The 285,492-nt window shown below is 41.2% G+C and overlaps 3 protein-coding genes, 1 non-coding gene and 1 pseudogene across 16 annotated transcripts; 2 read left to right on the forward strand and 3 right to left on the reverse strand.

Annotated features, from left to right (window-relative positions):
- The first annotated feature begins 34,025 nt into the window (after positions 1-34,025).
- Positions 34,026-137,725, forward strand: Abl2 (ABL proto-oncogene 2, non-receptor tyrosine kinase). Of its 5 annotated transcripts, none has more exons than XM_076832472.2 (13): positions 34,026-34,415; positions 110,341-110,403; positions 111,530-111,700; positions 114,439-114,734; positions 118,161-118,433; positions 119,496-119,580; positions 120,701-120,878; positions 121,485-121,669; positions 122,929-123,081; positions 123,800-123,889; positions 127,554-127,742; positions 128,256-128,489; positions 128,799-137,725. In XM_076832472.2, the coding sequence occupies exons 1-13, from the start codon at positions 34,259-34,261 to the stop codon at positions 129,977-129,979; spliced, it is 3,255 nt and encodes a 1,084-aa protein (XP_076688587.2). In that variant the 5' UTR covers positions 34,026-34,258; the 3' UTR covers positions 129,980-137,725. The 5 variants fall into 5 exon arrangements, with proteins under 5 accessions (XP_076688587.2, XP_076688588.2, XP_076961252.1 ...); XM_076832473.2 differs by having other exon boundaries at positions 127,554-127,727; XM_077105137.1 differs by having other exon boundaries at positions 128,256-137,725.
- Positions 70,217-70,676, reverse strand: LOC143379508 (ATP synthase F(0) complex subunit C3, mitochondrial pseudogene; annotated as a pseudogene).
- Positions 137,726-142,877: 5,152 nt separating the features above from the next.
- Tor3a (torsin family 3 member A) lies at positions 142,878-154,832 on the reverse strand. 4 transcript variants are annotated; one of them, XR_013088472.2, is made up of 8 exons: positions 154,568-154,832; positions 153,967-154,080; positions 151,528-151,793; positions 149,584-149,762; positions 146,759-146,880; positions 145,560-146,052; positions 144,732-145,469; positions 144,157-144,240 (listed from the first exon to the last, which is right to left on the reverse strand). XR_013088472.2 is itself a non-coding variant. In XM_076831912.2 (6 exons), the coding sequence occupies exons 1-6, from the start codon at positions 154,803-154,805 to the stop codon at positions 143,438-143,440; spliced, it is 1,173 nt and encodes a 390-aa protein (XP_076688027.2). In that variant the 5' UTR covers positions 154,806-154,832; the 3' UTR covers positions 142,878-143,437. The 4 variants fall into 4 exon arrangements, 2 of the variants coding, with proteins under 2 accessions (XP_076688027.2, XP_076688029.2); XR_013088473.2 differs by lacking the exon at positions 144,732-145,469 and having other exon boundaries at positions 144,158-144,240; XM_076831912.2 differs by lacking the exons at positions 144,732-145,469; positions 145,560-146,052; positions 146,759-146,880 and adding an exon at positions 142,878-143,688 and having other exon boundaries at positions 144,116-144,240.
- Trnaa-agc (transfer RNA alanine (anticodon AGC)) lies at positions 145,165-145,236 on the forward strand. The gene has a single exon. It is a non-coding gene; the product is annotated as a tRNA-Ala (tRNA).
- Positions 154,833-159,496: 4,664 nt separating the features above from the next.
- Positions 159,497-207,318, reverse strand: Fam20b (FAM20B glycosaminoglycan xylosylkinase). 6 transcript variants are annotated; one of them, XM_076831949.2, is made up of 9 exons: positions 207,218-207,318; positions 193,884-193,974; positions 193,468-193,759; positions 188,959-189,045; positions 186,063-186,172; positions 172,971-173,142; positions 168,267-168,458; positions 165,412-165,471; positions 159,497-163,421 (listed from the first exon to the last, which is right to left on the reverse strand). In XM_076831949.2, the coding sequence occupies exons 3-9, from the start codon at positions 193,713-193,715 to the stop codon at positions 163,190-163,192; spliced, it is 1,101 nt and encodes a 366-aa protein (XP_076688064.1). In that variant the 5' UTR covers positions 193,716-193,759; positions 193,884-193,974; positions 207,218-207,318; the 3' UTR covers positions 159,497-163,189. The 6 variants fall into 6 exon arrangements, with proteins under 6 accessions (XP_076688064.1, XP_076688063.1, XP_076688065.1 ...); XM_076831948.2 differs by lacking the exon at positions 207,218-207,318 and adding exons at positions 194,347-194,483; positions 196,078-196,146 and having other exon boundaries at positions 193,468-193,974; XM_076831950.2 differs by lacking the exon at positions 193,884-193,974.
- Positions 207,319-285,492: the final 78,174 nt, after the last annotated feature.

A 285,492-nucleotide genomic window follows, 5' to 3' on the forward strand; every position in this document is an offset into this window, starting at 1 on the left:
AGAATAAAATAAAAGCATAACCATGGCTGGACAGCGCCTTCTGGCTTTAAGAGGTTTTGATGATTATTTAAAATTCTGGGCTGCAGTTAATATTCCCAACTGGCTGTTAAGATCTTAGGATGGGACTTTTTTGTGTGTGTGTGCTGGGAATTGAACCCAGGACCTCACACATACAAGAACATGCTCTACCACTATCTATATCCCTTCCCCACTTGGGTGGGCCTTGATGGCTCTTTTCAAAAGATTCGTTCTTCTCTTTCTCCAAAATCTTGAATGTGGTTTTCACAGGTTAAGCCTGCTTCTCTGCTCTTGGTTAGGAGCAGTGTCTGCTGGCTTGGTTTTCTTATGGCATCCACTGGGAATGAGATTTTGGAGCAGACTCTAAATGTGTATGATGTCTTAAAAGTTCTCAATTGGAGGATTCTCCTTTCTCTGGAGTCTAGTCTTAAGTTATTTAAACCAGAGAAGTTTGATGATTCTTTATATTCCCGAAAATTTTGTTTGTTTTGTTTTGTTTTTAAGGTCTAAAACCCCTATAGCAAATTAGCTAGACCTTGTCTTGAAATAAAAAATAAAAATGGCTAGGAAAGTGGCTAGTAAAGCGCCCCTGGGTTCAATGCCCAGCACCAAACAAACAAAGGTCCAAAACCTTACATATATAACAACATGACTGAGTCTCAAAGCCATTATCCTACATAAAACATGCCAGACTCACCAAGTTATGAATCTATTTATATGACATCCCAGAAAAGGCAAAACAATGGGGACAGAAAACATCAGTCAGTGCTGGAGCTGAGGTAGGGGAAGGGTTGACACAGACAGGGAAGTGTTTTGGGGACATAGAACTATCCTGCATCTTGATCATATGATAGTCAAAAAATGGTACATGATGTAAAGGATGTGCATACCGATTTTTAGTGTGAATAGCTACCAAATCTTTTTCATCCTCAGAGTCATAACCATCCTCTGAATCTTTGGGCCCTATAGAAGTGAAGGAACTATTCCTTATTTACATTTATGAAGACTCCTTACTACGCTTGCCTTGGTTCCTGCCATGGGATTTGGAAAACGGACAATAACTCACTTTTTTTTTTTTTTTTTTAAGTTTATTTTTATGTGGTGCTGAGTCCAGGGCCTTGCCCTTGCTAGGTGAACACTCTACCACTGAGTCACAGCCCCAGCCCTAGTAACTCACTTTTTTTTTTTTTTTTAAGAGAGAGAGAGAGAATTTTTTAGTATTTATTTTTTAGTTTTTGGTGGACACAACATCTTTATTTTATTTTTATGTGGTGCTGAGGATGGAACCCAGCGCCCCACGCATGCCAGGCAAGCACGCTACCGCCACGTAGATAGGCTCTAGCATAGAAGTGGCCAGTAAAGAATTTTACTGTACATCATCATACCTAATTTTTAAAAATATATTTTGTTTATTTTATTTTTATGTGGTGCTGAGGATTGAACCCAGTGCCTCACACATGCTGGGCAAGTGCTCTACCACTGAGCCACAACCCCAGCCCCATCATCCTGATTACTTTCAAGGACCTACAAACACTTCCCTAGTTAAAGGCACTTTCTACTCAGGGACCGCCAATAACTGTTAGGGCTCCCCAATAACTGTTAGGGCCCCATCACTCAAGTGTTATATTGATCTCCAGTTGTCCTCTTGTAATATCAGCCTCTTTTGTAAGACTTTAGCAGTTTTTCCTGATTAAAACTTTGTTTCTTTCCTGGGAGTGGAAAGTTCATTCCCAGGTGATACCCATGGGTTCTGGGAATCTTTATTTCCACCACAGGCTGGACAGCCTTTCCCATGGCCTGTTGCAATGTACCATGTTGGGCATGTCTCTGGTGGCTTGCCCAGGCTTGGGGTAATTACAATTTTCTTGTGCACCCAGATTTTTCCAGTCAGTGCTTTAATAAAAGTGTTTTAATGGTCCACTCCTACCCATGTACTTTAGCCTATTATCTGCATGATAGCCATTGTCTAAAAACAATTAATATGTCCCACTGTAAAGTAAAACTTACAGATGCCATTGTTTGGGATGCAGCTCCTATACTGGGCCCCAAGAGATCAGACTGAAAATCAAAATGGAATTACCCAGGCCAAAGGTCCAGATCATTAAACTAAAACTGAGTCATTTTCTGACCTTTAGAGAAATGAGGAGAGATCACAGTCAAACAGGCTCGTTTCAATGGGCACAAAAGCCTGGAACTGCAGCTCAGTGATACAATGTCTCCCTTGGCCCCGAGTTCCATTCCCAGAGTGCGCGCGCACACACACACACACACACACACACACACACACAAATTAATTAATCTGCATGATGATGAAGTTCCCTTTTGCCTTAATCCTTACACAAAAACAGGTAACCTGAAGTCACCTGACTCAATCAGTTTTGTCTCCTTGTCTTCTGCCTTATAAGGAAAGTAACTTTATTTAATTAATTTGTTTATTTACTTATTTATTTGCAGTGCTGAAGATTGAACCCAGGACCTCACACACACTAGGTAAGCACTCTACCACTGAGCTATACCCCCAGAAAGTAACTTTTAAAAGCCCAATCTTCCTTTTTTTAAAAAAAATTTAGTTGTAGTTGAACAAAATACCTTCCTTTTATTTATTTATCTTTATGTGGTGCTAAGGATCAAACCTGGTGCCTCAAATGTACTAGGTGAGCACTCTACTGCCGAGTTACAACTCCAGCCCCCAATCATCTTTTTGCTCTTTATTTCTGCTTTTCTTAGCCCTTCTCTGTAACACCAATCTCTTCTGATCAACCCATTGGAAAATTTATTCTATTTTAGGGGATGAAGTGGTGCCTGACTCTAGAATTTAAAGAAAAATAAAAGCTAATTAGATCTTCAAACTAATTGTTGTGATTTTCTCCTTTGGCACCATATTGGAAATTTCAGTGAGTCCATAATCCAGGTATGTGGTAATGGAAGGTCATAAATTCTCAAGATAAGGCCTTTAGTAATGCAACCAACTGCCCCCATGAACATGCTACAAATATTGCTATATCTCTTTTATTTTTTCAAATAAATTATGCTGGTCCCATTCATATTATCAATAAATCTAGTATCTTTCTCTCCAGGCTCCCACCTTTTTCTGAATTTTCCAGAAACTTAAGAACTTAAGCAATTCAAAAGTGTCCATCTGCCATCCCTCCTGTGGCAGACACTAGTATTCCCATATTTAGCAAATAAAAATACAGAACACTCAAATATTACACATAAAATACATTTTAAAAATTGTCTCCTAGGTGTGGTGATACATGCTTATAATCCTAGCAACTCAGAAAGCTAAGGCAGGAGGATCACAAGTTTGAGGCTAGCCTGGGCAACTCAGTGGTTAAGTACCCCTGGATTCAATCCCCAGTATCCCCCTGTCTCCCCCCCCAAAAAAAATTGTTGTCTGATTGGGGACATAACTTAGTGCTAAAGCACTTGCCTTCTGTGAGACCCTGGGTTTGATCCTTAGGACCATCAGAAAAGCTTTTAAATGCTATTTATCTGAAACCGAAATTTAGCTGGGTGTTCTATATTTCACCTGGCAATCCTCCAGCAAACCCATTTCACCTCTGGACACATGCAGCTCCACCTTGTTTCCCGGCTTTCTTTGCAGGTAGGTATGGCCAATGACTAAGTTATAGCTCAAACTCTCTCAGGCACAGTCCTCTTTTTCTTTCTAGTTGGGAATCTATGTGTTGAAGGTGACACAAATACAAGCTCGAAGGAGCGTGGGTACCTAGATCACCCCTGGATCATTCCCCTGCACGGGAGAATTACTCAGGAAAGCTGCATGCTGCAAACTCAAAGAACTATCATTTGAATAAGAAATACACTTTTATTGTACCAATAAGATTACAGGTGTGTTTATTATATCAGAGAGTTTACCTTAACCAATACAAAACACTGGTATCTTACAGTGGAGTATCATAGAGATCTAAAATTTGGGGCCAGGCATGGTGGTGCATTCCTGTAATCCCAGCAGCTAGGGAGGTTGAGGAAGGAAGATCAAAGCCAGACTCAGCAACAGCGAGGCACTGAGCAACTCAGTGAGACTCTGTCTCTAAACAAAATACAAAATAGGCCTGGGGATGTGGCTTATTTGATTAAGTGCCCCTGAGTTCAATCCACAGTACTCTAAAAAAAGAAAAGAAAAGAAACCTAAAATTTGTAATATCAGCTTAGTGGATCATCAGTGGGAAATAAGAGATACCCACACATAGATAAATGAACACAGATGTTGTACAGCAACAGACATTTGATAAATTGTCACCTGGAATAATGTAGGTGTATGAAGACATACCTGTTAAGTTAATGTGTTTATAGTTCTAGAGCAGAGAAATGTACCCCCTCTTTTGTCCTCTACCCCTCCAGCAATCTGATGAGATAGTGGTCCACATTACAGACTAATGTTTTCTAGTGTGCAAAATAAAATACATCAGACTATAAGAGCAATTATATAAAAAAATACTAAAATATGCTTTAAGAGCAAATAGCAATATAGTATAATACATCTTCGTTAATGCATCAAACAGCAAAATTTAGGGACACTCGAGGGTTCATTCTATGTGTCAACTTGACTGGGCCATGGGATGACCAGATTGATGGACAGACAGACAGACAGACATCCACATGTTACCAGCTTGGTTTGTTCTTATAAAGAACCCAAGGAAGGCACCCTTGTGGCTTCTTTTGTGACTTCCTGCTCTAGCAGAGGGGAGACACAGGATGGACTGAGAGAGCGCCCTGCTGGCTCTCTGAACAAAGAAGGGAGCTAGTTTTTATTTGTGTGTGAGGGTTGCAGGGTGGGCTAGTGTCTGGAATTTTAATTGACGTTGGGCACATTTCCTAAGGGTTTTATTTGCAGGTTTGTGGTGGGGGTATCTGTCTGGAGCCCCAGGTGCCACCTCTCGACATAGAGCCACCTCTGTCTTGTAGTAAGGATGAGCTGCTGAGAGATCACACAGGTAGGGAGTGAAGAAAACACAAAGCACACAAGGAACAAGAGTCCCATGAACTTGGTGTTCCAGCCACTCCTCCACAGTTTTATCCTTTGTGTTGTTTGTCCTGAGTGCTAAGCCACTAAGTCATGGTGAGGGTCATGACTTTAATGATGCACTTGGTTTTTCAGGCTGACACGACTGTTGAGAGTGAGTGGGTGGGTGGGTGGGGAAAGAATGTGTCATGTTCTTAAAAGCCAACAAGCATGAGCTAAGGTGCCTGAAGTGCATTGGACTTTTTTTTTTTTTTTTTTTTTAAACCAGGGATTGAACCCAGGGGTGCTCTACCACTGAGCCACATCCCCAGCCCTTTTTATTCTTTTATTTTAAGATAGGGTCTCACTAAATTGTGTAAGCCCTCATTAAGTTGTTGAGGCTGGTTTTGAACTTGGGATCCCCTTCCTCGGCCTCCTGAGTAGCTGGGATTATAGGTGTGCACTACCACATCCACATCCTATCCTTTTTTTTCTTCTTTCTTTCGGCAGTACTGGGAATGGAAGTCAGGGCCTGATGCATGCCAAGTACCCTACCACTGAGCCACACCCCACTACCTCTCCCCGCTAAACATTAAGGGATAAGGCAGAAAAAGCCTGAGTGACAGAACCAGTAAAACTTCTCAATAAATTACATTGTTAGCCATGTAGCAATTAGATTAAGGATGCTCCCTCCTCTGCTAAGCCTGAAGGTACTCACTTTAAGGTGAAAGGTGTAGGTAAAAGAACAAATCACAGAGGTGAAGAAGCAAAGAAGTCAGTCAGCCATGAGAACTAGATTTAGACATGGCTGTCAAATTTAGCAAACAAGAATATAGAAATATATACTTGTGTATAGATGCATGTATTGGGGATTGAACCCAGGGATGTTTAACCACTAACCGAACCCCCAGCTTCTTTTTATTTTGAGACAGGGTCTCACTAAATTGTTGAGGCTGATCTCCAACTTGTGATCCACCTGCCTCAGCCTCTCAAGTCATTGGGATTACAGGAATGTGCCACCATACCTGGACAGGACACATATCATTTTATCTGGCAACTCTAGGTCCAGAAATAAAATTTTTTAGTGTCTCTGAGTACTTGAATGTTTCTGAAAACAAATAAGTTAGAAATATACCAACTCTTTTTTTTTTTTTTTTTTTTTTTGGTGGGGAAGTGAAGGGATGGGGGGCGGTGGTTCTAGGGATTGAACTCAGGGGAACTCCAGACCACTGAGCCACATCCCCAGCTCTATTTTGTGTTTTATTTAGAGACAGTGCCTCACTTTTGCTGAGACTGGCTTTGAACTCGGGATCCTCCTGCCTCAGCTTCCCAAACTGCTGGGATTATAGTCATGCACCACTGCACCCGGCTTGTACCAACTTTTTGAGGGGACTATTTTGATAAAGAAACCATAACCCTGGGCTGGGGGTATGGCTCAGGTGTAGAGCACTTGCCTAGTATACTCAAGGACTTCATTCAATACCCAGCACCAAAAAGAAAAGAAACCATGAGCCTGACTATAAAGGCTTTTGCCCACCCAAGAAACTTAAAAACAACAACAATAAGACTCCAAATTTGCATGGAGAGGAAGCACACTAGTAAGACATCCCTAAACAGCATATTCCTCAGGGCCTACTGCAGACGGGGCCATCCTGATATGAACAAGGAAGAGCCTTTTGGAAGATGGAGCCAGGGGCAAGGAGCTCTTCCCGAAGGTAGGATCACAGTGTAATCAAGGCAATTCTCCCACCCCAAGGTAGAAGAGACAGAGAGTCTGCCAAGGAGGTTTGAATAATTGCTAAGGACTTGCAATTACATCTCCCATTCTTCCTTTTCCTGAATAGGAGTTGGTTTTGTTTGTTTGTTTTCATTTTATAGATAGCACGCCCTAGTTCCACCACTGTATGCAAGGGAGAGGAGAACAATTTACAGAAAGTTTGTTTTCCTAATTCAAAACTCTGCGGTTACTCTCCTTATATCAAAGAAGACATTTGGCATCTGCAATTTATATACGGGGTAAAAATGGAAGATCATAACCCACTTGAATCAAAGTGTGAAATATGATATATCAAGAACTATGTAATGTTTTGAACAACCAACAATTAAAAAAAAAAAGAAAAAAAAAAAAAAAAAAGTCCGTGGTGCTAGGGTAACACAGGCCTGTAATCCCAGTGGCTCATGAGACTTAGGAGTATGGCAAGTTCAAAGCTAGCCTCAGCAATTTAGTGACACTCTAAGCAACTTAACGAGACCCTATCTCAAAATAAAATATAAAAAAGGGCTGGGATGCACCTCTGCGGTTAAATGTCCCTAGGTTCAATCCCTGGTACAAAAAAAAAAAAAAAGTCTATGGTGCTGATTTATAATCTCAGGGACTCCAGAGGCTGAGGTGGGACAATTGCAAGTTTAAGGCTAGCCTCAACAATTTAGTGAGGCCCTAAGCAACTTAGTGAGATCCTGTCTCAAAATAAAAAATAAAAAAGGGCTGAGGATGAGGTTCAGTGGTAAAGTGCCTCCTGTTTAATCCCCTATATCAAAAAGGAAAAAAAAAAAAGTTATTGGACCATCAAGAGCCAAAATATTCAGCCTTAATGAGAATACTGTATATCCCCTAGAGATATGGATTTTTCTTTTATTTATTCACTTATTGGTACTGGGGATTGAACCCAAGGGCACTTAACCACTGAGCCACATCTCCAGCCCTTTTTATATATTCTATTTAGACACAAGGTCTAACTGAGTTGCTTAGGGCCTCAATAAGTTGCTGAGGCTGGCTTTGAACTTGGGATCCTCCTGCCTCAGCCTCCCATGCCGCTGGATTTACAGGTGTGTGTTCCGCGCCCTGCCTATGCATTTATTTATTTGCAGTGCTGGGGAATGAACATTGAACTTAGGGCCTCCTACATGCTAGGCAAGCAGTCTACTGCTGAGCTACACCTCCAGTCCAGAATCCTGGATTTTGACCTTGACCCAATGATGAGATGGGACTTAGGGTTGACACCCTGGGTGAGGAAAGAGAAGAGTATGTTCTACGTATGGTAAAGGGGTAAAACAGATATTGGATGACCTGAAGTGTGAACTGTGACAGAGTTCTTTTCTTCCTGGGTACATTAGTAGACTACATTTCCTAATCTCTTTTGCAGTTAGGTATGGCCATGTGTTTGAGTAATACAGTAATTTCTTGCCTGATCCATTAAAAACCTCTCAGGAGGAATTCTTCATGCTTTCCCTTGCTTTGTGATGTAGAGGGTGATAACCCCCAGAGCAGCCTTGGAAATCACATATTGAAGATGGCAGAACCACTTGATGGAACTTGAGTAGCTGCATCACCATCCAGAGGAGAGCTGCCCAAGAGAACCACCTATCCGTGATTACATGCCTTGACTATTAGCAGAGGAAAGAGTATTTTAAGCCACTAAAATTTTGAAGATTCACCTAAGGCATGGTTCTCAAAGTGTGGTTCTCCTAGACTAATAGCATTAGCATCATCAGATGACTTAGATTTGGTTAGAAATCCAAATTCTTTTGCTGGGCATGGTGGTGTACACCTCTAATCCCAGTGGCTAGGGAGGCTGACACAGGAGTTTGGCAAGTTCAAAGTCAGCCTCAGCAATGGCAAGGTGCTAAGCAACTCAGTGAGACCTTGTCTCTAAAGGAAATATAGAAAGGGCTGGGGATGTGGCTCAGTGGTTGTGTGCCCGAGTTCAACCCCTGGTATAGAAAGAAAGGAAGGAAGGAAGAGAAAAGAGGGCTGGGGCTGTACTTCAGTGGCAGAGCACTTGCCGAGCATGTGTGAGGCACTGGGTTCGATCCTCAGCACCACATAAAAATAAACAAACAAAATAAAGACATTCTGTCTATCTACTACAAAAAAAAAAAAAGGAAAAAGAAAAAAAATCCAAATTCTCAGGTCCTACCCCAGAAATATTGAATCTGGGGACGGGATCCAGCAAGCTGGATGATTCTGATACACACTGAAGTTCAAGAACAACTGGTCTAAGGAAATAAATAATGTTGGGGCTGGGATTGTGGCTCAGCGGTAGAGCGCTCGCCTAGCATGGGCGGGACCGGGTTTGATCCTCAGCACCACATTATAATGTGTTGTGTTGTGTCCATCTACACCAAAAAATAATATTAAAAAAAAAAAAAAAGATTGGCCAACACTGGAATACAAGGGATAAAATAAGTTTAAAAAAAAAAGAAAATAAATAATATTGACTAATAAAACACCCAAGTAGGCAGCCCTTGAACCTGATCAGCCCACTGTTGCCCCTGTTTCTCACGGTACCATACCAGGCGTTTCTATGACCGTAGCACTCATTCTACCGGCAGAGGATTCTGGTACACTCTTAACCCTGATCTCAGCCCAGACCACAGCAGACCCTTAAGTAAGCGTGGCTCTCTTCCTTTGGTGGTAAGCTAACTCAGGGTTCCATCAGTGCTTGGTTTTCCCTGATCTTGGCATCCACCAATTCATGAGCCAGAAGCCACAGAAGGACTCTGTCAATTGGGGTGATCAGCTCATCCCAGCTCATGCCTCAGATTTTCCTGGGGTCAGTATTAAAAGCCTCTTTTCCCAGGAAACCACCCAGTCCCAGTCAATTTGGGCTGAAATATTCACTGTCCTTTACCTACTAAGGGACAATAGTTTTCCACCCCAGTTATGAAACCAAAAGTATCTCCAGACTTCGATCCAGGCCCTTTTCTCTCAAAAGATCATGGCTCAACAGGTCAGGCAATTTTTTTTTTTTTTTTTTTTTTTTGTACTGGGGATTGAACTCAGGGGCACTCATCCACTGAGCCGAATCACCAGCCCTATTTTGCCTTTTATTTAGAGACAGGGTCCCACTGAATTGCTTAGCACCTTGCTTTTGCTAAGGATGGCTTTGAATTTGTGATCCTCCTGCTTCAGCCTCCCAAAACACTGGGATTACAAGGGATTACGGGTGTGTGCCACTGCACCCAGCAGGTCAGGCAATTTTCTATTTTCAAACACAAAAATTTTTCCCACACAGTTGGTCTACTCACCTATCAAGCCAGCAACCTGATTGCCTATGCTTACTCTTTTGTGGGTGTGTGATCTTGAGAAGGTCACTTAAGGCCAGTGGAGGGTTTGCCCTCCTAAAGGTGAGCAAGGAAACTGAAAAGCACTTAACCTCAGTCAAGCAGGACCCACAGTTTCTGGTTAAATATCTCCTCCGTACTTAAGCCTACAGAGAATATGTGATAAGCATCCTGACTTCATAAGACAAGGCAAAATGTTAATTCTGGCAAGAATTAAGTATAATGAGATTTCAGGACAAGGAAAGAAAGGTTTATGTTCCCTAAATGTCTTCAAGTCCCATTCAGATCACTATTTACCAATGGTGGGCCTGGAGGGCATATCTAAATTAAGTGTGGGTGATATTTTAAAATACAAATCCCCCCATTGATAGGCCCCCCGGTAGGGGAAATCTCAGATGACTTTGATGCATCTCTTTTCTTTTGTTAATCATAGCCTCAGAAGAACAGGGGTTCTGAGCCTCAGCACTATTGACTTCCTAGGTCTGATAATTCTTGGTTGGGGATTGGGGGAGCTATCCTGTGTGTCATGGGATGTTTAGCAGCATCCCTGTCCTTTACCTACTAAGGGACAATAGTTTTCCACCCCAGTTATGAAACCAAAGGTATCTCCAGACTCTGCAAAATGTAAAAGGAGGGTTTCCAGAAAAGCTAGATATGTAGGGGATATGCAATATGTGGGAAATAATTTTACTAAAAATGTTGTTTATCTAAGATCCAAATTTAACTGGACATGTACATTTTTATTTGCTCAATCTGGCAATCCAGTTAGGGTTGCACTACATTAGAACAAGGTTGGAATGATAAAAAATAAAACCAAGTCAGTCATTTTAATACAATCTTACTAAAGATACACTTTAGACACATGCTTCAAAGAAAGACACATTTTTTTTAGGGTCTGGGGATGTAGTTCAGTGGGTGAACATTTGCATAGCATGCTCAAGGCCCTTAAAAAACAAGGCACTTTCCCATACACATTGTAAAGGAGCAACCAGAGAAAATTTGTTTGAACAGTAGGGAATCAGAAATATAACTAATACTCATGAAACAATATATAGGTTTGATGAAGGCAGTAATCTTTGTTGATATGTTCCATCTATCTTAAACAAATCCTGGCATATAATAATCAATCATATAATAAGTATTTGTTAAATGAATGTATGAAAGCATTGGTGATGTTAAGTGTGGGATGAAAATGTCCATATAAGCCAGGCATGGGGACACACACCTGGAATCCCAGCAGCTCAGGAGGCTGAGGCAGGAGGATCACAAGTTCAAGGCCAGTCTTAGCAACTTAGAGAGGCTCTAGGTAACTTAACAAGACCTCATCTCCAAATACAAATAAAAAGGGTTAGCATGTAGTTCAGTAGTAAAGCACCCCTGGGTTCAATTCCCTAGTACCAAAAAAATTTGTTTTATTTTGGTACTGGGGACTGAACAAAAGTGTACTCTACCATTGAGAGAGGACCATAGCCTGAGAGCAAGATGTGTGAGAAAGAGATGGGGATAAAATTACTACCTATCCTTTTTCCTCTAGAAAAGAAATGAAGTTCAAAGCATTTTATTTGACTTTGACTTCAAATTCAGTAAATTTGAATTTCACTGTTGAATTTAAAATATTTTCAACAATGTGGGAATGAATTCAGGCAGATGAATGGCAATTCAATCAACCCTGCCTTGTGCCAAGGCCCCTCTTTTCTACCTTCCGGGAATTCTTTCCCTCACTGAGCTTGTTCCGGATGGAATCCTGTGTGCTTCAAACGCATTAAAAACCCAGACCTTGTTCCAGGACCAACTTTAGAATTTGGAATTGACTCTACTTTAACTAAGAACTTCAATATTCAGGTCCATATATACAGTAACATGAAGTTTTACCAACTCAAGAGAGGGAACTTCTCGACTGACTCAAATGATTTGGATTTATCTAGCACTTGAAGATGAAGCAGCCTTTTATTCTGTGTTGCTCCCGTTATGTGACTATGTTGTAAATAAGCTTCCTTTTGCAGAAAAGAAATGAATACATCAGACCTCATTACTTTATAATAGCTTGATGCATCCCACCAGCTGCCTTACAAGCAGAGGGAATGCAAAGCCAAATTATCTGGGTTCAAATCCCAGCTCTGCTACTTTTAGGCATGTCCTGTTTGGACAAGTCATTCCATCCTTATCTGTAAAATGAGAATGTTAATAGTACATGCCCGATAGGGTTCTTATGAAGATTAAATGAATTACAATTTTTTTATTGTTTTGTTTTGGTACTGGGGATTGGTGTGCTCTACCACTGGTTAATAATACCCAGCCTTTTTAAACTTTGAGATAAGGTCTTGCCAAGTTGCCCAGGCTGGACTTAACCTTGTGATCCTCCTGCCTCAGCCAAGTTCAATGAATTAAAATTTGTAAAGGACTTTGATGACTGGCATGTAAATGTTTATTAAATTAAAAAGTTAAAAATTAAAATCACTAAAGTAGATTAAATGAGATGTTGTCCAACATCCTTTTGTGAGAATTTTTAGAGGCAGAACAGGAAACCTTCAAATTCTTATAATCATAAGGTAGATGAGTGTAAGCCTGGAGGAAGGAACGGTACAGAAAGGCATAACTGCTCTCTCAGGAGTTTGGTCACCAACTATGATTCTGTTCTGTGACCATCCTACACTTGCTATGGCATTTATACCTAAAGAGTTCAAATCACTGCTACTGCTTAAGCATCAAGTTGAAAGAGATTATAAATAAAAATCTAGTTTCCCAAGGACCACCAGAGTCTTGAAAGAAGATATGATCAGGTGCAGTGGCGCATGCCTATACTCCCAGGCGACTGGGGAGGCTGAGGCAGGAGGATCCCAAATTCAAATCTAGCTTTAGCAATTTAGGGAGGCTCTAGGCAAGTTAGAGAGAACCCGTCTTAAAAGTAAAAAGTAAAAAGGGCTGGGATGTTGCTCAGTGGTTAAGCACTGCTGGGTTCAATCTCAGAACCAAAAACAAGAAAAGAAGAAAGAACAGGAAAAGAGGATATGTACTACATGGCCATCTGTATTCAAGGACACTGAGAGAGCACCCAAAGCTGTGGGGACGGTATTGAAAGTTCTTTTATCTAGCATGGCATAAAATAGTGGCTCTGTGCAGGGTCTCTGGAGCCAGAGCCACTGCTCAACTGTATTTTCTTGTCTAAATGACTTGCTATATCTCAGCACCAAAAAGTTTCATTTTCCCTTGACTGCTCTGCATTTGCTGCCCCTGAAGAAAGCATTGGCAGTTAATCCTTGCCTCTGACTCTGTTTTCTAGGGAACCCAGGTTAAAACAAGTATTATGGAGAAAAAGAAAGCAGAGGTATAGGGAGACAGGCTCAATCTCTCTGTGCTTCCAACTTCCTTACCTGTTCAAGGATTAAATGACATAACAATAGACATAAGTCCTTAGAACACTGCCTGGCACAAGATAAAAACACTATGAATTTTGACCACAATTAAAAGTCTAGGAAGCTTTTGTTTCCTCTCTATGTAGAAAAATTGGGCCTTAAGAAGAGAACTCTGAACCAGGAGCAGTGGCGCATGCCTGTAATCCCAGCAGCTTGGGAGGCTGAAACAGGAGGATCATGAGTTCAAAGCCAGCCAGCAAAAGTGAGGCACTAAGCAACTCAGTGAGACCCTGTCTCTAAATAAACTACAAAATAGTGTTGGGGATGTGTCTCAGTGGCCGTGTGCCCCTGAATGCCCCAGCAACCCCCGCCCCCCAAAGAAAAGAACAGAACTCTGCCACCAATCAGGTTATGCTGTGATTGGGTTTCCAGGGTCAACTTTGCGCTGTGACCACAGGATATAGAGCAGCAAGCATGACTTCATGTATCCCATAATGAGTGTGTCATTTTCCTGCTGCTGTGGCAAATTCTGGAGTCTGTATGGGAGAATGTCTTCTTGCCTTTTCCACCTGCTAGCCTTGGCCCTGCTGTGTTCCTGACCTCTGCCTCATCCTCACGTATTCTCTTTCTCTGAATCTCCTGCCCACCTCCCTTGTAAGACCTATGTGATGACTCTGGGCCCAGCTGGATCATCTAGGATTATTTGCCCAAACCAAAATCCTTCATTTTCTGGGCACCGTGGTACACACTTGTAATCCCAGTTCCTGGGGAAGTGGAGGCAGGAGAATTGCAAGTTTGAGATCAGCTTGGGCAACTTAGTGAAATCCTGTCTAAAAATAAAAAAAATAAAAATAAAAAGGACTGGGGACATAGCTCAGTGGTACAGCACCCAGGTTCAATCCTCAATCCTCTCACAAATAAATAAATAAATAAATCATTGATTGAATCAATCTGCCAAAGCCATTTTGCCATAGGTAGATAACATATTTGCAAGTTCCAGAGATAATGGATATCTTTGGGAGAAAGTCATCAATTGCTTATTACACTGGGCAAGGAGTATCCCTGTTGTTTATGGTTCACATTTCTTTGAATTATATGTAGGCAATGTAGCTCATTTTCTCAAGGATGCTCTTTTCCCAAAGAATAGCAGCAGGCAACCTGAATGTCATACCTGTTGAGAGAGTGAGAGGGGTGGAGATGCGGGGGGAGGAGAATGTTTCTCCAGTATGAATGAAGAAGTAATGATAGGAATAACTACTTTCTTATCAGACATGTGGTGCATGCCTATTATCCCAGCAGCTCAGAAGGCTAAGGCAGGAGGATTACAAGTTCAAAGTCAGCCTCAGCAATTTAGCAAGACCCTATCTCAAAATAATAAGTAAATAAAAGAGATAGGGGCTTAATTTAATTTTGCTGCATATGGATTTCCAGTTCTGCTAGCACCATTTGTTGAAGAGGCTATCTTTTCTCTAATATACGTTTTTGGTGCCTTTGTCTAGTATGAGATAATTGTATTTATGTGGGTTTGTCTCTGTGTCCTATATTCTGTACCATTGGTCTACAAATCTATTTTGGTGCCAATACCATGCTGTTTTTGTTACTCTTGCTCTGTAGTATAGTTTAAGATCTGGTATAGTGATGCCACATGCTTCACTCTTCTTGCTAAGGATTGCTTTGACTCTTCTGGGTCTCTTATTTTTCCAGATGAATTTCATGACTGCTTTTTCTATTTCTATGAGGAATGTCATTGGGATTTTGATTGGAATTGCATTAAATCTATACAGTGCTTTTGATAGTATGGTCATTTTGACAATATTAATTCTGTCTATCCAAGAACAAGGGAGATCTTTCCATCTTCTAAGTTCTTCTTTAATTTTTTTCTTTAGTGTTCTGTAGTTTTCACTGTAGAGGTCTTTTGCCTCTTTTGTCAAGTTGATTCCCAAGTATGTGTGTGTGTGTGTGTGTGTGTGTGTGTGTGTGTTTTAGGAATTAGACCAGAGACTCTGTGCCTAACAGAAGAAAAAGTAGGTCCAAATCTTCCTCATGTTGGATTGGAGGGACTTTAGATAGGGTAAAGGGGAGGGAAGGTAAGAGAGAGGAAAGGCAGGGGCATGAGGGTAGGAAAGATGAGGGAATGAGATGGACATCATTACTCTAAGTACAGGTATGAAGACACAAATGGTGTGACTATCAACCAGAGACATGAAAAATTGTGCTCTATATGTGTACTATGAATTAAAATGCATTCTGCTGAATGAATAATTTTTTAAAAAAAATAAGTTAAAAAAGGACTGGGTATGTGGCTCAGTGGTTAAGCACCCCTGGAGTCAATCCCTGGTATCCACCCCCTTGCAAAAAAAAAAAAAAAAAAAGCTACTTTCTGAGAACATGTGTAGGCTGTTCAAAACTCTGCGTTTGGGGGTCAGTGGTAGAGTGCTTGCTTTGCATGCACTGGGTCCAGGGTTCAGCCCACAGCACCACCAAAGTACATCCAAAAAACTCTGCAATGTTAAGAGCTTCATGACACTGAGGTCCCATTAGCAACTCACAAGGCAAGTATAATTTTGGCAGGAAGTCACCTGAAAGTGGGTTGCATGGCCACTTCATGCTTTTGCATATGCTGCCAGATCACTGGTGAAGGTGACAAACGGTTGTGTTAGAGCCAAACACATAAGAACACAAGGGCTGAAGTCAGCCCAGCCCAGAACCTTGGCTCTGCTGTTTCCAGACTGCCCTGTAGCTACTCACTACAAGCTTCCTCTGTCCAAGGGGGACATCTAGAGGTTGCTTTTAATGCCTCAGCTATCCCAAAGCCTTTTCCAAACCCAAGGAGGTTATATTGATTTTTCCAGGTACAGTAGAAATATATTCCAAGTTACAGAAGGGTTTTAAAATGTGATGGGTTAGGAGAATAGTTATAAAGGACATTTGGGGGTCAATTTAGGGTATTTATCTGTTGACAGAATGTTGGCAGATGTGATTAAGTTGTAATGTTGATTTCCTTTATTATTTGTTCTTCCTCCTCCTTTTTTTTTTTTTTTTTTTGTTTAAGTGCTCAGGCTGGTCTTGAATTCCTGGGCTCAAACCATCCTCCTAACTGGGCTTCTTAAGTAGCCAGGACTACAGGTGCGCACCACTGCACCTGGTCCAAAGTGATTTTCCAGGTGTGGTTAGGGCATTGTGCTGTGTACCAGATCTAGGAAGATGCAGGAGGAGGTATTTCAGGGTGATCTAGAAGGGCGGGAGGATGTTTGCAATCAATTTCAAATGTTTTAGCCAAAGGGAAGTGTGTGTACACTCGCAGAGACAAAGCTGAGAGGCAGGATGTCAACAGCTGGTACCAAAAAAAGTGAGTACCTAAAAACCCTGAACAAAGATGCTTAAAATGTCACCTGAATTTGCATCTCAAATGTCACGCCTTCCCTTGTACTTGGCTTCGTTCTTTTGTTGAAATCTAGCTTTTAGGCCTTACCACCCTCCAGACTGTAATCCCTCCCGTGGTTGGTCTCTGCTCTTGGTGTGGCTCCTGCAGCACGCAGCAGACCCGCGCAGGTATTTGCGGATGCTAGAAAAGAATAGACAACTTCCCAGCTCCCTCCGGTGGCGTCTCTGTCTGGTCTTCATTTCCCCTCTTCCCAACACCCCCAGCTTCCCTGGCTGACTCACAGTTGTCCTCCAGATCCCCTGCCCTGCTTCTGGCGCTTAGGTCATTTCCCCTGCCTCAGCACTTAGCACACAGTATAGTCTAGTTGTCTGATTTCTTGACAGAATTCTCCATGGACGTCGGTTTCCTGGAAGACAAGGGAATTTTGTTTGTCTTTTTGGATCTGTAAACTTAGTCACTGACATGGTGTCTGGCACGTAGTGAAAGCTTAAAAAATTACTTAGTGAATGGATGGCCAACCTAGAAGGAACAACATTTGAGAACCAAACTGGAGTTCCGCTAGACTAGAAATCCCCACAAATGAATAAATAAATGTAAAACTATACACATATTATTAATTTTATATAAAATATGAAAGTAGATGTTGGTTTATTGCAAGGGGATTTTTATTAGGATTATGGTAAAAATCTTAGAAGTTTATATTTCAGCCGGGCATGGTGACAAATGCCTGTGATCCCAGAAACTCAGGAGGCTGAGGTAGGAGGATCGCAGGTTCAAGCCAACCTCAGCAATTTATGGAGACCCTAAGAAATTTAGCAAGACACTGTCTCAAAATAAAAAATGAAAGGGCCTGGGGATGTGGCTCATCCCTGGGTTCAATCCCTGGTACAAAAAAAAAAAGAGTTTATATTTCATAATGCTACATAATACTAGGTTATCCTTAGAGAGAACTCTCTTCTTATTGAATTAATCTTTATACTTTTTATTATGAATTCATACTTCTCACAATACTGTCTTCTGATTAACTCATTTCAAATACACATACCTATATGTGTGTGTGTATGTATGTATGTATGTATATATTTTTCTATTTTTTGGTGCTCAGCATCAAACCCAGGGCCTTACACATGCTAAGCATGTGCTCTACCACTGAGTTATACCCTCAGCCCCTACATTTTTTTTTTAACTTTTTATAATTCTATTTCTAATACATTATTCCTCTTGTAAAGAATAATGTCAATTTAAAGACCATGAATCCAGAGGCTGGGGTTGTGGCTCAGTGGTAGCGCGCTTGCCTAACATGCTTGAGGCACTGGGTTTGATTCTCAGCACCACATACAAATAAATAAAATAAATGTCCATCAACAACTAAAAAAATTTTTTTAAAGTCTATGATTCCAGATAATGTAATAAAACAGGCAAATTAGATGGTATAATCATTGGGCAACTATCTTTAGCTATGACTGTATATTTAGAAAATCTAGTATACTTAACTCTAGAATTTTAGAATGAAGAAACAAGTTTGAGTGCCAGACAGAAATAAGGATACACAGCTCTCCTTTACAGGAGGAACATGCAGGAAACTGAGTTCCAGTGAGATTTTCTGATACCTAAAGAGTACACAGTTCCACCTTACTTTCTTTTATTGAGTAGAAGAATTTGCACCAGTTAAGAGTTCAGAATTAATTGATTTGTTTTTGGTATTAGGGATTGAACCTAGCTTTACCCCTAAGCTACCTCCCTAGTCCTTTTCATTTTTTGAAATGGGATCTCACCAATTTGCTGAGTTGCTGTGATTATAGGAAAAAGCTTGGCTGAGTTCAGATTTTTTTTAATGATTTTAATTAAAAAAAAATTTTGCAGTTGTAGATGGACAAAAGGCCTTTATTTTATTTGTTTATTTTTATGTGGTGCTGAGGATTAAACCCAGTGCTTCATGCATGCTAGGCAAGAGCTCTGCCACTGATCTACAGCCCCAGCCCATGATTTTAATTTTTAAATGTGTAATTATATCAAGAGACGAAGTCTATTATTAGCATTCATAGTGCCTTTTTTCTTGTTAACTTGAATAACTTATAAAGAGTACTTATTTTTTCATTAACTCCTTCCATATCTCTTCTATCTTTATATAACAGATTTCTATAAACTAACATATATAATTGTGCTAATTGTATTCATCACTTCATGAAGTAATTGTGAAACTGAAGTTTGTTTTCCCTTAAGTGTACACTGGATGCCTTCTGAGTTTAACATCTTTCAGCTACATTTTAAGAGGCGGTTTTTCAGCTGGGCATGGTGACCCATGCCTGTAATCCCAGCTACTTGGGAGGCTGAGGAAGGAAGATCTTAAATTGGAGGCCAGCCTCATCAACTTAGTAGGTTCCTGTCTTGAAATTAAATATAAAGTGCTGGGTATGTTAGTTCAGTGGTAGAGAGAGTGCTTGTTCAACAAATGCAAGGCCTTGGGTTCTATTCCCAGTACAGGGGTATGTGTATATGAGTGTGTGTAGATTTCCAGGTGTTGAGGGTTCAAGACAAAAGGCATTTTTGACCTGGCCTCAGAAATCAGAGTAAATTCTGCTATATCCATTGGTCAAAGCAAACCACAGGGACTGACCTAGATTCAAGGAAGAGAAAGAGACTACACACTCTGAAGCACATTGGCTGTCATTTGTAAATTAAACCTTTTTCTTAGCAAAAGTGGTTTTAAAGCACAGAGGAAATTCTGAATTTATGAAATCAAAGTTGGATTGTGAATAAGTTACAGTTTTAGTACTAAAATACGTAAAGTTGTATTTAACTTGGCTACCTTTTCCTGGTGATAGCTGTTCCCTCAAGTTCTAAAGCAATCTTATTTCTAAAAAATGAATCATTTGTTTTTTACTGTTTTTTTTGTTGTTGTTGTTTTGGCAACCTACACACAACTGTAAACAACTCAGGAGTAGTTATATATCCTTCCCCCTCCTCCTTTTTAGGCTACTTATGGCCTCTTTTGAGATCATCAGTTTTGGAGAAATCACATCTAAATGATAATCCTTTTCTTCATTCTCATCCTAAGTGTAATTTTCAAATTAGAAATGGATATTCTTCTTGTCACATATGTTGAAAATATGATGTTATGTTAGGCTAATGTTTTTTAAAAATATTTTTTAGCTGTAGACAGACATAATACTATTATTTTATTTATTTATTTTTATGTGGTGCTAAGGATCAAACCTAGTGCCTCACATGTGCCAGGCAAGTGCTCTACCACTGAGCCACACCTCAGCCCCAAGGCCAACATTTTAAGATCTTTTCTAAGGCAGATAACAATGGTAGTCATAGACACATGTCTATAGAGGTTATCTTTTTTCATTTCTGAGAAGTAGAAAATCTTACGTACTTTTACATGTTTCAAAGAAACTGAAAAGTCACCGCAATCCTTTATTGTGTTCATAGTCTACTGGCATTGCTATAACAAAATAACTTAGACTAGTGATTTTTAAATTTTTTTGGGGGGTGGGTACCAGGGTTTAAACTCAGGGGTACTTTACCACTGAGCTACACCCCAGCCTTCAATTTTTTTTTTTTTTATTTGGAGATAGTGAGACCCTGAGTTGATACAGCTGGCCTCAAATTTATGATCCTCCTGCCTCAGCCACCTGAATCACTGGAGTGACTCCATGTGCCACCATGCCAGCTAGACTGAGTAATTTATAAAGAACAGAAATTATTACTCACACAGTTCTGGAGGCTGTGAGGTCCAAATCAAAGGGCCAGCGGATTCCATGTCTGGTAAGAGCTCACTCTGTTTCATAGATGGTGCCTTCCTGCTGTGTCCTCACATGGCAGAAAGGGGCAACAACTCCTTTGGGCCAATTTTATAAGGGCATCAATACCATTCTCAAGGGTGGGGTCCTACTTATTGCACTGGGGATTAGGTTTCAACATATGAATTTTGGAGAACATAGTATAGTATTCAGACTATAGTGATTATGAAAGCCTCAAAATCGTAGTAAACAAATCATATAAACATGCACATTTTTTTTTTATTTTGATTGATGGCTAAGTGTATCCTTTAAAATTTTTATTGGTGCATATTAATTAAACAGAATAGTGGGTTTCATTGTGCCATATTTGTATATGCACATAACCATTTGATCAATTTCCCATCTTCTTTAAAGCAGTGTTGTGTACGAAGTAGCAGTATTGGACATTTAGCAGGTAGAATAATTTTATTTTCCCAGGCATGTTTATTTAACAATGAAATTTGCCAATATTGGGGCTGGGGATGTGGCTCAAGCGGTAGCGCGCTCGCCTGGCATGCGTGCGGCCCGGGTTCGATCCTCAGCACCACATACAAAACAAAGATGTGTCCGCCAATAACTAAAAAATAAATATTAAAATTAAAAAAAAAAAAGAAAAAAGAAATTTGCCAACATTTACATTATTTTATACCAGGGATTAAACTCAGGGGCACTCGACCACTGAGCCACATCCCTAGCCCTACTTTATATTTTATTTAGAGACAAGATCTCACTGAGTTGCTTAGTGCCACACTGTTGCTGAGACTGGCTTTAAACTCACGATTCTCCTGTCTCAACCTCCCAAGATGCTGGGATTACAGGCATGTGCCACTGCAACCAGCTCCAATATTCACATTTATACTATCTGCTAAATATGCAGATAACTAAAGTCTGGTTTGCATTGGGATGAGATAGAAATAATCTTTATTTTATTTTATGTCTTCCTCTACTTCATTAAAATCTTAACTGGAAAAGATGATTCAAAACTCCTTTTTAAAATCTGAAGTCTCTAAAAGCTAGGAAGAACATTTTGTTGCTGCTGTTGTTCCTGTGATTTGAGGCATCATTAAAAGACTGCATGATTGCTGGTAGGACTTAAAATCATCTCTGCACTAAGGGGCCAACCCTTCTGTCATCCAAATATTTCCCTTTTGTTTGCCATCCAAGACATTTTAGTTGCACCCTCTGAATCAGTAAATATAACTTTACTCAGCTTCATAGAACAATCAAGAAATGAATACAATAATGTATATTAACCCATGTTAGTTTGCAAGGTATGCCCAAGCTATTCAGCAGCAACTATTTCAGGCTGAGCATTGGGGGTCGTTTGGGGAATTGGAAAAAAAGACTTTTTTTTTAGCGGTGCTGGAAATTGAGCCCAAGGGACCTTTCCACTGAGTTCCTTCCCAGCCTTTAAGGAAAAAAAACCTGCATTTACATGTTTATTTATTTATTATGGTACTAGGATTTAACCCACCGAGCTACATCCTCAGCCCTTTTCGTTTTGAGAAGGGGTCTTGCTAAATTACCTAAGCTGGTTTCCGACTTGCCATTCCATTGCTTCAATCTCCTGGGTCACTGAGATTACAGGAATGTGCAGCTAGCTATGAAAAGACTTTCAATTGAGTAGAAGTGCTTTTCTTTCTCATCCTGAACTTGTGAGATTATCTTCAACTCAGTGCTTTCACTGTTCAATCCCAAATTTTTTTCCTACAAATCATGCAGTATGCTTCATTTGGTTAGCCAGCTCTTTAATCCTGTTATACGGGTTCTATCTATCATTGAAATAACACAGTTGCTTGGCCTCCTTTTATAATGTTATACAGATCATGCTGGCTTAGATATTGTAATGGTTCTTTTTGATGATTTTGAACTCACAGAAAACATGGTCAAAATAATAAAAATTAAGCTAGCACTATCTTGATACAAAGCACATTGGTTAATCCACAAGCAAAGTCAAAAACAGATTGTTACAAGATAGGTAAATTGCCTGCTTAAATTGGTTCCTTCAGAGCAAAGCAACAAGATGAGTTACCCTGAACTACTAATCAAGGTAGAAAAAACATCGGTCTGAGGCATTGGAGGGGACAGTAGCAACCAGGAGACAGAAGGCAGATAATTTATGCTGCATCCTGTTGGCACTAAAAGCAGTATTGCTCTCAGGCTCTGTGTTTTTTGTTGTTTTTGTTTTGTTTTGTTTTTTAGATATTCATGGTTTCTACACCTTTCCCCAACCTCCACTAGGACTTTTCTTGTCCTGGGGAATTTCCTTTCCTGTGGTTGCCCTTCTCACTCTGTTCAGATGCTCATGGCTGCTGCAAGACTGTCCCTCCTGGGGAATACCCTCCTCATCCCACTTGGGCTCAATGCCCCCTCCTCCTAGCTGACTGTCTCCAGCATGGGTCCTCCTTTATCCTGCCGGTGCTCTGACAGTCCATTTGAGGCTGCCCCTCTCGGTCCCAGTGTTCAAACAAACAAACAAAAGGATATAGACCAGACTAGAATACAAAATATGAGTATGTCACAAAAGTCTTTTCCTTTTCCTTTTTTTGAGATGCTGCGGAATCTAACCCAGGGCCTTGTGCATGGTAGGCAAGCATACTACTACTGAGCTATTCTCCTGACCCCATCACATTTCAAATCTACATTCTGTACTTTAATTCTGTACTTATGAGGGTAAGTAGTGTATTTAAAATACACACACACACACACACACACACACACACATATTTGGTTGTTGATGGAACTCTATTTTTTATTCATTTATTTAAATGCAGTGCTGAGAATCAAACCCTATGCCTCATACATGCCAAGCAAGTGCTCTGTCACTGAGCCACAACCCCTGCCCAAGTAGTCTATTTTTAAAATTTATATCTTACTGATACATAATAACATAAAATTATCATATTAATGGAGTACCATGTAATATTTCAGAACATGTACACTGAATAATGTTTTAATCAAGTTAAACATATTTATCTCTTCAAACATTTATTGTCAATTTTTTTCTCCCTCTCTCTCTCTCTCTTTGGTATTGAGGACTGAACCCAGAGCACTTTACTATTCAGTTATATCCCTAGCCATTTTTACTTTTTGTTTTGAGACAGGGTCTCACTAAATTGCTGAGGGGCTTGCTAAATTGATGAGGCTAACCTCATACTTGTGCTTTTCCTGCCTCAGCCTCCCGAGGAGCTGGGATTACAGGAAGATGCCAGTATGCCTGGCCATTAATATTTCTTTATGATGAAAGTTTTAAAATTTCTTTCTTCTAGCTTTTTGAAACACACAGAGCATTATTATTATCTACATTGTTATCTATATATTGCACACTACTGTGCAATAGCACACCAGAACCTCTTGCTCCTAACTGATCAACTCCTAATTGATCAACATTTCCCCCATCTTGCTCTATTTACTCAGAAAAAAATAAAACTTAATTAACACTTAAATGTGTGTCTATATACAATTAAAAGGAGGCAGACATGGTGACACACACCTCTAATCCCAGTGGCTCAGGAGGCTAAGTCAGGAGGATCATGAGTTCAAACCCAGCCTCAGCAAAAGAGAGGTGCTAAAGAACTCAGTGAGACCCTGTTTTTAAATAAAATACAAAATGGGGATGTTTCTCAGTGGTTGGGAGTGCCCCTAATTCAATCCCTAGTATCTCCTCTAACAAACAAACAAACAAACAAACCAAAAAAAAAAACCCACAAATGTTTAATACGCACTTTATGTATACACTTTGTATATACTAGGCACTCTACCAATTCCTAGGAATACCCTGATGAATAAAACCACTCCTCTCATTGGCTTGTAGGAAGTCAGACATCCAGCAAGTATTTACAACAATATATGATAAGTGTTAGGGGTTGCTATCAAATACAGCCCTGTGAAGGCAAGGTTATCAGGGAGGTGGGAACTTTCACCAGAGAAAGATTGAGGCTGAAAGGAGGTAGGTAGGAGTTAGCCCAGCACACGAGACAGGGACTGCATTTAAAGCAGAGGGAATATGGACAAATAAATTCAACTTGCTTTATTAGCAGAGATGTAGTTACAGTTATGAAGTTGGAGAGGAAGTAAGGATCCAAGGAAGGTCTGGCCAGTCCTTCTAAAGGAAAAGATGGGAAAATAGCTTCTTCATCTGCACTAGCAGCTTTCTGAAGCTCTGTGGATATGCAAAGTCCTGGGTTCCATCCCCAGCACCACAAAAGACATGGTAGTTGTTATGGGAGAAGAGGCAGTCACCCAGTCACTCAAGAAAGGCACTTACTCAGCAAGGCTCTTACACTACAATAAAGGATTGCACCTCTGCATATGAAGAGTTTTTTTTTTAAGTCTTCATAAATTGCTAAAGTTTTATCTTTAGTAGTGGGAAAGTTTCTTACTAATCATTTTGAAATATTAAGCAACTCAATTTACTTTTTCTGCTGACACCATTCTCCAATTCACCGATTACACGTGAGTCATGTGCATAATCTGATGACACCACACCTTCTCCTCCCCTCCTTTCTTCTTTTCTTTTTTCTTTTTTTGCAGTACTAGGTATTGGACTTTACCACTGAACTACATCCTCCACCCTTTTCAACTTTTATTTCGAGACAGGGTCTCATGAAATGGCCCAGATTGGCCTTGAACTTGCTCTTCTCCTGCCTCACCCTCCTGAGTCACTTGAATTACAGGCATGTGCCACCATGCCCAGCTATGGCATTTATTTTGATTGAATTCTTTGCATCAATTATTATGATTGAAAATTAGCTCAAACTTAAGGGCTGAGGATGTAGTTCAGTGGAAGAGCATTTGCCTTGTGTAATTAAGGCCCTGGGTTTGATCTCCAAAACCACAAATAACATTAAACTCATTGTAGCAAAAAAAAAAAAAAAAAACAGATTATAAACATTATTGCATCAAATGGCAGATGTCTTGAATTTTTTTTAAAAAAATATTTTTTAGTTGTAGTTGACACAATACCTTTATTTTATTTATTTATTTTTATGTGGTGCTGAGGATGAAACCCAGGGCCTCACATGTGTTAGGCAAGCACTCTACTGCTGAGCCACAACCCCAGCCCCTTGAATTCTTTTTTTTTTAATATTTTTTGTATGGGCTGGGGATGTGGCTCAAGCGGTGGCACGCTCGCCTGGCATGCGGCGGCCGGGGTTCGATCCTCAGCACCACATACAGACAAAGATGTTGTGTCCGCCGAGAACTGAAAAATAAATATTAAAAAATTTTCTCTCCCCTCTCTCTCTCTCTTTAAAAAAAATATTTTTTGTAGTTGTTGTAACAATACCTTTATTTTATTTATTTATTTTTATGTTGTGCCGAAGATTGAACCCAGTGCTGGACACATGCTAGGCAAATGCTCTACCATCGAGCCACAACCCCAGCCCAGAGTTTTGAATTCTAATATTACCCACTATATGAGTTAAATTGTGTCTTCCAAAAAGGTATGTTAAAGTCCTAGTTCCTAGTACCTCAGAATATGAGGTACTAGCATCTTTATAGAAGTAATCAGGTTAAATAGCATCTTTATAGAAGTAATCAGGTAAAAATGAGTTTATCCAAGATGACTGGTGTGCTTATGAAAAGAAGAAATTTGGATACAACATGGAGAGGGCTTCTGGATGCTGGCAATGTTTTGTTTTTAAATGCTGATGAGATGACAAGGCTGTGTGTAGTTTGTGAAATTCATCAATCAGTACACTTACAAGATGCATATTTTCTCATTTGTGTTTTACTATATATATGTATGATTATTTATTTATATATATATATATATATATATATATATATATATATATACACACACACACACACACACACACACACACACACATAAACCTAGAAATAGAATATACTGCATATTTTAAAATGGGGAAGAGCTGGGGTATAGTTGAGTGGTAGAGTCCTTGCTTTGTCTACACAAGACCCTAAGTGCAGTACTGGTACTGGCTTTGGAATCAGAGGAAATAGCATAAGCAGTGTCACAGAGATTAGTGATTATCCCAGGAACTGTTAGGAGAGTGGGAAGAGAAGAGGAACCTGGGGTTGGAGGAGGTAGAGGAAATATATTCAGTAGTGGGCATAAAGATTGGTCTGGGTCCCTTCTGATTCTAAGAGTCTATGCTTTTTGATTATCCCAAGGCCAAATACCTAGTTAATCAAAGAAAAAAAGTTAAAACCCTATGGTTTATTTATGGCTATAATATTTTGCTGGCGTTCCTATCAAGAGATGACTGGCTATAACTAATAGAATATGGCAGAAATGATGCTGTGAGAGTTTTGGAGCCTAGATCTCTTTTGAACAGGCCCGCTTAGGATCCTGAGACCAGCATGCTATGAGAAAGCTCAGTGATGTACACTGAACTGTAGTTCATGCAAAATTCCCAGATAGAAGCCCTTACCCAGGACCTCACAACATAACCTTTCTTAGAAACAGGGTCTTGACAGGATTAATTGAGTTAAAATTAAGTCATCAGAGTGAGCCCTAATTCAATATGACTGGTACCCTGATACAAAGGGCATAAAGGCACAGAACAGCTTCTTTCTCAGAGCCCTCAGAAGGTTCAACTCTGCCACCATCTTGATCTTGAAGTTCTGGACTCCAGAATAATGAGACAATAAATCTCCCAGTGGTCATTTAGGCCACATAGTCTGTACAATTTGATGGCAACCCTAGCAAACTAACACTATCAGTCTAACCTACTAGAGGATAAGAAAAACTGCAACAAAAAGGCACATGCTGCTGGGCACAGTGACACATGCTTATAATTCCAGTGACCCCAGAGACTGGGCAGGAGGATTGCCAGTTCAAAGCTAGCCTCAGCGACCTAGCAAGACCCTGTGTCAAACAGAACAAAACAAAACAAAACAAAAACAAAAACAAAAAAACAAAAAACAAAACAAGGGCTGGGGATGTGGCTCAATGGTTAAAATGCCATGTCCCTGGGCTCAATCCCCAGTACCAAAGAAGGCACCTGCTCTACCACTGAGCTATAGCATCTGCCCTAAATTTCCTTGCTTCATAAGGTCAGCAATCCTATTAGTTAGGGCCCACCTCAATGACCTCATTTAATTTTTTTTTCTTTCTTTTTTGGTGGTACCAGGGACTGAACCCAGGGATGTTTAACCACTGAGCCACATCCCCAGCCCTTTTTAATGTTTTATTTAGAGACAGGGTCTCATTGAGTTGCTTAGGTACTCGCTAAGTTGCTAAGGCTGACTTTGAACTTGTGATCCCCTGCCTCAGACTTCCAAACCGTTGGGGTTACAGGCATGTGCCAATACTCACGACACCTCCTTTTAATTTGAAAGTCTATTCCAAATCAGCCACTTATTGAGTTACTGGGGTTAGGACTTCAATATATAAATTGAGGAGGGAGGGATACAATTCAAGACATGACAGGAGGCCTGTCAGAGAAGAAACTCCAGCTTCTGGGCACAGTGGTCCAAGCCCGTAATCCCAGCTGCTCAGGAGGCTGAGGCAGGAGGATCATGAGTTCAGAGGAAGCCTCAGCAACTTAGTGAGGCCCAAAGCAACTCAGCAAGGCCCTGTCTCTAAACAAAATATAAAAAGGGTTGGGGATGTGGCTCAGTGGTTAAGCACTCCGGGGTTCATCTCTGGTACCAAAACAACAACAACAATAAAAAACCTCCAGCTGACAGCAGCACCAACTGCTGGACATTTGAATGATGCCATCATGTCCTTCAAGCCCAGTTGTCCCTCCAATTGAATATTGTTACATGAGGTGAGATCAGCAGAACTGTCCATCCCCCATAGAATTACAAGAAGCAGTAAATCACTGTTGTTTTAAGCCACAACATTTCTGCCAATGGTTTGTTATGCAGCAATGGATAACTGAAATAGAAGCATTGCACAGAAATTCCAGGCCAGTTCCAAGTCCATTACCCTGTAATTAGTGACAGGTTACATGTAAAATGGATTGTTTAGTCAGCTTTTTCATTATTACCATTGAAAAGGAAGTGAGTACTAATTTATTAATTTAAAATGAATAGATATTGCTACTGGTAACATTTATATAGCACTTTGCCAACTGTTTGATGTAGTCTCTTAATAATTTATAAGGTTTTTTAATCAAAGAAATATTGAATGATAGACTCTGGGGGACTAAAAAGAACAACAAGAGGTCATTTAATCTATCTCTTTACTTTCAAAGAGAATGACTTATTCTATCCCAGCCAGATAAGAATATTCTTCTTCCTCCTTACTATCATCATCCAAAAAAGCATTTAAAGTGTTGATCTGTAAGGAGAACTGCACTTGGCACTCCATAGGCCTTTAAAGATTTAATAAAACAATGCAGAGACAAAGCATACACAAATCCCAAAGTACTGCATGCACCAACAGCTAAAGAAAAATGCTATACAATACATGACAATATTTTTTTTCCTCCCCATTTATCTCCATAAACATTTTCAGTCTAGGTAGATTCAACAGAAAAACTTAACTATATAGGCACCAGCACTTATACAGTGGAAGAAAAGATTTGGAGAAACATAGTAGCTTTCAAATGTTTAACAGACTGTCATGTATGAGAAAGATTAAATGTGTTCCCTGGATTGCCACAATGGAACTAGGACCAGGGTAAATCACATAGAAGTTTCAAGGGGACACATTTCAGTTTATCTTTAGGAAGAACTTTTTAAATAATTAGACCTCTTCAAAATACATCGACTCCCTCACTGGAGTTATCATAGAGCAGATTCCAGGAAATTAGAGTAGATGACCAGTTTCTTTCCAACCCAATGACACTGAGCTGAGTGTCAAAAATTAAACACATTTGGGGGATGTAGAGGAAGATAAATGAATTCTGTAGGCAAAGAATTGTTAGCAGCTGTGGTTGTTTTAGGTATGGGCTCTAGAGTCCCAGGAAATTGTTGGTTCTCAATTGATACTTCTGAAATTCTCTTATGAGGGAGGTGGGATCTAAGTGGAATCCTGGCTACTGTAAGGGGAGGCACTCAGGAGTCATTTTGAGGAAAACAGAATCATTACATAAGTTATGTCCACAAAGGAGACTTCTCAGAACGAGGCTTACTGAATGAAGCATGCATATCTACCATAGGAAGGGGTCCAGGTGGAGAAAGAGGAGATAAAGAACATTAGGCAGTTACAAACAAGGGTATTTTGGAAAATAACTTTGTAACATTAGGTGAAAATTTTAGGTTTTGTACGTAATGAAGCGGGGAGGAACAAGTTCAAAGGAATGAGAGAAAGATAGCATTGCTGTGAAGATGCTTGATGCCAAAGGTGAGGAATCTAGAAAGAAAGGCCTGCAGAGAAATGACTGGAGACAGTGTCCTGCATGGCAGGGTTCACATAGAGGTAGAGAGGAGGCAGATACGGGAGATACTGTGAAAATATGGCAATCTCCTGGAAATGCAGACTTGTGAAGACAGGAATCAGTGCGGATGGCTCACAAGCTCCCTGCTTCTGGAAAGTGTGGTCATTGCTCCTATTATAGGGACAATGAGGATCCTGAGCAACTGAAACTTGGCTAAAAGAGACTTCTCAGAATGAGACCTATTGATCCTGAGGATCCTGAGCAACTGAAACTTTCCTACTACTTTCTTCCTTTCTTTTTTGGTACTAGGGATTGAACCCAGAGGTGCTTTACCACTGAACCACATTCCTAGCCACCACCACCTGTTTTTCTTTTATATTTGAGACAGGGTCTTACTAAGTTGCTTAGGGCCTTGCTAAGGCTGGCTTTGAACTTTCAATCCACCTGCCTCAGCCTCCCAAGTTGTGGGGTTTACCGGCAGGTGCCACCATACCTGCCTGTTTATCCCTGCTATTTTATTCTTCTTTTTATTTACTTATTTACTTTCTGGTGCTAGGGATGGAACCCAGAGCCTCACTCATGCTGGGGAAGCACTCTACCACTGAGTTACACCCCCAAGCCTCTATCACTTTTCTTCCCCTGGTTTCTGCCCATGCCCTGAGCTCCCAGCTGCCTTCAATTCAGGTTGAGGTGATACTACTTGGAATTGTTTTAAATGTTGAGGTGGGGCAGTGACCATTGCTTATGATAAAGAACCCTAATTAATTCACAGGCAAGTCATTTTGGTGTGGTTATGTTGAAGTGAGGTAGTTTCCCACACATTTCTCTAGTTTAGCCCCCTATTCTCCATTCTGAAAGGTTCTATGTCACTCTTTTTTAGTGTAGATGAACTTTTATTTTATGTATTTATTTTTATGCAGTCTAAAGATCAAACCCAGTGCCTCACACATGATAGGCAAATGCTCTTCCACTGAGCTACAGACCCAGCCTCCCATGTCACTTTGAAAATAGAGTGGAAAATATTTTACAAGATCATGCATGTTTTGTAAGTCTCCACTTAGAGGATATTTGCTTCAGTTTAGATAGGATCTCAAGTATCGATGGTAGGGGAATCTGTATATGCAAAACCAAAGTGTTATGTAATGATTCACTTGCTGGTAGCCTGGTGATATCAGGTAGGAATGAGTAATAATGAGGGATATATGATTCCTCACCTTTTCATTGGTTGGTTGGTGTTTTTGTTTTTAAGTATATGCAGAGTAGCAGGTGGAGGGGGCTCACCTGAAATAAATATTACAGAATTTGTTCTAAGACCTAAGTATATACTACTGGAAAAAGTCAATCTTGTGAAAGTTAATGGACCCTGGGAAACATTATTACATTTTTTGTACTAATAGTTTATGCTTATATGACACTTTTATATGCCAATATACTGGGGATTAAACGGAGGAGAGTTCTACCATTGGACTATACCCCTAGTCTTTTTTATTTTTTATTTTGAGATAGCAAGGCCCTCGGTAATGTAGTGAAACACTAAGTTGATGAGGCTGGCCTAGAACTTGCGATACTCCTATCTCAGCCTCCCAAGTTGCTGGGACTACAGGCATGCACCATTACAAACTTGGCTTTAAGTACTTTATATTTATTAACTATTTTAATCCTCATAATAGCCCTGTAAAGTAGGTACTATTTGTGGTCATCATGTTATAGATGAATTGGGACACAAAAGGCTAAGTACTTTGTTCAAGATCAAAAGCTAATAAATATCAGAGTCGAGTTTTAAATTGAAGCAATCTACCTTCACAGTCCCTGCCCTTAACCACTGCACTATATTACACTCACCTATTATTACATGTCTTGTTTGAATTAGCAGAAAAACCAAATCATTATCCCAATGTTGAACCTTTCAGATAACAAAAATCAGACAATAAACCAAATTCTCATGTATAATCATCTTTATCCCTTGTGACTGAATTTTTTTTTCAGTAGTTGCAAACCATTAGACTTAAAAGAAAGTATTTTATTTACTTATTTATTTGAGACAGTGTCTTTCTATGTTGTCCAAGTTGGCTTTGAACTCTTGGACTCAGTAATCCTTTTGCTTTAACCTCACCAGTAGCTGGGACTTACAGGCATGCACCACTGCCCGCAGCAAAAAAGACAAAACAAAACAAACAAAAAACACAGGAATTGTATCCAAATGAAAATTCAGGTTCTATCCAGTACTAAGACATAGTGCCTCTGTTCCCATTTTCCCATTTTGGGGGTAAATTCAGTTATTTCTGGTCATACCTGGATGGAAGTAGAATATTTTCTTTTCTTTTTGACACTGTAGTGTTTTCAAAGTGCTCTTATAATAGAAAATGCCCATGTCACTTCATCTCAAGTCAGCAGGGTCCCATGAAAATCAGGTAAAGGAGAGCTACATCCACCTCATCCCCAAACCTATCCCCTCAGGGGTTGTTTTGGCCCTTCTTTGGAGTGACTTCTATCCCTTTTTTTTTTTTTTTTTTTTTTCATTCTGGTATTGGAGATTGAATCCAGGGCACTCCAACACTGAGCTATATCTCCAGGCTTTTTTGTTTTTTGAGACAGGGTCTGGCTAGGTTGCCCAGGCTGCCCTTGAACTTCCAGTCTTCCTGCCTCAGCTTCCAGAGTAGCTGAGATTACAGGCATGTACCATCTTCTCCAGCTCCATTCTCTTCAATTTTAAGGAAAAAAAAAAAAATCACGTGGTACCTCCAGTAACTGATAATTTTAATAAAGCAAACAGGGAAGCTAAAAGAATAGTGGGAGACTAATCATTATCAAGTTGAATTTTTTTTTTTTACCATATGATTTATTTTTATTTTTTTAGTCATACATGACAGCAGAATGTATTTTGACATATAATACATACATGGAATGTACATACATCAATCATATTGTCTATTCTATTCTGCTGCCCTTCGTATCCCCCCTACTCCTCCCCTCCTCTCCCATCCTTTCTCTCTATCTCAACTTGAAAATTTAAAAACCTGGATGGCTATTTAGATACAAGAATGCACAGCGGAGGAAGGATGGTGAGTGAATTGCATACCAGGAAGAGTGTGTATAAAAATCACTTCTACCTAATTCACTTCCTTTAGATGATATTAAGATAACGATGGGTGAGTTCTGACTCAAAAACACAGATATGTATTTTTCTCTCCTTTGCTATCAAAAGAAGGCCTGACCACGTGTACAATAAGTAAAGCATACCAGTAGGAAGATTAACTTTACTGTCCAGCATGGTAAGGAAGACAGAAATAGTGGTTAGAGACATGGTAACGCAGTTTAAAAAGGAATTCATGGTAATATGAGGAAATGGACTGCAATTGCTTTGCCAATGAGACTGTAGAGTGCACATACCCAGGCAATTGCAATTTAACATCAAGAACTAATATCAAAACAATTAAAACTAACCAGGAGCCTCGGCATCAGCCTGTAATCCCACTGACTCTGGGAGGCTAAGGCAAGAGGACCGCAAGTTCAAGGCCACCCTTAGTAATTTAGGGAGCCCCTCCACAACTTGGCGAGCCCTTGTCTCAAAAATAAAAAATGAAATACTGGGAATGTAGCTCAGTGGTAGCTCCTCTTGGGTTCAATTTCCAGCATAAAATAATAATGTAGCACCGTACTATCTTCTTGTGCATTTCATACAATTTTAGTTTGACTCTAGGCCTGCTACCAACAATGGTGTTTAAAGAGATCCTCCTGGGTATCTGAGGGATCCCGGTTGTACCGCGGAGAAGCTCAGGCTTCTAAAACCCCAGCTGTGTTTGCTACGGAGATGCGCACGTGGTGGGCACTCAGCCCTGCTCTGATTTGACAGGTGGAGGTGGGACAGGGCAGGCCAGAGACCATCCAACCCCGAAAGGCTGTAGGTTGTGCAGCTGGACATGGGTCGGCTAAGGCAGATTCGGACGTGGGAGGCTGAAGGACCCAGAGACCCATAGCTCTCAGCCGCCGCAGACGAGCGGACGAGGTGGGCCCCGGGCGCCCCCAGCGCGGCAGTCTCGGGGGCGGGGCCGGCGGGAGGCCCGCCCTCCGGGTGGCGGCGGCGACTGGGCGGGCGGGGGACGCTCTGTCCCACGCTCGACCAGTGCTCGGTGGTTTAAAGATGGCGGCGGCGGCGTTGGGGGCGCGGAGCCGCCGGAGGGGGAGGGAGAAGGAGAATCTGTGAGTAGCCGAGAGGTAGCGCGGCGGCTGCCGTGAGGAGTCCCGGCGCGGAGCCGCCGGCGGCCCGGCCCCGGGTTTGGGCTGGGCGGGAGAGGCCGGAGCCGCGCCTGGAGCCCGAGGCCGGAGCCGAAGAGGAATGTGACCAGGGGTCGGCGGGGGCGCGGGAGTACGCAAGAGCAGGGATGGGGCAGCAGGTGGGCCGCGTCGGGGAGGCTCCGGGGCTCCAGCAGCCTCAGCCGCGCGGGATTCGGAGCAGCAGTGCAGCCAGGCCCTCGGGCCGCAGGCGGGACCCGGCGGGGCGCACCACGGAGACCGGCTTCAATATCTTCACCCAGCATGGTGAGTGTGTCCGGGAGCCGGCGCGAGGGCGTGGGGGAGGCCGGGGGTGGGGTCGGGGCGGGGTGGGAGGCGGACAGGCAGCCCTGGGGGGTTCAGGGGTGGAGGGGTGCCCGAGAGAGGGGGCGGAATCCGCTGCCATCTGGGCCAGTCACGGGAGGCGAGTCACACCCCTCCCCCTCCGTCTCCAGCCTGGCTGGCAGCTCCTGGGGGCGGAGGAGAGCCGTGGGCTTAGGCACCGTGTATGGACTGTCCTCTACAGTGGGACGGGGGCGGTGGAGCTGGAGGACAGTGGATGGTATCCCCGGGGGAGGGAAAGGCAAGGGAGATACGAGATGAGTCTGGGAGATGGGAGGGTAAACCGGTTGTTAGGGATGGGAGGCGGAGTTGTGCCCCAAGGGATTGGGGAATAGGACTGAATCTCAGGAGATTGTGGCATATAAGGTTATGTGTAGAAATCAGGCAACGAGCAGCGTCAGAGTGGTGAACTGTGAACAGTGCCCTGACATATCCTTCTGTAGGAAAAGTAAGGGAAACATCTAATCATTTTTGACATTTTTGTTTTGCTTTTCAAACTAGAAATGAAGGGCTTTTCCAGACCATACACATGTTCTGCGCCTTCGAGTAGGACACATGATTCTGATATGGTTGGCAGGGGCTGTGAGTTGGTGGGCATGGTTTGGGTTTTGTGGCTGTGAACAAGAGTTTGTGTGTCTGTGTGTGTGTGCATGTACATATACATGCATATATTCTCTATGTAATCTGGGACCTATTTTGCCTTATTTCTGTATTTTTAGAAGAGTGTTTCCAAACACTTATGTCATACAGTCTTAGCAAAAATTGGAGCATGCTCTCTAATAATTTGTGTTTTCATTATATATTACATAATTTATAAACATTTAGAGGAATATAGAATGAGATGGCTAGTTGCAGTGGTGCATTCCTTTAATCCCAGTGACTGAGGAGACTTTAAGTAGAAGGATCACAAGTGCGAGCCTAGCCTCTAATTTATTGAGGCTCTCAGCAACCTAGCAAGAACCTGTCTCAAAATAAAAAAGGATTGGTGATGTAGCTCAGTGCTAAAGTGTTCTTGGGTTCAATCCCCAGTGCCAAAAAAGAAAAAAAATAAGTATAGACCTGGGGTTGCAGCTCAGTGGTAGAGTGCATGCTTAACATGTGAGAGGCCCTGGGTTCAAACCCCAGCACCACTACTAAGAATAACAAGAGAACAAAAGCGTTTTAAGCCCAGGTGTGGTGGTGCATGCCTGTAATCCCGGCTATTCTGGAGGCTGAGGCAGGAGGGTTGCCGTGTTCAAAGCCAGCCTGGGCAATTTAGTGAGATCCTGTCTTAAATAAAGGTACAAAAAAGGACTGAGAATGTAGCTCAGTAGTAGACGCTTGACTGGCACGCCTGAAGTTCACGCCTTAGTACTGCAAAAAAAGAGAAAAAGTCCTCTCCTCCCGCCCCCCGCAATTCAGTGGATCCTTTTGCATGTTTTCAACAATACTTTTGAGACCACTTTTCTAGAGGATGGAAGAGTAGTGGAGGGGAGAAAACAAAATTGACCTTTATGGGTAGGTACCCCCCAAAATCTAAGGGGGGGCTGGATATAGATATGACTTCTATAGAAAGGACTGATAATTGAAATTGGATGAGAAGAAGAAAACTGGAGTTTCAGTGAGGATGCATATAGAAAATAAAGACTAAAGGAGGCAGGGTGTTCTATACTACACAGGTTAGGGAAGAAGAAGAAAAAAAGTGTGAACTATTCATTAGAAATGAAATTTTGGAGGATGTAATGATGGGTGGTATCATGCAAAGAGAGATGAGTCTGAGAATCTATGGCTACCAGGTGAGTTGTGCCAGAAAGTTCTGTAGTCAGAAGTATTTAAACTTCTAAATAAATATCTGTTGTTTCTTTTTTTGTACTGGAGATTGAACCCAGGGGCACTTTATCCCCAACCCTTTCTCTATTTTTATTTTGGGGACAGGGTCTTACCAGGTTGCTGAGGCTGGCCCCAAACTTGTGATTCTCCTGTCTCGGCCTCCTAAGTCGCTGAATTACAGGAGAGCACCACCATGCCCAGCCTAAACTGCTGTTTTGTAATGGAGGAGTAATAGGTGGTTTGGTGCCATCCAAGTTTTACATGTCTAATATTAAAGATGTGCTCCAGCATCCCTTCATAAAATATCTGAATATTTTATGTGGGTGCTAGATGAGTTAGTCTTTATTGAAGTCACTTCCTAAAACATAAGAAAAAATGAATTAATAGTTTTTAGGGAAAAAGTCATCCTTTGCTTCATTATAGAAAGTGTTACTATGTATTAAACTTGACCCAGTGGGCAACAGGGATCTTTTTCCTCTGGTGTCTTATTCAGGACCTAAGATTTTCAGAAAAGGAGGAAGTCGTGAAGAATGGAATACAAAGAGATTTTGAAGGATGGACAGGATTTGGATCTGTGGAGCAGGAAAAAGAGGGCAGGCTGGGCAGGAGAAACATCTTGAACAGGAACAATGGGAATGGACCTAATTTGTTGATGGGATAGTGAGGAGAAACATCTGTCAGGAGTGAATAACCTGTGAGTTGGTGGAAACAAAATCAGAGAACAAAAATTGAAAGTGTCAAATTCAGATCTTGTCTCTACCTGGCTGGATGACTTAGTCACCATCATTGAATTTCTTTATCTGATAGATACCTATATCTATGATTCTAATTGAGAAGTAGTAGGAAGAAAACTTTGAATAGCTCAATTGGACTGGGTTATGGGAAATCTGGAGAAGAAGTTTTAATCAGTTTTACTGATTGGCTAGTTTATAAGAGCTATCAATAAACCCAAGTATGAAATGCTGAAATGCTAGAATGTGCAAGCATACTTTGACCTTGTTGAAGGCAGTGGATTTGGAAGCAGTGGATACAGGAGGTGTAGTTCAGGAGTCAATTCATTCATTTATCTACTTACTGGGCTCTGGGGATGATGTTGTAAACCATAACAGAATCCTTACCTTCATGATTTTTTTAAAAAATATTTTTTTAGTTGTTGATGGACCTTTATTTTATTTATATGCAGTGCTGAGAATCGAGCTGGTGCCTAGCACATGCTAGGCAAGCACTCCACCACTGAGCTACAGTTCAAGCCCTCATGATTTGATCTAGAGGAAGAAAGAAGAGAGACTGTTTGAGAGTTTTTGTTAAAGGCATGAACTCTGGAGCCATTCTGCCTGGACTTAAAACCTGACTCAGTTGTGTGGCCTTGGGCAAATTATTTAACTTTTATTCCTTTGATTCTCAATTTGTAAAATGGAGATAATAATAATACCCAGAATTATGAGTTTCTATATTCAAACTGCTTAGAATTGTGCCTGGCATATATTAAGAGCTCACCGTGTGTTAGCTGCTTCCATTACTGCTATTACTACTACTACTGATATTATTGTTAAAAATAGGGATGATGGTCTGGGATTGTGGCTTAGTGGTAAAGCATTCGCCTAGCACGGGCGGGACCCAGGTTCGATCCTCAGCACCACATAAAAATAAAGGTATTGTATTGTGTCCATCTACACCTAAAAAATAAATATTAAAAAAAAAATAGGGATGAGTCAAAAAGTTACACCATGGTTTTGAACCTGGCTAACTAGGATGATGGTGATTTTATTGACAAGTTTAGAAATTGGAAGCTGATTGAAAGGATGGGAATAGGATAAGTTTGTTGCCAAAGCTAGTATGAAAAGAATGTAATTAACAAATAATATAGAAAACAAAGGTGTAATTGGTACTGTCTTAGATGAGTATTTAAAAACTTTTCTATAGATCAGGGTTTATTAACCTTGACAGTATTGACATTTTAGGCCAAAAATTTGTATTAGGGGTCTGTCCTGAGCATTGTGGGATATTTATTTAGCATCTCTGGCACTACTGATGCCATTAGCATTCACTTTGGTTTCTCACATACAAGCAAAAATGTCTCCATTTGCTGGTTGCAGTGACACAGGCCTGTAATCCCAGTGGCTTGGGAGGCTGAGGCAGAAAGATCACAAGTCAGCCTCAGCAATATAGGGAGGCCATAAGTAATTTAGCGAGTTGTCTCAAAATAAAAAATAAGAAGGGCTGGGGATGAAGCTCAGTAACAAAGTGCCCCTGGGTTCAATCCTTGGTACCAAACAAAAGAAATTGTCCAGTCATTGCTAAATCCTAGGGTCTGGTGGGTGGTAAAAACTATCCTTATTTGATAATTTACTACTTAGAAACAGGGAAGATTCTGAATTGAATGAATAAATGAGATTCAAAAGCTCCTCATTGGATATACCATTTGACATAAGTGAAAAAAATCTAGACCCTAGAAGTAGTGTATAAATCAGTGTCTTGTTTGCAATGTTGAGATATTGGTATGTAACTTCATTATGAAAGTTAGGTCTGACAGTCTTTTTTTTTTTTTTTTTTGGTACTGGGGATTGAATGCAGGGACACTCTACCACTGAGCCACATTCCTAGCCCTTTTAATTTATTTTTATTTTAAAATTTGAGACAAGGTCTTACTAAGTTGCTGATCCTCGCTTTGAACTTGTGATCCTCCTTTCTCAGCCTCCCCAGGAGCTGGAATTATAGGTGTGCACCACCAGGCCAGGTCTGACAGGCTCTTGAGTATGTGTAGGTTTTTGTTTACTTTTTGAAGTACTGGGGATTGAGCCTAGGGGCACCTTACCACTGTGCTGCATTCCTAGTCCTCTTTTTTATTTTGAGACAGGCTTGCTGTCTTGAACTTGTACCTCTTTCTTTAACCTCCTGGAATTACAGGTGTCTGATACTGCGCCCAGTGAACATATGACATAACTTTTAGACAGCTGAAAGATTTCACTTTAATTTTATTTTCTTTTCATTTTCTGAAAGTTCTAGTAAAAATAAACCAAGTTATGAGATTCTGAATTAAAAATTTCTCTTAATCAAACTCATTATTTAAAGTCATCTGATTTATTTCTTTTGAATCTATGAAAGATATAGGCACCCCAGGTTGAAAATGATATTCTAAAAAGATATGACAGCCTACTATAGTGGTCACCAGATCTATTTTTTCCCCCTCCTGTAGTAGAGATTGAACCAAGGACCTTGCACATTCTACCCACTAAGCTACATCCCCAGCCATTTTTTTTTTGGGGGGGGGGGCTAGGGTCTCCCTAAATTGCTGAGGCTGGCCTGGAACTTGGAATCTTCCTGCTTCAGCTTCCTGAGTATTTGGGATTACAGGCTTGTAGGCTACAGTGCCTGGCAGTGGTCACTAATTCTTAGGAAAACTAAATTTTATTTAAATTTTTTAATTTAAATTTTTAGTCATTCTAGGGATTGAACCCAGCACATGCTAAGCAAGCGTTTTACTACTAAGTTCTACTGCCAGACTTGAAAACTATAATTTAAAAAAAGAAATCGGGGCTGGGGATGTGGCTCAAGCGGTAGCAGGCTCGCCTGGCATGCATGTGGCCTGGGTTCGATCCTCAGCATCACATACAAACAAAGATGTTGTGTCCGCCGATAACTAAAAAATAAATTTCGGCGGACACAACATCTTTGTTTGTATGTGGTGCTGAGAATCGAACCCGGGCCGCACGCATGCCAGGCGAGCGCGCTACCACTTGAGCCACATCCCCAGCCCCCCAAAAATAAATATTTTTTTAAAAAAATTCTCTCTCTGTCTTTAAAAAAGAAGGGGAAGTTGAGACTGAGAGAATTAAAAAAAAAAAAAAAGAAATCAGCTCTTAGATTCTTATCAACCTCTAAATCACTGTTACAAATGTATAGTTGTGTCTGTAATTTTGGTGAAGTGACAAAATAAATTGTGGTACAGGTTCTGTTATTATAGCCCAATTGACATTAAGCACTCATATAAAATTATTAAGTCTCTGTGAGGGTCTGTCTTCCCCCTTTGTATGTTTTGTTTTCCCCTTTTCATTTGTTCTCAGAATAAAGAATGATGATAATATTTGAGTAGCTTTTTAAGAGTTTATGAAGATTTTTTATTTCTTCTAATTTGACATTAACAAGTACAGCATAAAATAGATGAGGCAGGTCTTAATCTTCCCATTTTTTAGATGAATGAGTTAGGAGAACTAGGTGACTTCCCAAGGTCACAGTGCTGTTAAGTGATAGAACTGGAACTGAAATAAGTTTTTTTCCTCAGAGTCTTTCCATTATGTAAAGATTTGGAGAAGGTGGATTTTAGAATTAAATAGAATTGGATTCAGATCCTGCCTTGTGTCACACTGGTATATGGTTTATTACTCCAACTCAGCAGATTGTTGAAAAAATTTAATGAAATAACTCTTTAGGAAGTGCTAGGCAGTATGCTCAATAAGTAGCAGTTTTGTTGTTATTATTTACTTCAAGATGAGTATGAATATTAAATGAGTTGTATGTGAAAGTGTTTTGTAAACTTCTAAAGTACTGATATGGTTATGACCGCAGACTAAAATGTAGAAGCACCTTAGCATTTACATTTTAAGTCTTTATTTTCTCTCCACTTTAAGTAACTTTGGTTATTTGAGGGCTTTCAGAAAGCAGCAAAAAGGTAGGGGAATTTTGAGAATTTGAAATCACTTTAGATCTGCCTGAAGATAATTGATATCATCTCAAGACAATTGTTACAGGGGTTGGTGGTTCTCATGGGTGGTTTTTTTTCCATTTTTGAGAGTTGAACCAGGAACTGGCCATCATAATTGTGAAGTTGATAGGAACTTCATTCTAAGCTGACATCGATTTGCTAGTTAAATTTAATGACATTTTTTGCAGAAAAAAATTTATGATGTATACTATAACCCTCATTTGATATCCCTGGAGACCTTTTGTTTTGTTTTGTTTTGTTTGCCCCCTTATTATTTTTATCTCTGGTTGTAAAGTTCTTATTAGAAGCTTGTGGTAGTAGGACTTTTGTATTCTTGAAGTTGTCAAATTGGACATTTTATCAATGTGGAACTCCATGTGTAGAGATTTCAAAATGCTTAAGAGCCTCACCAATCTCATTGGATTTTTTTTCCTAGAATAGGAAATTTGACAGTGCCACTTTAGCATGGAGAGCTTGTTAAAACATAGATTGTTAGGTCCCACCTCAGGAGTTTTGATTTGGGTCTAAGGAGGATCTTGAGAATTTGCTTTTTTCCTTCCCTTCCTTGCTTCCTTTCTATTGAACCCAGAGGTGCTCTGCTACTGAGTTGCATTCTCAACCCTTTTTATTTTTGAGACAGGGTCTTACTTAGTTGCTGAGATTGGCCTTGAACTAAGATCCTCCTGACTTAGCCTCCCAAATAGTTGGGATTATAGGTGTGTGTCACGTGCCTGGGGTGCCTGGCGAGAATTCTTATTTTTGACAGAATTTCCCGGTGTTGCTAGGGCAGTTGTGTGGGACCATACTTTGAAAGCTGTTGGTAATGGGAGATGAAAAAGAGTAATGGATCAAAGGTGACTTAGATATTGTCAGAAAACATAGTGTGGGGCTGGGGATGTGGCTCAAGCGGTAGCGTGCTCACCTGGCATGCGTGCGGCCCGGGTTCAATCCTCAGTACCACATACAAACAAAGGTTGGCTCCGCCGAGAACTAAAAAATAAATATTAAAAAAAAAAAAAAAAAAAGAAAACATAGTGTACTGATTCTCTACTAAAAGCTAGTGCAAAATTCCATTTGTTCCAAGTTTAGTGTCTGCATGTAAGTGACCACTCTCTTTTACCACCATTTGTGGTTTATCTCTAAAAGTTCATATGTTGAGAGATGTACTTTTGAAAGACTCTGGAGTCATCAAGAAAAGGAAAGGTAGGGAGTGTAAAGTTCTGCTGGCAGACTTGTGCTACAGTACTGTGGGCTTCATTTAGTTCTTGGAAGAATGAAGTGATGAAATAATTGCCATTTATTCCCTGGCATGTTCTAAGTATTTTATATCCAATTTTTAACTCAAACCTCATAAAACCCTATTTGCCCAAATTGAAAAAGTTTGGATACCAAAGAAATTGGGATATCTATTTGTGATTCTATGGTTTTGGTATATAATGGTACTTGTTACTTTTGTAGTTTATGTGTATTTGTGTATTTGTGTATGTGTGCACATATATACATGTATATACAAAGATTTTTACCTCATCGCTCTTGAGACCAGTGATGAAGTTTTCAGAATGGTGGTCAAGGGTTAAAACTGTATAGTCTGTGACTATGAATTGAGACGTATATATGTGCTATTGTACTGAAGAGAGCAGTACACACTACAGCTATTTGGGAATTCATGGTAACATTTACCTACTATCTTAATTTCTAGGCTTAGGGTTACTAATATTATTGAGGACTTACATAAAAACCCCTCCCCCATAAATAGGTTAAAACTTATTTTATCCTTTTGGTTTTTTAAAGAAAATTATCAAGAAGACTTATAGGGACTGGGAGTGGATCTCAGAGACAGTGTGCATGATGCCTTGGGTTTTATCCACACAAAGATTTGCAGATGTCAGTGGTAGTATATTGGGCTACTATAGATGGATACACTTACCCATTTTCCTTTTCTTTTTCTTGTGCTGGGGATTGAACCCAGGGCCTTGTGTATACTAGGCAACCACTCTACCAACTGAGCTATATCCTCAGCCCTAAGCTATGTTTCTTTATGAATGTAGAAAAGAGTATACAATATTAGTTACCTGTGCTCTCTAATTTCATCAGTATACCATGCTGGTAGAAAGTTTTTTAAATAAATAGTAACTAGTAATATTGTGTGCTTACAGGTATTGATTGCATAGATATATTTGTGTGAATAGCTTTTGGATTCTGAGATACTGGGTTGTAAGGATTGATTTCTTTGTCCTGTATCCTTCACATAGTACTACTACATAGTAAATACTCTTGAGTAATTTTGGAACAGTTTTTTTTCCCTATATATTTCTATAATAGTGTCAGTGAAAAACATTTTAAATAACAGTATGTCTAGTTAGTAAAATTTGACATAAAAACTCACCAGTTTCCTTTTTTTCTCTTGATATCAGAATATTTAAATGTAGGAGCTTCCGAGGTATTTGTGGGGAGGGGTATTATTGTACAGAATGTTAATATTAAAAATGAAGTACTTTAATAAACGTATTGGAATCAATATTAACCACTTAAAGTGATATTTTTTAATAGCTTTATTTTATTTATTTATTTTTATGTGGTGCTGAGGATGGAACCCAGGACCTCCCACATGGCTAGGCGAGTATTCTGCCACTGAGCCACAACTCCACCCCCTTAAAGTGATATATTTAGTTTGTTATTATAATACATGATTTCTAATGATCTTTTTATTTTTAGGTGGTGGGAGAATTTTAAAAAATTTTTTTAGCTTAAAACTCCGAAACATTTTCTTTATTTCGTATTCATTTCTTCTGTAATAATTGTTCATGTTAACATTTCTGAGAGAATTTTTAGGTTTAATTTAGACAGAACTGCTGTCCAGAAGAATGTTGCTGCTCAGAGAGATTTTGATGAACATCCTTATTTAAAAATCTAAAAAGTTTTGTGTGTCCCTGTGTGTGAAAATGTGATATTTTGTATAGTATCTCTTGGTTTCTGATCACTGTCTTTTTTTTATTTGTGTGCATAATTTCAGTATGTGGTCATTATTATTAATAAGAAAATTTCCTGAATATTGTTTTTTGACTGGTCTTTCACTCAAGTAAATGCACGATAAGTACACATTAAACATAATAGTATACCCAGTTTAAACTCAATTGCTTCAAGAACTGAGAACAACTTTGGGCATTCCTCCAGTTTGCTTTGTGCTGTAAATTTGCTGAGGCTGTGTGATGGTACTCCAGGCTCCTCCATAGTGAACTCTGCCAGCCTTGGCTGTTGATCAGTGGGCCCAGTCATTTGTATTCCTGGGTTTGCTGTCCAGGGAGAAGGGTTTAAAAACCTTTTACTTGATGTGGACAAGGTCAAAGAAAATGTTCTGTAACTTAATAGATATGTGGTATGTGCCCATACAATTTTGTTAACATATTCCTCTTTATAGGCTAACTCCAGCAAATTAAAGTAGCAATATTGAGATATGATTGAAGATTGCCACTTAGCATTCTGTGGTTCCAGGTAATTACTAAGGAAACATTTTCTTAAAGCTAACAGTACTAACAAACACAGTTTGTATCACCCATCTGTTCCTCACTGAAAAGAAAGGTTGATACTGAAGGTTTTTGTTTCATAGCTTTCTTGGATTAATTTTGAAATTTGCATCTCTGCATAATAATTTACAAAGATCTCAATGTGAAAAACAATTCTTGGAGCATTTGCCTAGCACATGTGAAGTACTGGGTTTGATCCTCAGCACCACATAAAAACAAATAATTAAAGGTTAAATTCTTAAAATAGAAAAAAAAATAATTAACAGTGCAGAGACACATAAGTCACCATGGAAGTCCCCTTTGATATCACTGCTCCCCATACATATTCTTTTATTAAAGGAAACTACTGTTCATGGTTTGAGTGTTTTTCAGAATCATGTGTGTGTGTATAAAATGAGTATGTTTCTCTTGAAGTTTTATAAATACAGCCATACGAATTTTCACCCTGAATTTGGTTTTATATTTGACATGTTTGGAAGACCTTTCTATATCACTATGTAGAGATTTCTCATTCTTTTTGATACCCTTATAATTCTTTATGTTCTGACTAATAGTTACTTCCTTATTGATGAATATTTGTTTATAAGATTTAATTTTCAAAAAAATCTTTCTTCTGGCCTTTTTTCCTCCTCACCCACCCTCCTCTTCTACTTCCTCTTCCTGTGCTAGGGATTGAATCCAGGGCCTCACAAATGCTGAGCAAGCAGTGTACTACTGAGCTACACCCCTAACCCTGGTATTTTTTTCCCTTTTATCTCTAATTTGAATCTGTTTGAAATTTATGTATGTTTGAGGTTGGAACCAACTTGATGTTTTTTTTTTCTCCTGCACTAATACTAATGAGTGAGTAGTTCATCAAGTTTCCACTGACTAAGAGCCTATTTACCTACATTAAATTCTCGTATGAACAAATGAGAATAGATTACAGGCCTTGTAAAAATTGTATCATTCCATTGATCTGTCTCTTGCATATTGTTCGCATGCTTGTCTTATTTATTTATTTTGATTTTGAGCCCAAGAGCACTTTAGCACTGAGCTACATCCCTAGTATTTTTTTTTTTTTTTTTTTGAGACAGGGTCTCTAAATTGCTAAGGCTGGCCTTGAACTTTTCACCTCCTGTCTCAGCCTCTAGAGTTGCTAGACTTATAGGCATACACCATCACACCTGGCCTGTTTTAGTTATTATAAGCCAATATAGTTTATGTGTTTATCTGACTAGCTCCTGAGTCATTGCGTTTTTTTGAAAAATTTATTTGGACGTTGCTACATCTGATATCTTCCAAAAAATCTTTAGAATTAGGTTATAAAGTTTGGAAATCTTGATGGGATTTTGATAGTGATTATAATCAGATTATTTAGGGGATGAATTGACATGGTTGGATTGTTGTTCTTATGTCAAAGGACATTATCTCCTTTGCCAGTCCAGGCAATTCTTTGTCCTTCAGTTAAAGATTTTTAATACTCTTCATATTGTTTTTGAACCTTTCTTGTTAGGGTTTTTTTCTGGGTGTTTTATAATTTTTGTTGTTATTTTAAGTTAATCTTTCAATGTTAACATTTCTTAATGGCTTATTTGCTTATTACTAGTATGGGAGGCTAGTTTATATACACACACACACACACACACACACACACACACATGTTGTCTTACTGTGCTTACGTTGTGTTTAACAATTTTTCACTTAATTCTCTTTCTAGACAGGCAATCATATTATTGTCTGCCATACTATCTTTCTATCAAAGTTTTTTCTCCCTATGTCTCTTTTTTATTTTTTGCAATATAGGGAATGAAATTTAGGGCCTTCAGCATGTAGGCTACTGTTCTACCACCGAACTACCTCTCTAGATGCTATCAACATTTTATTTATTTATTTTTTTTTTAATTTTTATTTTTTTTTTTAAACTTTTTTTTAATATTTATTTTATTTTAGTTATCGGTGGATACAACATCTTTGTTTGTATGTGGTAGCTGAGGATCGAACCCGGGCCGCACGCACGCCAGGCGAGCGCGCTACTGCTTGAGCCACATCCCCAGCCCTCAACATTTTAATTTTCTTTTTTACTTGCTTATTTTTATTTTTTGGTACTGGGGATTGAACCCAGAGTCAGTTTACCACTGAGCCACATCACCAGCTCTTTTTTTGTTTTTTATTTTGAGACAGAGCCTCATTAAGTTGGGTAGGGCCTTGCTAAATTCTGAGGCTGGCCTCAGTGCTATCCTCCTGCCTCAGCTTCCCAAGCCACTAGGATTATGGATGTGCACCACCATGCCTGGCAGAGTCTATATATTTTTATAGCTCAGCTGGTAGTCCATTAACTTTTTTTTTTTTTAATATTTTTTAGTTGTCAGTGGACCTTTATTTTATTCATCCATATGCGGTGCTGAGAATTGAACCTAGTGTGCTTCACACATTGGTAGGCAGGCACTCTACCACTGAGCCACAACCCCAATCCCCTATTAACTAACTCTTAAGACCAGATTCAGTGTGGAATGATTAATATTGTGAAACTGGTATTTAACTTTAGGGAGGTCTCAAGAAAGAATATTTTCTTTTATAAAAATGTTTATCAGAAGTTAATTTTCTGATTATGTGTAAACTCTATAAAATCTGTTTTAGTATGTGAAGAAATTGTATTTTTTTAACTTTATTGTATTTTATGTGGTGCTGAGGATCCAACCCAGTGCCTCACGCATGCAAGGCAAGTGCTCTACCACTGAGCCACACCTCCAGCCCCAAGAAATTATATTTTTAAAAGGAAATATTTCAAACATAAGAAAAGCATAGCATATAAGGTAAAAGGAATAACCATTCAGGTTTAAAAAATGTTAATATTTTGTAGCTTTTTTAGAAAAAGAACATATTAGAGAAATTTGAGCAACCTTTGCTGCTTAAACCCATTCTTCTCTCTTCCTACCCTAAGGTTAACGCTTCCCTGATATTGTTTATCCTTCTCTTCCATACAGTTAAATTTATTTCATACATAAATATTTATGATGTGTGTCACAATATATAATATTGTTTATTTGAAAGGTTTATACGAATTCTATACCATACTATGTTCTTCCAATTTTTTTTTTACTATACATGGCATTTATGGTATATAAATATGTAGAAATTCATATTGATGTAGGATTTCACTGTTTATTTAGAATTTTTCATACTGAGAGATTGTTTCCAATTTTGCATAGAATAGGTGCTTGAAGTTCTATTCTGACTGGAAAACTTTTTTTTAGTTATTTTTATTAGCCATGTAGACATTTTTTATGCATATAGGCAATTTTAAAAGTCAATATAACAAGGTTTAAAGTGAAAAACCAAACAAAACAGCAGCACCTGTCCATCTCCCTTCATATTGGCATTGTCTGGTATAGCAGCAACTAGCCACTATGGTTATTGAGCACTTTAAATGTCTCTTCTCCTAATTGATAAGTAATGTAAGTATTGAAGCCAAGCATAGTATTGCTTGCCTGTATTCCTAGGTACTGGGAGACTGAAGTAGGAGGATCACAAGTTCCAAGTCAGTCTGAGCAATCCTGTCTCAAAACATATACACACAATTTCAAAAAGAGTATGAAGAAAATGAATGTAAAGTACTGCATTAATTTTTTAAAGTGATTACATATCATGGTTTGGATATATCAGAATAAATAAGGTATATATATATATATATTTTTTTTTTCTTTTTTTTTTTGGTGCTAGAGATTGAACCCAAGGCTGTATGAATGATAAGCATGTATTCTACCACTAAGCTATACCTTCAGGGGCTGGGGATGTGGCTCAAGCGGTAGTGCACTCTCCTGGCATGTGTGCAGCCCGGGTTCGATCCTCAGCACCACATACAAAGAAGTTGTGTCCACCGAAAACTGAAAAATAAACATTAAAAAATTCTCTCTCTCTCTCTCTCTTTCTCTCTCACTCTCTATAAAAAAGCTATACCTTCTGCTCCCATTTAAAGTGTTATTCAAATTAAAAATTTAATACAGTTACTAGAAAATGTAGAGTGACATGTGACTTGATTATGTTTCTGTTGAACAATGGTGCTTTAGATAATAAAAACTCTGTGAGAGCAGCAAGTTGGTCTTGTAGTTCCAGTACTTTTTTTTTTTCAGCACTGGGGATTGAACCTTGGGATACTCTACCACTGAGCTACATCCCTAGCCCTTTCATTTCATTTTCATTTTGAGTAAGAATGCTGAGACTGGCCTCAAACTTGTCAATCCTCTTTCCTCAAAGTAAGGTGCTGAGACTGGCCTCAAACTTGTCAATCCTCTTTCCTCAACTTCCCTTGTTGCTGGAATTAGGCATGTACCATCTTCCTGAACTTTTAACATTGCTGTGTATGCAGTAGACAATAAATATTTAAATGAATTGATATATTTAGCAAATAGGGAGAGGGCATTTTTCTTTGTTGTGTGCTCAGGGATATTATACCTGGCATGTTACAGTGCATGCTTTGAACTGACCTGAGATTTTCTTGTCATTGATTTGTAAAAAATTATTTTAAATTTGCCTTTATTCCACAGTGCATGTACTTCCTTTGATTACCTTGTTTTTAGCCTAGATGTACTTTTAAGACTTTAAATGAAACTTTATGAAATCCTGTCTTTATTTTGTTCTATAATTAACCCTGCTATTTGGGAAAACTTTAATGCTTTTATAAGTTCTTGGACATAATTGTTTCAAGTTTTCCGTTTCTTGAAATTATTAACTGTCCTCATTAATCTTGGCCATGGGCGCCGACGTCAAGGTGGCTTCAGCGTTGAGCTAATATTCTGTCAAGCTGTTTCCTCAAGTCTGAGCTTGTGTTTATCTTTTTATATTTAATATTATTTCTTCTTTCTTCTTGGCATTATATGGAATCTTTCCATTTTATCCTTTTTATTCTTTAAAATCATTCCCCCTCCCTTTTTTTGGGAGGTATTGGGGATTATTTAATCCAGGGGGATTTAAGCACTGAGCAACATCCCTTGTCATTTTTTTCTTTTTTTCTTTTGAGACAGGGTCTTGCTGAGTTGCTTAGGGCCTCTCTAAATTGCTGAGGCTGGCTTTGAACTTGTGATCCTCTTGCCTCAGCTTCCTGAGCCACTGGGATTACAGACTTTTGCCACCCAGCTAAAATTATTCCTCTTAAAATTTTAAGAGCTTATATAATTTTATTTATTTATTTTTTTTGTAGATATTTGAGAAGTCTGTCTTAAACAGGGTTATATTGAATCTTTACACCTGTGTCTTTGGATTTTGGTTATCTTTCTATTCAAGACATTTTCATTATTTCTCTGATTTACACAGTTATTTACCTTTTAATATTTTCTCCAATAGCCTTATATTTGTAAATTAATTTTCATTGATCTCTTTTCTGGACTTCAGAGTGGGTTTTTCATTGTTAAATTTCATCAGATTAATTTCTGCTTGTGTTGAGCTGTTTATATTCTGTAGAAGTTGACTCTTCTACCTCAGTGATTTTCTCTGGGTGGAGACCAACTCCAGCTTGTGTAATACATAGAAAACATACATGATAGTGGGAGCTCAGGGTCTCAAGGACAGGAATGCAGCTAGGCCTGTCCAGAAACAGGAAGTCAAAGACCACTAGAAACTCAGCCAGTATTTATTTTCTGTCTCTTGTTTTGGCTTCTGTTTGCTTATTTTATTCTTCTCTCAGACCTTCAGTTCATATCATACTTCCCATTTTTTTAACCCTCTACACTGATGAAGAGGACAGTCTATATGAAAAACATTAATTTCTTAGTTTTAGCTCCAAGTTTCCAGGAGTGTCAATGTGATTGTTGGTCACCTCATCTATTAACATGGTTTCTCAGCCTCTGCAATGTTATTGAGATTTTTGGGTTTAATGAATATATGTTGTGGGGACTGTATTGTGTATCATAGAATATTGAGTAGCATCCTATCCTCAACTAAGTTTCAGTAGCACTTCCTGCCCAGTTTTGACAAACTAAAATGTCTCCAGATATTGCCAGATGTTTGTATAGCAATAAAACTAACTCGGCTGAGAACCAGTAACCTAGAATGTATTTGAGTGCTATAGTCTCTACTGTATGAGGACATTTTGGAAGAATCTTTAGGAGGCTGGGTAGATATTTCCAAAATTCAACACTTATTTTTCATTATAGTTGGAATTTTATTTATTTATTTTTTAGCAGTGCTGGGATTGAATGCAGGGCCTTGCACATGCTAGGCAAGTGTTCTACCATTGTGCTAAAAATCCCTAGTTTGGATGTTCCTTTTAAAATTATTTTTTCTTAGCTGATTGCAATGGCACACATACCTATAATCCCAGTGACTCAGGAGGCTGAGGCAGGAGAATCACAAGTTCCTGGCCAGCCTCAGCACCTTAATGAGACCCTCAGCAACTTAGCAAGATCCTGTCTCAAAATAAAAAATAAAAAGGACTGGGGATATAGCTTAGTTTCCCTGGGTTCAATCCTCAGTGTCAAAAATAGATAAATAAATAATAAGATTTTTTTCTTATTTGTTTTGAATATGTTTTTTACTACTTGAAATCTTTGACTGGAATTATAGAACTTACCATTTTTGACAATTGTCTGCATTTCTCTGAATCTCCCGCTGGTTTGTTGTTTTTTTTTAAACCCTAAGAGTGAGTGTATATATATGTGTAAGGGTGTGTTTTTTTTTTTTAATATTTTTCAGTTGTAATTGACACAATACCTTTATTTTATTTATTTATTTTTATGTGGTGCTGAGGATCAAACTCAGGGCCTCGCATGTGCTAGGCAAGCATGGAAATGCTCTACTGAGCCATAACCCCAGCCCCAGTGTGTTGGTTGTTTTTAAGATAAAATTTATGATTTTGGTGGCATAGGCCTAGGTGTAAAAATTTAGAACTGTAAGAGACATTAGAAATAGTATATTCTAATACACTTGATTTATAGACAGGTAGACTGATAACTTGGAGAGTTCAAATAAGTGGCCATGTATATATATAGAGTAGATGAGGGGAGAAAAAGTAATCTTTCCCTCACTCCTCCCTGTTCATGGCTGAGACTGTTGTAACAGAATAACGAGAGAAAAGAATACAAATTTGTTTTAGGTATATGTGACACTGAGTCCTTCAGAAATGCAGGCCCAGAGAAACAGAAATAGGTGTAATTTTATTTTTTTGTAGTTGTAGATGGACAGAATGCCTTTATTTTATTTATTTTTATGTGGTGCTGAGGATTAAACCCAGTGCCTCATGCATGCTAGGCAAGTGCTCTGCTGCTGAGCACAGCCCCAGCCCGTGAATGTAATTTTAATGTTTATGTTTGATTAAAATTAGTTGTGTAGAACTGTAATTGAACAAAGGGAGAATCAATTGATGATAACAAACTAAGTTACAAGACCTTTGGTTCAGATTCTTTTCATTGTTCTTGTATCTTCAGATATAAAGGCATGCCTTTCCTTTTGGTATAGAGGAATGAAGTATAGAGGAACCTCTGGAAGGAGGGCCTATGATCCGCTTCAGACAGGAAGGTCAGATTTCTTTTTATGTTCTGCTTCAAGATAGAAAGGTGGGAGAAGGTCAGAGAGAACTTCCTGCTTCTGCTATTTCTTTAGATACTTCTGCTATTTCTTTAGATGCTGTGTTTTGGGGTGGTATCCCCAGAACCCAATCATAGAGCATAGAAAAATTGGGATCCAACCTTGTTTTCTGCATACAGTTTTCAGTTATCTTTTATTGGCATCTGTTTTTTTTTTTTTTTTTGGTACTATTATTATATAACAATATTTATTGAGTACTTATGTACCAACTGTGCTGCAGACTTTAATTATTTTATTTAATCCATACAATAAGTTATGAAAATGGATCTCAAAATGAGATATGTGTATTTCCAAAAATTATGCTCTTAATTATTATGTCTGATAGTAGGATGATGGTTTAAGGGTTGGGTGCTTGTGTGCCAGATGCATTAGTCTATCTTATTTAATCCTGAAATTAACTCTAGGATCTGTACATATTTTCTGTTTTTTTCAGACAAAAATATTTGGCTGAAAGAGATAATTTCCTGACTTAATACAACTAGTAGGCAGCAGAGCTTGACTTCAGGTTTTGTGGTTTCCCCAGTTCTCTGCTGTACCTAAGGGAGATGATCCTGTACTGATGTTACACTGTTTTCACAAAGTCTTCACCATAATATAATAAAAGGAAAAATCAAATATAATTCACTTTATTAAGATTAATAAATGACTTTTTCATTTTGAGACTAGTCTTCATATACTATTTTTGTGCCTCATTATTTTTGGACTTAAATCTAAAATATTAATAAAAGAAACCTAAATAATTACTATTAGTAGAAAAATACTTCTTTAAAAAAGTATATTTAAGGAGCTAGGGCTGTAGCTCAGTGGTAGAGCACCTCTCTTGCTCCTGTGAGGCTCTGGGTTTGATCTTCAGCATCACATAAAAATAAATAAAGATATTTAAAATAAACTTATTATGTCTACCTACAACTAAAAACAAAAAAAAATTAAAAGTATATTTAAGAGATTAATAGAATGACTTTCCTGACTAATGTAAAAATTTTACATAAAGTTGTTGCAAGAAATAATTGTAAAATTCCTAGAGTGTGAATGGCAAATTATAGATACTCAGCGATAGCCATTATTACCTTAAAAAAAAAAAACAGGGCCTCATGCATGGTAGGCATATCATCTACCGTTGTTTTGGGGTACTACTTTTTAATTTGAGTCAAGGTCTTACTAAATACTCCATACTGGTCTCAAATTAATGATTCACCTGCCTCAGCCTCTGGATTAGTTAGGATTACATGTGTGTGTAACCTGGTTTCTGTTATTACTTTTTTTTTTAGTTGTAGTTGGACACAATGCCTTTATTTTATTTATTTTTATGTGGTGCTGAGGATCGAACCCAGCGCCTTGTGCATACTAGATGAACGCTCCACCACTGAGCCACAACCCCAGCCCTTCAAGGTGTTATTACTTTTTAAAAAGTTTTTTTCATTTTTATTGGTTAAAGTACTTTCAAGCAGTTCTAAATATAATTGAAAACAATCTGAAAGATGTTAAGGCATGTAATTTTGAGATCGTAATACAAAGTAGAACAATTTCTTTAGGTATGTTCTGTGCCAAGGCTTAATTACCAGATTTTTATGCTTCTGTATATGTAGATAAACATAAAATATAATTTTTTCTTTGCCTTTTTTAAATTTTTTAAAATTTATTTCTTACATGGCAATAGTAGAGTGCATTACATTCATAATTATCCATTCATAGCACAAATAAAATATAATTTTGCTTTGTGTTGTTACAAACCAGCATTCTGATTGAATGTGTTCACCACTTCACTTAGGTAAATCACAGTCTTTCTTTGCTCTCTGATCCTAAAATACCTTCTTACTCTCTTCTTAAAAATGTTTTTAGTTGTAGATAAACATTATAATAAGTTTATTTTATATGTCTCTGTGTGGTGCTGAGGATTGAGAACCCAGTGCTTCACACTTTCTAGGCAAGTACTTTCCTACTGAGCCACAACCCTAGCCCCCATTCTCACTGTTATACATAGAAAAAATCCAGTTGTCAGGGCCTTAAAACAATAAATAAATAAATAAAAAGGAATAGAGAACCAGTGGAACTAAGTCCAGAAGGTGGGTGGAGGTAATGTTATATGTGGGTGTACTGGGGATCATGGCACTCTGTTGACAAGAATCATTTTATAGCTGGGCCTCTTGGAAACTGGAGCTGGTAAGCTATTAGAAAATAAGACTGCATACCCTGCCTTTCTCATTCAGGGGCCACAAGGTTTTGGCAACTCTTGCTCTGTACATCTGTTCAATTTTCCTGTCTTCCAGCTGGCTTTCTCCATTTCAGCTTGTCTGTGGAGTATAATGGTTTTTCAGCTCAGCTCATGATGACAACTCTCAGTGTATTTTTTTTTTTTTTGGCATTTATCCCTATTGCTAAATGATTTTTAAAAATTATTTTATTTACTGAAGAGTCTACATTTAAGTGGTTCAAAATCCAAAAGGTATGCTAGGCGTGGTGGCATGCACACTCTGGAAGGCTGAAACAGGAGGATTTTGAGTTTGAGGCTAGTTTTAGCAATTGGTGAGACCTTGTCTAAAATAAAAATGTTGTGGCTCAGAGGAAGAGCGCTTGCCTAGCATGCATTAGGCACTGGGTTCGATCCTCAGCACCACATAAAAATAAAATGAAGATATTGTGTCCACCTACAACTAAAAAATAAATGTTTAAAGAAATTTAAAAAAAAAGAAAAGGACAGTAGCTCAGTGATAAAGTGCCCCTGGGTTCAATGCCTGGTACCAAAAAGAAAAAAAAAATTCAAAAGATATGCAAAAGTTTTCCTGCCACTTCTTTTCCTGTAGCCATCTTAATTCAGATCACTATTTTTTTTATGTTTCCAGAAATGTATTATGCATATATATCTCTGGCTCTTTTTTCCTTTTAGATCAATGATAACATATTATGTACATTGTTTGGCACCTTGCTTTCCCCCCCTTTATCTTGGAGATTTTTCTATGTCTATAAATAAAGAACTTGCTTTTTTTTTTGGGCTGGGGTTGTGGCTCAGCGGTAGAGCGCTCACCTAGCAAGTACGAGGCCCTGGGTTCGATCCTCAGCACCACATAAAGACGGATAAACAAAATAAAGGTATTGTGCAAATAAAAAAAAAAAAGAACCTGCTTTTTTTTGTTTTTAGTGTATAATAGAATTTCATTGTATATATGGGTTATAAATTAGGATGTTAACAATGTTCTGAGGAGGAGTTTAGACAAGTGCTAGTATAGCTATAGAATAAATGCCTCAGAAGCTTGGTGTGGTGGAAATCCCAGCTACTGGGAAGTTTGAGGTGAGAATCACAACCAGTCCAGCATGAACAATTTAGTGAGACCCTTGCTCAGAAACGAAAAACAGAACAATTGACACCCCCCAAACAAACAAACAAACAAAAACAAGAATAAATGCCTGGAATTGGAATTGTTGACAGTAGGAGCATGGGGATTTTGTAATAACTATTTATTGAATAACTTTATACATCTCTCTGTGTGTGTATGCCCGCTGTTGCGCACCTGCTCGCTGGGGATCGAACCCAGCTCTGTGTGCTAGGCAGTCACTTTACCACTAAGTGATCATCCAGCCCTAGAATAAACTTTTATCCACCATTTTGTTTATAGAGTGAATATTCTTTTCTGAAATGTTTGGACTAGAAGTGTTTCAAATTTGGGGTTTTTGGACTTTAAAATATTATGCAGATTGAGAATCACTAATTAAAAATTCTGAAATCTGAAATGCTTCAAAAATATGAAATAGAAGTTTTGGATTTGTGAACATTTGGGACTTTGGAGAATTTCAAATTAAGTATGCTCAACCTGTACTGACATCCTGTGTGCATTGGATTTCATTTCTAGCCATTCTGTTCTCTTGATTTGCTTGTTTAATTATGATCTATTATTACACTGTTTAATTTTTATACTTTTATAATATGCAGTATAGCATGCTGATAATGATCTAGACTTGAGCTAAACCACCTGGCTTTGAATCTTGTCTTTACTATTTCCTTAGCTTTGTGAACTTGGGTAAGTTTCTTAACATTGCTGTAGTTGAATGCCCTTATTTGTAAAATGGAGATGATGATGATAATTTGTATATAGACATTTAAGTCCTTTCCTGTTTTTTAAACTGAAATGAAATAACATTGTGATATTAATTTTTTATGTGGCCTTGGAACAGAACATACTTAGTCTAAGTCTTTGTTAACTGTTGAAAACACAAATGTGGAGGAGGACAGCAAGGTTATATGTTATTCCTTTTTAAATGTCATCAGTTTAATTTCTTTCAAGAAGGAAGCGTGGGTTTCCTGTCTAGATTTTAGGTGGTTATTTATAAAGGAATAGCACTCCCACATTGTTAATAGCTAATTTGCAAATGTACATTTTAACTGGTAATAAGTAGAAATATATTGGAACTAACTCACACTTTTTTCCTTTTAGAAAAAGTATGAACAGGCTGGGGATATATCTCAGTTGGTAGAGTGCTTGCCTCGCATGCACGGGCTCTGGGTTCAATCCTAGCACCAAAAAAGAAAAGAAAAAAGTATTAACAGTTATCAGGGTTTTTGTTTTTTTTTAAAAAATACAATGTAGATGGCCAGTATTATTTATTAAATTGCATCAAATGATATCTATCCCAGTGTGCTTAATTTTTTTTATCATCTTTAAATATTAAAGGCATTCTATTTAAATATAGATATAGAATTTCGAATTTAATCATCCCATAGTATATCTAGTATATTTGTGATTTAGGAGTTTTTAAGAGTTGAGCATTAATAGTTGACTTACCAAATACAAATATCAGTAAATAGGGTCACATTTAGGACAGAAAATGGGGATCACCAAAAACAAAAACAAAAAAACCCACATTACTTCCTAATGGACCATCTCAATTAGGCAAAAAAAGGCAAACATAGCAGGCTTGAGATTCATATCCTTAGGGAGGTCCGCTTGAAACTTGACCCTTGGCTGACATCTGGGAACTCAGATTTTGGGTGGGTTCCCATTATTCCGCCAAATGAAGAGTGGCTCATTGTGCCTAAACTGTTTATACAAACATTGTGGTTTATTTTGAACCCCTGCTTTCTTTCTGGGAGTTTGACTTTTCTTTTCCTTCTCTCCCTCCCTCTCCACCCCACCCTACCCCCCTCTTTCTTTCTTTCTTTTTTCCCCCCCAGTACTGGGGATTGAATCCAGGGCATTGAGCACTGCTAGGCAAGCACTCTACCTCTAAGCTACATCCTCCACCCTTTTAAACAATTTTTATTTTGAGACCAGATCTCACTAAACTGCCCAGGCTGCCCTTGAATTTGCCATCCTCCTGCCTCATCCTACCCAGTAGCTAGGATTACAGGTGTTTGCCTCTGTGCCCAGATAGGCAGAGGATGTTTATGTATAAAGACTGGCTCCCAAGAAAATCTTTGGGTACCAAGTATCGAATGAGCTTCCTTGGAGACTTTTTTTGCGGGGGGTGGTTGGGTACCGGGGGTTGAACTCAAAGGCACTTGACCATTGAGCCACATCCCCAGCCCTATTTTGTATTTTTATTTAAAGACAGGGTCTCACTGAGTTGCTTTCTACCTCACTTTTGCTGAGGCTGGCTCTGAACTCATGATCCTCCTGCATCAGCCTCCCAAGTTGGAATTACAGGTGTGTGTCACCATACCCAGCTTCTTGGAGACATTTTATGTGTTTGATCGATTGATTGATCTGTCTGTCTATCCATCCATCCATCCATCTACCCCACCTCCAAACTCATATTTATATGTATTGCTGGGGAATTGAGTGAGTTCTACATGCTTCTGTGAGAGAAAACTTTTTGAAGCCTGTGCCTGGTTTCCTTTAAACTTGTCCCATGTGCCTTTTCCATTTGCTGATTTTGCTTTGTATTCTTTTGCTCATAAGTGTACTCACAGCCACGAGTACACTTATTTGCTGAGTTCTGAGACCTCCTAGTGAGTCATCAAGGCTGGAGGTGGTCTTGGGATCCCCTGACACAGCAGTCAATCAGATACACAAATAACTGGACACTACCATGTTCATATGAAGCCTCTGTGTGGAACCATCTGATGAGTAGATTTTTTTTTTTTTTTTTTGCTTTAAATTGTGTCTAGGGTAGTAGGTAGAATGAATAAAACTAAAAATTAGAATCTAAAGAAGTAAAAACTTGTGAGTCAAAACTTTTAAGGTTTTATCTTTGTGAAACTGCATTTTGGTGTCTTGCTATGTGCTAAGCTTCTCTACTTTATAGAAATATGTAATTGTGAGGCTGGGGTTGTAGCTCAGTGGTAGAGAGAGCTTGCCTAGCATGTGTGAGGCACTGGATTTGATTCTTAGTACAACATAAAAATAAATAAATGAAATAACGGTATTGTTTCCATCTACAACTAAAAAGTAAATATGTAATTGTGGGATAAGAACTACACATAAATATGATCAAAGTGCTATGATGTAGAAAGTACATGGGTTCAATGGAACTTTGTTTTTATCTTTTATCCTTTATCTTGAGGTTGTCATAAATTAGTTGATACCTGTGTGTTATTAAGTTTCAGTAATTGAAGAGTGTTGAAAAGTTGCAAGAATAGCACAAAGAACTTTCAGTTACTTTTTGCCTAGATTCTCCATTTGTTAATATTTTGTCTTGCTCATCTTAGACTATTCCCTCTTATCTTTTCCTTCTCTTAACCAGAAATATATATAAAAATCACCTGGAAAATACTTAAAAAAAGATGTGTTCTGTTGAACCAAGAAGAATTCTGGAGAAATAAAGTAAACACTCTTCTTGATGATTTGGATATATACATCAGGTTAAAATTTAGTTTACTATACATTGCCTGTAATCCCAGCTACTCAAAAGGCTGAGGCAGGAGGATTTTTGAGTTTGAGGCCAACCCATAATGAGACACTATCTCAAAAAAAAAAAAAAAAAAAAAAGGAAGAAAAGAAAAAGAAATGGTTCTTTATAATATGATGATAAGTTTATATTCTTTTGATGGGGACAAAAGGACCCTCAAAATTGCAGTAGGTTTAATTGCACATTCTTCAAGTGTATTTGATTTAGTCTTTAGCTTTTTAAATATTTTATTATCTCCTGGGTTTCATTGTTGCTGTTGAGAAAAGTAACTGACAGTAAATTGACTGTCCTGGAGACAATTTGTCATTTCGATCTGGCAGTTTTATGAATCTTTTTGTCTTTAGTATCCTGCATTTTCACTGCGGTAATTAGGTATAGATTTCTTACTCTGCTAGCAATTCTTCATATATATTGAAACTACAGCAGTTTTGGAAAAGTCTCAACAATTATGTCTTCAAATATTGCCTCCTTCTCAGTTTTTCTTCTTTCCTTTTTGAATATTGTTCGGATATATGTTAGACTTTGTGTTCTGCCTTTGTTGTTGAACTTCTGTTCCATAGTTTTAATTTTTATATCACTGTGCAAAACTTTATTTCTTCATAGTGCCCTTTGTTGATTTAATGACTGTTTAAGCCTTGCATTGAGCTTCCCATTTTAATTATATTTTTCACTTCTGCAAGTCATATTTTATTTATTTTACTTTATAGTTTTGGGGATTGCAAAGCCCAGGGTTTCATGCCTGCTAGGCAAGTACTCAACCACTGAGCCACATCCCCAGCCCTGTTTTATATTTTATTTAGAGTCTGGGTTTCACTGAGTAGCTTAGTGTCTCGCGAAGTTACTGAGGCTGGCTTTGAATTTGTGATCCTCCTGAGCCACTGCACCTGGCCTCTTTTTTTTGCATTGAGGATCTAACCCACTGTTGTCATCGAGTTTCATTCCCAGTCTCCCCCCAACACACACACAATTTTGAATCAGGGTCTTGCTAAGTAGCTAAGGGTCTCCCAAGTTACTGAGACTAGTTTTACTAAGCTGCTGAAGCTGACCTTAAACTTGTGATCCTTCTGTCTCAGCCTTCTGAGTCAGTACAGGCTTGTGCCACCATACCCAGCCCCCCCACCCCTGTTTGGTAGAATACTGTAAACATAACATGAATTTTAAAATAATAGATCCTAACAATTTTTAAATTTACAGTTTAGTGTGTTTGTTGTTATGCAACCATTATTACCATTTATCTACAGAACTCTCTTCATTTTTCTGAACTGAAACTTTGTATCCATTAAAAGAATAACCCTACTGGATGTGTGTGGTTGCACACTTGTAATCCTAGCCTCTGGGGAAGCTGAAAAAGATCTGGGGGATTTGCAGGTAAATTGATGGAGTTGGAGAATATCTTGCTAAGTGAAGTAAGCCACTCCCCAAAAAGCAAAGGCCAAATGTTCTCTCTGATAAGTAGATGCTGATCCATAATGGTGGGGAAATCATTGGAAAAATGCAGGAACTTTGATTGGGCAAAGGGGAGGGAGTAGCTGGGAGGGGGTATGGGGGTAGGAAAGATGGTGGAATGAGATGGACATACATATGGTGTGACAATACATTGTGTACAATCAGAGAAATGAAAAGTTGTGCTGCAATTATATGTAGTGAATCAAAATGCATTCTGCTGTCATATATCTAATTAAAATAAATCAATTAAAAAATTAAAAAAAAATTAATGCACATGGACTCACTAGGAAAATCTGGGAGAGTATCTGAATTATTTAAGAGGGGTAGTGTGGGTATGGTTTTGAGTAAAGGGAAGGGTCTAGGATAAACTTTTTGAGGCAAGGACTTTCTTTAAAAATCAATGAAAGTATTACCCAAACTCTGCAGAAAAGTAGGCATAGCTTTTCTGGAAGGTTTTGCACCCCCCTCCCCCCACCCCCCTCCTCCTCAAGGGAGGAGCTTGCTGTTCTGGAATCTGTGTGGGTCCACCTTTATTCACAACTGTTAGTCTGACACAGTAACTATAATGCTTTGGGGGGAGAAAGCTCTGTTGTTTTGAAGGGTTGACACCAACTTTCACACAGTGAACACATCACTTATTTTGGTGAATGGTTTTCCTATAGTCAATTAAAATTATTTTCCATAATTATTTGACATAAGAGCATCAATAAGACTAAGTCATGCAAATACAAAACCTAAATGTTCCCTTAACATAAGGCAATAAAGAAACTTAAAAACAAGGTATTTTTTTTTCAGTCTTTTTTTTAACACAATATCTTTACCTATTTTTTTTGTGTGTGGTACTGAGAATCGAACCCAGTGCCTCACATGTGTGAGGCAAGTGCTCTACTACTGAGCTACAGCCCCAGCCCAACAGGGTGTTTCTTTAATCAAAATAAATAATGCATTGGAATAAAAATAATAATAATAATAAAAGGCTGGGGATGTGGCTTGGTGGTTAAGACCACTAGATTCAATCCCTGGTATCAAAAAAACACCCCCAAACAAAAAAACCTTTCCTCCCTCATCTCAAGCAATGGCAAACACCATTCTTCTTTCTGTCTCTATGAATTTGATTACTCCAGGTATCTTACTGTCTTACTCCAGTGGACTCTTACAGCATTTGTTCAGCATTTGGCTTACTTCATTTAACATACTGTCCTTTTGTTTCATCTGTGTTATATCATGTGTCAGAATTTAAGACTGATATTTTGTTGTCTGCATATATATTTTGTTTGCCCATTCATGTAGATTGTTTCGATTTATTGACTATTGTGAATAATGAACCTATGAATATGAGTTTCCCTGCTTCAATGCTTCAATTTATTTAGGTATATATCTGGAAGTGGAATTTTTGGATCCCCACTATACTGTTTTTCATAGTAACAGCACCACTTCACATTCCTACCCACAGTATATAAGGGCTCCAATTTTTCTAAATCTCACCAACATTTGTTATTTTCTGTTTAATAAATCTTTTTAAAAAATTATAGTAATGGGTATGAGGTCCTATATCAATATGGTTTCGATGCACATTTCCATAACGGTCCCCCCCCCACCCCCACCCCCCAATGGAGATTGAATCCATGGCCTTATACATGTTAGGGAAATACTCTACTAATGAACTCCATCCCCAGCTCTTTTACTTTTATTTTATTTTGAGAGAGGGTCTTGCTAAGTTGCCCAGGATGGACTTAATACTACTGCAGAATAGCTGAGATTAAATGTGTGTGCCACGTGCCTGACAGTGTTGATCATCTTTTAATGACCATTTGTATGTCTTTCTTGGAGAAATTTTCAAGTCCTTTGCCCATTTTTAAATCAAGTTGTTTGCTTTTTTTGTTGTCAATTTGTTGGTCTTTTTTTTTTTTTTTAATCTTTTAGTTGTAGTTAAATTCATTTATTTTTATATGTTACTGAGGATCGAACCCAGGTCCTTGCACATGCTAGGCGAGCACTCTACCACTGAGCCACAATCCCACTCTTTTTTGATCATGTCCTTTTGTTTTCTTATATACTATCCTTACTTTTTTTCAAGCATATTAAATGTTATATATTCATAGCAGAGTCATTCCAAAATTTAGCATCTTAATATTTATCACTTAATTTCCAAGGGTCAGAAATCTGAGAGTGATATAGCTGGCTATATATTTCGTTGTTGTTGTTTTTTGGTATCGAGGATTGAACACTTGATCACTGAGCCCCAGCCCAGCCCCATTTTGTATTTTGAGACAGGGTCTCGCTGAGTTGCTTAGCACCTCGTTTTTGCTGAGACTGACAAATCCAGTGCCTCATGATCCTCCTGCCTCAGCCTCCCAAGCTAGTGGGATCACATGCATGTGCCACCATGGCCGGCTAGCTGGCTGGTTTTAGCTAATACAGATAATATTAACAATACAGATAATATTAACAATACCAATAATATTAACATGATGTCTGCCTTTGTTTAAAATGGTTTATAAATTTATCATTTTATCATTATAACAATTGTGTAAGATAACAGAGTCCTCTAAATAGCCCTTTCATGATATTAGTGGCCAGAACTTAAATGTAAGTCAAGAAAAGGTAGGAAACATGGTTCTATTAGGAGCAGTTAATAGTGGAATTTTACTCAGGGTTGTTGATTTAGTTATTTGAAGGATGAATAGAGAGGTACTGAGTGTATTTTAAGTGAAACAGAATGTGCAAAGACCATGTGACTGAGGAAGCAGGGTAGTATTATTTTCAGTGGGTTCAAGTATGATTGAAAAGCCCTTGTTTTCCTTGTATTCTTCAGTAGATTTTGCAAAAAACAAAAGGTGGTCATTGTGTATTTTTGATTTGTGTATAGGGCATCGATGACTTACAAGTTGTTTATAGTCATTTTTCTTCTACTTTAGCAGAAATTATGCGATATGAAAAAAAAACTTTTTCAAGCCACTGTTAGTTTCTCAAACACTTTGGCAGTCACTGACTTTTCAGAAAGTACTCTGTTTAATATTCATGATTTGATTGTTGACATTTAGATCAGTGAAGTAGTTTAATTTCCACAATGATTTCCTTTGCTTTAAATTATGTTATTAGGAAACTATTAAGATAGAGTTAAAATTTCTAAATTCATGCTTTTGTATAGAATTCTTGGAAGAGTTTACAATATTAGAAATTTGAAAACAATGTTTCTTGAAAAAGAAACGTACGTATTTCTGTCTTGCAGGACTCCTGTTAAATTAAAAATTGTCGAATTTATGAAGACCAGTACTAACATTGCTTTGACCCTGAGATTTTAGGTGGGATTTTAAGTGAATTTATTAGGATCATAGATTTAGAATGTTTAATTTAGTAAACTGGTGTTCCTCACCAGTCCACTAGGGGATACTCCAGTACTGAGGAAGAAAATCTAGTTGCCACTGTAGTTTAAAAATTATCTCCCACTTAGTATAATTATCTTTTTCTTGTTTGTTGACATAGAAAAAAAGAAAGTAGATTTTAGATTGGCTTAGGCTATTAATTTGACAATAATATTCATCTTTCAAAAGGATTTGCTGCATTTTTAAAATGTAGAAATTCATACTATCAATAGTTGGCAACATTATCTATTGTGTTCTTCATACCAACTTCTTGAGCAGTCTAGAAAAACTGATTATTGGCTTTGGGAAGTGCTTAGTGCTGGAGTGTTCATCTGGCATGTATGAAGCCCTGGGCTTAATCTCCAGCAGAGCAAAAAAAGAAAAAAAAAAGGTGTAGAATTCAATGTTTATTTTAAGTTATAGATGGACACAGTACCTTTATTTGTTTGTTTGTTTGTTTGTTTATTTATTTTTATGTGGTCTGAGAATCAAATCCAGTGCCTCAAACAAGCTAGACAAGCACTGTACCACTTAGCTACAATCCCAGCCCTCAATGTTTTTTTTTTTTAAACTGATAATTATATATTTTTCTTCCTTTGCATAAGCACTAATGTCTCTCATTTATTTATTTATTTGGGTACCAGGGATTGGATCTGGGGCACTCAAGCACCAAGCCACATCCCCAGCCCTATTTTGTATCTCATTTAGAGACAGGGTCTGAGTTGCTTAGCACCTTGTTTTTTTTTGTTTTTTTTTTCCCCCTAGTGTAGTTGGACACAATACCTTTATTTTTATTTGTTTTTTAATTTTAATGTGGTGCTGAGGATTGAACCCAGTGCTTCCCATGTGCTAGGTGAGTGCTCTACCTCTGAGTGACAACCTTAGCCAGCACCTTGCTTTTGTTGGAGGTTGGCTTTGAACTCTCAATCCTCCTGCCTCTGCCTTCTGAGCCACTGGGATTCTACTGCACCCAGCACCTCATTTATTTCATTTAAAATATTTTTAAAATTGTACTTAGACACAATATCTTTTATTTATTTATTTATTTTTATAGACACAATATCTTTATTTTATTTATTTATTTTTATGTGGTGCTGAGGATTGAACCCAGCGCCCTGCACATGCTAAGCGAGCGCTCTACCACTGAACCACCACCCCAGCCCCATTTTAAGTTTTAGTTTTCCTTGAAAGTTCAGGAAAGCCAGTTTCTTGGTGAGTTTGTTATAATTTTCTTCACTACATCATGTGTTCTCTTTTGAACAATTGTCTTAAAAAGTATGAAATAGATGACCTTCGGTATAGACAACAGGATCATTCTTGTTGTTGTCAGATATTTAACAGTTTAATATCTTGATTTCTTCCTGCCAACTTAAGTAGATATAATTTAACTTATAGTTTGAAGAAAAATGTATCAAAAGTTGAGTTTCATATTTAAAATAGCAAAATTTTAAGAAAAGAGTTCCAGTGCAGCCAGACATGAATTACATGCCTATAATCCCAGCTTCCAGGAGGTTGAGGAAGGAGGATCACAAGTTGAAGGCCAGACTTGGCAACTTAGTGAGACCCTGTTTCAAAAAGGGCCCAGGATGTAACTCAATAATAAAGCACCGCTGGGTTCAATCCCCAGGACCCCCCACCCCCTGTTAAAAAAAAAAAATGTTTAAGCTCTTGTATATATTAGGAAAAGATTATCAGACTTAATGGTTCAGAAAATATTTTTTCAACCAAAAAGCCTTTCTTTCTTTCTTTCTTTCCTTTCTTTCTTTTGGTCTTGGTAATTTGCCCAGGTTGGTTCCAAATTCCCAAGCTCAGGCAATCCTCCTGCCTCAGTGTCCTAATACCTGCAGCTACAAATGCTCACCACCCACCACACCTGACTAAAAGTTTTCATTTATTATAAATTTAGTTTTCTTAACTTTTTTAAAATTCTGTGTGGTATTATGGTGCAATTTTATTGCATAGAGTGCATTTCATTTCTCTACATCTGACGTGTAAGTAATTAAGGTTAAGTGAATTATCAGATTTAACTCATTAATTTGTCTGATTTATGCTATTTTATAAATACAACAAATAGGTGAGGGTGTGTACTGTCATGACTCCATGATTTGGAAATTGGAAATTCAGGCAGTGTGGGACAAAAACAAGTATACTTATTTGTCCATTGAAAGTAAAGGTGGTGGGGCTGGGGTTGTGGCTCAGCGGTAGAGCACTTGCCTAGCATGTGTGAGGCCCTGGGTTCCATCCTCAGCACCACATATAAACAAATAAATAAAGGTATTGTGTCAACTACAACTAAAAAATATTTTTAAGAAAGAAGAAAAGTAAAGGTGATATCAGAATAACTGAGAATTTGTTTTAATTAGTGCTGGGTAATAGTTTTTTGGATATAATAGATTTAGTAGTGTTGTGTGGAAGGGTTACATTTGACATATTTTTTATCTTCCTAAAAAAAGGAAGAGTGTTGGGATAATTAGGTCTTCTGGTTGTGTATCTGGTTAGATTGACTAGTGTTCCCAGTAGTACCTTTGGTACAGAGTCAGAGACAAGGTGTTCCTATGGACCATTTTGACAATTGCTGTTCTGTAACTACAGGGTATAGGTAAGCTTCCTGCTTTATACAGTGACTAATGAATGAGGCAAATATGATCAGTTCATATTTTGTTACGTTGTGGCCAGAGGGGAAGGGTAAAATGTTACAGTGTTATGGTTGGTGGTTTTTCTCTACTTTTTCATTTTTTTTTTGAAATTATATATATATATTTTTAAATAAAGGCAATACATAAAAACAAAAGAAGTCAGTGTGGTGGCATATGTCTGAAAATCCAGCAAAAGGGAGGCTCTGAGACAGGGAGGATCCCAAATTTGAGGCCAGCTTCAGCAATTTAGCAAGCCCTGAGCAATTTTTTTGAGAAAAAGGAAAAAGAAGGCTTATTGCTTTGCTAGCAAAGGAGAAACACATAGGACTCCTGTCCTGAAGGCTGTAATTCTGCCCATCAGCAGGAATGGCCCTATGCAATTTAGTAAGACCTGTCTCAAAATAAAAAGGACTGGGGTTAAGCACCCCATGGGATCAATCCCTGGTACTAAAAATAAAAGGAAGGAAGGAAGAGCAGGAGGAAGGAAGGAAGGAAAGAAGCTGGGGATGGTGGCACAGGCCTATAATTCTAGCTACTTGGGAGCTAACGCCGAAGGATTCCAAGTTCAAGGCCAGCTTTGGCAATTTAGGAAGATGGACTCAAAATAAAAAGGGTTGGGGATGTTGCTTAATAGGAGAGTGCTTGTAAGCCAAACCTGAAAGAATGATCAAGGCTTGCTGTTGGAGAAAATGCCCATTTATTGAGGAATAGCTCTGCATATTTATAGAGCCAGGGGCGGTTTGACAGTTATAACAGTTTAATGGTTGAACGGTTTGAAAGTTGGCTGGGGTGCTTTCTGATTGGTGGGTAAGGATCATGTGAGCTAGCAGGGCTAGTCTGATTGGTGGGTAAGGATCATGTGAGCCAGCAGGATCATGTGAGCCAGCAGGGCTCACCATTGGATGGCAGGATCATGTGAGCCAGCAGGGCTCACCATTGGACGGCTCTTCTTGGGGGATGAGGAAGTTAGTCTTTGGAGCCAGGGCAACTCCCAACAAAACCAAACCAAAAGACCATTTCTAGTATTTTTGCTGAGGTCCATACTGTTAAAATTTTATGACAGTTTTCAGCTGACTATCAAATTTTCTAATTTCCTCTAATTGAGGGAGTGAGTGTTCTATTTTTCATTTAGCACTACATAGAATGCGTTTTAGTAATTTGGGGTGGGGGAAGGCTTGTGATTTAAAAAAAAATAGTTTTATGAGTTTTTATGAGTATAAATTAAGTGATAAGTGATGGGAAAATATGTGTATATGAAGTGATTTCATACAGAAAGGCTGTCCTATCATACAGTATTTAATAATTTGATGTAGAATGGGCAGCCAAATAGCATTACCTGAATTTGGAAATTAGAGTCTCTTTGCTTGAAGCTTATTCATTTTAACTGACAGAAATCAGTGCTTATTCTTGTTTTATTTATTTATGTTTTTAGTTGTTGCTAGACCTTTATTTTATTTATATGCGGTGCTGAGAATCAAACCTAGTACCTCACATGTTCTAGGCAAGTGCACTACCACTGAGCTACAGCTCCTGCCCCAAGTGCTTATTCTTTTTAATTATGGTTTATAAATCTCATTCTTTGTGATATTAATAATAAGAGTAAAAAGTACTGTGAAGGCCCTTAAGTCTACTATTGGTCAGTGAAGGATTTCGGGACTATCATTCTAGATTTTCTCTTCTGAAAACGATCTTCATCTTGTGGCTTTCCTGTCAGTTGAGAGGAACACTGTTTCAAGAGAACAGAATGTGTCTTCCTGTCTAATAGGGGACTAGAGGAGTAATGAAAAGTGGCTGGGTTGCTGCTTCTACTTTTCCCTTGTCAACTTTTGTTCTACCCAACCCCATTAACAGGCCTGTGACCTTAAATTCTGAATATATTGGAGCATGTCCTGGAGTATTCTTTGTTGTTGCAGTTTTTGGTGACAAAGTTTCTGATATCAATGAAACCTTATGTGATATTGTGGAAAATATATTTGATCTTTGTTTTGTTTCTTGGCAAAAGGGAAAAAAAAAAACCTGATAAAATTCTTGGAAATCTCCAGAGTGATGAGTGTCTCTTGTATGCTAATGAAATGCCTGGTGCTTGGGGACCTCTAGATAGTTTCAGGATGGGTACTGGTCTTGGATATATACCAAGGCATGACTTGGGGGTTAAGACCTTGAAACCTACCCCCAGTCTTTGAGGAAGGGAGAGGGGTTGAAGGTCAAGCTCATCACCAATGGCTATATTTAATCTAATTTCTTACATGATGTAGCTCCCCATAAAAAACCCCAAAGGACTGGATTCAGAGAGTTTTCTGTGTAGCTTGAAGTATGGTGGTTCCTAGGTTGTGGCACTACCAGAGTCATCATGGAAGCTCCACACAACTGGGCCCATATCTTGCCTTGTACATCTCTTCTGTCTGGCTCTTGATCTGTATCCTTTGTAATATTCCTTGTAGTAAATGGGTGAACAAAGTCAGTAAAGGGTTTCTCTGAGTTCTGTGAGTCACTTTGGCAAATTAATCAAACCAAAGGGAGAGTGTTGTGGAAACCTCAGTTTATGGCTGGCAGTTGGAAGCAGAGGTCCCAACATGTGCTTGTGGCTGGCTTCTGAAGTGGGAAGCAGTTCTGTGAGAATGGGTCCTCAGCATGAGGGATCTGATGCTGTCCCAGGTAATGTACGAATTGAGTTGATTTGTAAGGAGGACATCCACGTGGTCAGAATTGCTTGCTCATTTTGTAAGGAAATACCCCATGTATTTGATGTCAGAACAGTGCTGTTGAGTGGTGTATGAGAGTAGGAAAAACACTTTGGTTGTTTCTCAGACAACCTGTCCTCAGACTTTATAATTGGTGAAGGCAATATTGTACTTGAAGTTTGATGACTGGATGAATGTAACTAAAAACTTCCTACTGACTAGATAGGAAATTGCTAGTTATGTTATAATATAATAGAAGAGTAAAGGACCACATAAGAAGGGAACATTCAACATCTTACTCTGATAAATTCTCAAAGAATTGTATTAAAACACCCCAGAAACCAGGTGCAATGGCACACACCTGTAATTCCAGCAATTTGGGAGACTGAGACAGGAGGATCTCAGGTTCAAGGCCAGCCTCAGCAAATTAGTGAGCTCCTTGGCAACTTAATGAGACCCTGTCTCATTCATAAATAAATGAATGAATGAATGAATGAATGACTGGGGATATAGTTCAGTAGTAAAGGACCCCTGGGTTAAATCCCCAGTAACCTGCCCCCACCTGTTCTGGTGCAAAATAAAACACCCCAGAACAACACAAATAATACTATATTTTTGCCTTTAATGTTCTACATTTGAGATTAACTGTGAAGTTAATGTAATTCAAGCATCACTGCTATTAAATTTAAATTTTTAATTATTTAATTTAACTTTTGAAAAGTTAACATTATTGAGGCTAAAATAACTAGAATATACAACACTGTGCCAGATACAGTGAGCTTTATTAAATTTAGTTAGGTATTATTTTCCTTCTAGATTTGAATTCTGCCCCTGAATAAACTCATATTATTATACTTATAAATGGTAACTTTAGGAATTTAATTCTGTACTAATTTAAATTTGTTTGGATTTCAAATATCACTTACATCTTGCAGAAATATGGTAAGATTCCCAAAAGAAATCTCACCCACTACCCCCTGCCCCTTCTCCCTGGCGATTGAACCCAGGGGTGTTTTAACATTAAACTACATACCCAGTCCTTTTAATTTTTATTTACTTATTTATTTTAAAGTTTTCATCTTTAATGAAATGACTTTGGAAATAACGTACATGTCCATGACACCAACACTACAGTTTTCGGAGTCACAGTAAGTTACACAGAATTACATCCATAATTACTATGAATGCCAACATTTCAAGCAGTAATTTCTGTTACATGGCAAACAAGATCAAGAAAGGGACCATCAAACAAAAGAGACCCATAGCTTCAGACAAGACAAATCCCAGGATAGCATAGGAGAACAGCTGCTGATTCAGAGAAGGATTTCTGGCATAACCAGCAATAAGGATGCCAAAGACTGTTCCAGTACCAGCACTAGAACCAGCTACTCCTACTGTTGCAGCACCTGCACCAATAAATTTGGCAGCAGTATCAATGTCTCTGCTGATTACACTGGTCTGAAACTCCCTTCGGATTAGCTGACGTTCACCATTCTGGGCCCCATTAAAAACTGTAGAGCCCTTTCCAGGTCTAGTCTCTGGTCAAGATAACACTGATACAGAAATTGGTCTGTAAGCAACTTTGGATCTAGCTGGGATCAGAGCGGGGGTGCAGGTGAACATCTTAGACTCCTTGGGGCGGCGGGGTTGGAGGATCTAGGTGACAGGCGACGTGGGCTCTTCTCCTGCTTCCCCTCTTCCCGGGACATGGCGTGGGCAGCGGCATCAGAGGTCCAAGGAGTGGGGCTCCCGGTCCTTTTTTATTTTGAGACAGGATCTCAAAAAAAAAAAAAGTTTGAGGCCAGCCTCAAACTTGAGATTCTCTTGCCAGAGCCTCCCTAGTCATTGGAATCTCAGGCATGCACCCATTGTGCCCAGCTTGTACCTTTTATAATTATGTCTTGCAACAATTTTTTTTCCCCTTAGGCTTTCCCAAAAAGCTGTGTTGTATGGTTTTTTGGGTTTTTTTTGTACTGGGGATTGAACTCGGGCACTGATCACTGAGTTACATCCCTTATTTTGTTTTTTGTTTAGAGACAGGGTCTCACTGAATTGCTTGTCACTTTGCTTTTGCTGAGGCTGGCTTTGAACTTCAAATCCTCCTGCCTCAGCTTCCTGAGCCACTGGGATTACAGTTGTGTGCCACTGCACCCAGCATGTTGTACAGTTTTGACAAATTAAATATTGGGTGCTGTTTTTCTATTCCATTTTGGCTAGATGACATTTTGAACTTGAAACTGCTTTGATTTCTCTGGTAATGTGTCAAAATGCTAAAAAGTATTAAAAATCTTTAGACCTTTAGGAAGCAGGTTGCTAGTGATGAAAATAAATGAGATATAAAAATGTAAAATTTAAACTTTTCAGTGACTGAATAATATTCCTGAATTTGCTGGCAACCTGATATATCTCTTGTGTTAAAGAGGGTACGACATAGAAAATAAACCTGAAACTTGAGGATGTTTCAGAACTCTTAATATCTACCTGGGTAAGTAGAGGTACTTTAAAAATCAAGGAAATAATGGATAAGGGAAAAGATGGTTAAAAAGGTAGGAAGTAGAAAAGCAAAGTAGGCACTTTGAAGTATTTTAAAATAGAAATTGTTTTGGAAGAAAAGAGAAATAGAATGTTTAGGTTTCAGGGAAAGCCTCCAATATTGAAAGCTTAAAAAACTTCTTTAAAAAAATATATATAAAATCTGTAATTGAACACAATAACTTTATTTTATTTATTTTTATGTGATGCTGAAGATCAAACCCAGGGCCTTGGATGTGCTAAGTGAACGCTCTACCACTGAGCCACAACCCCAGCCCAGAAAGCTTAAGAAATTTTTTAAATAAGAATTTGCTGGTTCCAGTCAAGGTTAGTAAAGACAGTCAAATAACATAGCCATATGCACATGCTCAAAAAGAACTGAAAATGAATTCTAATACTTATATTATTCATGAAGCAGTTTCAGTCTAGAAGGGACATCACTAATTTTCTCTTAATTTCCATTAATTTGGTTTGCTTGTTTAGACTTTCTAAAATATGACTTAAAAAGTAACTAAGTATTTCAAGTTGATGATATGATATGGTGTAGGGGGTAATGTAAAACAAACTTTGTAATAAAAGGTGTTTACAGAAAGAACTTTCTCATGAGGACAAATATGTTCTTATTAATATTTTTTTTCAGATCTTTCATGAGTTTTTATTTTTGCTATAAATTTATTATATAACTACCCTTTTATTTATATTTTAAATACAGTATACCTCAGTTTGGTTCATGAAATCTCAAGATTTTTTATCTAAAAATAACTGAGTGATCTTTTTCCCATCCCTAAAATGTGAATGGTGATAAATTCTCATATGTAGAATGGCAGAGAAAAGACTAGAATTTGTCAGTCTTCAATTTAATTTCTACAGATTCCTTTTGTTATTTGTGTGTGTTTATTTATTTACTGGGGGGAGTTTACAGGGATGAAACCCAGGGGTGCTTTACCATGAGCTACATCCTCAGCCCTTTTTATTTTTTATTTTGAGACAGTCTCACTAAATTTTTTCTTTTATTTTTTGGTGGTGCTGGGGACTGAACCCAGAGCCTTGTGCATGTGAGGCAAGAGTTCTACCAACTGAGCTGTCTCCCCAGCCCCTCACTAAATTGTTGAGACTGGTGTTGTGATCTTCCTGCCTCAGCCTCCAGAATCACTGGGATTACAGTCATGTATCACTGCCCCGACTGTGGATGAGTTTTGGAAGAAATTGCTTTCTTGAGCAGTTTTTGATACTAATCATAGGCAAACATAGCCAGCTGTCCTGACAGTTATAAAATAAACAATGGGCAGGAAAGTCAAAACCCATCAGTGGCAAAGGAAAGAGCACCTCAGTCTTAAAAGCGTCCTATCTTTAAGGTGATGTACACCTACCTAGAATACTGTGTAATATACATTGTAGTATTTGATTAATCATATCCATTTCAAAGTTTGAAAACTTCTTGTAGGAAAAACATCAGGGTCTGCCTCATTTACTTGAAAGGGAGATTTTAAGTGGAAAGTGTGCTGCAAAATCAGTTGCAGTCAATAAATATAGCTCTGTAGATAGATAGTCCAGAAACAACCATAGAAAGCAGTCAAAAAGTTTCTAAGACTAAAAAAAGATTATATGTTGGTTATATAGTAGTAAGTAGATTTAATGAGAATAGCCGTACTTAGTAACCTTATCAGATTCAAGACTGTAGTTTTGGTAGGTTAAAGATTTAGACATTCTGGGGCTGGGGCTGTAGCTCAGCTGCAGAGCACTTACCTGGCACGTGTGAAGCACTGAGTTAGATTCTTAGCACCACATAAAGATAAATAAAATAGCGCTGGGGTTGTGGCTCAGAGGTAGAGCGCTCACCTAGCATGTGTGAGGCACTGGGTTCGATCCTCAGCACCACATAAAGTAAAATAAAGACATTGTGTCACACCTATAACTAAAAAATAAGTATTAAAAAATAAAATAAAGGTATGCTGTCTATCTACAACTACAAAAATAAAAATAAAAAGATTTAGACATTCTGTTATATTTGATATCTTTCATATCTTTTTCTTAAAATTTTTGAAATAGGATAATATATTCTCATGTCGTCACACTTAGAAAAATGACTTAAATATGTATATGGCTTATGTTTTTGTTTTTAAGGGATAAGGTATTGGGCAGGGGTTATATACTCAGTGGAAGAGCACATGCCTAACATGCTCAAGGTTCTGGGTTCAATCCTTAGTACCACAAGGGATTAAAAAAAATTACAGGATTTTGATGTTGTCCAGGTGCCTCAAACTCCTGGACTCAAGTGATATTCCTGTCTCAGCCTCCCAAACAGCAACGACTACAGCCATGTACCACCATACTGAACTGTTTATCTTTTTATTTGCAATTTTTATCTTCTTAATTTTTAATATACTATAAATATTTTTATATTATAATATTTATATTTGGTGCTAGGGATCAAACCTCAGGGGCACTCAACCCACTGAGTCACATCCCCAGCTCTATTTTAAATATTTTATTTAGAGACAGGGTCTCACTAAGTTGCTTCGTGTCTCACTAAGTTGCTGTTGTCTGGTTTCCTAATATTTATAGTATGTAATGTTATATACCGAATATCCATGTTTTAAATTTCATTTCCTTGCCTTTTTGTGTGTGGGTGTGTGTTGAGGATCAAACTTAGTACTCTACTGATAGATGTGACAGATAAGCAGATGGTAAAGCAGCCCTTCCTTGCCTTTACAAGGTGAAAGTTGCGTAAACACTTGCAAAATAATCAGTATTCTGATGACTACATATTATAACAATCATAATTAGTTTAATGTGATTGCCTGTTACGGGATTGGGATGTTGAGTGGCAATTTTAGAATTGCAGAGTTCTTTTTCTTATGGAAGAATTATCTTGAGTTCTGTAGTAATTGGACAAGATTATGTAAACCTTACCCTTTGAGGTCAGTACATCTAAGTTGCACATTTTAAACTGGCGACTCATTAAATTATTTTCTTCCTTCAACTGTAACTATTGTTAGTGTCGTTGTATTTCCTAATTTATAATCATCAGTGCTGCTTTTTAATTTTATTTTCTAACATTAAAGGTTGTATAATCTGGGTATTTCTTAGAATTAATGACTTAATGGGTGATGGATTATTTGTTCCCACAAGAAAACTTTCTTTTAGATGGTTTTCCTTTTTGTAAAGTCCAGAATTTTAATCATTTTACCTTAAATTTTCATTCTTTCTTTCATTTTACTTAGGAGAGCATTTACATAAACGATAGTCAAGGAAATCATAAACATACTAAAAATGTCTTGGATTTTTAGGGCACAAATCTAAGTACAGCAAAAACAAGGGTGTCTGGGGGGCCCTGGGGTTGTGGCTCAGCAGTAGAAAGCTCGCCTAGCATGTGCAAGGCTCTAGGTTCGATCCTCAGCACCACATAAAAATAAATAAAATGAGGATGTTGTGTCCAATTACAACTAAAAAATAAATATTAAAAAAACACAATGGTGTGAAAATCCAAATTTAGATTTATCCAGATAATGGGGTTAAGAATACCTCTGATCACTTTTTCCTGGAATAGGTCAACTCTTCATGCAAGTGCTATTCATCTACAGAAGAACAATTTTTATGAGATTCACCCTTTGAAAAAACACTTTTAAATGTATATAACAGAATTTTTTCTTTTGCCCATTTTAAAGTACACAGTTTAGTGGCGCTGATTACATTCACAATGTTGTACAACCCATTGTTATCTGTTTCCAGAACTTTTTCACCATCCCACATAGAAACTCCATCATCAGCAGCAATGATTCTCCATTCTCCATTCCTCCCTTCTTGCAGTTCCTGGTAACCTCTCATCTACTTTCTGCCTTTATGAATTGCCTATTTTAGTTATTTTGTATAAGGGGACTCATACAGAATTTATCTTTTTGTGTCTTAATTATTTCACTTGTCATAATGTTTTCAAGGTTCATCCATGGTACTGCATTTATCAGAACTTTTTTGGGGGGCGGGGGTGGGGTGGGGTAGGAAATTACCAGGGATTGAACTCAGGGGCACTAGACCACTGGGCCACATGCCCAGCCCAATTTGTATTTTATTTAGACACAGGGTCTCACTGAGTTGCTTCGTGCTAGCTTTGAACTTGAGATCCTCCTGCCTCTGCCTGTGCCTGGCTTTATCAGAACTTTATTCCTTGATATGGCTGAATAATATTCTACTATATGTGCATGACTCTACACTTTGTGTATCTATTCTTCAGTTGATAGACACTTGAGTTCTCACCTTTTGGCTATTGTGAAACATGCCTTAGTTAACACTGGCACATACAAATATCTATTTGAGGCCTTTTTTTTTTTTTTTTTTTTAAATACTAGGGATTTAACCCAGTGCTGCTTTGCCACTGAGTTATGTCTTCAGCCCTTTTTATTTTTTATTTTGAGGCAGAGTCTTGCTAAGTTTCTGAGGCTAACCTGGAACTTGCTATTCTCCTGCCTTGGCCTTCTGAGCTGCTGTATGGTTAAAAGTGTTATGTATGGAGCTGCTGAATTTGGCAAGTTGGATCTGATAGACAATAAAGACACTCTTTTTATACAAGATAGGGTTTACTTTAGTAATATGGAAGCAAGAGCAAAAGCAAAAGTGATTGGCAAGAGAAAAAGAGAAGAAAATATATCACCAGATGAGGGAAATATCAACACCTGAAGTTATGAGCTGGGAGTTTCAGGTTAACTTTTCAAGGTTCTGACTAGGAAGTCCTGAACAGAGTGTCCTTTCTGGAGTGGGAGCTGTTTATTGTAGGACAGTAGGGGTATATATACATAACTGAATACACAGCTTGTTCTTAGTTAACATAAACTAGGTACAGCAGTCAACCAATAAGGAATCATCATCTTAATGATTACACACAGCTTAATTTAATTGACATAATCTAGACACAGCAGTCATTAAGGAATCTCTGTCATCTTAATGGCTCGCTGGCGTTACTTCTCAAACCACTCCCTCTGGCAAAGTGCCAGGCGCCATCTTGACTTGTTTACGGACCCTAACACCTTTCCACAAGTGAGACTCCAAAGTTTTATTCCCAGTGGGGTCCCTTAAATACAAGTTAGAATAAAGCAAACTTCTTTCTATAATCTGTGTGACCTAATGATCCCCTCAAGGACATTTCATTCTCCCAAGGACTGGCAAGGTCCCCAAAGGAAGGGAGTCATGGCCTTGAGATAAGTCAATATTTGTGAATTCTCCTGAGTGAGCCAAACTCAACAAGATTCTTTTTTAAGTAGGGTTTGTTTTGATATACTTATACAAACATGGAGTATGTCTTATTGTAATTTGGATGAAGTTAGCATTCTTCAGATTTTCCATCAAGTGTGTGCAAAGGTCTTAGTAGGCACATGGAAGAACTTTAATTTTCCTTAGCCCTTTAGTTGCTTGGATAACAGGCATGTACTGCTGTACCTGGATGTTTGAGTTTTTTTGGGGGGAGGGGTGTTTATATATATATATATATATGTATATATATATATATATATATATATATATATATATATATATATATATATATATAGGAATTGCTGGATCATGTGGCATTTCTGCTAAGCTTTTGAGAAATCGCCAAATAGTTTTCACAGTGGTTTCACCATTTTAATCCTACGAGAAGGTACAGGGATTCGTTCTGAGGTGATAATTCTACCCACAAATTATTTTAGTAGCTATATGACCTTGAATGAGTCTTTTTTTGATATCTCATCTTAAAAAATGGAGCTTGATGCCACTGTAGCACAAAAGCAGCCCTAGATCTTATGTAAAGAAAAAGTATGGCTTTGTTCCAATAAAACTTCATTTTCTTTTTATTTCCCTTATTTTTTTGAGGGGGGTACCAGGGATTGAACTCAGGGGCACTCAACCACTGAGCCACATCCCCAGCCCTATTTGGTATTTTATTTAGAGACAGGGTCTCACTGAGTTGCTTAGCGCCTTGCTTTTGCTGAGGCTGGCTTTGAACTCGCCATCCTCCTGCCTCAGCCTCCCGAGCTGCTGGGATTACAGGTGTGCACTACCAGGCCTGGCTTAAAACTTTATTTTCAAGATCTGTAATTGAACCAGATTTGTCTCCCATGTGGTAGTTTGTGAATCCCTACTCTATGTCATAAGATTACAGATAAAACTAAATTTTAGTTAATACAATTTTATTTCAGCACCAGTTATTGTTTCATAGTATCTGCTGGATATATGACATATATTGTTCTATTTTCATTTATTACAATTCAATTAATCTTTCCATTATTTATATTTTCCATTATTAATATTTTTTAAATTTATATTATTTATATTAAATATATTTCCATTATTTATATTTATAATTTATATTAAATTTATATATATTTTATATTATATATATATATATAGATCTTTAATCTCTGATGCCATAGATTAAGCATACTCTAATTGTTTTGCATTCCAGTATTATAAATAAATTTATTTATTTATTTGGTACCAGGGATTGAACCTGAGGACACTTAGCCACTGAGCCACATCCCCAGCTGTTTTTTTGTTTGATTTTGAGACGAGCTCTTCCTCAGTTGCTTAGGGACTTGCTAAGTTGTTGAGGCAGGCTTTGAACTTGCCATCCTCCTCCTGCCTTAGCCCCTCAAGATGCTGGAATTGCAGGTGTGTACCACCATGCCCAGTATAAATTTAATTTTAAGATGTCACTTTGGTAAGGATATCATATGTATACCATAATTAAATGTATTAAAATTTCCAGATTTTGTTTTCTCTTTTTAAATTAATGTTATTTCCCCCATAGAGTTATTAGGATTATTTTTGCATTGTTATTTAAAATTAATAATTAAAAATGACATAGTATGGCTGGAAATGTATCTTAGTGATAAAGTGCAGGCCTGTTGTGCGTGAGCCCTGGGTTCAATCTCTAGCACCATAAAAATAATAATATTTAAAAACTTATTTATAAATATTGTGAATATTGACACTTTATTGGTGTCATAATTGAATTTCAGTGCTAGAATATTCTGTAAGAATTTGGATAAATATATTTTGAACTTCTTCAGAGAAGAGTTCTAATTCTATGTATAAATATTTTTCAATGTATTGTTGCCTTTTTTGGTAAGGGTATTGAACCCAAGGGTGCTTAATCACTGAGCCGTATCCCCAGCCCTTTTTTTATTTTTAATTTTTTTTTTATAGTTTTAGTTGGACAGCATGCCTTTATTTTATTTGTTTATTTTTATGTGGTGCTGAGGATTGAACCCGGGCCTCACATGTGCTAGGCAAGTGCTCTGCCACTGAGAAACAGCCACAGCCCTCTCCAGCCCTTTTTAGATATTTTATTTAGAGAAAAGGTCTTGCTGAGTTGCTTAGAGCTTCGCTAGGTTGCTGAGGCTGGCTTTGAAGGGATCCTCCTGCCTTAGCCTCCTGAGCCGCTGGGATTATAGGCATGCACCACTGCCCCACTACTATTGTTGCATTCTTGTGACTGTTAGAGGGAGAAATTTTAATTAAGCTGTTATCAATATTACACAGCCAATTGGAAGGATTGGCAGAAGTTGATAAAATAAAAAATTAAATATTTTTTTAGTTTAGATGGACAATGCCATTTATTTATATGTTTGTTTGTTTGTTTATTTATGGTGCTGAGGATTGAACCCAGTGCCTCACATGTGCTAGGCAAGCACTCTACCACTGAGCCCATGAGGGAATTAATTCTTAGAAAAGTTTGCTGCTATTTGGTCAGCCAACCAAAAATGGTTATTGAGTCTTTAGGTATAAGTAGGAACAAATAATACAACTTTGCTCAAAACTGAGAAGACAGAGTTGAGATCACAACATTGCTGTTCAATGGCAGTAACAGTCTTTCCCCAATGTGGAATGCTTGGACTGCTTCTCAGTTGGGAAATGGGATTCTAATAAGAACAAGACTTCTTTAAAAACAAACCCAAAGTGACTTCTGAATCTATACATGAATCATACTTTTTGCTCTTAAGATCACATAACTAATGCTTTAAATAGCTATTATGCTGCCATCTACATTGATATTAAAGATATAAGTAAAATGGATTTATGTACTTTTAAATACTGAAATATATGAAGCACTGACTGTATTCCAAAAGTTGTTTCTTAAATTTAATATATTTAAGGACATATTTCAGCAAATACTTTTAGCACTAGCAAAATCAAAAGCAAGTAAAGTGACCTTCTAAAATATCTGTTACTCAGACCTCTGAATTTTTATATATCTTGTAAAGGATAATTGTTTACTTAGAATCTAATATGTGTGGAAAAAGTGCCACAAATAATGGTTCACAAAAAGTTGAAGTTGAAGATAATTTTATATAAGTTCACTGTGGTTCTGAATAGTACAAATGTAAACAAAAAATTAAAAATTCAACTTTAACTTTTTGAAAACCACCCTTTGGTGATCTGAATGAATGTTTTCTTCAAACTCTGTGAAAGGTGTATATAATTACTCTAAATTTTTTTATATACTAATATGTAAAAATAGTTCCTGTGAGGGATTAATGATTTAATACTGACTAGAAAAGAATGTTTTCCATTAAGAAGTATAATGACGTCTTTTTTTAAATGGAGCTTGAATTGTACAATCTATAAATTCTATCTCTAAATTTTATAACAATTTATAATATCGGAATTGCCACAGTGTTCATATTTGATATGATTTTTATCTCCCTACGTGTATTTATTTTAAAGAGCAGGGTAATTATAGAGTAGAGATAACTTTTGTATACTTAGGAATACAAGTACATATGAGTCTTCAAATACTCTTTAACTTTTGTTATATATGAACCTTTAAAAAGATTTAGTTATCAAAGACTTTTCAGGTAGATTTATAATGAAATGTATTATTAATTTGTACTCTAGCTATAAAAATTATAAGCTGCTCAGAGAGAGTTACTTTTAAAAATCTTTTGTCAAAAGGGTCTTGCTATATACACTATCTACATGAGTGATTATATAGAATAGCATATGCTTGACTTTTATAAGAAAACAGGTTGTTTTTAAGAATGTAACATTGCATAGTTATCTCTTAATGAAATCTTGAGAAAAATGGAATTCCAGAATAACTGCAAATTTTAAATCTGAAAGAAGAGTTTTTCTTACAACAACAATAAAAAAAAAGAAAATTTGAAATAGAAGTGTATTCAGTTAGTATATAAAGGTTTGAGTCAGTACAAGCTTTAGAACAATTGTTAACTTTAAATGGAATTTTTATGTGTTGTAAATTTCATGTAGTTCATTTTATGTAATCATATCCCTGCAGATATAGTACAAGTATATTTGCACAGCACCTCAAATTCATAGCACAATGTATTATACATAAAATGAATAGGGAAACCAGAGCCCTGATCCACATTACAGGCATTCTATTAGAAGGCATAAAACCCCTTTATACCTTGATGTTCAAAGTTATATTCTGACCAAAAAGTCCTCTTTAAAATGGCTTTATAATATGTTAATACATAGTAGGCTTCAATTTTGCAGGGAAATTATCAGTCATTTTTTATACATAAGTATTTTTCCATATTTTTTATTGGTGCATTGTAGTTATACACAATGGTGGGATTTGTTATTACATATCTGTACATGCATACAGTATAACAATATAATTTGGCCAATATAATTTCCTAGTATTTCCCATTTCCTTCCTTTTCTACCTCTCCCTGGTCACTTTCTCTATTCTGCTGATCTCTCTTCAATTTTCATGAGGACCCCCTCCATTCTTTTCCTTTTTCCTAACTTCCACATAAGGACTTAATCAATATCATTATTCCTTTTTACCAATATGCATGAAAGATACATATATCTTTCATATGCTATTCTATATAATATGCATGAGAGAAAACACGTGACCCCTTGACCTTCTGAGTTTGGCTTATTTCATTTAACATCAGTTAAGTTCCATCCATTTTCCATCCTTAATTTCATTTTTTTAAAATGGTGGAATAAAACTCCATTTTGTTGGGCTGGGGATACAGCTCAGTTGGTAGAGTGCTTGCCTTGCATGTACAAGGCCCTAGGTTCAATCCCCAGCACCACAAACAAACAGAACACTCTATTTTGTTTGCCCATTCATCTATTGTTGGACACATAGGCTGGTTCCGTAGCTTAGCTATTGTAAATTGTGCTGCTACATACATGGGTATGTCTATCACTAAAGTATACTCTCTTTAATTCTTAAGGATAAATACTGAAAGAGTGGTATAGCTGGGTCATGTGGTGGTTCCATTTCTTGTCTTTTAAGGAACCTCCACACTGATTTACATATCATTTACAATCTCACCAGTGGTGTAAAAATGGTCCTTTTTCTCCACATCTTCTCCAGCATTTGTTATTGTTTGTGTTTTTGATGGCTGCAATTCTGACTGGATTGAGATGAAATCTCAGTGCAGTTTTGATTTCCATTTCCCTAATTGCTAATTATTTTGTGTAAGGTCAGGCAGCAGTGACCAAAAGGAGGCAGACTGGAATTTTTATTGGGCTTAGGGCAGGAAGGGAGGGCTTGGGACAGGAGAAGGGGTTTTTAGAGTCCCTTGTCCTACTGGAGTTGGGGGGGGGGCAGCTGGCTAGGATCTAGGATTGGCCCGGAGACCCCTCTGTTTGACATTTTGAATATTGGGATTTTTTTTCACTTATTTTTTGTTTGTTTGTATTTCTCTTTGGAAAAATGTCTGTTTAATTTGTTTGCTCATTTATTGGGTTTTTTTTGATGTTAAGCTTTTGAGTTCTTTATATATTCTGGATAGTAATCCTCTGTCAGAAAAGTAGCTAGCAAAGATTTTTCTAACTTTCTATAGGTTATCTCTTCACATTCTTGTTTCCTTATACTTAAATATTTTGAAAGTTGATTTTAGCACCTGTGGCTTTCCAGATAGCCTGGGAGACCAGATTTATCAAAGAGGTAGCAGTTTTAGCCACTCATCCTCCAAATAGAATCAATTGCCATTAATTAATTGCTGTTCAATTTCAGGTTCCTTCATCTACGTTTACTGGGTTCTAAGTGGATAAGGTAGGAAATAGAATAAGATAACTTCCCAAAGACCAACAGTCTCCCTGAAGGTGACTTTAATTGAAAGGGTATGGTATGTCATGACTATTCTTGGAACTTGACTTGGTTGTTTCTGAGCCTCTGGCAGAAAGTAGAAGGGTTGGGTTGGATTTCAGGGCATCTTTGAAATAATTGGGATGCTTGTAGTAACAGCCTGAATTGCAGCCAAGGCTCAGTGCTCTGACAGTGCTTTTTTTTTTTTTTTTTTTAAATCTCAAAGTATTTTCAATCCTTACTTGTAAGAAGTAGGAACCTGTTCCTTATTCATCTAGTTCTTTTCCTAGGCCAGGATGATAAGGTTTATTTTTCCCTTGATTCAGTCAGTCCTAGGTTTTGTACATCAAAAGCATGATTTTACTTCAAAAAATGTTCAACTGCTTACCTTTTTCCTAAGCTAAGAAAATGTAATGGCTTTAAACTCTAAAACTTGTTAATAAAAGCCTTGTTATTTTTGCTTTCTTGAATAGCACTTGAATATGCCAGGTATTTGTCTTCATCTCCCAAAGTGAGATACTCTAAACAGAATGTTAAGAAATCTTTGATGCATATAGTTAAAAAGGAATGGTGATTGATATTGATCAAGTCCTTATAACTCCTTCTGACCATAGAGATTTTGGAAAAAATTTGTTTAATATGTGATCTTCATTGTTAATTTGCATCATTCATTCTCATTTATTAGACATGCCCGACAATAGTAAAACTTTGTAGGAAATCTGTCTGCCAGGAGACTAAAATTAAGAGCTAGATGTTTATTCCTTAAGGATAGCCAATTAAGGAAAGGAGTTCCCCTCTCCTGCCCTTCTTTTTTAAATAGCTAATTTATTTCCTTTAGGTAGCCTCAGACTTGTCTAGTATTCTGATTAAGCCTGCAGCTTTTACTGTGAAATATTTTGGGAGTAGAAGTATGGTCTTTACCAGTTCCAAGGGACTGGTGGTAGCCTTTCTGTTCTGGGGTAGTGCAGGGAACATAAGGGGTATAGTGAATCAAGGATCTAGCTCAACATCTGTCAGCTGGTATAACATTTTGTCCCTTTTTATTTTCTTTCTTTGTCTTTAGCATTCTGCTGCTTCTGTGGCCATGTATAAACATACATCTACCTTACCCATTGTTAAGAACAAAACAACCCACAAAATGCAAACATAAAACCCCTTCCTCTCAGGAGCTCAGGGGGCTGAGGCAGGAGGATTGCAGTTCAGAGTCAGCTTCAGCAACTTAGTTAGGCCCTGAGCAACTCATTGAGACCCTGTCTCTAAATAAAATATTTTTTAAAAAGGGCTAGGGTGTTGCTCAGTGGTTAAGCACCCCTGGGTTCAATCCCTGGTACCAAAACAAAGGAAACAAACAAACAAAAACCCCTACCTCATATGTTTACTCTGCTTTTGAAATAAATCATGCTTTCAGAAATTTCACAGAGAGGGGCTGGGGCTGTATCTCAGAGTAAATGCATTTGTCTAACGTGTGTAGCGCTGGGTTTGATTCCCCAGCACCACCAAAAAGGAAAAAAGAAAGAGAAAAGAAAGGAAAGGAAAGAAGTTTCACAGGGAGTAAGAAAGGTGAAAGGTATTAAGAGGAGGTCAGAGTGAGCTCTTGTATTTCTCCAAATTCTCCTTTTTATATAGAACCAATAGGAAAATAATAAAAATAATAAAACCAATAGGGCTTAAAATAGACGTCAGAGCTTTTAAAACTATACTGTGTACTGAATTTGAAGTAATAATTTATTCATATATATATGTATATATCAAAATATTTCAGACTCATTCTTAGTTGTACATATAGGAACAGGGGAGATCATTGAGGAATACCAAAAACTATATGCACATTTGAAGGTGGGGTAAATTTCTTAGTCCTTGATCCCAAGATGAGGAAAAGAATTCTGTATCCATACTTTCAACCAACTGATAATGAATTATGTTGAATATGTAAGACATTTTTCCCTTGTCCTTATTCTATAAGCATTAGCATTTATATGGTATTAGGTATTATAAGTAATCTAGAGGTGATTGAAAGTATGTGGGAAGACATATATAGGTTATATGCAAATACTATGCATTTTTATATAAAGACACTTGTACATCCTTCATTTTGGTATCCTATGTGGGATAGGGTGTCCTGAAACCAATACCCCTCATGAATACTAAGGGAAGACTGTGCTATATTCCCAGGACATGAGGGTAGGAAAAGGAAAGCCAGAGGACAACAAAGGACTTTAAGTGAGGGTGGGGGGGTGTTATATAGCTGCTTGTAAGGCATATATATATGGCAGTTCCCTGGACTACTAGTCTTTTGAGATACTCAATGAAAATATAATTTTTTTTCTTGCAAGTAGCCTTATCATACTTCAGAATGGTTTTATTTTTTTTATTTTTGGAGAGGATAGGTAGCATTGTAATTTACTCTTTATTTTATATTTACATTTATGTTTTATTTTTGTATAGTCATATTCCATTCAGTGTCAAATATCATTTTTTAGATTTATTTGAATTAATGCCCAGATAAAAGCTATATATAACAATGATATATTTAATAATTAATACAATATTTAATATATTAATATGATATCTAATGAAAGTGATATTAAGTCTCTCTTGATCTCTAGGTTCTCTGCCTTCACTCTTTGTATTCAGTTTTTGGGCAAAGTAAAAGTGTTTGTTTTCTAAAAATGCCTTTCTAACTTTAAATTTTGTTGATACATTACTCTAAATGTATGAGCTATTTTCTGGAACCTGTTTTCAAAACAATTCTTGGTGGTTTCAGAAGAATACATATGAAAGTCTGTTTTTTTTTAAACAAAAACTTTTCTTAATAATTTTATGATGTTTAATAGTTTGAGAGTGTCTAGATGGGTTTACTCTATTCATATTTTACAATGTAAAGGATTCCATAATATTTTGGATTGACATTTGTTTGTCAGTTTAGCATCTTCAGGAGAGATTTGTTGCTTCTAGGCCGTATGTACTTCTAAGAAGAACAGACTAATCTAGGCTTTGTTGCATCACATGAGAAATATCAGCAATGTCTCCCTACTTGTTAATGCCTAAAATTCTTTCTTTTTTGGGGGAAATTTTTTTAATAGACTGGGCAACTTATTCATATGTAATATTTTTGTGGTGGGGAAGCTTCAGATTTATATGTTGGAACAAGTGTCTTAGACTGTCTTTAAGCTCTAGAGCATAGATGTATTCAAGGTCTTGCCCTTAGAGTAAACACCCTCAACCTTGAGCCCCTGTGTAGTTGAAATAAATTGGATCCATTCTCTTTTGCCTATTACCACTCTTCCTTCAGTCAATGATAAAGTCACTTCAGTCCTTTGGGTAGAAAAAGACTGACTTGGGACAATGGGTATACATTTATGCATAAAGTGTAAAAAGAAAATTATAGCATTTGTTAACTTTTAATTCTGGTCTTTGCTATTTTGAGACTGCTGATAACCTATTAGTTATGATTTTTAAAATGAATTAATTTGATTTTTACTTTGTCCTGAATTATTTGGGGCTTTAGCTCTGTACTTGGTTTTAGTGAGGACAAGTTAAATTTGTGGTGTATTTGGGATTTTCCTTAGCTTTCCCCCCACTTTTCTTGAGGAAATATTATAGCACTCAGTAAGGAACCCCCCCTTTTTTTGAGAGAGAGTGAGTTTTTTAATATTTATTTTTCAGTTTTCGGTGGACACAACATCTTTATTATATTTGTATGTGGTGCTGAGGATCGAACCCAGCGCCCTGCGCATGCCAGGTGAGCATGTTACCGCTTGAGCGACATACCCAGCCTGGAACCCCCTTTTTTTATTTTTATTTTTTATTAAAAAATTTTTTTCCAGTTGTAAATGGACACAGTACCTTTATTTTATTTATTTATCTTTATGTGATGCTGAGGATCGAACCCAGTGCTTCACACATGCTAGGCAAGTGCTCTACTACTCAGCTCCAGCCCTGAACCCCCCTTTTTTTGTGTGTGCAGAATGGTTTATTCTTGTTTGTGTACAAGAAATTATTTCTATTTTGTGGATTTTATCCTGTGATTTTCATTTCTAAGTCTTTTTTTTTTTAGAGAGAGTGTGAGAGAGAGAAGGAGAGAGAGAGAGAGAGAGAATTTTATTTATTTTTTAGTTTTTGGCGGACACAACATCTTTGTTTGTATGTGGTGCTGAGGATCGAACCTGGGCCGCACTCATGCCAGGCGAGCGCGCTACCACTTGAGCCACATCCCCAGCCCTCATTTCTAAGTCTTAACTTCCTAATAATTACTTAGGTAGGAAGATGATGTGCTGTAAAGAAATATTATATGAGTTGGATAGAATTAAAATGATGTGCTTAAATAACTCAGTAAGAACTACTTAAAATTATTTCCTATATTTGATTTTCCCCACTTAAAATTTTCATAATGTAGGGCTGGGGATATAACTCAGTTGGTAGAGCACTTTGCCTCACATGTGCTTGCACAAGACCCTGGGTTCAATCCCCAGCACCACAAAAAAAAAAAAAAAAGTCTTAAGTTCCATTGGTTTTGACTTCTGTTGCTTCTCCAAGTGATGTTGTGCCAGGTGTTTTGACAAGGATGGGTTAAACGCCCCCACTTTTTTTTTTTTTTGTAGAAAAGGATTTATTGTTTTTTATGTACAAATGATTTATTTCATTCTTTTTATCTTAGTATTTTCATTCTAAGTTTCAATTTTCTGTAGAAATTAAGGCAAGGAAAAAATTTTAACTCTAAAGGTTAAAAACAAGGAACAGTTTCACATTGTTGCCCAGGCTGCTTTGAACTCATGGTCCTTCTGCCTCAGCCTCCTGAGTAGCTAGAATTATAGGCATTTGCTACTGTACCTGAGTTCTCTGAGGTCTTTTAATTCTGTTGAACATAATAGAATATTTCTGTTTAAAGATATGAATCGTTTTTAGATAAAATTAGACTGTTCACCTCTGTCGATATTGTGGAGAAATATCTTTAAAACTATAGGGTCTGAAAGTCAGCAAGTGTATTAACCAGTTCTGTGGATTGACTTGAATACTGCATATTATTTTGGTTCATAGAGTAGATTTCTACCGTTGCTTATGAAATATTTTTTGTCTCTGTTAATATTACTAAGTGAGCTGGGTGCAGTGGTACACATCTGTAATCCTACCAGCTTGGGAGGCTGAAGCAGGAGGATTGAGTTCAAAGCCAGCCTCAGCAGTTTAGTGAGGTGCTAAGCAACTCAGTGAGACCCTGTCTCTAAATAAAATACAAAATAGGTCTGGGGATGTGGCTCAGTGATCAAGTGCCCCCTGAGTTCAATCCTCAGAACCCCCCCAAAAAAGGACTGGAAATGTAGTTTAGTGGCAAAGCACCCCTGGGTTCAATCCCCAGTACCCCTCCCCCCAATAAAATCTGTGCTTACTTTTCCTATTTTTGCTTTACTAGTACTTCACTTCATGCATACACATCACTGACACAAAAACAATTAGAAATCCCAGGGTCATAATAATTTTGTGTTTCTAGAATGTAATATATAATATACTGTTTTGTTGTTATTCTTTATCTGGAATGCCTTCTTCTTCATCACTTTACCTATGCTTTAGATGGTTAATATAAAAACAACTTGCTAATGTGGTACATATACACTGTGGAATATTACTCAGCCATAAAGAAGAATGAAGTTATGGCATTTGTCAGTAAATGGATGAAACCTGAGACTATCATGCTAAGTGAAAAAAGCCAATCCCAAAAAACCAAAGGCTGAATGTGCTCTCTGATCTGTGGATGCTGACTTACAGTAGTCGGGGAATGGGGAGAGGGTCACTGGATTGGATAGGGAGAAGTGGCAGGAGAGAGTTAGGAATGGGAAAGACAGTAGAATGAATCGGACATAACTTTCCTATGTTTGTATGTGAATACACAACCAGTGCAACTCCACATCTTGAACAACCACAAAAATGGGAAGGTATACTCCATGATTGTGTGATATGTCAGAATATATTCTACTTTATGTATAACTAAAATGACAAAAAATTAAAAATAAATAAATATATAATGGGAAAAATAACTTGCTGGTATATTAAACTGGATGTGATACATGGAGTCATAGATCTCATCTTTTCATCTTATTGATATATTCCTGATTCTTATTATAGTGCTTTGTACAAAGTTCAACAGATATTTTAATAATTAATTGAAGAATTGTGGATCGTTTTACATTTTAGAATTTCCTATGTATTGAGTTGCTTTGTTTCTTTATGTGTACACAGATACCTTCATATGCATTCCATGCACAGAAGCTATAGTAGTGTGCTTGTGTGTGTGTAAGCAGTTGTTGCATGCCTCCGTAGTCTCAGTGGAACAGCTGACTGCTTAGATTACAAAGGATGTATTATAGATCTTTAGGAATGATCTAGGTTTATTTGCTAGTCTCTTCTTAGGAATGTCAGCTCTGAGCTTGCATTGAAGTCATTGTACCAGGTGCTAGCTACACTGACTGGGAATTCCACGAAGGAAAGAGGATTGGCACATTCCTTTCATCCCTTAGATATTTCTTTTGCCTCAGCAACACAGGCAGTGATGTGTTTCTGTTAACCACAGACTGGTATTTAAGGAAGGACCTTAACCTCACCTAAACCTTTGTCACAATATGAACAGAAGTATTTATTTGTTATCTAAAATAAATGTGGAAATTTACAATTCAGGTTAAGCTTCAAATTCTCATCTTTGAGTATTGCTAAAATTTAGTGTTCTGTGATAGTTAAGATATGATTTTGTATTTTTCACATAACTGGTATGAAAATGTAATTCAACATAGTAAACACTTTTTTGTTTTTTTTCTCTTTATTTTTAAAGTTATAATAAATTTGTATTTTTTTGTTTATCTGTGAATTTTAACGTGTGTAAATTCATGTTACCCACGATCAGCAGAACAGTTCCATCATCTCAAAAGATTTCCTCATGTAGTGAATCCCTCTGTAGTCACATCTTTCCTCAGCCTTAACCCCTGGTAACCACTATCTGTCATCCATCACTATAGTTGTGTCTCTTCAAGAATGTCATATAAATGAAACCATACAGTTTACAACCTTTTGAGAATAGCTTCTTCATAATGCCTTTTACATTCATCCACATATGTATCATGAGTTTATTTCTTTTTATTGTTGAGCAGTATTCCCTTGTGGGGATGTAGCACATTTTGCATATCTTTTCATTTATTGAAAGACATGAATATTATTTAAGGTAATTTCAAATACAGCTGCAATAAACATTTGGGTATGGATTTTTGTGTCAAATTATATTTTCATTTCTCAAGTCTAAATACTCAGAAATGGGATTGCTAGGTCATACTGCAAATGTTTTACTTTATAAGAAACTACTTTCCAGAATGGCTGTACCATTTTTCATTCCCCCCAGTACTTGATATTGTATTTTTTTATATTAGCAGTTCTAATAGGCATTTAGTAGTATCTCATTGTGGGTTTTTTTGTTTTGTTTTGTTTTGTTTTTGCTGTGCCAGGGATGGAACCCAGGGCCTCCTGCATTTTGTGATTTTAATTTGTGTTTCTGTAAAGGATACTAAGGTTGAACCCTTTTCATGTGCCTATTTGTTATTCATAGAATCTCTTTGGTGAAGTGTCTGTTCAGGTCATCAGCCTACTTTTTAAAGAGTTATTTACTTAGTGCCTCAACCCATTTTTGTTTGGCCTTTGTAAACAACATCAGTAAATAATGTTTCTTGTTCTCATCACTTTTTTTTACTGTCTTATTAAAAGACAATGTCTTAGAACTTCAGAGATGGAACAAAGACCAAGTTTAATTGTTGGTCCTCTGTATCACCTTGTGATCTTAGATTGGTTACCTGAAGGATTATTATGAGAATTGAATAATTTTAAATTAATGAAGTGCTTGACGCACAGCTGTACTAAAACTTTGTCCTTTCTCTCATTTCCCAAACTCAGTTCCTGGATTACTAGTCTTTTGAGATGCTGAGTGAAAAGAGTGTGAGAAAAGAAACCTGACATTTCTTTGTTGTACGACTTGTATTCAGCATTTTCTTGTCAGTGGTTTAATAGTCCTGTGACATCTCTTTAATGTACTGTTATGGAACACACTTTGGCAAATATTGATTTACTTAGCATGTTGTTCCACATCGTATGGCATACAATAAATACTCGTTGTTTATCAAACATAGAGATAGATGCATGATCTAATTTAGCTTTTAAGATTTGAAATAAGCATTTAGAATATATTAAGTATTATCTTGATATGGGTTATGCAGCTTACTGAGGTTTTCTTTTTGTTTTTTTTAATATTTTTTAGTTGTTGATGGACCTTTATTTTATTTATTTTTATGTGGTGCTGAGAATCCAACCCAGTGCCTCATTCATGCTAAGCTAGTGCTCTACCACTGAGCCACAACCCCAGATTTTCTTTTTTCAACTGTTTTCTGTTTATGACTCCTTCTCCCATTTCTAAAACAAGTTCTAGACAGTGGTTTGAAAGTTTGGTCCTCAGACTAGTAGCATCAATATCATCTCTGAGTGATATTAGAAATGCACATTCATGCTTTCTCTTTTTTGTTTTCTGTTCCCTTCCCTCCATTGTTTCTTTCTTTTCTCAGGACTAGGTTTTGAACCCAAGGTTTTGAACCCTTGTACATGCTAGGCAAGTGCTCTACCACTAAGCTACATTTCCAGTCCTTGAAAGATTGTTTTCCTAGCCAGGCATGGTGTTGCATGCCTGTAATCCCAGCAACTTGGGAGGCTGAGGCAGGAAGAGCAATGGCTAGGCGCTTAGCACTCAGTGAGATCCTGTCTCTAAATAAAACACAAAAATAGGGTTGGAGATGTGGCTCAGTGGTTGAGTGCCCCAAGTTCAATCCCCAGTATACCCTCACACCGCCCCCACAAAAAAAGAATTGTTTTCCTTATTTTTTTAAAACCCCTTTCAGTTCTCACCTGGTCTGTGAATTAGTGAACTGGAAGGACACAATTAATGATGGTGGTAGAGTGAAAGCAGATTTTGGTTATGTGTAGTATAATGTAAGATTAAAAGGTAGACAGTGATGATCTTTACTATGAATCATTAATAGTTTGATATTGATGGATCTTCTATTAAAATGAATTTCATAGAGAGCTTTACTAAAGTATGTCATGAAGTTGTCCATTAATTTGGTAATTTCACTGATAGTCTTGTTTTAGGTTGTAGAAGAATAGAGGTCAGCAGTGAACATAACAGAGATTGAATTCCGAACTTTCATTAATTTATCAGGACAACAGAAGATTAATTTATGTTTTGAACCAAAGAAATTTTTTAGTTTGAAGTTATGATTTTTTTCTTCTTGCTTGTACTATTCATGCTATAGGGAGGATTAGGATTCTATTGCTGGGTATTTTACTTGGTGGTAGAGCACTTGTCCAGTATGCATAAGGCCCTGGGTTTGATCTCTAGTACTGTAAAAACAGAAAAGAGAGAGAGGAAAAAAAAAAAAAAAAAGGATTCTATTGCTTTTGACAGCCAGTAGCTACTGAAATAAGGTAATGAACAGGGTCTTTTATCTTAGTTAAAGCATTCCAATTATCTGTGTTTAGCCATTGTAGCCAGGACCCAAGTAATATGGGGAGTGTATGTATGCATAAACATACCTCTATTGGAGAACTAGCACTTTAAGTCTGAAACAGGAAGAGCCAACTTTTTTTTTTTTTTCACTTTTGGCATCACATGCATGATAGGATTGTTGTCTATAACTAGGCAGTGAAGATAACCAAATAGAATTGGGTTAAAGAAACTAGAACTAGGGCGGGGATATAGCTCAGATGGTATAGTGCTTGCTTCACATATCCATTCCCAGCAACACACAAACACACACACAGAAACTAGAACTATATTATCTCCTAATGAATACCCACATATACATTACTTTTTAGCTGCGATGTTGTTAAGATAAGTCATAACTGGGTGTGGTCATGCTGGCCTGTAATCCCAGCGGCTTGGGAAGCTGAGGCAGGAGGATCACAAGTTTAAAGCCAGCCTTAGCAACTTGGTGAGACCCTGTCTCTAAATAAAACATAAAAAGAGCTGTGGATGTGGCTCAATGGTTAAATGCCCCAAGTTTAATCCTCAGTACCTCCCTCCCCAAAAGAGAGAAAGTCATACATGAAAGGAAGACTTTTTTGTTTTTAATCACCCTTTCTTTGAGGAAAAATTAAAAGGAAGCATACTCTATTCCATTTTTGGTCTAAATAAGGTTGTTTGAAGTAGAGATGAAAATTGTCCAATCACTAGAGAAAGGGTTATATTTTTGGATGGATGCTAGGTTCTGGAATGACCCGTACAAATTTCTGGAAACTTTAATGCATCATTTTGCATCAACTCAGGAAAAAATTGTGATTATTTTCTTGGAAGTAAATAAGAGATATTCCCAGTTTCCTTTGATGGAACAGACTGGTAAGCATATGCATATCATTCTAATTAGTCTCTTTGGGTTGACTCTTAAAATGTTATCCTGTGTATGGATGGATGGATCACAATCAGCCCACTTTGGGAACTTGACTGTTATTCAGATTTCCATCACTGTGACAGAATACCTGAGATAAATTAACTTAAAGGAGGAAAGTTTTATTTTGGCACACAGTTTCAGAGTTATCAGTCCATGATGAGTTGACTCCATTGCTTTTGCAGTAATGGAGAACATCATGGCAGGGAGCACATGATACAGTAAAGCTGCTTACTCACATGATGGCCAGGAATCAGAGAGATGGAAAGGGACTCAGAGATGTGAATATTCCCTTCAAGGGCTTATCTCCAGTGACCTCTAATTTCTTTCCACTAGGCCTCACCAGCTAAAGGTTCCACTATCTCCCGTAGTGCCATAAACTTGTAATCAAACCTTTAGCATAGGCCCTTGGGGGACATTAAAGATCCAAACTATAGCAAGAACTTTTTCCAGTTCTTTTTGTGCTATTTCTATTCCATTAGAGAGGTTTCCTGATATAGTGAAAAGCACATGGGCCTTGAGTTCAGTAAGACCTGTGTTTTGAATCCTGATTTCACCAGTTAGCCCTGGACTTAAATAAATGACTTGACATTTCTGAGCATTTGTAGATTGGTGATAATGCCTGTCCTTCAGAGCTCTAGGTAGTGATATCATAAGTTTTAATATGTCAAAATTACTGGAGTGCCTGCTATGTGCAAACTACAGTGTTAACACAGAGGAAAAACCAGTGATCTTATTGTGGAATGCAAGCAGCTGTTTAAAGAAACTTATCTGCAGATGGCTAGATGAGTTCCTCCTGAATGCAAATACCTTGATATTTTCTCCGAATTAGTACACTTTCAAAAAGAGGGCAACTAGGGTGCACCAATTTTAAAAAAATTGAGGGGGTGGGAGGGCAAATGAAAATGTAATAAATAATCAAAAGGGAATGCTATTAGGGAGATGGTTAAGAGATTCTTTGGGACAAAACACTTGAATTCCTGAGTCCCACCCTAGATCATTCATTTATCCAAGATTCTCTTTCAAGAATGACATCTGCACATGGAACTAAGCAAGCCAGGGTAACACATTCTGTCATCAGCAGTAATTTTTTATTTCAAACACCTTTGAAGAAATTTAGTTAGCTAGGACTGAATTGCACATTTTTTTTTATTTTAAACCTTCCTTATTGGATGAAAAGACTAAGTAAAATTATAAATTCTATTAGTTTAACTTTCTGAAATATTGCAACTTTAAAATTTTACTTGATTTGGAGAGCTATTCATACTTTCTGGTAGTTAGTATTTTGGTCACACAATGGAATGTGTGGGTGTATTTAGAAATCGATCACAATATGTCTTATTTTAAATTTTGTTCATTGTTTATAAATTGAAGAATGGTTAAACCAATTATATTTTCCTAAAAACTCCTTGGCCACTGGTAGAATTTGCTTTGAATTTCGTTTTTAAAACTATCACTGAAAAAAAAAAAACAAACTATCACTGTTTGTAGATATATGTATAGGAATATATAACAAAACCTTGAAATAAATAAATAAATTAGCATGGAGTCCACATAAATTAAATCCCCCCCCCCAGTACTGAAGATCAAACGTAGGACCTTGCACATACTTTACCACTTCATCTTTATCCCTCAAATCTTAAATTATAGGAATTGGTATTTTAATTTTAGCCTGAAGGCTAAAAATTGCTGAGTATGCCTTAGAGAAGTCTTTAAGAACAGGATATGGAAAAGACTGGATTAAAATGTATGAAAAATGTTATCAGTAATTATTTCTAGATAATGGAATTCCCTTAGTCCATTTGCTATGATGAATACCCAAGAATGCATAATTTCTAAAGAATAGGGATTTATTTAGCTGATGGTTCTGGAGGGCTGGGAAGTCTAAGAGCTTAGTGCTGGAATCTGCTTAGCATCTGGTGAAGGCCGTATTGCTAGGTCATGGACAGCATCCATGGTGGGATAGGGCTAGTGAACCAGAGAAAGCTCACTTTTTTAATGAAATCACTCCTGAGATAGCCCATTAATCCACAGATGGATTAATCTATTAACAGGGCAGAGCCCTTACAACTCAAGGACTTCCCTAAGGTTCCACCTCTTAAGCATCATTTACATATTAATTTGAAGATTAAGTTTTTAATGCATGAAATTTGGGGACACAGTCAAATCATAGTATAGGGATCCTAATTGCTTTCAGTTGTCTTCATTGCTTTGTGTTCAGAATTCTAGAAAATAGGCACTTACACACTTCTATAAGTAAGGAAAAATGATGTCAACCAATATTTATTAAATACATATGCTAGGAAAATGAATATGAATAAGAATGTGTAATCTCTGCCACTGAGTGGGATTGGGTAGGAACGGGCAGAAATGGGAGTCGGGACAGACATATAAGTAATAGTACTTTATATTTTTCTGTATTTTGCAATATTTTGTTCTCCTTCAATAACAGTAATACAAATCCATGTGACTGTGATGCAGGATAGAATTATGAAGTTAATTACTAGAATTATGAATTATCTTAAGCATGGGAGAAACACTTCGAGAACAGGGAACAGAATATGCAAAATATAAATCATATGCTTCAAATGATGAATTTACTAGGTAACTGGAAGGAAAGAAGACTTAGGAAAAGAGAATTAGCAGTTACAAAGATGAACATATTGAAATCTTGAGTAAACTGCTGTAGAGCCATACATTGAATTCTCTGTATTTCTGGGTTCTACATCCTCAAAATCAACCAATTGTGAATCAAATTACTCAGGGAAGAAATTGTGTCTATACTGAGCATGTACAGACTTTTTTTTTTTGGCTGTTATTTATATAATACATTATAAATACACCTATTTGCGTAGCATGTGCATTGTTTCAGGCATTATAAGGAATCAAAAGATGATTTGAAGTGTACTAGAAGATGTGTTTAGTTTAAATTCTATATCATTTTATATAAGAGACTCGAACATTCACAGATTTTGATATCTTCAGGAGTTCTGAGAACCAATCCCTCATGGTTACTGAGGGACTACTATATAGCATAAGGTCTGAGAAAGGGAATGATGATAAATGAGATTGGAAAGGTAAGGAAGGGCCAGACCATAGAGCATCTTTTGTATACTAAGGATACTAAGGATTTTTGTATACTGAGGATTCTGTTTACTATACACCCATCAAAGGTTTTATAGAGATGTAACTTGAGATTTGCCTTTTCAAAATGCACATTTAGAGAGAATTTGGCTATTAGATTGGAGCAGAGTGAGATGGAAGTCAGGGAGGTCAGAGACAGCTAAGAAATAAGACAGAATTAGGAGCAAAATGAGTTTGGTTGCTTTTAAGGATGTCTTAAGTGTATTTATCCAAAGGCCGTAAGAGTCAAGTGATCTATTACTCAGGAGAGTGTTTCGGATCAGTAGGATTTATTTGGGTGGTGTGGTAGGCCAATATCTTAAAAGATAGCCTTGTCCTAATTCCCAGAACCTGTAAATGTTAACTCCTGTGGCCAAAGGGAGGGAGAGTGGGGAGAAAGGGGTGTGTGTGTGTGTGTGTGTGTGTGTGTGTGTGTGTGGCTTTTAGAGGTATGATGAGGAACTTATCCTGGATTATTGAGTTGGGCCCTAAATGCCATGGCTGTGTAAGGGACAGAAAGGAGAAGACAATGTGAAGATAAAGCAGAGAGATCTGAAGGTGCTGCTTTCGATGATTGAGTGATGTGGCCACAAGCCACTGAATGCTGGAGGAAGCCAGCAATGGATTCTCCCAGAGAGCCTCCAAAGGAGCTGTGGCCATGTTGACCCTTTGATTTTTGTCCCAGTGTGCCAGTTTCAGTCTTCTGGCTTCCTGATTTTTTTTTTTTTTTTTTTTTAAAGAGAGAGTAAGAGATGGAGGGAGAGGGAGAGAGAGAGAGAGAGAGAGGGAGGGAGGGAGGGAGGGAGAGAGGGAGGGAGAGAGAGAGAGAGAGAATTTTTTTAATATTTATTTTTTAGTTTTCGGCGGACACAACATCTTTGTTTGTATGTGGTGCTGAGGATCGAACCCAGGCCGCACGCATGCCAGGCGAGCGCGCTATCCCTTGAGCCATATCCTTGAGCCACATCCCCAGCCCTTCCTGAATAATTAAAGAAAGCATTTCGGTTGGCTTAAGCCATCTATTTTATGGTTATAGCAGATAAGGAAACTAATACAGCAGCCAGTTGTCTAGTTTATAATGACAAAGAGTAGTACGAATGACTTCACCTGTGGAGAATGCACAGCATGAGAAGAAAAGAAGAGGCGATGTTTTTGTAATCTGGTACCACTGGCTCAGACAAGTTATTTTGAATTAGTATTTCAGAAACTGAATATAAAACCTTATAATTATTGCCAGTTTTTTAATTGATAAAACGTTTTTGATAGAATGCTAATAATTTCCTTTATCTTTTGTATAGATGTTGAACTATGTTAACTTCCAAATTTGCATCTTAGTGATTTCTAGTCTTGCTTTTGACACTCTTACTTGAATATCTTCTGGATGTTACTTTATATTCATCTTGCTCCAAACTAGAGATTTAATATTTGTTACCATAACCTCTTTCCAAGCAATTATCCAATTTGTTTCAAAAGATTTCTTGAATTTGTATATTATTCTGTTTTGTGGTCAGGTCCTCCTCACCTCAGTTCAGTTTGCTGTCGTAGACTTTTGAGTTATTTCTTAACTCCAGGTGGTGTGCCTGGAGTCTTCTAGACCAGAGCATAATCAATGTGTTACTCCTTCTCACAAATCTAGAATGGCTTTCATTTGACTTTGAATTTTTACTACAGTCTACACTTTGTGGAAAGATGAATTTATGGAAGGAAGGAGTAAGGTTTGCTTGCCTGTTCCCTTGGTGCGCTCTCTGGGTAACTGAGTTTATAGACGTATCATTAGGTTCTACCATTAGGTGAAAAAGCAGGAGGATGAGAAGAGGTTTCCTCTACTTGTTGTATCTTAATTGTTTTTAACTAAAAAATAATCTGTATGTCAGAGGCATATTTTGGGGCAACATTCTGGTTTTCTTTACTTTATTAATGAATTTTAAATGACTTAATGTTGTTTCCTATACAACTTTCTCTTCACCCTAGTGAAGTGAGTATTCATACATAGCTGAAGGGTATTATGATGTACATTTTGGGGGGGCTTTATCATGAGCTTTGAAAATACCCTTAACCTGAAAATTTGTCCTAATGAAGTAATATTAGAAAAAAAATTAGGATGTACAAATGTATGTTATTTGATAATAGTCCAGAGTTGGAAATGATGGTATTTATCTGCAAGATGAAATATAAATTTTCAAAGATTTATTAGAATATGAGAAAATTCTTAAAATGTAGTTTTTAAAAGAAATAAGTGCTTTACTCATTTATTAATACCTCAGTAGGAGGTGACTTTCTGTCATTACGTCATCCCTTTTTAGTCTCTGGTAACTTTCTCATCCGTCCTTGCTTGATGTTGTTAGTCTCCTTTTCTGACTCCTTGTCTTTTTTTTTTTTTTTTTTAGAATTTTAATATTTATTTTTTAGTTTTCGGCGGACACAACATCTTTGTATGTGGTGCTGAGGATCGAACCCGGGCCGCACACACGCCAGGCGAGCGTGCTACCGCCTGAGCCATATCCCCAGCCCGACTCCTTGTCTTTTTGTGTGAGCTTTCTAAGTGTAGTTTTTCAGTGCTTATTCCTAAATTCTGCACTTTAATTTTTTAATTTTTAAAATTAACATCCAATAAAATGGACCTTTTGTGGTATACAGTTTGATAAATTTCAGTCCATGTATAGATTTGTGTAATTGTCACTGCACTTAGGATACTGAGTAGTTTCATTACCCCATTAAAAAATAATAATCATAAAAACACTTTGAGGATCAGGCTGGGGATGTGGCTCAAGCGGTAGCGTGCTCGCCTGGCATGTGTGCGGCCCGGGTTCGATCCTCAGCACCATATACAAACAAAGATGTTGTGTCTGCCGAAAACTAAAAAATAAATATTGGAATTCATTCTCTCTCTCTCTCCCTCCCTCCCTCCCTCCCTCCCTCCCTCCCTCCCTCCCTCTCTCTTTGAAAAAAACAACAACAACAAAAAAAACACTTTGAGGATCACAACTTTTCTAACCCTTGGCAACCACAATGGTTTTATCTTTTGGAAAATGTAGCCTTTTGTTACTGGCTTCTTTGGGAAACTCAGCATAATGCTTTTGAGATTGATCCAAGTTGTGCGTATCAGTATTTCAGATATCTTTTTAATTTTTTCCTTTTTATTACTGTATATTTTCTGTTATGTATTTGTTCCACAATATGTTCATCCAATTTGTCTGTAGATGGACATTTAGGTTGTTTTCAGTAAGTGTGAATAGAGCTGGCTGTAAACTTTGTGTGCAGGTTTTTGTTTGAACATAATTTTCATTTCTCCAGGACAAATACTACTCATGAATGGATTGTTGGATCATATGGTAAGTATATGGTGTACTTTCTGAGAAATTGCCAAATTATTTTCCAAGGTAGTGGTACCATTTTGCATTTCGCCTATCAATGTGTGAAGGTTTTGTCTAACCATCCTAGGTTAGCATTTGGTATTATAATATTTTTGTTAGTCACTGTAATAGATATGTAGTAGTATCTCATTTTATTTATCATTCCTATATCCTCTTGGCTGAAGGAAGGAGTAAGGTTTGCTTGCCTGTTCCCTTGGTGCTCTCTCTGGGTAACTGAGTTTATAGTTGATTTTTAACCCATTTTAAAATTGAGTTATTTCCATATTTTTAAGTTTGAGGTTTCTTTACATGTTCTGAATGTGTGTCCTTAGATATATAATTTGCAAATATTTTTAATCAGGTTATAGCTTTTCTTTTTATTCTCTTAACAAAGTCTCAGAAATATACCTTTCTAAAAACAGCTTTGTTGAGTTATAGTTTACATTCCATAAAATTCATCTGTCTTAAAATGTGTACAATTCAATAATTTTAAGTAAATGTACAGAATTGTACAACCCTTACCACAGTCCTGTTTTAGAGCATCTCTTATCACCCAGTGGATCTCTTGTACTAGTTGGTCTGTATTCCTGTCTCTAGTCCCAGGTAACAATAATGTGCTTTCTGGACATTTCATATGAATGGAGTTCTAAAATATGTAGGCTTTTAAAATTGTTTTATGGAGATGTAGTAACATCATAAAATTTACCCATTTTTACTATTAGAATTCAGTGGTCTTTATTAGTACATTAACAGAATTTTTCAACTCATCAGCACAATCAAATTTTTTTTTTTTAAGATCTTAGAAAATTTTTTTTCATCCCCTGAAAGAAACCTTGAAACTCTTACCTTGAAACTCTTAACAGTTATTCTGTGTTCCTCTCCTCACCTCTGCTCTAGGCTATCATTATCTACTTTCTCTATGAAACATTTATTCTAGATGTTTCACCTGAGTGGAATCACAATACTCTGATTTCTCTTCGGATTGTATCCTTCACCTTTCACTAAACGGAACCACGTAGTATGTATTAGTTTTTGACTGACTTCTTTCATTTGGCATAAGGTTTTCAAGGCATGTCTATTTCAGCATGTATGAGTACTTCATTCCTATTTATTCCTGAATAGTTTTATATGTCCATTCATCAATTGGTGAATACATAGGTTATTTCCATTTTGGGTCATTATGAATAATGCTGTGAATCATAGAATGCAAATTTTGTGTGGATATATTTTCATCTTTAAAATTTTTTTTTGTTATGCTAGTGGAAAAATTCCAGAGCAAATCAGGCACCTCATCCTTTAATTTTTCTACTACCTATATGATTATATTTTTCTTTCTTTCTTTACTTTTTTAGTTATAGTTGGACATAATACCTTTATTTTATTCATTCACCTTTTTTATTTTAATATGGTGCTGAGGATCGAACCCAGGGTCTCGCATATGTGAGGCGAGCGCTCTACAGTTGAGCCATAACCCCAGCCCTATATTTTCCTTTTTGACAGCCTTTCATTGGATTGTTACACATTCATTTTGACAATCTGTTATAAATGTGATTAGATCATTTGTATGTGGTATAATATAATCCAAATTATTTTGGAATTTGGGTCCATAATATTTTAAAATATTTTTTTCTTAGTTGTAGATGGACACAATACCTTCAATTAATTTATGTTTATGTAGTGCTGAGGATTGAACCCAGTGGCTCACATGTGTTAGGAAAGTGCTTTACCACTGAGCTATAACCCCAGCCTCCAGGTCTATCATTTCTTGTTTGCTCTTTTCTGTCTTGAATTATTTGAACATTATTATTTAGTGTTCCATTTTATTTATTTTATGTATGTTTGTATCTCTCGTTTGATTGTCCAGGGGTCCATATAGGGATTTCAATATATATGTTGAACTTTTTACATACTGCTTAGACTCAGTGTTTATCATTTCAAGTGAAGTATGGAAACCTTATCATCATATAGTTCTCTTTATTTTTTCATCTTTATGTTATAATTGTTACATGTTATATCTATTATATGTACATAAATTGAAGGGCCCATACAGATGGTACTACATACTTTATGTTTCTGGTCATCAAACATATTTTAAACAATCCAAGAGTATTTTGTTTGCCCAAATGTTGATCAGTTTTTGTTTATTCTTTTTTTAATATTTATTTTTTAGTTATAGGTGGGTACAATATCTTCATTTTATTTTTATGTAGTGCTGAGGATCGAACCCAGTGCCTCACACATGGTAGGCCAGCATTCTACCTCTGAGCCACACCTCCAGCCCCTAGTTAGTTATTCTTAATGTTCCAAAATTTCCTTCTAGTATTCTTTCCCATTTTATCAGAAAAACCTTTGACAATTCCTTTAGAGCAAGTCTTCTGGCAACAAGTTTTTGCTTTCAACTGAAAATGTGTTTATCTTATCTTCATTTTGGAAGGATAGTGTCTGTGGATATAGAATTTTGGGTTATGACAGAGTTTTTGTTTGTTTGTTTCAGTGCTGGGAGTTGAACCTAGGGCTTCAAGTAAATGCTCTAACATTAAGTCTTTGTTTTTCTTAGCACTTAAGATTATGTGTTCTGCTTTCTAGGCTCCATGGTTTCAAATGAGAAATCTTTTTTTTTTTTTTTTTTTTTAAAGAGAGAATTTTTTTTAATATTTATTATTTTTTTTAGTTCTCGGTGGACACAACATGTTTGTATGTGGTGCTGAGGATCAAACCCGGGCCGCACGCATGCCAGGCGAGCGCGCTACCGCTTGAGCCACATCCCCAGCCCTCAAATGAGAAATCTTAAGTGACTTGAATCATCGTTCTATAAATCTGATTCTACACTTTTGTCTGACTGTTGTCTCCCTAAGTGACCTCATCCAGGTCCGTAATTTTAAATACCATATAATGCTGATAACTGCAGCCCAGGATTATCTCTGGCCTCCAGATTTATATATCACAGATCTTAGTTATATCTCTCAAACTTACTTGTCCATGGAACTTGAGATATACTACTATTCTGAGTGAGTGACATGGCCATCTACCATGTACTTAAGCCTGAAACTTAGTAGCCAACAAACCACCCAAGCACCCCCATGTATGTTGTATCTACATTATCTGCAAGTCCTGTGGTTTTCCATCTGCAAACCATATCTTTTATGTTCTTCTACTTTTCTGTCTCTGCTGTTACCATCCTGTTCCAAGCCAACATGATCCTTTTCTGCATATTTTTCTTTTCTAATTTTTTTAAAGATAGAAGTCAAGCCATCTGATCTCCTTGATTAAAACCATTCATTGGATTTGCTTTATACTTGGAATAGAAGCCTAAACCCTTAAGTATTTGATCTGGTCAACTCCTGACATCCACAGTAGTACTCTTTTCATTTTCTTTACATACCAGGTTCTTTCCTCTCTTAGGGTTTTTGCATGTGCTTCATTCTCCCTGCCCTCCCTCCCCATCCATTCTTTGCTTGGATGCTTCTTTTGCTTCCAGCTTTAGTTTGTCACTTTATTTAAATAGTATAATTTCCTGCCTTAACCTGTTATTAACGAGATTTGCAAAAAATAACAATGCTGTTCTTAATCTTTTAATTCTCTTCTGAAAGTTGTTTTTTAATTTTTTAAAAATATTTATTTTTTAGTTGTAGTTGGACACAATATCTTTATTTCTTTTTATGTGATGCTGAGGATCAAACCCAGGGCCTCACACGTGCTAGGTGAGTGCTCTACCACTGAGCCACAATCCCAGCCCTGAAAGTTATTTTTTTACACCTTTATTTATTTATTTATTTTTATGTGGTGCTGAGGATTGAACCCAGTGCTTCACACATGCAAGGCAGGCGCTCTACCACTGAGCTACAACCCTAGTCCTGAAAGTTATTTATTAAACAAAATGTTTTATGTTAAATAATGGATTTACTGTTGTTTTAGAATTAATAAATATTGTTAAAATTTCTCAACTTTAATTTTAGCTATGGTAATGTGTAATGTAATATGTAATGACAAAATTTTTAACCCACATAAACCAAAGATCTTTGGAGATCTGTTGCATATTTTTAATTTTAGTTTTCATTGTGATAAGATATTCATAACACAATTTACAATTTTAACTACTTTTTGGTATTCATAAATAAATTTACAATGTTGTACAACAATATTTGCAGAAGTAGGTTTTGAGAATGAGAAGAAAATTCCAGATGTTCCATATTAATGGAATTATACAATATTTGCCTTTTGTGTCTCTAATTTCACTTAGTTTGTTTTTAAAATCCATCTGTGGTGTATCACATATCAAAAGTCCATTCCTTATCAGAGTTGAATAATATTCCATTAAATGTATAGGATACATTTTGTTTATTCGTTTATCTCTTCTTTACTCTTAGTTACAATACAAGAGCAATTTAAATGTATTGATAACGTAAATAGCAAATAATTAAGTAGTAAATCATGTGGTTTAGAATCTACATATTTCACCATAGATTTTTTTTATAATCCAGAGGAGAAAGTCAACCTGGTATTTGAAATTCTGAGTCATTATTTGAGGTTACCATTAGTCATTTAATTCTTGTTTTCTTCATGATATGGACATTATTGGCTTTATCAAGATTAATTTCATTGAAAGCGTAAGTTAGTTTATTTGTTTTGTTGTTTGGTGCTAAGGAATGAACCCAGGGATGAGCCACGTCCAGACAAGGTCTCACTAAGCTGCTGAGAGGCTACCTTGAACTTGTGATCCTCTTGTCTTAGTCTCCAGAGTATCTGAGATTACAGGCATGTGCCATCACACCTGGCAAGCTTTGTTTGTTTGTTTTTTTTAACTGTTAACAATTACCTACACATAATAATATTAAATTATAATTTATGTTTTACTTTATTGCAGGCTACTTCAGTCTGGCTGTCTATAATTTTACCTTATTATTTTTATTGATCTAGAATAGTGCTGATGTATATAGTAAGTGCTTGATAGATATTAAATCAGTGAGTGTTCTCAACTACACAGTTATAAACACCCTTGTAGTATTTTTGTAGATCATATCATTAAAGTCATCCCTTATTTATAGATTTTTACTAGTTTTTTGTAAGACACTCTTATTTTCAAGTTCTTAAATTTTATTTAACTTTCTTCCTCTATTATTAACAAAAATTAGGCTTTGTTTTTGAAATTTTTAACACTGAAAATTTTTCAATATAATCATGCTATTCTTTAACCTGTATTAAGCTATAGAGCCAAAAATGTTAGTGGAAGCAGTTATTTCCTGGCTTTTGGCTATGAATCAGATAGTAACTATTTCTTTGGTTTTAAAACTGTGGTTTCTTAAGCTAACTTGAGTGATGTAAAAGATGAGTCTTGTTAGGCGTTTCCTCTTTTAAAAATGTATTTAGTGTTTTATTATAAACAGATTTTCTCCAAGGAAACATTTCTCTGCAGGCTTACCTCATCACCCTTAGAAATGAAAACCTTCCTATATGAACTGATAACTTAGTTTATTACGAAGTTATATGTTACTCACATGTGTGATGAAAATAGCCTTGTGTTTTTATTTTATACACACATGCACATTTCTGCATTTAATATTCCCAGAACTTTCAGAAGTAACTCGATTCTGACTCAGTCTTGTGCTGATTACAAGACATTTTCCTTTAGGCTACCCTCCACCCATTTTGAGAGTTGTGAGTGTTTATCTCTTATTGGTTAACTCTGGCCACTGAGTACATGAGTAAATGTCACATGCATGTGGTGTTGCTTGTCAGAGTGGAATTCTAAGACTTCCTCTTTACATAGAGCAGTTTAACTTTGTGCTTCTGACCAGCGGCATGGTCTTGGGGACAGTTCTGCTTCCACCTAATAGTTATGGCAGAGATCAGAACACATCACTTTGCTGCCTGTGCAGTGAGGCCTCAGGATCTGCTGTATCCAACTTGACAGGTATGGGTCAGAGTTGGTAGTTGGAGAAAGGGTGGATAACCACAAGAGTCAAGTGTGGAGATATTAAAAAATTAATCTTATCTGCTATTGTTATCATCCGCAGCATGTTTTGTCAGTAAAGGTTTATGTTGCTTTTTTTCTTAGTATTTCATAGTGTAATGTTTATTGAATAGTTAGCAAATGAAAGAATATATAAATAATATTTTATGATACGAAGATGTATATATGTCTTGATGTGAAGAACTTAAGCTGTGTTAAAAACTGTTGAATGCTTTATCCAACTTAGTTTTTAAAAGGGATTAAAATTATTAGCTTGTAGAGAATACAGTCAGGTGAAATAGAATTCTGTGAAGAGAAAGATTTATAAAATACTCAAAACTACCTAAACTGAAAAATTTGTATTTTAATTTTTCCTTACTACCTGACAAATTTCTAATAAAACTGATAGTTATTGAATAACTAATTGTTGGAAGTGTTTCTATACAATTAAGCATTAAGTTTCAGATTACTGGGGCTGGAGTTGTAGCTCAGTGGTAGGAGTGCTTGTCTGGCACATGTGAGGCACTGGGTTTGATCCTCAGCACCACGTAAAAATAAATAAAAATAAAACAAAGGTATAAAAAAGTTTCAGATTTCTCTGTGAGTTTATTATTCTAGGTTTTAACTTGTTTAATCATGGTAATTTATTTTGAACAAGCTATTATTGCTGTTTTGCTTTATTTTTGTTGTATATTGCACATTTATCAATAGAAAAAAGTTAATAGGGCTGGGGTTGAAGCTCAGTGGCAGAACACTTGCACTGGGTTCGATCCTCAGTACCACATAAAAACAAACAAACAAAATAAAGATATTGTGTCTATCTACAACTAAAATAAAATTTTTAAAAAAATTAACAAAGCCTGATGCAATGGCACATACCTATAGCCCAGTGACTTGGGAGGCTGAGACAAGGGGACTAGAAGTTTGAGGCCAGTCTGGGCAGTTTATTGAAACCCTGTCTCCAAAAAGAAAAAAATTAAAAGGGCTGGGGATGTAACTCAGTTCTAGAGAGCCTCTGGGTTCAGTCCTAATATTCTAGTACTGAAGAAAAAAACAAGGAACGTAGGGGATGGAGAAAGAAAGAAGTAACAAAATTCCCTTTTTAAAATTGTCATAAAATAGTTCTGCCACTTGGTTCCTTTACATACATAAGTAAAATTCAGTTTTCTAATGTTTTGTCTTAAGTCCATCATCTACCTCTATAGCAGTAATTAACTAGAAGATTAGTTCAGTTGTTATCTAACTTAACTTAGTATATAGCAGTCACTTCACATTGTTCAAAAATGAAACTTCACAGCCTACACATCTCCATTGAGGCTTGCGCAGTACATCTGAATCATCCAGACATGTCTGTCTTAACTGATGAGGAAAGTGCCACAGACTAGGCCCACTGACTTTACTTGCTCTGCCCATAGGCTTTTGTTTCATTTTGGTTTTGCATTAACCCTTAGCTGATTCTTCTCCATTCTCCATGATTCAATACATGTTCATTCTCGTCCCCAGAAAAATGTTGAATTTCTTTTCTTTAAAAAAGTTCTCTTTTTGTTTGGTACCAGTAGGTAGGATGGGATTTCAGTGGGATATCCTGTGTAGACTGGTTTACAGGAAATTGACCCTCAGTTCTATGAGAACAGAAGAGTGAGTGGGAAGAAAGAAGAAAAGAAGGAAGGAAGATCTTTTGACTCAGCCAGAAGGACCATAAAACCAGAGATGGGAAGAGGGGGTGGTGGGAAATTAAAAGGTTTGTTTTCCAAATGGTGGTTCTTTTAGTATTTTTGCCTAAAAAAATTATTTTTATCCTGTGTTTATTGATTTGTATATTTAAGAAAAATGTAGTATTGTTTGACCTTTAGATATTTTAAAATTTATGTTACATTGTGTTGTGGGTCTTATCCTGTTTTCTCCTTTTGTCAGATAACTACTTCTTCTTTTTTTTTTTTTTTAGTACTAGTAATTGAACCCAGGAACACTTCACCTCTGAGCTACATCTTTAGTCTTTTTTGTTTTTAATTTTGAGACAGGGTCTTGTTAAATTGCTGAATCTGGCCTTGGACTTGAAATCCTCCTGCCACAGTTTCCTGATTATAGACATGTGCCCCTGCACCTAGCTAAATAACATGGTTTTAAAGAAGCTAACTTTGCCTTTAAAAATCTTCCCTTGGGCTTGGAGTTCCTCCCCCGATAGATGAATCACATGTTATGAACATGTCCTTGCACATTGACAGTCATCAGTACAGAATTCTTACTCATCCATTTTAAATGCTTATTTAATTTAAAGTCTGAAACCTTGCCTGACTCCAGAGTTTTGTTTTATATTTTGTCCTCTTATAGCATCCTCTGAGTATGGCAGTCTACATGATTTATTCTTTTTTGAAACCTCTTATATACAGGCACTGTTTGGCATTCACTGTTCAGTGAACAAAACAGAAAATTCCTGTCCTCATGAAACTTGTATTCTAGTAGGGGAAGTTAGATGATATGCATAAATATAGTAATTAATAAGTAAATTATATGTTTGGTAGTAAGAGCTGTGGAGAAAAATATATCAAGAAAGGAAATGTGGAAGATGTGGAAGCGTTGTTAGGAATAGTTCCCCTTTAAAATAGAGTAATCAGAAAATGCCATATTGGGAAGGGTAATATTTGAGTAAAATGTCATGGGGACAAGTTTTTAGGCAGAAGGAAAACCAGCACAAAGATCCCGAAGCAGGAGTGTGTCTGCCATGTTTAAATGATAGCAGGGAGGCCAGTGGTCAGAATGATATAAACTAACGGGAGAGTAGTTAAGAGATGAACTGCACAAGACACAGAGGGAAGGACCTCATAGGCTCTTTAAGGATTTTGGTTTTTACTCTAAAATGGGGAGCCATTGAAAGAGTTTTAAACAGTTTGGTTTATGCATTAAGAGTTAACTGGTGTGTTGACAAACAATAGGAAGACAATATAGAAGCATGGAAATCAGTAGCTTCATGAAATAATCTAGGTGATAGATGATTATTGTAACAGGATGGTGGTAGTGGAGACGGTGAGTGAGAGATGGATAGACTGGATATTTCTGAAGGGAGTGCCAATAGAAGTTCTGAGTGAATTGGATGTGGTATGTGTGAGCAAGAAAGAAATCATGAATGATTACAACGTTTTTGGCCTTAGCACCTGAAAAGATGAAATTATCATCAGCTGAGATGGGAATTCTGTAGGAGAAACAGATTTGCGGTGGTGGTGGGAAGAATAGAGAGTAGTTTTGTATATTAAGATGAACAGTGTTATTAGAGATTTCTAGTCTTTTATGTTCCGAAATCCAGCACAATATCTAGCATATAGTAAATGTTCACACAAGTTACTAGTTTTGTAAATCTTAAAACTTTTTTTTTTTTTTGGAGGGGGAAGGTGCAAGGGTTGGCCTAGGCAAGTGCTATACTACTGAGCTACATCCCCAACCCTAATCTTAAACTTTAATATGCTGGGTTTCACAAAGTTAGGTATAAATGTGTAGCATTTGCTGTTTTTGTCCTAATAGGATTTAAGTTGGCTACAGTGTCTGCTTAATACTACAGTATCTTTAACCTTGTCATTGATGATAGAAAAGTTCTCCAGGGGTGAGATTTTTATATAATTTCAATCAGGCAGCTTCTATCTAAAAAGAATGAAGTGTATTTGAAACTGTACTTTGATAATCATTAGACAATAATAATTACAAAACATTGTAATGTGTTATCACTTTATTTCTGACAAAATCATTTATCATTATGGATCTTGGGGTGTTTAGTGTGGCCCTAATAAATTGATAAAAGTGAATATTTACTATGGGTTTTTTTTTTTTTTCGACAATGCTTTTGATTTTAATGAAGGACTGGCATTTGTGACCCAGTGGAACATCTGCTAGAGCAAGTAATTTTTTCATTAAAATAAAAATATAGTACATGTGACCACTTCAAAGAATGTTTCTTATGATATGTTGTTGTTGTTGTTTATTTGGTAATCCTAAACTAGTTATATATAATTTAACTGTTTCATCCATTGTAACTTTGTTTAAACAGGGAGCAAGTACTTGCTTTAAATTGACTTTTTGGGACACCTGAACATACCCTTTTAAGTCTATCATAATACTTTTAATACAAAACAAAATTTAACTCTAGAAATTCAGACATTTCTTTCTTTTCAGAGAAGAAATGAATGTGATGAAGTGAAACTATGCCACTCTTTAGATAATTACAGATCCCGCCTGCAGTAGGAATTTCTGTCAATATCATGTACATAGTTATGAAACATTGTTTAGTGTGATTTTAAGATTAAAATTCATTTGTTTCCTGTCATATATTTTTGTGTAAGTCAGCAATTCATTCAGCTAATAGTTACTGAACACATATTATGAAAACTAGACAGGAAGAAAATTCAGTTCTTATCCTTAAGGAGTCTCCATTGTAAAGTGTGGGAAATAACATAGATGGAGGTGATTGATGGGACTAATGTCAGGTTTTGAAAGCATAGAGAGGTGTGTGGTTTCCTAGGGGAAGTTACAGATTTCTAGGGGAGCTAACTAAGTGTGGTAAGATGAGAAGTTAGCTAGTCAGAAGAAAGTGGAATGAGAACCCATTCTAGGTGTACAGGACTCAACAAAGACCAAGAAGTGGGAAGCAGAGTGGCATATGTTAAATGTGAGGTATGGAGTGGGGAGAGACAAAGTTGGAGAAGTAGATCTCAACCATCTACTAATTGTGAAAGGTCTCAAAGGCCATGCATGATAAGGAGACTTCAGCTTGATGGTGAACTCTTGAAGTGGCTTAAGAAGAGTGATGTGGTCAAATTTTTGTCTTAAATAGATCACTTTGCCAGCTGTGTGGAGGATGGATTTGAGGGAGACAAGACTGGAGGCAATAGTCCAGGTGAGATGTTGGGGATCTGAACCAAGGTCTTGGAAGTAGAGATGGAAAGAAGAATGGATTTGAAACAAAATAAAACCACAGATTTAAAGGTTTTTCCCTTCAAAAATGTTAAAAAATTTTTAAAATTAAAAGTCAGGAGAGACTTAATACAAAAATGTTGTTCTATGACAGACAATTGGATGGTTTGCCTTAGCAGACAGCCACTAAAATCAGTCCCAGAAATCTAAAATTTTGGAAGAACAATTATTTTTTTGTATAGCCAATCTGGGCTATGTGAGACAGGTGATCTTTCAGACAATATATGTGTATGAATAAATTAGGAACTATAAAGTCTTGAGGAAGAAACCGGTCTTACTAGGCTTTAACCACTGCGCATGGTAGAAACTCAATAAATATTCACTGATTAAATTATCAATATTTTACAGATCTATGCTCAGGAAAAGAAATTAGAGGGTTTTTTAAGTCATTAAAACCATGAACAGTTACAAACTGTTCTTACCAAAAAGATTGTTTGAAATGTCAAGAATACTTTGTATTGAACCAAAGCATGTTTCTTTCATTTTGCAGAAATTTGGGACTGTTTTGCTGAAAGCATTATTTCTGTAATTTTTATACATAATGGAAGGTCTGGATTTATTCAATACTTCTATATTTCTGAAATATTTCTTTTTCCTATAGTTTGATTTCTTTGGAAAGAGTAATGGAAGAAGTGTAGTTTAGAATTTATAAAACCTAACTATCCTTTATTTAAAGCCATCACCACAACAAAATATGCTGTGTGTTTTTTAAAGGTAGGAGTCTCTTCTTTTTGAGCTTTCTTTTTTACATTTTAAGAAAACTATGCCATATCTGATTTTGGTGCATGCATATAAATCAGAGCTAAACTCTCATTTTGTGGTCCTTTCTCTATCTTGTTACCATTTCAAGAAGTAATTCTCTGTCTGATGCTCAGGAGACACAGTGCCTATTTGCTCATCTTCATGACTCCATTAACTGTACAGTTCTGTCTCTCTTTGGAGTTGTCAGTATAGGCCAGCAAGTGAAATAATGTATATGTACTGAATTCAAATGAATGTTCAGCTGTTGGAACTCATTGTGAATTCTTTTCCCTTTTTGTGTCTTTCAGAAGCTTTGCACCGCCCTTATGGTTGTGATGTTGAATCCCAGGCACTGAACGAAGCTATCAGGTGGAGTTCCAAGGAGAACTTACTTGGAGCCACTGAGAGTGACCCTAATCTCTTTGTTGCACTTTATGATTTTGTAGCTAGTGGTGATAACACACTCAGCATCACTAAAGGTGAGGCTTCTATATAACATCCAGTTTCTATTAGTGGTTAAGAAATAAAGGAGACTGTCTGGCTTCTGCCACTGACTATAGTCAGCTTGCGATTTGGGCCCAGATACTTTTGGTTTGTTATTTTTTATAGCTGTGTAAGAGTTCTGCCCTATAAAGTGTAACTCTATTTTTTAGGGTTTATTAAGGATAAAACTGAATTAAAACACCTTAGGAATTCTCAGAAATCTGTACTGTATATGTTATGTACATAATATATATGTGTACATATATGTATGTACACATATATATTAAAATCTAAGTTTGTTCTTGCCTCTTGAATCTATAAAGGCTCCCACTGGGGAAAATGTATTTCAGGATAATTTTTAACTAAATAAAATTGGAACTTAAATGATTATTTGTCAAACAGATGCCTCTTGCTTACAAGTTTCAGAATGGAGAATTAAATGGGAGTGGTCATTCCAAGAAGGCAGCCTGTCCCCACTCAAGGAAGGTCACCCATCTGTAAGGAAGGCAGCCCTTCCCCATTTGAGGAATGCTACCCTTATATTTTTTGTCAGTATTTTCCAAGATAGCGCAGTCACCAAGGGAACATCGATATAGAAAGACTTAATTTCTCATTTACGAGTTAGAGCAGCTGCTAGTCTACTGCTTAAGGACTAGGATTCCCTTTATCTATGGCCAAGAGTAGTTTCTCTTAAAATCCATGAAATGTCAGATTTTTCTTATCTTTCTTTCCCTTGTATTTTGGTACTGGGGATTAAACCCGGGGGTGCTCTGCCACTGAGCTACATCCCCAGTCCTTTTTATTTTTTATTTTGAGGCATGGTCTTGCTAAGTTGCCTAGGCTGCCCTGCAATTTGGGATCCTCTGCTTCAGCCTCCCATGTAGATGGGATTACAGGTGTGTGCCTGGCTAGTTCCTTCTTCTTTGAAGGTGATACTTTGCTTACAGTAAAAAGAAGAATTCTGCTGAACTCAGTGCCTGCCTATAGCCCAGCTACTCAGTGACACTGAGATAAGACGATCATTTGAGCCCAAAACCTTGAGACTAGCCCAAGCAACAGGCAAGACTCTGTCTCAAGAAAGGAAAGAAAAGAAAGTTTTTTTTAGAATTCCTCTGCCAATAGGCCCAATTTTTATGGTAGTCAAAATTTCTAGAGTTGAATATTCTCCTAACTGCCAAAAAGAAAAAAAAAAACAAAACCTGTCATGTTTGTATCCTAATTATGATGATCTGTAATTACCAGTTCTATTTAAGGAAGGGGCAATATGAAAATACACAAAACTTGGTCTTCTAGTTCTGTGGACTAATATAGAAAAGCAGCAGGGCAACAAGTTTTCCTATAAGTACAGAAATATAGTTGGCTAGTATTCATCTGTGCACTCGTGCATGTCCACTGCCACAAAAGACACACTTTTGTCTGTGTACATTGTATGTATATTATATACCCATGTGTGTGTATACATGTGCTTTTGTGTTTTTCTTCCCATATAGGTGTTTCAGGTAAGATAGTAGGGGCTACAAAGTTATGCTATGGTAAAAGTTTCTGGAGGTCATTGGGAAAAGATAGATGGCTACCAGAGTAATTATTTTGAATTTTTCTTCAATAGCCTTTGACTGGAAACTTCTGGGCCATGTGACTGATTTGGCATCCTTCTGATTTTTGACCCTCAGAAAGTAGGAGTGAACTCTGTATAGAAAGCCTTGCATCTGTTAGAGATAAGAGTCTAAGGCACTACAAGAATTCATTAGATTAACTTTTATGCATTACTAAATAATGCATAGAGTTATATATTAGTACATAAATAGAGTTATATATTAGTAATACTTATACATTACCTAAATAATAACGGTATCTTTTTTACCTTCCCTGTTTTGCCAAAGACACTTCTAATCTATACCTGAAAATATAGGGACAAAATGTAAATTAAAATCTCAAGTTTATAATGGTGTATTAAGAATTGTAATGCAAAAATTACAACTTTACTAGAGAAATCAAGAACATGGAAATTGGTAGCAAAGATTCACTAAGTGACTTGGAGTTTGGGTTCCATCTTCAAAGTCATCTTCCCTTTCCATATCCTAATTTTAGAGGAAAAGATAGGGGATTCATACTTTGTGGAGAGTAGAAGGGAAACCATAGCTATATTGGGAAACTATACCATCCTGGAAGTAGCTGTGCTTTGGGAGTCCTCTCTGCCTTTTCCTGCTCTCCTAGTTTTCTTAGAGAAAACATTGCTGAAAACTCTTTGTTCTTGTGGTTTTTTTTTTTTTGTTTGTTTGTTTGTTTATATCCGTAGTTTTGTTGCCTTGGTGCCAAATGATATTTAGAAGCAACTTGGTATTTCACATCTTACCTCTAATTCTTGATTATCATTATCATAGTAAGCTATTTTGAGGGAAAGTGAATTTTATTTTTCTTGCACTATCATTTTCTAGCCAATTGAGTAACTGTTCTGTCTTGTATGTTTCTTAGCACCATAGAGGTTCTTGGGAACATTTTTAAGGGGTTATATAAACTTTTAAAATTTTGTAATAAATGCCAGAAAATAATTTCTGTACTTATAGTTCAAGCTACAAATCAGAGATCAATCAGGACATGGCCAGCTTTTGTTATTTACAAAACATCTTGCCATCAAAGTTCTTATTTTCTTTTTAAGCGAGTTTCAAGTTTGACAATACACTGCATTGGTTTGAAATAAAGTCTTTTCTTTTTTCTGTGATTACTTCACGGTTAGGTGAAAAGCTACGAGTTCTTGGTTATAACCAGAATGGCGAGTGGAGTGAAGTTCGTTCTAAGAATGGACAGGGTTGGGTGCCAAGCAACTATATCACCCCAGTAAATAGCCTGGAAAAACATTCCTGGTACCATGGACCTGTATCACGCAGTGCAGCCGAGTATCTACTCAGCAGTCTAATCAATGGCAGTTTCCTGGTGCGAGAAAGTGAGAGCAGCCCTGGGCAGCTGTCCATCTCGCTCAGGTACGAGGGGCGTGTGTATCACTACAGGATCAATACCACCACAGATGGCAAGGTAAGACTTGCCAGTAACCACTGCTACTTGTGGACTGGCTGCTCTGTACAAAGAGTACTTTCACTGACTAAAGTGGAGTATAGTTGTTGTTTTTTTTTTTGTCTCACAGGAAATAAGATATTTGCTGAATATGTGAGTTTAGAATATTTGGCATATTAGAGCTTGCTCTTTTCAAAACAATAAAGTAATATAAAATAAAAAGAATAGTTTAAAGATGAGTTAGATGCGAAGGTAAAGAATGAAGGGAACTGCTATGTAAGCTGTTCTAATCATCAACACAAAAATATACACCCAGTATATTGACAAAGAATTTATATTAACCCTGTTTCATGGAAAATAAAAATGATCTCGAGAAAGTTCATGGAGTATGAGTTAAGACTTTTGAGACTGGCATTGACCATTAAATGTATGTTTGTATGTTGATATAAATAGATCATTTTAGTCATTTAGTAGTTTTTATGTTGGGAAGATCACAAATTAGAATGAACTTATTTATTTATTTGTATTTGGTGGGGGGTACTGGGAATTGAACCCAGAGGCTTTAACCAGTGAGCCACCCTCCCAAGCCCCCCCCCCCCTTTTTTTTTTAATCTTTTGAGACCGGTCTCACTAAGTTACTTAGGGCCTTGCTAAGTTGCTAAGGCTGGCTTTGAACCAGGGACAGTTGCTGGGATTACAGGTCTGCACCACCATGTCTGGCCAGAATGAATGTATTTAGAATGGAATTATTATATTTTATAAATTAGGAAGTCTGAGAGCTTGTGTCAGTTCTTCTGTTGAAAATTTAGATCAAACCCTTTTTTCCATTTTTTTTCCCTGTGTGATATGCATAACAGGGAAAAACCATGGGCTTTAGACCAAGCATTCCTGTTTGCCTATAATTTCAGATACTTGGGAGACTCAGGTAGACACAAATTCAAGGCCAGCCTTGTCAACTTAGTGAGACCTTGTCTCAAAATAAAAAATAAGGGGCTGAGGATGTGGCTCAAGCGGTAGTATGCTCGCCTGGCATGCGTGCAGCCCAGGTTCAATTCTCAGTACCACATACAAACAAAGATGTTGTATCCGCCAAAAATTAAAAAATAAATATTAAAAAATTCTCTCTCTCTCTCTCTCTCTCTCTCTCTCTCAAAAAAAAATTTAAAAAATAAAGGGCTGGGATTGTAGCTCAATCATAGTGTTCCCTGAGAGGGAAAAATGTCCCACATTATAGGGTTGTTGTAAAGATTAAATAAAATAATTTATGTAAAATATAATAGCTGGTACAAAATAATAAATAAATAAATTACTAGTTCTCTTTTCTTTTTGCCCCACCATACAGACGTAGTATGTTGTATCATGGCTCAAGCAAATAGAATCAGTTGTCTAACAACAGTAGAATGGATTAACAAATTGTGGGGCGTTCATAAAATGAAATGTCCTTTAACAACAAAAATGAACATAAAGTTCTATACCCAACACCATGTGGAAATCTATGGCTTACAGCTGCCTGCTTTTATAAGTAAAATTTTATTGAAATGCAGCCACATCCATTTATATATGTATTCATACATGTATTCATCTGTAGTTACTTTCTGTTACTGGGCGGAGCTGAATAGTTGTGTCAAGAGACCCTATGGCCAAAAGCCTAAAATATTTATTTTTTAACCTCTTTATAGAAAAGTTTGCTGGCTCCTGCTACAAAAAGTCTCATACACATGAAGCTGATTGAAAGGGATTAGTGATTGCCTGGGGGTTGGGATGCCGGGAAAGTGGGAATAATTACTGATAGGCATGGGTTTTCTTTGGCAGGGGGTGATTAAAAATATTCTGGAGTTGTGAAGGTTGGGCAGTTTTAAAATACACTAAAAACTACTGGATTATATACTTTAAAATGGTGAATTTTATGCTATCTTACAACACAAACGTTGAATGAAAGAAAGCAGACACCAGACATACTGTTTAGTTCATTTGTATACTGTTCAGTCAAAGCTATCTAAGATGTTTGAAGTCAGCTAGTGGTTACCTTTGCAGGACTAAGTAGGTAGAGAGAGGATTCAGGAGTGCTTATGATGTTAAAATTTTTGGTGTGGGTGATATTTTCATGAGTGAGTTTATTTTATAAAAATCACCGATTCTCTATTTTTGATATACTTTTCTGTATGTAATCAAGTAAAAGTTTCTTTTTTAAAAAAGTAAGCTCCCATGGTAGATAAAGCCAAAGACTGCATTACTTTACATTTCTTATTGCTTATCACAAATAAATAACTGTTTTGTTAATAACCCTGAAACCCAAATGTAGCATGCGTGAGCTTTCTTGTGCACTCTCTCTCTCTCCCTTTCTCTTTTTTAAAACAGCTTAGGCATTTTAGAAAACACATTGTAGCCTGTATTCCCATTGGCTCAGGAGGTTGGGTCAGGCAGATCACAAGTTCAAGGCCAGCCTCAGAAGTTAGCAGGATCCCTTAGGGGACCATTAGTAATTATTTCCACTTTCCCCCCATTTAGTGAGACTCTGTCTCAACATAAAAAATAAATGCCTGGGGATGTAGCTCAGTGGGGTCCTCGGGTTCAATCTCCAATACCAAACAAAACAAAACAAAAAACCCTTACATGTTGCAATTAAAAATGATTAAGATAATTAAATAAGAATCATAATGCCTTCCTCACCCCCCTCCAATCTAAATCAGTGGTTATCAATTTATGTTCTCTGTAAGATTTGGGGGTAATATTTCATTAACTTTGACAGGAGACCAACCCCTGCTTATCTACTTTAATCAGAACATCTCTCTTTTTACCCACCTTATATATTTGGATTCTATAACATTATTTTTAGAAACTACTTGAAGACCAGTGAGCTTGATGATCCAGAGAGACATGTTGGAAGTCTCTTTCAACTTTAAAAATAGGGGGTGATTTAAACATTAAACTGAAGTGCTGTTGTTGCCCCTGGCCATCAGCATTTAACGCAGCAATTAAGATATAAGGGGGGGGCTGGGGATGTGGCTCAAGCGGTAGTGTGCTGCCTGGCATGCGTGTGGCCGGGGTTCGATCCTCAGCACCACATACAAACAAAGATGTTGTGTCTGCCAAAAACTAAAAAATAAATATTAAAATATTCTCTCTCTCTCTCTCTCTCTCTCTCTCGCTCTCTCGCTCTCTCGCTCTCTCTCTCCCCCTCCCTCCCTCCCTCTCTCTCTCTCTCTTTAAAAAAAAAAAAAAAATGATGTAAGGGGGGTGCCTGGGGTTATGGCTCAGTGGTAGAGTGCTTGCCTACCATGGTGAGGCACTTTATTGGCTTTGATCCTCAGCACCACATAAAAATGAATTTAAATAAAGGTGTTGTGTCCATCTACAACTAATATATATATCTTCCATCTTCATATCTTAAGGCTTTTTTAAAAATCCTAATGTCTTTCAAGTTGTTTATTTTTTCTTTTTCACCAGGTGTATGTGACTGCTGAGAGCCGCTTTAGCACTTTGGCAGAGCTTGTTCACCATCATTCCACAGTGGCTGATGGGCTGGTGACAACATTACACTACCCAGCACCCAAGTGTAATAAACCAACAGTCTATGGTGTATCCCCCATCCATGACAAATGGGAAATGGAACGAACAGATATTACCATGAAGCACAAACTTGGGGGCGGTCAGTATGGAGAGGTTTATGTTGGTGTCTGGAAAAAATATAGCCTTACAGTTGCTGTGAAAACACTGAAGGTGGGTTGCTGAGAATTACAGTTTTCAGGCATCTTTTTGCCTGTGTGCTGAATCACTTGGAAGTACCAGTGTGCTCTTTTTTAACTTTGGAACACTTTCCACCCACTGGTGCCAAACACATCAGCAAATCGTAGTGATTAACCCTAGTGCCATTGCTGACAACACAGGGCAGATTATTCACTGCAATGCAGTGAAACCCACGTGTGGGAAAGGTTCGTTTGTGGAGAATGTTTATGTAGATCTTGGTGGGAGTTGAAAAGCAAATTATAAGTTATAAAAACAAAACAAGCTGTTTTGCTTCCTGTCAAAGACCCCTGCTGGACAGAATTCTTCATGCATTGTTTGTGAATCATGGGTCTTTCTTATTCTGTTCTATATCTCCTTGCCTCTTAGCTCCTCCCATCTCCATGCAATTACATAGTTTTTTCTTGTTCTTAAATTTGCAGAAATCTTTTTCCTGATACTACTCTCTCTTCTTTAAGCATCCCAGGATCAGATTACAGGGTCATCACTCATGTAATTTACTGATCTTATCCCAGAATCTCAGTGACTCTGGGAAATCACTCATACAGGTTACTTTCCAACAATGAGTAGTCGTCAGTTCTGTTTATTAAGCATATTTTTGAGTGTGAGACAATATGTGAGGCTTTGCAAATATGCATTGCTCCTTAAGTGTGTGATTTAATTAGAAGATAAACCGGTAAACAGCTAATTGCTTTTATCTTTTCATTGAAATGCCAAGGTATCTAAAGAAGTAAAGAATTTCCAATCTAAGTCTCCTGTGTTTTAGTTGATGTAGGATGTGCTATTGAATTTTGCTCACCCTCCTAATTTTTATTCCAGTTTCTAATATTGGATAAATTCAGGAACTTATGTTGAACATATTAAGTTGTAAGGAAAAAAATTTTGGTTGTAATAAAATTTCTTAAAGTGAAATGCTAAAATATTCAAGGGACACTCCCTTTTACTTTTAAAACTAAAGCCATAGAATTATTAGTTGATTCAAATGATTAAGATAAGGATCTATCTCTTTGTTTTTTTCTTACCTTCCCTGTTTTCCAGGAAGATACCATGGAGGTTGAAGAATTCCTAAAAGAAGCTGCAGTGATGAAGGAAATCAAGCATCCTAATCTGGTGCAACTATTAGGTGAATAAACCCGAACCATAAGTTTTCATAAAGATACTTGCCCCCAGCCCCTGTTGTCTTCTAATCATTCTTTAGAATCATTGTGATAAAAACTCCCAATGAGAATCCATTTCAGAAAATGGTTGTCATGGACTAGGGATATAGCTCAGTAGTAGAGTACTTGCTTGGCATGCATTTGGCCCTAGGTTCAAACTCCAGCACCCCCCCCCCCAAAAAAAATGTTATTTTGAACAGTAGGGGTTGGGTTGAAAACAAACAACAAAAAAACAGGGCAGGGCTGGGATATGGCTGACAATAGAGTGCTTGCATAGCACATATGAGGCCCTGGATTAAATACCCAGAAGTACCAAAAGTAAAAATAAAAATAAAAAAAAACAGTGGCCTAGGTTCATTTCTGTGTAGGAAACTGCCAAGCATAAATGATGGCTGCCCCATTCAAAATTCAGAAGCATTCAAAATGGTACTAAGTCAAAAACTTATCACAATAATTTCACAAAATAAGGAAACTATTACAGTAAAAAAAGAAACAGATTAGAAAATTTTTACCACACCCATCACTTTACCCAAGCAGGAAATGCTATACTGTGATAGATTGATTTCACCCATTCAGATCACAGAGAAGCTTTTGACTAAACCCTTATTTTCTCTCTATAAAGTTGGGCCAGTTTCTGTGGATGTTCAAATAGAATCAAACTATCTGAAAGAAAATAATTTCTTGTTGGCTCTTCATGAGGAATCTGCTATGTGAAAATTCTTGACCATGGAAACAATTAAAATCTTTTTACAAACTATTATTACTTCTAGATAAGCATTGTTAGAATGTAGTTGAGTGGGAGAATCATAGGCATGTCCAGAACTCTAGAATGTGGTCATCTTTTCCCATTGCAGAATTAACACAAGTACCTCTTTTACACAAAGGCAAATGAGTTTCCAGAGAATAATATAAATGGAAGCAAAGATTTCCTTATCAACCAACTTCTTAATTTTTGCTATGTTAATTTCACAGAACGTGATAAAAATTAGCCAAACCAGACAAAGAATTGTTGAAATATTCTTGGCCATAATGACTTGGATTATTGAACTGTATACTAATAAAACAACCTCTGTCTTCATCTATCAGGTGTGTGTACTTTGGAGCCACCATTTTATATTGTGACTGAATACATGCCATATGGAAATCTACTTGATTATCTCAGAGAATGCAACCGAGAAGAGGTGACTGCAGTTGTACTGCTTTACATGGCCACTCAGATCTCTTCTGCAATGGAGTATTTAGAGAAGAAGAATTTTATCCATAGGTGTGTGAAACCTGTTATTGCCTTCTTGCTTGATATGAAGATGAAGAAAAGAAAACCTTCCCAGAAATTTTCAGATAATTAAAGAAAGTAATTATCTCTATCACAGGGCCCATTAAATGTAATTTCTAGCTTGTAAACTTATTGTGCTCTGATTAAAAGTACTAATGAGAGATCTTTGTTATTCTCAACATGTACTAGTTCCTATTTTCTCCAGTACTGTATCCAAGGTCCTTTTGCTCCATCTAGTGGCTGAATTTATAAAAAAAAATAGCCTCTGTCTCTGGAAGTATTTTGTTAATTTTTATGTGGTGCTGAGGATAAAGCCTCCTAAGCATCTCTAACTTACTTTTGAAACCTGACCAAATACTTATAAACCCATTTTATACAACCTGCTCTATCCTAGCATCATGTAACTGCCTCTTGATGACTGTTCTATAAGCGTTACAAATTTAGTGCCTTTTGTCTTTGTTAGTGATTATCATAAAATAACTACCATGATTGTTAGTACCAACTCTTAGAGCACAAAGAAGCAAGAATAGAAGATTTATGACCATTTTTCTCACCATATGAGTAGGACCACATTAGAATTTATTCTCTTTCCCACAGAGATCTTGCAGCACGTAATTGCCTAGTGGGAGAAAACCATGTGGTAAAAGTGGCTGACTTTGGCTTAAGTAGACTGATGACTGGAGATACCTATACTGCTCATGCTGGAGCCAAATTTCCTATTAAATGGACAGCACCAGAGAGTCTTGCCTACAATACTTTCTCAATTAAATCAGATGTCTGGGGTAAGGTTGGAAGAGAGATTTTCCTGTGTGTCATTTTATTTTCTTTATAAATCCTTTTAATTCTTTTGAGTTTCTCTTTTATATGACGTTTAAAAAGTCAATCAAAAGGCACTGACCCTGGGCCTGGTATCTCATGTCTGTACTCCAGGAGGCAGAGGCATAAAGATCACTTGAGACCAGGAGTTTAACAACAGCCTGGATAACATAACAGGACCCTATGTTCAAAAAAAGGTCTAGACCTTCAAAGAAGTCACAGCCTAGAACTCATATTGCATTGGAGTGCTAATGATCCCTTCTTTGTAAAGCTCCCTGCTGTTCACATAGGTTTTATTGCTCATTTCCAGAGCATGTGACACAGAACACTCTTTTCAAGGAAGGCATGAGGAGGTTACATCTAGTATTTGTCCTTCTAATAGATCTTGTTTCTAGTACCCTGAGAGCAGAAGGACTTATTAGATAGAGTCTTCCTAGCAGACTGAGCAAGTCTGAAAATGTAGATTGTGGGTAGGCAGAAATTGTTATAGGATTCTAAATCACTTCTTTCCAGAAAGCTCCAACTCAAAGATAATCAAATTGTGATATAGTCCAGAATTCTTTTTTTTTCTGTTGTTAATTTTACCTGATTTTAAATGAATCTATTTTTCATTACTTTTCTGATTATTAGCCAACTTTAAAAATCATGTAATTCATTAAATAGATCAGAGACTGTTCTAAGAATAGTTAGATTATGTCACAGGCTTTATATCATCTTAGTTTGTTATACCTTAGTGTAATAAAGGAAAAACCTAAATAAAAATTGTGAATTTTAGAATTGTCCTGAGATTTTTTTTTTTTTTGAGGGGGGCAGCATTTCTGTGGCAGATACCTTAGACAAATAAATCATGCTATAAAAATTGGAAAAAGGGTATATTAATGTTGCTTTGTGATTATGAACCAAGAAAAATTGGGTAGCGGGGTACTGGGAATTAACACTTTTTTTTTTTTTTGGTACTAGCACTTTACCACTGAGCTACATTCCCATCCTTTTTTAATTTTTAATTTTGAGATAGGGAGAGGCCCTAAGCAACTTAGCAAGACCCTAAGTTGCTGAGACTGACCTTGAACTTGAAGTCATCCTGCCTCAGCCTCCCAAGTCACTGGGATTACAGATGTACATCACCGCGCCTGACTGTGAATCAAAAAAGACGTTACTTAATGATAGAAAATAAACAATAAGACAAAACACTAAGCTTTTTTTCCCCCCCTTATTCCTTATGCAGCTTTTGGGGTACTGTTATGGGAAATCGCTACATATGGAATGTCACCATACCCAGGTATTGACCTGTCTCAGGTCTATGATCTACTGGAAAAAGGATATCGAATGGAACAACCTGAGGGATGCCCTCCTAAAGTCTATGAACTTATGAGGGCATGTGAGTATTCGTGCATATTCTAATTTTGAAATGCCAACAAGTTGGGATGGTTAACAAAATTGGAAATATTCCTTTCAGTATTAGATTGAATGTAGCTTCATGGCATTTAAAAAGTTTGTCATTTATCAGCTAGCTGAAATAGGATAGGCTCTACCAATGAGTCTTACTGGAATCCTAAGAATAGTTATCTGCAGCCCAAGTATTGACCCAATTTCTCAAAAAATTGTATATTTAATAAGATCATAAGAATTGGGTTTGTAGAGGAGTGTTGAGTAGTAGATTAAATTACAGTTGTGTTCAAATGCAGGTTTTATATTATTTTCTCATTGAGCATTGGCAAAAGTGAATTTTAAATGTCTCCTTTCTTATACCCTATTAAATTTCTGGATATATTTGGACTTGTTTCTTCACAACGTTTAAAGACAGTTTTATTTATTTCATTTTTCTGCTGGAAGAAAACTTGCCATTTTCTAAGTGATTTTACACCCTTTTTCTCATTTTTACAATAGAGGGAATGGGAACTGAGGCTGGATAGAAGGACCAGCCTTACTAAGTGGATTCTTACACCTCTGGGTCTAGAACTGAGAGGTAGCTACATGTCTGCCATAATGAACATGTTGTAACTAATAAACCCACATCATGATGCATGAGCCTCATTGTCTGCTATGTCATTGGATATGTAATTCTGGCAAGGAACTAATTCTCTTCTGTCACATAGGCTGGAAATGGAGCCCTGCTGACAGGCCCTCTTTTGCTGAAACACATCAAGCTTTTGAAACCATGTTCCATGACTCTAGCATTTCTGAAGGTAAGAATCTGGTGGATTTAGTGTTGGTGGCTAGTTCTGGCCTGTGGGGAGTGGTGGGTCATTACATTCCAAAAGTATTCAGCTCCTCTGGCCACGGTGACACTTGCTTGCCTATAATCCCTGTGACTTGGGAGAATGAGGCTGGAGGATCCGAACACAAGGCTAGCTTCAGTAAGTTATCGAGATCCTTTCTCAAATTAAAAAATAAAAAGGGTTATGGGTGTAGCTCAGCAGTAAAACATTCCTGGGTTTTTTCATACTGGCCCCAATACCCAAACAAAACAAAACAAAAAAAGGGATCTGCTCTTACTGTTTCAAGAGGCTAGGATTGTGGCTCAGTGATAGAGCACTCGCCTAGCACATGTGAGGCCTTGGGTTTGATCCTCAGTGCCACATAAAAAATAAATAAATAAAATAAAGATATTATGTTCAACTACAAGTAAAAAATAAATATTTAAAGAAATATGGCATCTCAAAAATAAAGAAATTAGTCTCTTCATAAAGAAAATAAGTTTGAAAATTCTTTATGTATCAACATTTATGATAAAGGGAAGAAAAGAAAAAAGTAATATGAAAATACCAAATTATTTGAACCACATACCAAGTCATAAAAGCAATATTCAGGGCTGGGACTGTAGCTCAGTGATGGAGCACTTGCCTAGTATGTGTGAGTCACTGGATTCAATCCTCAGCACCACATAAAAATAAATTAATAAAATAAAGTTATTGTGTCTAATAAAAGAAAGCAATATTCTATCATTCATCTTCTAGAAATATATCTTAAGAAAATAAGAGCATAAATTTAGCTACAAGGTATAAAAATTTAAGAACAACCAAACATCTACTGTGCTGTTAGTTATTATAGTATTATTGAATACTTTAAATTGTATTCTTAAACCTGTTGGCATGGAAAGAGGTTTATAAGAGATAAATTAAGCTATGAAAAGAGATAAACCACTTCTTATTTAAAAAACAAGGTATGGGCAGGAATGGTGGTACAACACCTGTAATCCCAGCCACTCGGGAAGTTCAGGCAGGAGATTAGCGAGTTTGAGGCCAATCTGGGCAATTTAGGGAGGCCCCAAGCAATTTAGTGAGGCCCTGTCTCAAAATAAAAAATAAAAAGGGCTGGTGATGTGACTTAGTAGTTTAGTGCCCCTGGGTTCAACCCCCCAGTGCCCCCCCTCCAAAAAAAAGTGTCTGACTACATATACATACAGGCAGTTTCCTTGGTATATAATGCCTCTAAAATTATGTTCAAAAGTCAAACAATAAACTTATTATAAGGAGAGAAGGCCTGTTCATAGCTAAAAATATACAATTCTTAGTTTCCCTTGACTGTAGACACTGTGATAAAATGCTGGAATTTGGTATGTATTTTCCGATTTTTTTCCTTTCCTTCAAAATAGAACAGAGTCAAGCACTTAAGTTCTGTATTAGAAGAAGAAATCAGGCAAGTTGATTTTTGTCTGCTTTCCTTAGTAGTTTATTACTTTAGGTAAGAGAAAGGAAAAAAGAGAAGTTCACTACCAAAGTTTAATGAATTAAAGTATTTTCATCCTTGCCCTTTGATATTGGGAATTTCTGTTGGTTGAGGAGGGCATAGCTGGTCTTTGGGGCCTAAATGCACATGACAGTCACAGCACTCTCCCTTCCTCTGTGTGTGTATTTCCCATGGAGTCAGAGTATTAGAAGTCAAAGAGTAGGGGTCATTTCTTTGGTACTTTTGTGTTAGCTTCTCTTGACTCCTTAGTTTAATATTTCTGCTTCTCTTGAAAATGTATCCCTTTAGAACATGAATGTTCATCAATTTCAAAACTAATGCCAATTCAGAATTGTTAAAAATTTTTTTTACATTATTCAACCCACAATTATTGGCCATTTAGTCTGGGGCCAGGTGTTGTACTAAGTCTGGAGATACAGAGATAAGACAACAGTTGCTAAAATAGGGTTATAAATTTATTAGTAAGATGTAAGTAAAAGAAACACAACTTAGACTCTAAGCAATAAAAGGAAGATTTTGTGGCTCATAAGCAAACCATGGCAAAGCAGAGCAGATGCCAACCTCAGAGTTCTACAGACTCAAGTAGCTTTATGACGTCTTCCCTCCCCTTTCCCTGTCACTCCCACTGCCATCGAATTTCTCTTTACTTGTACTTATGCTCTGATTTCATTCTTAGACTCTTCCAAGTGGCACCGGACATAGTTGCCAGCATCTTTGAGGTCCTGTCTTTAGAGCTCATGATCAGGCAGGTTTGTCTGGCTCCCGCTACAGTGTAGTCATGTACCCATTCTTATGAGGGGTTAGTTCCAAAATAATTACCAAAAAAGTTGTAAAATAATTACAGATGTTCACAGTTTGATTGATCCTACTTGCTTCATTTTTGTTTAAAAATGAATAGCAAAGTATGTGTTTACCTCAGAAAAAGCCACAAAACCCATGGCCAAGTTTTAAATTAACCGGCGTAATTACTAATGGAGTGAACACTTTTTCAAGAGGCTAATTTGCTTCATTTACATGAAGTGGAATGTATCTACCCTTTCTTTTTAAAAACCAAAATTTTTGCAGACTTTTATCCACTTTGTTCAACTTTTGAACAGGCACTTAGTTAATAGAAATTTCCAAATAACCAATAATATAAAATCATCCCTTATCACCAGAAAAGGACAAATTAAACCACAATGATATACTACAACTTGCCTACTAGAATGGGTAATATTAAAATAGTACCAAAAAGCCTGATAACTGTCAATTTTGGTAAACATGCAGAATAACCAAGACATTTATATCCTGCTAGTGAGAATGTAAATTGTTACAGCTATTTGAGGACAGTTTGGCAGAACCCACTAAACCTGAATGTACACGTACCCTGTGAACTGATAACTAGGATTATGTCAGGCAGACATGCATAGAATTATAAACCAAAAGATACATAGCAGGTTGTTCCTAGCAACATATTCATTACTAACTAGAAACCTGGACACAGTCTAAATGTCCATTAAGAGGAAAGCAAATGAAGTTTGACATTCACACATTGGAATATTAGACAACAATGAAAAAGAATCTCTGGCACATGCAATAACATGTGAGTCTACAGGCTTAATGTTGAGCAAAAGAACCGAGGGAAGAGAGTAACGCTCTGAATCCATTTGGTTAATTTGGTGTCTTGCTGTGTTGCCCATGCAGGTCTTGAATTCCTGAGCTTAAACCATCCTCCAGCTTCAGCTTCCCAAGTAGCTGGAGCTGTAAGCATACACCACTGCACCCAGATGAATTTTATACTTTAGCAATCTATTCTTCATTTCTTTCTCAATTGTATGGTTTTTGATTTTTCTTTTCCTTTCTTTTTTATCTTGGTATTAGGAATTGAACCCAGGGGTGCTTGACCCTGAGCCACATCCCTAACCCTCCCCCCATTTTTAAATTTCTTTATAAAGTTATTTTGTTTTTTAATTTGTTATAATCCCAGCCCCTTTTATATTTTATGTTGAGACAGGGTCTCACTAAGTTTCTTAGGGCCTTGCTAAGTTGCTGAGTCTGGCTTTGAACTCACGATCCTCCTGCCTCAGCTTTCCGTTAGTTGTGTGTTTTTTCTGAAAAGAAAAACTCCCTTTCTCTGTCATAAAATTGTTCTTTTCATCAGGCCTCTTGTCTTCTTCACAGAGGTAGCCGAGGAGCTTGGGAGAGCTGCCTCCTCCTCGTCGGTGGTTCCATACCTGCCCCGATTACCTGTACTTCCTTCCAAGATGCGGACCCTGAAAAAACAGGTGGAGAACAAAGAGAACATTGAAGGAGCACAAGATGCCGCAGAAAATCCTGCCTCCAGTTCAGCACCAAGTGAGGCCCTAGGAGGTAGAACCAAAGCTGAAACTGCCTTTTTTAAAGAAATGTAGATACGATGCTTTTGTGCCCGTTTTATGCCCGACTTCCCTGAAGATAGTATGGCCTCTGTTCTACCTCTAGTGCTGGTCCTGCATTGCTATTGCTAGTAGTTCTGATCTGTCTGTCCAACATAAGACTGCCACCGGCTCCATTTCCTCAGCCCTGGCTCCTGCTTAGTTACCATCTTTACAGTTCTGGTGAAAATGTCTTCATTAAGCCGGATAGGTGATGCCAGACACATTTGTTTTTAGAAACAGGATGAATACTGAGGTAAGAACCAGCAGGGTATTTCCCCTCGCTTACACCCACACCACATTTGGAACAGTAATTACCATGATATGATAAGGTATTTATTAATTTCCTCTAAGTACCCCAACACTTGACACTTTATTGATGCTGACAAAATTTTACAATTCAGTCTTAGTTACTCTAATGGATTCTCTTCTTGTCTTTTACATCATATGATTGTCCATTTCTCATTAGGGTTCATTAGAAGTGCACAGACCTCCAGTGGGTCCCCAGCACTGCCTCGAAAACAGAGAGACAAGTCACCCAGCAGCCTGTTGGAAGATGCCAAAGAGACATGCTTCACCAGGGATAGGAAGGGAGGCTTCTTCAGTTCCTTCATGAAAAAGAGAAATGCTCCCACACCCCCTAAACGCAGCAGCTCTTTTCGAGAAATGGAGAATCAGCCCCACAAGAAATATGAACTCACGGGTAACTTCTCACCTGTTGCTTCTCTACAGCATGCTGACGGGTTCTCTTTCACTCCTGCCCAGCAAGAGACGAACCTGGTGCCACCCAAGTGCTATGGGGGGAGCTTTGCACAGAGGAACCTCTGTAATGACGACGGTGGCGGGGGTGGGGGCAGTGGCGCTGCTGGGGGTGGGTGGTCTGGCATCACAGGCTTCTTTACACCTCGCTTAATCAAAAAGACACTGGGCTTACGAGCAGGTAAACCTACAGCCAGTGATGACACTTCCAAGCCTTTTCCAAGGTCCAACTCTACATCTTCCATGTCCTCAGGGCTTCCAGAGCAGGATAGGATGGCAATGACCCTTCCCAGGAACTGCCAGAGGTCCAAACTCCAGCTGGAAAGGACAGTGTCCGCCTCTTCTCAGCCAGAAGAGAATGTGGACAGGGCCAATGACACGCTTCCAAAAAAATCAGAGGAAGGTGCTGCTCCAGCCAGGGAGAGACCAAAAGCCAAACTGTTGCCCAGAGGAGCCACAGCGCTTCCTCTAAGAGCCCCTTCTGGGGACCCAGCCATGACTGAGAAGGACTCTCCAGGGGTGGGAGTGGCTGGAGTGGCAGCTGCACCCAAGGGCAAGGAGAGGAATGGTGGGGCACGCCTTGGGACGGCTGGAGTCCCGGAGGACGGAGAGCAGCCAGGCTGGTCTTCTCCAGCCAAGGCTGCGGCCGTCCTTCCAACCACTCACAACCACAAAGTGCCAGTCCTCATCTCGCCCACTCTCAAACACACTCCAGCAGACGTGCAGCTCATTGGCACAGACTCTCAGGGGAATAAATTCAAGCTCTTATCTGAGCATCAGGTCACATCCTCTGCAGACAAGGATCGCCCCCGACGGGTAAAACCAAAGTGTGCCCCACCTCCACCGCCGGTGATGAGACTCCTGCAGCATCCGTCCGTGTGCTCAGACCCTGCGGAAGAGCCAGCTCCCCTGACTGCAGGACAGTCCACGTCAGAAACCCAGGAAGGAGGGAAAAAGGCAGCTCCAGGGGCAGTGCCCATCAGTGGGAAAGCTGGGAGGCCGGTGATGCCTCCACCCCAAGTGCCTCTGCCCACATCTTCCGTCTCGCCCGCCAAGATGGCCAATGGCACAGCAGGTACTAAGGTGGCTCTGAGAAAAACCAAACAGGCAGCTGAGAAAATCTCAGCAGACAAAATCAGCAAAGAGGCCCTGCTGGAATGTGCTGACCTACTGTCCAGTGCAATCACGGAACCTGTGCCCAATAGCCAGCTGGTCGACACTGGACACCAGCTGCTCGACTACTGCTCAGGCTACGTGGACTGCATCCCCCAGACTCGCAACAAATTCGCCTTCCGAGAGGCTGTGAGCAAACTGGAGCTCAGCCTGCAGGAGCTGCAGGTGTCCTCAGCAGCTGCTGGTGTGCCCGGGGCAAACCTTGTCCTTAATAATTTACTGTCCTGTGTACAGGAAATCAGTGACGTGGTGCAGAGGTAGCCACTATTAGCCTGGTGGGAAGATGCGTACACATTTCTGGGGGAGAGGGAAAGGGACATGTTTTCCTGTGTTCTTGTTTTCAAAAAATGAAAGACTGATACTTGAGTGTGTTTATGTGAAGTACCTCAGATCCCTGAGTTCTCACGTTTACAGGTTCATCTCAAAAATAAGACACAAACCACGTGAACATAGGAGAGATGAATTAGGGGCAAGGCAGTGGTGGACAAGGTTGGAAACCGCACCGGAAGTTGGGGAACTTGGGTGTGACAGAAATGCAGTCTTTCCCTACCTGGAACCATGTGAGGTGCTGGACTGGGCCACTGGTCAGCACTAAGGGTGACTGTGCCCCGGTTCACCTGACAGCTTCGGTAGGATAAGAAAAGGAAAGCTGGGCCTGTGCCAAGAGCAGGTTTGCTCCAGGCAGCTGGGAGCCCTGTTAGCTTTGCTTCCACAGGTCATCGCTGCTGCAGTAAGAACTGTGGGTCAGGTTGCTAGAACATAGACCGGGAAACGTGGCCGCCTGCCTGCCCCTGTCTGCCTGCCTTTGGTGCATTGGTGCAGGGGGTAAAGAGTGCTGGGAGGTGTCGTCTGGGAGGTTGAAGCCTCCTCCTAAAATGCTCCCTGATTATCGGTCCCATCCCCAAGTCTGATACATTATTCATGGACCAGGACTGGCTGACTGCTTGTTGGTGACTGTCTGTTAACTGTAGGTAGTAGGGGTCTCCTTAGTGGTTCTGCCCTGTCCCTTGCAGGGCAGGCTGTCTTCCTTTATTTCTGGCAGCATTCAGGGCATTCACTCATATTGATCTTGAAAGCAGGGGTCACTGCAGGTTCGCACAGGGGAAGCCTTTTCTGACATAGTGCCCCTGCATATTGACACACTGGCGGAGGACTGCATATTTCTTTACCAACTAGAATACCAAGGAGGTGGTCCTTTCTTGAAACTGTACAGCCAAGCCTGTGACAGAGGAGAAGCTGGCTTAGTTGTAATGACTGTTTCTCCCTCCCTCATCACCTTCAGCCCAACCGGGTAAACAGTAGGGGAAGGCATCCCCCAGCCCTGCACACACCCCCACCCCGCTTGAATTACCCCATTATGCTTTTCTCTTCTCACATATCTGTCCCCATCCCCCATCGTTGTACTTGTGTAGTTCATGTTGGGAATATTCTTTATTTATTTTACCATTTCATCTCTATTTTAAGAGTGCATAATTGAAGGAGTAGGTCCTTTTCAGGGAATACCAGTTAGATCCTGGAAACCTAATGACTTACCCTTAAATATGTTTTGTCCTTGAAAAATAGGCCTTTCTCTTCCCTATTCAATGTAATTATGGAAAACTATGGCATAGAGTTGAGTCTAATGGGTTAAATATTATTAATGTTCTTGGTATCAGGTCTAATTCCAGTTACTGCTTCATTCTTTTTAGAAAGCTTTATGAACCCTCCCTCCATTCACACTCCCCAAAGAGAACCCAGTACAAAGTATTTTTATTTTCTTCTCCCAAAGGAATATTAGCATAGGAAGATAGGAATTCAACATTGAGCAGAGAGTTTTCTTCCTGGCTGTCCAATCGATCCCCTGTCAGGCCTCAGCCCTGTCTCTTAATCCATTAAATGATGGTAACAGTGCATGTTCTCAAGGGCGTTTTCAAATAAATGTATAGCTAACCCTTTGATAGCCTCCCTGGAAAGCTCTTTAATGCATTATTATGTTGAATTGTTTTTCTTTCTTTGCAGAGTAGCAGATGCTACTGAATTTAGAACTGCTGAGCTTGTGTTGATTAGGCTAGAATACTGAGGAAGAAACTGTTTTCATCAGAGTTTGGCATTTTTTGACCAAGTTAGTTTTTTATCACTGCTGCTCCAAAGGAGGCTCAGGTTAAGAGAAGGATTCGCAGGGAGGAGACAGTTCCAGCTATGCTGGCAGGTGTTGAGTGATCCATGTCAGTATGTGACCAGTAGCTGTAACAAAAGCAACTGGTGATCCTGTTAATATCTTTGTAGTAATTGGAAGGGAACTTGGATTTAAAGCCACCCTTTTTCCTTACTGCTTCCCCTTATCAAATACCATAAACTTGAACTTATTTTAGTTGTTAGTCTTTTAAAGGTGGAGAAGAGAAAGCTGAAATTTAGAATATTGTTATGCTGCTTTTTAAGTTTATCCCTGCCATTGTGGAATGCAAGTTAAGGGATTATAATTATTTTCAGGGGATTTTTTTTTTTTTAAACAAAGGCTCTATTTTTTCTTAAGAGTTCTGAAAATAAGCCTTGCAGAAACACTACTGAGTGTATTTCAGCTCCCTGGTTTTCTCACTGAAAAATGATCTTGAGGGTGGTGGGTGGGGGCTGCATCTTACTCAGGGCAGCACCTATTTCTGTCTTGCTTACAGTAGGTGCTCAATAAATCCATAAATTGAATTGATTCTTCTCAGCACTGTCACAAGTAGCATTAACTATCGCAGCACACCCCATCCACATGATGCTTGAACTATGTGACGTCAGGGGTGAGGGCTCAGGGCTCAGGTTGAAGAGGCACTGTCAACTTGCTATAAAAGTACAAGTTAGGTTTTTCCTTTTTATGCTTGTAAAGGACCAGTTTTAAAGAGAAAAAAAAAAATCAAAACTTTATGTGAATTAAAAGGTTTGAATCCAAAGCAGAGAAAACTGCTTCTAGAGATTAAAAATGTCGTTTAATTTATCTAATCTAAAAGCAGGTAGTAAGGGAAAAGACCTTGTACATTGTGTTGACGAGTGTCTGAAGTGGCTCTATAGATGCGCATACCTTTGGGTTGCCATGGCGTGTTTTCCTTTCATGTACAGGTAATATGATTTGGGTTTAAATTTTCTACCTTAAAATGCAATGTTTTGTGTTGACTATATCAATTGTGCATTACACAGAGTTTTCTCCTAAAAGGCTTTGTGTAAAGTTAACGTACAGTTTTTCCTACAGACTCCTATCATGACTTTCAGAGATACAGCCTTAAAAATTTTGGCCCTGCTGGGGTGCAGTGGTGCACACCTATAATCCGAGCCACTTAAGAGGCTGAGACATGAGGATCATAAATCTGAGGCCAGCCTCATCAACTTAGTGAGGCCCTCAGCAACTTGCAGCCTGTCTCAAAAAACAAAAGGGCTGGGGATGTAGCTTAGTGGTAAAGTATACCCCTGGATTAAGTACCCAGGGCCAAAAAGATGTGTTTTATGTGTTCTTACACTGAATTGAACTTGATACCAAGCTGTGAGCTCTGTTATGCAAGAATGTTTTTCTAGATGACTTATATATACATAGAGGTCATTAAAGCTGACACCCTTTCCCAGATGCATTTTAAGGTTTAAAATAGAAATTTTCTTCCAATTCAATTGAAAGTTGGCAGTATAATAGTTCTTAGTTCATAAAACATGCTGCCTATGCTAAGGCACAGCCCATGTTTATTTAACTAAAGTCATAGATCTTTTGCATTTAAAAGATGCAGTTTAGAGTTCGGGCTCAAAACCAGTGAAGAAGACAAGTCATTTAACTTTGCTGAGCCTCAGTTTCCTCATTCTAAAACAGGGATGATAATAGTAACTACCTCAGGGTTGTTGTAAGGAATAAATGAGGTAATGTTTATAAAATCCTTAGCTCAAGTGCCTAGCACACAATGGCACTCCATAACTGTCAACTAGTATTATTATTAACACTAATCCAGGAATGTACAACAGAATCATTTAGGGTTTTTTTTTTTTTAAGAAAAACTGATGAATTAGTCCCATTCCAGGTCAGAATTCCCAGTGGGGTGAGATCTCAGCCAGTGTGCTTTCAAAGAATCTCACCAGGTATTTGAGATACCAGCACTATCTGAAAACTGTCAATGACCTTTTCTTCATAGATTAGGAGATCAGAGGAGAGGATGGCCAAGTCACTCTAGCATTATCTTAACAGTCAATGACAGGGCCAAGGCTTAATTCAGGTCTTCTGACTGCTGGTTGTGGCTCTTCACCACACCTGCTGCCTTGTGGGACACTGCGAAGAAAGTGGCTCAGAGAGACAATCAGTGTGCAGGGCGCTGCACGCTCTCTAAAGCACAGGCTTGCGGTACACTCTGACCCTCAGGGGCTTGACTGTTGAGAAATGGCAGCTCTGGCAGAGCAGCGTTCAGGAGAACTCCGTGATTTAAAAGATTATTTGGGGTCGTTCTATTGGACTGATCTCACCAACAGCCGTCTGCACTTTGTAGTAAAGGAATATCAACTTAAAAGTTGTTTTTTTTTTTTTTTTTTTTTTTAACTAGTCCTACATTCCTTTTTCTTAAACGACTTTATTGTTCAATATCACTTTAATGACTGAGATAATGTATATGAAAGCACTTTGGAAAAGTATCAAATCTAATATAACTATAAAGTTGTATTATGAATGTCTGTGTAGAAGAGAAAACATTTCACTAGTGCTGATTGACCTAAACGCTTTTACCTGGGGGGGACCTGAAACTGCAGCTATATGAAGAATCACCTGTGTAATTTATACATTTATAAACATGAAACTGCTACAAGAATATGTGCAGGTATAGCACATGGTTTGCTACAGTTGTAGTTCAGAGCTGAATAAATTCAGGAAAACTAGGGACCAACTTTTTGGTTTAATTGTGCTCTTTAAAAAGTAATGAAGTGTACTTGGCTTCAGAATACAGAAGCTCTTCTGGGGACCTTGGCTCAAGAAGGATGAGGCCTCTTACTCTTGAATATTTGTCTACAACCTGCCCAGCCATTGGTATCCTAAATGTGGTGGAGCAGACTCGTTATCTGTTGGTGTTGACAGTGTCTTTTTTAACCTACGTCCTTTGTGGTTTTGTGGTGGGAGGATGCATGGGGCTGGATGACCTTAGGGCCAGGGCATTGGGTTATTACTTCTAGGATTTCCTACAGGTTGTGACATTGACATTTATCATCTTTGTTTTTATCCCAGGAAGAGTAGATGAACTTAATTTACCTGTTAGATTATTAAATACTGAAGAGTAAATTGCAGTGGGGCTGCTGTGGGTTACAGCTGTGCTGCATTCTGACCCCTCCCACCCCTTTCCATTTTTGCTTGCATTCACCTGTTCCACCTGGACTGGGGTCCATTTTTGTATCTCAAGCATCTGTTATGACCAGTCCTTCTTAAGTAGGTGGGTCTCTGGGTTTAAGTTTCCTTTCAGGGACTGATAGACTCCCCAGGCTGTATTTCTTAGCTTCTATTAAGCCAGTAGCCCAGCTTCTTTGAAAATGCCTGCTAGAGTTTGTGGGCAAGCGAGAGATCTAGGGAATGGCAGCTCCAAGGACACTCGTACCTTCCATGTGACAACCTGGGGAAACTGCTGGCTACAACCTCACCGGAAAGGCCAAGTCTTGGCCTGGTTCTAAAACTTCTGTTCTTAACAGGATATCTGCATCTTTTGTATAGAGTTCCAGTTTTCTAACTTCCAGACTTTTTAAAGTCCAATTATTCAAGGCCAGCTTTTGGGGGGTTGGATGCCAGTCAGCAGTGCCTGGAGTAATGGTGACTGTTACTGCCATGTTAAGCACAACCTCACTGCCATCCCTACCCTCCTCTTAGGAAGCATGGGCAAGTTTCAGGGCTAGGGACTGGACCTGAGTGTGGGCAACATGTTATTTCCTTTGTTTCTGACTCATGATCCTAGATGTATAGGCCAGGAAATTAGGAAGCTCTACCCTTGTAATTGGGGTAAAAGAAGATCCAGTGCTTCTCCTTGAGTAAGGAGGCCTACAGCAAGCATCTGGATTCTAAGCTGACTTGGAGCAGCAGAGGCCATCCATAAAGATTTGTACCTTCAAAGATGGGTTTATGATTTTTGCAGTAGAAAAGGTTTGTCTGTTCCGTTGCCGTCATGATTGAGCTAGGTTTGGGAGAAATGGGCTTCAGTGGAGCTCAAAGCCTCAGGCGGTGAGACACCGCCACTGAGGGCTTTCCTCACAGCCAACCCTGATGGGAAGGAATGCTGCAGGCTTCTCTGTCCCTGAGTGAGCCGAGGGAGGGGAGCTCTTCCTGGACCCTGTCCCCTCTCCAGATGCACGCACTTCTTTCCTCCTATGTACAGCTGTGGATTTGAAATTGTTTACCTCTCCTAGGAAAATGTCTTTTCACCTCTCCATTACTAATCAAACTGAACACGGTAGCAAAGCCCTTTCAACTGGGACAGAGTGGACAGATGGCATATTGAGTGGGTCTTCAAACCTGCAGACCATATAAGGGGACACAGTCTTTAAGTTGAAAGGCTAGGCACAGTCTTGTCCCCAGACTAGACCATGTTTAGAGCAGAATTGTGATACCTGAACACTGCATTTTCCGGGAGATTCTTTTTTCATCATTGCAAGAGCAAATTTCAGGGTCGTATAAGTCTCTGCAAGTGACTGAGCTGTGCACACAGAGCTTGAGGTCTCCGAACATACTACTTAACCCTTTAAGGAGCTGGTAAAGGCAAACTGTCACATGCCAACAAGCGTTATAAAGGAAATGCAGGAGTTCTTTGGTTGGAACTGGGTTAGATTTGCTTCCGAGCCTCGGAATAGGAGGTTTAAATCATGTTTAGGTACCATAAAATTTAGTTGGAGAAGGGGATTTGTGCTTAATAATTTTTTTCCACATATGGGTACCTAATTTTCAGTAATTATTATACAACAAAAATAAGTAAGCCAAATAAATTTAATCTTGTTTAGAAATTGAACGCAAGATGCTCAGTGCTTTAGGGTCCTTGGTAATGAACTCCAAGTACTGCTCTGTCGTTTGTAAGTCCCACACCATATATTGTGCGTGGTGGCAAGAATGCAGAGAGAAAGAGAGAGAGAGCGCGCGACTCCTGATAGATGAGGGCTCCCTAAATCAGCTTTCTTCATTTAGACAGCCAGTTTTCATTGTGGCCACTTGGACTCCATTATGAGAAGAATTTTCTGAGATCTTGAGAAATCACCTTGATCAGGCTGTCTTCCAGGGAATTAGTATACAGAAATAGAACAATGAGGCACTTACCTTGTAGTTCCCTAAGGAACTGTGTTTGAAAACCCTCCCCTCTCAGACCTGTGCACAATTTATATCAGTCAGCGCACTATTGTGCGCCCTCCCTGAGAAGCAGGGCTGTAAGTGCAAGGGGAGTGAGTCACATCTTGCCTTGTGCACAGGGGCAGTGGCGGGGTTGGTGTGTTGGCCACGGGCAGGCTGGCTGAGCCACTGATGGCAGCCACAGCCCATCTCCCTCATAGACCCTGCACTTTTCCTTCTTTGGTTTCTGATTTTATAAAGACTATCAGTGGAGAAACTCCAGTTTTGTGCTTGCTTGATTAAAAAAAAAGTTTGGACATTTCATGGTTGTTGACAGAACTTTGTCCTGAAACATGCTAATTCAGAAAAAGTGTTCAATGTTTATACCAAAGGTTACGCTCTGCAGGTGTGTGGTGCACAGAGGGTGCTATGTGTTGCTACGGGGACACAGTGCACAGTGAGACAGTATGGGATTTAACTGAAAACATGTCAATCATGGGTCACCTACCAGTGTTGTCAGGTATTTGTTCTTTATTGTTATTGTAATATATTTTCAATTGTTTTTCTAATTTAATTCTCACTCTGTTGTCTGACTGTGAACTGCTAACAGTGTTAAACTTGATGTAAATAAATAATGCCCTTGAAAGGGACTGCTCTCTGCCTGTCGTCTCACAAGGTTTGCAAGTTGTGTTTTGTTTTAAATAAAGGTTGCAATATTTTATTGACAAAGTGAACTTGAGTTTGAAGTGTTTCTCCCATGATTTTTAATTGACAGGAAATCTAAGCAGAATTTCTCTTTACATAAAATAAATGTCATTTTTAATGTAAAGAAGCGGATTTTAGCAAGCATTGCTCTAGTGAACTCTGGAGCGAGGGGTAAATCTCATCCTTTGGTGGTTCACATTTTTTACATAAGGCCTGGAGCCAGGCTGGTGCACATAAAGTAGGTAGTGTGACTCTCCAACGTGAGATGACTATAAAAGCAAACCTGACTCTCAAAATCCATCTTGAGTGAAAGAAGAACCGACATGAGACAAGTCACCGGAGGAGTTCCACATTATTACAAAAGGCTATGGGCTTATAAAGATCTAAGGAGAGGTGGCAGGGCTTAGGAGAATGACGGGTAAGTTCTTCCAGATGTCGGTTCCGGGGCCCACAAAAAAAAAAATTTCCTATTGGGGCTGAGGTTTCCCTATAGCGGGGTTTGAATATTGGTGCCGGTGGGAAAGAGAAAGGCAGGAAGAGAAGCTCCTCAGGCGCCATGTTGGGGTTTTTGGGGTGTGGCTGCCCTTATACCTTTTCCCAACACTGAGGACAATACCAAGTTCTAAAAATACTCTGAGCCAAAGTAACATTAGTAGGATAAATACAGACACACAGGAGGGAACTTTCTTTTCTTTTTCTTTCTTTCTTTCTTTCTTTCTTTCTTTTTTTTACTACTGAGCCCTTTTTATTTTTTCATTTTGGGCAACTAGTGAGACATTGTCTCTGAATAAAAAAATTGAAAAGGCTGGGGATGCAGCTCAGTGGTAGAGCACTTTCCTAGCACATGCGAGGACATAGGTTCAATTCTCAATATTACACACACCACTCCTGATTTTTCTATGTTGACTTTGTATCCTGCAACTTTACTAAATTTGTTTAACAGTTGGAGTGTTTTAAATTATTTTTAAATTTTTTTTAGTGGAGTCCTAGGATTTTCTCTTGTCATCTGCAAACAGTGATAGTTTAATTTGGATGCCGTCTCTTTCTTTCTCGTGCCTGACTGCTCCGGCTAGAACTTGCAGTACTACGCTAATAGACATGAAAGGACGTACCCTTGTCTTGTCATGGGCCATACAGGAAACACTTTCAACATATGAGCTGTGGACCTATGATATATGGGCTTCTGGACCTAATTTGTTGGGAGTTTTTATCATGAAGGGATGTTGAATTTGTCAAATGATTTTTTTTCCTACATCTCTTGAAGTGATCATATGGTTTTTGTTCTTCATTCTGTTGCTGTGATGAGCCACATTTATTGCTTTGCATATTTTGAACCACCTTGCATAGTCCGGGCTGAATCTTACCTGGTCATGGCGGGTGATCTCTTTAATGTGCTATCGAATTTGGTTTTGTAGTTTTTTTTTTTTTTTAAGGGTTTTTGTATCTATGTTCATCAGGGTTATTGGCTTTTACTTTTCTTTTATTGTTATATCCTTGTCCGGTTTTTTTTTCCAAATCTGGAAGTACACCCTCCTCTTCAGTTTTTTTGGAGTAGTTTGACTAAAACTGATATTCTTTAAAGGGGAAAATTCAGCATGAAGAGCTCAGTTTGATGGGCTTTTTATTGTTTTATTGTTGATACACTCTCATTAATCCTTCTAGGCGTACAGATTCTCTGCTTCTTCATGATTCAATTCTTGGTAGGCTGTGTATGTCCAGGAGTGATTCGTCGGTGTTTAATTGTTTATAATGGTTTCTTATGATCTTCTGTGTTTCTGTAGCATCTTTAGTAACGTTTCCTTTTTCATTTCTGTTTTTATTTGGTTCTTTTTTTCTTTTTTCTTAATCTGGCTAAGGTTTTTATTATGTTTATCTTTTGTGGGTGGGGACCAGGGATTGAACTCAGGGGCACTCGACCACTGAGCCACATCCCCAGCCCTATTTTGTACTTTATTTAAAGACAGGGCCTCACTGAGTTGCTTAGCGCTTCACTTTTTTGGCTGAGCCTCTGGGATTACCGGGTTGTGCCACCGCTCCAGCTGAGACTTGTTTTGTGGTCTTAACTTGTGATCCGTCCTGGAAGCCGCTCCAGGTGCAGTTGAGAAGAATGTGTGTTCTACATAAGGCGAGCGGAGAGTCGCATACATGTTAAGTCGTTTGGGCTGGAGTGCAGTTTAAGTCTGGCCTTTCCTTGTTGATTGCCGTCTGGATGATCTATTGCTGAACTTGGGGTGTTGAGGTACCCCACCTATTATTTTCTTGCAGCCGCTCTCTCCGTTAGCTCTATTGGTGTTTGCTTTGTGTACTCAGGTGCTCTGATGCTGGGTATCTATGCACTCAGTCATACCTCTAGCAGGACTGTCCCCTTGATGACAGTGTGATGCCCTTTTGTCTTTTTTATGGTTTTTATTTAAAGTCTGTTTTGTCTGATATACTCCTGCTCTTTGGTTTCCGGTTGCATGGAATCTTTTTTTTTCCGTCACTCCCTTTCAGTCCACGTGTGTCCTTACCAGTGAAGTGACGCTCTCGAGGACACATGGAATCTTTAGCTTTTAATCCATTTACATTCAAGGTGATTATTGAGAGGTGAGGACTATCACTGTTATTTTGTTGTCTTCTAGTTGTATTCTATTTGAAGCACCTTGCATATCCTGTCTTCATCTCTGGAAGTGGACAGAAGGCATTCTCTGGAGCCCAGGCTGGTGCCCAGGTGAATTTTTTTTGTGTGTTTGTGTTTGTGTGTCTCCAACATGAGTTGACTACAAAGAGACATTTAATTATTTTAAAATCCATTATGAGGACAACTTCAATTAAGTTCTAAAAATGTTTTGAGGCAAAGCAGTTTTAATAGATTAAGTGTAGATCCTTCCACAGGAACGATTTATTCTTGTTTGACTTGGTCTTAAATTTTAACAAGTGTCATTTGCCTGTAGGCATTGCCTGCATTAGGTACTTGTGAAAAGTGTGTAAGTGGCAGGCAGGAGCCTATTGGGATGTTTGCTTTTTTTTTTTTAATATTTATTTTTTGGTTATAGTTGGATACAATATCTTTATTTTTGTTATTCCCAAACCTTTCCCAGGCCCCTCCAGAGTTTGTGCTTACATGTTGACTCTTGAAGAATGGGGACTGGCCACCAGAGGAAGCCACCATGTGCTCAGAGGTCTAGAAGCTTCAGCCCCGCTCCCTGACCTGTGGTGGGAGGAGAAGGCTGGACTTGGACTTCATCTCCAGCAGCCAATGATCTCATTCATTGTGAATTCACAATAAAACCTCCATAAAAACCTCCAGTGCCGGGCTCAGAGAGCTCCAGGCTGGCGAACGCAGGAGCACAGGGAGGGTGGCGCCTGGACCAGGCTGAAAGAGCCGCACTGCAGCTGGCGCCCAGGCTCGTCTCAGAGCCTCTCCTCCTCTGGCTGCTCCTGAGCGGTATCCTTTGTAACAGGCCAGCAACAGTGAAGGGTTTTCCTGTATCTCCAGGGCTATGGGCACCTTGACTTGTAACCAAGTTGGACAGAAGTGTGGGTAACCACTACTTGCAATTGCATCTTTTTTTTTTTAATATTTATTTTCTAGTTGCAGTTGGACACAATATCTTTGTTTTATTTATTTTTATTTGGTGCTGAGGATCGAACCCAGGGCCTTGAACGTGCTAGGCGAGTGTACTGCTGAGCACAACCCGAGCCCCCAATTGCATCTTTTTTTTTTTTTTTTTTTAGTTGTTGATAGACCTTATTTATTTATGTGCGGTGCTGAAAATCAAACTCAGTGCCTCCCACATGCTAGGCAAGGGCTCCACCACTGAGCCCCAGCCCCAGCCCTACAATTGCTTCGTGATGGGAGGCGGTCTTGCAGGACCGAGCCCTTAACCTACTCTCACTCCAGTTAGTTGATGTCAGAACTTGGCTGCAGGATGCCCAGTTGGTATCCACAGGGAACTGGAGACTTGCACGGAGTCTGTAGAGGAAGTTTTTCTGTCTACACCTCAAGCTGTGTCCTGAGCACTTCGTGAAGATGAACTCATCAAATCCTTCCAGCAAGGTAGGTGGTTAAGCCCAAATGGAAGTTAAAGTTAAAATGAGGTTAAATAGTTCCCTGGTGTCTCACAGAGGTGACTGGTGGAGCCACAACCCCAGCCCAGGGAGGCTGGCGGGGAATGTGTCCAGAACACTGTGTGCCACTGCTTGTCTCTGTTCCCATGTGGGCGGTTCAGAGCCTGTAGTTGTGACACCAAAAGAACGGCCAGTGCTAAAAGAATGTGGGTTGTTTTGTTTTGTGTCTTGAGACTTAAAAACAAACACAGAACATTCTTTCTGAAGTGTGTATTTAGCATTTAGTGCTGGGTGCTCCAGACCGGAGGACAGCTAACCTGCAGCTAAGACTGGCTTCATCTGGTGGGCACCATGGCATATGCCTGTAATCCCAGCTGCTTGGGAGGCTGAGGCAGGAGGATGGCAAGTTCAAAGCCAGCCTCAGCAAAAGCAAGGTGCTAATAAGCAACTCAGTGAGACCCTGTCTCTAAATAAAATACAAAATAGGGCTGGGGATGTGGCTCAGTGCTTGAGTGCCTGAGTTCAGTCCCTGGTATCAAAAAGGGGAAAAAACCCACTGGCCTTATCTGATTGTGCAGTCAGGCCAAGTTTACTTTTGTCCCATGAGTGGTATGAAACTAAGTTCCTTTGATTCATTTATTGGGCAGCTTCTTGAGTGCCTAACGTAGCCAGAGCTAGTACTCCCTAACCTTGGGCAGTTATTTGAGTTCTTGAGCCTGATAAAGTGTTAAGCAAGGGAGAGAGGCTGAAGATGAGAGGGTCAAGGAGGACTTCAAATGAAAAGATGACGACAAAAAAAGCACAGGCCTGCGGGGCATTCCAGGACTGCAGAAGGGAAGGACCACGGAGGTGGAGAGGCACGGGGCCGTGAGTTCAGACCTGAGGGACTCGTTCCTGTTCCGGGCTATGGCAGGGACTGTTCTCACGTGCAAGAGCACCGTGCCTTAGGAGCCTCTTCAGTAAGAGGCTGGTGTAACCCAGCTCAGATGACATGGTCCCAAAGCAAGCAGAAGCTGGCAGACCCGCCACACGCTGCCAGCTCCGAGTGCCAGCATCCACCGTCTCTGCCAGTCCCCGTCAGGATGACTTGGATTTGAAATTTTGCTAAGTGAGCACAACTACTAGGTTTCAGTGAGCAAGCAGGCCAAGGAGGTTAGAAAAATATAAAATTTTAATCTCTACTTATGACAGTCATGTCAAAGCCCCTAATTAAAACCTTTTTTTTTTCCAACCTGCAGAGCAGAACAGGGCTTAGCCTACACTCTCAGAACTTTGCAGGTACTCTCTGCCCTTTTCCTCTTAGCTCTGTGCTGACCCACCCACTGGCTGCTCATCATTGCTCTGGGGGTAGCGGCTTGAAAGCCAGCCTGCCCATCTTGCCAACCCAGGTGAGTCCCATGCTGGGCCACCACAGCCCTGTTCTGTAATCCAAGAACCCTGCAGCCTCAGGCCCAACCCCCAAGTCCAGCCATCTGCCAGGAGAGCACCCGCAGGGCTGCGAGCCTGGGATCTGTGGCCTCCTGCTGAGTTTCTCCGGCCTCCTGGCCCACGTTGTGGAACGTGGGTCTTTAAGGCACCAAGTGATTGAAGAACTGGCTCTGCTTCTGATCAAGGCCTTCCTGTTACTCACTCGTTAGCGACTGCTGCATGCGCTGGCACCCCAGAAGCTCTGGGGAGTCCTCATTCAGTCTTCAGGGCAGGATGTAGGTAATTCTCTGAGCAACAGACTTGCAGCCTTGGGAGGAAAAGAGTCGTTCCTCCTTGGGGACATATGTCATCATCTTGGCGATCTCGTCCAGGGACTCTTCTGTGTGCGGGAGTTCCTGGCTCAGGAAGGCGTCGCGAGCACACAACCTCACGTGACGGTATTCCAGGGGCAGGAAGGGGACAAAGACGTCAATCAGGTCTTCTTTCACCAGACGGCTGTGGCCAAAGCCACTGTCTGAAATCAAGACACAAAGTCACATGGAAGCTGACCTGAGGCTGAACCCAGTGGGGCTGTCTGCAGCGTGTGCCAAGAGCCACACCACTGGGTCTCCTGGAGCAGGTGAGCAGGGTGTGGTGGCTGGTGCCTGGTCTTGTCCAGTGGCAGGAGCAATCCTCCATTGGACAAGGCCGTGGAGGCTGACCGCTGAGGGTCTCACAGTGACACTCTGCTCAGAGCCTCTGTGTCTCCTGGGCCAGTGCCAATGCCTCTTTCAAAGCATTTTCAGAAAGGCACTCTTCCTGTGCCACCCACAGTTGACAACATGGGATGACTGGAGCGTGTCTTCTGGATGGTCAGGGCCCCTGTGCACCTCACAATCACACCACCAGCACTCACGCTAATCACCTCCAACTGTGGCTTGTCTTGTGTGTGGGTCACTCACCAGTGGACCCCATGATCTCGGCTCGGAGGTGGGGCTCTAAGTCTTCCATCGTAATTTCTTCCCGGGGCCGTCCAGCCTTAAGCCATGTCAGGACCACCTCGTTGACGACGTTGCCCCCGAGGTTACTAAAAGAGACACGAAGGGCCTGTTGACAGAAGCTGTATTTTTAAGCCTAGATTCCCAATGGGTTCCCTGACCACGAGGCCAAAGCCCGGTGCGGAAGAGTGGAGGCTGCGGGCCCAGCGTCGGCCCTCCCCGGGGGACCTTGGCAACTAGCATCTGCACAGAAAAGAGGACGTCCTGCCTTGCCACCCCCTCTCCCGTTCCCTTTGACAAACGCTTAGGAAACTGCCAGGTGCAGAGGGCACAGCAATGGTTAGATGTGGTTCCTCCTCTGAGTTCTGTGGCACAAGGGCCACGTGTGTGAGGCTCCAGGACAGCTGGCAAGTGCTGACCAAGGAGAGCCTCACATCCAGGCAGAGGGTGAGTAGGGTCCTCAGAGCCGAGGAGGAGGGGTGTGGCCTGACGCAGAGGCCCAGAAGGCCGTGCAGCAAAGCATCAAAGGCAGGCTGAGACTCTGGGGGGGCCCTCGCCATGTTTGCAGATGTTAGCTTACGGGCCACGGAACCACCGAAGGGCTTGGAGCTGGGGAGCGTCGGGTGGCGACCTGGTCAGTTTTACGTTCTAAGAAGACCATTTCAGGGCTACAGAGACTGGATTGAAGGGCCATGGATGGTTGCAGAAAGCTAGTCCCCAAGCCTTCTGCCAGCAGTCCACACTCACAGGTGACAGGTGATGGAGGGAAGGACAGAAGAATTAAGAAATACCACTGAGCCCGGTGGGGTGGTGCCTGTCTGTGATCCCAGCCACCGGGAAGGCTGAGACAGGAGGACCACAAGATCAAGGCCAGCCTCAGCAACTTTGCAAGGCCCTAAGCAACTTAGTGAGACCTTACCTCAAAATAAAAAATAAATACGGCTGAGGGATGTGGCTCAGTGGTAAAGTGCCCCTGGGTTCATCCCTGGTACCAAAAAAAAAGAAAGAGGGGCTGGGGTGTGGCTCAGCGGTAGAGCGCTTGCCTAGCATGTGCGAGGCCCTGGGTTCGATCCTCAGCACCCCATAAAAATAAATAAATAAAGGTATTGTGTCTCACTACCAAAAAAAAGAAAAGAAAGAAAAGAAAACACCACTGGCAAGACCCTGTCACTGATGGACATGAGACGTGAGAGAGGACATGCATCTTCCCTGGGATTCCAACTGCTCCTGTCACAGGTGCCAATGTGCTCCCCACGCTCCAGTGTTCTTCCATGGCTCTGGGGGACTGGGGTGTCACTTGGCAATGGGAATTAGGGGTCTGGAGCACAGAACAGGACGGGGTTAGTCAGGGGATAAGGCGAGGAACCCAGAGAGCCACCAACAGGAGCTAGCACAGAGGTGCACAGACCTGGGGCGGCAGTGCGGCCCCAGGCAGCTCCTTGGCCAGCTCCGCCTGGGCCTCTCTGGCTCTGCCACCTGCCTCTCCACAGCAGGATGGGGAAGGTAGCAACGAAGGACTGCGGCAGGCGGGCAGCAAGGAGCAGGGTCCAGCACCTCCATTCCTCCTCTCCAGTCGACTGAGTCCCCTGGGATACCCTCCTGTGTGTCAACTCACTTCTGGGCCCATTTAGCATTTGAGCACACCCACGAGCAAGGCGCCCAGGCAGGGAGAGGGGCTGGGTGTTCCCCCCTCACATCTCCCCAGCCCGGGGCACCCTCCCGGCCCAGCAGCTAAGCCAGGACGGACGGGCTGTCTCGCCACGTGGTCCACAGCCTCCTTCCTGAAGGGAGCAATGTACTCCTGGTGACAGACTTTACCAGCGGCTGTGGGCACTGCAGGGACAAGAGCAGTCCCCTCCCCTTCCTCCAGGTCAGCTGCTCAGCCAGACTTGTCCAGACACCTGCGCGTGGAGAAGCTGCTCACAGCACTGCTCCCTGCTCCCCAGGCCCCACCTCTGTAGGAAGGGCCACAGGTCATCTGGACGCCTGAGGGTCTTCAGCAGAGGCAAGGTCACCCTGCTGCCAAGGGACTGCCCCCTCCCGCGTTCCCCACAGGAGGCAGAGGCAGAGGCAGGTGCTGTGTCTCCACTGGCATGAAGGGCAGCTCCTGGGGTAAGGGCCAGACCAGCGGGGCTGACTCACCACTCCTGGGCAGACCCCAGGGCCTTCCCGCTTCCACCCAGGAAGCCACCAGACTCCAAGTGGGTGGGGAACAGGAAGCGTGGCCTATTTCTCTAGGGAGCCCCAGCACCTAGCCCAGTGCTCGGCACACAGCAGGGGCTCCACAGTGCGCATCAGATAAATGGACATGGCTGTGCCTCGGTCCATGGCACCTCCAACTCCCTTCTGAATGTCCCCTCTGGTCTGCCTCCCCCTCCCCAGGCCACGCTGCCATCTTTACCTCACCACAAGGCATGACCAGGAGGCCGCTCCCTCTGCCCCCTCCCCTGGTCTTCAGCTCCTCAGGGCTGCCACCACCAGGCCACCTGGAGACAGACACTTCCCCAGGAAGGACCTCACCCCCAGGCCCCCTGCCAACCAGGCCCAGCGGGCACCTCTATTCACCAGCCCTCTGTGGGCCTAGGGCAGGACAACGTCCAAGCTCACCAGCCCTCGGCCCGAGACCCCGAGGAAGGGACTCAGGTTCTCTCCAGGACCAGCCATCCCCGACAATGACCCGGAACAGAGCAGCACCGACTGGTCCTCCCTCAAGAACAGGCAGGTCAACCCTGATGTTTGAGAGAAGGAAACCTGACCAGAGTGCCCGCGTCAGAAACGGGCAGCCGCCACACACAGGTCACTGGGGGAGGTCTGGAGCGCTCAGAGTCACAGGGCTCCCCGCCTGTGCTGGCACTGTCCCTGCCTCGCCTGGCAGCGGCCCCAGGTAATGGGCCTCACTCCCTCTTCCTTTATGGCTCCCCACCGCACTGGGGTCCTGCCCGTGACCCTTCCCGAGCCTTCTACCCGGGGAGAAATGAGCAGGAGTACTCAAGGTTGGTTTCTGGCAACCAGACAGGAGGCGCCGGGTTCTGGCCGACCTAGGGCCAGGCTCCGACACCCCAAGCCCCACAGGCTCACTCCCTGCTTCACTGCCACCTGGGGAACCGCGCCCTGGAACAGCACCTCCAGGCCCTGACCACCAGTGAGTCCTGCTTTAGGACAGGCCCAGAACCCCGGGACCCGCCCCAAAACGACCTCCCGAGCCTGGGGGAGCGGAAGTGTCCCCAAACAGAACCTGAAGGAGAGAACCTAAATTAGAAGGGGCGACCTCGGCGGTCACAGGATGGACCAGGGCGCCCACCAGTCCCCGGCCTGGTGTACAGCTGCAGGCCAGTGCGCCGGGCCTCTGGAGCCACAGCCTCCGAGGGCGGGAGGTCTGAGCGGCCTCCCATCTCCTGCTCACAGCTGGGGCCGCCGTGTTGGCTTCTACACACGATGGGCATGGGCCCTGCCAGGTGTCGCCCCCTCCCACCTGCCATCAGGCGCCAGAGAGGGCAGGCCACCAAAGCCACTCAGGCCTCAGTGCAAACAGCAGGTTAGGGTATTTCCCAGGGTTAAATGGCAGGTGTTCCCCGGGTGTGACTTAGTCACATTGGCAGCTCAAATTGCTTGTCGTCCAGTACTCCTCCCCACGAAGGGGAGGTGCTTCCCACAAAGGACCTCAAGGGAAGTCCAGAGACTCAGCTCCCACATACATGTCTTCCCCACCCGCCGTCGCTGGATGCCTGGCCTCAGGAGTTCAGGGCAGCCCGGTGTGGGGTTGTGTGTGGGGGGGCTGCTGGATGTGGCCCTGCATGACTGGGGGTGGACAATGGCAGCCTGCCCACAGCTTCTCCTTGGTGGGAGGCCTTGGTACAAGCCAGTGCCTGAGCCACTGCAACCAAAGGCCACATTTAAGTGACCCTTCGAGTCCTTGTCACAGCTGTGTCCTCCTCCCAGGAGGGCAGGCTTAGCTGCTTCCTCCTGTGGGGGACTGGTCTAGCAGAACGACTCCCCGGGCACTGCCTCCACCCCAGGAGACTAGCGGTGGGTGTGCAGCCACGTGGCCTGCTTCAGTCCACCACGGTCAGGTCACTGGGGGAGTGGGACTGTCCAGGGGACAAACAGCAGTGCCAGCTGGCCGACAACCAGAATGCCGCAAAGGCAGATGTCTGCCTGGAGTCCAGGGCACTGGGTCAGGTTCAGCGACCGCGGCCAGTGGGGGCAAGGCCTTTCCAAGTGGAGAGGTGGTGGAGGGGGCCAGGAGGCAGCGGCCCACTGCCCTGTCCAGAGGGGGGAGGAGATACTTCTAACAAAAGTACAAGGCGGGTGTGGGCTGCGGCTCAGTGGCAGGGCGCTTGCAGGCCATGTGTGAGGCTGTGGGTTCCATCCTCAGCACCACAAAAAAACACATAAAATAAAGGTGTGTGTCCATCTACATCTAAAAAACATTTTAACAAATCATTTAAAAAAGTGAAAGGTGGTCCCCGTGGTGGTTCCCAAGCTTCATCCCGCAGGAGGGGACTGGCTTCTGCAGCAGCAGTTCAGAGGGTCCCCAGCACCCATGCCCACGACCTGAGGGCTTCTGTGGAGAAGCCTTAGGGCCAAGGCCACTCCTCTATCTGGCCTCTGGTGACTCACTGCCCCAGGAGGAGCCCTGAGCCTGCTGCTGAGAACCTGGGGAGAAGGTTGAACCCAAGAAGCGACCTGTCCTCAACTCCTGACTCTGGGCACACAGACTGTATCAGACATCTCTCTCCAACTCATCCAGGGACCCTCGTCCTCCGCCTCACGGCTCACATCCCACAAGCCTGCACAGCAGGGTGGACTCGCCATCACACCAGAATCCTGACCTGGCACTAGTTTAAACCTGTCCCAAGGGTCCGCAGGAAGCCAGGTCTGCTGTCCGCAGCTCACCCCTCCATGCTCCCAGCCTGGGTGAAATCGTCCCCACTCCCCGTCCTCACCAGGTGTGCCTGAAAACCCCCTGCAACAGGGGCGGCCAGGGGTGGGGAGGAGGAGCCAGCAGCCTGTGGGGAAGCAACTGCTTTGACTTCTAGGGCATCTGCAAGAAGCTGGTGCAAAGCTTCAAGCCAAAGCCTCCATAAAGAGACAGAGTTGAACAAGTTATTTCTGTTTGCTTCCTGCAGGGCCACTTCAAGAGCCTGGGACACTCGGCAAAACAGAAGCAGGGAAATGCAGCCTTGTGGCAAGTCCTGCAGGCATCACAGATCTAACCACACTCACCCCAGGGTTTGGCCAGCGCTTCCTCTTGGCAGAAAGAGACCTTCAGGCCTCTGGGGCTGCGGAAGAACCACTCGGCCCTCTGAGCAGCCTCCTTGGGAACTCCCAGGGTCATTGGTACTTGATTTTGAGCTAATGAGCCGTCTGCTGTCTGGAACAGCAAAGAAGCCCCCCACCGCCCGCCACACCTCCCCTCACTCAGACCTCACCTGAGAAAAAGAAAGATGTTCCTCGGAGACTCAGTGCTGTGGCCCTCAGTGGCGTGGCGTTCCAAGTGTGGCCCTAGGAGCTCCAGCAGCCCCGGGTGCAGCTTCTCAGCCTCGTCAAAGACGAACAGACTCTGTGGGCAGCGCTGCTGCATCCCCTGGATCTGGCTGGTCAGCTGCTCCTGCCCAGGACACAGGGAGCTGTGGAGACCTGGGGACACCTCCCACCCTCCAGCCACAGTCCGGGCCAGGGCACCAGTTTCCCCAGCACTTCTGCAGTGGGTTGCCTGGGACGGGGATCCATGCCCCTGGGGGTGCAGCCCGCACCTGTTCACCAACAGGTTTCCAGATGATTTTCTTGAACCTCAAGGTTGGCAGCCCTAGTCTGGGGAGAGGAAGGGGCCTGGGGGCAGTGGAAAGAACCCCTTGTGTCCCTGGGCACAAGCCCTCACTGCAGCCTTCTCCCTCCTCTCCAGGCCCAGGTCCCATCCCAGAAGTACCTGTCAAGTCGACTCCCCAAGGGCAGGGTCAGGCTCTGCTGTGGGGGTGACAGGCAGGAGGGGCTCCAGGGCCAGAGGCAGCCACTCCCCTGCCTGCGCTCCCAGGAGCAGTGCGCCCACCCCTCCCAGGCTGGGCCAAGATCTCAGGGAGGTGACACTCCTGAGCGCCTTCTGGGGCCCAGACAACCTGTAATGCAGGGGCTCCCAGAGATGGTGGGCTCTCGCTACAGCCAAGAGAGTAAACCCTCAACGGAACAGAAGCTTCTCTGGTGTTCCCAGAGCTGTTGTTCCCAACTTCTTACCCCAGCCTACACTCCCTGTGCCTCTCTAACCTCCTCAGAGTCTGACTTCAGCCCCCGTCACCCACGTGCACGGGTGTGTGTGGACACGCCAGTTTTTACAGTGGGGAAGTCGGGATCCACAGAGTCAGGTAATTTCTCCTGAGAAGGCCCAGCTGTTGGCCGCCTGCCCTGAGGCCATCTGGAGTTCAGGACAGTTCACCCTGCCCTTGCCCTCTAGGTCAGACTGAAAGGGCAACCTCCGTTCTCAGAGATGTCTGTGATAACTAAAAGCTAAAGCCAGGAGCAGCCATCTCCTTAGGCTTGCAGCTGAAGGAGTTCGCACATTTTCCTGACCAATTTTAAGTGCTACGGGTCTGACGGGGAAGAAACCGGACCAGCAAAACAGCAAGGGAACTTTCTGTCCACCCACATGCTGGCTATGATGAGCGGTTAGGGGAAGACGTGGAAAACCACCTGATATGGCTGCCTCCTTGTAAAACACAACCCCGCGGGGGATGGGGCTGGCCTAGCATGCTGGAGGCCCTGGGTTCCCTCCCCAGCACCACATTTTTTTTTAAAAAGGCAGGATATGCTTCTTCTTTTTTTTTTTAATATTTATTTTTTAGTTGTAGTTGGACACATACCTTTATTTCACTTATTTATTTTTATGTGGTGCTGAGGATCAAACCCAGGGTCTTGTGCGTGCAAGGCAAGCGCTCTACCACTGAACCACAACCCCAGCCCAGGATATGCAACTTTCTGTCCAATAAAAAAATTGCAATAGTGTGGAACAGCACGGGGCAAGGGCAGACACACGGACACTGCTGCGAGCCAGCCAGGTTGGGTCCATGCCTGGAGATCATGGCAAAGGTTTTGCTTTCCTCTCGTTTCCCCACTTCCCTAACACAAAAGTCAATACACGACTGATTCTGTTAAGGTGCGTCTGGCTTCTCGTGCATGACTGTCCAGGAGACCGAGCTCACGAGTGGAGCAGTTGTTCCTCTGAAGGATCGGGCCACTGTCACATTCTGTCACACACCGCCGCCTGCGTCCTGCCCTTCCCAAGGCTTCCCAGAGCCCACCTCCTTTCAGGCTCGGGGGCTCCCTCAGCAGAGGCCTCGTTCCAGCCCCAGCCCTGGGTGCATTCCCAGCGCTGCCCGCCTCACCTGGTACAGGTCCACATACTTGGGGTGTGGGAAATGGAACGTGGCAATGAACATCTTGACACAGTCGCTCCTCAGCCCGTCCCGATACAGGTTCTCTGCCAGCATGCGCGCCACAAAGTTCTTGCCTGTGCCAGACCAGCCATGGAACGACAGAGCCAGGGCCTTCTCTGGCCAGGGCATCTCTAAGTAGCCCCTCACTGTTCTCAGGACCAGCTCGCGGGCCAGATGCTGGCCATGCAGGCGCACACTCAGGTTCGATTCCAAGCCTGGGGGCAGGAAAGAGGAGGCCACAGTGAGTGGCACACACGGGCATGACTCCCGCAGGTGGGGGGTGGTCAGCCAAGCATCTCTGGTCACTCCTAGGGTGGATCACTGATTCATGCCATTTGGCCTTAGAGGGCAGACCCTGCAGCAGAATGGATTCAAAGGCCATTTTCTGAAGTTTGAGAAATCGAGATTGAATTCAGGGAGAGAACAGAATCACCCTTTCTGAAGACATCCCAGGATGTGGGCACAGACCAGTTTGGAGGAAGGACCCTGCCCACACCCTAGGCTGCCCCCATTCTTTATCTTCAGGCCTCCTGGAAAGCTTTATGGAGAAACCTCAGTTTATTCATTCTATTTCAATTCAGTAAACTCTTGTCCACAATGCCCACAGCCCTGTGCTGGGCATCCTGGTGGAGGTGAGGTGTGCTGCCAGCTGGCCTGAGGCACTGCCATTCTGAGTTCTGGATCAGCTGGTTTGGCACCTTGAGCCAACCAGGTCAAGGTCTACTGGAGTATCACATCACTTCAAAACTAGTAGCGTCACAGGAGGGAAAATTAACTTCTACTGCTATTTTTCCTGTACTAAAAACTGTGCTGTTTTATATTTGATTTTCACAGTAATTCTGTAAGGCACATACTATTATTCCCCCTTTAAAGTGGAGGAAACAGACTTGGGAAGGACTGTCCAAAATTTGCCGGCACAGGTGTTTCCGATTCCCCAGCAGAACAATCTGGACTCCCAGACCTTTCAGAGAGGTGACCTGCCAACTGCACATCTAAAGTCTTATTCTGAATCAGCAGAAATCCAAATTCACACTCCCTGATCTCTGTGCAGTCTGGTATTCGGTCTTGTGCCAGGCCATGTCCCTAGACATACTGTGTCACTGGCACTTCTTCTAATTAAGTGGCCTAATATCTAGGGTGGGTCTCATTTCTGGAGATGGAAATGCTGGGATCAGGGAAACTCTAGGCAGGAAACCACTCCTGGGGAAAATAAGGAACTTCTGCAAACCACCAATGCAGTGGTCCCTTAACAGGCTAGGCTAAGAATTGCCTTCTGAGAGTTAAATGCAAATCCCTTCAGTATGCAAATAAAGTCAACTGAACTGAATAAAACATCCAAGAGAGGAAGATTACTTAGCAGAACTTCACATGCAGTTGAACTTGAAGGAGAACATTTGCAGGCACATGGGTAGGACAGTTTTCAATCCATATGATCGCTATATGGATTTGTTTATAATCAGAAACCATCTCCTATTTCTGTCAGCTGCTGGCGAATCGTCACTGATCCAAAATAAACTGGAAACCCAGACATTTGTTGGCTAAAGGTTAGAAAGGGACACTTGGAATCACAACACAATTTCTGATTGGTTCTCTTGCTTGAACTAGGTTACTATTATTGTTTAGAGAAGCAAGGTGCTCTGGGCTTGACTCTCCCAAAGGTCACAAATATGTTGTATTAGGGTTAATCCCAGCAAAACTCCTAGCACCATGCTTAATACATAGTAGGAGCTCCATAGATTAGCTGCTTTTTTCCTAGGACCAATTCCCATGGTAGAACATGGTGAGAGATGGCAAATAGGCAGAGGAAAATCTTCAGTCTCAACAAGGGACAGCCAGTGGCATTCAGCAGCCTGGCCTACCCTGGTAGTGTCCCTTCCTCCCAGTTGTCTTAAGTCTGGTATGACATGTTCATGGTATTCCCATGGATTCCAACAAGCTGAGCCATGAAACAAAAGGTAAAAAAGGGATTTCTCCTTGATTCAAGTAACAGTGTCACTCACTGTTAGAGCACTTGCCTAGAATGTGAGAGGCCCTGGGTTCCATCTTCAGTACAACACAAACAAAAAACCCACATAGAATGGAATGCTCTGGCCTCTGTGTTTAAATGAGTGAATGCAAAATCCATTAAGGACACCACTAATGTTGGTCTCACATTGTTCCCATTTTGGTGGGTGTTATTTCTGGAAAGGCTCGTAGTTTCATGTCTTATCCAAAGAAGATTCTCAAATAACTGCAGACCTGAGTGCAATTTCAGTGTGACAATTCCTGCACTAGGGGAGTTGGGCAGCATGACCAAAGTTCGCCTGCACCCCAGTAGTGACCTCGCCTTCCCGTACATCCCTGCCTCCCCGTACATCCCTGACTTTGGAAACCAAGCCTGGGTCCAACCTGGAAAGTTGTTGGAGATCCTGCAGTCCCCGCCAGTGCAGCAGTCCTGGAAGCTACAGTACCACGTGGTGAGGATATCCAGGTACCGTTGACCCACACCAGGGAGGCTCCAGCCTGGAAAAAGAGGCGCTGTGAGACAAGGACAAGAGCCTTTGGCCCACAGCAGTGAACAGTGGAGCGACAACCATACCACCCAATTTGTTAATGACAACGCCAGTCCCCACTCCCCCTGCCCAGGTTCCGCCCACTGCACGTGCTCAAGCGGCGTCTCCGCGAGCAGCCAGGGGGGAGAGGTTCCGGGGCTGGAGGGCAGTCACCAGCTGCGTCCGCGGCGGACCTTCCTTAAAGTCCCCAGAAGGCGGGAAAGGGCAGCACCCTGGGCTTGCGGGGCGGGCGGCAGACCGCGCAGGACGCGGCGGGGGCGTGTCTGGAGGCGCAGGGACCAGGTGGGGCGGCGGGCGGCCCCTGCCCCCAGCCGCGAGCCACAGGCTGGCGAACCCGGCGCCGGCCGATGGGGCGCCCGCAGGATGCCGCGAGGAGGGGCATCCCGCGCCCGGAGCGGCAGGTGGCCCCGGCGGTCGGCCGCGCGGACGGCGCTTACCCCCGGGCCCCGCGGCGGCGTCGGCCTCGTCACAGTCGTCGGGCCACAGCTGGCAGCTGAAGAGCGTCCAGTACCGCCTGGAGAGGGCTCCGGCCGCCCGCAGCCAGGCCCTCGCCGAGCCCGGCTCGTCGGTCCCCTCCCACGGCCTCTCGGCGCCGCCGTGCCCAGGTGCGGCGGCGAGCGGCGGCAGCAGCAGCAGGAGGCCGAGGCAGAGCGGGGGCCGCGGGCCGCGAGGCATGGCCGGACTCTGCCGCCTCCCGCCGCGGCCGCTCCGGCTCTTTAAGGCCCGGGCGGGGCGGTGAGGCGGGCGTGGCCCCGGGGTCGGTGTTGCTACGGCGACCGGCCGGCCCGGCTGCCTGCTGTCTCAACACGTGACCCGGGCGGGAACCGAAACCCGGGCTGCTGTCCCGGGATGGCTTCCCGAGGCCGACTTCAGGTCCTGTCCACCCCGCCAGCTTCCAGGGTAGTCTATTTCTGGGGCACGATTGCGGTTGCAAAGGCGGTGACACCTGGCCTTGAAATGCCCACTGTCAATCATTCTCTTTATTATTTTCGGGTAGCTCTGTTGGCCCATCTGAGGTCTACCAAATAAGGACACACCTTTGTGCCCGGCCCCTTCGTCTACTGTCAACTTCCTGCCAAACTATTAGAGGGAGCTGGGGATACCCTCTCAGCCAGGGGAGTCAACTGTGCAGAGGCCCTGGGAAGAACACGCGCAGGAAGAATCCTGTCTGGCGGAGGTGGCCCTCTGCAAATAACCAGAAGGCTTCCACCAAAAACAAGAGGAAGCTGAAGGTTTCAAGTTTGGAGCTATTTGGGGTTTGGAAACCACCCTCCAAGTTATGGGGAAATCATGAGGTCTCCTGTTGAGTAATTATATCTCATGAAAAAGAAGGCTACATGCTCTGTGCACTCTCAGCTAGGTTTGTAACTTTCAAGTGTTTGTGACTATGAGCAGCCACCAGACACCACCAGCATGTCTTTGAGGGCCTCTTTCCCTTAGATTTCCTTCTTCATAATATGGAGCACAGGACAGATTGTTTTAAGTTTCAGAGTTATCTTGTCCTCATTGGAAACCACTGTAGAGACAGATCAAGGGACCTACCTGGCCACTATCTTGTTTAGTGATTTTGAGGCTGGGCTCTCCAATTGGTCAGTGAATCTGAGCACCAGACCTTGCAAACATCACAAACTGCCCCCTCGGTTCATGCCAATCTTAGATCACACTCAATGCCAGGGGCTGCTCCAATCTCAACTGCTCACCAAATTTGCCTTTTTATTCAAATAGCCACAGAGGCCAGATAAGCACCTTTGTCAGGATACCATGAAAGCTCAGTTCTCAGTTGACAAGCAAAGTTATGTATTTTGTCTCACAGTGATGTCAAAAGGGAACCCAAACTTTTCACAGAGCAGCAGCTAAGGCACCAGTACAGCATGACTTACTTGGAAAAACCAAGTAGAATCATTCAGAGGATAGTTAACCTTGGTTTGGATTTTTTTTTTATTTTTTTTTTTTTTTTGTGTGTGTGTGTGTGTGTGGTGGTGGTGCTGGGGATAGAACCCAGGGCCTTGTGCATGCAAGGCAAGCACTCTACCAACTGAGCTATATCCCCAGTCTTATAGTTTGGATCTTAAGTGCCACCCCAAGACCCCATGGTAGAGAACTGGTCCTCAGCTTGGTGCTATTGGGAGGTAGCTGGAGGCCAGTGGGAGGTCTTTGAATAACTGGACATGACAAAGGGACTATGGGATACTGTTTTCTTCCTTTTTTGCTCTCTGACCATGAAGTGGGCAGTTCTGCTCTGCCACATATTCCTGCCATGATGCACTGCTTCCTTCTTCCTCCAACCAGAGGCCTAAAAGCAATGGGTCTGCCTGACCATAGATAGAATCTCCCACACCATGAGCCAAAATAAAATTTCCTTTATAATTATCTCAGGTATTTGTTATAGTGGCAAGGAGCTAATATATATCTTTCTGCTTATTTGAAAACTAAAAACTTTAACTTATTCAGCAAATGTTGTTTGAGCATGAAAGGCAATCTAGCATAGTGAATAACTAAACAGGTTCTACCACTTTCTATTTGTGTAACTTCAATTTCCCCACCCATAAAACAGTCATGGGAATGCTGCTAAGATTAAATGAGCTAATTTGAGTGCATCATAAACACTCAATACTTTATTTTAGACTACTGGAGGAAGCTTGCTTGCCATTAGTTAATATTGATATTTATAGGTGAATTTATGGTGATAAAATTACTAATAACAGAGCTGGGGTGAAGCTCATGGTAGAGAGTCTGCTTAGCATGCATAAAGCTCTGGGTTCAATCTCTTGTAATTACTCTCAAATTACCGATAACAAACCAGTGGCCCTCAGCTGTAATCCCAGAGGCTTGGGAGGCTGAGGAGAAGCATCTCAAGTTCAAAGCCAGCCTGAGCAATTTAGTGAGGCCCTAAAGAAACTTAGTAAGAGACCGTCTCAAAATTTAAAAAATAATAATAAAAATAACATCTGGGACTGCAGCTCAGTGGTTATGTGCCACTCAGTTCAATCCCAGTACAAAAAAAAGAAAAAAAACAAAAAACAAAAAACAAGTTTTAAGACTATGGAAACAACTATCTCACAACTGTCATCTAGTGATAACTGCTAATTTCTGAGATGCTCTGGTTTGGATTTAGCATTTAATGGTAAATAAACTAGGTTAACAGGAACTTGATTTCAAGAAACTTTTTTTCCTAAAAAAAAAAAAAAAAAGAGGAACTGGGTGTGGTGGTGCATACCTTAATCCCAGTGGCTCCAGACTAAGGCAGGAGGCTCTTGAGTTCAAAATAAGCCTCAGCAATGGTGAAGCACTAAGCAAATCAGTGAGACCCTGTCTCTAAATAAAATAAAAAATAGGGTTGGGGTGTGGCTCAGTGGTCGAGTGCCTGAGTTCAATTTCAGGTAGTTAATTTACATCATTCTTGATACCAAAAAAAAAAAAAAAAAAAGCAAATTCTTTTCACCAAAGAGTCCTAAAGAGAGACAATAAATCCAAACACCAGTATCTAGACAAATCTCTGAATATTTCAACAAACTGATAGCACAGTATTCTCAGAGGCTGGAGAGTAGTGGCTGTAGTATCTAAGAACAAGAGCTCATGGATGATGGGGACATCTAGAGGCTATTGTGATAACTACAACAGCTAGGATTCCTCAGCAAGCATCCTGGCATTGGCACTGTGTGGGAGCTTGTCAGAAAGGCACTCTCGGACTCTTGGGCCTAAAGAATCAAAATCTTCATTTTAAAAATGTCTTCCTAAAATACAGTGGGTATGTGACACATTTTCTGAAGTCATCTGAGTAGAACAAGCTTTATATGATATTCACAAACTTGCTGAAGGCGGGCAGAACCATCCGTCTTGAAAATGATCTTTGGGTACAAATCAAGTCTCTCTCAATCAATAAAACTCTGAAAACAGGAGATGAATGTTTCCTGGTTCATCTGTAAGCCAGCAGTTGCTTTAACATCTCTGCCACGGTACACTGGGGGGAATCATGGGTAGAGCCTGACCTCTCTAGAGGCAGGGCACAGCCAGGCTTCCTGACGAGACCATGGACACTCCTGAGGGTCTTCCTGGCCACTCAGGTTCTAAACTTATTGGAGGCCTGGGAGACTCTACATTTGTGCAGCGAGGGGCTCTGCACACGCCACCTGTCAAGTCTGGATCTACGTCCCCTTCTGTGGTGTGCCTACTGCCAACCCCACACCTGCTGTGTTCCTGCTCCTTCATTTTCAAGTTAATTTACATCACTCCTGAAGCATTTGGTGGCTCACAAAGTTCTCCTCTGTCAGGATGAGATTAGGGGCTCTTTAATAAGAGTGGGATGTCACTGTCATTTCCATTTCACAGCACAATATCCAATGTTTACGCAAGACCAAAACCTTACAAATGGTGACTTAATGTCATGGTTCCCTGGGGTTTTTATTGCTACTTACCCCACAAAACCCCACTATGGAAACCAATCTTACAAAATGAGGGCTGCAGGAATTTTTTTAGGCAAACACAATAGGTAAGATCCACCCAGTAACAGAAAATCTTCCCTCACTCCTGGCTGCCCTTTTCAAATTCTAATACCAGTCATTCTAATACGATTGAGAAGCACACAGACCCTGAAATTTAGCCTGCAAGAGGATTTGTATGTGGTGAGCCTGTGAGGAACACAAATCAGGCTTTGGCCTCCTGCATGTATTTAAGGACACACGACCAAACTGGCAGATACGCCGCAACTCAAGGGGAAAATCTCAAGAACTCTGCACAGCTGTCTGGTTGAGGTTTAGGATGAATTTCCATGTCAGAAGTTAAATATCTGTGTGTTCTAAGAATTCTAATCAGGACAATCAGCCTTCTCTTCTGCCTGTATGGTACTATGTTGACAAGTTCTTTAGAACTCAAAATGCTTACCTCTAAGAAGATGCAAGAATGAAGTTAACTACTAATCTACAAAAAGCAATGAGAATTCTTTTTTGTACCAGGGATTGAACCCAAGGGTGGTTAACCACTGAGCCACATCCCAGCCTTTTATTTTTTATGTTGAGATAGGGCCTTGCTAAATTGCTTAGGTCCTCGATAAGTTGCTGAGGCTGGCTTCGAACCTGCAATCCTCCAGCCTCAGTGGCTGGGATTACAGGCATATGCCACCATGCCTGACCCTACGATAAATGATTCTATGAGAAACTTGGTATAGTTACAACTGTAGGGACCTTTAGATTAGTAAGGAAATTCAAAGGTCTTATCCATAAGATGCTGTGAAGTAATCCTGTGGAAGTTTAAGTGGGGGCAAAAGATAGAATCTATTCGCCAAAAACAAGGAGGAAACTGGAATAGAAAACGCTGGTAAAATCCTGAAAGTCAGGAAAAAAGATTCATAGGAAAAGATGATACCCCAATGTTTATTAAAATCTTTTATTTTCAGCATCAAAACCCATAGAACACATTAGTTGTATTGTGTGGTGTCTTACCAAGTACATCCTCTATTTGTGCAACAGCTCTGAGAGGAAATCCTTGGCAGATCAAACATGAGGGTGGTGATTCTTACACCTCCTTTTAAGCGAATAAATTAGCTTCCGAGTAATATTTTGTTTCCCCCAATGTTCTGTTTCTGAAGAGCACAGTACAGTACCCAAACCCTATTCTCGCCCAGACTGAAGGAGTGAAGGGAGGAAAGCTGCCCCAGCCCTCGCCTCCCAACCCCAAGCAAGCTTCCTGGGGACAGGTGTCCCCACCTGGCTTACCAGGCCTGCCTGGCAGATGTGTGCAGAACGGATGATCTATGTGTTACTGAAGGTCCACGCACAGAGACTGAGAAGAAAACATTTTATAAACTTCAAGTCCTTCTGCAATGTAAGCCAGAGTTTTCCTGTGTCAAAATAAATACATTTTCCTTGCTAGAATTATGTGACTATCAATACAAACAACTTCACCCACGTTTCCTGAAGCTCAAGATCCCAGGATGGCTTGCACAAGATAACTCACCAAGGGAGGCGTTACCATCCCCAAAGGGTGATCAGTTACTTGGCAAAGAGAATAGATACAGGGAGGACTGGGAAGGGAGGCTGGGGAAAGAAAGGCATGGGAAGGAAAGGCCAAAGTGCTTTTTTCTTTTTTAAAGAAAAGATGGATTTCTGTGGAAGAAAATGCTGCCTTCGAGTGACAATAAAAAATTGGCTTGTACAGGATTTGACTTTCCCCAAAATAATATGCAAAAAAAATGTACTCTGATTCCTCCATTTTCTTCTTACATTTCATCTGACATATTAACCCTGAATGCCAATAGGGAGAAATGCCTTAAACTATATTCAACAATATTAATTCTTTTGCACAGAGAATTATTTATATTTTTCCTGCCAAATCACAATTCAGTCTTATATCATTAAAGAACAGTTTAAAAATGAAAACTATATGCCCAAATTTCTACAAACTTTGGAAAACACATTTTTAAGAAGTGGGAGGAAAGGAGGAGAGCAAAAATGACAATCAGCCCTGATTTTCCTATTTTTATAGTATTAAACATATCTGCATCTATCTAGATGTTCAGTGGGCATACCTAACTTAGAGCTGACAAAACTCCTCCAATGGTTTGACTGCAATAGCCCCAGATTCTAACAACAAATCCAAAGGAGGCCAGTGTTACAAAACTTTTAAAAAGATCTTTTTTAAACAGAATATAGTATTTGTGTTTTAGGGCTATAAGCTTATGGTGAGTTTTCTCTAAGATTGACCTAAACACACTTTTCCAGCTTAATCCAATTCTAACTTAGAACATAAATTTATGTTCTCAGCATGTCATACCACTCTTTCAGCTCAGTTCTAATTCTGACCACTATGGCTCTGAACACATTTTAAGATCATGAGTTTGAAAAGAATGAAATGGTACAATTTCTACAAATGCTCTGAAGAAAAAAACAAGTTTTTTTTTTTTGCACAGTACTGGGGATTGAACCCAGTGGCACCCTTCTACTCAACTACATTCTCTGCTGTTTTTATTTTGATACAGGGTCTCCCTAAGTTGCTGAGGCTGGCCTTGAACTTATGATCCTTGTGCCTTAGTCTTGTGAGTAGCTAGGAATACAGGCATGTGTCAGATAGAACATTTGCCAAAAAAGCTTTCCCTCCTGTTTTTTCCCTTAGCAGAATCTTCTGCCTTTGATGTTATGAATAAATTTCCTGTTCTGAGAACAATTCTTATTCATCTCATTGTTGTACACCAAAGGTAGCCTATATTTGAAAAGAACACTAATCCATAATTTAGTTCCATGAACACTCCTGAGCAGAGTACAGCAGAGCAGACTGGTGTCCGTTCTATTGACTCTTAGAAGTTTGAGGTTAAGCACCAACCACGGTGGACTGTGAAGTTCCTGGGCACACACAGCAAGTGGTCTTACAACTGGGATTAATACTTCTTTGTCAACACTATTTCAGCATTGTTTGCTAACATCTGTCCTCTAAAATCAACACCCTTTTAAAAACTTGGTCTTTCTTATAACCACCTCGAGATGTACATAAATAGTCTAAAAGTTTCCTAATTCCATGTCATTTTGAAGTACTTATAAGTACCCAGTTATCTTTCAGTGTGAGAAAATGGGCATAAATTTGAAAGCTGTTTTTGGTCACTCAAAATTGGTCTCCAATGGCTGTCATGAAATGTGTTCAACCACTCTGTTTAAATATTAGTGTATGCTTGGCAGCAGTACAAAACTTCAACAGCATCTGGTCAAGATGCAGCAGGGCACTGGTCTCTGAATGCACAGAAGCGTGAGTGTCCCAGGCCTGCCCCGCTCTGCTAGATTAATTTTCTAAAGTTGTGGACACTCCAGAATCTGCATTTCAACAGTCTGAATTGAGAGTGCCAAGAGGAGATTATACATTATGGGTTAAAAAATCCAAATGAGACTAAGCAATGAAATCAGGATTTGATATAAACCAAAATCTTCAGGCTCCTTCTGTCAACCTCCTTAATTTCAAGGCTCAGAAGGCTTACAGTTTTTTGATTCAGTCTTTTGCGTGGCCCAAGTCACAGCTCTGTCCAGCCACCACCAGGGTGTACACTGTCCTCTGCAGAAGAGCTGCCTTTTCTCACGAAAACATCAATTTCAATGACCAAATGCCTTAAAGGCAGTGGTAGAAATTCATTTCAAGAAAGAAGTGAAGAAGACAGAGATCACAGGCAGCCTAACTTATTCAAGGTATTATTTCAGTTAGCTTTGTTAATTTGGAAAGAATCTGCCAGCTGATTTAGGCAAAAGAGGAAAATAAAATTCTCCATAAAGAGTCATGTTTTAGTTGTAAAATAATTTTCTCTAGAGACTTTTTTTTTTTTTGGTTAATTTGGACACAATTGTGGGAATGCAGATTTTACCTAGGTAAAAGTCATATTTGCTTTCTACACACCTAAGAACTTAAATACAGGGGAAACCTGTCATCTTCCAGATTCTGGTTCTACCAGGTGTCTCTCTACTTCCCTCCGTTAAGATCATCAAAACCATACTACCCAATTGCTCAAAAACCTGAACTTCTTTCCGATTTTGCCCTTCCCTTCAATTTTATCTGAAAAACGTATCCCCTCCAACAGAGAATGCTATTTTGGCTCAATAGACAAAGTTTTATTTGCCGCCACTCCGTAGGAGGCAGTAAGATTTCAAATTAGACTAGTCTTGGTAAAAAAGACACAAGAGATCTTAAAGTATTTCCACAAAATTCACAGGTGTGGAGAAAGGACTGCAAGATTCTCCTCAAAACACACACTCTGAAAGCAATCCCAGCATTCACTTATCCAAATGTCACACCTGTTTATCCTTTGGTATGGGAACACAGACTGACCAATGCTGATGACCAGTGCTAGAAATGGGCAACTGCCGAGGACGCTGGAAGGTGTTTCTGCAGGAACATCCCAAGCTCTGACACTTGTGGTCTTTGCTTTTGCTTCCACTACAGAAAAAAAACAAAGACACCCAAGGCCACCCTGTCCTCCACCACCAGAACTTGCTGCTGGCCACTTCCAAAGCCATCTCATACCATTTGGAATTGATTGTGCTGTTTCTCTATCTTTGTAAAAATAAGTTTCACTTATTTTCTGTTGACAGTTACAAGTGGGACAGAGGCATCCTGTCTTCTACCAGCACAGTGTCCATCCCAAACTGGTCAGTGCACTGCTTCACGGTGGCCAGGATATTCAGGAGCCGCTGGTCCACAGCGTCCAGGTGAGGATCAGAGAGCACGGGGGAGATGGGATCATGGGCCATGGCAGATTTTAAGGCAGACTTTAGCACTCCATTCTTTAGGTAGTTCAGTCTGTTCCAGGTGGAAACCCTAATGCTGGAAGAAAAAGTTTTAGAACCAATTACATAAAAACCTCTCACTGTCAAATGGAGTTATCTTGCTTGGCAGCAAAAGTAAAAGAAAAAAATTATGTATAATATTTCAACTAAAACAACAAAAAAGAAATCACTTTTGTTTTGGAATTACCTCTACGTTAGCAGTAAGCCACATTACATGTTGTCTTTTTACACATGTTTACTGCAGTGCTATTTGTAACAGGAAAATGTGAACCAATCTGAATGTCCAACAATTGGGAAATAGTTCAATTATTGCTCAACCATTCTAAGAAATACTAGGCAGCTTTGAAAATTTAATAGCATGGAAAAATGTTCATATGCTGGGTGGGGAGAAAAAGTTACTCCAAGTCTGTGGGGAGCAAAAATGTGTGTGTTATGAGAATTATTAGACTATATGCTTAGAAGCGTATAGTGTTACAGTGTTAAGATAATTATCTTTAAATGTTCATTGATCTTTTTAATTTCCTTCTTTTAATTTTAAAAGTTTCACAATTATATAAATAGAAAAAGAATTGTTTTAAGGATACCTACTTTCCTTAATTATCTCACCAACTACTATGATTTTTTTTTATTTTTTATTTTTTTTAGTTGTTGACAGACTTGTATTTATTTTTATGTGATGCTGAGGATCGAACCCAGTGCCTCACACATGCTAGACAAGCACTCCACCTTTGCCCACAACCCCAGCCCGACTTCTATGGTTTCAATGTTTATTCCTTCTGAAACTCATGCTGAAAGCTGAACTGTCACTGTTAAAGTATTAGGAGTTGAGACCTTTTAAGAGGTGATCAGGCTGTGAGGGCAGAGCTTTCTTATGCTGCTATGAAAGGTGGCCCTCTCCTCTCATTGCCTTTCTGCCTTCACCATATGAAGACACAGCAAGAAGGCCCTTACTAGATGCCAGTGCTATGACACTGGACTTCTTAGCTTCCAGAACTGTGAGCCAATACATTTCTGTTTATTATAAATTACCCAATCTGTGATATTCTGTTAATAGAAGCATACAACAGAGTAAGCCACCAACTGAGGAAGATCTTTTTTTTTTTAATTTATTTTTTAGTTTTAGGTGGACACAATATCTTTATTTGTTTTTATGTGGTGCTGAGAATCGAACCCAGCACCTCACACATGCCAGGTGAGTGTGCTACCACTTGAGCCACATCCCCAGCCCAAGGAAGATCTTTTTTAAAAAAATAGAATTTTTCTCTCCAAAATCACCAATACCCTATTCCCCAAAGTAAATATATGAACAGCTTCAAACTGGAAAATGGCTCCCAGGGGCTCAGAAAGTACTGACTTGGGGCAGATATAAAAATGGCATTAGCACTAATTCAGAGTTAGGAAAGGAGAGCTGATGCTGGAAAAACTGCCAGCCTTTTACTCTTTCCCCAGCTCACCTTAACAAATGGAGAGACAACCCACCCACAATACAGTGCAGGCCTTCCATTACTTTTATTTTTTAGTTGTAGTCGAAAGCAATATCTTTATTTTATTTATTTATTTTTATGTGGTGCTGAGAATTGAACCCAGGGCCTCGTGCATGCTAGGCAAGCGCTCTACTGCTGAACCATAACCCCAACTCCAAAGAGGATCTTTTATTTATCTCAGAAGGAAAGTTCTTACCACCCTCTGTGTGAAGTGGAATTCACTAGGTAGGCAGTAGGCAAGAGGCAGCCTGCTCTGCAACTAATTAGAAAAGTAAGAAAATCGACCTCTGCACTAAGCACAGAGGGACTGTCAAGCTCAGACGCTGGCCAGTTTACTTACTCAGAATTATGCCACAAATGCCCAGAGCATAAGAGCTTCCCTTCCGCCATTCCCTGACCCTCATCTCAGGATCTTCTAAGGGTTCTGGACTGAAAAAGTATGAAAATCACTGCTGGGGGAGCAGGAAGTTTTAAGGCCAAGAAAACAGATCTGACAGCCTGGAAGGGAAGGCATCGCAGGCACCGTGTGCTAGTGTAACTTACATGCAGCACTGATAGAGAGGGGCAAGGATGCTTCTCTCATCCAGCGAGGGGTTCCCAAAGCTGAAAATTAAAGAAAACTGAGTGAATGAGGCAGAAATACCACTTCTCTTCTTAGGTTCAAAGCATCAGCAAATTTTATAAGAAACCCAAATGTGACTCTAGATAATTTCATGCTCCAGCAACTCAAATCACTTAAATTCAAAAGAAGTGGGGTGTGACCAATTAGACAAGGATCCGTAACAGCCTGTACCAAAGTAGGAAACAACAAATAAACTCATTTACAAGGATACTTTTTCCTACCAACACACTGCAAGGTGCTGGATCATAACCATGGTAACACAGCATGGAGGTCACAGACCAAAGGGAGGATGTGAAAATCCCTAAACTTGCAAAGCTTTTAAAGGGTGGCGAGAGACATAAAGGCTGCTCATATTAGGTTCCCTCAAACAGGCAGATGACCATTTGTCCTACTCCAAAATCACCAATACCCTATTCCCCACAAGTAAGTATATGGACAGCTTCAAACTGGAAAATGGCTCCCAGAGACTCAGAAAGTACTGACTCGGGGCAGATATAAAAATGGTATTTGCAATAATTCAGAGTTAGGAAAGGAGAGCTGATGCTGGAAAAACTGGCAACCTTTTACGTTTTCCCCAGCTCACCTTAACAAATGGAGAGACAGCCCATCCACAGTACAGTGCAGGCTTCCAATAATAAAAGGAATAGCGGCTACAAAGGTAAAATGTTTTGTCTTCTAAACTCAGTGATACCTAATGCCCAATGCAAGAGGGGGTCCTCTGTGATTAATGGGAATATCATGAATGGATCTGTACCCTCATACAAAAGGTCTGGGGAGCTTATTCACCTCTTCTACACAGAAGGCACCAGCTATGAGGACCGGCTCATACCAGACACCAAATCTGGGGCACCTTGTTCTTGGACTTCCCAACCTCCAGAACAGTGAACAATACATTTCTGCTACTTATAAATTAAGAGATATAAGGTATTTTGTTATAGCAGCTCAAATGGACTAAGGAATTACTCTGATACATATCAAGCACATGTATTGTAATACATATGATCTTTTGGAGGGCTACTGGGGGTTGAAACAAGGGGTGCTTAACCACTAAGCATAAGATCTTTTTAACAAAATGTTCACTTTAAAAAACATTTTTTTAGTTGTACATCTGGACATAATACCTTTTTTTATTTTTATGTAGTGCTGAGGATTGAATCCAGTGCCTTCCACATGAGGCAAGTGCTCTACCACTGAGCTACAACCCCAGCCCTAAAATGATCATTTTCACAAGTAAGAACAAAGATTTTTCAGGAGTATAGACAGCCCTGGTCACTACTTGCTTTGCTGTGATAGGTTTACAGGGTAAGGCAGTGTTTGTTGGCCTTTCACTTGGGTAGCTGTCACCATTTTCAAGGAGCATGAGGTACCTGTTGTTCAACATAAGAGATAGTGTCATTTGCAAGTGCTGGCCAAGCACTCTGCCAAGCAGCCACGTCTCAGCTTATTCCCACATCCAGTGTTAACAGCATGGCCCACTCTGGACAATTCTGGGCTCCAAGGAAACTTTCTATTTACTACTTATTAAATGTAACTAAAAGTATGGTACAGAGCCAGCCACCATGGAAAATACATCCAGTGTACAAAATGAAAATACAATGTGCTCTCCAAAGAGCTTAGGCCTAAAAAATAAAAATAAAAATAAGGACATTCTATTTATTCAAAATGAATAAATTTGTTTTACTCAAGACAAAAGTCATCTGTCTTTACATATCATTGCCATGCAATTACTCTTCCCCTCGTAACTGCAAAAGCCTGGACCTAGCTAGCCACAAAAATAGCAAAATATCCTATCAAATAAATTTTTAAATTGCACAAAACTTGGGATAGAATTTAATAGTAAATACATTTCACTTTCTAGTAGAACTGCATTTCTCAGATTTGATATTCTATAAACATCATAACCAAGAAAGAATGATGTAGGTAATGACAAATGAATAACCTTGACTTCCAGTTGTCTGTGAAGAGGATCACAATTTCCATTTTTTAAAGTCCTGAGGGTGTAGGGAAGGACAGTGTCTATCAATCGTCTTCTGGATATTTTCCAGGACACCAGCTATAGTTGGATCTGAAATGTTCCCCCAAAACTCACTGGTTGAAGGCTTAGTTTAGCTGGTGGTCCTCCTGGGAGGTGACAGAAACTTTAGGAGGTGGGGCCCAGCTGAAGGAAGTAGGTCACTGGAGATGTTCCCAGTGCTTGTCTGGCTGTCACTCCCTCCCCTCCCAGACACCGTGAGGTTAGCAGCTACCCTCCACCACAGGTTCCCCATGATGTTCTGTCTCTCCACAGGTTCTGAAGGAATGAAGACCATGGAATGATACCGTGAGCCAAAATAATCCTATCTCTTTTAAATTATCTCCAGTATTTTTTCAGAGCAATAAAAAGCTGACTAGGTGGCCTGCAAGGTGCACATGCTAAAGGAATGCCAACTGGCCTGTGGCACTGTTGGAGAGTCAGGAAAGCATTAGGAGGTAGGGCTTAATGGAAGGAACTGAGGTCAACATTGGGACCCCAGCCCCTTTCTGTTTCTTTGCTTCCTAGCTGTCACAAGCACCTTCTTTCCAACATGTGTTCCCACCACAATGCTCTACCTCATCACAGGCTCAAAAGCAACAGAGCCAGCAAACCTTTCTGAAACCATGAGCCAAAATAGATTTTTCCTCCTCTGAAGTTGATTTATCTCAGGTGCCTGTCACAGTGATGGAAAGCTAACACAATATGCTTGAAAATATCCTTTTATGCATGGAAATGAACAAAAGATAGTCCTGCTGGCCTTACCTTTTGGCATTATCAAGAAGGATGAGCATACTAGCGCCTTCATCATCCTGAAAGCTCTCATAGTGATGGCGGTCAGCATTGCCGATCAGGTAATCAAAGACAGAGGTGTCAATGATGTCCAAGAGGCGTGGGCCTGAGTCATATGGGGATGTTTTCTTCACAGCATCACAGTAGCTCTCATCATACTCCCACCTGATGGCAAGCAGCATCACAAGAATTACTGAGTGCCAACAATATATCTGGCTGTTATGATCTTAAATGTCCCCCAAAGGCCATGTATTGAAAGCTTGGTTACCAGTCTGTGACACTATCAGGAGGCAGAGCCTGGTGGAAGGAAGCCAGGGCATCAGGGGTGTGCCCTTAAAGGAGATGTCGAGACTCTAGCTCCTTTTACTCTTTTGCTTCCCAGCTACCATGAGGTGAGCAGTTTTCCTCTACAACTCACTCCCCATCATGATGTTCTGCCTCCCCACAGTTCCAAAAGCAATGGAGCCAACCAACCATGCTCTCTGAAACTGCGATCATGGCATCTAATCATGGCTCTGAAACTAGAAGTCAGAATAAATTCTCCTCTTTCCAAGTTGTTATCTTAGGTATTTTGTCACAGTGATTGAAAACTAACATGGAGAGCTGGTACCAAGAAGTAGGGTCATTGCTGTGACTACACCTTATGATGTGGTTTAGAAACCTTTGGAATTGGTTTGCAAGGAGTTTAGAAAAGTGTGGAGAAGCAGGCTAGAGAAAGTTTGGAACGCTGAAAGCAGGGATTAATGGGAGATTCTGGTAGAAACTCACAAGACTAGAATGTTGGCAGACAAAAGGAAAGTAAAGGTTTCAGAGGGAAATGAGGACTGTGTTGGGAATTGGACTAGAAGCCACTTGTGTTAAAATTTTGGTAAAAACTTTGTCTACATTTTGTTCATTCTCTAAGACTTTGTGTGAAGCTGGGTTCAAAGTGACAGACTAGTTTATCTGGCAAAGGAAGCTTCAAGGCAGCACAGCATTTAGAGAGCAGTATGGCATTACAGGCTGCTTTTAGCCAATTTTACTGTAAGAACTGGTAGCCAAAAGCAGATAAAAGATTTCTTAATTTTGCAGTTTGTCCAGAAAAGTGTGTAAAGTGCAGGCCAAAGAGGGTATAGATACTGAAGACATCAGTGCCATTAAAAAGAAGCCAAGTACTTTGCACCTGAAGAATATAAAAGATGGAATCAGCCAGACCCCAATAATCACAGGTACAAAAGGATGAAAAAGTATAAACCTTTCATTTGAGAAGAGACCGCTTGGGCTGGGGCTCCCTGCTCACACAGGGCCTAAGGAATTGTTTCCCTAACATTCTGTGTTCAGCCATCAAAGCACTTAGAGGCCACTGCAACTACAGATCAAGTGGGTCTGGCTACTGCTTGAGGCAGTGGCAGACCGTGGTGTATTATAAGTGATTCTGATTTTGCAGGCATGCAGAATCTAAGAGTTGGGGGGTTACAGTCAAATTTCAAAGGACAGCCTGAGAGGGGAATACATAAAGGTATGAGAGTGAAACTGAAGCTTCAATGGAGACCCCAGGAAATTAGAGATGCCAGGAATAAGCAAGAGAATGGTGGGACTAAGACCCATGCACTTCATGCCGTTTCTTCCACTGCCGCAAAGCCATGTTGGAGAAGTCCAAGGAGGGAGTGAAGATGGAGAATGACACATGAACCTGAAAGTGGTGGGGGAGGGTGGCTCAGTGGCACAGTTCAAGACCAAGAGTCACACGCCTGTTGAGCAAGCTGATGAAGGCCTGTGAAAAGACCTGTCAATAAGTCTGGTTACATTCAGGTTTGATAAGCAAGCAATGATGACACTTCAGCTTAGCTGGAGATGGAAGATACAGATGCCTTTGAGATGTTCTAGCAGCAGATGGGAGGCATGGCCTTCAGAAGGACCACCCTCACACCATGCCATTGTCCTTGCCTTTGCTACTGAACGGTGAATGGATAGCCATGCTTATCACAAAGGAGTCTGTAGAAGTCATGGAGAGTCCAAAATGATCTTCCTCTCTGTTGCACTTTAAGTGCAGCACAAAACTGTACCTGCAGTGATGAACCTAGAGTTTAAATTGGGCCAGATTGTTTTGTTTAGGTAAAATAAATTATGAGGTTTGGGATCTGATCTTGTTTTCGTTTGGTTTAATTCCCTGCCCAAAACATTTTTTCCTTGAAACGTGTGGCCAAATGTTGGCTCTCAGTCTATAGCAGGCTCTCACCCTTGAGGCACTTGTCTTAAATTATGTGGAATGTTCATGTTCACACAATGGCATATCTGTATGACAATGTGTGGGGGGGAATTCCACAATTTGTTGTAGGTACAGGTTATTAAAATGCCAGAATTGCAAGCTTTGTCAAGCACATGGTAAAGCTGAAGAGACAATACTGGAATGCTTCTGAAAAGTAAAAAAAAAAAAAAACCAAAAACAAAACTAAGCCTTTCTGTAATATGGCCCAACTGCCTACTCTTTCTCTGCTCTGGAGTGTATCCCCTGAAGCCTGAGGCCCAGGATTCTACCACTCAACTCAGTGGCCGGTATGGATATTTGGGGAAAGATCAGCACAAAGAAAGAAGCTTTTGCCCTTTTCAAAACATATAAGAAAATAATTTCCATGTTTCTCATGGTAATTATATTGAAGCCTCAAATTTCTTCTAGTATTTACTTCTGATGAATAATTATGATCTATATAAAAAGACTAAGAGTTGCTGAACTGCCATGATGTTGTGTAATAGTTACTTCAAAGCGTGCCTGCAAAAGAAAGCAACGGGAAAGGTGACTTAGTGTTCTTACAGACTTGTGTTCTGCTGCTTTCTGAATAGGTACTAAAATATGTATTAGTATGGTGATTCCAGTTCTTTTGTAACTTTATTTCATGGTGCTAGGGATCAAACCCAGGGCCTCACACATGCTAGGCAAGTGCTATGCCCCTGAGCCACATTCTCAGCCCAAGATTATTTTTGTTTATTTGTAGTGCTGGGGATTGAACTCGTGTCTCATATGCTGTGCCACTGATCTACACCCTCAGCTCCTGGTGATTCTAGTTCTATGAGATATTTGGGGGGATCTACAGCAATTAAAATGTTTATATTTCTGCTTATTGTACTTCTATAAGGATCCATTGCTGCTTGATGGCCATTTTCTGCCTTTTATAGTCACCTGACAATGACACATTATCTCACTTGCTTAAAATCTTTTTTTTTTTTTTTTTTTTAGAGAGAGGAGAGAGAGAATTTTTTGATATTTATTTTTTAGTTTTCGGTGGACACAACATCTTTGTTTGTAAGTGGTGCCGAGAATCGAACCCGGGCCGCATGCATGCCAGGGAGCGCGCTACCACTTGAGCCACATCCCCAGTCCTGCTTAAAATCTTAAAGAAAATGTTCTAGTTTGCTTTGTTTTGTTGTACTGGCTGCGGGGGAGGGGGGATGGATGTTTGTTGGCTCCATTATGTTTATTCACAGTCTGTACATTATTTGTTGTACTTGACTACAGTAAACAGCAAAACAGTTTGGCAAAAAAAATGAGGTGGGGAGGGCAAAGATACCAGGAATAGGGAATGCCTACTGAAGCTGAAGGCAATGATCATGCTTTGAAGAGAGGCCAGGTGGGCTATGTGGCAAAGCAGTAAGGGTGGGGCTGCCCAAGCCTATTGAAGCTAGACCTTATGCCACTTGTATGCCCCAGATGCCAAACATGGAGCTAAACATTTAGTGTTTGTGCTGCTGGGAGTTTGGTCATGCTTTGTTCTGATTCCTTCTTGCTATTTTTCCTCTCTTTTAGAATGGGAATGTTTGTGCCACTGATCTTGGAAGTGTATTACTTGTTTTTTTTAAGCTAAGAATTTGCCTTGAGTCTCAGAGAGACTTTGGACTTGGGCTTTTCAGCAATGCTAAAATAGTTAAGACTTCAGGGATTCCTGGAAATGGACTGAATGCACTTTTTACCGTGAGATGGACACAGCCTTTCAGGGCCAGGAGCAGAATGTTATAGTTTGGATCTCAAATGTTCCCCAAAGGCCATGTGTTGAAGGTTTGGTTGCCAACGTGTAGAGCTACTGGGAGGTGGCATAACCTGTAGGGGGTGGGGCCGAGAAGTTAAGCCACTGAGGGTGTGCACTGGAAGAGCCATTGGGACCCCAGCCTCCCCGCCCCCTTTGCTTCTGGGCTTCCTTGAGGTGAGTGTCCTCCCCTGCCATCTACTTTTTTTTTTTTTTTTTAATATTTATTTTTCAGTTTTTGGTGGACACAACATCTTTGTTTATATGTGGTGCTGAGGATCGAACCCGGGCCGCATGCATGCCAGGCAAGCATGCTACAGCTTGAGCCACATCCCCAGCCCCCTGCCATCTACTTTTAATATGAGGTACTGTGCCACCACAGGCCCAAAGCAATGTGGCCAAGTAACCATGAATAAATATGATCTATATAAAAAGTAACAGAAATATTTAAAATAAGGGCCAAAATACACCTTTCCTTCTTTTAAATGTTGATTTATCTCAGGTTTTGGTCATAAGGACACAAGCTATTATTGAAACACTGGCATTGCCTTCTGCCCTTAACCTGACAGTTCTTATTTGTTTTTTTTAAACTCTTGGACAGAATGACTGGCTCCTATGCAGGATTGGCACCTGGCCAGGCACAGGGAAGAATTAAGCTGTGGCTCAGAGAAGCATTTACCTGGCCAATTTGCCTTCTCGGTAAGTCCTGCCCCAGGGGTGTCGATGTTTCTGCAGAGGCCACACATCTGGAAGCCAAAGCGTGACAGATCCCTCCATTGTGTCTCCATCTGCACAAGCTGGCTCTGTTTCTCGGCAGTAATAGCACTTCCCATAGAAACAAGTATTGTTTCCTAAAGGACAGAAAGGAGTCATATACACTTAAGGAAAAAACAAAAGATTCTAAATTCTTCCTTAAATAATGGGGAAAAAAATCAGCTAAGAGGACACAGACAGCAAAGATCCTAAACTTAATATATTTTACACATTTATTTTTTTGAATAGATAAGAAAAGCATATGGTATAAAACTTTTACAAGGTCCAGAAGGATTTATACTAAAAGGTAAACTGCCATCTGGTGTAGCAGCGCACACCTGTCTGTAATCCTAGCAACTTGAGAGACCAAGGCAGGAGGATAACAAGTTTCAGGCCAGCCTCAGCAACTTGGTGACATCCTGTCTCCAAATAAAAATATAAGTAGGACTGGGGAAGAACTGGGGAGATAGCTCAGTGGTAAAGCATCCCTGGGTTCAATTCCTAGTACCAAACAAACAAACCAAGCTTCTCCCTCAACCCGCTCCTCTCCCTTTCATCCTGCTCCTTTTACCTAGTTTCACTCCCAAGAGTCAAATACCACCTTATTATTTTCCTGAACTAATTAGAAAAATTTTTTTGTTCTTCATAGTTATACATGACAGTAGAATGTATTTTGACATACCATACATACATGGAGTATAACTTCCCATTCTTTAGTTGTACACGATGTACAGTTAAACTGGTAGTGTATTCATATAAGAACACAGGAAATTTATGTCTGATTCATTCTACTGTCTTTCCCATTCCCATCTCCCCTCCCTTCCCTTTATCCCCCCTTTGTCTAATCCAATCAACTTCTATTCTTCTCTCCAGCCCCCTTATCCTGTGTAAGCATCTGCATATCTGAGAGAACATTCAGCCTTTGGTTTTTGGGGGATTGGCTTATTTATCTTAACATGATAGTCTACAGTTGCAGCCATTTACTGGCAAATGCCATAATTTCATTCTTCTTTGTGGTAATATTCCATCGTATACATGGAATTTTCTTTATCCAATCATCCGTTGAAGGGCACCTAGGCTAGCTCCATAGCTTAGCATTGTGAATTGAGCTCTATGAACACTGATGTGGCCACATCACTATAGTATGCTGCTTTTAAGTCCTTTAAGTATATGCTGAGGAGTAGGATAAATAGGTAAAATGGTGGTTCCATTCCAAGTTTTCTGAGTAATCTCCATATTGCTTTCCAGAGTGGTTGCACCAATTTGCAGTCTCACTAGTAATGTATGAATATACCTTTTCCCCCACATCCTCCCCAACATTTATTGTTGCTTATATTCTTGAGAATTTCCATTCTGACTGGAGATAAAATCTTAGTGTAGTTTTAATTTGCATTTCTCTAATTGCTAGTGATGTTAAACAGTTTTTCATGTATTTGTTGGTCATTCATATTTCTTATGTGAAGTGTCTGTTCAGTTCCTTTATCCATTTATTGACTGGGTTATTGGTTTTTTTATCCTGAAGATTAATTCTCTGAGGTGCAGGTGGCAAAGATTTTTCTCCCATTCTGTGGGCTCCTTCTTTCTATACTTTGTGTTTCTTTTGCTATGAAGAAGCTTTTTAGTTTGATAAAAATCATATACTTAAAGGACTTAAAAACTCATTTATTGATTCTTGACTTTACTTCTTGCACTATAGGAATCTTACAGAGGAATTCAGTTCCTAAGCCAACATGATGGCAATTTGGGCCTACCTCTTCTTCTCCTAGATGCAGGGTCTCTGGTTTAATTCCTAGGTCTTTGATCAACTTTAGAGTTTTGTGCAGGGTGAGCGATAAGGGTCTAGTATCATTTATTACATAGGGATTTCCAGTTTTCCCAGCATCATTCTTCTCCAGTATGTTCATGGCGCCTTTGTCTAGTATGAGATAACTGTATTTATGTGGATTTGTCTGTCTTCTATTCTGTACCATTGGTCTTCATGTCTGTTTTGGTGCCAATACCGTGCCATTTTTGTTACCATAACTCTGTAGTATAATTTAAGGTCTAATATTGTGATGCCTCCTGCTTCACTTTTTTTGCTGAGGATTGCTTTGGCTATTATGAGCCTAAAGTTCCAAATAAACTTTATGACTGCCTTTTCTATTTCTATGAAGAATGTTATCAGAACCATAATAGGAAGTGCATTGAATCTATACAGTGCTTTTGGAAGTATGGCCATATTGACAATATTAATTCTGCCCATCCAAGAACATAGGAGATCTTTCCATCTTCTAAGGTCTTCTTCAATTTCTTTCTTTAGTGTTCTGTAGTTTGTAGAGGTCTTTCACCTCTTTTGTTAGACTGAATCCCAAATATTTTATTTTATTTGAGGCTATTGTGAATGGGATAGCTTTCTTAATTCCTCTTTCAGTTGATGCATCATCGACGTATAGAAACTCATTTGATTTATGGATGTTATTTTCATATCTGAACTAATTTTGATTACAGAAAATGTTTTCCTCTATAGCAGGACTGAAGTTTTGGCCAGTGTGCCCAGGGAAGGGAGAGAGGGAACATGCTTATTTTGGTAACATGGGTTGAGGATAGGTAGTTGAGGAAACAAGTAAATAGACCAAGGACAACTGGAACCAGGTTTCTCATAGAGGGAGAAGGAAGTTAAATACACAGAAAAGGAGATGGCTGGAATAAACTCCATCATGAATTAGAATTGAACCTACTGGTTTCAACTGACGTTTTCCTTTTTAATATTTATTTCTCTAGTTGTAGTTGGACACAATATCTTTTATTTTATTTATTTTTATGTGGTCTGAGGATCGATCCCAGGGCCTCACATGTGCTAAACAAGCACTCTACCGCTGAGCTACAACCCCAGCCCTTAATGGTTTTAACATATACACAGAAGCATAAAAAGTCATGTATGTATGTGTATATATCTGTGTGTGTACATGCATACATACATTTCCTATGTCTATACTTCAAAAGAACCCCAAAGTAATGATACTAGGTAGCAATGAGCAAAACCACATATTGGTTTCTAAAGACCATTCTACATTAGCTGTCTCCAAGGTAGGAGCAAGGAACAACATGCCAGTTGTAAGGAAATGCTCAGAGAATGATGAACTATTCCAAAAGCACACAGGAGCTAGTTTGTAGGGGCTCCTCTGGCCAAATCAAAAAAAAAAAAAAAATATATATATATATATACTAATAAATCATAACTGGGTAAATTAAATCTGTAAATTCATAGAAACGTGTGTGTATGGGTGGGGAGGGGAGTGTTGCAAAGGTCTACCCTACAACAGAATGACAATAGAGAAGCAAGACAGAATTAGAAAATTGCCATTTGGCAACTATCATAATAATTCAGACAAAAATTGTCAATAAATGCTAAAACTGGTGGGTGAACATTTGATAAGGCATGGGATATTTACATAGTTCTAAGGTATTTCCCTATAAACGTACTCATTAGTAAATACAAAATACTTATTAACTTTATACTGGAGAAACCCTGCACTTCAAAACCCATCATCTTGAACAAGTGATAAAAGTTGTTATCACCAGAAATGGGACTTATCAAAAAGTCTGTTTCATGTACCTTAGCACACATATCATCTCTGTGGTATTTTGCCAAAATTTTTAAATCATGAGTAAATATTAGATAAACCCAGATTGAGACACTTTAAGTTCATAAAAACTTAGGAGAATAAATAATTGTTAAAGACTGATGGAGTTGGGCTGGGGCTGTAGCTCAGTGATTGAGCACTTGCCTAGCACATGTGAGGCCCTGAGTTCAATCCTCAGCACCATATAAAAATAAATAAAAATAAAGGTATTAAAAAAAAAAGAGAAAAATTGATGGAGGCTAAAAAGAAGTAATTGACCATAACATGTGATGCCAGAATGAATTCTGGATTTTTATAGAACATTCCAGAAACAACTGGCAAAATCTGAATAGAGTTCATGGATTATATGGTGATATTGTGTCATTGTTAATCTCTTGATTTTGATGGCTGAAGTGGTTATGTTGGAGAGTGTCCTAGTAGGAGGGAATTAAGTTTTAAGGAAGCATCCAATGGAGTAATGGGCACTCATGTCTGCAACCTATTCTCAAATGGTTCAGAAATGTTAAATGAGGGATCTGAATGACTCTAAACTATTTCTACTACTTTTATATAAGCCTAAAATTGTTTCAAAATAAAGTTTAAAGTTAATGTTTCCTTTGCCCACCCTCATCTCCATGAAAAATAGCCATCAAATATACCAACCTTCTATACCTCAAAAGCCTCATCTATTCTTTTTTTTTTTTAAATAATGAGACCAACCCTTTTGAAAGAGTTATTTATATATAAAATTTTAGTTGTTGATGGACCTTTATTTTACTCATTTATTTATACATGGTGCTGAGAATTGAACCCAGTGCCTTACATATATGCTAGGAAATTGCTCTACCACTGAGCCACACCCGAGTCCTCACCTATTCTTTTAATAACATTATTATGTGGGTGTATCCTTTAGGAGACAAACAACATTCACAGTTATTTGTATTCCTAACTTCCAGCAGAGTACATAGTAAACAGAAATGAATCAACTAAGTATCCACCTGCAAAGCTGATTATATTGCTTTCCTTCACCTTAAAAACCTTTTCAGATAAACAAGATTTGATCTGTTTAAAAAGTATCACATTTAGAATGTTTAAAAATTATAAAAATAACAAATTTGGGCTGGGGTTTTAGCACAGTGGTGGAGCGCTTGCCTAGCATGTATGAGGCACTGTGTTAGATCCTCAGCACCACATAAAAATAAATAAAGATCCATCAACAATTAAAAAAAAATTGGTTTTTAAAAAACATAAATTTATAAATATAATTGAATCAGGAATTTCAGTAAACCTTTCAGAGTGTAACCATACATGAAAATTTTAAAGACCATAGGAAAAATAACTGCTAGAAAGCTCTTTTTTTCCTCCCTTCCCTTATTTCTTGGTTGTACACAATACCTTTGTTTATTTATTTTTATGTGATACTGAGGATCGAACTCAGGGCCTCGCACGTGCTTGGTGAACACTCTATCGCTGAGCCACAATCCCAGCCCCTCTTTTTTTTTTTTTTTTAATATTTTAAAATTATAAATGGGCACAATATCTTTATTTTGCTTATTTATTTTTATGTGGTGCTGAGGATTGAACCCAGTGCCTCACATGTGCGAGGCAAGCGCTCTACCACTGAGCCACAACCCTAGCCCCTAGAAAGATCTTAAAATAACAGAAAACTGGAATAACATGTAAGCCCATTAATAGACTAGTTAAATAGAAATTATGGTAGATCCATAAAATGGAACACTTTAGTTGGTGAAACAACAGAAGAATCAGGAAGCTTTTCACATGTAATATGAAAAGATTTTTAAGATATTAAGTAAGAAGAATAAGATAAAGAACTACTAATGTGCCATGTTGTATAAAAATGAGTTAATCATAAATATATTCATATTTTATACAAAAAACATACAAATTACTAATGGAGGTCACCATTGGGAGGAAGGAAAAAGAACTGAATGTATGCAAGGAAAACTTGCACTGTAGTCCTTTTTTTTTTTTTTTTTTTTTTGGTTGTACACGGACACAATACCTTTTTTTATTTATTTTTATGTGGTGCTGAGGATCGAACCCAGTGCCTCACACATGCTTGGCAAGCGCTCTACCACTGAGCCACAATCCCAGCCCTGTAATCTTTTTAATACTTGAGGCTCAGTGGTAGAATGCTCACCTAGCGTGTGCAAGGCCCCAGGTTCAATCCTCAGCACCACATAAAAATAAGTAAATAAAACAAAAGTATTGTGCCAACTACAACTAAAATATAAATAATTTTAAAAAAGAATCATAACTTGGAGTGTGGCATATTGGTTTAAGAGTTTCTAGGTCAGGTTTCTGGAGTTAAAAATATCAACTTCTTCTTCTTCTTTTTTGGTGCTGGGATCAACCCAGGGTCTCATGCTAGGCAAATGCTCTATCACTGAGCAACACCCCCAGTCCATAAAATAAAAACTAGTTTAGTCAGGAAACTGAAAGACTCTGGGCATATAATTTCATTTCTCTACACATCCTCTGTAAAATGGAGATAACAGTTCCTCCACTGTCAGACTATGAAGGCAAACGAAATAATCCACAGCAGAATGCAGCATAGGCCTGACACTGTCAGAGACCAATCAATGTCAGCTATTTATTATTTCCTGATGGTAGAAATGCGGTTCTACCTACCTTTTGTGACTTCATGAGCCTGAGGCTCCAAGACTTTAAACTACTTCCTGGACATGCTAAACTTTTGAAACTGATTTTCTGATCACTTCAATTTCCATGCTTTCTTTGGGTCAACTACCCACTTCGATAATGAAAACTATACTTCAACCCAGACTTTTCTCCGGAATGACTAGTCAACATGTACTCCTGGATGTCCCGGCAAGGAAACAAAATACCCCAAATTAAATGCACTCTTTTCCTCTGCTCTACCTCCTTAAGTTGACTTCTTTCAGTATATGAATTATGTAATTAAGAGCTTCGTTATTCACTAGAAGTCATTCTTAATTTTGTCTTTTCCTCAACTACCTTTCCTCGCCAAAATGTTCATCAAATTCTTTCCATTCCAATTCTTATCTCAAATCTTTCCATCATGTCCCCATCTCTTACTGCATATGAATTTACTCCAACAGTCCCAAGTGCATTCTGCATTCTGGGAACTACAGGTTCAGTGTGGAGGTGCCTGCGGGTTTGGAGGAGCCTGGGGTCTTCCTGCTGAGAGTGCTGGGCGCTCTTTTGCCTGAGTGTTTCCTCTGGTGGTCTCTCTGCAAGTAGGAACAGCACTGAGATCTTGGGAATGCAGTGTGGCTGAGCCTGAGATATCTGAAACCCAGATCGGTGGGACAGAAACTGGGTTTGTGAGAGCTGATCTGGGTTTGGTGATCCCAAGAGATGTCAGAGACAGGGCTGAAAAACTGTTGAACACTGACACAGTTGTACTTTCCAGCAAGATTTATTTTATTTTTTGATTTACTAATTTCTCTATCATATTTGGAACAGGATTTTTTTTTTATGCATCAGTGTGTGAAGGACAATGATATATGAATGGTGTTTTGTATTTTTGTTGTATTCTTATATCTTTAATTTTTTCTCTTTGTTCATATTCTTCCTCTTTCTTGTCTATTTTCTTGGATTTTTTTCCCCCAACTTTTCTCCAGCAGCCAATCTCTGTCAGCTCCTCTTCCAATCTTCCTGTGAATTTTTACTTCTAGCTTCTCTCTTCCTTCCTTATGAATATCGCATACTACACTACCTCTGTTCTCTCATCCACCATTTGAATTGTAAATCATTTTAACAAATATTCTGTTTGTACTATAGATAGTTACTGAACTCATCATTTTGGTTCAATGCAAAAAAGCAGTAGACACCTTAGTGGGAGTTATTAGGTTTAATGCTATATACTGCTGATATTGGTCTTACCAGTAAAGACAAAATGCTGGAAACCTTCAGGGAGACTGTAGGTCTGCAGGGTAGAATTTATCTTGCCTTACATCCTTACTTTCAGATGGGAAAACACACTAACAACATGAAAAAACAAGGGAATAAAGTGCCCCAAACAAATCAACATGCTTCAATAACAGAAGCCACTAATAACACGATAGAGGAAATATCCAAGAAGGAGTTCAGATTGTATACAGTTAAATTGATATGTGAAGTAAAGGATAGTATAAGGAGCAAAAATCAAAGAAAAAATACAGAAAGTGAAAGACCATTTAATAAAGAGTTGGAGCAGAGATACAAACAAAGGAATCAATGATATAATAGCAGAAAACTTCCCAAATCTAAAAGAATGGAATGTACAAAATTACAGCAGAGCACATGAAGACACATTATAATGAGAATGACTAACACAGAGAATAAAGATAAAATCTTAAAGGCTGTGAAAGAAAAAAAAAAAAATCAAACTACATATAGGGAAAATCAATTTGGAACTCAACTGGTTTCTCAGCCCAGACCCTCAAAGCTAGAAGGTCCTAGAATAATATATTTCAAGCTCTTTAAGAAAACGAATGCCAATCAAGATTTTATATCCAGCAAAATTAAGTTTTAGATTTGAAGATGAAATTAAAACATTCCATGATAAACAAAAATTAAAAGATTCACAACTAGAAAACGTACACTACAGAGCATTCTCAACAAAATATTCCATGAGGGTGAAGTGAAAAAAAAAAAGTGAAAACCAAAGGGAGGATCTACACTAAAGTGACAGTCAATCAAATGAGAAACTAAGACAAATCAAAAACTAGAAATAAATCAAAATGACAGGGGATACAAATCATATCCCAATAATAATCTTAAATGTTAATGGCCTAAACTCATCAATAAAAAGACACAGACTGGCAGACTGGATTAAAAAGCAAGACCCAACAAGATGCTGTCTTCAAGAGACTCACCTCATAGGAAAGACATCCACAGACTGAAGGTGAAAGGATGGGAAAAACTTATCACTCATAAGGACTGCATAAACAAGCAGGGGTTTCCATTCTCATTTCAGATAAAGTACACTTCAAACCAAAGTTTATCAGAAAAGACAAAGAGACATTTCGTACTTTTTAAAAAATACAAATGACTGTAACAAATGGAGACTAAATAATACACAATTGAATGATGAATGGATAGTAGAAGAAATCAAAGATAAAATAAAAAAAATTCTTAGAGGTAAATGAGAACACTAATACAACATATCAAAATCTCTGGGATACTATGAAGGCAGTACTAAGAAAAAAGTTTATTGCATTGAGTGCATTCATTAAAAGAATAAAAAGTCAACAAATAAACGACCTAACACTACATCTCAAAGCCCTAAACAAAGAACAAATCAACACCAAAAGCAGTAGAAGATGGGAAATAATTAAAATCAGAGCTGAAATTAATAAAATTGAAACAAAAAACAACTGAAAAAATTGATAAAACAAAAAGTTGGTTCTTCAAAAAAAATAAATAAAATAAATAAACCCCTGGCCATGCTAACAAAGAGAAAAAGAGAGAAAACTCAAATTACTAAAATACAAGATGAAGAAGGAAATATCACAATGGACACGTCTGAAATACAGAAGATAATTAGAAACTATTTTGAAAATTTATACTCTAATAAAATAGAAAATATCGAAGACATCAACAAATTTCTAGAGACATATGACCTACCCAAACTGAATGAGGAGGTCATACATGATTTAAATAGATCAAGTTCAAGTAATGAAATACAAAAAACACCATCAAAAGCCTACCAACCAAGAAAAGCCCAGGACCAGATGGAGTCTCAGCTGACTTCTACAAGACTTTCAAGGAAGAATTAACACCAATACTCTTCAAAGTATTCCATGAGATAGAAAAAGAGGGAACCCTTCCAAACTCATTCTATGAAGCTAATATCATCCTGTCACCAAAACCAGACAAAGATACATCAAGGAAAGAAAACTTCAGACTAATATCCCTGATGAACACAGGTGCAAAATTTCTCGATAAAATTCTGACAAATCGCATACAAAAACATTAAAAAGACAGTGCACCATGACCAAGTGCAAGGTTGGTTCAATATAAGGAAATCAATAAGCATAATTTATCATATTAACAGACTTAAAAGCAAGAATCATATGATCATCTCAATAGATGCAGAAAAACCATTTGACAAAATACAGCACACCTTCATTTTCAAAACATTAGAGAAACTAGGGATAGTAGGAATATACCTCAACATTGTAAAAGCTATATATGCTAAACCCAAGGCCAATATCATTCTAAATGGAAAAAAATTGAAGGCATTTCTGCTAAAAAACTGGAATAAGATGATGTCCTCTTTCACCATTTCTATTCAACATCATCTTTGAAATGCTAGTCAGAGCAATTAGACAAAAGAAAGAAATTAAAGGGATACAAATAAGTAAAGAAGAACTCAAACTATCACTATTTGCTGATGACATGATTCTACATCTAGAAGAATCTAAAGAATTCCACCAGAAAACTTCTAGAACCAATAAATGAATTCAGCAAAGAGGCAGGATATAAAATCAACACCCATAAATCAAACATATTCCTGTACATCAGCAATGAGTCCACTGAAACAGAAATTAGGAAAACTACTCCATTCACAATAGCCTCAAAAAAAAAAAAAAAAAAAATCTGGGACTCAATCTAACAAAAGAGGTGAAAGACCACTATAATGAAAACTATATGACACTAAAGAAAGAAATTAAAGAAAACCCCAGAAGATGGAAAGATCTCCCATGTTCCTGGATAGGCAGAATTAATACTGTCAAAATGGCCATACTACCAAAAGCATTATACAGAGTTAATGTTATTCCTCTTAAAATCCCAATGACATTCTTCATAAAAATAGCAAAAGCAATCATGAAATTTATTTGGAAAAATAAGAGATCCAGAATAACTAAAGCAATCCTTAGCAAGAAAAGTGAAGCAGGAGACAATCACGATACCAACCAATCACAATAGCAGACCTTAAACTATACTACAGAGCTACAGTAATAAAAACAGCATGGTATTGGCATGTAGACTTGTAGACCAATGGTACAGAATAGAGGACACAGAGACAAACCCACATAAATATAGATATGAGATACTATACAAAGGTGCCAAAAACATTCACTGGATAAAAGATAGCTTATTAGGGTTAGGGTTAGGGTTAGGTGCTAGTAAAACTGGAAATCCACACATAGCAAAATGAAATTAAACCTTCATCTGTCACCCTGCACAAAAATCAACTCAAAGTGGATCAAAGACTTAGGCACTAGAACAGAGACACTATGCCTAATAGAAGAAAAAACAGGCCCAAGTCTTCACCACATTGGCCTAGGATCTGACTTCCTTAACAACAACTCCTAAAGCACAAGAAGTAAAATCAAGAATTAATAAGTGGGATGGACTTGACTTAAAAAGCTTCTTCTCAGCAAAGGAAACAATTAATAAAGTGAGGAGAGAGCCTACAGATTGGGAGAAAATCTTTACCACGTGTACTTCAATGAACTAAAAAATCTTACCACCAAAAAAAAAAAAAAAAAAAAAACCCAATCAATAAATGGGCTAAGGACTGAGCAGACACTTCATAGAAGAAGAAATACAATTGATTAACAAATATATGAAAAAGTGTTCAACATCTCCAGCAATTAGAGAAATGCAAATCAAAACTACTCTTAAGATTTCCTTTCACTCCTGTCAGAATGGCAATCATCAAGAATACAGGCAACAATAAGTGTTGGCGAGGATGTGGGGAAAAAGGTACACTCATACATTGCTGGTGGGACTACAAATTGGTGCAACTACTATGGAAAGCAGTATGGAGATTCCTCAGAAAACTTGGAATGGAACCACCATTTGACCCAGCTATCCCACTCCTTGGTTTATATCCAAAGGACTTAAAATCAGCATACTATAGTGACAAGACCAGGTTATATCCCACTCCTTGGTTTATACCCAAAGGACTTACAATCAGCATACTATATTGAGAAGCTCAATTCACAATAGTTAGACTATGGAACCAACCTAGGTGTCCCTTAATAGATGAATGGATAAAGAAAAGGTATATGTATACTCAACGGACTATTACTCAGCTTTAAAGAAGAGTGAAATTATGGTATTTTCCAGTAAATGGTTGGAGCTGGAGAATATCATGCTAAGTGAAACAAGCAATTCCACAAAACCAAAGGCCAAATGTTTTCTTTAATATGCATATGCTAATTCACAAGAAAGCGGGGGAAGTGGCACCAGGAAAGAAGAGATTAACCTAGATAGAATACCTTAGATTAGGTAGAGGGGAGGGGAGGGGACGTGGGGATAGGAAAGATAGTAGAATGAAACAGACATTATTACTGTATGTATATATGTGACTACATGACCAATATGATTCTGCAACATGTACACTCAGAAAAATGAGAAATTATATGTCATGTATGTATGATACAAAGTGCATAAATACATTCTACTGTCATTCTACTGTCTAACTAGTTGAAACAAATACAAAATTTTTTTAAAAAGCAAGGACTTTTATAATATCTGTCTCATTTTGTAATATCTGTCTCAACATTCATGCCACAAAGGAGAATACCACATCACTGAAGAAGAGTCACTATGAAGAGGTTGAAACAAGAAACCATAGCACCTCTGATTTTTCTCCCATTCTCATCATGCTCACAAAGGGACTGGGAGTGAGAATGTTAGATCCCTCATTTCAGAGTGAGATAATGGAAACCAGAGGCATCATAGCTAGCTTCATGCACAATGAGTTAAGTTGACCCTTGCAGAGTAGGAGGAGGTGGTGGTGATGTTCCAGGCCCAAATGCAACCCTACAAGGGAATATCTGATCCCCTTACAGAGTTACCTTAAAGTTTCTTCAATTATAAGAAGACAGCTGCCAAGAAAACACATGTATATAAAAAATGAGTGAGCCAATGATATGTAAATAGTAACTTATTTAGGCCAAATTTTGAATTTGAGACTTAACTGTGAGACCAAGTGGAAGAAATAAAATTATCACTGCTTTCACTATTAGTAACTGACCTTGCTTTCTACTTCAGAGGCAAGAAGGTATGCACTGGGCAACATTTCATTTCCATTTACCTTTAAATCTGTTTCCCCCACCAACCCAAGACCAGGTTGTTTATTTGGTTTGTTTATTTATTACTGGGGATTTAACCCAGGGGCATTTTACCACTGAGTCACATCCCTAGCCCTTTTTATTTTGAGACAGAGTCTCACTAAGTTGCTGATGGCTTTGCTAAATAGCTGAGGCTGGCCTTGAACTTGTGGTCCTCTTGCCTCAGTCTCCCATGTCACTGGGATTACAGGCGAGTGCCATGGCACCTGGCTCTGCTTATTTGTTTTTGTGTTCTCTTGAGTTCTTCAAATCCTAAGAAATGTGAACCTTCCTGTTGTTGATGCCCCATTTAACTTATTAACTGTTCCCCTATCTAAATGTCCTCTATAATCTTCTTACCTACAGCTAGGAAGGTGCTCAATAGCTGCTCCGTAGCAACAGGCTTGATCTCTGTCCGTAGATTAACAAACCTGCCCACCACCAAGGGGGCTCGGCGGAAACCCAGAATCCTGATTTGGAAGGTTGAAGAAGAGAAGAAAAAAATTCTTAAAGATGTATTTTAAATAAATAACAGTCTCAAAAATTATGTTTATCATGTTAGATGTGTGAAGAGATTTAGGTAGGCAGGTAAATCTTGTTTTTTAGAGGTACATATATTTAGGAGTTTAATGTTAAGATTGATGTAATAAATACAGAACATCTGGAGGTCTCTGTCATCAATGATCTAAAAAGCACTACCTTATGATTAAAAACAATCATTTTTCAAATAAATTAATCTTCCTGGCTAATAAACACACACTTCCTGAAGAAAAATTAGAGGGGCAGAATTTGGAACACAGAAAAAATTAATAATGAAGAAAATAAAGATCATCCATAATTCCACAACCTAGAAATAACATTTTGGCATGTAAGCATTTTTCCTTTCCATCAATGTATAAACACATACTACACTTATGCACACATCATTGAGCTCATACTTACATAGCTTTAAATGCATGTAAAAACATATTCTGAGTTACATATGCTCACACATGTATGTATAAACATTCTTACATTTATGTGCATATCACGGAGTTACACTGTGTACAGCTTTGCATCCTGCTTTTTACTCATTCTTGCATCATGAACCTTCCCCATATCATTAGAAAAACTTTAAAAGTGGTTATGTAATAAATAATCCACTATTTAGGCTGCTGATTCTGCCCTAAACCTAATCTTAGAAAAGCCACAAAAGCAAAGAGACCAACAGATCTGCAAAGTAACACAAAAATTGAGAGAAAACCCCTAAGGCACAAGAAGGTATCTAAATCTGAGTGTAATAGAAAAACAGCAAAACCAAAGTAGAAGTGGGGCTGGGGATGTGGCTCATACGGTAGCACGCTTGCCTGGCATGCGTGTGGCCCGGGTTCAATCCTCAGCACCACATACAAACAAAGATGTTGTGTCCGCCGAAAACTAAAAAATAAATAATAAAATTCTCTCTAAAAAAAAAAAAAAAAAAAAAAAAAAAAAAACAAAGCAGAAGTGTCAGGAGCCATGAACAGAAGAAAAAGGGTGGGATGTAGTCTTTCTCCCCACTGACCACTGCTGGCCAAAGGACAGCAGGCAGTTTAGTGCTGAAGGGGAGTATCACAGCAGCACTTGGGGCTGGTTAGGAGCAATTAACAAAGAGACAGGGGTTGTCCAGAGAATATCTGGCTTTAAGGTAGGAAAGAACTTTCAAATACAAGACCCCAAAGCACAAATCATAAACTACAATACTATGTTCAATTGTTATCAAAAGTAACTATTTATGTACGAAGAATATCTCACTCTACGTTCACTGTGTGAAAAATTAAAACTTGCCAGAGCTGGAAAAATAAAAGAATAATGAGATACTTCTTTATATATATTAACAAAAATTCCCATATTGGATAATATAAATATTATTCTGGAAATGGGGAAATGATGTTCTTCATGACCTGCTGGTGTTCAACAAATGGGAAACAAGAAAAGAGCTGGGAATGAAGAAAACAGGCAAATAAACAAAGTCTTGGACAGCTTGATTCCAGTGTGCCATAATGTGAGGAATAAGATTTACCCAACTCTCAGTCATTAGGTCTTAAAAGATGTTGCTCAAATTCATGGTATTATAAACATTTATTTGAGTTTTTCCATATTAGTAGGTGTTTAGTTTGTTGCTAGTTTTTCACTACTATAAAATGCTACAGCTAAAATAACTGTACATATATCTAAATTTTTTTATTATTTCTCCAGGGTACTTCTTAGAAATACCTTAGATATATGCATAAAAAGGTAATTATTTGTTCAAAGGGTATGAACATTTAATACTTTGATACAAAATGCCAGAGTTCTTAACAGAAAGATTGAAATTAATAATTTTATTTTAAAGCATATCTATTCCTGCCAATAAAGTATTACCCTTTAAAAAAAATCTTTAGCAGTTGATAATTCCTATTCAGTTAACTTCCTGTGTTCTTGACACATTTTCTAATAAAATTTTAGGGTATACACAGATTTGTAGAAACATGTAAAAAATCCTTCCTAATAGAAAAAAAAATTCACCCTTATTTCTTTATGGTTCCCTTATAGATTTATTTTTAAACAAATATTGTGAATAATTTCATTTAAAGTCAGTCAATATGCCACACAGAACTGGTGAGTAACTGGAATACTAGACACCTCAGCTAATAGGTTTCTGACTAGAAACCTACTGAGAAAAACCTATTAATTTTCCTGATTATAGAATTCATATCTATTTTTTAATTACTGTTTTTTGAGGCAGTTCATGTTTTTCATACACGTATATATACATACATACACACATACATATTTATATATACACATAAATACACACATATATATTTATATATCTAAATTTTAAAAATACAAGAGAATATATTTCAGGCTATATGTTGCCAGTATGTGGAGATGAATCAGTATGACTTACTTTAATGACCAATAATAATTCAGACATCTGAATTCAAAAATTTGGTTTTCATCCTGCCATTTTATTTATCAAGATCTTCACTCATGATAATGACAAACGGAATGCCAGGAATGGCATGAGGTAAAAGGAAGTAAAACTCTGAAGTTAAAATTTACTTTGGTGTTCCTGGTGTCATCCATATGAGGGACTCACACAAACATAATGGAATTTAGTCAACCAGTTATTTAAAATAGGTAACAAGTCCAAGTTATTAAAGTGTCACACTTAGGAGGAGTTCACAGTTCTCTTCAAGAGAGATTCTGAAAAGGAAACGGAGTGAACATAACCCATTGGGATTACACGTACCTGTCCAAATGAAAGGCTGCTACCTCTGCATTGTGTCTATCATAACCAGCATATGGCTCCCCTTCCACCACATAGTCTCGGCTATACCTGCAAAGGGAATGGGAAGCACAAATGTTGACATGAATTATACCAGTATCAGAGGTGACAGCACAAGAGGTAGAATACAGAGTCAGAGCAAACCTGACTGTGCTCCTTTGACACCTTCTCTGTCAACCTCAAGAACAATTCTGGGCTAGCACCAATTATTGGTAGATGGCTTAAAAATTAGGTAAAGAAGGAAACCAGAATTCCCTCTCTGCCCCAGCAATCATTCAATGACTAAAACATGGAAGATGTTATTGTTACCCATTTAACAGGCTTTCAATGTAGTTAAAATACAGCTACACAGTAATTTTCTGGAAGGCAAGAACCATATGTATATTGCCAGAATAGTGTTAAACCTACAGTTAGTGCTTAATAAATGTCTACTAAATAGTGAACTAAAGAAATAAAGGAAAAACTTCAGCTTACCAGAATGGCTGTGGCAAGGCTTATAAAAGAAGTTTAAATTTCTTTGGGAAAAATAGTCCTGACACTGCTTAATTTTTTTTAGTGAGAAGGCAAAAGTACTTCTGAAGAAAGCTGCTTGAATAACCATTCTGGCCTGGCAGCAAGAGCTGAAAGTGGCTCTTTGTTACTTGACTGGGTAACCTTGAGTAAAACCCTCTGTGCTCCAGGTCTCAGATTCCTTATCTACAATATTAGGGTTAGAGCAGGAGACCATTTCTTTCTTTCTTAATATATTTTTTCGTTGTAGATGGACACAATACCTTATTTTATTTATTTATTTTTATGTAGTGCTGAGGATCGAACCCAGTGCCTAACTCGTACTAGGCAAGCGCTCTACCACTGAGCCACAGACCCCAGCCCCGGGAGGTCATTTCAAAGGTATCTTTCATCTTAAACTACACTCTGATGAATTTTATACCATCTACATGACATAAACAAAGGATAAGAAAACCAGCATATTTATACTAATCATCTTAAAAGAATTTTAAAAAATTGTCTTAGTTGTAGAGGGGTACAATATCTTAATATTTAATTCACCTATGACTTCTACTGCTCACTTGCATTCCTGAATCAAAGGGGACCTAGTAGATTTCACAATGGAACTGTAAAATAGAAATAAGAGACTGAAGTGAAGGAAAGCAGTTCCACTAAGGACAGTGAAATTCCCAATGCAGTGGCCTTCAACTTAAATGACCTTAGAGTACAAAGTGAAATCGCATCACAAAAATATGTCTTCAAGGAGGAAGCATTCAAGTTAGAAAACAGCATCATCACTTGGGTGGGCACAATTTTTCTTAGCATATTCCACATGCCACATATTTTTTGCTCCCCATACAAATGATCGTTTAGGTTTCTTAGGTTTATACTGGCTGCCTCTAAATTAAATTTCAATTTTTAAATACTACTACAACACTTTTCTTTCTATTACAGGTGAAGTCTATCCATAAAGCTGGGGGACAGTTCTTGAATACTTTATTTTTCAGGGCTTCAGTGAAGTCCCAGGAAGCTATGTGGTGATATGCAACACACTCCAGTAAGTGAAGCATTAAAGAGCTTCCCAATACATCTAAAGGCTACTGCAAAGAAATATAAAACCCTAGAGGAATCCAGGGCTGGAGGAGAAGGGAGGGAAGGAAAAAGGAAAAGAATAAGAATCAAAATGAAAAAACTGTATTGGAGTCAGGCATCTGAATCCTCAGCTCATATTCTGGCTGTGAGAACCTGGAAGTTCAGAATTCTGAATCTCATTTTCCTCATCTATAAAATAGTTTGGTTAGCTAATCTTCAAGGTCCCTTTCAATATGTTCTAAGATCATTCATTCACTTCTACCTAGTTCTGGGCTCCTGCCTTCTTATTCGTTTTCTACTATAACTGCAGCTTTTGCCTATAAAAATCAATTTACTTCCAGAATAGATACAGCTATGTTGAAAAAAAAAATTACTTTGGTAGTGTAAGGGAAAATGTGTATATAAGTGTCACTGTATTCCTATATATGTCAACTACCTACATATACCTTCTATGTCTGAGAGTAGGACATGGACAACCAGGCTCCAGAAATGCTGAAACCACAGTGGCTGCAAAGAAAGGTGCTTGTCTCAACTTGGCAGGTTCAGACCCTCCTCTCTGCAGAGTGAACCATCTTAAGTCACTGACAAAATAGCAAAATTCATACAGTAACTGCCAATAAATCACTCCTATCCTTCGAGTGAAGGACTTCAGAGTTTGACCAAGGACATCAATTTGCACTTACAGCAGTTCTAAATAGCTTGTGAGGCCCTGGAGGTCAGAACAGCATTTTGCTGGCTGTTTAGGGATGAAGTCAATTTCTAAAAGTACTGAAACCCTGCCAGCCACCTTCCCCAACCTTCGATAGTGCCTGGTGTAAAGAAACACTGGTCAGTATGTGCAGTGACTGAGTTCACGCCTTCTTCCAGGGGCCATGCAGAAGCTGGGTGGGCAAGGGAGTAGGCTCGGGCTGCCCAGTGGATGGTGGGGGGAAATAAGGACCCAGTTTGATAGGAACAAAAAGCAAAGGGAGATAAGGCATAGCATATCGAGGAGAACCAGACTGTGGGGCCCTTGATCAGTGGGCTATAGAGGCTAGGTGTTATCCGGTGGGTCACCTCACAATAATCATTTGTGCTGGGGAAGTCCTTGGATGTTTTAAAGTTAAGGAGCACAGTGATAATTTAAGTATTTTAGGGAAGAATTTTCAGGACAATCTGGAAGAAGAAAGTAATGAGAAGGCTGCAGGGGCAATAAGACCTGAGACAAGCAAGTAGTGACTAGGGTTTATGCCTTTTTCTGTTGCTACCTCCTTTATTTATCATTTTGGCCTCTCTCCCCTTCATTTATACTTTGTCTGAACATGAGTTCTGTCCATACTGCACATTATCAGGAACATCAATCTATCTTCTGACACAATCCATCTCACCCTTAATTCTCCAATGTACAAACAGTAGGTGTGGAGAGGACCTCCTCTTCTTTAAACACAAAATACTCATAACTTATCTCTTTCTAGATAAATATGATTTTTATTTTCAGTTTGCCTTCTATCCATTACTTTGTTCAAACAGCTAATCTCTCAAGCTATAATCTGAGAGGTTGAGGACCACACTTCAGAACTAAATTAGCAATTTTGATGATGGGTGCTCCAGGAAAGCAAAGAAAGAAGCTTGAAGAATTATGTATGTGGCAGAATACAAGCTGCTCACAATTCTGACAGATCTGGGTTCAAACCACAAATGATTATTGTGAGGTAACCTTGTCAAGTCACTAAGACTGCTTCTTATTCTACAAATAAGAACTGTTATGGTTTATATATGAGGTCATGTGTGAAACAATGCAAGAAAGTTTATAGATGAAATGACTGGGTTATGAGGATTTTAACTCAATCAGTGAATTAATCCCCTGATAGGGATTAACTGGTTGGTAAAGGTAGGCAGGTAGGGTATGACTGGAGGAGGTGGGTCCCTGGGGACATGCATCTGCAGTACATATTGTGTCCTTGTTGAGTGGAGCTCTTTCTGTTTTCTGGTGCCATGTCCTGAGCTGCTTTCCTCTACCACACTCTTCTACCATGATGTTTGTTCTGCCTCACCGTGAGCCCCAAAGAATGGAGATGGCTGTCTATGGTCTAAGCCTTTTGAAACAGTGAACCCCCAAATATACTCTTCCTTCTCTAATTGTTCTTGTCAGGCCTATTGGTCACAGTGGTTAAAAAGCTGATTAAAACAACAAATGAAAGCATTTACAGATACAAAGAGTACTTGGTATAATGCCTGGCAAATGGTGTACATTCAACAGAAATCAGATCTACCCATGTAACCATACTTTTCCCACATTACCAGCCAATCAGACATTTCTGTTCTCCAAAAGTTTACCACATTTTTCAACTTGCCTAATTTCTACATCTTTCATACAACATATACTTCCCAGTTCCAGGCAAACACTGATCCCTTACATTTCTGGAATCCAAAAATCTATAAATCTACAACTGCTCAAACACAAAACTATGTGAAAGAATCAATACTTCAGCACTGAAAGGGGCTTTGGTTAGTCCCCCCACAACTCTGGGTAACTCCTACTCTACAGCATCACTAACATGGTTATCCAATCTTTAGCTGTAATTTTTTGGTGATAAGTTGCTTATTTCCTGACCAATTCATTTTGTATCTCTAACACCTGACTCACAGTAGTTATCTGATAATTAGAAATCAAGGATAACTCTAATTGTTAAAAATTTCAGTCTTTTCAAGGAACCAAAACCTGTTCCTATATATTGCCTCTACTCAAAGAATCACAGAACCTTCACAACTAGACACAACTCCAAAGATATTCTAGTCTACTTCCTTCATTTTACTGAGAATACAAAGAGGAGAAATAAACACTCTTACATATCTATCCCTGGTTAAGTCAATCAACCAATAGCATGCATAGCTTCTGAGACGAAGACTTACCGCTTAGGTTTGAAGACAACTTTCTGTCCTCCTTCAAGTATCAGTAAGGCTTTCAGCTGAGTCCCTTTATAACCTACATCGGCTTTAATGATTTTCTTGGTGGCCATGGCATGCATGATTGCCCCCAGCTCTGGTGTCTCTTCAGGGTACACTTCTCGGGGTACCACCCACTGGGCTGCAATCTCCCATGGTGACTGCAAGGTGTGGTCCAGCTTGGGTGCCAACTCCACCCGCAAGCCAGTCATCATTCGGTGAAAAGCCCTCTGGTCCTCCCGGTTGGCAGCTGATGTATCTAAGTTGTCAATCAGGAAAACTTTGGTGAAGATAAAGATGACAAGGAGTATTGCTAACAGCACAACTCGCTGCTTAAGCTTCATGGTGACCTCTTTTCTTCCTCCCCTAACCCACTCCCTCACTTATTAAGGAGAGCAGGTAGTGATGGTCAGCAAGGAGATTCCATGATTATACACACTGGTCCATTTTTTCACTGGAGTGCCCCCACAATTCCTGCAAGCCAAATACAAAGCAAAATTTGGTCAGGAATTCTGTCCTACCCCTATATAAGACTCTAGCATGTTATTTACCCTTCAGGAATTGCTAATCCCAAACTTAAGAAGACCCAATAATTTAAAATAAACTAGTCTTGAGAAGGACCTTATTTACAAGTAAGAACTGGGTACTGAAAGTGAGGAAATATTCCTGTTTTAATTGGGATGCAGAACCACCTAGGAGTTCTTTGGGTGTACATGGCTAATAATTAACAAAACGATGAGGAAAAAGAAATACAACAAAAGCAAAACTTTCAGACGTGCATAGTTTCTTAACTTTCATTTTTCTCTTTTCAAAATCCATTATGGACTTCTGAATATTCAAACCCACCAGTTTTTGGTTAATTTTCCAGTTCTTATCTTCTTCAAATACAAATCGTATGATACTTTGTAGGACAGGAACTCATAAAAAATGCCAAAGAGGTTGCAGAGAATAATAACTCCTCCAAATATCCATTGCCAGCAATCCTGAACAGATTAGAACTGTTATTTATGTATTTAAACCACCCACAGACATGTATCTCTACTTAATTAGTCTTTCACTAATTGTTTTTCAAAATTAAAATCCCTGCAAAAAATGTATAATCAAATCTGGATAAATTAAGGAAAAACATTTCCCTATGTCATCTGGCCATTAGAATATGACAGAAAACTAATGAAACCTGGCACAACAATACTACTAAGGCTAGAATGGTCAGGTGCACAAAGGATATTAATGGTGTTCACCTAAAGAAGTGTTGCTTCCAGTATGAGCTGACTGCAATTCTGGGAAATTCTCAAGCTAGAAGATTCCAAATACAATATTTTTGCAAGAGTGTCAAGAATATATAGTTCAGTCTCATTTGCATACTGAGAGGTTGCTTTTCACTCCACAGGGCCATTTACAAACATGCACAAGCATATTGCTCTGCTATATGTCTACAGAGAGTGCAGCACTGGGGTAAGAAGATGATGACAAGAAGATAACAGGGTACTGGTTTGCTCTCCAATCATTTAACAACTCAAACTATTAATCGAAGAAATAAAATCATAACAAATGATACAGCAAAGGGCTGAGGCTAAGATACTCAGCCTCTCTAGGGCTGAGGTTATGGCTCAGTGTGCTTGCCTGATGTGTGTGAGGAACTGGGTTTGATTCACAGCACCACATGTAAATACATAAATAAAATAAAGGTCCATTGACATAGATACTCCATCTACACTTGAGACTGCTACCCTATACGGTAACAACAGCTGTTAACAGTCTAAAAAACATGTTCTAAGGGCAACACTTTGTCATAACCCAGCTGATGTGAAGTTTATTCTCAGTGATTAACCACTCCTTTCTTGCTCATTTTTATGAAGAAAGCATAAAGTGAGAGTCAAATTCTAATTATTCCCAGCCACCTGTTTTGCTTCATCATCAACTCCCAGGAAGTAATTATTAGCTGAAACAAAGACAATTCAAGTGCATTTAAAATGTAACTGTGATGGTATCAAATTTAGTATGGAACTCAGTACAGCAGTTCCCTGTGACTACTGATAACAGCAGTGTCGGGAGAGCGGGTTTCCGATACTGTTGCTAGTTCTAACCCAACCTAAACCACACAATGTTTTCAATTATTTGTTCAACAGTACACTTCTGAGGCAGTAGTGACAAAAGGCAATATGGAAGTCTACCTGCATCAGCAATGCAGACACCTACAGATGCCAGTTCTGGCGTGAAGGGGTTAGGTAAGCAGGCTTATCCTTTTTACAAAACATCATCTAATGGTGTAATGCATTTCATACAGAATAAAGAAAATCCACTCTCAAACTATGTAAACATATAGTATACAGGTTAGGACTGTGTTTTGTTATGTTTCTTTTGGTTTTTTTTTTTTTTTTGTGGTGAGGAGATTGAGCCTAGAGCCTCATGCATGCTAGGCAACAGCTCTATCACTGAACTACAGCCAGATCCCTGATTTTGTTTTGTTTAAATTATCAATGCAATGAAAAGTTCTAGTAGTTCCAAAATTCATATAAGACAAATGAACTGATTTTGCAATCAAAGTTTGTGTGCTTTTAAGTTTTGAAATATTACCTTATGAATAGGCCTCAGAAGAACACTCAGAAGAACCAAGTCAAGGTTGCAAATAATTCATTCACTCAGCTAGGACAGAAATATTACTGGAACTGAAGTATTTGAATATTACATTATATCACTATTTACCTCTGAAGACTGGTAGTAAGGGCAGGTTAAGAAAAAAAAAAAAAACAGGCTGAGCAAGCATTCATGTTTGTGATTGATTAGTCACCACATCCTGGTAGAACAAGTAAGATCGTGATTTTGCAATGGTATTTACCACTGCCTTCCATTTCCAGACACCAACTTACTGCAGTGTCCCCATCACCTCCTACTGGACTCCAGAAAGAACTGGCTTCTGGCTTCCAGGCTCTCAATCCAGCCCACTTACTACAGCCAAAATTAGGTTTCTGATCACTCAACCACCTTTTGACAGTGCACATTCCTTAGCAAGGCATCAAAGCCCTACCCTAAATGGCTTTAAGCCAGACATCCTTCTCATTGTTCTTCTTCTCAGTTTACACTAAAAGGACCATTTGAACACAACCTTCCAGTCATGTGTAGTTGCCCCTACCACTCCTCACTCCTGAAAATCCTCAAAATCCCTTTCTCTGACCTTTAATTCCCATCTCCTTCCCTTTCGAGGCTTATCTGCAAGGCTGTTTTTGGACCCTCCTGCACACTCTATGGTAAATTCTCCCTCCTTTCAGCCAGTATATAACTACTTTGTGCCATGTATAATACCTTCTCATATACAGTTCTTAATACCCCTTGCAGAATCTAGCTCCTTAGAAGGGTCCACTTTACTCCTTTATGTTCGAGAGAGGATGCCCAAGACAAGGTATCCAGGCTATATTATTGTCCTTTCTTATTGAGACAAGCAGCATACTATATAATCTGCAAACCAGATTTGTGGGAAAAAATCCCCATTTCAGATACTAAGGAAATAAAAGCAAGATCATGGGTATATTCCAAACTATTCATAAAAACCTCCCTAGCATTCCCAGAGGAGTGTACCTGCTGTATTTCATGCCGCCCTGACTTCCTACTATAAATGTCTCACATTGTAGCACAATGTTCAGTTATATTATGGTCATTTATTGTCATGTTTCTGTTATATGGAAAAAAAGCCTACCTCAAAGGACAAGTAGTTTCAAGGTAGTAACACAACTCAAAAAAATGTTACAATATAAAAAAGCCAGTGTAAGTGATACATTTGTAAATAGCTTTTATACTAAAAGCTGGCTTTAACTGGGAGTTCTGGAAAGTAGACCTTTACAAGGAAACTTCCTACTGAACTCTGGTTTCACTCTCAGCTCCACCAGCTACATAGGGCTCCCCACGCAGCTCTTTTACTCTCGTTCTTCACAGACACACACATCACCATCCTACACGGGTGATAAACATTTTTATAAAGAACAAACATGACCATAAAGTTGTTTCCAGAGAAGAGATATAGATTCCACGGGAAAAAGTGAGATCTTAGTGTAAAATTCTCAAATTTAAAAACCTGACTGATGTTGGAGGAACAGATACACAAAAATACGTCAGTGCAAAGGTCTAGAAATCACATGACAAAATCCAACATATATGACTGCCAAAGAATATAACAATACCTGTCCAATGCTTACTACTTTACTGGGATACTCTGAGCCACTAGTGGGATTCTAAGCCTCACTAGTACCAGAGTCCCTTTGGATTGCCCTCTAATTTTGGTTGACAATCTCACACTTACTACTTCTGAAGTTACAGAGAAGAAATCCCAACCTTTATTCATAGCAACTAAAAGTAGAAATCTCAGTAAACAAAAAAGCTTCACTTTTTTTGCATTTCCAATTCAATGTTCAAGACAGGCTCTTAATACATAAGTGGTATACAACAAACACCCTTTTTGATTAAGTGCCACAAGGCAAATCAACGTTCAGTTACAAGTATTTCATGCAGAGGACTAGTAACGGAGATCTGTGGCAGAGGGGTAGAATTCACTTAACTACTATATGATAATATTTATCTCCCTCCCCTCCATCCTGAAGAGAAACTACAACAAACTTCTTTCCTGCTAATTGCCAGTTTCAGCAAAATTCTGAAGGTTTTTTTTTTTTAAATATTTTTTTATTTTTTTAGTTATCGGCAGACACAACATCTTTGTTGGTATGTGGTGCTAAGGATCGAACCCGGGCCGCACGCATGCCAGACGAGCGCACTACCACTCGAGCCACATCCCCAGACCAAAATTCTGAAGGTTTGATGAGCATAAGTAAGATCTGGGCTGGGTCTGTGGCTCAGTGGCAGAGTGCTTGCCTAGCATGTTTGAGGCCCTGGGTTTGATCCTCAGCACCACTTAAAAATAAAGGAGGGCTAGGGTTAAGGCACTGAGTTTGATCCTCAGCACCACATAAATGTAAATTAAAGATATTGTGTCCACTTAAAAAACTTTTTTTATATAGATTAAAAAAAGGAAATGAATAAAATAAAGGCACGCTGTCCATCTACAACTACCAAAAAAAAAAAAAAAAGATCTGAATTTATTAAGAGCTTTTTGTTGACTGTCTACAAAGACAGACACCAACAACTCCTCCCATTAAGAGGTAGAGCCTACTTTTTGTCCTCCTGAATTTGGGATGGTCTGTAACTTACTTTTTTTTTTTTTCTTCCATTTTTTAATTGGTCATTTTTAGTTATACATGAAATAGGATTCATTTTGACATAATTATAAAAGCATGGAATATAATTTGTTCTAATTCAGTCTCTAGTACTTCCTCTTTCCCTTCTCTTTTTCCTTTCCTTCTACTGATGCAACTTTGCTGTGACCAACAGAAAGCAGTGGAAGTAACTACGTGTCATATCTGCACCTCGCTGCTACCTCTAGTGGCGTCGTCCATTTTTACTCTTGGGATCTAGCCACCATGTAAAGAAGCTTGAGCTAGACAACAAAATGAATGACCTATACAGAGAGAAGCCTGGCTGGCTCCTAGCTATCTTGGCCACTGCAGCTGAAGTGCCAGACAGTGAAATGAAGTTATCAAGGGCATTCCAGTCTTAGTTGAATTGCCAGCTTAATAGAGCCACACAAGTGACCCCAACTTATATCACGTGGACAGGAACCAAGCAGCTGAAAGCAGCTGACCTAAAAATCTGAAGCCTCTAAATTTGGGGGGAGCTGTACAACATTCTTACATCTATTCTCGACTTATCGACTCTTTTGGAGATATTAAATATACCAGGAGAAAGGACATGGGACTAAAAACAACTCTTTCAAGGAGGAAGAAAACATTAAATTAACTATTAAATTAAATAAAGATTAGATTGTTAAAACTGTTAGGTCATACTTGTAAATAATTTAACACCATTTTTTTTTTTTTTTTTTTAAAAGACAAGTCTTGCTAAGTTGCCCAGGCTAGCCTCAAATTCTCAATCCACCCACATCAGTCTCCCTGGTAGTTGGGATTACAGGTGCACACCACCACACCTGGTTTATTAATGCTTCCTGTGGAACAATATACTCATAATAAAAGTTATATGACACTTCTGTCTTTCCAACCAACATTGTAGATTTTTAGAAAGATACATAATTAAGAAAGTCTCTTAATGATAACACAAGGGCTAGGGATGTAGCTCAGTGGTAGAGCACTTGTCTACCATGTGCAAGGCCTTGGATTAAATCATTTAAAAAGTTTAACACAAGAAGAAATAGATTCTTGGTTAACAAGAATCTCAACAGGATTACTAAAATGGACTTATAAACTTTAGAGCTCTATTCAGACATATGTAGCTCAATCAAGGCTCACCTTACACAAAGTATACATACTCAGTTGATAATGCTTAATCTTTATATTTTAGCCAATTCATAACAGCAAAACCACAAACCTTCAGTATGAAAAGTAGACACACACATTTCCCCCCTGGGCTGAGTCTTTTTTGCTTTTTAACTGGTAGTGACATTACAGCACTGTGTTAATTATTAACTATTATGAATTTATATCCCTTGCCCCTTAGATATAAATGCAGTTTCTCCTGATTAGTGTCAGTGATTATAAGTAAAATCAAGAGCATTCAACAATCTTTCCACTTAGCAACGTGTCCTTCCTTCCAGGAAATCAAAATCTCCAATACCAAACAGCAAGTTTTTATTACCTAAGTAAACATCAAGTACCCCCAGAAAATGAGCCCACTTCTGCTCTGCTACCTACTTGCCTGCCTCAACAGCACATTCTTCTCCCTCTTCATCTTCAAATGGAAGTCTTCAACTAAAATTCAAAACTAATACAAAATAATTAGGTAGTGTCTACAGGTATTTTTCCTTTTGTTGCCAATTCTCCACTTAAGAAATAGCTTCTTAATTCACCTTCTTATTCTAATTAAAAGCTCTCTACAGCAGAGGAGAAAAGAACATATACCATGGATTCAGAACACCTGTGCCTGACCAGGCACCATACAGCATGCCTGTAATTCCAGCTACTCAGTAGGCTAAGCAAAATAATCACAAGTTCAAAGCCAGGTAAACTTAGCAGGAGCCTACCTCAAATTTTTTAAAAAAGGGTTGGAGTATAGCTCAGTGGTAAAGTGCCACTGAGTTTAATCCCCAGTATCAAAAAAAAAAAAAAAAAAAAAAAAAAAAGGAATGCCTGGGCCTGAATGCATGGTTACCACCTAATGTGGGACCTGGGACCCAGTTTCCACATGTGAAAAATGAAAACAGAGAACACTACTACCTAACTTACAGGGTTTGTTAAAAGTGAATGATATTACCATGGATACTGTGCTGACCTGTGCCTAGAAAAGCCATACTAATCACTTTAGTAGTTGTTATCATATAAAATCCAAAGATGACCTCCTAACAGAAGAAAGAATGGCAAAGAAAATAACCTTCACTGGAGTCAAAATCCTATAATTTTTTATTTTCAGTTACATAACTAGAGGCCTAAAAAATGTGTGTGTTTGTGTATCTAAAATTAACAGTTTAGTAAATAGCAGTCTTGCATCCCTGAACCAAATTTCTTCTCAAATCTGTAGAAGTAGATAAAAAATGTAAGTGAATAGGTATCTTCAAACTACAATGTGAAGCAAAAGACTGGGAATCTATAACACCAATTTAACCTGTTTCTTTTCTCTACAAAGTTCAATTCTACTATATTCAATGTAACCAAAAGAGACACTCACTCTATTTCACACACAAAGCTGAAATCAAATGTCTTTCACAGTAGTCGTCGGTTTCAAAAACTAGTTTTAAGCCAGACAACTCTGCATGTTCTAAAGCTCTTGAGACAAATCTTGAGGGCCAGGGTTGTGGCTCAGTGGTAGAGTGCTCACCTAGCATGCATAAGGCATTGGGTTTAATCCTCAACACCACATAAAAATAAAATACAGATATTGTGTCCACCTAAAACTAAAAAATAAATATTAAAAAAAAGATAAGCCTTGAGAAAGTTGCAGGCACATAAAACCTAATTCATACATAGTCAAAAGTAGTTGGAGTGTTAGATTTACCTTGTTTTCTCAACCACTTAAACATTCATCAGTATCTATAACCTGAGACTCTTATGTAAGGTCCTCTTTATCAGCTCCTCGTGAAGGTAGTCAACTAAAAGGCATTAATGATGTATTGAGGCAGGTTTTTCTTCTTGGGTGTGAAAGTAAAAATGAAATAAATAGGCAAGAGTGTTTTCTCTTTTTGGAAAAAACCCTGCAATCTGTCCTGTGTAATCTTTAATTCAGGGAAACCCTCTAACCTTCCTTGTAAATTGGAAAAAAAAAAAAAAAAATCAGCACATACTGCTAGCAATAGGATTTGTTTCAAAAAACCAAGATAGTCATTGTTCAGTGATCTAGATACTCAATGGAAATGAGTATGAATTTGCATGCTTTAAATTAGCCAGGTATAATGAAGTTTCCTATGTTTTAGGTATTTCACTTCTCAATTGCCAATGCATAACCACCAATTAAGGCTATATTATAGAATGCAATTACTGTACAGTGTAGGGATATGGAATTTCAAATAAAATTTTCCTCCAGCTTTTTATATCCTTACCTTTTGTGTGTATGTGTGGCACTAGGGATTGAGCCCAGGGCACTTTACCACTGAGCTACATCCCCAGCCCTTTTTATTTTAATCTGAGACAGGATCTTGTTAAGTTTCTCAGGCTAGCCTGGAACTTGTGATCCTTTTGCCTCAGCTACCAGAGCAGTTAGGATTACAGGCGTGCACCACCTCACCAACATACTTTCATTTTAAATGTTAAATTTGCCAGTTCTTGGGAAGGTTATAAGCTCTATGCAACAACTGTATCTCAATTTTTTTCTGTTGAGATAAGGTCTTGCTATGCTGCCCAGGATGGCCTTGAACTCATGGGCTCAAGCAACCCTGCTGCCTGGGACTATAGGTGTGCCATTGTGTCCAGCTAGCACTTCAATGTTTAACCTTATATTCTAGAGTATGGCAAAGTGAGAGTCCACAGGAAAACACTTTCAGAAATATCTGAATCTCAAAGAGGCCTGTACTGAAGTGATAGCTGGGTGCTTTCAGGAATGACCTCTTTGTTAGAATACACAGCACACCTACACTTTTTGGCATACTTGTCTCTCTAGTATATTGTGAGTCCCTTGAGAACAGGAAATATATTTTACTCTCTCTTTATATTTTCAAGAGCTTAGCACAGTGCAGGGCATGTGAGTGACACTTGATAAATGTCTGTTGAATTAAGAAAAGTGAAGAGCAAGGAAAAGCAACTTCTATGGTTATAAGCGTTTCTTCTGAACAAGCAACATTGTGGTGTAAAGATGAACTTTTACAGATATAGGGAAATAAGCCCTGGAAAGAATTCAGATAGTACAGTAAAAATAGAGAATACATTTACCAATTTTATACACTGATTTTTAAATTACTGAAGTTGCTGTCTTCTGTATACCCTGATCCCACCTTTCTAGGCTCCTGCTATTACTAACCTGGTTCCTGATGATAGCCTGGATTAAAAGTAAAGATCTGGGAATGCTAAGAGGAAGAATGGAGACTGCTAGAGAAGACACTGCCCAAGAACGATACAACACAGGGCTGAAACCATATCTTCAAGTATTACTGCCTGAAAAACTACTGCTTTCATACTATATACTTTTTAAGACAGGAAGAAGTACACAAACATACACATCTATACAAGGTGCAAATTCACTGAGCCAAATAAGAAATGAATAAAAAAGGTTTTTGTGCTGCCAAATCATGGTTATCAAGTTCAAGTACTAATACTCAGAAGAGCTGCTAGAACCTCATGTAGCTGCTTTACATTCAATCTCTGGAAGCAGCATGATCTGGGTTTCTACTCCCCAGAAGATTAGAAGCTGTACACAAGCTTTCCTGCCCCTGAAGGAAAGGACAAGCTGACTATTTAAAGAAGATTAAATAATTCAAAAAGCAGAGGGGCCAAACACATACATTTCTCAATCACCCCAAAGCCTTGCTTAATTACTGTCAGTGATATATGCTAGTAATCATAACCTTGAGATAATAAAAAAGGTTAAACTATGTTGTTTTAAAAGAAGCAAAATATATAATACATTGTAAGAAGTTTTCCATAAAAAATATGGCTAAAATAAGAATTTCTGAATATAATACTTTATTTTCCGACAACATTTGGCAAACAAGGTATTGCCACACCAGAGCAGAACGTCAAGAGTCCAGAGCATGAAATGACAGACTTTACTGCCTCACTCTATACATGATTCTATCCTCTTGACACAATTATAATTTTATATCCTTGACCTCCTTTTATAATGTACTCAAATTAGCACACTCTTCTCAAAGGGGCTGTTTCCTTGCCACAAAGTACTGAAATCAAACACAAACCAAAGCACAATGTCTCCTTTCTTTATCAGTCTCCATTTCTTATACCATACTGGGATAGCAGATGCACCCAACATGTTTTAGGTCCACAGATAGGCATTTCTTCATTTGTTTTTGGTAAGAAAGACCAAATCAGAACCAAGACCTTTACATTACATTCTCTTCTAGGCATCTCTATGTTAAACATTCTGTCATGCTGATAAATTTTAAGTTGGTCAGAAGCTGGTTTCAGCAGTAAAGTAAGGCCTTCTGTTCTGTACCCCAAGCCCACACTAATACATGCATCAGGCTTTAGGAATTATGGAGGCAGCTAAACGAAGGCAAAGAGGGAGAGTGAACAGGTGTGGAAGGAGGACTTGCTGGAGAAGCACCCTCTTCCACTCCCAACATAGGGCATGAGAGAATGTCAATCAGTCAATGCTGCTAACATGGTCATTATCAAGAACTCTAAGGCTTTTGTTTGTTTGTTTTTGGTACTGTGGATTGAACCCAAGGGCACCTAACCACTGAGCCACTTCCCCAGTGCACCCCACCTTTTTAAATTTCGAGACAGAGTCTCACTAAGTTGCTGAGGCTGGCCTCAAACTTGTGATCCTCCTACCCCAGCCTCCTGAGCCATGGGATTATAGGCATGCATCACCACACGTGGTTCTAAACTCTTTCAGTAATGCAAAAACACTGACTACTCATCTAACTGCTCAGTTAGTCACTCTAGCCATCACAGGCTGGAGGAGCAAGTCTGTGAAGATGCACTTGACTGAAACCTGTATAGGCTGCAACTAGCTAGAACACTATAAGGACCGAGCTTCAAGACAGCTCCAGCAAATAACACCCTTCACAGATACGTACCTCCACAGCATATTTCTAACAGGAAATCTGAAACACATTTTTCTTGACTTTTTTTCTCTTCATAAAAAGAGGAACTAAACAATTTGGCATCTATACTATGCTATTTCTTCTTCCCTCAAACAATTTTCAATTCAGTCATTCAACAGATATTTCTTGTACACCTATTATGTACTAAGCACTGCTACGTGCCTGTTATAACAAACTGTAGGGCCTCAGTATAACTGTGCTCCCCACCCCATTCACAAAACTACCTGGCACTCAGTCTAGGTTTACAAGACAGTCTCCTTTTTCACAATGCAAACAGAAGCCTCCTCCCTCTATTATCAGAATATAGCAATCACCAAGAGGGGACTACTGTGGTTAGCTATTTTAAAAAGTTGTCAATTTAAGAAATGAAGTATCTGGATTCAAGGTTTACACCACTGAAATGATAGTTACACAAAGCACAGGAAGCTGAAGTCTGTCCTGAGAGTAAAGGAAACAAAGAAAATTTCATTTAGGAACTCAATAGTCAAAAGAGAAAAAACACAAGCTTTAAGGCTGTGTGAAAGAAAATCTAAAAATGAAAACCAAGAGAACTGACTAAAAGTGAAGGAATTATCAATTTAGCATAAAATAATTCTATGACACAAAGAATTATAATAAAGATGAAACTGACTTGTTTCCTAATCCAAAGAACCCAGAAAGAAAAGAAGGGCATGAGTTTTCATTCTTTCAAAAAAATGCACCTATTACTATTTCTAAAGAAACAAAGCAAATCAACCTCACATCTTCATCAGGAATGTGATGAACTCCCAGAGTTCTTGATCATCTTTTACCTCCATCCTTTTTTGTCACTGTATTTTGTCATGAATGAGGGGGATGAGTCTGAATTACTTGCAGTGTCCTGTTGTTATTCTTTTGACAAGCAATTTCAAATGTGGAAGGCCTCCTGTTAACTGATTGTATTGCATGGTTCTGGGAGCCAAAGATCAACATCTTCACAAATTTTTAAGTTATTAATCCAGGTTCCCCACCCCCCACCCCCAGTGCTGGAGATCAAATCCAAGGCCATGTGTGTGCTGGACAAGGGCTCTACTTGAGTTATAGCTCTAGCCCAATAATTTAATTTTAAATCTACCTCAGATTGGTTGAGTCTAGGCAACTAATTTAGTATCTTTAACACCTGTACCAGTTCTCAATGACATGTCTGGTTGATAAATAATATATGTGGAAGCGCTCTAAGCTAAGCTCAAAGGTGCTGCATAAATTCAAGGAATGTAACACATAAGCACAATGAGGTCGTTAGCCCAATTAAAAAAAAAAAAAAGAAAAGAAAAAACCCAATCACAGTAAAATTGATGCATGACTTTACATTACAAGGATGATAGGCAAGGTTAATAATTTGCAATTTTAACTTTACCTCATCACAGATGTATAAAGTCCTAGTGTTTAATTGCGAAAAGATTCCACATCATTGCTACTATGTCACTACCCTCCAAGGTGAGAAATCAAACCTCCAGAGGGAAACCGGGTAAGGATGGCACTGACACCTGGCCTTAGATCCAAGAGGCAGTATCAAGCACCTCCCCTCCTCCCAAATTATAAACTCCTTACCCATCCCAATGGTGATGTGGCCTTTAAAACGGCTAATTCCATAATGACCATCCGTGGCCCGTGCCCTCCACTTTTTCTCCAATACCCTCTACTCCTCTTCCTATACGAAGACTGGCAGGTAACAAAAACCTGATTAAAACCAATGTCTTATCACTCTCCACAACCAAGGACACGGCTTGACCACGGTTCTCGTTCAGCATTAATGGCAACCTTTCGGTTAGCCCGTAATCGGGGGCCGTCACGCCCGGAAATGAAATCTCCAGCACAACCCACTTGGGACTACCGTATCATTTCCTTAAGTTGTGCCCGTCGCCAGCGCCGCGCGCACGACCCCGAGGAGACCGCGGGCCCCAGGCACGGCTGCCTCGCCTCGGGCCTGCAGGTCACCCGCGCCGCTCGGCCACGCGGCGGGCCCGGTAGGATCCCCGCGAGCGCGCCCGGCTCCAGGGCTGCCGCCACGGGCGCTCGGCACAACACGAGGCGGGAGGCGGCAGACGGGCCAGTCCCCTCTGGGGACCGCGATCGGGCGCAAGAGCGTGTCACCAGAAGGACCCCGGGCGGCCCCAGGTAAGGCTCGCGCCTCCAGCGGGCCAGGAGGCGGCGGCCGAGGCCGAGTCCCCTCCGCAGCGACCGCCCGCAGGGAAGCACGGTCCTGCCTGCCTCCGAGAGGCGGCAACCGTGGCCCCCAACCGGGACTCGCCCGGGACCCGCCCGAGGCGCCCCGGGACCGCGGAGGCACCCGCGTCCGGCCCCGCGGGGAGGCGCCCCGCCCCCGGCGCGCGCCACGCACCGCGCCCCGCCCGCCGCCGGCCCGCACTTTCCCGCCGCGCCGCGCTGCGCCGGGCGGGGGTCGCGCGCCCTCTCCGCCCCCGCGCCGCTCACCTGTCGGGCCCTAGGCTCGCTCCATGGCCGCCCGCGCGGTGCGGTGCGGCGCGGCCCCGGCCGCCCCCGCCGCCTCCGGGGAGGGGCAGCCCCACGCCGCTCTCACCGCCCCCAGCCGCCGCCGCCGCCGCTGCGGCTCCCGCCCACCCCCGGCCCGGCCATTCCCTGGCCACCTCTCCGCGCCCGAGCCGGCGGTCCCACACCCACCCCCCGCCTCCGCGGCCCCGACTCTTGGTACGGTCCCAGCGTAACGCCTTCCCCGCCGCCAATCCCGCGGCGCCCTCGGCGCGGCCCCGCCCCCGCCCCCGGTGGGCGGGGCCTGCCGGACGCGCTCCGGACCGCCCCGCGTAACCCCTTCGGTTCCGGGCGGGTCCCGCTTAACTCTCTCAGTCCCGGATCTCGTCTCGGCTCTCCTCCCCGCCCCGCGTACACAAACTGGCCTCCCGCTCTCTGGCCTTCGCTTTTTCTTTCCTGCTCTTCTGCAGGTGGGTATCTAGGCAATGGGACTGGAGAGTTGCGGTCCCATGATGAAGTTCTGTTTATGGGAAGCAATTTCCCTTCTCCTTTTGGCCCTTTTAATTTGTGTTTTCTTGTGCTTTGAGGTTCTGCTCATCTAAAGGTAGCCTCCTTTGATGGAAAGAAGCCAGCCTCATCACACTGAGCACAAATCGCTTTTTCTTACGACCAGTGCAGAGTTCCCTGCTACACACTTTGAGTGGCATTTAACCGAATTGTGAATCGTTTGCTTAAAATTAGTTGTTTTACATGTGTATCTTGCAATGGACTGTAATCCTCATGAGGGCGTGTGGGTGGCGACTTGGACCCACATGCTCTGCAACCAGAGGCCCTGGATTAATGAAGGGAAGATTCTTCCTCCCCTTATGGTATATGCTTTCCGCTGACTTCATGCAGCACATCGATTGTATCATTCATTCAATGTATCTTGCATTTAGTGCCTGACTCTGATGTAGGACGGTACACTTTGCTCCATGGAATAGTACTTATGTGTCTGGAGGGAAGGTACTGAGCTGCTACTTTTTTCAGGGAGGAAAGACTGAGCAGACTACCCCTCCCCTCACCACCCCCACAACAGTTCATTCAAGGAGCAAATTGTATTGGAAAGAACTCTCCTTTGTTGGCTGTATATTGGATGTGCCTCTGTCTGAACATTAATTTCCTTATTTGGAAAATGGGAGTTAATCATAGTACCTGCTTTTCAGGGTTGTTGTATTAAATTAGGAAACGTGGGGGAAAGTGCTTGCAAATCATTGTGTAAAGTTAGTTGTAATTCAGGTGTGTATTGAGCACTTTCTATCAGGAGATCCTAGATAAATAATTGGATTTGACACCCACCTGGATAATTTGGCTAGGGGAGGAAGAATTAATCACTGCAAGGAAGTACTGTCTAATGCAGAAGGCGTTGTATCTGCCTTTTACAGGATGTATTGAAAAGGTTTGAGGGTCATTATCTGACCATGGAATATATAATTCTTGAGAAAATGAGCTGGGTGGTAATGAGAATCTACCTTACTTCTCTACCCAGGAACATAGTTCTGTCTGCAGTCAACTAATCTCCCTGAACCTTGTTCAACTGCATAAGAAAATCATAAAGCAAAAGGGTAAACCAACAGTTCTCTAAGACACTTTACCCAAAAGTGTCCTTTCTTCTGTGCAACTCTGGCAAGGACCATGAGGGTAGACACTTCACCTGTCACTACTCAGGAGAAGGTCAGCTCATCCTGCAGTCTCGGTTTCCTGGACAAATGGTCCCCTCTGTGTTTAAGGATTTTTCAGAGAGGGAGGGCTCATGGCTTCTGGCAGCAACTCATTCCAGTGCTTAATTTCACATCCATCCATTCCACGTGCTGCAAGACAGATAATTTCTCCTCTTCTGTCCTTAGATATGTAGAGCCCTGAGTTCAGGGCCTCTGTGTCAAAAGCTTTCAGACAGCAAAATTGTTCTGTCTTCCAGATTTCTTTTTGCCAGAATACATTACCCAGGCCTTTTGTGACTGTGTGTGCAGCGCCAGCACCATGTCCAACACTTCATGACATCAGTGTCTGCCTGCTACTCCAGTGACAGCATAGTGGTTAATATATTTTAAGTGTCATGAGTGAGGCAATCACTTTAGAAGGGAGGCTGCATGACTAGCACACAGCAAGCAACTACGAGGAATACAGGATACTTAAATTATGCAGCACAGACTGTCATTACTGAAAGACTCAGAGTCCAGGCAGACAGTGTGGGCTAGATATTGTGAGGGAAGGAGAATTGAGGTGAGCAAAGTATGGGTAGGAGAAGAGGAACAATATGAACCAAAGTTAGGCTGTGCCATGTGAACTTATAACAGACATCCTGGGCAGATAATGCTTGGTAGGAGAAGTGTTCAAACATTTATTCATTAATTTATTTATTTAATGAATGTCTACCAAGTGTCAGGCACTGAGCTAGACCCAGGCCACACATAGATAAAGAAGGCCTAATCCCTGTTCTTGAAAATTCACAGGTTAGGTAGAACCCCCACTTGGAGGATCAGAGCACTTTGTCAAGACTTATGTGATTCTCCTTTCAATACTCATGGGATGTGCTATGAGTGTAAGTGTCTGAGCTCTTTGCATCTCTCTCCCCTGTCTGCAATCCACAAGGTTCTTTTTTTTTTTTTAAATATTTTTTTTTTAAAGAAGAGAGAGAGAGAGAGAGAATTTTTTTAATATTTATTTTTTAGTTCTCGGTGGACACAACATCTTTGTTTGTATGTGGTGCTGAGGATCGAACCCGGGCCGCACGCATGCCAGGCGAGCGTGCTACCGCTTGAGCCACATCCCCAGCCCCACAAGGTTCTTAAAGATGCAAACTGTGACTTTATTTTACCCCCACCCCCAGTAGAGTACCAGCTCTGCACTGACATGTTGCAGAGCATTGAATTGAAACCTGAGAGGGAATTCAGATGTCCCTCTCCAACTATGGGCAGTGGAAATCTTCAACAGAGAAGTCTTGATTATTAGCCTTTGGGCCCCAGAGGCTCGTCCACGATCTGTGGACTTCAGGAGGCAGGTATAGTCCTTGTATGCCTGTCCAGGCCCATTTCCTGTGAATTCCTTATCCTCCATCCTAAAAGGTCACTTGCTCTTTATTTCCTGTGCCCAGATGTGATCACACCAGTTCTTCACTCAGGTCACCCCATCACCTCCACTGGAAATGTTATGTGTCTCTATTTTGCCACTTGCTCAGAAGCCTTTCATGGCCCTTCCAGTGGCTGGTGCTTCCCTCAACTTCTGAGAGCCAGCACTTCATTTGTACCTCTCTGGTGGGAGGGTTTGTGTTGAAGTCTTTGGGGACTGTCTGATGCCATTCCCATGGGTTATAAAGCCTTTGATGCCAAGGACAGTGTTGTTGACATCTGTCTCTATAGGGCCAGTGCTGACTGTAGCCAGAGTAGATACACCACTCGTGGAAGGGGAGCATGAGGTCAGTAAGGTCCTGCACAGGAGGGAATGGAGCACTGAGGCTCCTCGCTTGCTCCCTTCATCATTGTAAGAATTTTCTAAAAATAGTTTCAGAATCTCCATGTCTCTGCCAATTTGTCGAGCCCCAGAACTCCAGCGACAGTCCCACAGTCCCAAGGCAGAAGGGGAGTCTCAAGGTACCTGCACACATGGAGGGAACACACACGCTTTCTTTGAATCCACCTAACATACCTACAATGATGGATCCCCTTGAAATTAATTAAGAGAATTGTACATCAAGCAGGTTGAGGGAGCCTAGGAAAGCTCGTGCCCATCCAAAGTTCTGGGAGCCTTGGAAAGGATGACCCGGAAGGTGAGTGAAGAAGGGCTCCTGTTCCTCCCTTCCCTGCCAGGAACACATGCTCTGCCTCGCTGCCTCCCGGGGACATTTGTTCTCTGCATCAGGCTCTCCGTGGAGAGCAGCTCCTGCATCTTTCCCAATGGAACAAATGCCTTTCTTTCATTTTGCCACCAGATTTGCAGAGCTACTCCCAGCACCCCCTTGCCTATGGCAATGGATGGCCCAATTAAACCTTCATGTGGCACCTCTGTTAATGCCATCTGAGCAAACCACTCATGTCCCAGCCACAGCATCACATAGCCCTACGTGCACAGGCACACACCCAGCTCTCTGCAGAGATACTCTGCCTTGTGTTCTTAAAGTGGTGGAAATCTTTCAGTGATTTTTTTTCTACTCTAGTAATTTTTTTTTAAAGAGTGGCTTTATTGAGATATAACTTACATACCGTAAACCTCATTTGTTTAGAGTTACAATTCAATGCCTTATAGTATATTAACAGAGTTAAACAATCACGACTCTAATCCAATCTTATGATATTTTTTGGTCAACCCCAAAATTAATATAAACCAGTTTCTCTTTTATTCTGAAAATAGATTTATCTGTGGAGTTCTATTTTTTAAATGTACACATTAAAAGCAAAAAAAGAAAAATACAGTTAGGGGAAAGTTAGACTCCTAGAATTAATGAGAATGTAGAGGAGAGTGACCCTCAAAGCTGTCCTTAACTGCCATGTTTGGGAATAGTCATTTAATTAACCACTCTAAATTGTACACTTGTTGTGGCTTGTACTCCTCAGTAAATGTCTGGGGTCATGTCTTTGAACATTTCCATTTGTCGTGGCTCTCTTTATACCACATATGCCTGCAAATGGATTGAGCAGAGATAACACTTCAAATTGCAGTTCACTAATTCTTACAAGGCAGTGACTTCGTAATGTGCTTAGTATGGGGCCTCTTGCACATGGGTATACAGATTCTGTGTGTGTGTGTGTGTGTGTGTGATAGAAGCTCTTTAATTTTTATTAACTCAATTTAATGTAGAAGCAGTTGTAGTTACACAGAAATTCTGTGTCCTCAAAGACTTCACTTTAAAGCTGGGTGTGGTGGTGCATGCCTGTAATCCCGGAAGCTCCAGGGGCTGAGATAGGAGGATCGCGTGTTCAAAACCAGCCTTGGCAAAAGCAAGGTTCTAAGCCACTCAGTGAGTCCCTCTCTAAATAAATTACAAAATAGGGCTGGGGATTTGGCTCAGTGGTTGAGTGTCCCTGAGTTCAATCCCTGGTACCCCCCTAAAAAAGAGAAAAAAGAAAGAAAGGCTGAGGTTGTGGCTCAGTGGTGGAGCGCTTGCCTAGCATCTGTGAAGCACTAGGTTTGACTCTCAGCACCACATGTAAATAAATGAATAAAATAAAGGTTCGTCAAGAAGTGGAAAAAATTTAAAAGACTTCACTTTGAGACCCAGCTCTGAAAACCAGGAAGCTTCCCCAGACATAGGCACTGTGGTAAGGAGTCCAATGGGAGACTTTTTGAACCTCTCCCAAGGCCAACCTAGGGATGTACAAGACTGGCAGTTCTCACACCAGCTGCTTGGGGGAGTGGTTAAGTATCTTTATGTCTGCACCCATCCTCATAGATTTGAATTCATTGTCATAGGGTGGTATCCTAGCAAAGGTATTTTTTTGGGGGGGTGAGTACTAGGGATGAACTCAGGGGCACTCAGCCACTGAGCCAGCCCTGTTTTGTATTTTATTTAGAGATAGGGTCTCACCGAGTTGCTTAGTGCCTCAATTTTGCTGAGGCTGGCTTTGAACTTGCAATCCTCCCAGCAAGGGTATTTTTAAAAAGCTCTCAGTTTATTCTGGTTTGCAAACAAAGCAAAAAATCACTGTCCTACTAGCAACTGAATGAGGATCACATTAATAGATTGGATCATGTGAAATTGCCATGTATAAAGGCAAGAATCAGTTGAACATTGACAGTTTTATATGGTTTAATCTTGTATGTGGGCGTTTGGTTGTTATTTTCAGGAGGAGGTGCATCCAGCAGTGAGCAAAAATGAGAAAGAGCCGACAAGGAAGTCAGCACCTCGTATGGTCGGGAGCTGGCTTTTCTTATGTCTTTCCTTCCAGTGAAGCCTGAAGATTCAGAATTTGGAGCTGCCAGTCACAAGGGGACATGAGCAAAACAGACCAAGGGTAGGACCACCACAAGTGTCAGGAAACATGATAAATCATAGAACACACCCTTTCTTCAAAGGTATTTACACTTAAGTATAGACACACACATACACACACACACACATACACACACCAGTCATGCATCATATAACGATGGGAACACATTGTGACAAATGCATCATTAGGCAATTGTTTCATGGTACAAACACCATAAAGGGCACTTACACTGACTAAGACAGCAACATCACTAGGCATTAGGAGTTTTTCAGTCCCATTGTCCTCTATGGGGACCACCATTGCATATGCAGCACATCATTGATTGAAATATTATTATGCAACATATGTCTATGTACATATTTATTTATTTATGTAAAAATTTATTTAAATATAAAGTAGGCCTAATAACATACATATATGGATTGAAATCTGGCTCTCAGTCTCACAGTTTGTGACCCTATCCCAGAAGGTAGATCAGGGAGGTGACCCAATACAGAGGAGGACAAGATGCTTGACACAGTGTGACCACAAACCCATAGAGAATGGAGCTAACACCTCACGGCCATGCCTGGTGCGCCACTGGGGAACTCTGTGGGGAGAGTGGAGAACATGACATGGGCAGACAGGTCTCTGAGGCAAGGGAGTGTAGGGGACCCGTGGAGGGTGTATGCAAAGCCCTGGCAGAAATGATAATCCCCAACTGATATGTATTCCATGGAAAGAGCCAAGGGAAAAAAAGAAAAATAGTTTAAGACACAGCACCCAAGACATTCTCAAACCTGTTTCTCCTCTGTATTCTGGTTCTCATTTAATGTGGCCACCAATTATCCAGACCATAAACACCAGTTGTTCTGGACTCCTGTACCTACGCCACCTGCAATCAGCACTGACATCTGCAATCTGGCGCCTAAAACCCACTTGGGTCCAGCCCCTAACTCCAGCCCCACCACCGCTGGAATGTTCAGACTCCATTTTCTTCCCCTTGGTTCAGGGCAATGATTAATTTTATGTGTCAACTTGACGAGCCACCGGATGTCCAGCTATCTATCTGGCTAAGCCTTGCTTCTGAATATATCTGTGAGGATGTTTCCAGAAGAGACTAGCATTTGAAATGGTGGACTGAGAGAGCCAGTGGCCCTCCCCACATGGGTGGGCTTCATCCAACCTACTGAGGGTTCAAATAGAACAAAAAAGATAGAGGAAGGTTAAGTCTGCTCTCTGCCTGGCTAGTTGAGCTGAGACATGGGCCGTCCTCTGCCCTTGGCCCCTTGTCCTTTCTGGGGATCTGTGGAGAACCCTAATGCAGATTAAATGGCACAGACTGAATGTCTGTGTCACCCAAAAATTTATATGTTGAAGCCTAAATCCCCAATGTGTATCTGGAGGAAGGGCCTTTGGAAGGAAATCAGGTCCTGAGTGTAGAACTCTCACAATGGTTTAGTGTCCTTTTAAGAAGAGACACAATAGAGTCATCTCTTCCATCTCTGCCATGGAAGGGACACAGCAAGAAGCAGGTCATCTGCAAGCCGGAAGTATGCCCTTGCCACACACCTGATGTCTGCCAGCACCTAGATTTTGCACTCCCCAGCCTTCCGAAGTGTAAGGAGCACAATTATGTTGAAGTCACCCTTTCTATGGCATTCTGTTAGAGCAATGAAGACATCTCTTTCCTGGCTTCTCTCTTCCTCACTTGAAACCCATGCAATCCATTCTGGATAATTCACGTGGAAAACTACAACTTATAACTGCTATTCTGACTGGCGTGAGATGAAATCTTAGTTCTGATTTGCATTTCTCTAATTACTAGAGATGTTGAACATTTTTTCATATATTTGTTGATCAAATGTATATCTTCTTCTGAGAAGTGTCTGTTCAGCTCCTTAGCCCAGTTATCATTTGGGTTGTTTGGTTTTTTGTTTGTGTTTTTTTTTTTTTTTTTTTGGTGTTAAGTTTTTTGAGTTCTTTATAGATCTGGAGACTAGTGCTCTATCTAACATGCATGTGGTAAAAATCTACTCCTCTGTAGGCTCTTTCTTTGCCTCATTGATGGTTTCTTTTGCTGAAAAGAATCCTTTTAGTTTGAGTCCATCCCATTTATTAGTTCTTGATTTTATTTCTTGTGCTTTAGAAGTCTTGTTATCAGGCCCTAATCTGACGTGATAAAAATGTGGGCCTACTTTTTCTTCTATTAGGTGCGGGGTCTCTGGTCTAATTTCTAGGTCCTTGATCTACTTTGAGTTGAGTTTTGTGCATGGTGAGAGATAGGGGTTTAGTTTCATTTCGTGGATTTCCAGTTCTTCCAGCACCATTTGTTGAAGAGGCTATCTTTTCTCCAATGAATGTTTTTGGCACTTTTGTCTAGTATGAGGTAACTGTATTTATGTGGGTTTGTCTCTGTGTCTTCTATTCTGTACCATTGGTCTACAAGTCTATTTTCGTGCCAGTACCATGCCATTTTTGTTACTATTGCTCTATAGTATAGTTTATTAAGGTCTGGTTTTGTGATGCCTCCTGCTTCACTCTTCTTGCTAAGGATTGCTTTGGCTATTCTGGGTCTCTTATTTTACAAACAGAGAAATGAAAAGTTGGGGCTAGGGATGTAGCTTAGTTGGTAGAGTGCTTGCCTGGCATGCACAAGGCCCTGGGTTCAATCCCCAGCACCACAAAAAGTAAAAAAAATTAAAAAATAAAAAGTTGTGCTGCAATTTTTTACTATGAATCAAAATGCATTCTGATGTCATATATAACTAATTAAAATAAATAAATTTATTTTTTTATTAGTTACACATGAGAGTACAATGATCTTGACATATCATACATTTGAATCAAATGGGGTATAATTTCTCATTTTTCTGACTGTACAGGTTGCACAATCACATTGGTCATACAGTCACGTATATACATACAGCAATAATGATGTCTATTTTATTCTGCTGTCCTTCTTATCCCCCCTTCCCCTCCCATCACTTCTCTCTACCCAATCTAATGTGACACACTTCTTTTTTTTCCCCTTCACATCATCATACATGTAATCTGTATAACATGAGGGTCTTCCGTGCAACTCCCCTTCTCCCTCTTTTTCCCCTCCCACCTCTCTTCCCTATTTAGTGTAATCTTCTTCTCATGCTCTTCCTCCCTATCCCATTTTGAGTCACCTCCCTTATATCAGAGAAGACATTCAGCCTTTGTTTTTTAGGGATTGGCTAACTTCACTTAGCATAATCTGCTCTAATGCCATCCATTTCCCTGCAAGTGCCATGATCTTGTTATTTTTTAGTGCTGAGTAATATTCCATTGTGTATAAATGCCACATTTTTTAAATCCATTCATCTATTGAAGGGCATCTAGGTTGGTTCCACAGTCTAGCTATTGTGAATTGTGCTGCTATAAATTTATTTTTTTAAAGGAAATCTGAAGCATCTCATATACAAACTTACAATCCTTTTAGTGACCCAAAGAATAAAACTCAGAGTTTTCAGCAGAGCATATGAAATATTAAGGGACCCACTTGCTCCACAGCTTTCTTTCCTCTTTCCACACACTTTACACTCTGGGAAAACTGAACTCTTCTAGCTCTCCTGTAATCCTCATACTAGTTCAATTCTATGTGTTCTTGTTCAGGCTGTTCTCTCTGAGGGAATTCCCTTCCCAGCTTCTTCCAGCCTTACTCATCCTTTAAAATGTCCCCTTTGCTGGAAAACTAAGTGCCCCACCTCTGGATTCCCGTGCATCCCTCTTATATTGACCTGAGACCTTTCTTCCTTTTAAAATGTCGGCATTTACAGTGCACTGTTTTAGCTACATTCTGTACATTTTGGTATCTTGCGTTTTGTTTCCATTCATCTTGAAGTATTTTCTAATTCCCCTTTGTAACTTATTCTTTGATTCATTGGTTATTTAGGAGTGTGTTGTTTAATTTCTACACATTATGCATTTTCAATCTTTTCTTTTATTTTTGATTTTTAAGTTCATATCATTGTGATTGGAAAGCATACTTTGTATAGTGTTAGTCCTTTTAAATTTATAGGACTCACACATGGGCTGTCCTGGAAAACATTCCTAGGGCACTTGAGAAGAGACAGTTGGACAGACTGCTTTACAGAGCTCCAGCTATAGTTGGTTTAGTGTTGTGCATGTCTCCTATTTCCTGTTGACCTTCTTGTTGTCCAGTTGTTCTAGCCATTGTTAAAAATGAGTATTGAAGGGGGGTTAGGGAGGGCAGCAGAATACAGCAGACACTAGTATTGCTGTATGTATATACATGGCTGTATGTATATGTATGTATATACCAGTGTGATCCTGCAATCTGTACACGTGGAAAAATGAGAATTCATACCCCATTTGAATCAAATGTCATGTACATTATATATATATAAATATATATATATTTATACATTATGTGCTCCACAAAACATGTGCACTCACTGTTTTCCTCTACTTTATATTAAACTTGTCTGTGTCCCATATCAACTGAAAGCTGTCTGAGGGCATGGGTTATGTCTACTTCATATTTGTATACCTAGAATATGGCACAGTATCTGGTATACATTACTTAATAAATATTTGTTGATCAGAATGACATACACTAAACTAGCCAATTAGGTCTTTTTCAATGGAAAAAGACACAAAAAGTAACCAAAAAAGAGCAGGGAGGGCGAGCTTTTCCCAGCTCTCTGAATGAGGAGACACAGTTGGTCAAACTAATTTCCATCCTTATGAGTTGCCATGGTTAGCATTTCTATCTTGTGGCATCAGTGAGTAGCTAGGTAATTAAGTTATTCTCAGCCAAATCCATTTCTTTACAAGTTCTAGGAAACTATTGGTTATGTCGAAGCATTTGATGCCAAGAGGCCTCTGGTATCTGCCTTGCGGACCCATCGGGGAATGGGTCGAGTATGGAATCCTGTCTGGTTGGGTCTGATAGGTGATGGTGGGGTGAAGGGAGGATTGGAAGATGGAGAGTTGTTAAGAGAATGGTGTTTTCAAAAGTGCTCACAGGGGCTGGGGTGTCGCTCAGTGGTATAGTGTTTGCCTAGTATGTGCGAGTCCCTGTGTTAAATCCCCAGGACTGAAAAAAACATTAAATAAAAGTGATCACAGAAAGAAGTGAATTAACCTCAAAAATACCCAAATGGGAAAAACGTTTAATAATGACAGTTGGACAACAGTATCTGATGTCAGCAATGAAAGAAGTTCAATGTCTGTCTTCCAAGGACTTCAAAGTAATGAAGTCTCATGCAAAAATGAACTGACCTTGGATTTAGTCCAGGGTCCTCATGTTACTGATGGAGAAACAGCTCCAGGATTAAGCGTGCCCACAATAACACAGCTGATAGATTTAGAATTAAAGAATTCTAACATAGATACCAAGGCTGGTTCAACATGGTACCCATTGAATGTGACTGTCTCGTGACCTAGGAACACCTTCTCACCTCACTAGCCCTCTCCATCAGAAGGAGTTAAGAATGTCTTTGGTGGTTCATGCCTGCAATCACAGCAACTCAGGAGACTGAGGATCACAACTTTGAGGCCAGCCTCAACAACTTAGCAAGACCCTGTCTCAAAATAAAAATAAGAAAGGGTTGGGAATATAGCTCAGTGGTACAGTGGTAAGTTAATGTGTTTAACTTGCCTGACTCCTTTAAAAAAAACAAAAAACTTAATCATTTTTGGCTGGGTGTGGTGGTCCCAGTGGCTTGGGAGGCTGAGGCAGGAGGATTGAGAGTTTAAAGCCAGCCTCAGTAATAGCGAGGCATTAAGCTGCTCAGTGAGACCCAGTCTCTAAATAAAATACAAAAGAGGGCTGGGGATGTGGCTCAGTGGATGAGTGCCCCTGGTTCAATCCCCAATACCACCCTCCCTGCCAAAAAAACAGTGCTTCTCTGAGTATTTTTCTGCTCATGGAAGAATACTTGGGTCTACCTAGGAATGGAATCACTGAGTCACTAGGCATTCTTATGTTCACATTACAAGATAGCGCCAGTTTTTCAAAGTGGTGGTCCCACTTGAGCATGGCAGGGGCATATGAACAAGCAGCAGCGCCACATTTTTGCCACCCAGATCCTTTCTGAGATACTGAATAACCAACCCTGAGCTGTCGACCTCCAACTTGAGTTCAGTGTTTAAGCGATTGCCAGTCAGTTTCTGTTACTTGCAGCCCAAAGCTCCCAAGGGTTCTTTGGTCTGAAAGACTCCCCCTTTAGAAGCCAGAAGCCAGCTTCTTTCTGACCCAACAGGTGACGCCCGGCCGTGGCAGCTGTGACGGAGGCTGGTGGGAGCAGGGCCTCAGCGTCTTCTTCAGCAGTGGCACATTGGTTTGCCCGTTTCCATCGCCACAGCAATTTCTCAGTTTTCTTCCTAGACTATTGCAACCCTCTGCTGAGGGATAGTCTCATTCAGACCACTCACAATGTGAACTCCATGCATACATCACAGCTGAACTCCTGAGATCTTCTGCAAAACTGAAAATCAACTGAAATTGTCTCCTTTGATAATCCATTTAGCTTCCCATGAACACACTGAAAAGCATTTACTAATCGCTTAACTAATCACCCATTATAGTCACCACCACTGGGAAGGCATCTTGGTGGACAAGCCCTGTACTAAGGTATCATGTACATCACCTCACTTTACGCTCGTAATGATCCTAGAAGGTCTTTGCACCAGTTACCAGTTTATAGCTGCTCAGCTCCAGATCTACCCTTCATTACCTACTCTGTAAAAATTACATTGGGTCTTTGAAATACAGTCATCCCTAGGTATCTGCAGAAAATTGGTTCTAAGGAACTCATTTGGGGCCGGGGTTGTGGTTCATTAGTAGAGTGCTTGCCTAGCATGTGTGAGGCACTGGGTTCGATTCTCAGCACGACATATAAGTAAATTAATAAATAAAGTAAAGGTTCATCAACAATTTAAAAATATTTTTTAAAAACTCATTTTGTTGGGGCTGGGGATGTGGCTCATACAGTGCCTTTCCTTGTCCTTTTTAAAGCTCAAACGAGGTCATGCAACAGCATTTGAGTTTGGAGTTGGAACCAGCAGGGGCCGAGGCTGCGTGCGGGCGGGGTTCGATCCTCAGCACCACATACAAACAAGTGTGTCCGCTGAAAACTAAAAAATAAATATAAAAAATTCTCTCTCTCTCTCTCTCTCTCTCTCTCTCTCTCTCTCTCTCTCCCCCTCTCAAAAAAAAAAAAAAAAAAAAGAAAACAACTCAATTTTGTTGAGTTAAAAAATACTTTTATTGCTGGGCATGGTGGCTAATGCCTATAATCCCAGTGGCTCAGGAGGCTGAGGCTGGAGGATCTCAAGTTCAAAGCCAGCCTCAGCAACTTGGTGAGGCCCTAAGTAATTCAGTAAGACCCTGTCTCTAAATAAAATACAAAAAAAGGGCTGAGAATGTGGCTCAGTGGTTAAGCACCCCTGGATTCGCTCCCTGGTACCAAAGAAAAAAAAAACTTTTGTTGTTTTAATGGGGCTTGAGGAACCAAAAGTACATACAGGCGTTCATTGTGCCATCTTTTCCCAGAACTCTTGAAACCTACTTTTTCATTTTTACTTATTTCTCTTTAAAAAAAAAATACATATTTATTTGAAGTGCTAGGGATTAAACCCAGGCCCCTGTACTTGCTGGGCAAGCCTTCTACCCAAGGAACTACACCCCACCCTTAAACTCTATTTCTGATGCTTCAGTGAACATATATTGCAAACAGCTTGCCACATTATTACATATTCTTTTGATATAACATTTTCTCGAATTACCACCTTTTAAAAGTCTTTAGTATTCTGTGCTGAAGATAGACTGTGATTAATTTAGCCTGTGTCCTTTGGTTGGACATTCAGGTTGTTTGCATTTGTTTGCCATTGAGAATATTTTTATAAAGGTCGTGGGGCAGCCTGCATAATGGCGGTGGAGGTGCGCTCCCAGGACCCTGACAGCGGGAACACCGGGCAGCTTGTCACACACAGCACCATTACACTCCCAGGAGCTTCTGAAAAATTCATAACAACTGAAGTTATCTGATTTGATGACCCACCCAGCTGTCAAGGGCAGACCATCCTGGCTGCCGTCTTAGCTCTCTGCCTGCTTCTCTGCAGTTACCCAAGAAAAGGCAAAGTGTGTCGATTGGTCTGCAGTTTGTGCCTTCTCTCTTTCTTACATTTTTCTCCTAATTTTGCCATTGATAGAAGACTGATATATGGGTTTCCTTTGTACACAAATAAATGTACTAATTAGTTTTGTCTTTGACCCTGTTACATACAATGCTCCCTTAGGCTCATCCAGGATGGTTTTCCAGTTTCCGGTGGCCGCTGGGTGGGTCCTGGACCCTGTGACTCCAGCATACAGCATGAAGGAAGTAAGTGATCCACCCTTCGGGGTAGAAAATACACCAAAGAGTGATGTAACGACACAGGAATAAATAGGAGTGCCCGATGAGAAGTCAAGCACTGGAGAAGCCTACGTGGAAAATAAAGACCGTTTTGACCTGTGTCTTTTCCCTCCCCCACACACAGATACAGACGGCGATTCACAAGTAAATGCAAGGTTTTCAACGTGCAATAGTTTGTAGTAGTGAAAAAAAGAAAAAATCCAAAGTAAAACACCTCATACAGTGCCTTTCCTTGTCCCTTTTAAAGCTCAAACGAGGTCATGCAACAGCATTTGAGTTTGGGGTTGGAACCAGCAGGGCCGAGGCTGCCTGGGACAGTGCTCCTTTGTGAAGGCCCATGAAGACGGGGCTTGTTCAGAGGGCGGGGGCCTTGAGACCAGGCCCTTTCTGGGCGCTGCCTGCTGATCTGCACGGGAGGCTGGCCTTGACGGGATGGCTCACCTCTGGAGAGCAGTATGGGTGGTGCTTTTGAATGGAGCTTCCTTTGTGGGAAGCACCCTGAGGAGGCAGCTTGGATATAGGTCTGCCCTATTGCTCTTGAGAGACTTTCAACTTACATTTCCTGAGCTGCTGCCATGTCCAGGGCCTGGGGACAATACAGGCCACCAGGGTGGCCTGAGGAAGGTCTCCGTTCAGGTGGGAGATAAAAGCATAGACCCAGAGCCACGCGGGCTGTCAGCAGCAGCGCCAGAGTGTTCCTCAGGCTCCCTGCCTTTGTCAAGTCACGGCCTGAAACAGTCAGTGGTGGAGAACCCCAACCCAGCATCGTCGGCATTCCTGAGTGTGGTTCAGAAGGTGGCTGCCGCTGCTTCACAATTTCCCTCCATAGTATTCATCTCCTGCCATCTAGAAGTTGGACCTCACAACAAATATCATCTAGGAATTCTACCCACCAACCAATGGCAACCTTGAAATTGCAACTGAATTTATAAATCAAGCACAAACAAGTACAAGTAAGATCTCTAAATAGGTTGGATTCAGGACTTGGCATATTCTCTTGGACATTTTAAAGCCAGGTTGGCCTTTGCCGAAGACAAACCACATAATTCACATTTAAATGGGTCCAACACTGTGACTAGGACATAAGAGATGCACCGTTAGTTTTCACTAGTAAAAGGGCATCATAGATTACATTCTAGATTTTGGAGATAGTTGCTTCAAGTAACTGAAACACTAGTCTTACAAATATCACCAAGTAGAACTGCCCTACGGACATGCCCAGCAGAAAATCATCTGAGAGTCTTCCTCCTCTCCCAGCTTCAGGAGTAAGTATCCACGAATATTACAGAGAGGGAATGGTGCTGGCCATAGGTTCTGGGTATACAGGTATCTCTCTCTCTCTCTCTCTCTCTCTCTCTCTCACATGCGCGCGCGCGCACGCACACACACACACACACACACACACACAACAGTGGTTTCGGAAGGAGAGGAATCAGGACATCTAAACCACAACCATCCCCCCCAGCAAAACCCTTTCCTTCACCATTTCAGTATTGCATGCTGTCTCTTATTGAGATGGTTTTCCTTTTCTGTCCTGGGAAGCGTAGCATCAGGACAAAGCACGGGAGTGTTATTCCCAGACTGCTTGGGTCCAAATCCCAGCTCTGGCAAAGCACAGCTATGTGAACTTGCCATGCTATTAAATCCCTCTTAGCCTCTGTTTGCTCATCTGTAAAGTGGTCTAATACAAGTGGCTATTCCCAGGATGGTTGCAAGAACTAACTGCAGTAGTGCACATGGTCATTGGAAGCTACCGTTGTGACAGTTATTGTTATAGTGACTTGCATGGATCAGGCCTTACCTGTTTAAAATTGTTGGATAGTAACTGGAGTAAATGATTCTGTCTTAGTGATGGACCCTCTATGCATACTGTTCCAGAAGTTCTTGCCACGTTCCTTTGTTTAGCAATACCATAGCATTCTCCACCATCCTAATCTAAGCTGCATGAGGTTAGGAAGTCTGTCTTGTTACTGTTATGTTCCCAATGCTTAGAACAATACTAGATATATATTGGGGGCTCAGTAAATGTTTGCTGAATGAATGAATGAGTACTGCTAAAGGACACTGTCTATCACTGTTAATAAATTTGAAGTCATTAGACCTGAGTGTGGAGTAGAAGGAAAGTGGCTGGGAGCTAGATGAGCCAGCAGTGGCGATGTCCAGAGAAGGAGAACAGAAGGGCCCGAGCCTTCTGAAGGCAGCAGGAAGAGAGGATGGAGCAGCTGGCAAGGAAGATCCCAGGTGCACAAGTGGGAGGTCCAAGACAGACGCGGTTTCCATGGGAAAGCCTGCCCTGATGACCTCTCTCCCCAGACAATGAGGGCTTCTCACTACTTTGCTTATTTTGCTGAAGTCTGCCTTGCCCACCTAAAATCAGGCCCTAACAGCCAGATTTCAGGTGAGACTAAACTTCCTCTTAATGGAAAGACACAGAAGGTTTGTTTCTCTACAGTCTGGATTTTGCAGTGAGGAAAAATAGACATAGTCCCATTAGTGACCAGGACTTCATGGAGGCCACCGGATGTGAGCTGTGGTTGGCTTCCCACTGAAAATAATCCAGTGATAAAGTCCCTCATTACTGAATCTTCAATATCCCCAAAGCTCAGGAGAACAAGGGAGTTATTAAATGCTACCTAAGCTCCCTAACCAGGATAATGATAATAATATGGAATAGGAAGGAGCTCAATTATTCATCCCAGCTTGGAGGCAAAGCAAAAATCAACACCATTTCAAGCATATTTGTTTCATTCACTGATTTTTTTTTTTTAAACACTGACTCAGCACCTCCTTCAAGTTAGAGACTGTGCTAGAAATGGTGTATAGAAACGACGGAGATGCCAGGCCTCACCACAAACGTCTTATCGTTTAGTGGAAGTCAGCCAATGTCTGGGCACAGCGTCACACAAGTGTGAGTTTTGCCCCTCTGGGTCGAGGGTGTGCACCAAGATCTCCCTTGCTTTCTTGTTGTCAACCTCAGGAGTTTTGACTTGCCAAGGCGCATCTTTTTTTTTTTTTTTTTAAAGAGAGAGAGAGTTTTTTTTTTAATTTATTTTTCAGTTCTCGGCGGACACAACAACTTCTTTGTTTGTATGTGGTGCTGAGGATCGAACCCTGGCCGCACACATGCCAGGCGAGCGTGCTACCACTTGAGCCACATCCCCAGCCCGCCAAGGCGCATCTTGATTGCCCTTGTGCTTTGGCTCTCCTGACCTTGGCCCCACCTTGATTTTGTGAATCTGTTGCTCCTGCTTGTCAGGGTGACATGGCCTGGAAGCTTGTTCCTGTTGGGGGAACCAGTGACCCCCTCCTACCCTCCTATCCCCAGGCCTATCTCTCACACACATTAACGGGGCTCCTCTGGCTCCTCTGGCCGGGGAGCTTACCATGTTTGCTCAACTTGCCCTCCCACTGTGGTTCTCATGCCTTTGGATGACACCACTGTTCAGCCCATTTTTCAAGCCAGAAAACTAAAGTAAGGCTCCTCTCCTCTCCTGCTGCCCCCTGCCACTGACGGATGCCAGGAGACCTCAGAGTGTGAAGGCAGCACTGGATCTGAGCAGATGGAGGTGGGCGCTGACGTGGAGAATGGCTCACCCTGCAGTCCGGGTTCTGGTGTTGACTGGCCTTGTCACTGTGCCGACACCCAGGGTTCTTGAGGACTGCTTTAGCCTCCAGTCCTAACTTCAGTCCACCTAGAATGGGACCCAAACAGCTCACCATCTCTTCCACTGCCCTATTCTCTCTTCTTTCTTTTTGAGGGTCCCTCCTCAAAACAAAGTAACCCTCCCTGCCAAAAAACCCATTTCTGCACAAAACTCCCTCAAGCTTTCGTTCGAATAAGCTCATGCAAATAGGTTGGAGAAGAGGTATCTCCAACATGGAAGACTAATCCAAGCTCAGACACTGAACTAATATTAGGTGAATGAATGGATGGACGGATCTCTGCTGTTTATGTTCTGATAGCTTTGAGTCACATATCCATTCACCCTCACCCTCCTATATGGAAGCAGTTCCATGTCTAAATTTGCTTTCTTCTTAGCAACTGATGTTGCTTTTTTCCAGTGACGGTAAGTCTTTACTTACCATCACAGAGGCTTTCTAGGAGCAGATGCAGCCCAGCTCGACATAAGCATGGGTTGGTTTCAGCATATATTTTCCACAATTTATTTCTTTTCTATCAACTAATGTAACCTGGCAGGATTCTCATTCAATCATTGAACAATGTTGAGAATGTCCTCTGTGCCAAGCACTGTGCTAGAGGCCAGTACACAAAGGTGAACTAAGCACAGAACAATCTCAGCTCAAGGACAAAGCACAAGGCAGTGCCGGAAGGGCTAGGATGGGGACAACAGGGCCAGATGGGAACTGTCACCTGAAGAGGCACATGAAGAGGTGTCTAACCAGAGGTTTCTTTTCTTTTTAAATATTTTTTTATAGTATATGGACATAATACCTTTATTTTACTTTTATGTGGTGCTGAGGTTCAAAGCCAGTGTCTCACACGTGCTAGGCAAGCACTCTACCAACTGAGCTATAGCCCCAGCCCGAGATTTCTTTTCTTAAACTTTTTATTTTGGATTGAGAGGACAATACAATGAACTTTTGTGTGTCTATCTCCCAGCTTCAAAAACTACCAATATTTTGTCATTCTTGTTTTATTTATCTGCTGCCCCCCACTCTTTGAATAGAGTAATTAAAACAAATCCTAGACACCATATGATTTTACCTATTACTGTATGTGGCTCTAACAGATGAGGCCTAACCAGTCTCAAAGGGGTCAATGAAACTTCCTGCAGGTGGGGACATCTGAGCTGAGCTCTGGAGAAGTAGGTTTGGCAAACAGGTGAAAGAGACAGGTGTTGGGGAGGGGGAGTGAGAGAAAGGGGATTGTTCCAGATCAAAGGAATGGTTGTGCAGAGGTCAAAGGTGAACCTGTTACTCACCTGTGGTCTGTGGACTCAACAGAACTGGCTTTATGTGTGAGCGAGTTACACATTCAGAACCAGAGTCCTGCTCCAGGCTTATGTTTTATCAAAGTCCCGGCACATCCAGGTCTGAGAGGGTGGCTGGGCAGGTAGCAGGAGAGAAGAAGCCAGAAAACTAAAGTAATGCTCCTCTCTGTCTGGATCATGGGATAGGGTTAGGAAGGCCTGTGTGGAAGAGACAAATGATCCATCTTTATCCTGATGCCAGAGAAGAGCCGCTGAAGGGTTTGAGTGGTGGGTGACGTGATCCAGTTTGCTGAGGCAGCATCTCTGTTGATGGGGACAGGGCATTGAGGTGGGCAAGGCAGGAGCTGGCTGGGTGTGTGTTCCCTGGGGAGATGCACTGTGCCCTGGACTGGGCAGGGACTCTGGAGCCAGCAGCCCTGCCCCTGGTATATTGTTATTGTATTGTTCAAACCCAGCTTGGTTTGAGAGTTGTTTAACTTTCCTGAGCCTCTCCTTCCTCCTTCCTCATCTGCCCCAGGCATGGCACCTCCTCAGTGTTAATGATAATGGGGTGTCTAGAATGGGACCCAATTCTGACACACTAGGAATTCATATGGGATCAGACTTACTACAACTGCTGGCTCTAACCTGACTCCTTCTCCTAGCCCAGACTGCAGAGCTCAGGCCTCTTTCCTTCCAGACAGGCAGGAGGTCAGAGCAAAAGCATAGAATTGGAGCTAAGGGATTCAAGCTTCTAGAAAATTCAATTCATGCTTATTCCACAGTATTAACAGAGCTCTCTCTGTTAGCAACATTGCTCTTCGGGGCAGCAATGAGTGGGAAGCGCTGTTCTCCCCTCAGCCTGTGGAAATCCACGCTGTTCTTTGTACCCCTCCCTCCTCCTCCATGGCACCTCTTCTACCCACTCACCCCCAAGATGAGCTCAGATGGCCCCTGAAGCCACACCCAATAATAGCACAGAGCTGATCATGCCTCGTAGGGACATGTCTCCAGAGGAGAACGAGTCAGCAGACCCTGGTGGGGCTGGATCCTTCCCAGGGGTCCTGCACTGTGGTGAGGGAGAGCTGGCGGGGCAGGGAGGGCCTGGAGGGGTCATTTGGCTGAGGTCAAAGGGCCAAAGGACCACATTAGGTTTCCTCTTCCTCTGTGCTGCACCTCCACACATGGCCACAGGGGGTCAGTGTCCTCTCAGGCTTGGGTTGGAGCAGCCGCACAGTCCTGGACCCCCCAGCTCTCCTGCAGTCTTCCCCACAAACCTCCCTGAGGCCAAGAGCAAGGTGGTCCTTTAGGCCAGTGGGACCGAATGACGAGGGTGAGGGAGAAGGGCAGCGCGCTGTTTGCTCCATGAGGTTATTTTCCTGAGAGGAGCCGCCAGGTGGGCACGGACGTCCTGGCCCCGCTGGCTCCCTGCACTCTGACTGCTTAGAACACAGTTAAGGGCTCATTTGGGTGGATGCAGGGCAGACAGGAAGTCCCACAACAGGGAAGAGGTCTGAATAAGGCAAATTCATGCTCCTACGGAACACCCAGGGGTTCCTGTCCACCACAGGCCATTCCTGGTGGTCCTGGTTGTAGTGACTACAGGAGACTCTCCCTCAGGGGCTTGTCCTACACCAGGAGAGTAGCAGTGCTGATACCATGGCCAACCATCCTGCCAGACAGGCTCTGCTGGGGGAAAAGCCCTAGAGGTGTAAGGGGGGGGGCACCAGCTCTTGTACCCTCCTGCTCCCTCAGGGCGAGGGACTCCCAGCCTCAGGTGTTGATGGCTCCCAGGGTCTGAGAAAGGAGGACCAGGACAGGGACCTTGGGGAGCCCTGAGGGCCTAGACTGGCTGCTGGTATTAACCCTGGGCCCCACACTTGGGTGCAGCAGAGATCTGGGTTTTGTAGGGTTTTAAGCTTATATGATTTGTCCATCTCTTTAAAAATATATATATATAAAATTACAATAAAAAATTTGGCATAAAAGTAAGTACTTATTTAGAATAGAAAACAGATCAATCCAATAAATTTTAAAAACCAAATGCCAAAAACATCACAAAAACCCAGAAAAAAGAACTTTTTTAAAAACTGTATGGCACATCTCCATTATATTTTGGACTCTTTACTCTTTGATAATTACTTTGTATGCCAACAATTTTGTAATATAACTTTCTACAGAAAGACTTAAAAGATAATCCTGTTAATCCTCTAGCGTGGTTTTTTGTTTTTGGTTTTGGTACTGGGGATTGAACTCAGGGGCACTTTACCACTGACCTAAGTCCTGACACTTTTTTTTTTTTTTTTTTTAGTCAGGGTCTTGCAAAGTTATTTAGGGCCTTACTGAATTGCTAAGGCTGCTCTTGGACTTGTGATTCTCCTGCTGCAGCCTCCCAAGTTGCTGGGATTAGTGTGCCCACCACACCCAGTTCCTCTAACATGGTTGATCAAAGTGTGCCACCACACCTGGTAATATTGCCAGGTGTGGTGGCACACTTCTGTAATCCCAGTGATTCGGGCGGCTGTGGCAGGAGGATTCAACTTCAAGGCCAGCCTCAGCAAATTAGGGAGGCCCTAAGCAACTTGGCAAGACCCTGTCTCAAAATTTAAAAATAATAATAATGATAAAAGAGCTGGGGATGTGGCTCAGTGTATAAGCACCCCTGGGTTCAATTCCTGGTACAAAAAAATGGGGGGGGGAATACTGTTACAGGTTTATGCTTATAAAGTCAAAAATTTGATACATTTTATTTTGTGAGTCCCAACTGTGAAGTGTTCCTGTAAAGCTCCTCTGTCAATGCAGGAATGTTCGGAGATGAAACTGGATTGTGAGAGCTGTAACAATCCTAGAGTGAATGGACTGACTAGGTGGTAACTGCAGGCAGTGGGGTGTGGCTGGAGGAGGTGGGCCGCTGGGGGTGTGCCCTGGAAGGGTACAGCTTCCTGCAGCCCTTTCCACTTCCTGGCCGCCTTAAACAGCCAGGGACAGCTTTCCTCTGCCCTGACCTTTCACCATGCTCTGCCTCATCTTGGGCCCAGAGCAATGAAGCCAGCTGTCTATGGACTGAAACCTGGAATCATGAGTTGTTCTTGTCAGGTATTTTGGTCACCACGACACAAAGCTCATTAACACACCAACAGAGAAAAAAGTGTGATGTGCTTGCACTTGTATATGCTGCATTATTAAGCAAATTCCCAACAAGAGAGAACATTCTGGAAGAAGAAACTTTGACTAATCATCAATGAAAACCCAACCTTGCCTTTTACATTTGCAATGGCTGAAAGCATTTTTCACAAACAAGCTCCTGACTGTACAAGAGCCTGTTTCTCTTTCATTTCCCACACCTTGCCTGCTGTCAAAGGTCACTTTCACACCACAGTTTGACCTTTGGTAAGTCAGCACAGTGGCCTGCAGGATATTCCTAGAAGCCATTCCTACACTGGGGGAGAGGTGGGGCTAGACATTTTAAAACTCCATGGCTTTTGTCCATAATTGTAGGCTTGGGCAGTCCTCAGAATCAGAACGGATTCAAAAAATTCCGGGGCTGCAATGTGTTCAGACAACATTTCTGGACAGAAAGAGCAAGTGGTGTTCGGAGACAGCTTAATTAGCTTTGCCTTATTCGAATCCACCAGCCCTGTGACTGTGGGAAGCTCAGCAACTGAGTGACCAGGACTTGGCTATTTGTTGCAAGAGTATACTCTTTTTTTTTTTTTTTTTTTTAAATATTTATTTCTTAGTTTTCAGTGGACACAGAATCTTTATTTTTTTTAATGTGGTGCTGAGGATCGAACCCAGCGCCCTGCACATGCCAGAGGAGCGCGCTACCGCTTGAGCCACATCCCTAGCCCTAAGAGTATACTCTTAAATGGGCTTTCAGTTGCCTCCCGACCAAATTAGGTTTGTTACATAAGGACTTAAGTACAGAGGCATCTTCAGGCCTAATTTTAGTTTAACAGAAGTGACTGCAAATTACATAAATAAATGTACTCAGCTCAGTTCCCCCTTAGCTACATACTAGTGACCACAGCACTTCAACCCCGCAACGTGAAAGGAAGTGCGATCCAGAGATGCCAGAATGGGGAAAGGCTGTGGTTGTCATTGACTGTGGCTCATTTATCGCACTTTTCCAAGTTTTACACATTTTAAACCAATTGCGTAGGTCCTCTCCCAGGAACTTGGCAGGTGCTTGTTGAGCTTCATGCTAAATCCACCCCTGCTTGAGGACCGTGACGCTGGCCCCCGGGTGACCAGGACTTCGCTATTGGTTGTGGGAGCTATTTGTTCCTGGTCACTCTTCCTTCCTCCCTCCTCCAGGAACTGACCTGCCTTTTCACTCTCTGCTTCTGGTGGAGGAATTTCCTGCCCCTTCCAGACGGAAGGCCCAGCAAGTCTCAGAGCCCAGCCTCCCCAGGGCGTCCCCAGTAACTTCCACTGACTGGACAGCGAGAACAACAGACAGGGAACAAACACTCTCCTAACCTCCCTGACCACCTTCTCTCCACTTGGGTGCCACAGAGTGACAGCCCACAGGAAGTAGAAAGTGCACTTGAGGGGCTGGGGTTGTGGCTCAGCGGTGGAGCGCTCGCCTCGCCCCCCGGTTTGATCCTCAGCACCACATAAAAATAAATAAGTAAAATAAAGGCATGGTGGCCAACTACAACTAAAAAATAAATATTAAAAAAAAAAGAAAGAAAGTGCACTTGAGCTTTGACCAAAGGGCTGAAGCCAGTCTTCATACTTCAGAGGCTGGGGTTGAAGAGGCTGGGACAACTGGTGGCCAAAGCTGGGGTCCTAGCCACCTTCCTTGTTGGCTCCACTAGACCTTTTTCTAGGTTGTTCCTGGATGGGACACATCTTCTGAGGGCACAGACCTCTTATTTATCTTCATGTCCTCAACACTTAGCACTGTTCTTGATATGAAGTGAATGGATGCAGGGCTGGGGTTGTGGCTCAGCGGTAGAGCGCTTGTCTGGCACGCGTGAGGCCCTGGGTTCAATCTTCAGCACCACATAAAAAATAAATGAGTGAAATAAAGGTATTGTGTCCAACTACAACTATAAAATAAATATTTAAAAAAAATGAATGGATGCAGAATTTAAAGGGCAGAAGGAGGTTGGGGATCTGCTGGCTGCAGGTGGTCCCTGGGGAATCAGCTGCACTGTGCCTGGCCACTGTGGGACTATGAGAGCCAGGGGACTGCCCAGGAATGGGGGGTGAAGGGCCACACCCACTGTCTGCTCTCGTTTATGACACTATTTTGTTTAACAAGGGTCTTCCTTTAGCAATCAGGCAAAGACCAATTCCAGTCTGGCATTTCCATGAAGGAATTTCTCCTGGGAATTTTTAGGTAAATTACATGTTTTTTCTATATCCGGAATCCCAAGTAAGTTCATTTGGGAAATCAGGAAGAAGTATTATAATTCTCCTGTGATCACTAAGCCTTAACAATTAGCATAGACACCCTACTGGCTCGAAGGACTGGCTGACATCAAGTCCAAGTCATGAGCAGGAGAACACAGACCACTCCAAGTTGAAGGTTAACATCACTGTTTTGGAATCAGGGCAGGAACGCACAGGAGAGACACGGTCACTCTATAATCACTTACTTGTATACCTGTTGCAACACTATGAGCTTCTGACTATGGCCTGGTCTGGTGCTGTGAGTTATTGAGGTAAATAAAATGATGAGTAATAGATTTAAACGCATAGCATATACTTTTTACAAATCTGTGATTGGCATTCCAAGAAACAATTTTCAAAAGCAAGAATAAATCCCTAAGTTGATCATTTCAAACCATAATTCTGGGTAGTGCTGTTCCCTTTGCTAGAAGATCTGAATGTTACATTATCAAAATATTTCCCAGCAAGATTTTCTGGAATTTTCCGGGGTTCAAGTATTCTCTATAGGCAGCAGTTCTTTGTAAATAGTACTAAACTTAACATTTTTTTTTTTTTATCTATTAAACAAAAGTAAGAAACATATAATGAGTAAGAGCATGAAGAATGTTGGAAGTACTTTAAGAACAACTTTAGATTTGGGGAATTTCTGAGAATTCCCAGGAATTCTGGTTTCTTATTCCCAAATCCTAAAGTTACCTGTTGGGAATTTGGAAACCCTACTCCAACTTCCATGAGGATCCAATTCTGAATTTGGGGACTGAGCCAATCAAGTTTTATGGGAAGAAGATGCTGGCTGGGTTCACATCAGTGTGTCCTAAAAGCAGTGTTCCCGGTGGAAACCTGGCTCCAGAGCTCATATTGTATTTGGGTCAGTGGGTTAAAAATCACTGAATCAGGGAACTGAGAACGCAGAGGATCTCAATGGTCATCTATTGGTGTGGACATCTAGGGTCATCATGAGAACCCACGACAGAGGGCCATGCAGCCACTCTGATCTATGACCCCAGGCTTCCCAGTGCCCCCACCTTGCAGAGTGGAGAGCTCACCTCCTCCCAGGGAAATCGGTTTCTTTTGTCTTTCTCAGGTCAGGGGCTTTAGGAGGCAGGATGCGATCCTTTAACTTGGTTTCTCATCTTGGACAAGAGCTCTGGGACTGATTCAAAACTCTGATCTGAGTCCCAGATCTGTCAATCACAACCTTATCATGCTGGACTCTAACAGGCCTGTTTACAGGAATATTCCATGGGCTGTGAGTCTAGGGTGGGGCACGAAAGAAACACTGGTTAAATAGATAAATAGTGAGTAAGTGAGTAGTTGGGACAGATCTGTGAAGGAGCTGGCAACTGATGCAGATAGAACCTCCATTCTTTTTATTTATTGATTGATTTAGTTTTATAAGAGGATACAATATCTTTATTTTATTTTTATGTGGCGCTGAGGATGAAACCCAGTGCCTCTGAGCCACAACCCCAGCCCCATAACCTCCATTCTTCACAAAAGAAAAATGAGACTTTAGTTCAAACAGGATGGATTGAAAAACCTGGAGCTCTTTTCTCTTTCTCCAAACTCCATCTGAGTTTTATTCAGAAAGGAGCCGGGTGCAGTGGCACACGTCTGTAATCCCCATGGCTTGGAAGACTGAGGCAGGAGGATGTGAGTTCAAAGCCAGCCTCAGCAAGAGTGAGGTGCTAAGCAACTCAGTGAGACCCTGTCTCTAAATAAAATACAAAAAAAGGGGTGGGGATGTGGCTCAGTGGACGAGTGCCCCTGAGTTCAATCCCTGGTGTGAACTCCCAAGGACAGAGCAAGAGGCAGGACAACTGTTCAGAAGGGTTCACAGAGAGTGGGAACTGGTCCTTTGAGCCTGGGAGATGCCAGTGACCCCAACAGGTGTGGAGGGGTGGGGCGGGAAGTCTGGGTGGGAAACAGCTGGAACCTACCTGTCTCCCACCACTCCTTGTAGGAGACCAGAGATTTGTTCTCCAGAGAAAGAGACAAGACAGAGCTGGTTTCTGGGGCACCAGCCACAGCAGAAGAGTGAGAAGGCCAAGCACTCATCCTGCTGCATCCTCCTCCATTGGCTTCTGACAGGTGGGAGGTTGGAGGATTCCTCTCTGGAAAAACTGGCCAGCTCAAGAGGAAAGACCTAATTCCAGTACGATTTGGATCCCCCAAGAAAACGAGCAGATCTCAGCCTGGGCATGCTACAGAAGCCCAGAAGCACCCAGGTCCTGTTCCCCTGCTCAGAGCAGCTCCACTCAGCCCAGACAGTCCAGGCACCAGAGTGGAGAAAATCATTAGGAAATACAGCAAAACAAACTAAGCTTCGAGTTCAGGTTTAGGAGAAAAGCTCAGAAATCACTTCATTCAACACAACTGTCACTCTGCTATGGCACAAGAGAACAAACAGAACTATTCTTATGCTCTAGGGGCAGGTACTGAGTTTTGAAAACCATGCTTTTTATGAAGAAAGTCTTACATCAACTCAAGTCATTAATATTGTTCACGGGCCGGGGTTGTGGCTCAGCAGTGGAGCGCTCACCTAGCATGTTCGAGGCCCTGGGTTCGATCCACACCACATAGAAATAAATAAATAAAGATATTATGTTCAACAAAAAAATAAATATTAATAAAAAGAATTTTTTAAAAATATTATTTACATAGCTGTGGGTTTATGATGAATGTAATTGTCTAAATAAGATTCCAGAAATATGGTAACTAATATAAGAAGGGTGCTATTTCTTATATTAAAAATGTGTTTTAATGCAAATGAGGCTCCTTATTATTTTTTTGAGTGTTAAAGGTTTTTAAAATATAGTGTATAGCTAAATACAACATAGTTTAAGGTTGTTTGTTTGTTTTGGGTACTGGGGACTGAACTCAGAGGTGCTCTACCACTGAGCAGCATCCTCAGCCCTTTTCATTTCTTATTTTGAGACAGACTCTCACTAAGTTGCCCAGGCTGGCCTTGAACTTATAATCTTCCTGCCTTAGCTTCCCAAGTAGCTGGATTATAGGCCTGCACCACCACATGCAACTATACCTAGCTTTGAGACTTTTAATCTTACCACAATGAAGTTACCTAGCAATGCATTTTACTGGAAATTAAAAAAAAAATTCCTTAAAGGGGGAGCTTGTGCATATTTTACTAATATTCTTTCCAAAGAGATTTTTAAAAATATTTTATTCATTTTTTTTGTTGGCTTATTTTTATTCATACCAGACAACACTTAATGTTAAAGACAGAGACTAAAATGAATAAACAAAAATAAGCAGGAAGAAGGAATTAAAGAATCAAAGACAATGTAAGATGCAGAAGAAAATTTTAAGATAATTATGATACTCAGAGATTCATTAAGGAAAAATGGATGTTATTAAAAAGAAATGAAGGAAGGAAAGAAGATCCAGAGAACAAAAACCGTCTCTGGAAAATTTAAAATGTGATAATCCTAATAAATCCAGTAGGGGAGTTGGAACATAAACTTATGAAACTCTCCCAGGAATCAGAACAAAAAGTCAGAGTAAGAGCAAAGGTCTAGTGTCACATTGGAGAGTTTCCAGGGGAGAGACAGAGGAGAGGACATCAACAACCGACTAACCCAGGAAGACGCTCAGCCCGAGGCCAGCGCCACAGTTCAAAGGCCCCCACTGGGAAGAAGAGTGAAAAGCACCCCAAGGTGCTTCAGGGAGATGTCGGCTGAAGAATAAAGGGATCACCCCAGAACTCGTGGGGCAGAGGGGAGAGTCTCACAGAGGCCAGCAACGAGGACGGACAGAGGCTCCTTCCAGCAGCACAGGCCAGAGCAAGTGTCCTCCAGCCCCAACCGCTATTCCCCGCCAAGCTTGGAATCTTGTGAGGACAGAGGTGTTTTCAAACAGGGACGACTTGGCAGCCTCTCGGAGCCAACGGGTCTAGAGAAGAGCAGCGAGGGAGGGAAGAGCGGAGTCTGCTCCTTGTCTGCTGTCATGCTGGGGGTGGGGAGGGTACGTGGAGGATAAAGTAAGCCAAACGACACAGTTCTTTATGTGTATGTGTGTGTGTGTGTGTGTATAAAGAATGTATATATATATATATATATATATATATATATATATTTTTTTTTTTTTTTTTAGAAGAAGTTGGACACAATACCTTTATTTATTTATTTATTTTTATGTGGTGTTGAGGATCAAACCCAGCACCTTGCACATGCTAGGCGAGCGCTCTACCGCTGAGCCACAACCCCAGTCCAACGAAACAATTCTTAATATGGGGACAGGTCGGAGGTGAGGACCTCTGGGAACAGAAAGGAATCTGGCATCAAAGACTGACTTTCATTTCATTGTCATTTTTAATTGTTATGTAGTAATTGTACATATTTATGAGATATAGTATGATACTTTGATATTGTGTCTCCTGAATATTTTTTTTTAACATTTAAAAAAAAATTTTTGTAGATGGACACATGCCTTTATTTATTTTTACGTGGTGCTAAGGATCAAACCCAGTGCCTCACACATGCTAGGCAAGTGCTCTGCCACCGAGCTACACAGCCTTAGCCCTACATTTTTTATTTGGTGACTTTAATTGACACATATTTGTGCCTGTTTATGGCATACACTGTGGGAGCTTGATACTTGTACACAGTGTATTATCAGGTCAGGGTCATCAGCAGCTCCCTCTCATCAAATGCTACCATGTCTGTCAATTGGGACCCTTCAAACTCTTTCCTCTGGTTCTTTTGAAAGAGGTAATTGATTGTTACAGACTATAGTTGTCCTATTGTCTGGTAGATCCTTAGAGCTCCCACCCCCAACTGTGTTTGGGCTACCATCAACCGCCCTCTCTAATGCCACGAGATTGGGGGGGGGGCATGCACATGTGTGTGCACAGGGCGGAGGAAGGAGAATGCAAGAGGGAGAAAGCCTCATCTTTTGTGGTGGAAGTCAATAAAGAATGTCTAAAAGGAAAAATAGATGGGGATTAGTGGCCTTTTAAGCATGGAGGTAAATTTTAAAAGAAGTTAAAGGAAATAAAGTACATTGCCCCTCGGCTTGGGGGTCAGGTGGCTAGGAATAGCAGAGGGCTAGTTGTTTTTGTTCTAAGCCTGAAGTAATATAACTTGGAAACTGTGCATACCTATATTATAATGCTAAATTAAATCCTTTAAAACTCTGCTCCACCCTCAATTTTTATATTGTGCTCCCACCAGGCTCTCTGCCTTCGGAAACCTGTTCATCTTGCATCTAAGGAAGTCTCAAGTCCCCGCCACTCCACCCGCGAGCCCACCAGAGTTCCTGCAAGCAGAAAGCTGTCCTGCGCTCCCTCCTAAGAGAGGGAGAGCCCATCAACAGCTCACCAGCTGGTCAAGTTCAGCACGCATTCCCCCACCTGGCTTCTAAGCTGCTGAGCTCCTGCCAGACTCGGTTCTTCACTAACTCAAAGCAGCAAACCCTAAATCTCCTGCCCTGCCTCCCCCACCCCACCCCCATCCACCCAGACCCACTCTGCAGGAACCTACAAAGGGAAGCGTGCACACACCTCAGCCACAAGACATCTTCAATTGCTTTTGTCCTCTGGAGACAGCAGAATGGATGGGCTACCCTGGGAGACCTGGCAGATGGGAAACTCGTTACAGATGTGAGCTTCAGAGAGAGGGACACTTGGAGCCCCGCGCCTTTCAGGAGTTTGGGGGTATTCAGTGTTGCCTGGAAACCAGAGACCAAATAGGAAACAGGAAGCCCCAGGAGGAGAGAGAGGCTGAAATATTTCAGCATCGTTTCCAGAGGGGAGGGCTGCCTGCCAAGGCTGGCCGGTCCTTCTTTCTCCAGCCCCCAGCCTCAGAGCCAAGAGCGCCCTCCCCCCACTCCAGTCCTGCTTTGCACCTCTCGGAGGTAGAGGAGGCTCTAATGAGTGTTGGAGCCCTGGCACTCACTCGCACAAACACACACACAGCTGCGAAGGCATTTTTCTGGCACTGATTTCTGATGAAACGGACAGTCTCACAGAAATATCATCTCACACCTTCAGGTTTCCTGCAGCTGAGGCGGCGGCCTGTGCAAGGCACGGAGGTCCCACTTGTATTTGCGTGACCCTGGGTCAGGCTGGGTCTGAGTCTGCCCCAGAATCTGCAGTTAGAGCCCGAGTGGCCAAGATCAGAGAATTCCTAGACACAAAGGAACCCAGAGCATGAAATCTGGGTGACCTCCATCCACCCTGGGTCCCTGCTGCACACACCATGCCCTCTCTGCTTCACACAGGCCTGGCCAGACAAGTCCCCACTGATGTGCCACGTTTGGTCCCTGTTCCTGTACTCTCTCTCTCTCCACCATTTCTGTCTCTTGTGTCACTCCAAACCCACGGGGAACATCTTCCCCTTCCTACTACTCCTTGGGGACTCGGATCTTAGTGCCCACATCTCCTCCGTACCTGCAGCTCTTTGCGGTTCCCTTTTGTCCACAGCATCTGTGCACGTGAAAGCTTGGGGGCGTGGTGTGCCATGAACTTGAGGGGTAAGCAGATTTGCTTCTCATCATCTTCTCATCTCATACCACCATGTCTGTCAGTTGGGACCCTTCAAATTCTTTCTTTTTCTTTTTCTTTTTTTTTTTTTTATTGGTTGTTCAAAACATTACAATGCTCATGACATATCATCTTTCATACATTTGACTCAATTGGGTTATGAACTCCCATTTTACCCCAAATACAAATTGCAGAATCACATCGATTACACACTCACATTTTTACATAGTGGCATATTAGTGACTGTTGTATTCTGCTACCTTTCCTATCCCCTACTATCCCCCCTCCCCTCCCCTCCCATCTTCCCTCTCTACCTCATCTGCTGTTGTTCAATTCTCTCCCTTGTTACCCCCCCCTTTCCCCTCACAACCTCTTATATGTAATTTTGTGTAACATTGAGGGTCTCCTACCATTTCCATATGCTTTCCCTTCTCTCTCCCTTTCTCTCCCCCAACTCGTCTTTGTTTAATGTTAACCTTTTCCTCATGCTCTTCCTCCCTGTTCTGTTCTTAGTTGCTCTCTTTATATCAAAAAAGACATTTGGCATTTGTTTTTTAAGGATTGGCTAGCTTCACTTAGCATAATCTGCTCTAATGCCATCCATTTCCCTGCAAATTCCATGATTTTGTCATTTTTAGTGTGTGTAATACTCCATTGTGTATAGATGCCACATTTTTTTTTTATCCATTCATCTATTGAAGGGCATCTAGGTTGGTTTCACAGTCTAGCTATTGTGAATTGTGCCGCTATGATCATTGATGTGGCAGTATCCCTATAGTACGCTCTTTTAAGATCCTCAGGGAATAGTCCAAGAAGGGCAATAGCTGGGTCAAATGGTGGATCCATTCCCAGCTTTCCCAGGAATCTCCATACTGCTTTTCAAATTGGCCTCAACAATTTGCAGTCCCACCAGCAATGTACAAGTGTACCCTTTTCCCCACATCCTCGCCAGCACTTATTGTTGTTTGACTTCCTAATGGCTGCCAATCTTACTGGAGTGAGATGGTATCTTAGGGTGGTTTTGATTTGCATTTCTCCGACTGCTAGAGATGGTGAGCATTTTTTCATGAACTTGTTGATTGATTGTATGTCCTCCTCTGTGAAGTGTCTGTTCAGGTCCTTGGCCCATTTGTTGATTGGGTTATTTGTTACCTTATTGTTTAATTTTTTGAGTTCTTTGTATATTCTGGATATTAGGGCTCTATCTGAAGTGTGAGGGATAAAAATTTGTTCCCAGATGTAGGCTCTCTATTTACCTCTCTTATTGTTTCTCTTGCTGAGAAAAAACTTTTTAGTTTAAGTAAGTCCCATTTCTTTATTCTTGTTATTAACTCTTGGGCTATGGGCGTCCTATTAAGGAATTTGGAACCGACCCCACTGTATGTAGATCGTAGCCAACTTTTTCTTCTATCAGAAGCAGTGTCTCTGTTTTGATATCTAGCTCCTTGATCCATTTTGAGTTAACTTTTGTGCATGGCGAGAGAAAGGGATTCAGTTTCATTTTGTTGCATATGGATTTCCAATTTTCCCAGCACCATTTGTTGAAGATGCTATCCTTCCTCCATTGCATGTTTTTAGCCCCTTTATCAAATATAAGAAAGTTGTAATTTTGTGGATTGGTTTCTGTGTCCTCTATTCTGTACCATTGGTCCACCTGCCTGTTTTGGTACCAGTACCACGCTGTTTTTGTTACTATTGCTTTGTAGTACAGTTTGAACTCTGGTATCGCTATACCTCCAGATTCACACTTCCTGCTTAGAATTGCTTTTGCTATTCTGGGTCTTTTGTTTTTCCATATGAATTTCATGATTGCTTTATCTATTTCTACAAGAAATGCCGTTGGGATTTTGATTGGCATCGCATTAAACCTGTAGAGAACTTTGGGTAATATCGCCATTTTGATGATGTTAGTTCTGCCTATCCATGAACAGGGTACATTTTTCCATCTTCTAAGATCTTCTTCTATCTCTCTCTTTAGGGTTCTGTAGTTTTCATTATATAAATCTTTCACCTCTTTTGTTAGGTTGATTCCCAAGTATCTTATTTTCTTTGGGGATATTGTGAATGGAGTGGTTTTCCTCATTTCCATTTCAGAAGTTTTGTTGCTGATATACAGGAATGCCTTTGATTTATGCGTGTTGATTTTATATTCTGCCACTTTGCTGAATTCATTTATTAACTCTAGCATTTTCTTTGTAGACCCTTTTGGGTCTGTTAAATTTATTATCATGTCATCCGCAAATAGCGATAATTTAAGTTCTTCTTTTCCTATTTTTATGCCTTTAATTTCTTTTGTCTGTCTAATTGCTCTGGCTAGTATTTCAAGAACTAAATTGGATAGAAGTGGTGATAGAGGGCATCCCTGTCTTGTTCCAGATTTTAGAGGGAATGCCTTCAGTTTTTCTCCATTTAGGATGATGCCAGCCTGAAGTTTAGCATATATAGCTTTTACAATGTTGAGGTAAGTTCCTGTTATCCCTAGTTTTCCTAGAGTTTTGAACATAAAGGGATGCTGTACTTTGTTGAATGCTTTTTCTGCATCTATCGAGATGATCATATGGTTCTTGTCTTTAAGTCTATTGATGTGGTGAATAGCATTTATTGATTTCCGTATATTGAACCAGCCTTGCATCCCAGGGATGAATCCTACTTGATCATGGTGCACAATTTTTTTGATATACTTTTGTATTCAATTCGCCAGGATTTTATTGAGAATTTTTGCATTCAAGTTCATTAGAGATATTGGTCTGTAGTTTTCTTTCTTTGAAGTGTCTTTGTCTGGTTTCAGGATCGGGGTGATGTTGGCCTCATAGAATGAATTTGGAAGAGCTTCTTCTTTTTCTATTTCTTGAAATAGCTTGAAAAGTATTGCTATTAATTCTTCTTTGAAGGTTTTGTAGAACTCCGCTGTATACCCATCCAGTCCAGGGCTTTTTTTGGTTGGTAGTCTTTTGATGGCTTCTTCTATTTCTTCCTTTGTTATTGGTCTGTTTAAATTGTGTGTGTCTTCCTGACTCAATCTGGGCAGATCGTATGACTTAAGAAATTTATCGATATCTTCACTATCTTCTATTTTATTGGAATATAGGGTTTCAAAATACTTTCTAATTATCTTCTGTATTTCTGTAGTGTCTGTTGTGATATTGCCTTTTTCATCCCATATGTTAGTAATTTGAGTTCTCTCTCTTCTTCTTTTCGTTAACATGGCTAAGGGCCTATCGATCTTATTTATTTTTTCAAAGAACCAACTTTTAGTTTTATCAATTTTTTCAATGGTTTTTTTTTGTTTCAATTTCGTTGATTTCTGCTCTAATTTTAATTATTTCTTGTCTTCTACTATATTTGCTGTTGTTTTGCTCTTCCTTTTCTGCGTTTTTGAGGTGTAGTGTGAGTTCATTTATTTGTTGGTTTTTTCTTTTTTTGAGGAAAGAACTCCAGGAAATTAATTTCCCTCTTAAAACTGCTTTCATTGTGTCCCATAGATTCCGGTATGTTGTGTCTGTATTGTCATTTGTCTCTAAGAATTTTTTTATCTCCTCCTTTATGTCTTCTGTAACCCATTGATCATTCAGTAGCATATTGTTCATTTTCCATGTGATGTAGGGTTTTTCCTTCCTTCTTTTATCATTGATTTCCAGTTTCATTCCATTATGATCAGATATGGTGCATGGTATTATCTCCACGCCTTTATATTTACTAAGAGTTGCCCTATGGCATAATATATGGTCTATCTTTGAGTAGGATCCATGTGCTGCTGAGAAGAACGTGTATCCACTTGATGATGGTTGATATATTCTATATATGTCGGTTAAGTCTAGGTTATTGATTGTGCTGTTGAGTTCTATAGTTTCTTTATTCAGTTTTTGTCTAGAGGATCTGTCTAATGGCGAGAGCGGTGTGTTGAAGTCACCCATAATTATTGTGTTGTAGTCTATTTGACTCTTGAACTTGAGGAGAGTTTGTTTTATGAACATTGCAGCTCCATTGTTTGGTGCATACAAATTGATAATTGTTATGTCTTGTTGGTGGATGGTTCCTTTTAACAGTATATAATGTCCTTCTTTATCCCTTTTGATTAACTTAGGTTTGAAGTTGATTTTATTCGATATGAGTATGGCCACTCCTGCTTGCTTCCGAGGGCCATGTGAGTGGTATGATTTTTCCCAACCTTTTACCTTCAGCCTGTGTATGTCTTTTCCTATCATATGAGTCTCCTGAAGGCAGCATATTGTTGGATTTGTTTTTTTGATCCAGGTTACTAGCCTATGTCTCTTGATTGGTGAGTTTAGGCCATTAACATTTAAGGTTACAATTGAAATATGATTTGTACTTCCAGTTTATTTATTTATTTATTTTAGTTTGGCTAGTTTTTACTTTTTGGTTATTTTCCTCCCCCTTTACTGAGATACCTCCCGCTGTTAATTTTGGGCACTATTTTTCAATTCCTCTTCTTGTAGTATTTTGCTCAAAATGCTTTGCAGTGCTGGTTTTCTGGCTGCAAATCCTTTTAGCTTTTGTTTATCGTGAAAGATTTTAATTTCATTGTCAAATCTGAAGCTTAATTTTGCTGGATACAGTATTCTTGGTTGGAATCCATTATTTTTCAGCGTTTGAAATACATTGTTCCAGGATCTTCTCGCTTTCAAAGTCTGTGATGAAAAATCAGTCGTTAACCTAATGGTTTACCCCTGAATGTAATCTGCCTCCTTTCTCTCGTAGCTTTTAATATTCTCTCCTTGTTCTGTCTGTTGGCTCTCTTCATAATTATATGTCTTGGAGTTGGTCTATTACGGTTTTGAATGTTTGGGGTCCTGTAGGCTTCCAGGATTTGGCAATCCATTCCATCTTTCATCTCTGGGAAGTTTTCTAGAATTATTTCATTTAATAGGTTGTCCATTCCTTTGGTTTGAATCTCTATCCTGATGACTCTCAAATTTGGTTTTTTTATGACATCCCATATCTCTTGAATAGATTGCTTGTCGGATTTAAGCATCTTTCCTGTGTTGACTATATTCTTTTCAAGTTGATAAACTTTGTCTTCATTATTTGATGTTCTGACTTCTACTTGATCTAGTCTATTTGTAATATTCTCGTTTGAGTTTTTAATTTGGTTTATAGTTTCCTGCATTTCTAGGATTACTGTTTGATTTTTTTTTTTAAGATCTCTATCTCCTGGTAAAGCTCGTTCTTTGCCATTTGAATTTGTTTGTTTAATTCATTTTCAAAATATACTTTCATTGCTTGGACTTGCTGCCTCATGTCTTCTCTAATATTCCTTTCCATCTGAGTTAGGTATGCCTTGAGTTCTTTCCCTATCCCTGTTTCTGATGCTTCTAGGTCCTCCTGTAGAATTAAGTTGTCCTACATTGTTTGTAATCCTTTTTTCCCTTGTTTTTTCATGTTGTTCACGTTACTTTCCAGCTCTGTTTGATTGCTGTGCTTCTGCTCTCTTCTATAGATTTGTTTTGGTTTTGTATATCTCTGTTGTCTCTCCTTTGTGTTGGTAGACTATGCCTGCTAAAGTGGATTCCACTGGGAAGGATTTCCGACGGCCAAGCTCCAGTGACGTCACCTCTCTGCTATGGTATGCCCCAGGCTCCTTGCCGGGGTGTCCGAATGGGGGGTGGGACTGGACTGTCTCTGGTTGGTGTCAGTTCCTGGTTGCCAGCGGGTGGGTGATCTCTAGCCGCCCAGTTGCACGGTCGGTCATGGGCGGGCGGGTGGTCTCCAGCCGCCCAGTCGCGCAGGCAGCGGGCGGGTGATTGGTTGCCGGCGGGCATGCGGTCTCCAGCTGCCCACTTGCAGGGGCAGTGGGTGGGCTGTCGCTGGTGGGCGGGCGATCTCTAGCCGCCCAGTCGCATGGTCGGTCACCAGCAGGCGGCGGTCTCCAGCTGCCCAGTCTCGCAGGCAGCCGGCGGGCGATGGGTCACCGGTGGGCGTGCGGTCTCCAGCCGCCCAGTTGCAGGGGCAGCAGGTGGGCTGTCGCCGGTGGGCGGGCGATCTCTAGCTGCCCAGTTGCACAGTAGGTCGCTGGCCGGTGGGCGGTCTCCAGCCGCCCAGTCACGCGGGCAGTGGGTGGGCTGTCGCCGGCAGGCATGCGGTCTCCAGCCACCCAGTCCCGAGGGCCTGGCCTCTAGTCCCCTGGTTTCTCCTGCTAGTCCTGGTTTCTCCTGCTAGTCCTGGTTTCTCCTGCTAGACCAGATTTCCCCTGTGTGATGCCTCTCGGCAGTTCAAACTGTACTCTGGGCCTGCCGTTTGTTGGGTATGGAGGGTGGCTATTGGGAACCCCGGCACTCTATTGTTTTGATTTTTTCCTCTTGCCCCTCCCCCAGCGCTGGCTAGACAGGTTTTGTTTTCGCTGCTGATGGGAGGGGGAGTTGAAGGTCAGGTGTCTCTAGTTTTCCCCGCGTCTTTATGCAGGCTCGCTCTGATAATCCCTCCCCCGGAAAGCCTAGGAGAGATTTTATGTGAATTCCCCACTGTATGGGAGATGAGCTGAGTAACACACTCCTGTTTTATTGTTGCAATCTGTTGGAGAGTGGCGGTGGTCACTCCAGCTCTCCAAGATGGTGGCCGCTGGTTTCCTTGGTGGAGTTTTCGTTGTAGGGGATAGAACTGTACCGGTTCCTTCTCCGTCTGTAATCCCGAACTCAGCCCGGGGCTCAGTGGGGGCTCCGTTGGCAGGATTCCACAGAATCCGCAGCAACCTTTCTCCCTGCTTGCTGGTCGCTTCTCCGTGGTGCCCCGCCGTCTGTCGCCGCGGGGCGGGCTGCGTGGATCAGTCATCCCGGATCAACTCTTTCCTCTGGTTCTTTTGAAATGGGTAATTGACTGTTGCAGACTATAGTTTCCTATTGTCTAGTAGATCCTTAGAGCTCCCACCCCCAACTGGGTTTGGGCTACCCTCAACCACCCTCTCCAGTGCCACGAGAGGCATTGACTTTGGGGCATTCTAGCCTTGCTTAGGTCCAGCCTCTTCACCTAGAAAGACATGAACAGGCTGCAACGGGCTGGGCGTGGTGGCTCACGCCTGTAATCCCAATGGCTCAGGAAGCTGAGGCAAGGGGATTGCAAATTAGCAAGGCCCTATCCTGTCTCAGGATAAAAAAAAATAAAAGGGGCTGGGGATGTGGCCCAGGAGTTAAGCATGCTGGGTCCAATCCCTGGTAAAGAAAGAAAGAGAGAAAGGAAGGAAGGAAGGAAGGAAGGAAGGAAGGAAGGAAGGAAAGAAAAACATGAACAATTGTTTCCTGTCAGTGGTGCTAGGATCAAGGAGTCATATATTAAGGTCTTGACTAGTCGTGTCTCCTGAGAAGATCTACAAATGGTCCACAGGCATAGGGACCTGTCAGCTTATTCATCACCAGGGAAAGGAAAATTAAATCCATGAGGGGATCCCACTTGCACCTATAAGAACGGCTGTAGTAATAAAAGAAAAAATGTCAAGTGTTAACCAGGACGTGGATCCACAAGAAGCCTTGCACATGGCTGGTGGGGGTGTAGACAGTGCCACAGCGGTGGAGAGCAGTGTGGAGCCTTACAAAATGAAACACAGGATTACCCTTTTGTCTTCTCCCTCCACCATGACACCCTTTTCCCTGGTCTCTGCTTCTGTTGTGTATTTCGCAAACTTCTAGCCATTTACAGTCTTCTCTTTTCTCAGGTTGAACTTTTATGGAATTATTTATTGATACTTGATTCTCTTTTAGATCTAAAAAAAAAAGGCATATAGGGGTTGTGGCTCAATGGTGGAGCACTAGCTTAGCAGGTGTGAGGCACTGGGTTCGATTCTCAACACCACATATAAGTAAATAAAACAAAGGTCCATCATATATATCATTCATATATATATATATATATATATATTCTTTTAAAAAAGGCATGTGGATTCATCCACTAAGTTACTGGTAACAGTGTCCTGGTGTCCTCAGTACCTGGCCTTGGGTCTCAATGAGTCAATAACATGCATCTGACCTTTGGAAAGTCCAGGGGAAGGCAGGTATGACCCCAGGGCTGTGGGACAGAAATCTGATGCCAGACAGACGGGAGGCCCCAGAAGGAGTCCTCAGAGGACAGCCACCAGTGACCGCAGTGAAGAGGAGGGACGGGTCTGGACAAACAGAGCTCAGTACTCCTCAAAGGCTCTCATGCAAAGGGACAAGGGGCAGAGACGAGGTTAAGCTCTGAAGAAGGACAAGGACACTTCAGAGCAGTGTCAAGAAGGCTAGGGCTGAGCCTTGCAAAACCAAGTGTTTCTGTTTGATTAATTTTGTTTATTGGTAATGTTGTTCGCATATTCATTTCTGATTGCTGCTATAACAGAGGCCCCTGTGAGTCCCTTGTACCTACCAGGATAACCTAGGATGATTCCCCTGTTTTAAGGGCAGCTGATTAAAAGCCCCGATTCCATCTGCAGTCCTACATTCCCTAATTCCCACCACTGCCTCTTTGCCATGTACCAATGGCAGATTCTGGGGGTTAGGATGTAGGCATCTTTGGGGGGCTATTCTGGCTGTCACAGTTTTGTCTGGAAGATGATTAATAAGAAAGAAGAACAAAATGTGGCAGACCCACTGCTTAGGGAGAGGGGTACACATTCGTAGATGTCGGAGTCCACTCAGGGGCTATCTGCTCCGTGAAGGGTAAGACGGACAATTTTAAGAGGAAATTGTACTTTAATACAGGAGATAGCAAAGCAGATAAGAGATCTTGGTTTATAAATTTAAGTGTGGTAGAAAGGTCACAGTTTTCTATTTTCTTCCAATTGACTTCCACCAAATTCAAGCTCCTGCACCGGCAGCTCAGCAGGAATCCCCATCCAAATTATTACCAAGGCCCTTTCCTTTCCTCAGAGTTCAGGGACTTGGGAGCAATCATTCTTCAACAAGAGCACAATCCTACGTGCCAGGCACTGTTCTAAGCAGTTATGGTGTTGACTCACTTGAACCCCACCACAATCCCGAGACTGGTGTCTCTGTTTTACAGATGAGGAAACCGAAGCCCAGAAGGATTCAGGAACTTGCTCAAGACCTCACAGCATTGGCTGCAATGGCTCTGGCTGACATCCTTCTTGTCCAAGCCCAGAGTGGTCCCCGGAAGGTTTTCTGTGTTTCAGTGCCACATGTGGGATATGGGACCTACTGCTGACATGGGGCACCCTGGGGACACCATGAAGCCAGGTCCTACCCTCCCGCTGCACTGCCTAGTTCTGCTGCTGCCCACTCAGCTTGATGCCTACTGTTTTCATCTTTTATCTCAGGGAATTCTGTCTCTTACTCTTCCAGTTGCCACTAAAAATATTAACCACCTCTTCAACTAATGCAGAGAGAGACAGCCACGTGGGTACTGCTGTCTTTGGCCTTATTGCACAAAACTCCTCCGTGGGAGGGAACAAATAAATAGGACCCAGCTACCTTCACCAGCCTTGAGGCCAGGGCATCGGTGAGAGAACACTTGTTAGTACTCCAAAGATCACCTTGCCACAGGAAGTGAGAGACCTGCACCCCTAAACTAGTTCAGGTACACCAGAGAGTGTGGGGTGGAGCTATGAGGACTATGTCCAACCTCCACCTGGTCCTCTGGGAGGAGTCCTGGAGAAGGAAAGAGCTACCGGGAGACAGGCAGATATTACCCAATCTTTTAAAAATGGAAAAAGCAGGAGATTCCAAAACTGACAGACTCAAACCTTGGTAACATCTTTTGAAAAAATAAACAATTTATACTGTGTGTGTGTGTGTGTGTGTGTGTGTGTGTGTGTGTGTTGGTGCGGGGATTGAACCCAGGGGTGCTTTACTATTGAGCTACAGCCCCACCCCATCCCCTTTTTTGAGACAGGCCCAAATCACCCAGGCTGGCCTCAGATTTACAATCCTCTTTCCTCAGCCTCCCAAGCCACTGGGATGACAGGCATGGCCCACCACACCCAGCTGGAAAGATTATTAAACAATTTTATAAGCTCTTAGTAGAGGAAATGGCTCACCTCCTTGGAGGGTGCCCCTTGTTGACCGTTGGAGGATCAACAGGATGCTCTATGTTCTAAGAGACTCTGGAACCTCTGAAGACTCCTGTTGTATCTTCAAGGTCAAGGTGGGAAAAGGCCCAGATGATCGCCAGTTAGATGGGTCCATAGGTGATTTTAACAGAGGTTCTTGAAGAGCATTGAGGGAGTCTGTCACTGGGTGTGTGCGGGGATCAGGGCAGACCTAGACTGATGGGTGCAGGGTGTATGTGCTCAGCCTTGGCACCTTCAGCGTGTGAACTGGTCACTTCTGTGATGACAGGGAGCGTGTTTATGAAAGTGTGGCTGCTCTGCAGAGCTGGGTGGGCTGGGAAGGAGAGCCCCCGGCCAGTGAGCTCCTGCCCAGAGTGCCTGGCTCATAGGAGGGGCTCAATAACAAATGCCTCATTCTGCCTTTGTGTTTTTTAAATGTCTTTGAACTTGCCCATTTGTTTTTTAAAATGTCTTTGAACTCACTACTTCTGCCTAAAACATGAATAAAAGCAACATGTACTACTTTCTGAAGGAAAGTTATGCAACTTGCCACAATTCCCCTTTCGTTTGCCATGGTGATTGGCAGTACCTCACAGGGTGGTGGGGCTTCGTCAGCTCTCATCCCTCAGTGAGGACCAGCTGGAACAGAGCCTGCAAACTGAGGTGGACAGGGAGCATTGGCAAGAAAGGAATCTTGCTGTTTTGAGTCACTGAGACATTGAGGATGTTTGTTATTGCAGAACCACCTAGCTGATCTTGACTGATACAGTAGGCCCTGGATAAAAATTTGTTGAATGAATTGAGTCAACAAGTTCTTTTGTCATATTTATAAAGCCCTGAATTAAAAGACACTCTAGTTGTCACTATACAGTTGTAATACTCTAAGTGTTGGTATACAGTTCAAATATAATTAATATGGTGATTTTGGGGGGGATATTGGAGATTGAACTCAGGGGCACTCAACCACCGAGCCACATCTCCAGCCCCATTTTGTCTCACTGAGTTGTTTAGCACCTCGCTTTTGCTGAGGCTGGCTTTGAACTCATGATCCTCCTGCCTCAGCCTCCTGAGCTACTGGGATTACAGGTGTGTGCCACTGTGCCCAGCCATGGTGATTATTTTTAAGTGCAGTGCATTCATAAATTTGCAAGGCACAGATCTAAGCATTTCACATATACTTACCCATTTAATTCCCTCATCAATCCTATGATCAATGTGATCCAGAGAGGTTAAGAGGTTAACATCAGACCCACTGGATTCTATTTTACTTGCACTTGACATTCTGGCATTGACGGGGATGAACCCAGGCAAGCAGTCCCTGCAGACCACTGCCACATGCCACTACCTGATGGGGGAATACAAGTCACTATCCTTTCCCAAGCCACTACATGTGCAGTCCCTGTGCCCAGGGCAGGCAGGAATGGGAATTCCACTGTAGGTACGGGGCATAGGTCCCCTGGATGACACCATGTCTGGTTAACTTCTCAAGATGTTTTAAGTGGTTTGGCGGCCAGTAAAATTCCCCAAAATGTGCTTTGTGGGAAAAAACACTCAATAATATTAGGAAAAAAAACCCCCAACCCAACCCCCACCCTTGCCCTGAAATTTTTAAATCCATGTGTATTCTTTGGGAAAATTCAATCCATATGTTTCTCAGTCTTTTATACATTGAAAGGTTTCCTGGGGAGTACTTGGCTTCCACAAATTTCAAAGCCCTCCCCCACTTTCCTCTCACTGTCTTCTGCATGACCCCATCTCTCCCGACACTTCCAGGACAGGAATTCACATGGGCGAAAGCTAAGCTGGACTCTGGGATGGCTGGATGGCTCTGGGCCACTGGGATGCCCCCAGCCTGCCACCTCCCAGCCTCACCAACCCAGGCAGGCTGAACACCCTCACCCACCCACCTGAATCTGCTCCCCGTGCCTTGCTTTGGGAACAATGGCTGCAGCGTGCAGGACCTCAGGATCCCTTTATACCCTGGAGTCAGGACAGCCAGACAGGGACACTGGGTGGGGACTTGCATTTTGTGGGTACCCATGAGGGTCTCTCAATAGCTCTCCCCACTCCCGACAGTGACCCCTCAGGAAGGCCAGTCAGGGAAGGCCAACGTGCCGTGCTGCGGGTCTGAAGTCCAGGCTGCACCAGAGGCGAGGAGGGGGTGGTTTCAAGCCAAACTCCAGGAGGTGGAAGCAATAATAATTATTAATGCCTGACATTTGTGTAACACTTCATAGTTTTAGAAATGCTGTCAGCACTGTACATAGCCAAGAGTTTTCTGAAGCCAAAAAGCTTGGATTCGGATTTTTTTGTCTTAGTTCTGTAAATCATTTCCTCTCTCTGAGCCTTGATCTGCTCAACTGTGAAATGGGGACAATGATTCCGGCCTCACAGGCTAGTCATGGGCCTCCTGAGAAAAAGCCAGTGAATAGCCTTTCAGCTTGTGAATGGCTGAGAGCTAATGGTGCTCTTGGGGGGTGACACCTCACCTCACTTGATGCTCAAATCTTGATGCCCCAAAGCCTGACCTGCTCAGAGAGACAAGTGAATTTTCAGCTTTCCATACTTTTTTCCTAAAAATGAAAGTGGATGCTGTGACTCTGTGGCTTAACTCTCTGTCTTGGGTGCTCCCTGTTGCCAGCCATATGTGAAGGCCCCAGGGTCCTGGCTTTTGAGGCCCATTTCTATATGCTCCTGCCTCAGGGAATGCTCAGCCTCAAGGAAGAAGAGACAGAAGGCAGGGCCTGGTGGGTTGTCCTGAGGAGAGGGGCAGCCTCCAATACCTCCCAGGAATCTCAGTGGGAAGGCTGAGAGATCAAAAGCATGGAGTGACTTCCCTAGTGCTCCAAAGTCCCCAGGAGCACAGCAGGCGGCTCAGCACCGAGGCCCACATGGTGAGATGCAGTGTAGAGATGCCTCAGCAGCCGCCCACAGCATCCTGGGTCCCTCCTGGGGCTCTCAGGGGTGCGCAACAGTAGACACCCTTGCAGGGAATGGCAACGGGACCTCTATTGTCACACACACACTCCCATGGATTCCGAGAATCCTGCTGCACTGAATTAGGGACCCCACAGTAGCAGGTGGAGGCAGACGGAGAAATACTGTTCACCCCGTCTCTGTAACCCTGCTTGGCTTACCTCAAGATCAGGTGTTGTGTCATGGAAAGTTGTGTCACCGGGGTAAGGTTCAAACCCTGAGCATGGTGCACAAGGTATGCCTGGGTCCCTCCTCGTCCCTTCCTGCTGCACCATCCTGGTGCTGCCATCTGCAGCTCTGTGCCTTGGCCCAGGCTTCTCTCTCGGCTGCAACCTCCACAGACAGTCCGGGTTTAAAAGGGCTGGCTGCAACATTAAGCTAAGAAAGCAGCAAAAAATCACGCAACACAGACATAATTTTCAAACTTGGGGACAGGACATCTCTTTGACCTTAAAGGTCAGCTTCCATGCTGGAAAGAGAGTATGAGCCTGCATTTCTTTTATTTTATAGCAGGGACATCAGAGAGGGATAAGGTTTCAAGCTTGGAGTCTTGCTTCATGATTGACTGACATCTTGGCAGGTCACACCCCTCTCAGGTGCTGTGTGGGATCCTAGGCAGAGCTCTAGGGGGAGGCTCACCTGCATCAGGTGATGGGTCCCTGACAGGGAGTTCCGGGGCCAGACCTAGCCCCTCACTTGGCTACGATGCGCAACAGTCCACACACAGCCCATGGACCTGCTCAGAGTTTGTGACACTTCTCCCCTGCTTGAAAGTCCTCCCCTACACTGTGCCCTTTCCACCTGGTGACTACCCACCTGCACGGACACTTGGTACCTGTGGACAGGGACTTTAAGCCCAGCTGGGGCTCCAACTCCACTGTTGACCTTTTCTGATTCTCTTCACTACAATCTGCCCCTGCCTCAAGGCACGCCACCTTCCGTCCAGCCCAGCGACCACGACCGGATCCTTCAAAACAGGGACCAGGTGCAACTCATCTCCTCCCTGCCCAGGGCCAGCAGAGTGCTTGGTCGATGTTGGTGGGGAACCTAAACTGAATTAATAAGTGAAGAGAAGGAGGGACTTACCCAGGATCACCCAGTGAGTCTGCAGGGTCAGCCGTCTTGGTGCTCGGGCCCTTGTGCTCTGTCTCCTGGTTCTGTGGTTAGGGACAGAGACTCCATAGCCCCAGGCACAAGGCCCCACAGAGCCTGTTTCCACTCAGACCATTCAGGCGGCCTCAGGTCTAGCTTCCCAACCAGCAGAGCTCCTCACCCACCGCAGGGGCGTCCGCTTTGAGATGTGCCGTGGGTACCGCTGATCAGCCCTACTGATTCCACTGGGCTCTCGAGGTGACTCTTGGTGAGCAAGAGTGATAGTGACAAAGCAGAGGAGGCACTAGTGTCATGCATGTCTCCAGCAGAGAGGCCTCTGGGTGGATGTGGTTTTGCTGCACCTCAGGTCACCTGGGGAACTTTGAAAACCACCTGTGCTCAGGAGTCACCTGTTGGTTACATGAGGATCCCTGGCCGTGAGAGGCAGGCACCAGTTCTCTTTAAAACTCCAGCTGCCACAGTGTGGCTCTTGATGGCCCCCAAAGGCCATGCGTTACAGGCTGGGTCCTCAGTCCATGGTGCCACTGGGAGGGGGTGGAAGGTTTAGGGGCCCGGCGGGAGGAAGTTGGGTCATGGGGGTGTGTCCTTGAAGGGTGTGCTGGGATCCCCAGCCATTCTCCTTCCCTTCTCTTCCCAGGTGCAGCTTCCTCCGTCCCAGGGTCCTGCCATGATGGGTCCACCACGGACCCCAAAGCAACTGGCCAACCAACCACGGTTGACATCTCCAACACTATGAGCCCAAATAAACCTTTTCTCTTTTCATGCTGATTACTTCAGGTACTTGTTACAGCAACGGAAAGCAGACTAATACACAAGGTGACTCCAATATGCATCCAGATCTGGAACAAGGTGGTCTAAAAATCTTTAAAGAAATACCTATCACCCAGTCTCCTCCCAAGCCAAGTAAATTAGCCTTTCTGATGTCTTGGTGTCATTTTGTTTGGTTTTGATAGGTTTCAAGTGGTCCTAATGTGTTCTGGGGGGAGAAACCACTGATCAAGTGTGAAGCTCTCTTTGTACCGAGGAGGACTCTGCAGCCCAGAGAGGTCAAGGCACTTGCCTGAGGACGTACAACAGTACAGAGCATTGCCAGGTGTGAGCCCAGCTCCAAGGTCCTAATCCTTATCCAATGCTCTTCCTATCATGCACGACAGAGTAAGGAACATTTTTAGACTAATAAAATTTACTAGAGTTTATTTGAGCAAAGCCAAACAAAAATGATTCATGTGTCGGGCAATTCCCAGAACCAGGGCAGGTTCTGAGAACTCCAGTCAGTAGCATCATCAGATGGCATTTGTAGAAAACATGGAAGCCAGGTAACAAAGGGCAATTTGCTTTGCTACAGCTTTGTCAAGCAACCAGTCATTAGTTACAAGTTAACTATTTACAAGGTCTCCTGCAACCAACTAAAGATTAATTACTATGATTGGTTTGGTCTGTAGGCCAAGTGCAGGTGCCCAGTCCAAATCAATGGCCTCTTACAATTTTATTTGACAGAGATGATATGTGGAGACTCCCTTTAGCCATCCATTCCACAATGTAGGGGTTGGCCCATTCAGTCAAGGGAGGTTGCAAAATCACCCTTGACTTTGATCAGGGAAGTCAAGGCAACCACTCCTGTCCCCAAGACCTTTACAAACCCAAAGGGCCAAGTCCTTCAGAGAGGTATCACCCACTTCTGTGGAAGAAATTCAGCATTCTTGTGACACAGATCCTGATACATATATATGGTGGGTAAAATCTGAACCTGTCTGAGTAAAAGCAGGGAAGAAAGAATCATGCCCAGAGGAATTTTCTGGGCTGCAGAATTTCCTGGGCTCTTGCAGAGCCTGCCTGGAGTTTCTCTGCCTCTTGTGCTGTTCTGTGTGATTCACTGGGGGACATCATGGACTTGGGCACAGGCTGCCTGGGTTCTCTTCCAGCTCCATAAAATTCAGTTCTGGAGGGCCGGGGATGTGGCTTCAAGCGGTAGCGCGCTTGCCTGGCATGTGCGCGGCGCTGGGTTCGATCCTCAGCACCACATACAAATAAAGATGTTGTATCCGCTGAAAACTAAAAAAATAAATATTAAAAAAAAATCTCTCTCTTTAAAAAAAAAATTCAGTCCTGGAAACTGACATCTACTGAGGACTAGCATGAGTGGGCACTGTATTTTCAGGTCCTTGATCACTCTTCATGGGTAGGAGTCACTAAATGTCCATTTTACAGATGAGAAAAGAGGCTTGGGGGAGATTAGTAGGTTGTTCTGGGTCAAAGTTGTACTCCCAGCACAGGCCTGACCCAGATCACTTCTGTTAACTCTGAACTCTTCCTCATCCGTCAACATCCACCTCCTCTTTTGAGATCTCAGTGCCTCCCTCTCTCCCTTGGTGGCCTATGCTGTGGCCTGCCTTGAGCCTGGTCTGCCTATCTGCTCCATGGAATGGGGTCCCCTGGGGCTGGGTACTATTTCTGGTTCTATGGGAGGCTTAGAGAACAGTGTGATGGTTTCCATGGCCCCTGGAACCTGAATTCTGCAGCTCTGTGGGACCTGCCAGGGGCGGATGCAGTAGGGACTTGGCTTCACTCTGCCTGCCTGAGGCCGCATCCCCCAAAGTATCCTCTCTCCACCCCAGGAGATGTCTTTCAGTTCCAGATAGACACCCAGCAGAGGAAAACTGCAAGCTGGGATCCGTTTGACATGAACTTATTGGAATGGGACAGTGGATTGGCACTTTAAATTTTATATGACATTTTTATTATTAACATAACTTTACAATAACATTAAAGGAACTTAGAGGGGAAAAAGCCAACGCATAATCCTACATACTCCTCTTACACAGTCGTTTTCATTTATCTGTGCTCCTTTGTAATCTTTAGCCAGAGAAATACACATTTTTTGACTTAGTTCTAATCACAGTGTTTATAAGTAATTTTGTGTTCTGTTTATTTTACTTAGAAATAGCTCATAAACATGTTCCCATGCTCTTGTCCTCATGTCAATCCATTCTAACATCTGTAGAGTCTTTTTTTCACACTTTTTTTTTTTTTTTGGCCTTAGTTAAATTGTTTCCCAATAGTTGAAGGTTGAGGTTCATCTTTATAAACTTTTCTTTTGAAATTATTTTTTCAGGTATGTTTTGGAGGGACAGAGGCCAGGACTGGCGAGACAAGGAGGGGTGGGAGAGGGGCGGAAAGCAGAGAGAGGGGAAGAAGGCCCACTCTTGCCTCTTGGTGTTGTCCACACAAACCCAGCTCACGATGCAGGCTGCCCGCCATCATGGCAGACGGTGAGTCAGGGCCTCAAGAGGAACTTCCACACTGTCTCTGCCTCTGAGAACGGGCTTTGGCTCCTGCCTGAATTTGCAAAACTTGGTCATGAAAAGACCTAGCCTCCGAGCCCTGTTTACCTAGAGCTGATGGGTGTGGAACAGTGGAGGGGACATGGACCAGTGTCATTTTCCCATTAGAGCTGGTGGAAATGGAAAGCAGCAAGTGCAGGACTGCTAGCTTAGGCCCATTGAATAAGCACCACACATCCCATAAGGAAGCCTCATGAAAAAGGCCTGACAGTGACCTCCCAGCAGGAGGTGGGTACTTTGCAGATGAGGGGGCGTGGCTCAGGAGGGACACAGACCCTCTGAAGGGCAGCAGGAGGTGACCCACTGCACTTCCAGACCCTAGTGAGGGAGGGAAGCAGCAAAGGCTGCCATTCCCTACAACCTCAGGAGGAACCTCTGGGGACCGACTCTAGCTCATACCCCAACCCAGGCTGGAAGAGAGGCTGGGTGGCAAGTGGCAGGCAAAGTTTCCTGGGAGGACCAAGGATGGCCAAGAGCTAAGTCTACTCGCGGATTTCCTCTGTACGCATTGGAGGAATTTCTTTTCTCTCCCCATAGTAGTTTTCATTGCTATTTTTAACTGATGCATAAAAACTGTATGTCCTTACAGGGCAACTGGATGTTGATACACACGTACACTATGTGATGTTCGACTCGGGGTAAACCATCTCCTCAAACCCAGTCGCCTTTTTAATGCACCTGTTCTGCGTCCCTGTACGCAGGATGCTGTAGGAAGCAGGTCTGAGTCGCATTCTCCTCTGGTCTTGGAAGCAAAGGCCTCGGAGCTCTGCTCTGGGAGGTGGGTGGACTCTCAGCAGGTAGAAAGACCTGGGAAGATCTAGGCCTCCACTGGGAGGTGGGAACAAGCAGGGAGGGCCTAGGGTGGGTGAGGAGAGCAAATCTACGTGGGGGAAGGTGAGAAACAGGGCAGAGGTCCCCAGCCAGCTCTCAGCTAGGAGCGTCCTTCCCCTGGTCTGACGTTCTGTGGCTCAGCGCAGAGCACTGTGATGGTACTGAGCTAAGGGGGCTGAATATATTTGGCACTTTCTTGCAATCAGGAAAAGGGGGAATAACTCAACACTAGATTAGGTAAACAACCACGATGTGACGTCCAGACCCTGAGTGAAAACAGGCTTTCTAGCGCTCCTCGTAACTCAGACAACACTCCCAGGTGACCACTGTCCTCCGAGGCAAGGGGGGTGGCAGTGTCTTCCCTGAGGGTGGTGTCCAGCCACTGCCCTGGCCAAGGCTGAGTCCTGGGGCAGGTGGTGCTCAGGCCAGACCTGCTCTGCAGAACAGCAGTGGCTGGCTGCTGGGGAGCGGAGAGAGGGTCTTTTCTCTGCAGACCCTCCTCTTTCCTTTGCCTCTGCTGTGTGTCCGGAGAATCCAGAACTACCAGGAAACACTCTGAGGAAAAGCCCATCTTTGGAATGGCCAGGACTTGCTCCAAAAGCCTCTGTGGCCTTGGTTTCAGGCTCCAGCACCCTTCCCTGGACCTCTAGGGTTGGCAATAGGGAGAAGTGGTCAGCCCCACTCTGGGTCCCAGCCTCCTGGGCTGTTTGCTAATTTTGGTTGGAACTCTGGTGTTAAGTGAAAACATCGGGGATTCCTGGCAAGGACTCAGACAAAATGAGAATTAGGAAAACAGAAGAGTCTCCAAGTCTTCCCAAGCAGTGTAAGCAAATAGCCCAGGCTGTCAGAGGCCTCTGGAGAACACCCCTTGGCAACAGGCAGCCCCAAGCCACCTGCCTCCAGCCGGTGGTTCATGTTAGAAACGCAAAAGGATCCATCCAGCCGCCTGCTGGGTGTTTCCATCTCAAAGGAATCACCTCCAACTCAACAGGTCAGAGGCAAACTCACCCCAGGCCCGGCATGTGTCTGTCTGTCCAGTACCAACCCTCCCCAAGACCAGGCCAGAGCAAGGGAGGTGCCATCGTCACTTATCCAGACACCACGTGATCCCCAGCTCCGCGTCCTTCTCCCCAATTCTGCTTCTTTATTGATTCAAGGCTCTGGTTATGATGAGAGGTGCAACTGAGTCTCCGGGGATCTTCCTGCCTCCTCCTGCCCCTTCTCAGAACCAGCCTGCCAGGGGAATCCCTCCAAATACCTGCTCACGAGGCCCGTCCCCCAATCCCTGAGACTGCACCCTGGAGGAAACAGTTGCAAATCAACAGAATGTACGGCAGAGTCCTTCCAAGGGCAAGGTGGTGGCACAGTATCTGTCAGGAAAACTCTGTCCAGTTCCCCTGCCCTCGCAGGAGTGGATGGGGAGAGTAGGGGACAGCTGCATGGACGGTGCAGCGTTTGGGTCAGTGTAGAGAGTCCTCGTGGTTCATGAAGGCGCAGACCTCAGGAAGTGCAGGTGGAAGCTACAACCTAAGTTAAATTGGAAAGAGCAGGCCAGGCATGGTCTGTAATCCCAGCAGCTGGGGAGGCTGAGGTAGGAGGACCGGGAGTTCAAAGCCAGTCTCCGCAATGGCGAGGTGCTAAGCAACTCAGTGAGACCCTGTCTCTAAATTAAATACAAAATAGGCTGTGGTGTGGCTCAGTGGTTGAGTGCCCCTGAGTTCAATCCCCAGTAATCCCCCCACCCCGCAAAAAAAAAAAAAAAAAAGACTGGAAAGAGAGGCGTGTAACACAACCTTGAAACAAACAGCCTCTGTCAGCAGCCAGGTGGCACCTTGCTGCCCCTCCGTCCCCGCCAGGCTCAGGTGTACCCCAACCACCCAGAGTGAGGTCTTACTACCATTCTCCATGGGGAAGGAGCACTCTTTGGAGGCAGCTGACTCCACATCACCAGGCAGGGGAGACCCAGTGTGGGCCTGGTACAGCCTGTTGCTGCCGGAAAGTAAGAATCGAGAATGTCAGGGCCGTGCTGCGGGGGCGAAGGCACCAACCAAAGGCTGCCAGGCCAGACCTCGATGATTGAGGTGTGGAAAGACTGGGTTCATTAAAATACTGAAAAAAAAATAAGTATAAGAGCAGTGGTTGGGAATGGAAAGGAATGTGATTATAACAGGGTAGTTCACTGGTATTGACTTTAGTAAGTAGGGCATTTGTGTAGAAGGTCTTTGTTTCTTTTATTAATTATTTCTGTTCATAAAGGACTGATAGGTATTCCTTTCTTTTTTTTTTTTTTAAATTATCCTCTAGTTATAGATGGACACACACAATGTCTTTACTTTTATGTGGTGCTGAGAATCGAACCCGGGTCTCTCGAACCCGAGTCCCGCCCATGCTTGGCGAGCGCTCTACCGCTGAGCCACAGTCCCAGCCCCAATGGGTATTCCTTTCTATCTGTGTAAGCAGCAAAGAAGAAATGCAGGACACTGAGTCCACCAACTTGGGAAAGGGCTTCTCAGTCCTCAGGGTCACACATGATGTAGAGGAAGGTGTTCCCAGTGGTCTGGAGAGGATCTCGGTTTGCATAGACTCCACACCTCCTCCTGGCCAGTCATAATGCAACACTAACAAGGATAATGTGTTTTAATGATGCCACCAGCCCTGGTCAGTGCCTATGATGACAGGGCAATGGGTTATGCAATGATGGCCAACTGAGATGTGACTTGGTCTCCTCTCAGGGGCGGCAAACCCAAACACCTTCCCCCAAGGCAGGAACTTAAAAAAAAAAAAAATCTTACCACAATCAAGAAGTTTAATTACTTACAGGAAGCTGCCCTTGGACTTTGCAAGCCCCCCTCCCATCCTGACCCAGAATCCACGGCTCAGCCACCCAGACTCTGCAGCCCTGCAGTGTGGGATGGTTCTTCTCCTCCTTCTTGTGGTCTGGTAAGATTGTTAAAACCCTAGGAAGGTAAAAATAGTATTCAGTCAAGTCACTGAAATCCTAGGAAGGTGTCAAAATTGGCACCCCAAGAAGGTGTGGAATTTAGGATAAGAAGCAAAGTGAAATCCACAGCATTAGCACTTCTAGAACAGGTTTTTCTGTGAGGGTATGAAAAGGCTTAGGATTCATGATTTTATTATTTTTTTGTTTGCATATTTAATACACTTAGAGTATTTAAGAGAAACTGCTGTTTATGAATTTAATTAAATGTTTGAAGGTGTTTGTTCAAGTTTGCAATCAATGGTTAATGTTTGTGAAAATCCAATTTGCTAAGTTCATGAATTTTTAAATAGACTTTTTTTTTTTTAAGAGAAGTTTTGAGTTTACAGCAAAATTAAGCAGAAAGTACAAAAGTCCAGCATGCACTGCCTTACAAATTTAGCCTCTCCACTGCCAGCTTCACAAATCACAGTGGTTCCTAGACTGAACATCCCGGTCACCTGGAGTCTAATTTCACATTAGGGTCCTGTTTTGAATTGTGCACCTGAGTTTGGACACATACATAATGACAAGCGTCCACTGTTATAGGATCATACAGAACATTTCCCCTGTCCTGAAAGTCCCTTGTGTTCCACCTATTCATCTCTCCCTCTGCACTAGCCTCTGGCCATCATTGATCTTCTTCCTGTGTTCACAGTTTTGCCTTTTCCAGAATGTCATAGAGTCAGAATCCTGAAGCGTGTAGGCTTTTCAGCTTGGCTTCTCTCATTTAGGAATATGCATGGAAGTTTCTTCCAAATCTTTGCATGGCTGGATCATTTCTTTTTAGCACTGAATAATAGTCCACCTTCACCAACTGAAGGTCATCTTGGTTGCTACTAAACTTGGACAATTATGAATAAAACTGCTGTAAATATCCATGTACAGGCTTCTGTGTGGACATAAGTTTTCAGTTCATTTGGGTAAATGGCAAAGAACATGATTGTTTTGGTAAGAGTATGTTTAGTTTCATAAGAAACCACCAAACCTTGTTCCAAGGTGGCTGTACCATTTTGCATTCCCACCAATGGTGGACAAGAATTCCTGTTGCTCCACATCCTTCCCAGCATTTGGAGTTTTGGAATTTGGTCATTCCAATGAATGTGTAGTGGTATCCAATTGCTTTAAACAATTTTTAACTTACTAGCTATGTTAGTAGTACATGAATATTCAGAGAAATGTTGATAAGGTGTGATGCTAAACATAAACTCAAAAGATTAATAAGTGGTTATTAAGCCAGGTGTAAATAGTGGTGGTATTCTTCTTCACGCCCCCAAACCTTTAGACATGAAATAACCACTAATGACCTTGAATTTGCACCAAATTGTGCAGGACTGGATGGAGGTAGCTAGAGCCTATTCTCTGATAGACTAGAATTTTGAGGGAGGTGTCAAAGAAAAAGGAGTTCAATTGAGGTTGGAGAGAGTGGCAAACAAAACAATATGGCAGGAGACCGAAGCCCGAGATGGTGAAAATGGCTTAGGGAGTTTTTGTTTATTATTTATTTATTTTTCAGAGACATAAACAGGATTATTTAGGAAATCAGAGGCACATTCAAGGGAATCTGTGAGCTATCTTGAGAGTGAAAAGTTCTGGGGGTAAAGAAAGGAATATACACTCAAGGGACAGTGTGGGCTAGGGAAAACTTGAAGAAAGGAGTGGTTAAATATTTCATTTGATGTGATGTGAACTTTCTCAATTTTCATAGGTTGACTACCCTTTTGTGCAACTCCAGAAAAAAATATCTTTCTTGTGTCTATAAGGAATCGAGAGGGGAACAGCCATGGACAGGGAGAAGGGAGATGAAAATTGTTTAATTATCGAGGTCCTCTCACTTCAAAAACTGCACAGGAATTTTGTGACAAGGAAGGGGGTGGGTAACAGGTGACCTGTGATGCAGTTGTGTTTTGGAGCTGGCTCTTATTGGCTCACAAGCTGATTGTTAAATTTTTAGGAGTTTTTGTGAGCTGGATTTTTTTTTAATTTAGTTGTTGATAGACCTTTATTTTATTTATTTATATGTGGTGCTGAGAATCGAACTCAGTGCCTCACACATGCCAGGCAAGGGCACTACTGCTAAGCCCCAGCCCCAGCCCCAGCCCGGTGAGCTGGATATTAAACACTGGTAGATTGAACTCTGCCATAGTGAACAGTATTTACACCAAGAAATTGGCACAAACACTACACATCAGCAAACTCTCGCTCCCTCCACTGCCCTCAGCCACTTGGAACCCATTTGATGGCCCACTATTGTATTTGAGGCCATTTCTGCAGGGCTTCCGTCACTTCTTGCTTGCACACACCGGAAATGCCAAAGGAGTCACCATTTCGGGGTCCTGGCCCTCTAAAAACGCTGCTCCCCTTTCTGTGGCTCCATTGCAGTTTTCAAGATTCAGCTCAAGCATCCCCTCCTGGGGAAAGACTCCACTTGGGATGGCTGCCAGCTGATTTGGTACCTGGAGCACAGTAGGCGAAGGAACCTGACCCCAGGGCCCTTCCCGTGGGCTCCCTCCTGTCCTCTCCCTTGCAGCTGAAGGCCCTTCTACAACAGGCCCGCGATTGACTTGTTCCAGGATCAGAAGAGGCTGGTGTGGGCCAGGTCCTCCTTAAGCTGCTGCAGAACTGGCCTCCCAAGGTGGGTTCAGCACTTCAAGGACAGCTGTAGTGTGATCAAGAGAAAACTGAAGGACTTCCCTGGGCGGGGTGAGCTGAGGGCCAGCAAGAGAAGGGCCTGATGACAAGGACAAGGACTCAGTGCGAAGCCCCCTCCCGTGTGCTAGGCCTGGAGCCTGACTCAGTTGGCAGGAGCTCTGGCCCAGGATCACCTCTGCTGGGGAGGGAGGAGCAGATCCTGTGGTGCAAGCTGGTCCCCAGGGTTCTGGACGGCTCCCAGGTGTCAACACACCAGGCCAAGGCCTCCAACGCCAGCTGTCCCTGTGTTGCTCCGGGCCAGGGCCACTTTCCGACTTGTCAGCAGGACAGAAAATGGTGATGTGGATGAAAAGTTTAAACTGCAGGGGAAATCTTTAGGGCCACAGAGAAGAGCTGCTCTCGGGACTTTTACAGAGCTCTCTCTTCCCCAAAGACGACGCTGTCCCCGGGGGTTTAAACTGGCTCCTGCCTTCGACTCCACCAGTTCTTAGTGGGGTCAGGGGGAGGTGTGTTTAAGATAAGAGAAAATTGGGAAGATGCCAGCTGAGTCGGCCTTGGGAACCTGCGGGAGGCACTCTGTCTCCCTCTGACGGGGGGGGGGGGGGGGGGGGGGGGGGGGACTGGGACGGGACACCAAGGACAGTCAGTGACAACAGGACCCAACAGGACCAGAACCCCGGAGAGTGAGGCAGGGCCCCTTGAGAATATTCCCTGACACTCAAAGCAGCCGAGGGAGTAAGGAGTGAGTAAAGCTATTCTAAGTTGCAATGACTATTATCAGGTCAAGTTGCATGAAACTACTGATATTTTACTGGCTTTGACCTATAATAAAGGTCAAAATAGCTATCATGGGTCATTACCAGCTACAATGTGGAGGTGGAAAAACACAGGTTGTAGAGAAAAACCAAGGCCGCAGGAGTCTGCAGCCTGCTGGTGGCTGGCCACCTCCATGCAGAGTCTAGCCTCTTGATAATGCAAGGACAGACATTTCCTAGGAATGGTCGAGGACTAGTCCAGTTGAGACCAGGAACTTTACAATCAGACTGAATGACCCAAGGAAGGCCAAGTGCACCCCGAGTCTGAGAGCTTCTGAGTTTAAACCCCAGCCTTTTGAGTTGTGTGGCTATCTTCACAACAACCTTCTGGGCTCCTTTTTCCCAACTGGAGAACAGACATAATAATGACCACAGATGGTGGGGACCGTTAAATGAGATGGTGCCTATGTTTTGCCTAGCATGACACCTGGCCCCTGGGAGGCACCCGGGGGCTGTTTGCAGGGTCAGAAGCCCATGTCAAGAGGCACAGGAAGGGCCAAGGGGTGACCCCTGTCTGCAGGTCATGAAGGGAATTCCACCTTTGGCCTAAGAGCCGTAGCTTGTTTGGAGGGAGGTGGCGCTGTGGCCCATCTTACCACCTGTTTAGTCAGTGGAGGTGCTGCTTGGGTTTGTCAGGCAGGATAGGTCTAGGAACCACTCCAGCTCTCAGCCCCGACAGCAGACCTGGTAGGGAGCTTCTGCGCGGGTCTCTCCCTGCAGGTGCGCCTGGCTCAGAGGCAGATTCCAGCCCTGTGGAGTGGTTCCAGGAAAGCGCTGGTCACATCGACCATGGGCACCAGAAGTTCAGGAAATACAGGTGCTGGGCTTTCCAGGGAAAGAAATCTTGGCTACACTGAGGAAAATCTGAAACCAGAGAGGTACAGCTGCTGAAGCTGGCATCCCGGCTGCAGGCCCGGGGTCAGGGCAGGCCAGGACCAGCTTCTGCCAGTGGCTTGGGCTCTGGGTGGCTGAGCTTTCCGCTTCATTCCAAGGCACTCCCCTGCTGGGAGCTGGGGCCGGCTGCTGTGGGTGCTGAGCTCCAGTGCGACTCCCTGCTACTCGTGGGCAGTGACTGCCCAGGCCTTTGCCTCCGGCTTGCAGGATACTCTGAGTGTGGTTGTGGGTCTCCCAGCCCCTCCCGCCCTCCTCTCAAGCTCCTGGGAAGAGGCGGGGAGTGTGCACCTGCGTGGGTGGAAAGGCGCCTGGGAGCCCTCCGGGATCAGGCTGATGACAGGCTAAGGTGAGGTTACCACAGATGTGCCGGGGACAGGGCCCTCCTATGTCATTCTACCCAGAGAATCGTCTCTTGAATCTGGCTTGGTCGGAGGAGCCAAGCACCACAAGTTCAGTCACTGCCTTGCCAACCGGCTCAGGATGCGGTCTGCTGGCCAGCTAGTCGGAAGGCGGTGGCTTTGCGTATCCCCTGCTGATTACATTCTGGAAAGGGTCCCTGGCGGCCCTTCCCTCCAGAGCTTGATTAAAGTGGAAGGGATTAGTGGATTCCGACTTCCTGCAGAGAGGCGAAGTCCACACATACTGAACCCACTGCTTCTCTAGAAAATGGTGATCATAGAAGACGGCATGGCCCTGCGAACTCATCTTAAACCCAAGAGAGCCGCAATTTCCACTTTGCATCTACTGGGTTGAAGGCATGTCTGCAAAATGGGGCGGGGTTTTGAGTGGGTGACAATCTCTGTTCCTTTGTGGGCAGCAATGCAGCCCAGGCTCTGGATCTAGCCCAGTGGAGTCGGCAGGCGGGAGAAATGAGGGTTGCTGGGTTTCCCCTCAAGGCTGCAAGACTTGGGCAGTAGGATCCCCCAGTTGCTCCGCACCTCACTTTCACCTTTCCTGCCTCCCCACCTGGCCCAGAGGCCAAGTGGGACTGCAGACAGTGCAGGCAGCACTTTTAAAGACAATTCTGGTGTCCCCAAATCCAACTCAAATACACACAAAAGTACTACAAAGAACCATGAAGATCTGGAAACTTGTAAAGGAACAGTATTAGCTGTTATCTCAGCTACTTGGGAGGTTGAGGCAGGAGGACCATAAACTAGAGGCCAGCCTTAACAACTTAGCAAGACCCTGTCTCAAAAAGTAAAATAAAAAGAGTGAGGATATGGCTCAGTGGAGAAGTACCCCTGGATTCAATTCTTAGTATGAAAAAAAGAAATCGGTATTATTCACTCACCGCTAACTAGCTGAGTATGCTTGGGAAATGCTAATGTGAGGATGCTGCTGGGCACAGGATGAAAGTTCCTGATCCCCGAGAAAGTCACACATCAGTGGGCAGAAGGATAACCCAGCCATGCAAAGGCAGGCATGGGGGAGCATGAACAAGCAGGGAAAGTGACCCGATTGGACCCTTCATGGTGGAAGATATGCTGGGAAACAACAAGGTGGGTAAGGGTGGTTACTGCAAATCAGGGGCAGCACAGACCCAGGCTGAGTCAGGGACCAGGCACATCTGGGGAGCTCCCACTGTTGCATACTGCAGGCAGGAAGGGCTGGGTGAGGGGCTGGGATGCCAGAGACTCGAAGGGGGCAGGATCTGATTATGGGGGCTTTGTAAGCCATGCAAGTTGTTTGAAGTGTGCTCTGGAAATCAGAAGAAGCTGCTAGAGGTTTTGGAACTCATTTCAGGTGACAGGTGCAGGTTTGGGCATGTGGCTGCAGGGTGCCCCACATGAGGGTCCATGCCCCAGGCTCTAAGGCAGAAAGCCTGGCAAGAAGCCACCTTGGCATGTGGAAGGAAGCAAAAGAACGGGAAGCCCAGATCGAAAGGGCAGTTGAGGGCACCTGCACGGGCAGGATAGAGAGACTGGACAAGCATCAAGAAGCTGAGGGAGAGCTGGGCGTAGTGGCGCACACCTGTAAACCCAGGGCTTGGGCGGCTGAGGCAGGAGGATCACGAGTCCAAAGCAGCCTCAGCAAAAGCAAAGCTGTAAGCCACTCAGTGAGACCCATCTCTAAATCAAATACAAAATAGGGCTGGGGATGTGGCTCAGTGGTCAAGTGTCCCTGAGTTCAGTCCCCAGTACCAAAAAGAAAGAGAGAGAGAGAGACAGACGGGGGCAGGGGGGGGGCAGAGAGAGAGATAGAGAGAGAGAGAGAGAGAGAGAGAGAGAGAAGCTGAAGGAGAGACTCTGTGAGTAATCAGATTAATGCATTTAGGGAGGACGGAGGCCAAGGACTATTGCATGTGGGCAGCTGGGGCAGACCTGCTGCCATTTTCAGAACTGGGAATGCAGAATGGAATCAGGCTGGGGAAGAAGACACGGAGTTCTCATGTGACCTGAATGTCTTTCCTTTTAAGTGGAAAATTGCTTCCCCTGCTTTATACCAATAATTTGTTTCATTGCAATTTACTTTGTTGCAAAAAAAGATAAAAGAAAAAAATCAGGATACACCAAAAAGTATAAATAAATAAAAATTCCTTTTAATTCTGTTAGAAATAGTCAATTGACATACTGGTTAATGTTCTTCTGAATCTTTTTCCTATGTATATGTAATTTTTCTTTTTTGGGGGGTGGTTATGGGGATAGAATGCAGGGGCACTTAACCACTGAGCCATGTCCCCAATGCTTTTTTGCATTTTATTTAGAGATAGGGTCTCATGGAGTTGCTTAAGGCCTCTCTAAGTTGGTGAGGCTGGCTTTGAACTTGTGATCCTCCTGCCTCAGCCTCCTGAGCTGTTGAGATTACAAGCATGAGCCACTATACCAGGCTATGTACATATAATTTTTAGGAACACAAATAGGAATAGAGTATAATTCTTTTCAAAGCTTCTGATGCTCAGCTGGACCCAACTTAATAGGAGGAGAATTCTGGGACCGAGGACCAGGCCTCAGTGTGTCTTAAAGTTTCCCCGTGGTTCTAGTGCTGTTGGGACTTAGAAGCAGCACCCTAGGGACAAGACAGTGCGAGAAGAAGAGCACAGGCAGCCTCTGATCGGCTCCAGACTATTCCTGAAGGCTCTAGAAGCAATCCCAAATCTGTGTAATGACAAAAGGCAGTGACCTCAGGCATCTTAGACTTCTACTCAGTAGCTCAGACCCAATCGCAATGCAAAAGACCATGGGAAGGTCGGTCTTCAGATGCTCCACTCAGGCCCAGAGGATGCCTTACCTCAGGTAGTAGGACGCTCCGGCCATCAAATCTCTTTGTGAACTGCCCAGGCCCCTGGCTCTCTAGCTGGCCATTGGTACCAAGGATGTGATTGGTCACTTAGCAAAAAAGGGGACAATAAACTCTTGAAATCGCTGTTACCTTCTTAGAGAAAGAAAAGAAGGTGAAGAGGGAACTGTGTATCTGATTCACACCAGAGCTTCGAGTCCAAGAATGGTAAACATGGACGGGCTGCCAAATCTCACTCTAAATATATTCCAATGAGCTCATGTTTTCATATGCAGTGGAATAAAAAGAGGCATTTTTCTTCATCTTGGATGACAGCATCTTGCGCTTTTATGGAGTGTTATAGAACTGTGAGCTTAAGCAAGCTCTGCAGTCAGTGTTTCAGTTGTTCAAAGTCACCGCAACAGGGACATTAAATACTCTGAATGTTAATTGTCATTGCAATGGTACCCTCAAATGTGTTCCCAAATATCAGCGGCAAGCCCCCACCCCCTTGGGAAAAATTCTCCAATCAAAGATGCTCCGAGCAGAGCCAGAGGTTTGGAGGGAGCGGCGCATATTTCGAGGTGATTAACATTTGAGTTTTGGCCTCCTCCTCCGCAAGGGCTTCATCTGTTACTCGTTTTCTCTTTGGCCAAAGAGACCACATCCAATGTCCTGAAGGAGAAGGCTGGAAATTTTTCGGGAAGGCTTTTTAGGTGAAGCCCAGAGAAAGGGCAAACAAAGCTTCATTCCTTTTATGGACAGATCTCACAATGAGAGGGAAGGGGAGAAGGGGGGTGGGGAGGGATGGAAGGAGGGAGGGGGGGAGAGGGAGAGAGAGAGAGAGAGAGAGAGAGAGAGAGAGAGAGAGAGAGAGAGAGAGAGATCTCCATCCCTTTTTCTGGGCCATGGAAACTGCATGCTTTTCAGCTTTCATCTGAATGAAGAGTGGATCCTACAACCAGGGACACTTTCAGTGACTTGTGGGGTGACAGAAAGGTCCAGCACCCCACCCCCAGAGTTGCCTTTACCCCTTCTCAGGAGCATTTGCCTCTGCCCTGAGTGCATAAATCAAGCTGCGGGGTAGCTCAGAAATATGACGAATACCTTGGCTGGCTTCTGCTTGCAAAGGGGGGTGGGGAGGGATTCTAAAGTAACAAGGCCTTGGCTGGAAATGCAGCCAGAATTTAGTGTCCCTGGAGCTGGCCCCAGCTGCTCAGACAGGAGCTGCCAGGGGAGTCTTCCCTGGGGGCAGCCCCAGTTCTCCATGCTCAGGAGGAGGAAAAGCTTTGGTGTCTGTCAAAAACATTATTCATAAATTCTTGGACACTTCTAAGCCCTCGCTGTGAGCTGAGACAGGGGGTTGGGGACGCCTTGCCTGGGCTGGGCTGGTCCTTAGGCATAACCCCAGGTTGGAACACAACTGTTTTCACCGAGTTCTCCTGGAGGTGGTGTGCGATGCCCATGTGTTTGTGTGTGTGTGTGTGTGTGTGTGTGTGTGTGTGTACTTGTACATGTGTTTGTATGAGGGGCCAGCGAGGTGACAGGACCCCCCTGAGGACAGTTTCAGGTACATCTGCAGCCTTCAGGTCTGGGGGCCTGTTCAAGGCAGGAGCTGATAGTGTCTCCCTTTCTGTTTCCCAGTTCCCTCCAGTGTCTCTGGTGCCCTCTGTCTGGTCTTTTGGGCACTCTGGCTCTGCTGGCCTGACTCTCCAAGGGCCTGCTCAGAGCCTAGACGGCTCCACAGACACACTGCAGGCTCCAGGAAGCTTCGGTTCAGCAGCTCTTTGTTTGGTGTGTTTGAGTCAGGTGTTGCTGCAGGAGGCAGCAGGAGGCAGCAGGAGGCATGTGCACGTAGTGGGGCTGCGGAGATGCCTCTTCTGAGCAGAGTTCTACTCACTGAGCTCTTGGGCTGCAGATGTGCAGCCTCTGAGCACACGTGTGTCAGAGACCCAGAAGAGTCGCCTCCCTACAAAATGTTAATCACATTAAAATATTCACTCCCCTCTCCAAAACACTTAAAAGCATTTTTATTGAAAAAAAAATTGTTTTTTTTTTTGACAGAAAGCAGCGCTGTGGGATTCTCACTGCAAGAAGACAGACCATTATCACCCCCCCGCCCCATCCCCATGCCTCTTTCTGACCCACAGTGTCAATCTTCCAAGCTGGCTGGTAGAGCAATTAGCGCTCCTCCAGGCAGGGACCGATCACCAGTGCAGGCCTCTGTCCAGGGGTTTCCTGTCACCAAAGCCACACTAATGCAAATCCATTTTTCATTAGGAGAAAATAAAACTCACAAGTGACATCAACTGAAAAATGTTCTTTGAGAGCAAGTTATTTCCATTTAAACATAAGCACATGACAGCTGGTGACTTTTAATGGAAAGTAAAATTTGCTGGACTGAGTGGCTATCAAACCACTTGAGGATTTGTGTTTTTAATTTTCCTTTTTGGAGGGAGGCAGAGTTTTGGAGTCCAGCAGAGCAGATGAGGAATGGAAAGGTCTGGTCTTGTCTCTAATTGTGGCCTGAAAAGACCCTGGACAATCCTCAGTAAAATAGTGTCCCCATATCTAGATACCTTAATCTCTTTTACTTGAAGCTCATTTAGAAACCTGGTTAGAGACTCTCTGTTTTACCACTTATCTGGGCTCCATCCCCAAACAGTTGTATGTACTGTATGAACTCAGTGGATATTTGCTATAGACTGAACTTGCCTCCCCCTCTCCCCAATTCACATGCTGAAGCCCAAAGTGATGGCATTTGTAGGTGGAGCCTTTGAGAGGAAATTAGGTTTCCAGGACATTACAAGGGTAGGGCCTCCATGTCTAGATTTGTGGCTTTACAAGAGAAAGAGGAGACGAGAGCTCTCTCTGACCTCATCGTGTGAGGTCACCGTGAGAAAATGGTTGCCTGAAAATTCAGGTAGAGTGCTCTGAGCGGAACAGAATCTGCTAGTGTTGATCTTGGACTTTGCAGCCTCCAGGACTGGAAAGAATATAGACTTCCAGAATTTGGGGACAAGGAGGAAGGGTGTCAGATTTGAAAAGGAGGCTCTAAGAATTCTCACAATATAATTGGGATCAACCTTCTGTAGATTCAACACGCCTTTGGGGGAGGTTTTACAAGTGCATAACTGCATTAAGATTAGATAACCCAAAGATCTGTTGGCAGATGAAACTACATGAAGTAGTGGCAGAGTGAGTTGTAGAAACCATGTTATTGGAGGTTGATTAAAGTGGGTGGGCAGGGAGAGTCCTGGTAGAGCTGGTTTCCCCACTGGTCTGCTGAGTTTGGTTAGCCAGACTCTATTCTTTGGGGCCCAGTCAGCCTCGTGTGGACTGATTGTGTGGGGTTTCTGAAACCTGAACAGTAAGAGCCAGACCTGGCCCAGGCCTGCCTCAAGCCACAAGTGCCCTTTGAAGCTCAGTGTGAGCCACCAGTGGGCCAACCAGGGAATATCACACATGACACCCCCCCATCCACAGCTATCGTGGGTCCCACCTGCTGATGAATCAAGTTGTATCTCTCTCTCTCTCTCTCTTTTTAATACAACTTCTTCCTCCCACTTCTCCCTCCTCCAGCTTCAGACATTAAATGTGTGAGACCGTGACCACAGGGATATCCAGTAAACTGAATGGCTTTGTAAAAAGGGATATTCAAAAGGTAAGAAGTGCAAATACAACTTATTTATTTTCTTTGGAATTCAATTTTAAAACATTCAAATAGAAGCCAAAATGTTTTTCGGTTTCTGTCGCAATTGGCTCTCCATCCCATCCTCCTTTCTTTAGAGACGAGCAAGAAATTTCATTTCCTACCCCCCTGTCCTGTGGCTTTTGCTCTCGTCTAACCTGTCCTCTACTTGCCATTAAATAGGATGCTCCCTGGGACTGATTAGACCTTCCAGTGTTTAAGTTTAATCCCAATTATATAGTTATAGGTAATTATTTCAGCCAGTCACCATCATGGAACTACATACCTTTCAATCATCCTGTAACAAAAAAAGTTGCTGAACTTAAGAGTCCTAGCAGTAGCAGGCCCCAGCAACACCCGGAGAAAAGGAAGGTTTAAGAGACACGGGTTTCGGCCAGATGCACCAGAGGCAGACTCCTAATCGCAATGCTGGCTAGACGCCTCCCACAGGACTCCAGTGTATCCTGCCAACAGGTTGGTTAACCAGCATTACCACTTGTACTACTTAGCAGAAGGCAGGGGTCCTGGGCACCCAGAGCAGAATCTACCATACAACACACTGCCTGGTAGATGAAGAAATAGAGGTTTCTCTTCTGGGGACAGGAGGATGGAATGATGGGAATCTCATGTGAGGGCCCTTCCAGTCTCCCCAGGACTGGACCAACACGAAAGGGATCCCAAAGCATCTCAAACTCCCACCCAGGGACTCTTGCAGCTGGGCCGCAGGGTGTCATAGCATTCACACAAAGGGGGCAGAAAAGCCCACATGTACAACAGCAGTATTATAAAATGAGGACCATGAAGTGTGCTCCCCCTCAGAATCGAACCCCTTCTGGCCCCTTGCTGGAGAGCCGTCTGTGCCCAACTCACCTGATGGAAAGGCCCAGATGGAGATCCCATGTGTTCAACTGCACCTTCGGCTCTTACGCCGATGGCTCTTGGGCGTCAGCTCCTGCTGACACGAGAGCAGACTACTTGTGCTGGCGGCTCCCATCGGCTGAGCATCTCCAGCGCCAGGCCCTGCACTTTGCATTATCTCATTCAACCTCCCTGCAACCTCAGGAAGGAGGAACCCTCTCGTGCCACTTTTGTAGATGAGGAAACAGGCTTGAGGGGCTAAGATCCGTTGACAGGAGCAGTGGAGTGTCACGGGCAGCTGAACATGGACGGTACTGGTGGGGGGTCCTTCTCTAGACAGGGCACCGTGTCATCAGCAAGGGTCAGTGTGTCCCGCCAACAGGTTGGCGAGCCAGCATTACCACTTGTACTACTTAGCAGAAGGCAGGGGTCCTGGGCACCCAGAGCAGAAGCACATTGTCCCTTCAAGATGACTTCTCACGTTTCCCCCTGCTCTCACTTGGGGACAGGTCTTTGTTATCTCTCCCTTGGAACCTACCATTTCTGCCTGGTCTCCAGTGTCCTCTCTCCAACTCTCCTCCCTGGCAGTTCTGTCCTGGGCAAGGTGGACGCATAGTCCACACCTACAATCCCAGTGACGCAGGAGGCTGAGGCAGGAGGGTCACAGGTTCTAGGTCAGTCTGGTCGACTTAAAGAGGCCCTGTGTCAAATTAAAAGATAAGAAGGGGCTGGTGCGATGTCACTCAATGGTAGCAGTTCGATCCTAGGACCACCCACAAAAAACATCTTGAGCAATTTGGTTCCAACTGACTTTTCCAACTTTGTGTCCTGCCACATCTCACTGCAAACTCTGCCCAGCCTCAGTGGCATGCTTCCAGTTCTTGTTAATTCTTCTCCAGCCCTAAATCCTACCTCACCTGCAAACCTCCCTCTTCCCCCTTGCCTCCCTGACTCCCTGGAGGCCTCAGTGCTTCTCCTGAATATGCAGAACCTTTCTTGTGTGGTGCTGGCAGGCAGCACATTTAAGTAATTTTTTTTTTTTTGCTAACCGCATTGTGTAGCTGTTCTAAAACTCCAGGGACCAGATGCAGCACAGTGTGAGGCCCACTGGGAGGCTCTGCCCCAGCACAGACATAAAAAATAGTTACATGTTGATAGCACACAAATTATTTTTTCCAGTTAGAAACCACTCTTAGCTAGCATACTTAAGACAGGAAGCTGCCGGGTTGTTTTTAGTTATATAATTAATCAAATTGATCATAAAAGCTTTCATGTTACCAACTCTGGTTACTGAATTGCAAGCAATGATGTTCAAAGCCACTGTCCACTGGGGTTAAGAACAAGATGAGAGTTTGAATCCTGGCTCCACCTCTTTGCTGGGTGACTGTAGGCAAATTCCTAAAGCTTTCTGAATTTTAGAGGGATAATTCTTTTCCCGAGTTATAATTGGCAAAACACCCTTGTAGGGTTGTTGTTAAGGACTCATCGAGACACTGTGTACAACAGGGATACAATCAGAACCAAGGCCTGAGCTACCACATGCTGAATCAAATTGGCTGCTTCACACAATACATGGAGAATTAGCATCCTGTCTGTAGGAGACACGGGCACAAACGGAGGAGGGGTGGACAGGAGACCAGCTTCAGGGTTACCTTTGTCTAGGGTGAGTTTGAGCTCTAGGTACAGGATGGGGTGATAGGCAGTTGCCACCAGGCGGGGAAGGGTGCTTTCTAGCAACCTTGGGAACACTCCCTTGTCTGGGCTTAGCTGCTGGGTGATACGCTCTTCCTCTTATACGTGGTCACTCACCCGGTTACTCCTTCTTCTTGGTTGCTGCTTTTCCAACCTGTCTCCCTGCTGACCGTGGAATGCTGACCAGAACCTGGCGTAGAGCAGGAGTTGAGTACCTCCTGGTTTTTACTGGACATTCCCAAGAGCATACTTTCCAAGAATAAAAGAAGCAGCACTTCTTCTAGATGGACTTGCCGACCGACACATGGATAATTAAGATGTTGCAAAGAAGGCACTGGCAAAGGCTTAGGGGGCTGCTTTTCTTAAACTCTACAGGAGGTGCAAGGGTCACATTTTTTGACAGCAATTACATAGCTCAGCGTAGATGGAAGAACAACAAGTACAAACGAGAGACTGATTTGAGCAAGACTTTTGGCTTTGTTTGGCAACTGTTTACTGGATACCATAGTAGCACGCCTTGCCCTGGTGTGCTGTGTGAGACGCTGCTCGGGCAGTAATGGAGCATGGAAATATTTGAGGGTAAAAGCCTAATTATTTTAAGACATATCAAAACAAAAGCAAGAGGGAAACATTCTGGCTTTAACCACTTACCTGAATCCAATAGCTCTGAAGAAACCTTGCTCTTAACAAAGGGCTGCGGCTGGGGGGTGGAGGGGATAGCTGCTTCCCAGGGCCCGTGTGGGGTTACTGCCCCTAGGGGCATCATCCACCGCCCAGGGGAGTCAGGATCCAGCAGGGAAGGCCTGGGTCTGGCTCACCACTGAACAAAACAGTTCTTTTCTAGCAGAGCTGATGTTGACAGGGACTCTGGGGCAAAAGGTGACTCAGGACACCTTTGAGATGGCAAAGAACATCGCCAGTCAGGGCCCTGCTGCTTTGTCTGTGTCTAGTTTGGTTTGGGGGGATTTCATCCTTATGCCCTGTGAAAGTCCTATTTTTATTCCTCTCTTTAAAAATAATAATAATAAACCTCTTTTTTAAAAAAATATTTTTGTAATTGTTGATAGACCTTTATTTATTTATATGTGGTGCTGAGAATCGAACCCAGTGCCTCACACATGCCAGGCAAGTGCGCTACCGCTGAGCCCCAGCCCCAGCCCCAGCCCAACAAACCTCTTTTAATAATAAAATAATAAGGAATAGCTGTTTCTTTTCCTTATTTTGAGTCCATTAATACTACCTGATTATGCTTTTAAAAACCAATAAATCAGGGTGCCACGCAGAAATCTTGTATTCCTTTATATTTCCTACAACTACACCATTCTTTATCAGCACACGTGTAATTCTTAAACATTCTTAACCTTTCTTCTTCTTCCTTCTCCGTCCTTTCCCTCATTTTCCTCTCTTCTTTCCTCTTCTTTCTCTTGTTTTCCTTTTCTCTTATTTTCCTCTTCATTTCTTCCTCCTTTCCTTCCCCTATGCCCCCCCACCCCCGCCCCAATCCTCTAAAGAAAAGCTTGTCATTGTGCTTCACAAGGCCAGAAGTCGGGTCTTCTGAGCTGGGCCACTTCCGCACAGGGAAACCCTTAGCTCCCAGGTTCCTCCCAGCTTTCCCTTCTGTTCCCTGAGGACAGGTTTTGCACAAAGACTGGCTTCCTCTTGGTGACAGAATGGAAGTCTCAGTTCTCAGCAACACCTCAGTTCGTGTTGAAACCTGTGAGTCAGGAGGTTACAGGGAATGACCAGGCTTCTGGTGAACTGGGATGGCCCTGCCTAAGTCATTTAACTAGGGGATGATTCTTCTACTTGCTGCAGAGGGTTTTGTTATTGTTGGAGAAGGTCATAGAAACCATGGATGTCAGACATGCTACTTTGTAACTCTGTTGAAACATGGTTATTATTCCAGTTTTCTAGAAGTCGGGTCTCAGCTTCAGGCAGGGTGTAGGAGTCTTAGCTCAGCTTCCCTCTCTGCTCCTGGCTGCAGCTGCAGGGCTGTGAGCTTTGCCTACTCTGCACAACTCTACCTTCCTAAGAGTTGGGGTGAGGTTCTCCCCCTGTGCTCTCCTGTCACCCAGCCCCTTTGATCATGCTCTCCATGGTGCCTCATTCAGTTTGCAGGACATGAAGCTGCACCCGGCAGCTTGGGCTGCATGCTCCAGCACCCACTTCTATCCATTTCTGATCTCCAGGGGTTCTCAATGCATGGTTTGCAGGTAGCAGAAGCAGCACCCTTGACCTTGTAAGGAAAGTAAATTTTTAGACTCTCCCCTTGGAGACCTACTACATCAGAAGATGGATATGTTGCCCTGCATCTGTGTGAACAAGCCACCAGGTGCTTCTGGGGCCCTCTGAAGTTAGAGAACCATAGTCCTAAAGTCTCATTCCTGCCTGGATCCTACCCTGGCTTCCTACCCCATCACCTGGTGTGCAGCTCCCAGGTGATTCTACATTGAGTTGAGAATCACTGATCAAATTAAATATGAAGGGAGACAATTGTCTTGTAAATGAAGGATTAAATAGGAACCCAAGAGTGAGACATATAGTGACAAAGAATGGGGAGAAAAGAAGAAAAAAAAAAAAAAAAAAAAAAAGCTAACCTGGAAGATCACACTAAAAATAGAAGTATAAGAGAAGAGACAGTATTTGGGTTAGAAACTATTGGAAATATCTCTCCCACAATTTAAATTAGGCTGGAAATCTCATAACTTCCTTTGGAAACAAGTGCAAATTGATGGCTTTAAAACTGGTGTGGGTTGGTATTATTGGAAAAATCCTCTTTACTGCTTCAAAACACACAGCTCACTATGTAATAAAACACTCTCATCATGTGATACCTTCCCTTAACGTTAACCCATTCCCTTTGAGTTCAGATACAGGCAGTAGGTACGATGACCTTGAGCTCTAACAGGGGTCTCTGGTCAAGGTCATACAGAATGTGCCTCTGTGGAGTTCCTTGTAATGAGAGAGGGCTCTCCGGGTCCATTTTAACCAATGTAAAAACAGAATGTAAGCTTCTTTTTAAAGAAGAAAAGAACATGTAAACAGAGGGGAAGCAGTTTTAACTAAAAGCAAGGAATAGCGTAGAATGCATGTCACCCAGTGATGCCGCCCATTATCTTGAATTGGAAAGAGACATTCATTCACAAACCCTCCCAAGTCAGGCCAGGATCAGAGGTCTCAATTCAAATTGTGTCAGCCATTATTAAGCTTTTTTTTAAGTTGTCTAACTCAAAGTTTCAGGGAGACACGATCTTACTAAAAAATGTAGTCACTTCTCTTTTATTTATTTATTACAAACAAATAAATACTGGGGATTGAACCCAGGGGTGCTTTTACTACGGACCATATCCCCAGCCCTGATCCACCTGCCTCAGCCTCCCGCGTCACTGGATTTACAGGCATGCGCCACTGTGCCTGGTCATTTCTCTTTGAAAGTGGAAAGCACAACCCTGTGTTTGTGGGGATACCATTTGTTAAAGAACGATTTAGTTTACATAAAGTCATAAAACAGCAACTAGAGGACTTACTGGCTTGGCAGAGGTACATTAATTGTACCTACTGTTCATTGTTTATTAATTCTCCGGGTTTTTCTTTCATACCTAATGAAAAAGAGCTCTGTCTTCATATTAAAACCTCTGGGTAGTTTCTGGCAACCAAAATAAGGGCTTACTTGTTTGTCTTTCTTCCAAAATAACTTAATATAGATGCTAATAGTTTCTGAACTCAAACTGGATGACAGGCTTGGTTTTGACAATTTGGCCAGGACAAAGCAAATTCAGCCACTGTGACTTCTAGCTGAGCTTGGGCTGAGGGCATGTCAGGTGCACTGGAATTCAGTGAGCACCAGGAACAGCTTCTGCTCTGGAGCTCTGGAGCTCTGGGCAGCGGGCAGAAGTCAGCCCTGGAAGCAACCTCCTTCCCCTCCCTGTGATGCGAGCCTCAGGGTGAGATGCCGATCTTCATGAGCAACACTGATAAGTGGGGGTCCCTCTACAGGCAGCTTTCTCTGTATTCGTCTACCCCTCAGCTTCTCTAAAATGAATACAGCTGGCCTCATTCTTTATTTGGTTGTAGACGATGATGTTCCTCAGTTCACAGGGACAGCCCAGGAAACTGTGAAACCCGCCTCTTGGTCTACTGGAAATTCCTCCTTCAATCCTCAACCTACTCCTACTACCTGCCTGAAGAGCAGAACTCTCGCTGACGGGGTGTGATGCTGTCACCGATTCTCCCTAACAGTGTTTGCAGGGCCACCGTGCTCTCAGGGCTTTCGTGTTCAAGTTTAGCCTCATGGTAACCGTTAGCTTTCATCCCTGTTACCAAAATACCCCAAAAGGACAAGACTCACAGTGTCAGAGCTTTGGTCCTTGGTGGGCTGACTCTAACTTTCTTGGCCCAAGGTGAGGCAGAGCATCACGGCTGAAGAGGTGGCAGAGGATCACGGCTCAGTTCATGGTGGCTAGGAAGCAGAAAGAGGGAAGGGGCCATAGAGAAGCTGAACCCTTTCAGACCACACCTCCTCAGCTGTGACCCACCTGCCTGCAGCTACCCACTTAGTCCAATCAAACTGGGACGGACTGGTCAGGTTACAGCTCTCATAATTGTTTCACCTTTGAATGTTCCTGCATTGACACAGAAGCTTTTGGTGAACACCTCATATCTAAACTATGACAAATTCTATGAGGGAGTTCTGACATTGTGCACATTTTACAATGAGGATGTTGGAAAAGGAGGTTAAGCTACCTGCTTAAGGTCATGCAGGTAGTAAGTCCCAGAGCCGGGATCTGACTCCAGACACTTCAGCTCCAGCACTGGAATATTACTTCCTAGATGCTTTCCCTCATTCCACCTTCTCTTCTGCATGGCCTCACCAGTTTATGCCCCACCTGTGCGCATAGGGATTTCGATTTTCTTGGTCATACCCTGTCTCTAAAAAAATAAAGAGTGGGGTGGGGAGGCAGGGCATGCATCTCAGTTGTAGAGTGTTTTCCTAGCATGCCTAGGATGTGTGAGGCTCTGAGTTCAATCGCTGGTGCTGAATTCGATTTGACTTTGTTGAGGGGGATTGTTACATCAATGTTAATAATAGATACCAGCCTATAATTTTCTTGTAATGTCTATCTCTGGCTTTGGTAGAGGTTAATACTGGCCTTATAGAATAAATTAGGATGTTTTCTTTCCAATTTTTTTGGAAAGGTTTCAGAATTGCTGGTGTTAGTTTTTTAAAAAAGTTACCTCTGAAAGTCCAGGGTCTTTGTTGAGAGGTTTTTGGTTACTGACCCTATCTCCTTACTAGTTATAGTCTATTCAGTTTTTCTGTTCCTTCATGGTTTTGTCTTGGTAGGTCCTGTATTTCTAGGAATTTGCCCATTTCATCTGGGCTGTCCAAATTGTTGGTGAACAATGTTGTTCATAGTACTCTCTAACCCTTTTCATTTCTGTGGAACAAGTAGTCCTGTCCCCTCTTTCATATGTAATTTTAGTTTTTAGTATTTTGAGTCTTTTTTTTTTTTCTTTTGGTCTGTCTGGAAAAAGTTTGTCAATTTCGTGATCTTTCTCAGGCGACTTTTGATTTCACTGATTTTTTCCACATTTTTTTAAATTGGTACACTATAGTTGTATACAATGACAGGATATGTTGTTACATATCCGTACATGCAACAATACTTCAATATAACTTGGCCAATCTCACTCCCCTGATTTCACTGATTTTTATTTTTTATTTTTAAAATTTTTCCTGTACTCTATTTTGCCTCTCTCTGCTGCAATCTTTATTTCTTCTGCTAGATTTGGTTTAGTTTGTTCTTTTTCTACTGTAAGCTGTAAATCTTCTTGTTTTTCATGTAAGCATTTACAATATGAATTTTCCCTTTAGCAATCTTTTGCTGTGTCTCAGTTTGGGTGTAGTTTTTGTTTTCAATGGTTGTTTCTTTTTAAACAACTCCCCCCCCCCCCCACTGCTACCAGGACCTATTTGCTAAGCAAGCACTCTACCATTGAGATTTTCTTTTCTTTTTTTTTTTCCTTGAGGCAGGTTCTCCCTGAATCCTGAATTGCCCAGGTTGCCTCCTGCCTCAGCCCTTCAAGTAGGTGGGACTGGCGAGGCACCTGGCCAGGCTTTATTTTCAAGTTACCTATGTGGTTTCTTTTTTCTTTTTCTTTTTTTTTTTTAAATTGATTTGGTTGTTAGAATGTTAATTGACACAGATTTGTGAATTTTCCAATTTTGTTAACTTGTTGTTTTGATTGGAAAAAATACTTTTGTATCTTTCCAAATCTATCAAGACTTTGTGGCCTAAGGTACATAGACCTATCCTAGCAATGTGCTATGTGCACTTGAGAAGGTGTTTGCAGTTGTCAGGCAGTGTTCTACGTCTGCCACATCTGGATGATTTGTTATTGTTTAAATTCTGTATTTCATTACTTCTTTTCTGATTGTTCTACCCATTTTGAGTGAGGTATTTAAGTCTGCAACTATTCTAACAGTCATATTTTTAATTTTTCCTTCATATATTTTGATGAATTGTTATTAAGGATGTGTTTGTAATGGTTTTATTTTCTTGCTGTACTGAACCTTTTAATATATTTCCTTTTTTGTTTTGTCATTTTTTAAAAATGTAAAACATTTTTCTCATTCATATTGGTACAGCCACCCCAGCTCTCTCTTGGTTATTTGAAGGGAATCTTTTGCCATCCTCTCACTTTCAACAAATTTGCCTTTGGGCTGGTATGTAGCTCAGTTGGTGGAGTCTTGCCTGCATGCACAAGGCCTAGCAGATCTGAAGTGAGCATCTGTCAGATAGCACGGAAAATCCTGCCTTTGGGCTGGATAATTAAAGCCATTTACACTTAATTGCTTACAAGGAAGGGCAATCCGGTCATTTTGCTACTTGTTTTCTGTATACTTAACAGCTTTTTTGTCTCTTATTTCCTACATTTCTTCTTTTGTGTTATTTTTTTTAAAGAAAGAGTGAGAGTGAGAAAGAGGGAGAGACAGAGAGAATTTTTTTTAATATTTATTTATTTTTTTTAGTATTTGGCGGACACAACATCTTTGTCTGTATGTGGTGCTGAGGACCGAACCCTGGCCGCACGCATGCCAGACGAGCGTGCTACTGCTTGAGCCACATCCCCAGCCCCCTTTTGTGTTATTTTTGTAGCCAAATGCTAAATCATAATATACTATGTACCTTAATAAACCAATAATTCTTTTTTTTTTTTTGGTTCCAGGGATTGAACTCAGGGCACTCAACCACTGAGTCACATCCCCAGCCCTATTTTGTATTTTATTAGAGACAGGGTCTTACTGAGTTGCTCAGTGCCTCACTAAATTGCTGAGGCTGACTTTGAACTCATGATCCTCCTGCTTCAGCCTCCCCAGCTGCTGGGATTACAGGTGTGTGCCACCGCGCCCAGCTCCAATAATCCTTTAAAAAAATTTTTTTTTTATAGTTGTAGATGGACAGCATCCCTTTATTTAATTTATTTTTTATGTGGTGCTGAGGATCTGTAAGGGTCCGGCGAAGCGTTGGAGGAAGAGACCACCAAGAGACTGACTTTATGCAATAAGCAGGAGGGAGTTTATTGAGATTCCAGCATGCTGGGGCTCCGTGCCCACTCGAGAAAGGAGTGCAGCCTAGAGCCCAGAGGAGAGGTCAAGCAGAGCTTAAGTACACTTTTTGGGGAGGGCGGGGGCTTTGCATACATCAGAACAAATCATCATGAGGAGCGGGAAAATTGAACAACAACTCTGAGACATGATTAGTACATTCATTGGCGGGAACAGATTGGATGGGAGTGATTGGTCATTCCTAAGTGGGGTACACATTCAAACTGATTGGTTTTAGGGCCTAAATGCCTACGTGACAAACTACTCAAAGTCCCAAGTTATTAGACAACCAGGGAGTCAATGAAAATATTTACTGAGCAGTTCGGGTACTGTCTTAACAGCTACAGGAATTTCAAGTTTTGAGGGTAGCAGAGGATATTGCTACTCTTTAACCCAAGCCTTGTAGCTTAGAAGCTTTACAATGCCCGGTCTTTTACACTTTAACTCAGGCTTTGCAGTTTAGAAACAGCTTAGAAATTTTACCCTTACAGATCAAACCTAGTGCCTCACACATGCCAGGCAATTGCTCTGCCACTGAGCTACATCCTCAGCCCCCAATAATTCTTTTAAATGCATTAGTCAAACAAGGCAGAAAAAAACATGAAGTTGTAACCCAAAGTTTTAGTAGCCTTGAAACTATTCATTTTTAAAAATATGTCTCAAATCTCATAGAAAACAAAAACTGGAGATATGAACTATTGTATTATTTTAATACTGGCTTTTATAACTGCCCCTGGGTTTACCTTTATTGAGATCTTCATCCATAAAGCTGGTATGATTCCCGAAGAACGCTCTTGCTGGGTCTAGTACTAATGAACTCCTTCAGCTTTTGTTTTTAATCTCTCCTTCATTTCTGAAGGTCAGTTTTGCAGGATATAGGATTCCTGGTTGATGTTTCTTTTTTCTCTTAACATTTTGAATGTGAGGGCTCACTGACTACTGATAAGAAATGTGGTGGTAATCTTATGAAGGATCCTGTGTGAGGGTCACTTTTGAGACTGTCACTCAGGAGTTTGTAACCTGTCTCGGTGTGGGTCTGAGTTCAACTTACCTGGGAGTCATTGGGTTTCTTGGATGTTTATTTTCATGTCTTTCCTAAGATCTGGGGAGTTTTCAATTTCTTGAAATACCCTGTGCCCCTCTGCCTCCCCTTCTGGAAATGGTGCTCATGTTTGATGGTACCCCAGTGTCCCTTAGGCTCAGTTTACTTTTTTTTCCATTCTTTTCTTTACCTGACAACAATTTCCATTGTACTTCTTTGAGTTCACTGAATCTTTCTTCTGCTTGCTCAAATTTACTTTTGAATCCCTATAGAGAATTTAAAAAATTTCACTGTATATTTCAGCTCCAGAATTTAGTCTTTGACATTTTAGTTACATTCATATATTGTTTTCTTGATTTTCTTCACATATTTAATGCTTTGTGTGTCTTTAAGACAGTAGTGTATCTGCCAGCAGGTCCTTTTCGCTGTTACTGTTGAATGCGCCATAATTTTCTTTGTATGCCTTTTGATTTCGTTGTTGGAAACTGGATATTTGACTCTAACAATGGAGAGAAGCTTTGATTGCTCGTAGCTTTGTGTGTGCCAAGGATCAGCCTGAGGTATAAATTTGTCTTCTCGGCTCTTTTGCTTCTGTACCTTTCCCTGGTATATAAAGTCACTTTATAATTTGCCCCACATATGCAGTTGTTTTTGAATGTCCCAGTCTTTAATTTTAGTCTGCTGCCCAAAGGTGAAAAAGAAGAATGGAAATAGAAAAAGACTGCCTTGAAATCCTGTGGAAGCCAACTGTCAGGCAGAGGTGAAGGGATTTAGCAGGAGATGCAACACTGGCCACCAGCCTCTGGGATCTCTGATATTTGGAGGTCAGCATCTTCTTGACCAGCTGTCCCCACACCCCCTCCTGACTTCTAAATCCATGTGTGAACTAGTTCAGGAACACACAGCTGCTTGCCTGTGGATGGGCGATGGTTACTGTGCTCAGAGTAAAATTGATCAAAACTGCCCTTTACTTCCATTTCCCCTGGAAAGTGTAAACCTTCGATAAACTCCAGAGTTCCAAATAGTTTCAATGGTCCCCTCTTACCAATGGGGATGCCTGAAAACTTGTATCTACTTTTTTTCCCAATCACAAATACAATGCCTTTTCCACTAAGCATTTATCGAGAACTGAGGCCCTAAAACTTTTTTTTGGTACTGGGAATTGTAACCAACTCAACCACTGAGCCACATCCCCAACCCTATCTTGTATTTTTATTTAGAGACAGGGTCTTAAGTTGCTTGGTGCCTCTCTGTTGCTGAGGCTGGCTTTGAACTTGTGATCCTCCTGTCTCAGCTTCCCGAGCGCCTGGGATTACAGGCATGCATCAACATGCCTGGCTGAGGTTTGATAGTTACAAATCTCAGCGTGATTTTTTTTCTTTCCTTAAACTTTCATCTTTTCACTTAAAAGCACTTTATGGCTTTTCATATCTGAATTGCAAGCATCACTGCTCTTGTGTTTGGTGTTATTATGAAGTAAAATAAGGGTTATTTGGACACAAGCACTGATATAACAATTGGGCTGATAAGCAAGACAGCTATTAAATGACCAACAGGCAGGTAGCATATACAGCATGGATACATTGGACAAGGGGATGGTTCTCATCTTGGGTGGAATGGAGGAGCATGGTGCAAGAATTATAATGCTAGTTAAAACTTACGTGTTATTTTAGAATCTTCTACTTAATATCTGTTCAGAGTGTGGTTGAATACAAGTAACAGTGTGTAAAATGAAACCCTGAGTATGTGGGCAGGGGGACCACTCTATTAACAGCTCTGCCAGTGTAACTGTGGTCTGGGCTGGGCAACAAATTGCTGGTGCTTCCTACTCCATTTCTTCCCAGAATCCTTTTCGATGGATCGGTTAATTTTTTCTTGAGAGAGAGAGAGAGAGAGGGGGGGGGGGAGGGAGAAATTTTTAATGTTTCGGCGGACACAACATCTTTGTATGTGGTGCTGAGGATGGAACCCGGGCCGTATGCATGCCAGGTGAGCACGCTACCGCTTGAGCCACATCCCTAGCCCGTTTAATTTTATGTTATGCTTTAACTCAGGGAAGCAAAACACAATCACTCCAGAACACAGACCATTTAGGTGGACAGGTTAAAAGCCCATAGAATGGAAAAACCAGGAAGAAAGGATACTAGTAGATAGGAAGTGAGAAAAACTGAGTATAAAACAAATTAAGGTGTAAAAATTGAGCCACCTTCAGTTTCTACTTAGTTTAAGTCAAAACGAAAACACAAACTTTCACCACCATCAGAAAAAACATTTTGCTTTCTCAAATTTGGAGGTTCTACATTTATTGTAATCAAACTTTTATAACAGTAATTGCTCCTGAAATAAATTATAAGTGATTTGTGACTTATTTGAATCTCGAAGGAAAACAGTGGGATTAACCACATGAAATTTCTATTCTACAGGTCAGAAGTGGTTAAATACTGACAGTTTCAAATGGCTCATCTAAGAGATGCTTTGGCCAAAGGACTCTGACATCTGGAGCTACTTGTCTTTTACAGGGAAGTCGGAAATGCCAGCTAGCTTATTCAGCACTCAGATGCTCTTTGACTCTTTGCGTAACCCGTTTTATTCAAGTATGCCCTTTTCAAGATGCAGATGTTTTATGATGTTATAACTAACTCCAAAAAATAAAAAATAAAAACCAAAGTACCATGAGTTTATTTAGAGAAAAGGACTATTGTTTTCATGCTGCTAGCTGTGACAGTACTAGAGTATATGTGAAGGTCTTAAGCTGGACAGAAGTTTGAAAGAGGTGGAAAATCCAAAGTCTTCAGACTGAAAGAAATTAGGCTGGGATTATAGGAATTGAGTCATGAGATATTAAATATGGAGAGGGAAATCTGGCAAGTGGGACATGCAACTTTTACTCTATACCTTTTTGTACAGCTTGAACTTTTTGTAATAAGGATAGCAAAAAAGCAAATAGTAATTACAAAAAAGCAAATAGCTTCTGGTTTAATTAAAGCCCATATTAGTTTATAAAAGATCTGATCTGACATACTCAAAATCTATTTTGTCCTTCTGCTATCAGGATAATCCTCTCAGACCTGCAAGAACCACGCAGAAGAAGAACATTTCTGCAGATCAGTGCTCACTTAGAATGTTAAGACCCTTTAGGCTGAAACACTTAGTAAGTCAGCTAACTAACATAACTAGAACTTCAAGAATAACACATTATGGCTCAGCTCACGAATACATTCACACGCTATTATCTCTTTCTAGATACAATATGCTAAACTTCTTCAAAAAAGGTTAACTTCCAGGGAAGAGTTCAAAGTTCAAACAGCAGCTGAAGTCTTTCCTACAACTAGAATATGTTGAATTTATGAGATTTTATTCTTCACAT

Source organism: Callospermophilus lateralis, chromosome 13 (assembly GCF_048772815.1).
Source record: "Callospermophilus lateralis isolate mCalLat2 chromosome 13, mCalLat2.hap1, whole genome shotgun sequence".
Classification (NCBI taxonomy): domain Eukaryota; kingdom Metazoa; phylum Chordata; class Mammalia; order Rodentia; family Sciuridae; genus Callospermophilus; species Callospermophilus lateralis.

Excerpts from the sequence above, each read along its gene's own strand:
- Tor3a (XM_076831912.2), bottom strand. The coding sequence starts at position 154,805 with ATGCCTCGCGGCCCGCGGCCCCCGCTCTGCCTCGGCCTCCTGCTGCTG. Across the intron at positions 144,241-149,583 it reads AACATCTTTCTTTTTCTCAG|TAACCTCGGGGGCAACGTCG; the intron begins GTGAGGTCTGAG and ends TGTCTCTTTTAG. Across the intron at positions 143,689-144,115 it reads CGAGATCATGGGGTCCACTG|ACAGTGGCTTTGGCCACAGC; the intron begins GTGAGTGACCCA and ends TCTTGATTTCAG.
- Fam20b (XM_076831945.2), bottom strand. The coding sequence starts at position 193,844 with ATGAAGCTTAAGCAGCGAGTTGTGCTGTTAGCAATACTCCTTGTCATC. Across the intron at positions 189,046-193,467 it reads GTTGTCTTCAAACCTAAGCG|GTATAGCCGAGACTATGTGG; the intron begins GTAAGTCTTCGT and ends TTCCCTTTGCAG. Across the intron at positions 173,143-186,062 it reads GAGCACCTTCCTAGCTGTAG|GAAACAATACTTGTTTCTAT; the intron begins GTAAGAAGATTA and ends TCTGTCCTTTAG.
- Abl2 (XM_077105137.1), top strand. The coding sequence starts at position 34,259 with ATGGGGCAGCAGGTGGGCCGCGTCGGGGAGGCTCCGGGGCTCCAGCAG. Across the intron at positions 114,735-118,160 it reads ATACCACCACAGATGGCAAG|GTGTATGTGACTGCTGAGAG; the intron begins GTAAGACTTGCC and ends CTTTTTCACCAG. Across the intron at positions 120,879-121,484 it reads AAGAAGAATTTTATCCATAG|AGATCTTGCAGCACGTAATT; the intron begins GTGTGTGAAACC and ends TCTTTCCCACAG.